Source organism: Pantherophis guttatus, chromosome 2 (genome assembly GCF_059756535.1).
Source record: "Pantherophis guttatus breed Tessera chromosome 2, ASM5975653v1, whole genome shotgun sequence".
Lineage (NCBI taxonomy): Eukaryota > Metazoa > Chordata > Lepidosauria > Squamata > Colubridae > Pantherophis > Pantherophis guttatus.
Window position 1 is genome coordinate 142,918,540 of NC_142064.1, and position 246,053 is coordinate 143,164,592.

A 246,053-nucleotide genomic window follows, 5' to 3' on the forward strand; every position below is an offset into this window, starting at 1 on the left:
TAACAACTGTCGCAAGAAGAGTCATAAAATGGGGCCAAACTCACTTAACAACTGTCGCAAGAAGAGTAATAAAATAGGACCAAACTCACTTAACAACTGTGAGCAACAGAAATTTTGGGCTCAGTTGTGGTCATAAGTCGAGGACTACCTGTACTCCCTGCAGGGTTGTGGAGCTGACATCTGTTTTAGCTCTTTAAAAGACCCTTAAAGCCCTTTTTTTTTTGTACAGGCATTTTATAGCTAGTTTTAACTGTTAACTGAATTAATTTCATTGTTTTATTGCTATTTTAACTGTGTTTACTGCCTCAATTTTAAATTTGCTTTTTACGGTCAACCACTGAGAAACTTCGGTAATCAGCAGTATATCAAGTCAAATAAATTTAAACTCTGGTACTGAATAGAAGAGATGATGAATCTACAGTGTAGGAGAAATGTGGTTCCCTACTCTATTTTTCTTTTTTTTTATTCACTCACGGCAGTAAACCAACCTAATTGTCAATCCCTGGACTCTTGTTCAGATGAGAAAGTAGATGCTAGAAACCAGGGGTGGGTTCTACTTACCTTTACTACCTGTTCGCAACAAGATTGCGCGCAGGCGGGCGCATGCACAGATCGCAGATGACAACATCCGGGGCGTGGGCGAGGGCTCCCGCCAGTTTTACTACCTGTTCTTGCGAACGAGTCCAAACCAAGGGCAACCCACCACTGCTAGAAACCATGTGCTCTTAGTTTACCTGGAAAAAACACGTAATGTAGGAAGAGTCATAAGACCCTCCCCCTTTATTTCCATGCCCCCAGAGAAGGCAAAGAAAAACCATCCATAGAAGCTAAAGGAATCCCTGCCTCCCAGCCAGAATGGCCTCATGTAACTCCAGTTGGTTGTACAATCCGGTCCAGTTCCAAGCTGGGAGAAAGACGCAAGAACCAATGAATTTGGAGGCAAGCTGCAGAAAAGGAGGTCTCCATTTATTTAGGAATCAGAAGCGAAGTAACTCGGCATTGGTTCTGGGACAGCTGACAGCCAGGCTGAATTGAGAGGATTAAGTCTGAAAACACAAAGCCATGCAGGATTTACATTTCCCACTTTTCCCCCAAGGCTAGCCTTGACCCTGACCACCATCCAGGAAACCAAAAAAGGGACAGTCAGAATACAGAAAAGCACATTTTTAATCTAATCAAATGACTCCACCAAGAATCTCAATCTCAAAGGTCCAAAACTGTATAAAAATCACTCTACTCCCCATGCCTGGCTGTCAGCTGCCCCAGAACTGATGCTGAGTCACTTCGCTTCTGATTCCTAAATAAATGGAGACCTCCTTTTCTGCAGCTTGCCTCCAAATTCATTGGCTGTTGCGTCTTTCTCCCGGCTTGGAACTGGACCCAATTTTATTTCCAACAGTAGGTTCTGCCCTCTGACATAATAGGAAGCTAAATACATTGAGACCTTCATAATGTTGAAAAATTGCTTCTAAACATGGGCTGTTTCTGAAACAACAGTAAGACATCATGGATTTATTAAAGTGCATATGCTGAAACTGAGCACAACTGGAAATAAATGGATTTAATCCATCCGGTTTCCCATCATGCCATGCACCACCCACCAGCATAAATAAAGTTTCCTTCTTTTTTTACCTCATCTCCATTTTCTTCTGCGACATGTCTTTTACAATGGTAAATTTGGAGGCAAAATAGCATATGAATTTCATTATTTGGTCATTTGCTATGGAAAACCTTCAGGCTGAAGATGGTCTGTAAATAATGCTGGTAAGAAAAACCAAGTCTTGTTTGGGATCTCCAGAACTTTTTTGTTCCAGTTTAGTTGGTGCTGTCCTTTTCTATAGGCTCTGCTCAATCTTGATTCCTGGAACTACACTAGTGTGAAAAAGCATTTGCTCCCTTATAGATTTCCTACATGTTGTATAGGTTCTCCGTGTACTGTTATTAGAGCTTCCTGCGGGTCTTGCTGACATGGAAAAGGAGTCTTGAATGAGCTCACATTTGATGTTTGCTTCCTTTATTTCATAGACAAAATCATTCAACGGGTGATTATTGTATGAGAGAGACAGGAAGTTTAGCCTATAGAAATAAAACCACTATTGAGTCATCCAGATAAACAGTCTACAAATCTGGCAACATCGTTCTGCAAGACTAAACACGTTTAACTCGAAGGCATGAATGGCATGCCAATTATCATCAGAAATAACACTGACAACATAAGAGATCTCTACTGCGCAACAATTCCATCTCTCCGGGGGTGCTGCTTTACATAGGTACAACACTGCATTTAAGAGAGCATTAGAATCATTAAGCTCTTTGACTGGATCGAAAAAGCCATCTCAATCTCAGTGGGATCTCAGGGGCTTTTCAAGGCTTCTCTAAACTGGGCACTTGACGAAAGAGTTAATCCAAACTTGCAGAGGTGTTGGCAGCTCTATCATGCTTCAGTAAAACTGTCTATGCCAAGGTCTGCCTGAAGAATTCATCAGTGGCCAAGCAGAAAAGGGAACAAAATGTCTACAGATTGATAATACACTACCTTCATTAAGCCATTCACGGGAGGTGAGGAAATCGGTATCGTGGTCAAGAGGCAAGAGGCTTTTCATCATATACTTTTAATAACTTTGATGAATACATTAAACTGCACTTGTAAACAAAATGTAGCACATCCCGTAAGGAATTCTACGGAATTTCTGGATGCAATCTGACCGGCTTCCAAGATTTTCTAGTTAAAATTAATCAGAGCTGGTTTTTGAAGTGTGTGTACAATATTTCTTAAGACATTTAGAGCATAAAAAGGACTGCTGATCCCTCAAAAGGCTCATCTAGTGCTGTGTTTTCTTCTGATGCAGACGCTTTCAGAAGTCTAGAAGCAACATTTTTTTACTACTGGTTCTGTGGTCGTGGCTTGGTAGGCATGGTGTGGCTTGGTGGGTGTGGCTTGGTGGGTGTGGCAGGAGAAAGATACTGCAAAATCTCCATACCCACTCCACTCCAGGGGAAGGATACTGCAAAATCCCCATTCCCTCCCCACTCCGGGGGGAAGGATATTACAAAAACTCCATTGCCATCCCCACTCTGGGGCCAGCCAGTGATGGTATTTGCTGGTTCTCCGAACTACTGAAAATTTCCACTACTGGTTCTCCGAACTGCTCAAAATTTCCGCTACCAGTTCTCCAGAACCTGTCAGAACCTGCTGGATTTCACCCCTGCTCTGTCTCCAGTACTGACAACCACACAATCTCTGATCAGGAAAAGAATCAATGTGCATAAAAACGCTTTCATAATAAATAAAATAAAGAACAGATGACTAGGAGAAAAGAAGAGCAAAGAAATAGCTTTGAATAAATAAGTTACTAGTTAGAAAATTAGCAAAAGTGTAAAGCAGAGTAAAATTAAAGGTGGGTAAAGAGATTGGCTTTTAATTTAAAATGGAATCCTTCCATGGTGGGGACCAGTTGACTTCCATGGGGAAGTTCTCCTTCACGATGGTCCTGCTACTTTTCTATTTATGAAGAAAGCTATGACTCCTACCCAGAAGTTCCCCTTATAATTTTCTGATTTTAAAAAATAAAAAACTTGGTGCCAAGATTATATGCGATGCACAGAGTGCAGGAAAATTATCTTATTGACTGAATCTTGGTTTCTAATACCTGCAGTTACAGGGATGGCCATGATAATAGTGGTGCTAATGGTCTGACTATTTTGGATTATAATTTTTATATAATTTTTTCCTCTAAGAAGCTCAGAATGATGTACAAAAGTGTTTCCTAGCTCTATTTTACACTAACAATGACACTGAAGGGTAGGCCTCAAACCAAGAGAAATTGGCAGATGTATCAATTCCACAAGAAACAACACTCTCAAATTATTTATCAGGATTGCATTATTTCTGATAATCATCTCATCTATAAATATTTATTTACATAGAAATAGCCATTGGGTGGGGTGAAATCCAGCAGGTTCTGACAGGTTCTGGAGAACCAGTAGTGGAAATTTTGAGCAGTTCGGAGAACCGGTAGTGGAAATTTTGAATAGTTCAGAGGTACCGGCAAATACCACCTCTGGCTGGCCCCAGAGTGGGGTGGGAATGGAGATTTTGCAGTATCCTTCCCCCAGGAGTATCCTTCCCCTGGAGTGGAGTGGGAATGGAGATTTTGCAGTATCCTTCCCCTGCCATGCCCACCAAGCCACGCCCACCAAGCCATGCCCACAGAACTGTTAGTAAAAAAAATTGGATTTCACCACTGACATTGGGGTCTTGTAACATATATTAAAGTCAAAATATGGTTTTCTTGTTTATGATTTAGTTTTCTATGACAAGTCATTTGCTCTGTAATCCATGCTTATAGTGGTGGGGAACAGTTTCTATAGTCTGGGAACTGCCTTTCTGCCTATTAGTCAGGCTGCAGAAGACTTTCTGATGACATTGTGATGATACCAGAAGAAGCAAGACCTTAATTTGGAAGCTTTGATGGGCAGAATAAGCTTTGGGGGATACTTTTTTTTTAAATGCACCATTGAAATTTGGCCGCTTTGGCATTGAATTTCAATGGTGTAATCTCAGCATTCGAAAAATATATCCCAATGCTGTGATGTGCTTATACCAATAAAAAACAGAAGTGTGCAAGCCACAGTGTTCCCTATGACACTCTATGGAAGTGAAAGTTGGACTTTGAAGAATCAAGATAGGAAAAGTACTGATGCCTTTCAACTCTGGTGCTGGAGAAGCCTCCTGAAGATACCATGGACAACCAAGAAAAGAAACAAATGGACCATTGAACAAATCAACCCAGATGTCAAAACTGGCCTAGCCTGGTCTTCTAGGAAAGAAACACTCTCAACTCCATTCATAGCAAAAAGGTTACTTTTACTTAACGCCAAGTGATTATAGTAGCAAAACCGAATCTAAATATTTGTGCCCAAAGATTCCCTAGTTAACTTTCCCTTCTCCTTTCCACCCCCCTGTTATCTCCCCACTGTCCAGTCATATTCAAGAAGATGTTTTGGTAATTGTCCCTGTAGATGGATAGGCATTGCATTCCATTCCCAGGTCTGCAGCCTTGGGATGTCTCAGAACGGCATGAAGTTCATTTTTGGTTTCCCCCTTGTCTTCCAACAGCTCCCTCCCTTCCCCCCATGTCTTATGGCAGGCTGGCATCTAGCAAAGCATACATGTGAGCGAAAGATGGCAGCTCTGACACCAGAAATCTCACTCAAGGTACAAATGACCAGACTTAAATTACCCTATTTCTGACACAATATGTGAATATCTAGCTTTCTGGAGAAGGTTTTAATTCTGGGAAAGGTGAAGGAAAGAGAAGAAGATAAGCAGCAGCAAGGTGGATGGACAGGACCTCAATTTTTATAGTAGTGATGGGGATGTCATTGGAAGGGCCAAAGGACCAAGTTAAGGACAGATCACCAGGGAGAAAATCTATGCAGCTAAGAGTTTGCAGTGACTTGATGGCACACAATCTATTACTCAAATCAATCTTAGTATGCTGGGGAAATGTAGGTTACCAATATTAGGTTATAGTTTAATGTTTGGGATGAACCCAGTCACCTGTGGTTTATTTAATTAACCATGGTTAAGCAAGTCATGACCGCATTCTGTCATAATGCAGTCAATATCTCACGGATATTATGAATCAGTGCCTAAGGATATGCAGAAATACATTCTGGACTTACAGTTTGAAGCAGCCTAGTTGAAATACAGATTTAATAACTTAGACATAATTAAATCTTTATCTAAGGAAGAAAATGCTTTGGCATTGTTCTCCAGTCCTGTTCTGTGAGCCAGATATAATGAGAATTGTAAGTCCAACACATCTGAAGGATACTGGGGATGGAGACCCTAGCCCTAAGGAATAGCACACGAATGCATGTAAAGGAGCTCAGAGATATTTGCTTAAAAGAGAATGGTTTATTTATTATTTGAAGCATTTAAATCCATAGTTTCAGCCTGAAAGACTGTTAATGTGATTTGCGTAACACAAAAACAGACATCTCTTTTCCTTTGGTTGATGCTAGGACATAGAAAAGAAATGGGGAAGGGACATGCCATTCTTCACATTTTATAGCTAAATATAGATAGTCCTTAACTTACAACCATTGTTTAGTGACTGTTCACAGTTAAAATGGCACTGACAAAAGTGACTTGTGACAATTTTTGACACGACCACTGCAGCATCTCCATGGTCACGTGATCAAAATTCAGACACTTTGCAACGGATTCATATTTATGACGGTTGTAGGGTCCAGGGGTCATGTGATCACCTTTTGCGATCTTCTGAGAAGCCAAGTCAATGGAAAGCCAGATTCATTTAACAACCATGTTATTAACCTAACAAGTGTAGTGATTCACTTAACAACTGTGGCAGTGGTGGGTTTCAAAAAATTTTACTACCGGTTCTGTGAGTGTGGCTTGGTGGGCGTGGCATGGCTTGGTGGGCGTGGCATGGTGGGCATGGCAGGGGAAGGATACTGTAAAATCTCCATTCCCAACCCACTCCAGGAGAAGGATACTGTAAAATCTCCATTCCCTCCCCAATCCAGGGAAAGGTTACTGCAAAATCCCCATTTCCTCCTGATCAGCTGGGATTTGGGAGGCAGAGAATAGATGGGGGTGGGGCCAGTCAGTATTTTTACTACCGATTCTCCAAACTACTCAAAATTTCCGCTACCGGTTCTCCAGAACCAGTCAGAACCTGCTGAAACCCACCTCTGAACTGTGGTAAGAAAGGTCATAAAATGGGGCAAAACTCAACAACTTTCTCCCTTAGCAACAGAAATTTTGGGCTCAATTGAGGACTTCCAAGGAACAATTGTTCCACATTCAATTCAATAGGATCAAGCATTTGAAGTTGTAGAGCACCCTTCTTCTTTAGAAAAGTTTCCAGAATTAAGCTATCACTGCCTCTTGTGGGAATATCCTGCCAGTTCAGAAATACTTTGTTTTTTATTTTACTTTTGGAGAAGGTCTCCCCACTCTCAAGCACTCAAGGCTGTATGCACTGGTCTTATCCTATCCCATTCCATGCACAGCTAGTCACTCAGGTTATCAAAGGGTTGTGGGGAGGTGAGAGACAGATCACTGCTTGATCCAATGTCAAAAGCTGCAAGGAAGAAATTATTCCTTTGAACTGGAAGGGCAAAATTGAAAAGTGGAAAGGGAAAGATAAGGCATTTATACTTCTTTATTGAATTTGGCCTTCTCCTCCATTGTATTGTAACCTGAAGGATAATAGGTGGGATGCCACCCTGGAAGGATGGATTCTACAAAAGGAAAAAGGATGTGAAAATAGGCTTCCAGCAGCATGAAAAGTGCCCAGCTTTTTCTCAATAGGCAAGAGGAGAATAGGAGGAATGCCAAAGAAAGATGCTCTGAAAAGCGGGAAATCAGATATTGTCAGATAGCAGCCTCCATCCCTTCTGAACATTAGCCATGCTGGCTCAAACTGGTAGGCGCTGGATTCCAGTATCTTTTGAAAAGTCATAGGCTGTTTATCTCTGCTCTAAACCAGAGTGTTCAGAGGCGCCAGTCAGAACAGAAACTGAATTAGAAATATATGCCTTTTGTTCACAATCCAGATCAATTAAAGAGATGTCAATTTTGCAGGAAGTACTGTTTGTTCTTTCTTTATTCTTAGTTTACTACGCTATAAACGCTTCCTGCGTGACAGGTTTCCCTTATCCAGACTCACCAAATTAAGCTAATCTAACCCCATGATTTGCTGCCCAGGCCCTCTGGCCATAATTCCACACCTGCCACCCTTGCTTTCAAGATCTGCCAACAGTGCATGTTTACAACATTGCAAAGTTCACCCTGCTAAGCAAATAGGACCACCAGGATATAAAAGGCAGGAAGAGTTACGGCCGAACTGCAAAGAGAAGCAGAAGTATTTTGCAAAAGGGACAGAGGAGCCTGCAATAAAAGTCAGTACAAATGAGATCTGGCAGTTGGGTCATTAAAGTGACACAGTGTCTATACAACCCAGGAGTGACAAGCCCTGGCCCACAGATGTTCTAACTGGAGAACCCAATCCATCTATCTTTCAGTCTATTCCTGGCTTTAATTGTTAGAAATCTAAATGGCTGGGAAAAATCATATCAAAAATCATTTTCTACATCACTAATAATCCATATCCAAAGTTCTGCGGAGACACTTCACCTGGTAGGAATATTACCGAAAAGCTGGTTTCCATGGGGACAGCCCAACAGCCTGCAACGAAGTGCCTTAAGCACATAATAGTGGGACACACACACACCCCTTGTTTATTATTGTTTACCAATTTTATATCTCCTATTTTTCTTGACATTAATGCCCAAAGCAGATACCAATAATAAATATTGGGATTTTAAAACTTTAACTATGAGATCAATTACAACAATATAATTTAATATGTAATAAGGCTAACTTAAGAAGCATGTTAAATATTTCCAGATGCAACCAATAAAAAACCAACTCAAAATAAAAAAAAGCTTAAGCACAAAAAGCTGACATAGAGAAGACTTTTCCTGCCAATGGAAATAGATTGATCGTCTTCAGTGAACTCAACTAATAAGGACCAAATTGAAGAGTGCTCAAATTTTGTAATCCTATGATAATTAAAATAGTTGTGCGTAACTCCTAATAGCCCAAATAGGATTAATGATTTTAGTGGGATTAGTGTTAGACAAGAAATAAACCAATCTTAATAATTAAATATTAATTTATAAATTGAACGAAACAATGATAGAATCTGACAGTTTTTAAAAAATATATCACTTTCATTGGAAATAAATCCCAAATGTAATCAATATAAAGCCATGTTTTTAAAAGGGAAGAGAATCTCGTTTACTGTAGTATAGCAATACCAATAGCACTTAGACTTATATACCATTTCACGGTGCTTTACAGCCCTCTTTAAGCAGTTTACAGAGTCAGCATATTGCTCCCAACAATTTGAGTCCTCATTTTACCTACCTCGGAAGGATGAAAGGCTGAGTCAACCTTGAGCCTGGTGAGATTCGATCTGCCAAATTGCAGGCAGCCGGCAGGCAGCTGAAGTAGCCTGCACCACTGCACCACCATGGCTCATGTATGACTACTGGATTATTTGTTTTCCATATTTGTTTTGGATAAATATTTGCTCTTTACAGCCCATGGTGCTAACTGTCTCACTTAAGTTTTGTATGCCTTTTATGCACCTATCCCAAAATTTAGAGATACTGTACATAGGTAGAATAAAATAGAATTCTTTATTGGCCAAGTGTGATTGGACACACAAGGAATTTGTCTTGGTGCATACACTCTCAGTGTACATAAAAGAAAAGATACATTCATGAAGAATCATAAGGTACAACACTTAATGATAATCATAAGGAACAAATAAGCAATCAAATTGTATTAGGAAACAAGAATTTTATTTTGAAGGAAGGTCAGAAGAAATATCAGTGAATTCTCCACTATAACAGTACTGAGTAAATCAGTTCACAGTTTATCATCATACAGATTCACTATCTTTACTAATACTTCTGTACGCACTCCAAAGACTATTTAAAAATAATAGATAAATATACACACCATTATTGGCAGACTTGCTGGAGACTTACAAATATTTTCTAGAAAGTTCAAACCCAACTTTTGGCATCCAGAATTGATGGATAATATCTAATAAGCTTATCACAAGTTGTCAATTGTTATATTCTGCAAAAAAAATGAGAGTTTAATCCATTTCAACTGTGTTAAAAAGCCGCATTACACTTTAATCGAAGTAAATAAAACTTTAACATTTTTGACAAAACAATGAGTTTCAACAGATTGAAGTCAAACATCTGCAAAACAGATAAGAAAGCATAACAGCTCATTTACAAATAATATCCTATGATAATTTACAAATTACAGAACACAAGATTTTTGGCGGTTCATAAAACTCTGGTGCCTTTCTTATAAAAAGGAAGCAGGTAGAAAACCCATTTGTAAGCTCAATAATATTAAAAAGTTTGAACCTACTGTAGGAAGTTAGTACCCACCCCGTTCCTAGGAAAATGAAATATTTTAGGAAATATTAAAAAGGCAGAATATTATATTTTCCCTAAAGGAGAAACATGTTTCTACAGACAAACTCAAAGCCTCAGCTCCCTGCCCCGCCAACAGATATTTTGGTGCCAACCTATCTACAAGACAAAGGCTGGGCCAGCTTATCTACAACACAAAAGACATGGCCCTCAGGACATTATAGGATTAGCCCTCACTCAAGATCCAAACCAGGACAAAACTATTAAGCCATAATAGGAATTTCCCAAAGCCCCTTCATTACATCATCACCCAGCAAGATTCAACCAGGTCTGGGACACAGACAGCCCACAAAGTTAGCTAAAACCTCCACCCCCTGGGAGTCTGAGAGCCAATGGGATACATTTCTTTTACAGGAACAGGAAACTCTTAAGGCAGGGCCCAAGAGAGTATATAAATATATTCCTCTCTCCACTCCATGTGCCTTTTTGCCCAAGATCTCAAACCATGCGGTCCTGTCCACCATTAAAAACCATCTTTCCAAACAGCCACCATGTTTCCAGTGTCTTTCTCTCCACTTGGAACTGAACCCAGATGGACATTTCTTCCAACATTACCTAAAACTTTCTATTTATTTATTAACTACCTCTCCATTTCAGCCTAATGAATGAACAATGTATGAAATTTCAAAGTCTAAGAACAACCACCCAGAAACACTATTTTTGTGTTTCCATTTTGGTCATAATGCATTTCAACATGCTGCAATTGTCTTGCAAAAATCCAACGAATTTGTGTTGAAGGAAGCATACAAATCCATCAAATTACATCTCAGAATCTCATGCCTCAGAATTTCAAAACTCTTCATTCTTTTTGAAGACAGGAAGGTTGTATCATATCGCAATAATCCCAGGATAAATTAGTTCTTCCAAAGTAGTAAACCCCGAGGAAATTTCGTTTTCTATGTGGCAACTTTAACATTTGTGCAATTGAGGTAACTCTGCAATGCTTTATAATGATACAATTGAATTCCAATATGGATAAAATACTCTACATGTAGATAGATAGATAGATAGATAGATAGATAGATAGATAGATAGATAGATAGATGGATGATAGATAGATGATTAGATAGATAGATAGATAGATAGATAGATAGATAGATAGATAGATAGATAGATAGATAGACAGACATAGACGGACAGTTTTTGCTTTAAATCTGATTCTCATGAAAAGATTATGCATCACCTCTCTTGATTAGTTAAACAACACCTCCCCCTCTTGGACACACATGGTATTAATTTGCTTGCTTTATAAGAGAAGAGGAAGATTAGATTCTTAGCATTGCAATTTAAGGGTGCAGTTAATTAATTACTGTATGTATGTACTATTTAAACCATGGATAAATGCACACATTTACACAGGTACCAGGCAGACATCCTAAGGTTGCTCTATTACCGTGCTGAAGCTGGAGCATGACACAGCAAGAGAAACCCTCTGCTGTCCACAGATCTTAATGAGCTGGTAGAGATTCTGCAGAAGAGATTTGATGCAGACCCCTTTTGCCATTTGTCAGAGTTCAACATCTGCCTAATGACCTGCTGATATTTTCTGCTGATCCTGTCTTTGTGGCAAAGGGCTAATGAGAAAGAAAGGGGACTCAAACAGACTATCAATGAAGATAGACCTGTGTAAATGCACCCCCTTCAGGGTGGAGAAGGTTAGCTCTTGTTACTCCCAGCATTTTCAAATAGGAGCTGCCTGCACACAAATCCAGCCTTTCCGGTAGTTTGAGGTGGGCCGAAGCACATTTTAGATGACAGCCTTGCTTTATGCAAGACAGCAGAGAGCACTGTCAAAGGAGGCTCTTCCGGCTAATTTATTTCAAAGGGAGAGCTGGAACACTTTGAACTTCTGTGTCAGCACCTTTCACTCAGGAACATCAAAGCCTCTTGCAAGGCAATTAGTTAATGAGTTGGTCAGCCTTTAGGAAGCAAAGAAATCAAACTGCCAGCCAGCAGGGGGAAAATATGGGAATTGATTGGTCTAAGAGGGCTGTTCTCCTTGACTGAGTGATTTACAATGTGAGGCTGCCCATTTCAATGCTATTGAAAAGAAATCGTCTCAGAATTTCACTGAACTTAAAAGCGGTGTAAATATGCACAGGGCAATTTTTAAAAATGAAAACTCCTATACTTTGGGATTCCTCCTGTGACCTGGGATAAGATCAAAGTGAAATATAAAGAAATATTTGAAAGCACAAAGATTATTAAGAGTTTGAATTATTTCTTAAGAGAACTGGCTGGTGAATTTTTCTAAACAAAGAGATAAGGGAAACTTGTGAAAGATCACGTAACTCTAGAACCGGATACAGCTGGATGGGTCTAAAGAAGGATATACAGGGGAAAAAATATCTGCTCTCTCATTTTTGTTGCTTTACCTTTTGGGGTAACAAATTTAAGGAGAGAAATGGTTAATATTAAGAAAGCAAAAAAAAAGAAGTGAGGAAAGAACTATAAATAGAGCAAAGAGGAATTATTCAAGAAATAACAATAGCAATAGCACTTAGAATTATACCACTCCATAGTGCTTTACAGCACCCCTCTGGGTGGTTTATTTACATATTACCCCCAACAATCTGGGTCTTCCTTTTATCAATCTTTGAAGGATGGAAGGCTGAGTCAACCTTGAGCCAGTCATAATCAAACTCCTGGCAGTGGGCATTCTAACAACTGTGCCAGCACAGCTACCCAAGACATTTAAATCTAATTGAAATTAGTTGGGTATGAATTTAACAACAGGTAAAATTGAAAGAAAATATCAAATATTTCAGTGAAGTACTCAGTGAAGATTGTTGGAAAAATCTGAAAAGAATACAACAATGGCAGTGGCAGTATCACTGATTTAAGTCTGTTAAGACAGAGTTTATTACTTTTGAAGGGAGCATGGAAAAAAGATTGTAAATATGGAAGGAAAGATGAATTTAAAAAATCGAAGACTCTATAATACAAATGACAGAAACAATAATTCAAGAGATGAAAAAAAAAAGAATTAGATAATGTGACACGTTTAAAAGAGAATGAATTTTCCTTGGGCCTAAAAGCAGCCCTAGAACATTCTGGCAAAGGTAATAAGGGCAGGGTTGTTGAAGCCCTAATACATTTTTAGAAAGGGAAGAAGACGATATGGATGTTGAAGCAGGCAAGGTGTACAGAATTAACACAAGAAATGAAAAGTTAAGAAATGTTCTAAGAAATTCAGTATATTTGTGCATCTTGTTGGAAAATAGTTTTAAAAACCAGGGTTTAGGACAATATCTTAACACTAAGCTAAGAATGAATGACACCAAAATGCTGGATAAATAAATATATATATATAAAATTGACAGGTTTGGTAAGGGAAGGGATTAAACATTAGGAAACACTTTATAGACCTTTGCTGAAAATGGGAAAAAAATGAGTTGATGATTTCTGGATTTACCAACTGAAAAGGATTGAATATGAGAAGAAGTAAACTATGTAATTTAATCTTACAGGGTAAGGAGTTAATAACTCATATAAAGAGAATCAGGAGTCATTTCTTTAAATATATTTTTCTTTTTTTCCCTTTATTTCCTGCAGATTGTTATTTTTTTTATCTTTCCTTTTTCAGTTTCATTTTCTGTATTTTTTTTCATGTTTACCTTTTACATGCAAGTCCTCGACTTAACAACCACAATTGAGTCCAAAATTTCTGTTGCTAAGCGAGACAATGAAGTGAGTTTTGCTCTATTTTACAACGTTTCTTGACACGACTGTTAATTGAATCACTGCAGTTGTTAAGCTAGTAACATGGTTAAGTAAATCTGGTTTCCTCACTGACTTTGCTTGTCAAAAGGTTGCAAAAGGTGATCTTATCACCCCAGGACACTGCAGTTATCATAAATATGAGTCAGATGCCAAGCATTCAAATTTTGATCACAAGACTATGGGGGTGCTGCAATGGTCCTAAGAGTGAAAAATGGTCATAAGTCACTTTTTTCAGTGCCGTTGTAACTTCAAATAGACACTAAATGAACTGTTATAAATCGAGGGCTACCTGTACTTGTTTAAAAATCTGCAATAAAATTTATATTAAAAAGGTCTGTTTTGAATGCATACATCAACAGGACAAAGGAAAGAATCTAAAGGCCATGAATGAGTTGTCTAAGATAAATGACTAAAGGCAAGGAATAGTTAAGACTAAAGGAGAGTGATAAAATGTACAGCAATTTTTATGGGTGTGTGTGTGTGTGTTTGTGTGTGTATTCTGGAAGTGATGGAAACAAATAAATGGGCCTCAATATCCTGAATGGAATTAAAAATAAATATGAGAAAATGATTTGGGATAAAACTGAAAGAGGACAATGCTGGAAGGGGTATTTTTGAGATTTATATGGGAATTATAGTGATATGTCAGAGTGGAACTGAAATTAAGGCTAAATTGTGTCCAAAGAAAAACTGATGTAAAGGAAATTATAAGTACTGTGAAAATGTTGAAAAATGGTAAGACTGCAGATGAGAACTGCAGATACAGAAGAGGTTACTGGAGAAATGCCAATATACAGATTTAGTCTGCTTATGTTGTGCTGTGGCACTGGGGTGAAGAGTGCGTCCCAGTGGTGGGTTGCCCCTGGTTCGGACCGATTCTATAGAACCGGCAGTAAAACCGGCAGGAGGCTCCGCCCACTGACCCTGACGTCATCAGAAGAGATTTGCACATGTTCAGAAGCAAGGAGCGTGAGCGAGCGAAGCGAGCGCATGTGCGCAATCCCGTTGTGGACCAGTAGTAAAGGTAAGTAGAACCCACCCCTGGTGCATCCGTGTGTCACAACAGAATAATGAAATAATAATAACCTTCTTTCACATGGAAAGGTAAACCCCAAACTATAGAAAAAATAACTTATTAAATGTGCTTGGCAGAATTCTGGTTAAAAGATATAGCAACTATGAATAAAATCTAGGATGTGCAGTGCAGCTTTATGCTGAACATTATTTCAAAAGACCATATATTTCATCTTCAGCGGACCATTGAGATATGCCTGAATGTGAGAAAGAAAGTTTATTGTACATACGTTGATTTAAAGTGTATGCTAAAGTGAGTAGACTTGAATTATGGAATGTTTTCTGTGAATATGGAGTAAAAGCTTGGTTGCCAAATGCAATCATAGTAGTACATGATGAATGTAAAGCATGCGTTAGAATAAATTAAATACTTAGTGCTTTTTTAAATGCTTATTTCAATATTGGTATGGAAAAAAGACAAGCATGTGTGATGTTCTCCTGGTTATTTAATACACTTATCCTTGTGGTAATTCTAGAGATGTACTGGTTGGGTTCATGAAGCAGCATGTTCTTTGTATGCAGATGATGCCCCATTGCTGCTTAAGAATTCAATCAATTTGCAGTGATGGCAAAAGACTAATGAGTTCAGAATTGAAAGTTAATGTATCAAAGAGCAAGGTAGGTGCATTTGTCAAGAGATTGAAATGAACGGCACATGGATGGCAACTTAATTTGTGTACCTCGGCATAACACTTATTTAAAAATGGAGATATGGGTAGATAATATTTATCGTGAAATACAAGTGAAAAGTTGGTAGTGCTTCTGCTCACTTTGTTACGCAGAAGTGAAAGATGCCAGGAAAAACATGTCAATAAATTGACTGCAGTGTGAGTTGGAAACGTATAAGCGGGGGTAAGGGGAAACAAGGATCAGGAATGAATGGGTGCTAAGAAAATGTAGACTGATGGCAAAAGCAAGTAGTCAGCACAAAAATCAGAACTGAAATTCGCCATATAAAGAGGATGAAGACGGACTGAATTGCAAAGAAAATATACGGAGGAAGAAGGTGAAAAGAAAGACAGAAAATGGAGTTGGAATAGATGAGATTTGCTAAAAAGAGAAAAATGAGAACTTTAAAGGACAAAAAGTTATGTTTATAGTGTATAGATGTGGTAGAAGCAAAGATAGTTTGCAAGGGCAGAAAGATAAGGAGTTGACATAAACTAAATTAAGTCACTTTTCTTTTGTCTCCTGTTTTCCAAAATCTTTTGCTCAGTATTGAACAGCTTTTCTGCACTTTGCAGATGGGGAAGAACCTGATGGGTATGTACTTAATTAGACTAAAGTTTAATGTTGTTCTCAGAAAGAAAAGTGTGCCTGTTGCGATATTTTCTGGATCAGACTCAATAAATTATTAAAGAATTAAGAGTTCAAATATAACTCCTTTTATTTACACAAAGGCATTCTATATTCGCTGAATATTCATAGATAGAAGCAGGGAGCTTGTGGAAAGGAGCTCCTTATATACATAGGGGGTGGAGTCATGAAGATGGGTTATGAGTCATGAATACATTAGAGACCATAGAATGAATTAACTCTTGATGTTCTTATATACACTATTTACACATTAGAGAATAAGGCATTTACATCTAACAAATCCCCCTCTAAATGCCGATTATTTATACAATATCAATTACATTCAGATTCAGGACAATACAATACATACAATTTAGAAGTTAAATATTTATGTTGTTTGGATGGTAAAGGCTTTGTTAAAATATCAGCTATCTGTTCAGAAGTATCACAATGCACAGCTTTTATAAAACCGTCTTGGGATAATTGTCTTACATGTTTAAACTTAATATCTATATGTCTGGACCTTTGTCCAATAGCATCAGATCTGGAGATTTCAATAGCTGCTTTGTTATCCTCATTTATGATAAAAGGTAAAATAGGTTTCTTCCAAACTTCTGAAATTAAGTCATTAAACCACACGAGGTTATTAGCAGATTTGGATAAACAGACATATTCTGCTTCTGTAGTTGAAGTAGATACCAGTTCTTGTTTGCCGGTATACCAATAAATTGGACAATCATTTAAAAAGAAAATATAACCTGATGTACTTTTTCTGCAAGATGTGTCTCCTGCCCAATCCGCATCTGCATAACATATGAGTTTTGGTTCCTTGTTATCATTTGGTTCTAACATAAGACAAAAATCTAAAGTGCCCTTCAGGTATCTCAAAATCCTTTTGACAGCTTCCCAATGATACATTGTTGGTTTACTGACATATCTGGACAGTAAATTAAGTGGTAAAGCTATATCTGGCCTAGTCCAATTAGATATGTAAAGAAGTGAACCTATGATTGATCTATAAAATGTGTTGTCCTTAAATTCAGGAGATGATTCATCAGTATTTCTGAGGAAGTCAGTCTGCATGGGAGTATCACATGTTTTAGCATTATTTAAATTACATTTGTTTAGAAGTTCTACAATTTTATCTTTTTGAGTAAGTTGGAAACCCTTTTTTGTTTTGCTGATCTGTACACCAAGATATTTATTTACCTTACCCAAAGACTTTAGGGAAAAGTGTTCATTCAACTTGTTCACAAAGATTTCTCTACTTTCTTTGTGTTTTCCAATATATAAAATATCGTCTACATAAATTAATACAAATTCTATACAGTCATTATCCCTTTTGACAAAAAAACAATTATCAGCAGATGTGGCGCTAAAACCCATAGTCTTGAGTACCTTTACCAAACAATCATACCATCTTTTACCGGATTGTTTCAATCCATATAAGCTTTTGTTTAACAACCAAGTTTCATTTTTATTTGTGTATTGGCTGTGAGGGGCCCTTACATAGATTTCTTTATCTAACTCTGCATGTAGGTATGCAGTTTGTATATCATATTGAAATACATCAAGGTTAAGTGCTGATGCTACCACCAAAGCTGTTTTGACACTCTCTGTCCTCACAGTAGGAGAATATGTGTCTGTATAGTCCTCTGGGTATTTTTGTGCGTAGCCTTGGGCAACTAATCTAGCTTTGTACAGATTATTGCCTCCTTCCAAATTTTTAATTTTATATATCCACCTAGTACCAATAACAGTTTTGTCTTTAGGTGCGATTGTGGGAGTGAATACATTTAATCCTTTTAAACTTTCCATTTCCTTTTTCATGGCTAGTTCCCATTTCTCTTTTTCTTCACGAGGAAGTTTTAGTACTTCTTCGTATGTATTGGGTGTTATTGGTTCATTATTTACATTCATTACGTAATCTTTATATTTGTCTGGCATTTTGTTCCTGTTGTTCCTAATTGTTCTTTCTGGTTTACTATTGTTGTCATGCATGTATCTTGCTTCCTTTTTTGTTAGTGTATCAGTTTTTATTTTGTATTGGCTATTTGTCCAGGTTTTGGTCTTATTTTCATGTTTATTTGTACTTTGTTTATCTACAGTTCCTTCCTTGTGATATTTTGTTTCTATGTGTTGATTAGGAAATATTTCATTTAAATGTAATTTAGACCAGTTGGCCTGTTCATGGAACACGGCTGTTCTGGAAACTATAAATTTATTATTGCCATCAATGAATCTATATCCTTTTGTACCAGTTTCGTATCCCATGAATCTAAGTCTCCTGGATACATTTTCTCCCTTTCTTCTCAATTGTTTGGGTATGTGTACGTCTGCAGTGACCCCAAAAATATGCATATGTGCTAATTTTGGTTTTCTATTATACATTACTTCGTATGGTGTTTTATTTATAATACTGGACCAGGTTCTATTTTGTGTATAATTTGAATAGTGTAATGCCTCTGACCAAAATTGTTTACTTAAGCCAGCATCCTCTAATGTACATCTAATCATAGTTTGTAGTGTGGAATTTTTCCTCTCTGCAATTCCGTTCTGGAATGCAGAAAATGGACTGGAAGTGTAATGTAGCATTCCTCTATCCTTTAGCCATTGAGAGAATTCTCTAGACATAAATTCACATCCTCTATCTGTCATAATTTGCTTTATTCTAATATTATGCTGTGTTTCTATGCGCTTATAAAATTCCTTAAATTTTTGAAAAGTCTCATCTTTATGTTTCAATGTGTAAACAAAACCATAACGACTATAATCATCCACTATTGTTAGAAAATAACGTTTCCTATATGTGATTGATGGAGTAAGTGGTCCTACTAGGTCCATGTGTACTAAATCAAAAATTTTGTTAGTTGATCTGACAGATTTTTTTGGTCTAGGGCTAGTTTTTAGTTTTGTAGACTTACATACTGATCATTCCAAATAATTTTCACAATTTTTTATTTTGACACCTTCTGCGTGTTCAGTCATTTTTTGTACTACAGGAAAACTGGCATGGCCTAACTTCCTATGTAAGATGTGAGCACACTCATCATGGATTGGTTTACCTATCTTTGGTTTCTTTATGTTGGGTACGTCATTCTGATCATGTGGTATCATACAATCATCATTGTCACTATTGCTAACATTTTCATCATCTATTTCCATACATTCTTTAACATTTGAATCAATATTATGTAACCATTCTTCTTTTGTTATGAGGTAGGGCAAGCCCCCTTTAATTATCACAGTGCCTATTTTATTTTTATTTTTCTCTAGGAATGCTTCTCCCTTTGAGAAAGTTATATTGATATCAGAGTCTTTACTTAGTTTTATGGCACTCAATATGTTATGAGGTATTTCGGGTATTAACAATACCCCCTCTATTTTTCCTAAACCAGATAAAATCACATTTCCTCTGCCTAGTACTTGAACCTTTTCTTGATTGGCTACTTTTATTACAAATTTATCTTCTGTAAAAGAAGACAGTATATCTTTATTGTTAGTGGTATGATTTGTAGCCCCAGAATCGATGAGCCAATTATTATTTTCATTTTGTTGGGATTTTGTATTGTCATGTTTATTTAATCCATTTAGTGAACCAGATTTTTTATCTCTTAAGTTTTCTCTGCCCCCTCTATTTTCTCTATAATTTGGTGGGCTTCTATATCTATGCCTTTCTATAGAAGACTGTCTATGATTGTGTTTGTTCATGTATTCTGGTCTGTGCCTTTCTTTTGAGAATCTGGGACAATCTCTTCTGTTATGTTCTTTGGACCCACAATTATGGCATCTATATGTTTCATTATATTTTTCTTGGAAAGCTACTTTCCTAACAGGTCTAAGTTCTGAGTGATTGTTAGATCGATTTTTTCTCGAATTGTCTTCAGCTATCAATTTGTTGGATAAACTTTCTATTGACAAATATCCTAAGTTAATGGTATCAAGATGTGACATGAAATTATCCCATGATGGGTCAAGAGAGTTAATAATAACACTTTTCATTGTTTGGTCTGAAATAACTTCTCCCCTTAAATGCAGTTCAGCCCTTATTTTGTTTAAACATATTAAATGCTCACTTATAGAAACCCCTGGTTTTACTCTAGATGAAAAGAATTCCTTGGACATCCTTGTTGTAGTGGCTACACTGTCACTGTGGAATAAATTAAACATATATTGAACAATTTCTGAAACAGTCAGATTAGATTTGATGCTATAATACATTGCAGGAGATATGCTGGCTATTATTAGAAAAAAGGCTCTATGGTGTAACCTATCTATTTTTAAAGTCCAAGGTCTTCTTGGAGGATTAGTGATAAAAAATAATAAGTTCTCTTTCATGAAAATAACTTGAAGCTGCTGGTACCATTCTTGTAGATTAATACCATCAATTCTTAACTTTGGGAAGTCACTAGGCAAGTTTCCTGTGTTATTTTGACCATTACTTACAATCTGAGGCAGTTCGTGGTCTTGCAAGTGTAGAAATTCGCAGAATGGTGTAGGGATGTCAACAACGAGTCTGTGTGGTTCCTTTACGAATTCAAATCTTCCCGGATTGTTTTCCTGACTTCGCGCATGCGCACTGCTCATTCTGCCCTTGACTCCGTCGTGGAAGGTTCTCTCCATTTCCGCTTGCTCGTTCGGCTCCTCTCCCGATGAGTCAGTCTCTGGCTCGGTTTTTGGTGTCCTGGTAACTGCGATCGTCCTTTTCTTTCTCTTTCTGGATATGTCGCTTGCTTCTGTTTTTGGAGTAGGAAGGAATCGGCAAGGTTCCCTGGGCTCTGGCGTCGTCGCTCTTGAAGTTGGGGTGGAGGCGTGCAGGTCTCGAGGCATCGATTCGTTCGCTTGCTTCTTCGGCGATTCCCTGGTGATTTTTAATTTTGGCCCAAATATAGTAAAGAGTGTTTTTATTGCTGATTCTATTTGTATCTCTGTTGGTGTTTCTTCAATTTCCGTGTCTGGTTTTTCTGAGTTATAAAGTCTTTCCTTTTCGTTTTCAGCATCGAGAGGATCTTTTCGCGCCAGAGATTTTGAATTTTGTCCTTTGATTGGTTCAGTTTCGCTCATCTTGGAAGTTTGTTGAGAACAAGATGGCTGCCATTCAAAATTTTGCGCGGGATCAGTGTTTCTCTCTTTCGTTGTAATTTTATTTGTAGGTAAATCGCTCACCGTTTTCGAGTCCTTATTTTCATTTGTGTGAATTTCTTTTCCTTTTGTCATTCCTTCGCTTTTTATGACGTTTTTGATTTTTGCTTTGAGTCTTAGCAGTTTTAATATCTCAGACCCGAGAGGACTGCTTTTCAATTCCTTTTCTTTTTGTTCATCTATTATTTCTTGATCTTCTTCCATTTCTTTGCTGTATGCCCTGGTGTTGGGCCTATCTTTTTTAGACATGTTTAAGTTCTTATTGAGTCAATCCAACCATCCTCTGCTACCAGATTGTTGCGATATTTTCTGGATCAGACTCAATAAATTATTAAAGAATTAAGAGTTCAAATATAACTCCTTTTATTTACACAAAGGCATTCTATATTCGCTGAATATTCATAGATAGAAGCAGGGAGCTTGTGGAAAGGAGCTCCTTATATACATAGGGGGTGGAGTCATGAAGATGGGTTATGAGTCATGAATACATTAGAGACCATAGAATGAATTAACTCTTGATGTTCTTATATACACTATTTACACATTAGAGAATAAGGCATTTACATCTAACAGTGCCATTGAATCTTTAGCATCTGACAGCCTATTGACCACAAGGATGTAGAGAGTTAGGGATTTCCCCTGTTTGTTTTTCTGCTGCATTTGCAGCTCTTTTGCTGGCTGATTCTCCACCTGGTAAAATGAAGTTAGCTAGGTAGTAGTCTTTCCTACCTCCTTCCTGTATTTTCTTAAATAAACATTATTTTGATTACATTTATGAACCTGCTTCACTAATTCTTGTTCAGGGTAGATTCCCATTGTTGAAAATACTCTCTCTTGCACATGCATGCATACATACACATACATTTGCTTTTTTCAACATCAGCAATTTATCTTCTATCTGAGCCCAGAAAATAGCAATAGCAATAGCACTTAGATTTTTTTTTTATTGAAAAAGTTTTACAACAAAACAAAATTTCCCCACAACCCCCCCCTCCCAACCCCCCCTCCCCCTCCCCGACTTCCCAGAGCAGAACACAAGGTATCTCTATTAACCTTTAAGAATAAACTAAATTGCATAACCAATCATTAAGCTAACACCCCTAAAAAAAAAGTTCTTAACCCCTCATGTATAAAATCCTATTTCTTAAACATAATATTTCTAATATCACCTATTAACGCTTATACAAATAAAAGAAATCATTCATAAGCTATCTGATATTTTTTAGTCTGATACTTATTTTGTATATAATCAATCCATCTTCTCCAGTCCTGTATATATCTTTCTTGTGTATGATCCTTCAAATATGCTGAGATTTTAGCCATTTCAGCTAAGTTAGTTACTTTCAATATCCAATCATCAATAGTAGGCAAAAAGTCCTTCTTCCAATATTGTGCAACCAACAATCTTGCTGCTGTTATCAAGTTCAAAATCAGTTTAGTCTCTACAACTGTACAGTCTGTAGTTATACCCAATAAAAACAACTGTGGAGTAAATTTCAGTCTCTTTTTAAGGATATTTTGCATCACCCACCAAATCTTTATCCAAAATGCTTTGATTTTTCTGCAAGTCCACCATATATGATAATAAGTTGCATCATCACAGTCACATCTCCAACATTTAGCTTGCACATTAGAATACATACATGACAATTTTTTAGGATCTAAATGCCATCTATAAAACATTTTGTAAAAATTTTCTCTTAAGTTTTGTGCTTGTGTAAATTTCACATTTCTAATCCAGATCTTTTCCCAAGTCTCCATCATTACTGGCTCTTGAAAATTTTGTGCCCATTTAATCATGCAATCTTTAACCAACTCAGTCTCAGAATCTATTTCCAATAAGGCATTATACAACCTTTTAATATGCATTTGTTTTTGATCTCTAATTTGTTTTACCAAATTCTCCTCATTTTGCACAAAACCAGTTTTTTGATCTTCCTTCCATCTAGCTTGAAGTTGACCATACTGAAACCATGTATAAATTATACCTTCTTCTCTCAATGTTTCTAAAGATTTCAAATACATTACCCCCCTTTCCATAATAAGAAGCTCTTTATAGGTGATCACCTCCTGTTTTTGTTCTATACTTATGTTTTCTATTGCATGTCTAGGATTTGCCCATACAGGTATCTTATAATTTAACTTATATTGATATTTCTTCCAAACCCTTAACAAAGCATTTCTTAATATATGAACCTTAAATACTTTGTCCACTTTTTTGTCATATAACAAATAGGCATGCCATCCATATAACAAATCGTAACCCTCTAGATTCAAAACTCTTCCCTCTGTTAAATTAAACCAATCACTAATTTGTGATAAAACCGCTGCTTCATAATACAATCTTAAATTAGGCATTTTAAGACCCCCTCTTTCACGTATATCTTGTATAATCTTCATTTTTACTCTGGGCTTTTTCCCAGCCCAAATAAAAGTATTAACACCTTTCTGCCATTCTTTTAAATTTTCATCTTTCTTAAGCACAGGTATCATTTGGAACAAAAATAAAAATCTAGGTAAGACATTCATTTTAATTACTGCAATTCTTCCCAATAAGGACAGCTGTAATTTTTTCCAGTTTTCCATATCCTTCTGTACCTTCTGCCATAGTACCTCATAATTGTTTTTATATAATTTTGCATTTGACGCTGTTATATATACCCCTAGATATTTAACCTTTTTGACTATTTCAAAGTTTGTCAATCTTACTAATTTATCTCTATCAAGTATAGTCATATTTTTAACTATCATCTTTGTCTTATATGAATTAACTTTAAATCCTGATACTTTCCCATATTGATTAATTATATTCAATATATGTGGAGCCGACTCTATGGGTTGAGCTAAAGTAATAACCAAGTCATCTGCAAAAGCTCTTAATCTATAATCTTGTTGTCTAATTACAATACCCTTCACTTTTTCTGAATCACGTATCTTGTTCAATAGTATCTCCAGAGTCAAAATAAATAATAACGGGGATAGAGGCACTTAGATTTAAATAGCACTTAGATTTAAATACCGCTTTACAGCCCTTTCTAAGAGGTTTACAGAGTCAGCCTATTGCTCCCAACAATCTGGGTCCTCATTTTACCCACCTCGGAAGGATGGAAGGCTGAGTCAACCTTGAGCCTGGTGGGATTCGATCTGCCAAATTGCAGGCAGCTTGCAGGCAGCAGAAGTAGCCTGCAGCACTGCATTCTAACCACTGCGCCACTGCGGCTCAATCCTTTGTATATATAGATATCAAACTATTTCTCACACATTTGGACTGGTGCCATTACAGATGTTTAACGTTAATTCCAGTGCCTGCTGGCCCAGTGGATAATTACTCTGCCAAGCAGTCCCAGATGTGTAATGATTAGAAAGCTGTCTCCTCCATGAGTCAAAAAGAGTTTGTCTCCAAAATCTGATTTGGTTCCCCTGCTATGGTTGTGATAAACCCTCTTTCCTTCTTTCTCTTCCATACACACAATAGAATTTTTAATACCTAGTTCCAAAACAGAGCACACGTTGAACGTAAAATAACTTGAGCATAATAGATCATCAAACTGTTAATAGTTATAAAACAATAGCAAAAACAAAAATAGTGGATGCTGTTTCCAAAGGCACTAAGGTTAGAAATCTCTTAGCCTGTTTCCGGAAAGATGATAGAGAGGCTGCCACACAGGAGCTGACATTGATGCTTTATTTGCACCACAATAAGCCTTCACAAAACAAGTTTAATATGGTGACTGAATTAATCCATTTTCTGAGTTGCACAGTGTATCAAACCATGTAAGAACAGCTACAGAACACGCTAAAGCAGAACATGCTAAACCACCTAAAATCAATCATATTGCGTTCACATATTGTGTGAATGTAGCCACTCTTTCATTGACATGGATATGGGTATATCTATGTTTGGTTTGGTGTGGGTATCAACTTTTTTCAATGTTGACTGGAATGTCAATGGCATACTTGTCAAAAACAAATCCACCTCTTTAAGTTCAAAACATGCCAAGCAGTGGTGGGTTTCAACCGGTGTTACCACTGGTTCGCTTCATGCATGTGTTTTGTGCATGCTTCGCGTGCGCATGCTCACTTTGCTTGCACGTACACCAAACTTGTGCTCCACGCAAGCGCAGTGTATTAAGGAACAGCTGAGATGCGGCAATCCGCTCTGCCTTGCCTTTCAGCTGGGCTAAAAACGACCAAATGTAAGGTATGTATAACGCAGGGGCGGGCGGGCAGGCCAAGCTAACCATCAGAGAGAACCGGTTCTCACCTCACCATCTCTGCTACCAGCTCGCCCGAACCGGGGAGAACCGGTAGCAACCCACCACTGATGCCAAGACTCCAATGCCAACATTCTCAAACTTTAGATGGACCCTGTATCATTATAAGCGGTCATATAGGGATGTAGTGGCTAAGATGCTGAGCTTGTCGATTGAAAGGTCAGCAGTTCAGCGGTTCGAATCCCTAGTGCCACGTAACGGGGTGATCTGTTATTTGTGCCTCGGGTGCCTCAGGGCTCGGTCCTCTGTCCCCTCCTATTTAACATCTACATGAAACCGGGTGAGATCATCCAACGATATGGGGTGGGGTATCAGCAATATGCTGATGATACCCAGCTGTATATCTCCACCCCGCGTCAGTTCAGTGAAGCGGTGGATGTGATCTGGAGACTGTGAGGGTCTGGATGGGAGTCAACAGGCTCAGACTTAACCCAGACAAGACCGAGTGGCTGTGGGTATTGCCTCCTAAAGACTATGTCGACTGTCCATCCTTAGTTCTGGGGGGGGAGAAATTGTCCCTACTTGGAGTATTTAACGATGCAATTCTCGAAGCCACAATCCCTAATTCTTGGACAGAGCCCATTATTACATTGTTACCAAAAGGAGAGACTGACCATACACATATTAGAAACTATAGACCGATATTACTTTTAAACGTGGATTACAAATTATTTACATCAATTATCACAGAAAGAATTAAGAAAATAATTAATGAATACATCCATTCAGAAAAAAATGGCTTTATCCCAAAGAGACAGATAAGAAATAATATGAGATTAATAATTGACGTATTAGAATATTATGAAATGAATGTAGATAAACAATCGGCCTTAATTTTTTTAGATGTGCAGAAGGTCTTCGATAACTTAAACTGGAAATTTCTCACACTACAACTGGAAGCTATGAAATTCGGTGATAAATTCATAAATATGATAAAGAAAATTTATTCTTCACAAACAGCAAAAATAGCAATAAACGGTGATTTGACAGAACAATTTCCAATATTAAAAGGGGTGAGACAGGAGTGCCCTCTGTCCCCCCTATTATTTATACTAGCTCTGGAAACACTCTTGAAGGAAATTAGAAGAGATAAGGAAATAAATTAGAAGAGATAAGGAAATAAAAGGTCTAAAAATTAAGAGGGAAGAATACAAACTACAGGCTTTCGCCGATGATATCATATTTATTACGATATCATCGGTGATATCATCGGCGATATAAGATTAAAAGAAGAAGAAACTCAGTCAACTGAACATTTAAAAATGTGTCACAAATACCATTGACTGGTGCTAATGGTTGATACGGGTTGCTGCCAGCATCCTAGATATCCACCAGGTATCTTCTTAAAATATATGATGTTCTGAGTAGCACAGCTTTTTGCAGTTCCACTGGTGTTATTGTAGGAAGCTGCAATTTATTGATGTGCTTTGTAAAATTCTTGAACATGGTGCCAAGTGCCCCGATGATAATGGGTATCACTGTTACATGTTTCATCCATACCATGTAGTTTCAATGGCCAGGTCGCAATTTTCGTGATTTTTTCCAGTTCTTTTTCTTCGACTCTGGCGTCTCCTGGTACAGCAATATCAATAAACCATATGCTTTGGCCCTCAACAACCGTGATATCTGGTGTGTTATGTTCCAAATGGCGATCCGTCTGTATTCAAAAGTCCCACAAGATCTTCATTGTTTCATTTTCAATAACTTTTTCCACTTTATCCTCCCATGACTTTTCAGATACAGGTATGTCGTATTTTTTACATAATGTCCAGTGGACGAATTTAGCAACTCAATCATGTCTAACTTTGTAATCAGTTTGCACGATTTTGCTTCGCTCACATATTAAATGTGAAACAGTTTCAACTTTGTCATTGCAAAGTCGGCAGTTTGGGTTGTCAGTGGATTTTTGTATCTTCGCTTTCATGGCATTAATTTGTAGTGCTTGTTCTTGAGCAGCAAGTATTAAACCTTCTGTTTCTTTCTTGATGGTTCCTCTCTTAAACCATGCCCATGTCAAATTGCAGTTCAAGTCTCAAGTCCTGATATCTGGTCACTTTTTCAAGTTGTTTCTCATCGATTCTGCTGTCACAAGTATGGCAATGTCGACGATCCACACTTTTTTCTTCTCCACAATTGTGATATCCGGGGTATTGTGTTCCAAAACTTTGTCAGTCTGTATTCGGAAGTCCCACAGTAGTTTTGCATGCTCATTTTCGACCACTTTTTGATTATTATTATTATTATTATTATTATTATTATTATTATTATTATTATTATTCCTTTAAATCATTGTTGACTCCTAGCAACTGCTTAACTCCTTGCAGCTCTCTTGGCAAAATTTCAGAAGTGGTTTGCCATTGCCTGATTCATGGGGCTGAGGGAGAATGATTGGCCCAAAGTCATCCAGCTAGCTTTGTATCTAAGGTGGGACTAGAATTCATGGTTTCCTGTTTCCTAGACAGATGTCTTAATCATTACACCAAACTGGCTAACGGGAGAAAAAAAACCGAGGGGATTTTTTTTATATAAGTGCCCTTTTCCCGGAAAAAAAGTGAGATATCAATAATAATGATTTCCTCTTATTGTAGAAAGCATATTCCAACTGATTAGCTACTTTAAAAGGAGACATTTCAAAGAAGAGAAGATCAGCAGTGGCACAATGTCTGCTTAGGGCAGTGTCTGCAAAGCTCAGCAACTTTAAAATATGTGGACTTCAACTTCAATAGGACTTGAAGTCCACTTAGTTGCCAAGGTTGGGGAAAAGAAACTGGCTTAGGGCCTAATCAAAATAGTGCAATTTCTGTAATTAAGGGCTTGCTGCAATAAACTGAATAAAAGAGCTAATGACTATGTTTAATAACCATATATCATTTTTGTTTGTATATTGACTATGAGGAGCCCTTACATATATATCTTTATCTAACTTGGCATGTAGATATGCAGTTTGTATATCATATTGAAATACCTCGAGATTAAGTGCTGATGCTATGACTAGAGCTGTTTTAACACTCTCAGTTCTTACAGTGGGAGAGTAAGTGTCTGTATAATCCTCAGGATATTTTTGAGCATAACCTTGTGCGACTAGTCTGGCTTTATACAATGTGTTACCTCCTTCCAAATTCTTGATTTTATATATCCACCTGGTACCAATAATGGTCTTATCCCTTGGGGCTTGTGTGGGTGTGAAAACATTCAATTCTTGTAAGCTATTCATCTCTTTGGTCATTGCTGATTCCCACTTTTCTCTTTCTTTGGGAGGAAGTTTCAGCACTTCTTCATAAGTGTTTGGTGTTACTATTTCTCCATTCATACACATTACATAATCTTTGTATTTATTAGGCATCTGATTTCTGTTACTTCTGGTTGTTCTCACAGGTATACTATCATTGTCATGTAAATATCTTGCTTCCTTTTTTGTTACTGAGTTTTTATTTTGTGTTGACTATTAGTCCATGTTCTAACTTTGTTTTTGTGTGTTCTGTTATTGTTTTCCTTTTCAATATTCTTATTTTGACGTTCAGTGTTTGAATTGGTGTTTGGGAATATTTCATTAAGGTGTATTTTAGACCAATTGGCCTGTTCATGAAATACTGCTGTTCTTGATATTATGAATCTGTTATTGTTATCAATAAATCTGTATCCTTTTGTGCCTGTTTCGTATCCCATGAATTTAAGTCTTCTGGATACGTTTTCACCTTTACGCCTTAATTGTTTAGGTATATGTACGTCTGCAGTGACTCCAAATATATGCATGTGTGTTAATTTAGGTTTCCTACCGTACATCACTTCATATGGTGTTTTATTCACTATGCTGGACCAAGTCCTGTTTTGGGTATAATTGGAATATTGTAAAGCTTCTGACCAGAATTGTTTACCTAAACCAGCATCTTCTAATGTTGATCTAATCATGGTTTGTAGTGTCGAATTCTTTCTCTCTACCACCCCATTCTGGAATGCAGAGAAAGGACTAGATGTGTAATGCAACATCCCTTTATCTTTTAGCCATCGTGAGAATTCCTTTGACATGAACTCACATCCTCTATCTGTCATAATTTGTTTTATCCTAATGTTGTGTTGTGTCTCTATGCGCTTGTAAAATTCTTTGAATTTTTGAAATGTTTCATCCTTATGTCTTAATGTGTAGACAAACCCATAACGACTATAGTCATCCACAATGGTTAGAAAATAGCGTTTTTTATATGTGATTGATGGTGTCAATGGTCCAACTAAGTCCATGTGTACTAATTCAAAAATTTGTTTGGTTGACCTGGTTGATTTTTTGGGCCTGGGGCTAGTTTTGAGTTTTGTGGATTTACATACTGAGCATTCTAGATAGTTTTTACAGTTTTTTATTTTAACACCATCAGCATGTTCAATCATTTTTTGTACTACAGGAAAACTAGCATGTCCTAATTTTCTATGTAAGATATGAGTACATTCATCATGAATGGGTTTGCCTATATTAGGTCTTTTATCATTGGATGTGTTTTTGTTGTTATGAACTACCTCATGTTCCTCATTATCACTATTGCTGTTTTCTTCGTTATTTATGTCATTGTCATCCTCTATGTTGGAATCAATATTGTGTAAACATCTTTCACTAGTTATTAAGTAAGGTAAGCCTCCTTTTATAATGACAGTACCTACGTTTGTTTCATTTTTCTTTAAAGTTGCATTCCCTTTTGAGAAGACTATGTTTATACCAGATTCTCTGCTTAGTTTTATTGCACTAAGTATGTTATGAGGTATTTCAGGTATTAACAATACCCCCTCTATTTTTCCTAGGCCAGGTAAGATTATATTCCCTCTACCTATGACTTGAACCTTCTCTTGATTAGCTACTTTGATTACAAATTTATCTTCAACAAACGAAGATAATATATTTTTGTTGTGTGTAGTGTGATTTGTTGCACCAGAGTCAATGAGCCAATCGTTATCTTCTGGTTTATGTATGTTGTTGTTATTGTGTTTGTTCAGTCCATTCAATGAACCAGATTTTCTATCTCTTGAATCATCTCTACCCCCTCTATGTTCCTTATAGATGGGTGGACTTCTGTATCTATGTCTGTCAGTGGATGACTGTCTGTTGTGATATCTATCTCTATGAACTGTCCTATGTTTATCTCTGAGAAATTTAGGACAATCTCTTCTATTATGTTCCTTGGATCCACAATTATGGCATTTGGTTGGTTCATGGTACCTTTGTTGGAATGCCACTTTCTTATATTGCTTATGCTCTATGTGATTATTATAACGATCTCTTCTCGAATTATCTTCAGCTATCAACCTATTAGAAAGGTTTTCTATGGATAAATATCCTAAATTGATTGTATCTAAATGGGATATATAGTTATCCCAAGATGGGTCTAATGAATTGATAATAACACTTTTCATTGTTTGATCTGAAATTATCTCTCCTCTTAGTTGTAATTCTGCTCTGACTTTGTTTAAGTATATTAAATGTTCACTTATGGTGACCCCAGATTTTAACCAGGCTGAAAAGAAATCCTTAGACATTCTTGTTGTAGTGGCTACACTATCACTGTGAAATAGTTTAAACATACATTGAACAATTTCTGATACAGTTAGATTTGACTTAATACTATGATACATAGCAGGAGATATACTGGAGATTAGTAAGAAAAATGCTCTATGGTGTAGGCAGTCCAATCTTAAAGTCCAAGGTCTTTTTGGAGGGTTAGTAATGAAAAACAATAAATTTTCTTTCATAAAGACAACTTGGAGCTGTTGGCACCACTCTTGTAAATTAACACCATCTACCCTTAGTTTTGGAAAATCATTGGGTAAATTCCCAATGTTGTTAGCTCCATTACTTACAACTGGAGGAAGTCCATGGTCTTCTAAGTGTTGGTAACCGCAGAATGGCATGGGGATGCTAGCGACGACTTTAAATGGCAGTCTCTGTCTTTCTCTTGCTTCAAAGCTGTCTGCGTAGCTTTGCACATGCGCATTGTCCATTTCGCTCCTGAAGTCATGGTGAAAGGTTCTCGTCGCTGCAGCTCCTTCGCATTGTTCTTCTTCAGAAGACTCGGTCTCTGGTTCAGTTTTGGGAGTCCTGGTGGCGATGGATGTCTTTTTATTGAGAGCGCTGGTCTCTGGAATTGTTTGCGGTGTAGGTTGATATCTGCAGGGCTCTCTGGGTTCAGGCGTCGATGCTTTCGCTGTTGGCATAGAGGCGTGCGATCTTTGGGAAGTTCGTTTACTCACTGTTTTTCTTTTTGACTTTTTACTGCAGTCCTTTGTTATTTTTAGTTTTGGTCCAAACGTTGTAAATAGAGTTTTTATAGCTGATTTTATTTGAATTTCTGTTGGAGTTTCTTCGATTTCTGTGTCTGATTCTTCTGAGATATGAAGTCTTTCTTTTTCGTTTTCGGTATCAAGTAGGTCTTTTCGCGCCAACAATTTTGAATTCTGTCTCCTGATAGGCTCTGCTTTGCTCATCTTGTGAGTCTGTTGGAAACAAGATGGCTGCCATTCAAAATTTTGCGCGGGACCGATGCTTCTTTCTTTTGTTGTATTTTTATATGTAGGTAAATCGCTCACCGTTTTTGAGTCTTCATTTTTATCTGCGAGGATTTCTTTTCCTTTTGTTGTTCCTTTGTTTCTTATGGCATTTTTGATTTTTGCGTTGAGTTTTAGCAGTTTCAATATCTCTGATCCGAGGGGGCTGCTTTTCAACTCGTTTTCTTTTTGTTTATCTATTCCATCTATTATTTCTTCATCGTTTGAGGTGTAGTTTTCAGGTTCTTTCGATGTTTCAGATGTATATTCATCGGTTGTTTCTTGCCCTTCTTATATTTCGTTATCGTATGCTCTGTTGTTGGGTCTTACTTTTTTGTTTTTTTATTTTTCTTTCTCAGACATTGTTGAATTTATTTATTGAGTCAATTAACCATCCTCTGCTACCAGATTGTTGCAATATTTTCAGGATCAGACTCAATAATTAAAGTAAGAATAGTATATTTAAATAAAGCTCTGTTTAATCACAGATGGCATTCTATATTCACTGAATATTCACAAGTAGAAGCACTGGAAAAATGGCATACAGCTCCTTATATATACAAGGGGAGGAGCTAGATATGGGAGTGGTTTTATATATATACATATATTAAGCAGTAGAAATAAATTAACTCTTGGTATGCTGTACAGATACTATTTACATGATGGGGAATAAAGCATTTACTTGTAACAGACTACATTTGTATCTGGCCACACCTGATTACATTCCTTTGAGCTACTTATCACAAGAAGTAAATTATTGTTTTGCAAACCGCAAAAGTTGTTTCCTCCTTCATGTTAATGTTAGCCAGCAGAGGGAGTCACTGTGTTATGGAAGAGTCTTTTTACTAGGACAGACAGGAAGCAAGCCCAGATTTCTTCATATATGTAAAGAGAGAAGAGAAAGGAAAGCAAAGAAGAAAATATTTTTTGTCTGCTCACCAAAAGTCTGGTAGCATTTTTTCAACTAACACATTTTATTAAAAGGCACAAGCTTTTGAGAGCTGCAATTCACTCCATCACATGCTTCTTGTAGAAAGAGTTACACGATTCCTGGCCATTGTAGACTAGCATAGAAAAGTCAGTTTGGTGAAGTGGTTAAGGCAACAGAATAGAAACCCAGAAAGCATTTCAGTCCTGCCTTAGGCACATAGCCAGCTGAGTGACCTTAGGTCAGTCACACTCTTTCCACCCTAGGAAGCAGGCAAGGGCAAATTGCTTCCACAAAACCTTGCCAAGAAAACTGCAGGAACTTGTCCAGGCAGTTGCCAGGAGGCGACGCTGACTTGAAGGTGCAAATAAATAGCTCTCCTAGAGATTCCCAAAGGTGTTTCAGAAAACAGAGTTCTATCTACTGATAAAGGGGAAAAGCAGAATTCAGGGTTGGAAAGAGAGTAAGTGTCTCTTTCTCATTTCCAACCACACATTGGAAAATCTGCTTTCAAGTAGAAATGGAGTTCTGGGAGAAACTCTGCCCTCCAACCTGGACTTTCATAGAACTGTAAATGAGATACTTCCGTTTTTCCACACTGGAGCTATTTAGAATATTCTGAACTAATTTCTTTATCGTGTCTGCAACTCAGGAATATACAGTTTTTACAGCAAAGGGCATCATAGGAATTATTTCTATATTCTAGCCGTTTGAAAGCCTATTCAAAAGGCTAAAATACAGTCAATAATGAAATATAGGAATAATTTCTATGTTAGGATACTGGATGGAGACCAGGGAACTTACTTTCAAGTCATCTGGGAATTCATGTGCAATATATATAACAACAACAACAGCAATAATGACTTTTGAATACAGACAGATCATCATTTGGAACACAACACGCCAGATATCACAGTTGCTGAAAACTGAAGCTTACAATTTATTGATATCACTGTACCAGGAGACGTCAGAGTCGAAGAAAAAGAACTGGAAAAAATCATGAAATATTGCGACCTGGCCATCGAAACTACGCAATTATGGATGAAACATGTAACAGTGATACCCGTTGTCATCAGGGCACTTCGTACCATGTCCAAGAATTTTACAAAATATATCAATAAATTGCAGCTTCCTGCAATAACACCAGTGGAACTGCAAAAAACTGCGCTACCTGGAACATCGTACATTTTAAGAAGATACTTGGTTGTTACCTAGGATGCTAGCAGCAACCCATATCAACCATCAGCGCCAGTCAATAATATTTGTGATACATTTTTAAACGTTCAGTTGATAGAGTTGCATGTTTAATGAATATGAGAATAATAATATTTTGATGCCTTTTCCAACCACACATTGGAAAATCTGCTTTCAAGTAGAAATGGAGTTCTGGGAGAAACTCTGCCCTCCAACCTGGACTTTCATAGAACTGTAAATGAGATACTTCCGTTTTTCCACACTGGGGCTATTTAGAATATTCTGAACTATATTTCTTTATAATGTCCGCAACTCAGAAATATACCAGGACACTGTGTTTAAAATAGGACCATTAAGACTTGCTCTACAAGAACTGAACACAATTAGGACAGGTGACCTATATATACTTCAAATGGCAGAAATACCTTAGCACATGCATGGAATACTCATTGGTACTCAATTTATGATAATTGGGACTAAAGCTTCTGTTGCTAAGCAGGGTGGTAATTAAGAGAATTGTGCCTGATTTTAAAATCATTTTGCCACATTTGTTAAACCAATTACTGTTATTAAGTGAATCATGTGGCCACTAAGCAAACCTGGCTTCCCCTGTTAATTTTGCTAGTTGGAAGCTGGCTCTGATCGCAAATAGTGATCACATGAACCAAGCCAAGTGCTCAAATTTTGACCATGTGATCATGGAAATACTGCAATGGTCATCATACAATGTGAGGATTGGTTGTAAGTCACTCTTTTCAGCGCCACTGTAATTTTGAATGGTTGCTAAAGGAATGGTTGTTAAGTCGAGGATTACCTGTATATTTTTTTCTGGTCAATGAGCATGTTACAGTATTTGGTTCTCGATGCTTAGTCAGCACCACTGCAGGGTGGTTTTGTCCTCACAGCAGCTGGCTTTCCTCGTGTTATCTGATCGATAGGTAAAATAGTTTTTGCACCATATAGCTGACATTTCTCTACTCTGCTTTCTCACCAGGAAATTCAGGCCCGCTAACATGAGGGCTCCCTGCAGATCGTTCTGATTGCAAAGAATGGCCTGCAGGCAATACTTAATATCCAGAGGCTTTTCACAACTCTGTGAATGTGTAAGGTCACCAGATGTGTGGCAAAAGGAGGACGTGTTCTCCTTTTTATCCCTGTGTCCTCAATCTGGTAGGCAAAGCAGGTTTTCAGGTGCTTTAATTTATTTTGGACTGTTTTCACAACAGTAGTCTTTAAAACATTTGAGCACTGCGACCTTGTATATCTGCTTCTTTTCTTTCCCTCCTTCATCAACACAGCTCAACAGTCCAGATTTACATAGCTTATTTCCTGATTCTAGCAGAATCCAGAATTTGAAGATTTCAGCTTCAATCCAGGTCCTTCAAATCTATGTAGATCACGTGACTCATGTTTCTATGGTGAAATTTGGAGCTTTTCACTGAAATTTTTGGCCCAGACGCCAAACAGTTTGCGTATCCTCCTTTCCCACCCCATTTTGTTGTTCTTTGGAATTGTCCTCCTTTGCCTGTTGACGAGGTACATGGAGCATGGCTATTGCACAGTGTCCATTATGGTGCTTAAGCCTAAAAAAAAGTAAACACAATTTTTTTTTTCTACAGGAAACAACCAGTTAAAGAAATGCAGAAGTTTTTACAGCCAAATGGTAAACAGATTGATTTCAGAGGATTATGAAAGCCTTTGGGGGGAGGGGGAGTTAAGGGCCAGCATCCTCCGGCTCTTAACCACTACTTTCTCACAATCCACAAAATTTAGGTGTCCTTAATTAAGCCCAAGATACATCGACCATGTTATAGCTTAGCATAATTCATGACCCAGACTCAAGTATGTAAGCCAAGTGTTGTGTCTGGTTCAATGAACAAATTATGGTTACGAATCATAGCTTAGCATACTGAACCTACCCATAATTTCAGGTTACATCACAAGGCAGAAGGACAAGTCCCAACCCCTTCCAATTTCTTCCAGACCAGGGGTGGGCAACTATACGACTTATGGACTTCAACTCCCAGAATTCCTAAGCCAGAAATGCTGGCTCAGGAATTCTGGGAAGTCCACAGATAAATTGACCATAGTTGCCAACTCCCGCTCCAGAGTATTGTTGGGGGGAGGGGGGGGCGAGAGTGGCTCCAATAGGTCTAGCAGAGAGCAAGGCTTTTTCCAGAGAAATAACTCGAGGCATTTGAGGCCTAAGGAGAAAAATATAAGCAGTGCCCCTCCCAACCCCAGTAACCAACCCCAGCCATTGATAAAATCAGGAACCTGATTTTCTACCTAAGGCAAATTACCTCAAACTCTGGTGTCAAACAGACGGATTTGAAATTTTCCGGATATCCTGGTGGGCTGCAGAGACAGGTAGGCTGTGTTGCATTAGACGATTTTCTGGAAAGCAGTTTTCCTGATTGCAAAAGGCAATGTGAGCTTTCCCAACAAACAACATTTCCTGGTCTGACACCATTAGGCATTAATGTGCCTCTGAGTAGGTAAACATGGCATTGTTCACCTATCCTCCGTCAGCAAAGCCATAAATTCTCCTTAAAAACCCAAGGATGGGCTGTTGACACACTTAAGCCCCAAGCATTTAGTCAGCATCGACTTGCAAAATAATTATTTTTCATCTGTGTTTTTCAGGCATTTTCATCTAATAGGCACCAGGAAACTAGTAACAAGCAGCAATTCTTCCCAGAGGTAGAGAAGTGTAAGGCAATTTCTGCTAATCACAACGACCTCACTTAACCTAGCCTTAGAGTTGGCCACTGGATCCAGCAGCATCAGAATTCATTCATTTAGCCTCCTTTGAAGGTGATACACTAACATTGTTCAAGGTTTCTGTATGGAAAATACTGTACCACGGTCTTCCCAGCCCTGCTGTTTCCTGGGAAGCCAATGTAAGGTGGCTTATTATTTCCTGACAGGGAGAACAATTAACCAGTGGAATAGTTTGCCTCCAGACGTTATGGGTGCACCAACGCTGGAGGTCTTTAAGAAGAGATTGGACAACTGTTTGTCTGAAATGGTTATCAGGTTTCCTGCTTGAGCAGAGGGTTGGACTAGAAGACCTCCAAGATCCCTGCCAACTCTTGTTATTCTGTTATTCTAATTATTTGTGAGGGACACGGTGGCTCAGTGGCTAAGACACTGAGCTTGTCGATCAAAAGGTCGGCAGTTCAGCGGTTTGAATCCCTAGTGCCGCATAACGGGATGAGCTCCCATTACTTGTCCCAGCATCTGCCGACCTAGCAGTTCAAATGCAAAACGTAAAAAATGCAAGTAGAAAAATAGGGACCATCTTTGGTGGGAAGGTAACAGCATTCCATGCGCCTTTGGCATTTAGTCATGCCAGCCACATGACCACGGAGACGTCTTCGGACAACGCTGGCTCTTTGGCTTTGAAACAGAGATGAGCACCATCCCCTAGAGTCGGGACTCATACATATGTGCGAGGGAACCTTTACCTTTACCTTAATTATTTGTGCAGGTAGCCCTTGTTTAGCAACTGCCTGGGAGAGCAAACTTTTGCAGCTATGATGGGGTGATGAAAAGCAGCAACTTTGCCACCAATTCTCCAATTTATGGCCTTTGTAAGGCAAAGGGAAGCTGAAGTAAAACTGTAAGAACAGTCACAGTTTCACTTAGAGACTATTTCACATAACAAACAAATTGCTGGTCCCAATTGAGGTTGCTAAACATGGACTACCTGTAATAGATTTGAACTAGGTTCAATTCTCTGTTCATCCATGGACTCCTTACGTCATTTGAGGTCTTTCATTCTCTCAGCTGAACATGTCAGAGGGAGGGGTTGCTGTCACAAAAGTAAAAGCGACAACCGAGACAGATTAATAACTGGTGGCACTTTGACTGCCATCTTGACTTTTTTGACTCTTCTCCCATGGTTGACCCTCCTGTCAGTCTAACTAACCTCAAAGGACTGGTGCTGGAAGGATAAAATGAAGACAGCTGCCCATGTAAGCCATCTGGAGCATTCAAAGGAAAAGCTGGATATAAATGTCACCACTAAATATAAATGATTAGTAAATTCCCTGTCTTCCTCAGCCAGTATTTAACACTTCTGAAAGGCATCAGACTGGGAAAAACTTGTGCACAAAACACAAAATTAAAGCAGCATTGATTAGGATTGGTAATGAGACAACAGGCCAAAGATATCCAGCATTTCAATCAATCATGAGCCTGAGTGGCGTAGGAGGCTAATGCCTCCTAAGGCAGCATTTAACATCCAGCTGCCTGCAATTACTGTGAGTTCAATTCTCACCAGGCTCAAGGTCGACTCAGCCTTCCATCCTTTCTAAGGTGGGTAAATTGAGGACCCAGTTTGTGGGGGCAATAAGCTGACTTTGTATAAATATACAAAAGTATGAAGGCTATTGCTTAACGCATTGTAAGCCGCCCTGAGTCTCCGGAGAAGGGCGGCATATAAATCAAATTTTTTAAAAAAATCAATCAGAATAGAGCTGGAAGGGACCTTGGAGGTCTTCTAATCCACCCCCCTACTCAAGCAGGAGACCCTACACCATTTCAGACAAGTAGCTGTAGTCTTTTCTTAAAAATCTCCAGTGATGAAGCCCCTACAACTTCTGAAGGCCAGCTGTTCCATTGGTTAATTGTTCTTACTGTTAGGAAGTTTAATTCCAGATTGCTTCTCTCCTTGATTTGTTTCCATCCATTGTTTCTTGTCCTGCCCTCTGGTGCTTTGGAAAATAAGTTGATTCCCTCCTCTTTGTAGCAACTTCTCAATTTTTTTTAAGCCAAGGGCCTTTTTAAAAAAAAATACAAAGTAGGTGAAGTCAGGAAAAACAGAGGATGCTGTCTATTGGAATCAGCTCCTGTGATTCAATTCCCTAGCTTTAACGTCATAATATTTTATCTTTCTTTCATATTTTCATGTACTGTTATGCTCAACCATGAGCTGTGTTGACATGCCAGTGTAAAAATGATCAATCAACATGGGATGTAATCAAATTTCGATTACGGTAGAACTTTAAAGTCATCTGAATCATAATTTCTTCATAACACTTAGCTTTTTATTTTTAGTGAGCAAGGATATATTATCAGTTCCAAATAATGCAATGCTTAATTCTGTCATGTCAAGGTAGAGGAAAAGCAACCCAGGGCATGTTTACTCAGAAGTAAACCTCTTTGATTTCAGTGCGAAAGATTTCTGCTCCCAAGTAACTATGGGTAGCCTTAAGGAATCAGCTTTCATTTTGTCCTTCATTTGCCACACATATTAAAACTGTCCAAACTTCAGATTAAATTATGATTTAATGATACACTTGTGGCCATGAATTGTATTTGCATCCAGCCAAAGAAGATAATCATACTTTATGGGTCTGTTCTTGAGAAGTAGGAGCAATCATATTGGTGGGGTTATTTTTTTAATGGTCATTTGGGTTTCAATTACATCTACCGAAATGGTACATGGGCTCAGGGAGAAGTATGTTAAATATGTCTATGGAGATTCTCAGTCATTCCGGTCATGGTTGTCCCAAAGGTGCTTTTTTAGGAGGCAACTGGACTTTCTTGTTTTTTTTTGAAGACATTTCGCTTCTCATCCAAGAAGCTTCTTCAGCTCTGACTGGATGGTGGGGAATGGAAGGATTTATACTCCTTACAGGCAACTGGTCATTTGCATTCTTTTAGAATCTTAACCTATTTAAATTTAACTTATGTTAAATATGGTTATGGCAATCATATCAAGGATTTTAAGAGTGGAAGTGGAAAGTTTGCCTGTCTGATACTTCCAACTCCTATTCCCCCTCTGAAATCCTCTCCAAAACATTAAAAGAGCTAAATGTCACTTGGTATCTTTAGCTTCCAGATGTTCAAAAGTGCAAGATATAGCCCCCAATTCTTAGAAAACTGCCCAGTCTTGCAGGAAACCAAACTGCTATTGTGGTTTATCATGTTGCACACAAATAGACCAAAGTCTTGCAAGCCATATAACGGAGTTTGGGCATCAGTTGTCTTTCTATTGTCTTTTTCCCTTTAAATTGGGAGAGGAGGTATTTTAGAGTTTATGCCGCCACTGCAGCACTTGCTAGTCCATCACCACTTACGATTCTACTTTAGGTCTACAGCCAAGAAATATAATACAAATTAAGCACAATAAATTCAGCCTGCGTTTCCGACAGGCAAGCAAGGATCATCAGCCAGTCCAAGGTCAGAGTTTCAAGTTTCTTATATAAACTAAAGATGACAACACACCAGACATAGAAAATCAGATGATCGTTTCTAAATCTTACATAAGACTTAAGTACTGCAAGTCTTATATAAGACTGTTTTTAGTTACACTAGCTGTTTTTAGGTAAGCCAGGTGTTTGACAGAGGGTCTCAGTGAGCATCTTTCCTCTGCTCTCCACCTACCCCCAGAGTCCAAACGCTTGGAAATGATATGCCATCATCTAATTATTCTAGCTGTTCTCATGCTCCTTATCACCTCAGCTGATTCCTGACTTGGTGTTTCCTAAAGACACTCGATGTCTCCATGGTTCAACTGGAACAGCTTCTTCAGATTCAGTATTGTCTGAGTCCTGGGCCTTGACACTAACTGGTATTTGTTGACTGACTGTCTTTAAAGGCCTAAAGCCTCCAGAGATCCACTTTTAAGCAGAAATGACTGAAATTGGCTTTATGCCAAAGGTAGATCTAGAATAGTGTCTGTTACATCTTAAGTATCTCACCTGATATATAAGCTAATCAGCTATGTTTATTTGTTGAATAAAAAAACCTAAGTTATTGACTGTGGAGCAATGGTGGGTTGCTACCGGTTCGCTGCAGATCGGGTTGATAGCGGTAGCGGCCCACCCGCTTCTGTGCATGCACAGAAGCGTCGCACCCACGCACCCACACGCAAACCGGTAGCTATGGGTTTTGAAACCCGCCCCTGCTGTGGAGGACATGGAGAATGGCCTTGAAAGACAGGAGGAAGAACTGCTATTAAGGCAATAGTCAGATAAAAGGGCTTGAGCCCAGGCTAAAAAATTAACTTGAGAAAACACCTCAAACAAGTCCCTCTCTAGTTCACACTAAAATAATGCAAGGGAAGGGGAAGCACCTTCAGTTTTTACTACTATAGCTGTTATAATAAAAGTAAACCTGATTTATATGGCATTGGTTTGCTAGTCTAGTCTACCTTATTGGGCCAACCCTGATCTTCAAATATTACATTATATTAGAGAACCCATTTTCATTATCCTGTCATTCTTCCTCCCGATGCCTCTGGATTCACAAGCATTCCTGCTGTGGAAATAAATGTAAAACAGATAAGAACGTGAGTAATTTAGAAAACGCCAAATTCTTTAGCTCAACTACAGAGAGAAAAGAAAAGTGCTGAAGGCAGAACAAAAGAGCACCAGATGTTTTTATCTAATGTTTCACTTTTTCTAAATGCCACATCGTGGTTGACCACAACATTCAAGAAATTGTTTAGATCTCCCCTGCCATTCTTTTTCAACTACGATAAATGGTTCAACAATGTGTTATGATAGTATAATGGTAGACTTGCATGCCTGGAAGAACTGAAATACCATAATCTAGTTTCCCGAGCTATTCATTCCTGAACGTGGATTTTGCCTGCAGTTGTCAATCTGGAAATGCATTCCAGTGAAGTCACTGGGATTTAATCTGAAAAAAAATAATAATCAAATCTCATTGTGGCTCTTGTCCTAATTGTAACATGTAATTAACTGGATTTACATCCCGTTTTGTTTCCCTTCAACCCTCAGATAGATTACAGGATATCATGAAAAGAACACAATTTGACAATAGGTAACTTTTTAAAAAACGATTCTTCTACTTATAAACAATTATATAGGCATATAATGAACGGTTGGCTTTCAGAAGTTGTAGGTGCCCCCCATCACTGGAGGTTTTTAAGAGACTGGCAGCCAGATGTTTGAAATGGTATAGGGCCTCCTGCTGAAGCAGGGGGCTGGACTAGAAAACCTGCAAGGTCCCTTCCAGTTGTTCTGTTCTTTTCTATTATTCTATTCTGTTCTGTTCTGTTCTGTTCTGTTCTGTTCTGTTCTGTTCTGTTCTGTTCTGTTCTTCTGTTCTGTTCTATTATTCTATTATTCTATTATTCTATTATTCTATTCTATTCTATTCTATTCTATTCTATTCTATTCTATTCTTATTAAATTAGATAATGAGCATTAGGTAGAGTTTATTAATCGAACCCAGACGTCACGTTTAGGATCAGAACAGGAGGAAAAAGTGTGGTCGTGGGATACCAAATCATCTCCCCACAGCCTTAAATAAATAAAAAAAAAAGACGCAGACAACAACCCGGGTGAGGTGAGAGCACCCCCCCCCCCGACCAAGTGCAGAAGTTGCAAACCGAAAACGCTTGTGAAATACCAGGGATCAAAAGAGGCTTCTGGACCTCGTGGTATCCCCCCTCCCCTACACCCCCCCCCCCGGGCAGATGAAGCGGGGCAAGCAGATGGCGGAGCCCCTGACCAGCTTGCCTCGCATCTCGACGCTCGATCTCCGAGCCAGGGCAGGTCTAATCCAGTCCCGCGCGACACGTGATCCCCGACGCGGAGTTTATAGGACGCCGGCCCTGGCGAGCACCTGGAAGGCGGTCGTCAAGCTCCTCCCTTCCAGCCTCCGGGAAAGGCGCTCGGCAGAGATTCCCGACGGGGCAGCCACCGGAGCGGAGGAGGAGGAGGAAGGCGTCGGCATTAGGTGCCAGGGAGAAGACTGGGGGACGTCGTTCTCAACTCTGATCCGAAGATCCTGGTCTCCCGAGCGGGCCTGAAAACTCAGGCGCAACTCAGCATGGCTTTTGGAAAGAGTCAGAAGGATGCTTTCGGCACCCCCGTGGGCCATCTGATCGGTAAGCGGAGCCTGCCGGGTAGCTCGTTCCCTTCAGAGTCAGAGTCAGAGTCAGATTAACAGAGTAGAAAGGGATCTTGTAGGTCATCTAGTCCAACCCCCGCCCAAGCAGGAGACCCTACACCATTTCTGACAGATGGCAGTCCAGTCTCTTCTTGAAAGCTTCGTGTTGGCCTGGAGCCGTCTTCCTGAATTTAGCGGCTCGATCGCCAACTTCTGATATCATGATATCGCTTGGATTCCTGGCATTTTCCAATTACGATTGGACCAGACGGCGTGTGAGGTTCTTGAATTTGTGTATTCAAAGGGTTGTGGGGAGAAGGGGTGAAGCCCTTCTCTGCGTGGGGTGGAGGCTCATTTCTGGTAACTCATAGTAAAATCCCAAACTACTATCCGCTGCCCGCTGAAAGTTAGATTGTTATGCGATGTGAATAGAAATGCTTATGGCAACCTATAGGGTAATTGAACTTTTGGTGAGTTTGGAAGACTGAGCAAATGAAGAGATTTGATAATCATATATTACGTATTTGATAAGGTCACTTACAGGAAACTTTAGTCAGCAACTGAGGATCAGAACTCGTCCAAAGTGCCTCATCTATGCTTTTGGAACTTTTGCAATCATTTTTAAGCACAACAGGTGTGTCCAATAGAGGCAACCAGTAGCACCTGCTGAAGCCGCCTATTTCAGAGCAAAAATTGTGAATATAGGCATTGATGCAGTGCTGGCGTTCTGCATTTTACAGGGCAATGGGTGAACTTCCAGAAGTTGTTGATTAAGATTAATGGTGATTAAGGTTCAATAGCAACTGAGGGCTTTAGGCCCATTTTATCCTGGATATATCCTTGTTCTTGCCCTAGGGCTCCTTAAATGGCATTAGAAAATATCTTTGAGCCAGAATACCATGTTGAAATTCCACCAAATGCAATCTATTACTATTAGCTGAATTTCCTACATTTAAAAGTTGGCTGAGAGATATGTGTTTATTTACAAGTAGTCCTTGATTTATGACCACAGTTGAGCACCAAATTTCTGTTGCTAAGTGAGACAGATGTTAAGTGGATTTTGCTCCATTTTATGACATGTTTGCCACAGTTGTTAAGTGAATCGCTGCAGTTGTTAAGTTAGTAACAAGTTGTTAAATGAATCTGGCTTCCCCATTGACTTCACTTGTCAAAAGGTCATAAAAGGTGATCACATGATCCCTGGGATACTGCAACTGTCATAAATATGAGTCAGTTCTCAAGCATCTGAATTTTGACCACAGAGATGCTGCAGTGGGCTGCATAAGGGTGAAAAAAAGGTCATAAGTCACTTTTTTCAGTGCCATTGTAACTTCGAACAGTCACCGAATGAACTGTTGTAAGTCGAGGACTACCTATGCTAGATTTATATTTGGCTATTCGCTCATTTTTTTTTTAATTTGAAAAAGCTGCCTCCTAAGTCTAAATGTCCTACTTTGATCATCTAAAATAACAGTTTGTTCCTAAATGTCTAGCTTTTTAACCGTGAGCCCAATCTTTCCCTTGGCAGCGAAAGCTACTTTTGGAACCTTGCAGACAGAAGAATGGGGTCAGTTCATGCATATTTGTGACCTTATCAACACGACTGAGGAAGGGTAAGCTGCTTGATCTTCTTCAAAAAGATAAGTGTTTGATCTTTAGCTACGAGGTCAGAGAATGACAGTGCTTCTTCGTGAATTGTTGCATTTTTGTTTGCTATCATTTTGCTCTTCGGCAGTTGGGAAAACTTAATGTTTGTGGGTGAGCATGTCCAGAGTAGTGGCTGGAAATGTTTTACTTTTTTTTTTTTTTTTTTTTTTTTGACTTTTGTAAAATTTCTGGCTAAGAAGTATAACATGGTAGGCCTTCAGGTTAGAAAAAGACACTCTGTTTTGCAGTTGTGTACGTGGAGATGGCTCTGCAGTCCCATTTTAGAAGAATAGAATCTAGTGCAGCGGTGGCACAGGAAAGTCCATTGTTGTGGTAACTATAGGTGATATTCTGTGATGCCACGCACTGCTATCAATTTTTGGCGGCACGTGTCTTCAAAGCTGGTGAAGGCTTCATAGCAGAGAGCTTGTCAACAGATTCTGTCAGCAGCTGCAGCTTCCTGTTCTCTTAGCTGGAAGTCACAGTGGTGTGAGGTTTTTTTCACCGTTTCTTTGTATGATCAATCTCGAGATCTCTTCCCAAACTTCGAGATCTCTTCCCAGACTGCAGTACACAGTGGAGAAACTGGAGAAGCATACAGTGATCATCCATTCTTATGACGTGTCCCACCCATCGCATTCTGGGCTCTGATAATAAGAGACTCAATGCTGGTGGACTCTGCATATCCAAGATCTCCAGGCTGGAGACATGGCCTTGCCAACAAATATCAAGGATGGAGCAGAGAGGACACAGGTGAAATTTCTCCAGTTATTTGATGTGCCTTCAGTACAGAGTCCTGGATTCACATTCATATAGGAGGGAAGAGATAACCTGGATTCTGTAGACTTCTGGCTTTGTGGTGATATGAATGTTGTGTGAATTGAGCACTTCAGTACATTGCCATCCCAGCACTGGCTGGCCTTGCTGATCCCTAAGTCAGACCCGTCACTCGAGATGATGCTTCCCAAGTATTTGAAGCTGTTTGCTTTTCTCAACTGGGTATCATTAACAGTGATTTTTGGTTCTTTGGACTTGGTACTACTGGCAAAGTACTTCACTTTTGTTCAGGCTGATAGTCAGGGCCAAAGAGCATAGCAGCTTCTAGAATTTTGTTTATTATTTATTTATTTATTATTATTAATTTAGAATTTATTTTAAGAAGTAAAATAAAATATATGTTAAAACCTTTCAGGAGGTCCCCACCACGACCAAAAATTCCTGAAAACAATGCATTCGCAATTGGGAAGAGATTTGCTGTAGTAGGGGGGAAAATCCACCAATCAGACCATGTGAAATTTGTGGTTTATCCATTTCAGCTTTATATGAAGTTGTGGGGACTTCTTCGTCTGTTGCAATGTATGCTAAGAGTTGCCAACTTTCACCACGTTCCTCTAGCTTGCCTTTGAACATTACTAGAACTCTTTTGAATACTAAAAGTGGGGCTTGATTGGCATAAAACACGAGCAAACATTTCTTTTCATGCTGTGAAATCTTCACTTTGACTTTTTTTTAAATCACAGACAGCAAAGAAAAACTGGATTGAAAATTGGTATCGCTACGTGTTTTTGACGTTGTGATTACTGTTGCCTTATGAGTTGGATTTGAATGTGAATTGTCCAGTGTCTCTGGAACAGAATATAAATGCTAATAAATAAATAGATAATAAACAAGACAAATTGCATGTATTAGGCAATCCTACTTCCTGGTAAATGTATTTGCATCCTACCTGAAAATACGGAAGCTCATATTTGTTGTGTACATGTTCATTAAATGTGTCTGTAAATTAATGACAGTGCACACTTTGAAAACATGGTGAGTAAAGCAGCTCTGTAATGGATTTATAGCGGGGTGTCCATCTGCTGGCTGGGGAATTCTGGAAGTTGAAACCCACAAGTCTTAAAGTTGCCAAGATTGGACACCCCGATTTATAGGACCATGCAAGTTTGGCTAGTGCCTTCACTGGTTTTTAGCATTTGAATAGATGTGAGCAAAGGAGCTATTCTTAACCCTGAATAAAAAGGTCAAGATCAAGGTTTCCCCTGTCCAGTCATGTCTGACTCTAGGAGTCGGTACTCATCTTTTTTTCTTAGCTGAGGGAACCAGCATCGTCCAAAAACATGGTCCATGGTCCACATGTCCATGGTCAGGTGGTCAGCTTGACTATATGCCAATGAAGCATGGTGGCTCACGTGGTTAGGATGCTGGGTCAACAGTCTGCAGCAGCAAATTGTTCAAAACCCGAGTGCTGCTGTGTGTCAGGGTGAGTCCTCATCATTCGCTCCAACTTCTGCTCTCCTAGCAGTTCGGAAGTATGCAAACAGGAGTAGAATAGAATAACAGAGTTGGAAGGGACTTTGTAGGTTATCTAGTCGAAACCCCTGCTCAAGCAGGAAACCCTGCCTATACCAGATGGCTGTCCACTTTCTTCCTGAAAGCCTCCAGTGATGAAGCACCCACAACTTCTGAAGGCAAGCTGTACCATTGGTTGATTGTTCTCAGTGTCAGAAAAATTCTCCTTATTTCTAAGTTGAATCTCTCCTTGATCAGTTTCCATCCATTATTCCTTGTCTGTCCTGCAGGTGCTTTGGAAAATAGGTTGACCCCGTCCTCTCTGTGGCAGCCCCTCAAATACTAGAACACTGCTATCATATCACCCTGGTCCTTCTCTTCACTAGACTAGCCATGCCCAGTTCTGTAATCATTCTTCATATGTTTTAGCCTCCAATCCCCTAATCATCTTTGTTGCTCTTCTTTGCACTCTTTCTAGAGTCTCAACATCTTTTTTAGTGTGGTGACCAAACCGGTTGCAGTATTCTAGGTGTGATGTTTACTAAGGCTTTATAGAGTGGTATTAGTACCTCATGTGATTTTTATTGAATCCCTCTGTTAATACAATTTAGGATTGCATTGGTTTTTTTGGCTGCTGCCACATACTGCTGGCTCATATTTAATTGATTGTCCACTCATACTCCAAGATCCCTCTCACAATTACTGCTATTAAGCCAGGTTTCACCCAATCTGTATGTGTACTTTTGGTTTTTCTTGCCTATGACTTTACTTTTCTCTACATTGAATTTCATTTTGTTAGGGCCCAGTGTTCAAGTCTGTCAAGATACATCTAGAATTTGAGCCTGTCATCTAAGGTGTTGGCTATTCCTGCCAGCTTAATATCATCTACAAATTTGATGAGTTCCCCTTCTATTCATCTAAGTCATTTATGAAGATATTGAAGAATACTGGGCCTAAGACAGAACCTTGTGGTACCCCACTGCTTCCTTCCTTCCATGTAGACATAGTACTATTAAGGACTGCTTGTTGACTATATGCCAACCCTAATTGTCAGCCAGTTACAAATCTATCTGGTGGTGATGCTATCTGTCCCACTTTTTTCTAGCTTACCAAGAAATAGGTTGTGAACTATAATTAAATGAATAGATATCACTTTGGTGGGCTCATTAATAGGGAGATGAAAGGAGCCCCCAACTGCGAATCAGAAACAAGCAAAAATGTTGCAATTAACAATTATATGACCATCAGATGTGCAACTGATAATAAAAGTGAGCTGGTTGCAAAGTACCTGAATTACAATCACGTGATTGTGGGGATGGATAACAGTTGTAAGTTCAAATTTAGGTCATAACTATCATTTACTGAAGTTGTTGCTAATTCCAGTCTTCTGTCATAAGACAAGGACTACCTTTTAATGACATTGGTGTCCTGCCTTCAAAAAATACAGAAAAGTCCATTATCCTCAGAGTAATCCTGAGGTGTATTTTTGCCTGAGAAAAAGTGTTTGCTCGGTGAACCTTGTAACTAATTTACACCTATGCCAATGCTCAGTCCATAAGCTGTTAGTCCAGGAAACCTCTGAAGCAGGAATTACAGGGCATCTAGCAGAAAACATCCTATTTGAGGTGTGTAATTTTGCAAAGAAGGAGCATGCTGTTTTGAGCATGTAATTCTATATCCTGAGGCTTGTTGTTTAAGAACTACAATACTAGTTCAAAGTGACTTTTTTAATTGTACCATGACTCGGTTTTTATGGTTTTTATGGGTGGGTCAGATTCTGTATTCAAAAGAGTTCTAGTAATATTCAAAACTCTCCCAAGCATGCACCCTATTTGCTAACCTGATCTGCCAACATGCCAAAAAAAAAAAAAAGTTTAATCTACGGTACTTCACGTAACACAAGGAGAGAGGCAAATGACATCTCTGTATTGATATCATTGTACAAATGATACAACTTGTCCTCGCATCAGATGTCATATTGTCATTAAAGCACAGAATTGCACTATTTGCATGACAATATGACATACTGATCTGTTATTGTGACTTTTAATGGAGAGGGCTGCCACAATGGGAAACTGCCATGAAAGTGCTGAACTACAGTTACTAGCATTCCTTACCATTAGCCACGATTGACTGCTGGGAACGGTAGTTCAACAACTCTGGAAGTCCAGAAATGTGTTGACATAGTTCAATATATGAAGTAGCAGTAAACACATCATCTATAATCTTGGATGAGTTATTGGGGGCTATATATCTGGGCCATTGCATAATTTTTGAATGTAACTCTTCCCTTTCCATGCACAGGTAGATACTGTGGTATCTCTTGGCTGCTTCCTCTTAGGAGAGAAAAAGAATGAAGCTTAGTCTTCTCTAACTAGGTGTGCTGTAGATGAGTTGGGTATATGGGTAGTCCTTGCTTAACAACCAGTTATTTTGCAGTTATGTCCACAGGATGGGGACTTTACGACCCATAAAACACCCCCCGCCGTCGTAAATGGTCTCACCACATGCTCCTTGCCTGCGGTCATGTGGCTGTATGTTGGGCAAGTCATCTTTGCAACCCATTGTGGCATTCCTCAGCCATATGACAACAATTCCAGCTAAAAATGCCCATTCAAATGAATGGGTTTATTAGTAACTGCCACATTCATTTAACGATTATTGTGTTTACTTAAGAACCACCACTGCACAAAAAAATGGCCTGGAAATTACTTCTAGTCATGTGGATGCCTTGACTTACGACCGTAACGATTTATGATGTAATTCCAGCTCAATTACAATTATAATTCAAGGACTACCTGTAGTTCCTATATCTTTAACCAACATAACCAAAGAGAGTTAGAGTCCCATATATTTCGAAGACAGCAGTCTGTGAGAATCATTACTTCAAAGAGCAATTTTTGCTCAAAACAAAATTGGAATAAAATAAGCTTTACCTTTTATAGTTTGCTCCTAAAATATAGGCTGTTGTTTATATACACTTAAAAGAGTTGCTTATTGCTAACCCTGGGTTTATTTTTCTGGGATGGGTTTTGTGTTTTTCGTAGGGATTATTCTCTGGAATCGAGCCATGGCCTTTTATTTGTACTTTAGCAGTAGAACCTGTTCTTCCTTTTAAAAATGTTTCCTGGACGGCTTACAAAAATAATAATAATAAAGTAAACCAGCAACAAACCAAATCAACAAAAAAGCAAGTCATAGTTACAACAGTATATACTCAGCCAAAGGCAATAGCAGTGTTATTGCTGTCCATACTACTGCCTGTGGACTTATCCTGTAAGCAATTTCCAACCACGCAAGGAAAATTGGCACATTGTTCTGAAAGGTTTAATTTAATCTGATTTATTAAATTTGTTATAGTTGCCCTCTCTATTCTGTAAGCCACGATTCTGTGTGGCTTACAAAACCCAGAAAGAATAGAATAGAATAGAATTCTTTATTGGCCAAGTGTGATTGGAAACACAAGGAATTTGTCTTGGTGCATACGCTCTCAGTGTACATAAAAGAAAAGATACATTCGTCAAGAATCACAAGGTACAACACTTAATGATAGTCTTAGGGAAACAGTCAATATAAATCTTAAAGATACCAGCAACAAGGTTACAGTCATAAGTGGGAGGAGATGGGTGATAGGAACGATGAGAAGATTAATAGTAATGCAGACTTAGTAACTAGTTTGACAGTGTTGAGGGAATTATTAAAATAGATTAAAAACAATGAAAACATACACAGGCAGCCCATATCAAAATGCTAGGCCATGAAGATACGATGGGCCCTCCACAAATACCTCAGCTAAACATGTTAACCTCAGATAAAAGCTAGTTTTTAAAGTCAGAACCCCAGAAGAACGAGTGCCATTTGTATCTCCAAGCAGTGGTGGGATCCTACCGGTTTAACAACAGATTCGCTGAGCGCATGCGCCAGACGCATGCTGCACACGCGTGCACACTTTGAAGAAAATTGAACTTCTGCGTTGCAGAGAGCAAGGAAAACTGCTGAGGAGCGGTTTTAAACCAGTCTGAACCGGTACAATCCCACCACTTTCCAGAGGGCAGGCATTGTGGCAGAGAAGGCATACTTCCTCTATCCTTTAGTAGAGGGGACCTACCGTGTAACCCATTCTGTATAAATGTACCAGGCAGTATCAATTGAAGATAGACAGTACTTCGGATAACCAGGCCATATGCCACAAAGGGCTTTGTGTTACTCTTCTGAAACAGTCTTTACGTCTTCAACTTGGGGAGATATACAGTACCGCCTCCCTTTCCTAACTATATTAATTTAAGATTGATGGGAGCTGCCAGGCAGTCAAAATACCTGGAGTTTGAGGGAGAATACCCTAGAGGTGATGTGAATTTTTGTTTGCTTGTTCATTCAACTTTCAGAGAGCAGAAGAAATGAAAAAAAAAAACATTCTGGGTTTTTGTTCCCCTGGAAACTTGCCAACTTTCTTGGGTCTGCATAACCATGGATATCTGTGGGCTTAGCTAAAGAGAAGCCATGTTCTCAGGGGGAAACAGGATTATATGAGTTTTGGTCTGGCTTATGTGTCAGTCAATGAGAATAACCAGTGTTTAGCAGCCCTCCAGCCCGTGTCCAGTTCAGCATTTGAAACTATGTCACTAAGGGCTGGTCATTTAACGGTTGGTACAGTGGTGAAATCATTTTTTTTTTACTACCAATTCTGTGGGCATGGCTTGGTGGGCATGGCAGGGGAAGGATACTGCAAAATCTCCATTCCCACCCCCCTCTGGGGCCATCCTGAGGTTGTATTTGCCGGTTCTCTGAACTGCTCAAAATTTCCACTACCGGTTCTCCAGAACCTGTCAGAACCTGCTGGATTTCACTCCTGGGTTGGTATCATTATCCTTAAATCAAGATGAGCAACAAAGATAACCAGCGTTAAGTTTAGAGTCATCAGGAGCAGCAGAATAATGCCAGTTTACACAGCATTAAAAAGGCAAATGCTCTCTTACCACAGAGAAAGTTCACCCCTGAGGGGGAAAAGGCTCTAAAGTCATGCTTTTCCATTTGTATTATGCAGTCAGAAGTGGCTTGAAGGCCACATAAGGCTTCATACAGCGTTTGAAAGCCACCTTTCAAAAGTCAGCAAGGACCTGAATTTGAAGTCCATTGTTGATGCCTTATGTTTCTGCAAGGCTTAAGCGGGGCATTTCACCTTCTAAAAATACAACATAGTCTCTCAAATGAACTAGTGTGGCATAATGGATGAAGTACTGGATTAATACCAGTATTAGGGAGGGAGTAGGGAGTAGTAGGAAGACCCAGGTTTGAGTTCCTGACCAGTCATAGAAGCTGTTTCTCAGTGCATTCTACCTCATAGGATTGTTTGTTTTATTGTTGTTTTATGGAAAATAGGATTGCTATTTTCACACAGACACACACAATGGATTTTCGGTGAAGACTTTGGAGGGAGTAGATTCAGAATCTATTTCAGTGTCAATCTTTTATTGTTCTGTTTTTATTCTCTCTCATATTGATGATGATTATTTTCCATGCCTCCAGGAAAGGCATCTTACTTACAACACTGACTATTAAGCATCCTACAACATTTGGGGCTGATGGGAGTTGGAATTCAACATTTTGATAAGCCTTTAGGATTCCTACTTCTACTGTAGACAGAAACGATGCACTGAGCTTGGGAAAAGCTTTCAGCAAAACTTGTGCAGTGTCCCCAGTGGTAGGTTATCCAACCTTCTGTAATAGGGATGCTATGCAGTCAACTATATATTAACATTTACCAAATATAAATCATCTCGGACATCAGGTCATGCAGAAATTAACCATCTATTGTACAAACTTCTGTAATGGAATGAGAAATTTTATTCTTTGGCAGGACATGGTGTATGTTGGGTGGGCAACTATGGAAATTTTATGACCTGTGGACTTCAACACCCAGAATTCCCGAACCAGCTTGGAAATTCTGGGAGTTGAAATCCGCAAGTCATAAAGTTGGCGTAGCTACCCGTCTCTAGTGTATGTACTCTCAACACACACACAACTCATCTTTGTCATTGAAGTGGCTACCTTGCTTTATTCCCGTCTTGATTTAATTTTCCTCTTTGGGGGTTTTTCATTTCAGCAATCTTGATTCCCTATTTTCAGTTAACATTATAAGAGAAATAATATGTACGTAGAATTTTAATGATCAGTATGTTTTCTGGTTTTATTTCTTCTAACTGCAGACCCAAGGAGGCAGTGAGAGCACTTAGGAAAAGGCTTTCCAAAAACTGTAATCATGTGGAGATTCATCTTACCTTGTCCGTAAGTACAACACGTTTGGTCCTCATAAAATATCTGCACAGCACAGGACAGAATTTGTAGATGTTTTCCAGACAAGTGTTTTGCTGGAATATTAGCACAGTTTTCTGAGGCATCAAAAGTCAGACTCATGGGACGGAAGTTGCCATTTTTGAATTAAATTTACAAAATATCATTTGGATCCTCTTTAGTTCGATAGGCAGAGGACTGCTTCTCCCATTGAAAGTAGCAGAAGTGCTTTGTATACCTCACTTGCGTCTCAGACAAATGGCAAGGGAAGGAAAACTAAAGCAGAGCACACTCTTACAAGTTTTAGCTTCCAGCACTGTAGCCTGGAAATTAATTTAGAACTTCTAGTTCCACTTACTTATTAGTTTTACAGTGTGCTAGTTCTCCAAGAGCTCAAGACAGCTTCCATTCCCTTCATTTTTACCCTTATAGTAACAGGCCTCAGAATGATCGAGAATGACTTATTCAGAGCTAATCAGGGATATTATGTGTTGAGGGTGGACTAGTGCCCATTCAACATTTAAGCACTATATTAATATCCTCTTTCTCCCCACTTCTCTTGAATAAATATGGAAGTACTAAGCACCCAATTTAAAATGAAAAAAATAAACAAATTTAAGCATTGTTCAGAGTTCTAGTTTTTTTTTTTTAACATTCTAGCTTTATCCAACCCACTCTAAAGTAGAAAGCTTAGCATTTTAATCAGCATATTGCCTCATGTTTTCTTTTTAAACTAAGTATTTGGTTAGCTTGGAAGAAAAAGAATGACATCCTGTTAAAGAAATTGTTGCTTAACCACAGAACATTTTCTCTGAGAGTTTTCCACTTTACAGCATGCTGTAATATCTTTACATCTAGGAGTTAAAGCTAGTATCAAGTACTATGAGAATATTATTGAACCAAGTCTATTGAAGCATGTAGTTTTAACTACACAAAGGTGTTGTTGGCTCAGAATCAGCTCACACAGAAAAGAGATATTTATTTTGTAGTTTTAAAACTTATTACAATAGTTTATCTGTAAAGTCAATATGAAAAATTAATGTGTGTTTGTTCATGTATTTCTGTCTTTGCTGGGCTTTAATTGAGGGAGACACTATTTCACACAGAAAAGAGATATTTATTTTGTAGTTTTAAAACTTATTACAATAGTTTATCTCTAAAGTCAATATAAAAAATTAATGTATATTTGCTCATGTATTTCTATCTTTGCTGGGCTTTAATTGAGGGAGACACTATTTGAATAACTGGATTAAAACTTAATTATAACATAACTAAGATAAAGGATGCTGGGAATTATAACCTTAATAATAATTATTGGGCAACAGTTCACCTTTGCTTTATTTGCAGGCATCTACAGTCTTTCATTTCAATGTTACAATGCTGGATGGAAGCTTTATATTTACAAAACCGTAACCTGATAGTTATGTTAAAAATATATTGAAGTTAAGCCATGGTATTTTAGCAATAATAATATTTATATAATACGTTTGAACAGGCTATGGCTTGTTCCACCACAATTGCATTTCATCTATGATTTAGTGTGATACATGAACCAAGTCATAAGCCGTTGAAATGAGTGTAAGATAAACATCACACGGTACAAGGATCTCTGTCTTGTGCATTTAGCCACCAGTCCAGTTTCCAGGATGTTGTAGCAAATAACATGCAATTTTAAAAAGTGGAGTTAAATGGCACGAGAGCCAGTTTAGTGCAGTGGTTAAGGCATTTAGCTAGAAACTGGAAGACTGTGAGTTCTGATTCTGCCTTAAGCCCACCTGGGTGACCTTGGGCCACTCTCTCTCTCAACCCTTGGAAGCAAACAAGGGTAAACCACTTATGGAAAAAAAAAAAAAAACTTGCCAAATAATAACAAGTGGGTGTGAATTAGAAATACTTGGAGAAAAAAAAAAAAAGAATTTCCTGTATAGTAGCCCCGTCTGATATTTTTGTGGGTGTTGTCTAACATTCCTATGTAGGCTATAATCTAGGCCACTATGGTCAAATGGCGATAGCAGTTAAGGAGTTTGGAGCAATGTAGGCTGGTCCATTGCTTGAACTTATGTACAGTAATTGTAATGGTAGATGGATTCAGATTCCTACGCTTTTTTTTTTTTTAAAGTCACTAGTGGTACAAATGATTGATAGTTCTTGTTCACAGGATTACCTGCCTCATCGGTTGTAATATAAGACACAGCTTTTGAAATTTGAGGAATTTGCTTTTCAAAATAATGATTATCACACTGTATGAATGAAGTCCTACTGATTTAAATTTCCCCAAAGATTTTATACCACCTAATGTTTGAATCCTTCCTTTCAGAAATTACAGAACTTCAGTAATGGATATTTTCCCCAAATGAGTACGATAGCTTTCATTCCTAACTTCCACCTGTCATTCTGATTAATTTGCAAAGAGTTGTAGAATATGTGAAGTGTTGTAGACCACCATGGATCTTGTTATCATGTATTATTTTTCTTCATATACATATATACACACATACACACACACATCAAGGATACACAATTATATCTAGCCTCTACTATACTTAATCATTATTCATCATTTGACAAATGTGAAAGACAGCAGAGGTCCCTTGAGATTTCATATCCTATAAAAAAATAGAGACAATTTTTAATCTATTGGTCTTTCCATTGGGGAAGGTGGATACCATGAAATATTAAATGGAATGAATGAATAATCACACCCACCATTTCAGATTTCTTTCAGCGAAATCAGATGTGTTAGTGTGTGTTTCTGTCTTGGGGATTTCTTGCAGAAATGATTTTTGGATTATAAAAAACCTATAAGTTTTTATAAACTGGGAAAAAGCCAGTTTGATGTAGTGACTAAGGCATAGGGCTAGAGACCACCTTAGGCACGAAGCCAGCTGCATAACTTTGGACTAGCCCCTCTCTGTCTTAGCCTTAGGATCAGGCAAACACAAAATACTTCTGAAATCTTGCCAGAAAAAAATATAAAGACTTGTCCAAGCATTCACCAGGACTCTCTGTTTGTCTATCTATGGGATAGAAATGAAGAATTCCTGTAGAGAGATATCATGAAAAATAAAATGCTGATGTGTTCACAATAAAGGATAAGGTAGGCAGAAATCTGAATATTGTGCCAAATTTCAGGATTTGTGTGATCATGCGGCATATGATCAGCAGTGAATACAGGTGGAAACAAGATGCTTGCCAGCTCTGTGTCTCAGGAGAAAATAGTATTATGCAGTGTGTGTGTGTGTGTGTGTGTGTGTGTGTGTGTGTGTGTGTGTGTTACTAACTTCTCTGCTTAATCAGAGGAGCTTATTAGGGCTGATTATCAGATGTGCAGGAGCAGACTTATTTATTGCGTATTCTGCTTTTCTTCTGGTAACTTGTTGAGCAGGACAATTATCAGCAGAATTGAGCTAATAATTTAGGTTGATCAATGGCCAACATTTTCCAGACATCAATTTGGACAGCCTTAGTATGTTATGCTGGATTGGGGATTCAGATTCCTGGATATGTCGACACACTTATGTTCCCCCACCCTCTTCTTAGTAACTCTGAGTCATTACTATAAGTATTTTGAAATTCTTCTGAGTTGCGAACATACGTATTTTTTTTTTTAAAAAAACAGCCTTTGCTTCCTCTTGGCATGCAGATTAGATATCAAACTAACTGCCTTTTATTTATTTTTCCCTGCCTGCTCAGCACACTGCAATGTGTGCCTTGAAAACACCTTGGGATAATTTATCTAGGGATTTATTCTGCAGATGTTAATTCACTACATGGTGTTTAAATAAAGAAAATCCCATATACTTTTATAGCTGCATGAGTTGGTGGAAGTTGGGAACACGGCTGACCTGCAAGTAATTTCTACAAGCAAAAGTAGAGGCAATTTTTCAACAAGATTTTTCTTCTACTTAATTCAGCACATTCTTTTCGTACCTCTGTTAAAGAGTCAAAATTAGAAATTGGACATTGTTATGCACTTGCTTCATTAAGGCATGAGGGAGTTTTGATATTTGAGTGATGAAAAATTGAAGACTAAAATCTGAGGGAAATGATAATAGACAGGTATAGCATTGAGACAAAATGTGCCCCCCCCCCAGATTCCCTATCTCATCTGTAAAGATTATTTTTTCATCAATTAAAAGAAATCATATTTTCAAATCAATATTACGGAGTTGTGTTTGTTGTGGGCCTTAGAAGAATACTTAGAGGCTGCATGCAGCCTAGGGAAACAAGCAGCCACAAATCTTCACTGTTTACAATATTTTCAAAACATAGTAAGAAGGAATATTTTTAGATCCACAGCCAAGATCACGGCTTGGTTAGATAATCTCCTTTATTATTAATAAACTTTGGGTGTGTCAGACCTGTTTTCGTGGGAGATTACCTAATAGCTTAAATGTAAATAAACAAGTTGCTGAATTTACTGGAGCCTTGATAATTCTCTGGAGCATTGCCGGTCTGTTTATATGACTTTTGCTGCAGTAGAAATGTAACAGTGGTGGGTTGCTACCAGTTTGCACCAGATCGGGCGAACCGGTAGCAGCGGCGGCAGGAGGCTCCGCCCACCCACCCGGATCCAAGCGCGCGAGCGAACCAGGAGCAATGGGATTTGGAACCCGCCCCTGGAATGTAAGTGTTAATTGAAAGATCCCACTGCTTTGGGTCACCATAAAGATCCATGGAAGCTGAACTATTTTCCCAAGCAAATCTGATTTCAGGGATCTGGGTATCACGGTATCAAGGCTTTCTCAAATGCAATGCACAATCCCCATAATAAATGGCTAGATTAGACAGAATGAGAAGATGTTGGTTTGAAACAATAAAGGGATTATAAAGTAGAGTCGACGTTTATACACCTTGAAGGATAGAAGCTTGAAATAGGGCTTTAGGGATAAAGGGGAGGGGGCAGAATAGTCTCTTAACTTGCAGCGATGGCCTCTTTGTAATGAGCTGCATCATTAAATGCTACCTGGAACCAAAGGATGTCTTTAAGTTTGTTTATCTAAGGCAAGCCCATTGGGCAGTCACACATTTGAAAAAGACATTCATTGGGCGGTCACACATCTGTACAGACATTCATTTCTTCCACAGTTGGTTTAGGCTAGATTTGAGGATTTGGGCAGGGGTCAAGGGGTAGATGTTTTGATTTATAGGCAGATCTAAGAATGCAATATTCCCAATTTGTAATATGAAGCACTAAAATTGAGAGCTTTACTGTATTTTGATCTATGTAAATTGAATGCAAGGTAGGTACCTCCGTTTTATCATTCATTAGGTTTATACATCCTGCCTTTTCATTTAATTAGAATGTCACTTAATATTGGAACTTGCATGTCAATCCTAAAGTAGATTGTTTGATTTGGCTTGCCAAGTTTCATGAATCTCAGCCATTGTGGTCTTTAAATTATTGTTTATGGTTTGGATAATGATGATGAAGCTGGTTAATTATTACTTACTCAGCAAATCATATTTAAATAAACAGTGGGCCTAATCCAAGGAATGATTCTGACCAAAGTGCATTTAGAATGGGGTACAATTTGATTACAGTGCCACTAAACCATTTAAATGTAGCCTTTGGCTTGCATTGTGTTTCATGTTAGCACTAACTGTCACAGCCAGATATGGACTAGTGGCAAGATGCAAAGCTTCTTGAAGTACAGGGAGAAGACCTGTTATAGATGGGAAGAGTGTCCACCACCAACATCACAGAGGTGTTTCCATCAATCCAGAATCTCCTTAGGAGGCAGAAGAACAATGTTTTGAATGTGTAACTCCTGTGATGGTCGCTCTAGATCACAGGTGTCAAACTTGTGGCATCATGTTGCCATCACGTGACGTATCGTGACTTTTTTCCCTTCACGGATCTGGGGTGAGCGTGGCCTGTGGACGACGCATCCGGTCCGCGGGCCACCAGTTTGACACCCCTGATTTAGATAGTCTGAGTGATTAGTGTAAGCAGTTACTTTCTTTAGCACACAAATGAGCACCATGTGGCCATCCAGGTATTGTTGAACTGCAATTCAGTTTTGTGCTTTCATTACCATTCCAACAACATTAGGAGGGTCAGCTTGGTAATATTTTTTTTTTACCCTTCTATACTACTCTACTATTATTGATAGCGTCAGGTGTCAAAGAGTAACTAAGAAGCTCACACTGATTTATTAAGGACTAAATATTCTCTGGGCATTTAATATTAAAGGATTTGTATTTAATACATTCCATTCAGCTGCCTGAAATTCTCTGTAATGTAGGATGATCTACTTTCTCTCAATCCACATAGTCAAACAAAGGTCTGTTTTCATTAGTTGAGGTGATATAATCTTATTTAAATGGCTCCATTTTGTTTGGAATATGTTTGTAGTGCTTGCCTGAAATCCATCATTGTGCAAACAGAACTGATCTTTCATGAAAATATTTCCTCCACACCCTTCCCAATCTGTATCCCTACCCTCCAGAGCAGTTTTGAGAACAAATGTTGGGCTGGAACAGAAAGGAAAACTTGGGCCCATTTTTCATTTCACTGACTAAACAATTCCATTAGCAAAACAGAACAAAACTAATTCAGGATCACTGCTGCATTTCCTGTGAAATAAATAGAAACATTGTACATTAGGTTTGGCCTGTGGAACCAATATTCCCCAGGAAGCTGCAGAATTACCACCTTCAATGGAAACTATCTGGTTTGACAGTCTATCAAAATTGTGCAGAACTAACGATTCTTAACTTTGTTTTAAGAAGTTGTTTGATAACCCAGGAGACCCACTTCTAGCTTTTTGCCAGGTCTTGGCACTGAAGCTGTAATTGCTTTCTCCTTCCTGTTTTGACCTGCGGGCAAAATGTTCTTCATCAAATGCAAGCAGTACTTCTCAAGGTTTCGGCAAGTAGGTTGCACCTTTAGAGACTAGCTTCCTTCTCCATTGCTGGAAAATGGCCTTTCCTATTAGTATGCAATCCTTGCCTGCCTGGGGCATCCCTCCCCCCCAATACTAGGTTCCCCCCCCCCCTTAATTGTGCAAGATGCTGTGAAGAAGTTCTTAAAATGCCTTAAGTGAGGGAAAGTTTATTTGTAAAAACAAGTGATTGTGAACAAGTATCATAAGAATCTTTTCTTGCCTATCTCTGACAAAAATCAAATCTCATAGATGCTAGCTATACCAATAATAGAGTTTGTCCTTTCATTATTTTCATCCATTTATTCTGTTAAAGATATATAAATGCATCAGCTTCATTTTCATGTGTTATCGTTCTACTCTTTTAGAACCCTGTCATAATTGTATTTTCTTGCTGCAGGCAAGATCTTAATAGTGGGAACACAGAACTAGGAATGACAGCTCAAGTCCATCAACATCCTCTGATTTATTCTAATAAGCCTCTTTTTTACATCGTGTTCTTCCAACTGCCACTACTGACTAGTTTACCTTCCTAAATGAGGCACTAAAAGTGATGTCAGGTTGCACTGCTAGAGATATAAATAGTTGTTCCAAACTACAATGGATCTACTGTACGCTATGCTAGAAAACAATAGCTTCCCATGTTATGCCTTATATGTGCTTGTATTCTTGTGTATCATTTGTGGATCTTCTGCTTTTATCGTAGCTATAAAGTAACATAGGCTGCTTTAGGATGGTTCTGCTGTTGGACAAAGTGAAGTGGCCAATTAAGGCAGAAGAAGGGGCAAGGAGTCATAACTGGTGAGAGACCTTGGAAGAAAAGTTTAGTGTGCCATCACAACTTGCTTTGTATTCCTAAATTAGCCTCTCACTTGATGCAAAGGAAGACGTTGTTTATTATCAGTACAGGTAGTCCTCGACTTACGATCACAATTGAGCCCCAGATTTATGTTGCTAAGTGAGACATTTGTTAAGTGAGCTTTGCTCCACTTTACAACCTTTCTTGCCACAATTATTAAGTGAATCATTGCAGTTGGTATGTGAATCTGGTTTACCCATTGACTTTGCTTGGTAGAAGGTCGCAAAAGGTGATCATACACACTGCAACTTTCATAAATGAGTCAGTTGCAATAGTGGGTTGCCCCCGGTTCGGACTGGTTCGCAAGAACCGGTAGTAAAACCGGCAGGAGGCCCCGCCCACCACCCCTGATGTCATCATTGGCGATCTGCGCATGTGCAGAAGCTTCTGTGCATGCGCAGAAGCAAAGCAGGCACACGAGCGATCCGGTTGCAAACCAGTAGTAAAGGTAAATAGAACCCACCCCTGGTCAGTTGCCACCTGTCTGAATTTTGATGACTTGACCATGGGAATGCTGCAACAGTTGTAAGTGTGAAGAATGATCATAAATCCCATTTTTCAGTGAGGTTGTAACTTTGAACAGTCATTAAATGAACTATTGTGAGTCGAGGACTACCTGTACTGAAATAAGATGCAGCTTCTTGCTCTTTATGATGAATATTTGTCTTAGAAGATATTCTAGTAGGCAGGATGTCCTACCCTTCAACAAATCCATAGTTTGCCATCATTTTTTGAATCAAAATATTTTGAAAACTATTCTTTTTTTTTTTTTAAGGGTCAATTTGCATGAGAAGCCTGGCTGTCTTCTCGTATTCCGTTTAGCCTTTTGAATCCCTTATAATAAGCTTCTTTTTAGTAGCTCTTGTTCACCTCGCTGTGAATACTAATAGTTCTCCAGAGCATTCTTGTTGCTGCTTTTCAGTTTTGTTCCTTGGAGATTCACCAAACCTTAACATAATCATCATCCAGGAAACTGGTGACCTTTTGTTGCCTAGACATGAGTCTCTGCACAAATATGTAATTTAGCATGCAATCAAATGAATCAGAGTTGCAGTTCAGTAGTCAGATTAATATGTAATCCATAACACACAAATGAACAATTGGAAAATAGTTTTAAGATAAGATAAAATACTTATTCACTTTATTAATAAGTACAGGTTCTTTACTCTCTTGGTAGATCAATACAGAATTAATAGGTAACAATTCTTGGATTCATACATTGCACTAAACTTAATGTGGTTTATTTTTCTGGCTTGCCATGAATGTGAGAAAGGAGTCAATAAACTATTGTTTAAATATGGATTAGTAAAGAACATTTGGAAATCTTGGTTTGTTGCTGTTTCAATTTTGATTTGGCATGATGCATAAATAGAGATGCATTATTTGGGTTAGTGATTTATTGATTTATACTTGATTGGCTTGATCTAATCAGTCTGCAGAAATCCAAAGGGTGAAAAGGAAGAGGAACAAACCTATTTTGACCAAGCAAGCCATTATTATTTTGTTTATCCTCTAGCTTCCTTCTGACATGTTTAAAATCTATGGCTAAGACAACTCATGGCCTATTAGATCCTTTGGCAAAACTGTAGAATTCCATAAATGGCATTTTCAAGAATACAGTTGAAAATACAGGGATAATAGAAAGCACAATGGCAAATATGTCAGATACTTTTGTACTTTTCTTTCCCTACTTATTTTGCATTTTTGAAGGAAACCTATCCTTGTGTTTGTCATTATCAAATAGTTTAATTTTCACTAACAAGGTTTTCTGAACACTTATGAACGTGTCTGCTATTATCTAGACTTCAAAATTTAATGTAGCTTCAAATCCCACGTATGTGTTTATGAGCACGTTTTAACATGGCTGCCTAGAATTATGTCAGATTTCATATTGTATTCAAGTCTCTATTTCTAACTCACAGGATAGAAGCTTTATGGACAAGAAATTAGAAAAGAAATATAGGAAAATAGTATTATTTTTGGGAACTGTGGCAAGATTATTGTATGCAGTAAGTTGGAAAAACAGTTCTATACCTAATAATATTAACATATTATTAATATTAAATATATTTATTAATATATTAATAATATTAATAATATTTAATATTATTAATATTATTATTAATTATAAAATTAACTGAACTAACAGAAATGATAAAATTGACCAGTTTGAACTGAGATTTTTTTTTTTTTTTTTTTTTTTTTTTTTGAATACTGGAAACATTATAGGGCAGTGATGGCTAACCTTTTTGCTGTCATGTGCCAAAAGCGGGGGGAGTGCAGGGGGGGGTTATGCGCGTGTGTGCCCACACCCATAATTCAATGCACCCTGCCCCCCCACGCATGCACACGTGACCCCCTGTGCTCCCCCCGCTTTTGGCACTCGATGGCATGGTGGGCCCGGTAGGCCTGTTTTTCGCCGAGTGGACTTCAGTAAGGCATTTGATAAAGTAGTCCATAACCTACTACTAGATAAAGTAGAAAAATGTGGGTTAGACAGCATCACTACCAGATGGATTCGTAACTGGCTGACCAACCATACTCAACGTGTAGTCCTCAATGGAACTGCATCTACATAGAAGGAAGTATGCAATGGAGTACCCTAAGGTTCTGTTTTAGGCCCAGTACTCTTCAACATGTTCATCAATGACTTGGACGAGGGGATAGATGGGGAACTCATCAAATTTGCAGATGACACCAAACTGGTAGGAATAGCCAACACTCCAGAAGATAGGCTCAAGATACAAAAGGATCTTGACAGACTTGAACATTGGGCGCTATCTAAGAAAATGAAATTCAATGGTGAAAAAAGTAAGGTTCTAAATCTAGGGAAGATAAACACAATGCACAGGTACAGTTATGTGGTACCTTGCCCAATAGTAGTAACTGTGAGAGGGATCTTGGAGTCCTAGTGGACAACCATTTAGATATGAGCCAGCAGTGTGCAGCAGCTGCCAAAAAAGCCAACACAGTTCTAGGCTGCATAAACAGAGGGATAGAATCAAGATCACGTGAAGTGTTAATACCACTTTATAATGCCTTGGTGAGGCCACAGTTGGAATACTGCATTCAGTTTTGGTCACCATGATGTAAAAAAGATGTTGAGACTCTAGAAAGAGTGCAGAGAGGAGCAACAAAGATGATTAGGGGACTGGAGGCTAAAGCATACAAAGAACGGTTGCAGGAACTGGGTATGTCTGGTTTAATGAAAAGGAGGACTAGGGGAGACATGATAGCAGTGTTCCAATATCTCAGGGGTTGCCACAAAGAAGAGGGAGTCAAGTTATTCTCCAAAGCACCTGAGGGTAGGACAAGAAGCAGTGGGTGGAAACGAATCAAGGAGAGAAGTAATTTAGAACTAAGGAGAAATTTCCTGACAGTTAGAACAATTAATCAGTGGAACAACTTGCCTCCAGAAGTTGTGAATGCTCCAACACTGGAAGTTTTTAAGAAAATGTCGGCTAACCATTTGTCTGAAGTGGTGTAGGGTTTCCTGTTATTCTATTCTATTCTATTCTTGAAAAAGCACCTTTGGGTCTCTACCTTCAGGTATACAACCAGCTGCTTGAAAGGATGGATGGTTCCAATTTTTTTATTAGTATATCAAAATATAAAATACAGGCAGTTCTCAGCTTACAACCACAATTGAGCCCAACATTTCTGTTGTTAAGTGAGACATTTAAGTGAGTTATGCCCCATTTTACGACCTTTCTTGCCACAGTTGTTAAGTGAATCACTGCACTTGATAAATTAGTAACCCAGATGTTAAATGAATCTGGCTTCCCCATTGACTTTTATTGTCAAAAGGTCACAAAAGGTGATCACATGACCTTGGGACACGACAATGGTCATAAATATGAACCAGTTGCCAAGCATCTGAATTTTGATCACATGATCAGGGGGATGCTACAAAGGTTGTAACTGGAAAATGGTCATAAGTCAATTTTTTCAGTGCTGTTGTAACTTTGAACGGTCACTAAATGAACTGTTGTAAGTCAAGGACTCCCTGTACAAAAAAAATGAAAATGGTGGGGAAGTAGGGAAGGAAAGGGGGAAAAGAAAAAAAAGCATTGATTTCTGACTCTTTTTAGCACAGTAGAATAATAACATACAGCCTAATTTTTTTTTTACTTTTCCATATTCGTATACTGTATATACTAGCCATTCTATAATATCAAACATATCTAATCAGCAAAATCCAAAGTCAAAGTCTCATTTTGTTCCACCTCAAGCACAAACTCCCAAAACAGTTTCCAAATGGTAACAAAGTTAGCTGTATTCTTTTCTTTGATTAGGCATTAGGGCAATCAATTTGGCCATTTCTGCTAATTCCATCAGTTCTTCCAGCCAGTTATCCGTTGTAGGAATTAAAGTATCCCTCCATTTTTGTTCGTAGAACATTCTTGCTGCTGTTAGCATATATAACAACAGTTGTATTTTTTTTTCAAGTTCTTTGTCCATTAATCCTAAAAGGAGCATCTCTGGTTTTATCTTTATATTCACTTAAAGAATCTTCTGTATTAAATGTGAATCTTATTCTAGTATTTATTTATTTTTTTGCTTTGTCACAAGTCTCTCAGAGATGATAAATGTTTCTTCTTTATATTTACATTTCCAACATGCATTTGAAATACTTCTAGGCATACCAATGGCACATCATTTTACAAAAATTTTCTTTTAAGTTATACTTTAATGTAAAATTTAAACTCATCATCCAAATATGTTTCCATTGTTCAAGGGTTATATTATAACCAAAATTATTTGTCCATTGGCTCATACGGTGCTTCTCACACACTTATTTTCCAAATTCAATTTCTATAACTGTTTATAAACCTTAGCAATAATATGTTCTTCTTTGCCGCATAGTATAGTTTCCAGTTCATTTTTTTTTGCAAGGTCACATGCATAGCTTTTTAAAATCTAATTTAAACCTTTCTTTCAATTATAAATATGTAAACCAGTGACAGATATATCCTTTTGATTCCAACTCTTCTTTGGATTTGAAAGCAGGTTCACCTTGACTAAAAAAGTTATTATTTTACTATAGATCCACCAGTTTGGCCTCACCATCAATTCTTTTTTAAAAAAAGCTTCTTGGGCTGACACCCAAAGATGTATCTTCACAGAGAACCTTATTTTATATTTATTCCAAACACTTAGGATGGCACCTCTAAAAAAGTGGTTGTTGAAATCAACATTTATTTAACTCATACTATAAGCAGCCATGCTATCCAATTCTTAGTTTGTGACCTTCAGTTCAAGTAATCTCTTGTTTTGGAGAGTCACCCACTCTTTAATCCAGACCAAACAACAAGCGTTAAAAAACACTTTTTAAACCCAAACCTCCTCTTTCTTTAGCATCTTGAAATAATTTCTATCTAATTTTTTGTTATTTCCCTTGTCATATGAACTTAGAAATATCTATTTGCCGTTGTTTATAAATACTTATATTTATAAGAATTTAAAAGAATCGGTAAAGTCTGAAATAAAAATATTATCTTTGCTATCCAGAAAAGATAATTGCAAGTTGTCCCATTTTAGTAGGTCTTTTTTGATATCATTCCATACATATACAACATTTGAAACAATTTAGAATTTGTATTTGTCAGTGTAACCCCAAGATATTTCACCTTTTTCTCCACCTTGAAGCCCGACGGTTTTTAAGGTTTCATAGTCCTGAAAACTCTTATTTTTAACAAGCATTGTTGTTTTCTGTTTATTTGTTTTGAAGCCTGATAAAGCTCCTAACTCATTTATTTTCTTCATCAAGTATTCTGTACCAGCTTTTGGATCCTGCAGAAATATGACTAGGTACTTGAAAGGATTGATGAATAAGTCAACATTTACTGGGAGTGGGACAGATAACTTGCAGTATACAGTACAATAAATATGTATATTTCATTCCAATGGATGTGGCTCAGAACCAATTGATGGCCTCATTGGAGCATTCTTCTCTGATGAAAATAGCTGTTACCATGGAAGTAGCTTCCATTAGTTTACTCACAAATGCTTTGCTGAAAAAAAGCCCTTTTAATTCACACTTTCAGTCTAGCTGTTTATTGAAAACAATGGGAGGACTAAACTATTCTAATGGAATACAAGATCTAGTAACTCTTCATCACCGTCTGTACAGGGAAAGTGTAGTAACAGGAGAAGTGTTGTTAATTTCTTCATTTATCTTGCAAAAAATGTTTTCCATATACAGAACCACTTTAAACCCGCTTCTGTGAGCAAATAGCTGATTAACATGTCTTTCATGATTCTAGCTAAAACATTTTGGTAGCTGTGATATAGACCCTTTTCCTATGACAGCCAGCCTTCCTTCCTTCCTTCTTTCCTTTCTTCCTTCCTTCCTTCCATCCATCCATCCATCTATTCATTCATTCATTATTTTCCCTCCCTCCCTTCCACCATCTCTTTTTTTAATCTAGTTTGCTTGCTGCTTTTCTAATCTGTGATTTTGGGGTATTAGGTTTTCCTGCTGTTTTCTGCTTTTTATTGTTCTAAACTTGCAAGAAAATTGTTTTTAAAAAGTCCATACTCAGTGGTCAAAATTGCCCTTAATTTAGCCTTCTGGAACAGTGAATCCTCTTGAAATATTTATTGCTACGGATTTCTGGTACAGGCATAGTAATACTGGTGCTTTGCTGAACTGAACAATTATTGAGAGGACTGTTACATTTTCACCATTTTCAGTCATTTTATGCTATACTTTGATAATGAAAAAGCTTCATTTGGCCATAATGCAAGGTATGGTTTAGAGTTAACAAAAAATAAGTGTGTGTGTACTCTTTAATTTCTGCCCTTGCAGAGGTCACTAGCAGAAACCAGAAGCTTTGCTTCCTTTTGTAACTAACTGCATTTTACTGTTATGAATGAACAATGGCCTAATAATGGCCAGTGAAATTGTGGCTTGACTTTTTTGTCTTGTAATGCAGAGGTGGTCAAACAGTGAGCTGTGCTTCCCACCCACACCCACTCCAGGGATTGTGAGTAAATGGGGGTGGGGGTGGGGGCGTTATAAATTTCTGAATTCATAGTTGGTGGGCAAAGAATTCAGTCCACCTAGGAAGACGGCTTGCTTTCAACCTAATCTATTAATTTTGAGATATGGAAAGGAGTTCAGATCTCCTTATCCTCAACCAGATGACAGGGTGTTGTGGACTGGCATATCTCAGGCTTCTAGAATGCAGTGTAAAAACACTACACAATTAGAGACAGCTTAATCCTTCCAGCAATTATAAATATCTCTATAATTTGTGGCTGTTACAGTTATTATTACTACTATGGGTATTGCCATTGCTATTATCATTGGCATGATTGACACACATTTGCATGGCACCGTAAGGTCTGAGAACCGTGAGTTTAGTACAAGAGATTGTAACTCGTTGAAGAGCCTTTTCCTGACATTGATTTAACCAAAAAAAAAACCCAAAAAATTTAATACCATTAATATAATTGTGCCCTGTGTATATAATTTCTCTTTTTTGTCACATTATAAAACCAAGAATTCAGTACCAACTTTATAGGACATCTTGAACCCGCAGTACAAACATTGAGAGTAATATGCAGGTAGTCCTTGACTTATGACCACAATTGGGACCAGAATTTTGGTGGCTAAGTGAAGTGGCTATTAAGTGATGCATCACATGACTAGACCTGATTTTATAACCATTTTTGCTATGGTCATTAATTATAAGATGTTCATATCACTGATGCAAAAACCCATTTGTTTGCAGCTCCTTGAGATGTGTATGAAGAACTGTGGGCCACGTTTCCAGTCTCTGATAGTGAAACGAGATTTTTGCAAAGATAGGCTAGTAAAGCTGCTGAATCCAAAGTTTAACTTACCAGTGGATTTGCAGGAGAAAATTTTGACCTTTATCATGGTAAGCTTTTTTTCCTTATTTCCTTTTTGCTCCCTTGATGAAATAAATGTAATCAATGTTTCATGACAGCTGTGCTATGGTGCCTGGAAAGGGTGTGTGTGAAAACCAGTTTCCTTTTCTCCTCTTTGAAGCTCTGTAGTGAAGAGTGAAAAGTGAAGAGAAGGATAGAGAATCTGTTGGCCTGGTTTTCAAATGATTCCTTTGTAGTTGTATAATCTTCCCTATCTGCTCGTACTGAAAAACCGTAGGGCAATCGTTCTGTATTTTTTCTGCTCTTAAGAAAAAAGTTATTTTCCCAGTCAGCAAATAAAAGAAGTGTTTCTGATGGGAAAGTGGGAGTTTTCCTTCACTGTTGGTTATTATGGGACCATACAGAATCATAAATTCACTTCTCCATCTGAGTGGGCCAAAACAGAAATAAGAAACCTTCACGTCCCATTTTAGCCTTCAGTTTCCAGAAGCCAATAGTAGTGGGTTATGTAAAATGTGATCCAAAACATCGAAAGGCATCCATTTGCGTACCTAAGGTATAAAATTTACACTTTCACAAAACCATTTCAGAAGGTAGAGGAGTCATTCTGTTTACCAACTCTCAGAAATACTTGTATCAAACATCCATTAAGAATCACAGATTAGAATATCATTTTATTCTAGTTGGCTAGTAAAGCTGGAAAGATCTGTGAAAGTAAGAAATAAAGTCAGCCTTATCTTCACAGAACTTTCCAGCTTTACTAGCCATCAAGAATAAAATATTCTAATCTCTGATCCTTAATAAACTATTTCTGAGAGTTGCTAAACAGTTAGAATGACTCCTCTATCTACTGAAATGGTTTTCTGACAGTGCTTCCATGAGACAAAAATCAAAATTTAGCATGACCTTTTATACAACTAGTAATTCCTCTCCCCCTCATGATGTTGAAAGCTAACCTATCACATAGAGGAATAAACGTTCACAAGTTTGCTGAATATGAGAAACATCAGCTTTGAGAAGAACAAAAGAAGGATCTAAGGCTCCATCTAATCTATTGTCCTGCCTATGTTGCCTGTGGGTATGGAATGGCATATTACCTCTCAACAGAGGCATTGTATGAAGACTTTAGTTCTTTCCGCATTACACAGCAGGGGTTGACAATTTACGGACTGTGGGCTGGATGTGGCCTGCCACCTGAAATAATCCAGCCTATAGCCCCCAAAATAAGTATATTTAGCTGACCCACAAAAGAGAGGGAGAGAACAAACGGCTATTTTTTGAGCTCTTATCACTTTACTTGCCGCTTCACCAGTCATCTCTACATAGGCAACACAGCAAGTCCCCTGTCCAATGATGTGGTAATAGGGAGAAAATGGCAATAACGTGGCCTTTGACTCTATGTGAGAAAAGGAGAATCCCTGTTCTGAAGTATCCATTTTGAGAAATTTGAGAGATCTTCATTAAATAGTTTGGTCAATTTTTTTTTCTGAACCTTTGATTTGGTTTTAATACATAGACAACTCCTAATGTATCTAAAATGGTTCCATTGCAATACCAAGGAATCCTTTTGCTCCGTCTTGGTCTGTCTGTGTACTGATTCGGCAACTTGATGCATCAGGTTCTTTTCTGATACAGCCTCATTCCTCTGAAAGTCTTTTGAAGAAATAACGTAGCTGTTATCCATAACATTTTTGGCCCAAAATGGCACTTATCGGGTTTTGAAGGGGGCTTAATTGGATTCAGAAACTGTAATCTTTTTTCACAAACAGACCTGGGCCAGGGGGTTTCAGAATGCTGTGGATGTGAGTGAAGTCAAGGAGGTTTATCTGGAGCTTCTCAAGAAAGGAGTTGAATTTCCATTCTCAGAGATCAACAGGAGAACCACTAAGGTAAGTGCTTCATTGGGAGCTGCTGATTTGAAACAGGCTCTGCAAGTTGCAAAGATTGACACATGCAGAGAAGGTGTGTTAATTAACTCAATAACATGTATGTCGCACAGTGATTTCCTTTGCTAATGAAACCAGTCATCTGTTTCTGTCTTGGAGCTTTTTAAAAAAATCTAAGAGTAGGAGGAATAGTTTAAAACTATTTCTTAAACAGGAAATGTAGAGGTTAAATCTGCCCACGGAATCCTAGTAACCCAGGTTTCTTCCTCAGGATAAAGGAAATTAAGTGTCTGGATTACCCTGAAGGCTTTGCAAAATCCACAAACATGTAAACAAAACTGAACACTTGCACAGAAAACACGAGATATCTTTTGAAATCAGAAAATGAGTTTAAATAATTTTATTATTATTATTTCTAATGTATGCCTTAAAAATCAAAAGAATTTGACTTCCCAGAATTCATAATGACGGGTATATAGATAGATCTTGATTAGTTAATGAATTCCACAAAATGATTTGCTTTATTCAGATTTGCATTATTCGAAGTGATATTTCCATGGAAAATATGGTAATTAGTTCCAGCTTGACCAAAGTAGGCAATGAAAACTTTTAAGCATAATGTTTATATGTACTTATATTAATGAAATATTACAATAACTGTAAAGCATTGTATCTCAACCTTGGCAACTTTAAGATGTCTGGAATTCTGGGAGTTGAAGTCCAGACATCTTAAAGCTGCTAAAGTTGAGAAACACTGCAATAAAGACAGGGGTGAAATCCAGCAGGTTCTGACAGGTTCTGGAGAACCGGTAGTGGAAATTTTGAGCAGTTCGGAGAACCGGCAAATACCATCTCTGGCTGGCCCCAGAATGGGGTGGGAATGGAGATTTTGCAATATCCTTCCCCCAGGAGTGTTTTGCATGCGCAAATCTAAATTCTGCATTTGCTAGCTTTGCATTAATTAAGTTTTGGATCACATTAAATGGTATCAATTTACAATTTGCACTAAATCAAATATTCCATTATTTTAACTCACTCTAATTGCAACCTCTCTGTATGCTCATTCTAAGCTATCTTAGTGAATAGTATTGGACTGTTGCTAGTTTTTTCATTACAAGTACTACATATTTTTCAACCTAACCCTGAAATTTATCAATTATAAACATTACATGAGACTACTATTACTTAGTTACTATTGGGACTTAAACGGACCAAAGAAGGGATCAGTACTTGAGATCTGTTGATTTCTGATGGTTGTTTAAAAACATCAAGAGATTGCATTTTAAATATGATTCACCTATAACGGTCGCTAAACAAATGGTCATAAATTGAGGTCTGTCTGAATGTTAAGTCTCATAACTGAGGAAAAAAATTCAACTAAGACTCTTGCCATTGAATTTAGAGATAAAGTAAGAATTAAAGTGTGATTGACACTTTAAAGCGTTCTAAATATATTTGCATATCCATACCAACATAAATATGTGGGATAAAAGTGTGGCCTCTTCGAAGTACCTCCTACGTTTAAATGTTGAAAATCTATTTATATCCACAGCCTTTGTCTACAAGAATATCTTATAATTCCTCCCAGAAGTGCCTTTCAAAACCCCTCTCCCCAACTGCAGTAGTAACACTGATTCCTGAGCAGGTATGGTTTGTTCCTTCAAATATTTTACAAATTAAGCCTCATCATTCTAAAACTCTCAGATTTGAACAAGAGTGTAGGTTTGTAGTTTATCACTTACTATCTTATCAATACATTTTAATTGATAGGTGTCTGTTGGGACAGGCTACCCCCATCTAGCTGGAGAAGTGAGGCTGAATTTTCAATTTAAAGAGAGAAGAGAAGGAACATTCTTCTCCTTATAAGCCAATAGGAAAATGTTCAGATATAAATGTTGATTTTTTTAAAAAAAGAGAGAGCACAGACCACAATGGGCCTTTCATTTATTATGAATTGAATCTTATGCTTTTTGACAGATTGGAAAGCTCTACAGTGAACTGGACATGGTAAAAATGAATGTCAGAGTCATGTCAGCAATATTGAAAGAAAATGTTCCTGGAGCAGAAAACCCAGATGATATGGCACTTCTACAGGTAGTATAATACAGATTTTTTTTTTGTTGTTTCTGTTTTGTGCTGGAAGTGTAAATACTTTGTGCATTACCGTCAAGCAGTCATTATACAGCAGGGGTCCCCAAACCCTGGGCTGCGGCCCACTACTAGGCCGCAGCCTGTTCAAAACCAGGCCGCAGGAGAAATGGGCAAGCACATGCATAAAGCTCTAGTTGTGTGAGTAACGGGCAAACACATGCATTTGTACAAAGCTTCACTCGTGAGCATATGTGTGAAGCTCTGCTCACACGAGAGGAGGAACTTGCGCTCATGCATGAAGCTCCATTCATGCAAATGAAGCTTTGGATGCGAGTGCCCTCCGCTCCCACAAGTAGAGCTTCCCATGCTCGCACAAGCACCCTCCACACAAGCGCCTCCACTTACGAGTGTACCTTCACGTGCAAGCACAAGTGCCTGCTGCTCGTGTTAATGGAGCTTTGTGCACGAGCACAAGCACCCTCCACTTGCACGTGGAGCTCCATGTGTGCTAGTGAAGGGCGTGTGTGCCTGCCACTCACAGGCCCTCCCCCCCCACCGAGCCAGGCCGGACCACCAAGCTAGAAAGGTTGTGGGCCACTGTTATACAGAGGTTTAGTAGGTGGCAAAAATATGGACAGCATATCACAAGTCAGAAATGCTCCAAGTGAGATTGCTCAGATGGCTCTGGCAATTCCTCAGTTGCTCCCTGAATTCCCCAGAATGATGATTGTATGATCAAGAAGCATTTTGGGCATAGTGAGATATCTTTTCATCTAACTCTTTTCTTATTAATAAAAGCACTAGTCTGCCAAATGCAAGACTCCAAAATATATGGAGTGTGAACGAAAGTCACAAGGAGGGGGCAAAATTTGTTCTTTCAAAATCATAGCAACTTAATTAGGTTCTGCCAACTTTAAAAATGGCTATTTGTTTTACATTATCCCTACTAGAAGTCTAGCCCTTGACTTACAATCACATCTGCAACCAAAAATTCTGTTGCTAAGCAATGCAGTTGTTAAGTGAGTTGTGCCATATCTTACGACCCTTTTTGCCACTATAATTAAGTGAATCACATTGTTGTTAAGTGAATCTGGCTTGATTTTGCTTGTTGGAAGTTCCCTTTGAAGGTTACAGATGGTGATTACATGACCGAGGGATACTGCAACTGTCATAAATACATACCAGTTACCAGGCGCATGAATTTTGATCACATGATTTAGTGTAGCAGGTAAGGCTAGAAACCGGGAGGCTGGGAATTCTAATCCTGCCTTAGCCATGAAAGCTGACTGAGTGGCTTTGGGCCAGACCCTCTGTCTCAGCCCAACTCACCTCACAGGGTTGTTGTTGTGGGGAAAATAGGAGGAGGAAAGTGTGCTAGATATGGTTGCCGCCTTGAATTCTTTACAAAATAATAAAGGTGGGATATAAACATAATAAATAACTGCAGGGACGCTGCAACAATCATAAGTTACTTTTTCAATGCCACTTTAACTTTGAATGGCCATTAAACAAATGGGCGTCGGTCGAGGATTTTTTGTAAGCATTTGTAGCTGGCGTATGCCACCATTTTTCCATAGCGACAAGATTCCCTCAGTTGCCATCTCTCAAAGGCTCCATGGTAACCCCAGCTGAGGAAAAGATGGGGCAGTGCTGCTAGAAACAAAGTATCTAGGGCAGTGATTGTCTAGCATACCCTCCCCCCCTCCTTTATATATTCTTTTTAATTATATTCTCTTCTCCTTTCGGATATCCTCTTATTTCTTTGTGAAACAGTAGCCTGTGAAAAGCAACCTATCATTCCCCAAAGTCTGACCTGATCTCTTGCAGAAAATTGGGCCGAAAATTACAAGTTGCCTATCTATCCCTGATTTGTAGCATGGAAAATATTTTTTCCCTTTCCTCCAGTCCCTTTTGATAGTTTTTAATAAGGTGGATTTGTGTGGCATTACGCTATGACTTCATATAATGAGATGAGGTATTTAGTAAATAAGGACAGAGATTACCTCATACTGTAAAATGGTAGGTCTGTAATCAGATACTGCTGTGGAAATATCAGCTCATGAAAAAACAGGAGTTAGACTAGGGAGCAATATGGTGTCTTATTGTTTGTTTTTAATATGTCATGAGTTTCTGCAACAGAACCTAATTAGTCTTTAAATATCATAAGATTCTGTGGCATGACTGCACCTCTGGGGGCTTTATGATAATGTATATGTGGTAGTCCTCCAGTGATTTCTGGATCACTATATTTCTACGTTTGTTTCCTTTGTGCTACAGTGGACTTTATCTAGCTAAGATCTATGCAGCCCAATTCTGTGCATGCATATTTGGGGATGCCTATATACCAGTGGTGAAATCCAATTTTTTTTTACTATCAGTTCTGTGGGCGTGGCTTGGTGGGCGTGGTGTGGCTTGGTGAGCGTGGCAGGGGAAGGATACTGCAAAATCCTCATTCCCTCCCCATTCCTGGGCCAGCCAGAGGTGGTATTTGCCAGTTCTCTGAACTGCTCAAAACTTCTGCTACCGGTTCTCCAGAACCTGTCAGAACTTGCTGGATTTCACCCCTGCTATATAAATATCGTATCTCTGTGCACAACAGGATTTACTCCCTGTATCTCAATGAGAAGCAAGATGTTATCCCTATTCAGAAATGTCCAGAATGACAGAATACAAAAAAGTAAGGTGAAAATGTTAAAGTAAACACTAAAATAACATCGAACCCTTCAGAAGCAGAGGAGTTGCATTTATTCTCTGACAAAACTTTAAGGTGGAATCTTCAAAGCATGTAACAACATTCAGTCTTTTGCTTATTTTCCTCATCCACTTTAAAAAGAAACAAAATTTAATGCATTTCTTTTCACAACTGGAAAAATTTAAATCATGTTGCAAGAATAATTCGGAGTCCAGTGGATCTTCAGCTTTTTCTTACAGTGGGGCCTGTGGCTTTCCAAAGGTAGTTTTTACTACTAACATTCTTTTTTTTCACAAGGAAATATGAACAATACTACAGGCACTGAGGGAACTTCTTAGGGACTATTAGATTGCATGCTGAAACCTCTTATGTTTGTTTCCTGGTGTCTGATGCTTCCTACTGTGGTGGTTATATGTTTTTTATTTATTTCTTACACATCTTTTCTGAAGAAAAGTAGTACGTGCTTGAGTGAATGGAAGCTGCATTTTGTAAAATAAACATGGGAAGGTTTTTTTTTTTTTTAATAATAAACATTGCAAATGATATATAGGAAAGGTGTGAAAATTCAGTTTCCTTCACAGGAGCCTGTTTTTTCTAAAGGTAACGGTAACCATGGAGTAAGTGTGTATTTTAGATAAAGATTTTTCAATTGTGTCATAACAATCATTGGATGCAAGAAAGGGTAATGAAAGGAATAAAGTGGTTAGAGCAATTTTCTTTTGTACTTCAATCAATTTCACTGAAAAGTAAGCCAATTGGGGTATTATCTTCAAGTTTTCCAAAAATATACATGATGAGGGAAATGGTAGCTATGTTTGACTTTCCTGTAATCTTACAATTTGAGGCTGTCTATCTAGCTGTCTTGATTCCTGAAACAACATGTATCTGTGCACACAAACACATATTCTAGATAAGTATTCAACCTCCATGTAACAAAATCTATCGGAAATACACTCATTGGAAAGTTAGAAAGTCTCTGTTCTAAAACCTGACTCATACAAATGTTAAGTTGATTTTAAAAAGCAAAAAGTCCAAATCTTGGTTTTCTAAACAAGCTACTGTTTACATCCATATCAATCTATATTTTCAGTTTATTGTTAAGGCTCTCTCCCCTATACATAATTTGGCTGTAATTGGAATTTGGATGTCACACTTACACACAGTTAATTTATGACTTAGCATAATGACAAAACACATAGCAGTTGGATTCTAAGCATAAAACAAACCGTAGTATGGCTTAGCATTATGTATGAACCAAACCTGTGTCTCCATGTCTTGGAGAGAAATTTATAAAATGAAACACAGTTTTTATTAAAAGTATGTTTAAAAATGCACACCATTTTCTGTGATACATGAATGAAACACATTCTAAATGCCTCCCATTCCTGCAGGAATATCTCTTGCAAAATTTGGATATAAACCCTTCCTTAAGGAACCTTAGTGGCAAAGTGGTTAGAATGTAGTATTGCAAGCTAATTCTGCCCACTGCTAGGAGATTGATCCTGACCAGCTCAAGGTTGACTCAGCCTTCCATCCTTCCTAGGTTAGTAAAATGAGGACCCAGATTGTTGGGGGAAATATGCTGATTCTAAACTGCTTAGAGCAGCCATCCCCAACCTTTCTAGCTCCACGGAACGGCAGCAGCAGCAAGCGGGGAGAGGATGGTTTCATATGCACATCCTAGATCCCATGCATCCTAGACCCCTTACATATTCGTCCGCCACTTGTGCAGCCTGGTCACCAATGGGTCTCAACCCGGGGGTTGGGACCCTGGTTTAGAGAGTGCTGAAAAGCATTATGAAACAGTATATAAGTGTTAAGTGCTATTGCTATTGCTTGCATGTTCTTTGGTGCTGCATCCTTCATGATGCTAACTAAAGCATTTGCTGTATGGTTACAGTCACCAAAAGGGAGAGAGGCCTGTGGCCATTTCTAAAATGTTTTTTACTATGTCAGTTTTAAAACGTGACACGTTTTCGCCGTAAAACAGATGGTGGGTGGGTTAATGAATTAATTACATGTTTTTTAATGCCTTGTAGACCTTTGATATTTTCAATATTTTCAGCATCTCTTATTTTTGCTGTTCAAATGCAAATAGTATACCTTTTCTTCCTTGGTAGAAACTCTACAAAACAAGCCGGGCAATGCAAGATAGAATTATGGAATTGCTAGCAACTGTGGAGAATGAAGATGTGATTACTGAACTCATACAAATGAATGAAAATCTAAATAATGTCTTACTGGGACATGAAAGGTATTTTACTTATTGTTATTAATGTTATATATGTAGTCTGTGGTAACAAATTGTTGTGCCTGTCTTCATGAACAGCCTATCTCTTATTTACTCTCTCCTTCTACCCAACAAAGGGGTAAAGGAATTCTGGATCAAGTTAGGAACAGTTCATAGAAATAATAAATGAATTGTTTATGTTCTTTGTATCAGACAAGTATGAAGTAAATGGAGTTTGAGTATAGAATAAACTTCAACCTTTTTTGAGAAGCATATCAGAAGGAAGAAACAAACATAGCTCCTTACCAAAAGTTCAAATATCTATAAATAGGTTAACTATCAAACTATTTTCTTTGCTGAATTGTTTGTAAAAATGACTATAAAGTAGCATCATCTATAACACAATGTTCAGAGGCTGTAAGATGAATACGATATCACACAATTGGTATAAAAATTGTAAACTCATTTAATCAAGCCAAGGGTTGACCACTGATATAACCGTGAAGACCTAAACTCCCTTTGTTCTACTATTATGGAACACTGGATATAAGACGTTAAGTACTACTGTGTTATCATGTTAAAAGTACTATAGCAATAAAAATTGCTATACCCTTCCCCCTCATATCAGAATACATGTAAATACTAGGGGGTTGTGGAATGTCTTTTGCAATGCAGGTCATCCTTGCTTACCAACCACTTGTTCAGTTGCCCTTTAAAGTTATAACAGCACTGAAAAAGGAGAACCCTGCTCGGCACTCAAAGTTGCAGCCATCACAGTATCCTCACAGTGACATGATCCTAATTTGGGCATTTGCATCCTGTGCGCATTTACTATGATTGCAGCATCCCATGATCATGTTATCAGCATTTGCAACCTCACAGCCAGCTTCCGACAAGCAGAGTCATTGGGGAAGTTGGTAGAAAGTCTTAAGTCATTCAGCAGAATGTGATATTCTACTCAATAAACCACAGTGATTCTCTTTAACAATTGCAGTCAGAATTTATGTAAGTCGAGCAACACTCACATGACATTTCACTTTATGACCATATCATTAATGGAATCAACAGTCCTAATTGTACTTGGTTATTGAAGACTGCCTGTATAAGAAAAAAAAAAGAGTTTAGAATCTCAATAGACTGAATTTATATCTGAAGTTCAAACTGGAGCAATCCAGTGCATTTAAATATACGGTTGCTTGAGATTTCCATCCAAGGCTAGTTGTAATATTCAACATTTTTTAGCCTACAAAGTTTTCTTTTTCAGTTAGATTTGGAAGGTGATTTGAGCTGATTGATTGCCTTTATGAGGAAGATCAGTTACTCTGGGACATGAGTATTGAGAAGCTGAGCAGACACTAATTACCTGGCTCATTTGAAAATGCAATTTCTTTTCAAATAGAGTTCAAATTGAAGAACAAAAGATTCTGGTTACATTTCAAAATAACAGTAAAAAGTAGTCTGCCCTAAGTATGAATGCAACTCTTGATAATAAGAGGTTTTATTATAAATACTAGGAAAGATACAGATAAAGGAAAGCAAACATTTATAAAATTCAAACTGTGCATCTTTCTCTCACCAGGAGATTTTGTTTGTTTGTTTGTTTGTGCTTGTTTGGTTTTTTGGTTGGTTGGTTGGTTATTTTGGCAGAAGAACCACTCAACATCTGTATATGTTACTATAACATCCACTTGCTTCTGCTAGGCTTCATGTAACATAGGCAGGTAGTCATTTTATAGGGATTTTAGGACAGTGTGTTACCACCAGAGGAAGGCACTGCATGACCAGTTTCCACCTATTTGGGACTCATTCCACATAATCAACCAGATATGTTTTCAGTTACCTTGATCATCAGGAGGCAGGCACTATGTGATTGGTTTGTCCTATTTGGGAACTTGTCAGTGCAACTTTCTTTTGTCTCTCAAGGCCTCATGTTCTATTCCTATCCTTAAGCCTTCAACCACAAGCCAAAAAAATAGGCGAAATCAATGTGAATTGTTGCAATTTTTGACATGTTTTAGGGATGGCTAAGAGCAAGAGGCATCTGGGAGGTCTCCTTCTGTCATTACTGCCCTTAGGTTTGAAAACAAATTTTAAAATTTTTTAAAGTGTTATTGAATTCTGGCAGTTATTCTACTAGTTTTGGGTGCCAGAATGTCAGGTTGCTGGGCAAGGCAGTATTGCAAGCAGTTTGAGCACAACCAATTTCCCACCTTTGCTTTATAGGCTGTTTGTTACTATCCAGGAGTGACATTACTGTACTCTTCACTATGATAGTTGTGTCCCATATTCCAGAAAGCCTCTTTCATGACCACTAAGTTTCCATACATTCTGAATGTTTGTGCTGCAAATTCTCAGGGTTCTAGTTTGTTATGCCTCCTTCCACATTAAGAGATATATAAGGCGGGTTCAGGAAGAATAAGTCTCCAGAGCTTTCTTAAAGCAAGAGTTCTGTGCACTCAAATAAAGAGCAGGAAGGTGATATTCTGAAATCCTTCTTTTTCACTTTTGAGTCATCTGCTCTGCTGCTTATGGGAGCACCCACCTGCTATTGCACAATAGGAACAAAAGAGATTTATTTCAGTTGTTCCAGTAATACCTCTACAGTTTTGTTTCCTTATAGCATCTGTGGCTTAATGGTGCTCAAGATTTGAATATGCTAAATCATCCCAGACTGTCAAATGTAAAAGGACAGGTATTGCATATAAATATGAAGGCTGCTATTAGTCTCCATAAATAAATATATTTATGTGTTTTATGTTAGTAAAACTGCCATTGCATTGTTTGAAATTGATTGTATTGATTACACTATTTTTAATCTAGGTTTTCTAGAAACAGAGTACGCTTCTGGGAGAATCAGAGAATCCAGAATGAACGTGCAGCAGTAAGTAATTGATAGTCATTTCTACCAGTCTAAAACAACATTTTGTTGGTTAATAGCAATAGCAAAAGCACTTAGACTTATATACCACTTCACAACGCTTTACAGTCCTCTCTAAACTGTTTACAGAGTCAGCATATTTTCCCTAACAATAATCCTAAAATTCGGAATATTTTTTCTTTCCAAAACTAGGAATATTCACAGAATTAATTTCACTGGGTTAAGCATGGTTTATTCTTTTGGAAGTTCTCATCTTCCTACCCTCACAATATTCTAGTTAAATATTCTGCTAGAATAGAAAATTCTAGTAAAAAACAAAAGCATTCAGGGAGGAGTGAGGATTTATACAAAGAAATCTGCTCTAAGCATGATCGGAATGAAGAGCTTCGAGAAAGAGAAGAGGGAAAAAACATGTTTTGAACACAGGAAAGCAGCTATTATCATCTGCCTGATCTAAATCTCACCTGGCAGAAGACAATCCTCTTTTGTTCACTTATCTTCAGTGTGCAGTAATCTTCTGGTTGGCATGGAATCATATGTCATATTCAATATAATTTACGCTTATCAAATAACAGGTAACAAATGTAAAAGCTGAGTAAGATTTCTAAGGCATTCTTAACTGGGCAGGAACCGTTGAAGGAAGTTAATTATTTCATTCTGGCTTTTGAGGTCATATTTAGTACTTTAGTGGTCTTGGCCAATGAATGGATTCTCCTCACCAGGAAGGAGACAAGAAGAATATGCCTCCATTGATCTTCTGAATTTATCAGCAATTTGTGGCATCCAGAAATATGAGGACAGGGTGAAATGGGGATTTTGTTTCTTGGGATTGTGTCCAAAAAGCCTGTGAAAACCTCATGTTCAACATCAGGAATTTAATAGAGACCATGCTTTTTCATATTTATTCATTTGATTTGATTTTTGATGCTACCCAACTCCAGCTGACTCTAGGTGGCTTACAGGATAAAAAAGTTTTTAAAATAATACAAAAACAACAAATAAATAAGAACATAATCAAAATCAATCCTCTCCCCAAATTACAAAACAGTTACAAAGTGACAAACCCACATATCTGAAATGCCTGGAGGAATAGCCAGTTTTTCATATAAAATCACCTAGAAGTGATAAGTATTTTGGGTAGAGATATAGCACTGTGCTGATGAGACCAAATATGATTCTTGTCATCTGAACAAGATAAGTGTATGAAGATGATGAAACAATACCTGAAGGTTGTAACAGCTCAGAGAACCCCGAATATGAATCAAGATAGTTGTTCTTTAACTGATCCTTAGTTCCAAGAGTTAGAGGCATAGCCTGTTGTGATGTCCCATTCATGCCACACACACACACATACCATGGGTGTAAAGAGACTTTATTGAAGTTTCCGAACCTGAATTGACATTCCCCAGCAATTCCCTGTGCCGGCACAAGCTCAACCCCAATGAGTCTCTCAAGCTACTCAAATGAAGCCAACACTATTCCTCAAGGCAAAGGCAAGTCCAGTCCACTAGACCAAAGCAAGTTCCCAAGGCAAAGGCAAGTCCCAAGACCAAAGCAAACCCACAAGCAAAGGCAAGGCAAGGCAAGGCAGAGAAAACAGCTGGAGACACAGTCTGAAGTTCAAGGCAAAAACACACAACAAAACAACAAACACATTGTTCCCAGCATCATCTCCATCTGTCTGCTGTTCTAAATAGTCAACTTCTGGTGCACCCTGTCAAGAAGGGCAAGGCTGCCTCCTCGTGAGTAATGTGGCTGACCTTCACTGCTCCTGCCTTTTATCTGCCCTATCTGTTCTTGGATTAGGTGCAGAAGGCAGTTCCTCTTCCTCATTGCTAATCAGCTGCAGCTATATGCTTTCCCCACCTGAAGCCTCATGGATGTCCTTCTGCAGCTGTGCTTCAGCCAAATCAGTCTCAGATGGCTGCTTGGAGCCATTGACCAACTCTCCTCCTGTCATGCCTGGAACTTGGTTCATCTTCCTCTGAGCTGACATCTTGAGAAGTATCTGGGAAAGCATCCGGGGAAATTATCACACTGTTTAATCTGTTTTAACTTATTTTAAATTTTGTATTTTCTGTGTTTTTATTTTCTGGCTGTTCACCGCCCTGAGTCCTTCGGGAGAAGGGCGGTATAGAAATCTAATAAAATAAAATAAATAAATAAAATAAATGTCCTGAATAGGGTTGTACTCCACCCAAAGAAGAATAAATCTCTTGGGAGTAATTTTGATGCAGCCTAGTTATTGGGAGGCCTAAATGGCTAGTGTGGTTCTGAAGACAATCCGGAAACAACTAGGGGTTTTTGGTGCTCTCTGAGCTTGGTTGTTTTCTTAGAGACATTTTATTACCCAAACTGGGTAACATCATCAGTGCCAGTGAACTATCAATGTTTTGTCAGGAACTATTGTCAGAATCCACATATTTTTGGGAAAGGCTTAACATAAACTATCTAAAATGAATTAGAGATCCTTATGTTAACCATTACAAAATCCTACATTACTTGAGAGCTGAATATCTGAAAGATTGCCTCAAGAAGAACTACAACAGCTTGCCTGGGACCTTAAATCCTCCTATCTCATCATGAAGAAAAATATAGCAATCAGTTCTACTATGAATGTGCAGTGTTCTCTTCTGAGAAGTATTTCTATTCCCAATTCAAAAAAATTTGAGCCCCAACCTATTTCTAGCAACTTTTGCTAGAAATTCATGAAAAGTAAGTGGAATTTGCTGCCCTGTTTTTTAAATCTTGTGTTGGTTTGATCTACCCTTATTGAAGTAAGACTGTTTATTTTAGAGTTGTTGTTACCTTAATTCACTATGGCTTGTCAGGCAGGATGCAAATTTAATGAATACAGTATGTAAATAATTATTGACTTCAAGCAATCCTCACTGCCAACAAGATGTGTTTCAATGAGAGATTATTTGCAGTTAGAGGTGTTTAATATGGGCTCAGAGGCAAAGTAGGCATCATGTCTAACAACTTTGTTTAATTTTAAGGCCAGTGGCAACCAACCATCTGCTCCTTCCTGTGATTTGCTTGACCTTGAGTCATGTCTTCCTGCTGCTGTGCCACAGCCTATGAAAACTGACCTTCCCCAGTCTTCAGAGTTAAGTAAGTAAAATATATAAACACCAGTATTTTAACAGAATTTTAGAAGCTATGTAAGAAAAAAAATTAATTTCTTTGGGATCCACTTTGCAGATTTGTTTGAGAACTGTGCTAAATGGAAATGTATTTTTAAGCATAATTTTAAATGTGTTTCAAGTAAAGGTGGTGGCTTATCTTCCTATCAGTATTTAGGTTTTTTTTTCAAATTCTACCAGAGAAATTCTGCTGATATTCAGAGCAGTAGCAGTAGGTAGGCTGTCTTAAGAGGTTGTCTTTGGAGATTCTCAGTCATCTCAGTCATCCAGGTTTTCCCAAATGTGCTTTTTTCCAGAAAGTCCAGTTGCCTCTTGAAAAAAGCACCTTTGGGACTTCTTTAGAGGTTGTTGGTTTGGAGGAGTTCTGCCCTCTTCCTGGCATGGCAGCAAGAAGATAGATTGCTCTTGAAGTTGCACACAAAGGTGGGAGAAAATTTGACTGTTACACTGCCTAGCTCCAGGCTTATGGGATGCCTATCCCAGTCTAACATGTCAGGTGCATAAGTAGTCCTTGACTTAACAACCGTTTGTTTAGAGACCATTTGGAGTTACAATGGCACTGAAAAAAGTGGCATACGATCATTTTTCATGCTTAAGACCTATACAGCATGGTCCCATGATCAAAACTCAGACACTTGGCAACTGACTCACATTTATGATGGTTGCAGTGTACCAGGGCCATGTGATCTTCTGATAAACAAAATCAATGGGGAAGCCAGATTCACTTAACAACTGTGTTACTAATTTAACAACTGCAGGGAGTCATTTAACAATTGTGGCAAAGAAAGATGTTAAAATGGTACAAAACTCAATTAACAACTGTCTCACTTAGCAGCAGGCAATATCAATATCTATTATTAGTATCTCATATGCATTTAGTGTGCCTAAGAAAAGTGTGTCTAAGAAAAGGTTAAATACTAAGCTCGTTAATAATAAGTTTTTACCAAGTGCTGGCCAGATTTGTTTCATATATTTGAATACATGTAGGAAAATTCTGCCATTCACAATCACTAACTTGCCTCCTTTTAGATTATCCAGCCCAAAGTGTGGCTGCTCCACATACTCATTCTGCTGTGCCATCAATATACCCTCAACTAAACTCACTTGGAATTGTGAATGCTTCGCAGTCTTCGTAAGTAGCAAAGTTTAAAGTTATGTAAACATTTAGACAACCTTTGACAGTTCATTAAGATCTCATCATTGGAAGTTTATCCAATAATTAGGTAGGCTTCTAGCAGATTTTATTTTCATTAATCCTTCATTTTAAAAGCTAATTTATGTAAAGTCATATGTCGAGCCTAGCAACCTGCTCGACATCGCTAACGCGTGCTGAAAGCATCGAGGGACATATACATACTTGGTGGTGGTGGCACTGGGTGAAGGCGGCCGTATGCGGGGTGTGGGGTGGTGGTATCGGGTGCGACGGGATTAGGGCCGTTCCGGAGGACACAGCGGCAGCACCTTCCAGAACACGCTGAAGACCAATTACGCCCCTAAAAGAGGGGCGTGGTAATAAACAAGGGCGCGGTCTACGCCCCTAAAAGAGGGGCGTGGTAACAAACAAGGGCGCGGTCCTAATGAGTTAATGGAAAGATGGGCTATATAAATGCCCCATTCTTGGTGTAACGTAGCGCCGATTTCAATCGTGTTTACGAATCACAGTGTGTAGCCGGATGCGGATGCGAATAAACCAGCGTGCCAAAAGAGCTGAATAAGGCTGTAGCTGTGTTTTGATTGCGTCTCGCACGGCATTCCTGAGATCATATAGCTATTGCGGTTGAACCAACAGACTAAGAAGCATAGCATTGCCTAATAAAATAGCAGTAGCACTTAGATTTATATATCGCTTCACAGTGCTTTACAACCCTCTCTAAGCGGTTTACAGAGTCAGCATATTGCCCCCAACAATTTGGATCCTCATTTTACCCACCTCAGAAGGATGGAAGGCTGAATCAATCCTGAGCCTAGTGAGATTTGAATTGCCAAATTGCAGACAGCAGAAGTAGTCTATAATACTGCATTCTAACCACTGCGCCACCATGGCTCTTCTAAATAGCTGAATAGTTAATTGTCCTGTTTTGGGCACAGAGGGAAAGCCATCATATATTCCATTCTATTTCTATTGTATTTTGTTGGTGGATTCCAATGCACTGTTTTTCTTCTAAAGATTCCCAACAGAAGCACAAAGGACATCCCAGGTGATTCCAAATGACCCAATGTATATCAATGTGAGTATCAAACTGTGTTCTGGTTTGTTTGTTTATTAAATTTATTAAATGTATTTTCATCTTGAGCTACTCTAGGCGGTTTACAACTATAAAAACAGAGAAATGAAAAGAAAGTGTAAATAAGACAGTAGCAAAGTAATGGAACAATAGAATAAACAATGAAAAAGAAAACAATGAGAATACAGCGATATGAGGGGAAAAAAATAGCCAGGTAGGGAAGCGGGGGGCGAGGGTTTTTTTACAATCAGTCTAGTAGCCACCTCCAGTGTGGTAATCCCCCATTGGGTTCCCTACCAACCAGAAAAGTCAGGTTTTCAGGCTCTTATGGAAGAATAGGAAGCTGGAGGCAGATCTCATCTTGGAGAGCAGGATGTACGAAAGGCTATGCCCAAGGCAGAGAAGACTGTTCTTCTGGATCCCAAAACTCGGAGTTCTTTGATCGAAGGGATCTACAGTAGGCCCCCTCTGCCAGTGCGAGTGGGGCAGACTTGTCCTAGCAGGACAAGACAGTTCATCAGACCTATGCCATTAAGGGCTTTAAAGGTCATAACCAACACTTTGAACTGCACCTGGAAGCAGACGGGTAGCCAGTGCAGTTTGCGGAACAGAAGCGTAATGCAGGCCATTCTAGGGGCACCAAAGATTGCTCTCATTCTCACTTTGAACCAGCTGAAGCTTCTGAAGGGATTTCAAAAGTTGCCCCATGTAGAGCAACATGCCCCATGTAGAGCAGTTACAGTAGTCCAGATGATAGATGACCAGGCCTTGAGTAACTGAGTGAAGGGACTCATGATTCAGGAAAGGTTGTAGCTGGTGCACAAACCAGAGCTATGTAAAAGTTCTCCTAGTCACACCCATCACCTGCTCCTCAAGTTTAGTCTTAAACTATTTGAGCTTAGTCACAAGCATCAGAAAAACTGTACATTTATTTAATTTATTTATTTATTTTATTCAATTTGTATACCGCCCTTCTCCTAGTGGACTCAGGGCGGTGCACAGCCAAAACTAAAACACATACCAATACAAAATTTAAAATTTTTAAAAGAATTTCATGACTTTGGCCCCAAAATTTAAAACATTCAAACTAAAACCCATTGACAATTTAAAAAACTAAAAAAGCTAGAAAAGGGGGGGGGGGGTTCACGCCAGCCCTGCTTGATGGAAAAGTTTTTAGGGCACGGCGAAAGACCCAGAGATCCGATATCCTTCGGATCTCCGGGGGCAAATCGTTCCAGAGGGCACGAGCTGCCACAGAGAAGGCCCTCCCCCTGGGGGTCGCCAGACGATATTGCCTGGCTGACGGCACCCTGAGGAATCCCTCTCTGTGGGAGCGTACTGGTCGGTGGGAGGCTATTGGCGGCAGAAGGCGGTCCTGCAAATACCCAGGTCCTATGCCATGGAGCGCTTTAAAGGTGGTGACCAACACCTTGAAGCGCACCCGGAAGACCACTGGAAGCCAATGCAGCTCACACAGGAGAGGTGTCACATGGGAGTGCCCCCTCGTTCCCATAATCCCCTGCGCGGCCGCATTCTGCACCAGTTGGAGCCTCCGGGTGCTCCTCAAGGGGAGCCCCATGTAGAGAGCATTGCAGTAGTCCAGGCGGGAAGTGACGAGTGCCTGAGTGATTGTGCGTAAGGAGTCCCGATCCACAAAGGGACGCAACTGGCGAATCAGGCGAACCTGATAAAAAGCCCCCCTGGCCACGGCCGTCATATGCTCTTTTAAAGACAGCCGTGCATCCAGGAGGACGCCCAAGTTACGAGCCCTGTCCGTGGGGGACAATAACTCTCCCCCAATAACCAGCGATGGCACCAGCTAGCTATATCGGGACGCCGGAAGCCACAGCCACTCAGTCTTGGAAGGGTTGAGTCGAAGCCTGTTATACTCCATCCAGATCCGCACGGCCTCCAGGCACCAGGACATCACTTCAAGGGCATTGTTAGGATGGCCTGGGGTGGAGATGTACAGCTGAGTGTCATCAGCGTACTGATGGAACTCCACCCCAAAGCCACGGATGATCTCACCCAGCGGCTTCACATAAATGTTGAACAGAAGGGGCGAGAGGACCGACCCCTGCGGCACCCCACAAACAAGGCGCCTCGGGGTCGACCTCTGCCCCCCTGCCAACACCGACTGTGACCGGTCGGAGAGATAGGAGGAGTACCACCGCAAAACGGTGCCCCCCACTCCCAACCCCTCCAACCGGCGCAACAGGATACCATGGTTGATGGTATCAAAAGCCGCTGAGAGATCTAACAGGACCAGGATAGACAAGCAACCCCTATCCCGAGCCCTCCAGAGATCATCCACCAACGCGACCAATGCCATTTCCGTGCTGTGCCCAGGCCTGAAGCTGGACTGGAGCGGATCCAAATAGACAGCTTCATCCAAGCACCCAGGAAGCTGTTGCGCCGCCACACTCTCGACAACCTTCGCCAAAAAGGGAAGGTTGTACATACTTTAGCTGTATTCACTCTTTTGTAAACTATGATTTATAGGTTAGTGAGTTGTGTCGACACACCCACTAAGCATGCACTGTGGAAGAGAAATTAACCCTAACTTTTTCAGATCGTTGCTAAGGATTCCTAATCCCTAGAGATCAGTTGTAGCCAAGAAATACAAAAAGGCACATAGGCTGAATTTATTTCCTCAAAGCTCATTATTTTGTAACCAGCATATGCCACATGAATGCAAGTACAAATAAATTTTAAGAAATCACCAGGCTGGAATTGAATTTTTTTAAAAATGTATTGTCCAGGATGCAGAGTCTGAGGTGTCTGATTCCGTAAATCAAATGCAGAATGTTTTGAATTCTACTGTCTTAATTCCATGGGGTTAATGCAATCTAAACAATCCTGTAGATCTTTTCTAATTGATTCATTCAATGCCATCTAATTTATAGAGAGCTAACAAAAAGCTGATTTAATGTACTGTTTATATTAATAGAATCCTTAATCGCTTTTATTATAACCTTATGTACTGTAGACAAAAAAGAATGAACCATCTTGTTATGCTAAACCAATTTTTACCAACGCATCTTCTTGCATATTTGATTTAATTCACTTAATTTCCTTAGGTAAACACATGTTTAAATCCAGAGCCCTTGCATGCAGTAAACCATCTAAGTAATGGTACAGGAAATGCACCACCGGGAGGTAAATTTTTATTATTGCAATTAGAGTTTGCAATTGCATTATTATAATTACAAGACTATAGGTAATTGTAATTGAGCCCAAAATTACAATCGTAATTCGTAGTGGTCATTAAGCGGGTCACCACATGACTGCACCTGATTTACGACTTTTTTTGCAGCAGTTGTTAAGCAAACATTACACTTGTTATCCAAACCTGTTTTACTCAATGAATGTTTTTTGCCGGAAACTAAAATTAAATGCTGGTTTCCAGCAAAACTGCCCAAAATCACAATTGTGTGACCATGGGATGCTGCAAATGTTCATAAATGCAAGCTGGTTGTCCAGCACCCAAAACAGGAATATGTGACTGCAAGGGGGGTATGGTTGTCAGAACTCCAGAACTGGGATGTAAATAGCTCTGGGGAGATTATTTGTAATCTTGAATGGCTGCCAAGTGACCAATAGATTCACTTTGAATGATTTTCATTTAGAGGACATATGTATTGGAATAGCTAGTTCACCTCATTGCCAGAGGAATTCATTCATTCATTCATTTAGTCGGTCGGTCAGTCGGTCTAATAGCCTGCCGTACATTCAGGAGTTCAAGATGTACCTATCCCTCCCCAGTCCCATTTCCTCTGACAATAACAACTCTGAGAGTAGGCTGAGCAGAGAAAGAGAGAGCAATTGTACCAAAATCAACTAGTCAGCTTCTATGGATGAGAGTGGACCTTTTGCTCATAATTCCTAGTTCAACCTCTTCACCGCTATACATATTATGTCCACTTGAAGATGGGGCAGGAAGGCAGTAGCAATTGCTCTATATTCTCCTGATATTTTATTTAAAAAGTGAGTTCAAGTGTATAGAGTCTGCTCACTCCTGAACTTTACTGCTGGGAGAAAATGTGGCCCAGACCATATTCCCTTCACACCCCCTTCCATATATAATTTTTACCTTTTATCTTAGAATTGGGGTAGAATATGTGATTCATTATAAATTTATTTTTGGTTTCTTAATACTTTTGATTAGCAAAATGAAACTTCTTTGTCTCTGGCTTTCTTTTTCCAGATATATCAAAAACCAACCCACATCCTCCTAAATATTATGAGCTAATGGAATTTGATCCTTTGGCTCCTTGTGACCCAACCAAGTAAGTGATTTTCAAAATGACTCAGTTGTTGCTTAATTCTTGTCCAGGCTAACACAGACAGAGGTTCTTATACCAGCACAGCAAAAATATCATATTGTACATATTTTAAGTCATCAGTGATAGCCACTAAAATTGAACAGACACGTGGATTTATTTAATGCTTCGTTTCATGTTACTGAATTGCATCTAATAGTACCCATCCACTAGAGTGCAGTATCTCTTGCCATTCCCCCCAATTTTCTTAGCAGTTACTATACGGGGGACCGCAGAAAAGAGAAACGTTTTGCTGAATGAGCAGTTATCTATTTATGTGATACTGCATTTTTACCATTATAACAAACAATACTTATATACATACACTATTCTCTTTGGGTTAAGCATTATTAATGCAAAGCATAGAACAGCTAAGTGTTAACAGCCAGTAGCTTGAAGCGTGAGGTGTCTATGCTGGCCTCCAAAATGGCATCTTTCTCTGAGATAGAACAGAGTAGAACATATAACAGACTCAAACTGAACAAAGGAGCAAACACTTCAGCCATATACAACCAAGAAGAAAATGCAGAACTACATCCATTCAGCACAACATGTTGAGTGATTAAAGAGTGAGAGACGGCAAAAGGAGAAAGATAAATTCACAAGAGTGCTGGAGAATATTTAAGGCCATCTAAACTGGGGCTAGGCTGGGCTATCAGGAAGTATAAATAACAATCTGAATTCCCACATAGGTTGTTTAAGACAGCCTAGTCTACTCACTTCAAATTCCATAGCTCAATTTCACTTGTCCCAAAGAACCTGACCCTCACATTGTAATCAGGGTAACTTCTTATCTTCCCTTTTTGGGTCCATAGAAAGTGACCTTTGGTGTTCATTATACTCATTTTTCTGTTCAATATTGTTATTTTTTTAGCCCCTTGCAGTTCTCAAATGCACATGTATGTTTCTTGTTGAGAACTCATATGACCTCAAAATGTTTGAGGAAATCTCACCATAGCTTTACATCATATTTGATAGTTAAAATCTCCTATTCACTAAGCCTGCTGATCTTCAAAAAGGAAAGGAAGTTGAGGAGTAGACTAAGCTAAGCACTATATAAAGTTATTATGTGTTGAGAGGCAAGTTCATTGCCATCGATAGAAACTCGATTGGGTAAATACATGTCATGTAGTTAATTCTAGCGTGTTACCCCTAGAGAAAGGTGGGAAAAATTTTTATCCTGACCTGGCAGCCCCGTTCTATGTCCCAGAGGTTTCCATAATCTGTCAAAGGTGCATTTCAGAGGGAAGATGAAAATAGTATATTCCACCTATTGTGAGCAAAATAATAATTAGACAACTAAGGGAAAGGATATGAATTTGCCTTCCTGATGAGCCTAATGGTTAGGAATTGTGTCAGGTATCATAGTAGTATTGTTTGTCAAATATGTAAGATGAGTGTATCTGAATCATAAATTGAACATATTTTAATTACTAATGAAAATATGAGGAGTTTGATGAGTATTTTAACTGTTGCTTAGCTGAAATGTGGCATGACTGGTTCAAAGAAAATTGTTTGGCAGATATGCTGCAAGTATTTTTTTTTTTTTTATTTTAAGGACATGACCAGGAGGAATGTGAGGTTAGTAGTGTATCTGTCCTGAACACTCCTCCTATGTGCAAATGTTGCTTTAGTAACTAATTTTTATATTACTCCTCATCACGAACTTTTATTATCTTTGATTTCAGACATATTTATGAAGAAATTGATCCACATCTCTTCAAAACACAGGTTAACATCAAATGCTAGAAGCAGATGCCAATAGCAATATTTTATTTTAACAAAATGGTAGATTCTGCTGATTGCTTCAAAATGTGTCATGTAAAGACAAAATCTACTCAGTAGGCTGAGATTTGGGATAACAGTGTTTTATAAAACTGTTCAAAAGAAAACACTTCAAATCTAAGATGTGTATCCTACACACCCTACCTAAGTACATTTCATTGGGTTCAACTCATTAAAAATACAAGATTCACTTCTGCAATCTTTGGACCAAAATTTACAATTGATACAGTGAATGTTTTTCTAACTTTCATTCTTATAGCAAGTATAACATTCAGAATCTTGCATCTAAAGGTTACTTTTATTGGATCCTTTAATAATAAAAGCAAAATATTTTCCTATGGGAACTACACTGCATATTGCTGAATAATTGACTGGAGTCTGATAGAACTGTTTATGATCCCAATCAAAGAACTTGAGTGTTGGAGCGATGACTACACCTATAGAGGCTCAAGTTCAAATCCAAATTGTTTGAATGCAAGGAGAGATCTAGCTATTAATTAAATCCTGCAGTCAGATTTCCTGACAGGCTGCTTGGTAGGAGAGACCTTACAGTTTGTCTTTAATGTTCGTCTTTGGTGAAAAATAATCACTAACTAGGAGGTTGAAGTTAGATTTCCTTGCAGTACATTTCCTATTCTTCTGATAGTTAGCCACTCTAACACTTTTCTCAGTTATGAAATGCACTTTAAAAGCAAAAGTATGCACAAGCCACTACAAAACAGAGCATATGAATCAGTAGTAATTGTGACATGCTGTGGTAGCAGGTCTTATTCCACATTGTCTTAATGCCATTTTATCTGTTTTCCTAGATTATTTTCATTCTCTCTTAACAATGAAGCTAAATATGTATGAAGCAGTAGCTTTCATAAGTTATGGAAGGTTGCACTGGGAGCTGCTGCAACAAAAGCACTGCCAGAATGCATGGGGGCAGCAAAGTATAAAACACGCATTGTGGGGTATTTGGAATGACTTTGATTATATTACCGCTGTTAATTTCTATTATTCCCAACAATTCAGGATATCTTGAAAAACACTTACTTGGTCATGAGATCGTATAAAAGTATGATTGAAATAAGTGCCTTTTCTCTATACTTTCCCAAATCTAGTGTTCAAACTTTTAATAAATTGGTACCCTTTAAGTCTTGAGTAATATGTATAGCATTTGTTTTATGATGGCTATTAACATACAATTCAAGTAAAGAATCTGGAATGGAAAACTGAATTAAATTTGAACACAAATGCTCCCAAATGTTTTTTATGGTTTCTTGTTTCTTAAGTAGTGTTTTGTGATACATCAGATCCGCTCTACCAGATTTGCTTTGTACTGTTGAGGGATCTTCCATAAATATTAGGGAGATGCATAGGGAAGTGCAGGGGAAAATAAAAAATTAACAAATGTTATTTTCTGGGCAAATAAGCTTTACAGTAACATTGTTAAACCTATAAAGATTTTATATGGGGGGGAGGGGAATCTTCTGCCCTTCCTTTTTCCACTGATTTCCACCATACTGTAGAATTTGTGGTGAACAAATTGCTTTACATTTGTAATGTAATATATTTTAGGTATTGTTTGACACGGTTACTATACTATACCCTAACAGTAATATTAATTTCTTCTTTTGGAAAAGCAGTTTGTCAAGTTGTTCAAGGCAAGGATCTAGTCAGATTTAGGTTAGAAGCACATGTTAATGGAATAATTTTCTCAATCCACCGACCAACCCCACAGATCTATTTAGGAGAAAATCAGAGCACCATCTTCTACACTGAAAAATTGGTGCAACAAATTTAACATGGTTACTGAATTTTAATCCATTTTCTGAGTTTACAAAAAAAGACACTGGATTTGTGCAACATGCTAAACCACAGAAAAGAGTAACCTAGTCAAGCTTAGCATATTATGCAGATACAGCTACTCCAATCTTTATTTGACCTTTACCAAGGTAAGAATGAAAATAGAAAGAAAAGAATCAAAGTATAATTGTATTACCCTGAAGAAGAACTCAAGGAATGTTTAAGTGAGGATACTATGGGATGCATAAAAGCAGCATTTTGTTTTTTAAAAAAGGTTGCTGTTATTATTTTTCATTTATTTTGGCTTGTGGGTAACTCATGAAAAATGAGAATGTAGCTTTTAACATAAAAAGCTGCTGCATGGAATAACTAAATTTTAAGACAGTACACTGAATGATATCTTCTGCACACTTATTTAAAACAGCTTACAAAACTTACCATATTTGTGCTGCTTCTGATTTAAGGTAGGCAAGTAAAGTCAAATCTAGTATTTATTATTTTACTGATTGCTTATTACTTTATTAGGCAGACATCAAATCTCCAAAACTAACTATTTACTATTTTCCACTTTGACACATTAATCTATTAAATAACATTTTAAATAACTCTGTGGAATAAAAAAAAGCTTTATAAAATGACAGTCATAAATTAGCAATTGGATAGATCTTCCTGTAAATGAAGAAAGAGAAATGAACAAAATAAGCTATTTTTGTATATCATTTCTTTGTATTCTTAATTTGATTTTAAAATGAAAATTAATCACATCTCCAAAGAGAAGACACATCAGTGCATATTCAGCAAATAAAACATAATGCCTGAAATATTCAGAACTTTTTTCCTGGGCTAAAGTAGTTATTTTTACACAGTCAGTGGATTATCAATAGAGTACTGAAGAGAGAACTCCGATGTAGAGTCAACATACTGTACTGTTAATTATAACCTGGAAGCGGTGGTTTATATCCTATTTTGGCTTCAAAAAAAGTGTAAGAAAGAGTAATCAAATTAACTTTCTCCATCCTTGGGTCTTCTACAAATTCAGGATCAATGAAGAAAAATACTGGCATGTCCACTTCTTCATGAGGATTGAGTCTTTGTTCTTCAAAACAAAAGCACTGAAAGAAAAAAAAGTTTATTTTCCAAAATTGAATAGTCAGCTAAATTTTTTAATGTTTTGTCTTAATCCTTAATTCAATATATTTTTTAAAAAAATCTATTAAAAGCAAATCCATTTTCAAATTCACTTTGTCAAGTAATTATTTTATAAATATTTTAAAATCTCTAAATATGAAGCATTTAAAGAAATATTAACATCGAAAACTAAGGAAAACTGGTTTTATTCATATTTCAGGGAAAACTGAGCATTTTGAACTATTGGAAATCTCATGTTTATTATGTTATAGAAAAGTAAGATAGCAATCCTTAAAGAAAAAAAATGAAGTTATATAGAATTTAAGAGGACAAGAACAAATATTGACAGCATGCCATAAATCTAATTCTATGACTTGCTGCAAATATGAATTATCAAACAGACTCTAGCTTCAGTTATAATAATAAATATAATAAATAAATATAATAAATATTTGAGGAACTTAACCAAAATGAGCAGCACTTACCTGTATTTTATTGAAATATTGTCCAGCCTCAGGTGGTAGTACATTGTAGGTAGATATTCCAATTATTGGTCTATCAGTGGGATTTTTTGCTTTATAAAAGGCCAGTGCAGTTTCTCCTGGAACCACCTATTTTAAAAAGTTACAACTGTTAAGTTTTTAGCTTCTCTCCATACTTTTATTTCTTACAAAATGGGTTTTCAAACAAAATCTGTGCACCAAGTTACATTAAGCAATTTTTCTCAAGAATTCTCCCAGAATTCTGAGAGTTGGTGTTCACACATCTTTAAATCTGTTGAGGTTGAAAAACATAGCATTAAAAGGTCGATAATTTGAGGTGGACTATCTCTGTTGGCATTATATTTCAAAATATTTATAAAAAGCCATTTCAGATTAAAGAAACTAACCAGAATTTGCTTCACTCTAATACCAATGACAGACCAAGGCTAGATTTACTGATTAAACTGCAGTTGTGCATTTGGCAATAGGCAGTGGCACTAGGATTTAACCTGGCTGTCATTTATATTTGCTAGTAGAATAAACTTAATTCTAAAACTAATTTTGCTAATAGAAATTAGTAAATCAAAATTTATTTTCTGATTGTATCCCATTTACCTAATTGAAAAGGAGCCTCTTAATTAAAAATTCCCAGTTGGCTACAACTACTCACATTCTTGATTATTTTTATAAGAGCAGCATGTCATTTTATTGTAAAAAATACTTATAAAAGTTCATGCAAAATTCACCTAGCAGATTTTAATTACTTACATAAACTTCAGTTTGCTGAGGCTTGAAGTTCCACTGAAGACTTGAATGTACATCTGAATTGAACATGATTTTAATGATGCGGTCCTTTATAGGCTCCATAGTCTCAATCTGTTCTGAACTATGACCATCTAAAGCTGACCCACCAAGCCCAGTAGCCTGAAAGGAAAATAAGATATAACTGAAAACAATCTGCTTAAAAACAAATTATTTTCATGGCAGTAAGAACAGAGTAGGGTTTTTTTTCATTAGAGATTGTTTACTTAAAATTAGCAACACTTACAAGAGCTATGCAGTGCTTTAGATTCAAAGGCAAAAAGATGCCTCAATGTTTGCAAGGATGCTCATGGGATATTTCTCTGCAGCTTCTTAAAGCAGCTGTGTCTTTTCTCAGGATCATGCAGTTGTCTTCTGTATTTGTAGCAAGATCCTGGGAAAATATGAGTTTGGTTTAAGTAGTTGGAGAGAGGAGTAATGTATGCACCTATTAATGCTTCAAAGCAAGTTTCTGAATCTGAAGTACTCCACAGCAATAAACTGAGCAGCACTTGTGGGTCCCTCCCCCAAAAAAGTCATGGTTGATCAAAAGGTTTATTATCAGTGTCGTATTTTTCAAGGAGACCAACTAAATACTAATGGGGACTTCACAAGAAAGATATTAAGTAACTAAGGAAATTCGTATGTGCACTGCATCTGTTGCTAGAGATAATATATAATTACCACAGTTCTCCCACCTTCATGAAACTGTAAAATCCCTGTAAAATTACATGGCTCCCTGTCAGCAGATGAGCACTTTCATGTAATGGTGAAGCCAGTTCAGTAAAACTGGGAAGAATGGGAGCACTGACTAAGTTGTTGCTAAACAGTTAAAAGTGGAAGGGATAAGTTATTGTAGACAAGAAATTCAAACATAAAAACTGGAAGAAAAGAACAAACCATCTCTATATTATTACCAAGGCAAGCATGTGGGCATGGCTAGAGCATTTAGACAAATGGTGGTGGCACCAGATAGTGAGAATTCCTTTGTTCCAGAAGTCATAAAATAGTTGTCTACTAATCGAAGAATATTGAATTTTCATATAGAGATCTGGATGTGATGATGTAATCAGATTGAAATCAGAAGGAAAGGCCAGTAAAATCTTTGTTGCATTCAAATGTCCACTCAATCTGTTTTTGCCATTTGAGTCCATTGACATCACTCTAGTTAAAAGTATAATAAAGGTACCTCATGTAAATTATATAAATTTATCTTTGGCCTGGATTATTTTGGGTACAATAGACATTAAACTGAGGTGAAATCTGGATGCAGTTTATTATTTGAAGACTACTAAATTGAAGTTGTTAAACTGAGATTTTACTATACTGAAAGAGTTCTTCCCTTTACAAGGACAAGAACAATTGTGAACATGAAAAGTATGAATGAATGAATCAAGGGAAACTAAAATTGTCAAAACATAAACAAAGTACTAAATTAGGAGGGATAGAAAGTGGCAAAAGCCAAGAACATTGAGGATGATTAAAAGAAAGTAAAAATGGAAAGTGCTGAGATAATTAGAGGTTTGGCCCAATGCATGTTTGACATCAAGAACATCAGTGGAATAGCTAAGCAACTAGGGAGAAGTAGAGAATGGAACCTCTAGGAAAATTGACAAGTGAGCTGACCTCAATATATATGTATTATACTTCTAGAAACACACAGTAATCTAGTTGGCATCTTACAGGCTATAGAAACAAAAATTAAAATATTCATGTTGAGGTTAAAACCAACCAAAACAATCATATTCATCACAATAGTTATATCAGTTCCTACCAAATAAATATAAGAACATAAAAATGAGTCAAGGCAATAAAATGGTAAAAAGAGATGCAAAAAAAGTGCACAAATTACTGAAATCATGGCAGTAGTTTTTCACACAATTATGTTTAAACTTAAGGTTTTATTAAAAAAGGACCATAGCTGGAGAGAAAAAAATTAACACAGGAACACAGTATTTTTGAAAAGACACGAGAGCATGAGATAGAAAACACAAGATGGATAATGGATAGAGTAGAATAATATGTGGATGTTTACCTCTGATTTAGATTAGAATATTAATCATAAAGAGGCCTTAGAATGGCAAGACCATGCAATTATTTCAAAGCTAATGGATGTATCAGAACAACCTATTTATTCGTTTGAAGAATCTTTAAAGTGACAAAAACCAATGTAAGAAACTGAATTCAGAGAAAAGGGGTAGATCACAACAGGGAAGGGAAAGAGACCAAAATACACATTGACTCAATGTTTATTTCATGCATTCAGCATACCTACTGAAAGAGTGGGACTGGAAGAAGTGATCAATACAAGTAAATGCCTACTATACACCTGAGATTTGCAAATGCAACCACTTCGTTGGCTGGAAGGAAATAAAAATTTAAGGTGCTCATTACGAAAGCAAAATCAGAACACCCAAAATCCAGGACGCTACTCAATTTTAAGTCAACCGTAATGCCAACCAACACACTTCATGTACTCGGGAGTTGATGGAAAAGGTCATACATTTGTTTTCTTGTGCACAAACAAGAAAAGTAACTGGGAATAATACATTTAGATAAGCTTGTGAAGAATAAGGACACTCCAAAAACAAGGAAGATCAGAAGAGTTTTAGCAATTAGCGATCTGTTCCTAAAATCGCCAATTTATTCTCGTATCACGTATCATGGGACCACCCGTCCTCGCCCCCTAAAACACAGTAACCCTACGGGGCGGGCAGGCAGGGGGAAAAGCATCATCGGCTGCAGGTGGACTCCAAGCCCGCCTCCTCCTACCGCCCCTCACCTGGCAATAAAGGCGGTACAGCGGCACGGCTGCGTAGGATAAGCCTGCCATGCCCACGATCCCGGCCGCCAGATAGGTGAGCACCGTCTTGTTGCGCTGCTTCCATTGCTGCTCCTGCTGCCGGCGAAAAGCAGCGACAGCCTCGGGGCTCTTCTCGCGATAGTCCCCGCGGAATTCCTGGCTGTTGCCACCGTGACAGACCCTAACCTGCTTGCAGCCCCAGACTCTCACCGTTCGGGTCACCAGCACGCAGCCCTTTGCGCCCAGACGCATGCTTCTTCCTGTCACGTGAGCACTCGTTTTTTCTTGGGCTGTCTTTCGCACGCAGGCAAGCGGGCGGACGGGATTAGCAACTATCGCGAGAAGTACCCAAGGTCGAACCCGCCGGCGGCGTCGCTTTGATGCTGGCAAAACTTTCCAGCGCTGGGGTAAGAACGTTCTGACTACGGCGGCCGTAGGGGGTAAGTTCGCGTTTTCGTTACCTGCCTCCTCTTTGCTCCGCCTTCGAATCAGGAGTGATGCTAACTTCCCGCCAAGGTTGCCGGTGCTGGTTTTTTAAATTCAGATCTGGATTTTTTTTTCAATCCAGATTTGGGTTTTGCAATCCTTGTTGGGTTTCTAGGTTTTTTTATTTAAAAATTAATGAAGTTTTTCTAGACATTACGTTATACATTGTAGGTATTACATAGGTAAAGATGGTTTAGTTTATAACGCACTTATGATGTATTTTGTCACTTGGGCTTTTTTTTTTTCCTCTATAGGATCTGGGTTTATCTGAGCACGAAATCTGGTTTTAGGAATCCCCGCGGGCAATAGGTAAAAATAATTTAGTTTAAAACTGATTTATTGTGTTCTTTTGTTATCTGTTTTCTAATGTAGAATCTGGGTTTATTTGAACGCAGACTCTTAGGATTCTTGTTTTGTTTTGTTATTGGAAACTCCATTTGCAACTCTGCTTCCTGCAAATTTTAGATGCCCCAGGCTAAGCTTCAAAAAGGGGCGGGTGCACTGCAGATTTATTATCCAGACACACCCCTGGAAATCATAGGAAAGGTCTTGGCTTTAAAGAATGCAGTCTAAGGGTTAAACTGTTTGAAAGTTTCAAACTTCATTAGGAATCAAAGGAGCTGGCCCTTTGATATTCACACCAAAGGACATAAGCAGGATGAGGGAGCTGGATTCCTTCAGCCACCACAAAGCTTCTTGTGTGACCTGAGGCAAAATTTTTCAACTGACCTATTCTCAAGATTGCTTTGAGGATAAAGTGGGCAGCAGGTGGAGTCGAACTGAAATGCTGCTTTGGGTTTCTGAAAGAGATTTTTTTAAAAAACAAAACTCCAAAGTTAATTGTTCTTTCCCATTATATTGCCTAAGTAAGTACATAGTACAAGTAGTCTTCGAGTTACGATCACAATTGAGCCCAACATTTATCTTGCTATGTGAAACATTTGTTAAATGAGTTTGCCCCATCTTACAACTTTTCTTGCCACGTTTGTTAAGTGAATCACTACAGTTGTTAAGTTAGTAACATGGTTGTTAAGTGGACTCCCCATGACTTTGCTTCTCAGAAGGTCACAAAAGGGGATCATATGACCCCAGGACACTGCAACGATCATAAATGTGAACTAGTTGCCAAGCATATGAATTTTGATTATTTTGATGACACCATGGAGATGGCTGCAACGGTCGTAAGTGTGAAAAATGGTCATCAGTCACTTCTTCCAGTGCCGTTGTAACTTTGAACAGTGACTAAATTAACTGCTGTAAGTCAAGGACTACCTGTATTAAATGGCACACAGCATTTCCTTTTATTGGTTTATATCCCACCTTTTTATTGTTATAAATGAGGCAGTGGACATGCTTCTGCCTCGTACTTCTTCTGCATCCTATTTGAGGTGGGTTAGACTGAGAGAGTGATTAGTCCAAAGTCTCCCAGCCAACTTTTCATGCCTTAGGTTGGACTAGAACTCACAATCTCTTGGTTTCTAGCCTTGTGCCTTAGCCACTAGGTCAAACTGACTCTTCTATTAGTTGCTGTCTGTAGTCTAGTTTGGTAGGGACAATATTACATTGAAACTAAGAAGTACAAACAATTGCGTCCATTTGCCATCCGTTCAAAATACATTCTGCACATAAACATTGATCTGGACTGCAATCATAGAAAAAGTGTGGTAGCTAATAAAAAGAGGAAGTCAGCATACTAGCTGGCCAGTTTGCTGGCTTCCCCAGGAAAGAATGGATGTGGGAGTGACTCAGTTTTTGCAGGGTGGTTATGATTGGAATTGGTACCCCTATTTAAGGGTGGTTTCCATGGAAATAAGAAAAGTGAACTGGTCTCTGCAATGATTGGTCACAAGAGATATGTCTGGAAGTGCAGAATAAGCCATTCCTGTATAAAAGGGGCTATCACTTGAATGCCAATCCCCATTTCTGGCCCTACAGCTTCAGTCCTTGGTCTTGGTGGCCAAGATTGTTAGCATTCTCTGTCTTAAGCTGTTAAAGATGTAGGGTATTTTATTTTTAAATTAAGAAATGTTCAGTAAATTCAATACCAGCTGTATCAAACAAACCATCAAAGAATGTATGTTTGCATTAGTTTGAACTTTGAAGGCAGTCCATAGTAATTGTACATACAATACCTAATGGTGTTCTCTTCTGCTTTACAGCAAATGGTCAGTTTTAGTTGTGAGCCTGTTGGAATATTCCATTATTAATGACCTATGTCAACAGAGATGGCATCCCCAGACTCAAATCACCCTGATATGTAAGTCATATATAATGTTTACAAATCTTTAGACCTATAATAAATTCAATATCTTTGATTTATATTATCAAAACAGTTCCTAATATATGTATATTAATGTTAGCATGATACATCTAGTTAGTGCAGAATATAACAAAAGAAATGTGCTTTCATACGTGTTATACATACATGCATACATTACTGTGTTCTGACATGCTGAGCTAATAAGTTTCCAGAGTGATCTATCTTTTGTGAACATTGACAGTAAATAAAGTAAAATACCAATAAAAGAGAATATATGTAGTTCAGAGGTGAACTGTGAAGTCCTTGGTGCTCTGTGAAGCTTTAAACGAATAAAATTCGCAAGGAAAGAAGAAAACAACACAATATCCTTCCTGGATATCTTTTTCAGCAGAAAAAATAATGGAAAATTAGAAACACAACCCTGTTGAAAAACAACCCACACTAACCAAGTGCTCCATGACCAAAATAACAATCCAACCTTCCACAAGAGTAGCTATGCAGGAATTATTATTCAGAGGAGGAATGTGTGGATAAGAGATGCTGCCTAGGAAACAGACAAAAGCGGCAGGAGCCCCCAGTGGCTTAACAATCAGAAAGAAACCTAGAAATGACATGCTGTAATCATTTACATATATGGTGGCTGTAACAATCACTACGTAGGACAGAAAGGCAGAAGACTAGTAGAGCACATCCATGAACATCAGCCAGATGTAAGAAGATCCAGTGAAACTGAGAAATTGAGCAAGCAAACAACCAAGCTCAGAGAGCACCAAGGATTCCAAAGTAAAATACATGTTATGGTACTGTCTGCCATTCCACTTCTTGCTATCTTGTATCTGTGGAACCTCCACAGAGTATCTTGTATGTCTATGGGTATTTTGAAATATTGCTGCATCCTTCTATCAGTAAAAGTTGATATTTTACTTGCAAATTAATTAGAACATACAGTTTGTCAGTACCAGAATGCTAACCACTTTCTCAGCATTATCTTATCCTCATTGCAGAGCTTCGAAAAATGGTAGATAAATAGGTAAACTAGATTAGAAACCTAGGCAATGTGTCAATAATCAAATCTAAAATCTTAGCTTGAAGAGTTGGGAAGAAGAAATAGGCATGCTAAAGTAGATGAATCTAAGCATTCTTGGTGATAAAGAAATATGAAGTATATACAATTCATTGTTTTAATCTTTGTACATGCACACACCTCCGAATCAGTATTTCCTGGACATGTCCCTGCAATTCTGTTGGCAAGATTTCAGAAATGGTTTGCCTGCTTCCTAGAGCTGAGGAAGAGTGATTGGCCTATCGCCCAGCTGACTTCATGCCTAAAGCAGGATTAGAAGTCACAATCTCCTAGTTTCTAGTTTGGTGTATTAACCACTACACCAAACTGTCTCTCATAAGCATAGGATATATTGACAGATGTTTACCTCCTTCATATACAAATGTAAGCACAGACTTTTAACCATTGATTGCAAAAAATAAAAATCTGGTGTGGTTGCAGTTCTTGAGGAACAGTTTTGAATGGAATCAGCAAGAATTTTGACTCAGAAAACTTCTATTAGATTAAGCCCATAGGTATCTAGCCCAATGTTTCAATTTTCAGAAAAATTGAAGTTACAGAAAACTAGATATGCCTGGAAGGAAGACATAAAGGAATATGCATTCTGTGTAACTTTTGTTAATGCCTAGCATTGCCATTCTGAATGTAAGGAATTAGTTTGTAATTTGTCTATAGAAACATATTAGAAAATAATTGCCTTGCAATACCATTCTGAATTTATCCTGCTGCCGTCTCCTGTGCCACTATGTACATGATGGATAGGTACTGGGGAGTTTTAGATGATTATAAATTGGTGAGTAAGGAGTTCTATTTCCTACATGTGCTGACACAATCTGATAGACACATTGTTTTAAACAGATAACGGTAATTGAAGTTTTATGCCAAGAGGATTATAAAGAATGAATCCTAACACAAACAAAAGAAGCTATAGTTTATTACAAATCTTTTAGTGGAGTGAAAGATAAAAATGATATATTAAAATCCAGAGAAAATGCAAGTAATCGCTATACTTTTAAAAAATACAGTTCTTCGTACTTACTGAATTGCAATGGGAGACCTAATTTTTGCTGTCACATGTGAATTATCTTATGTGAGAAGATTAACTGGTGGGAGAGATAAACTGATGTTTTAGTAACTTAAAGTATGATGGAAGTAAGCATTACTCCTGCTGCTGAATATGAAACCTTTCAGCGTTTTTTAGGATTGATTTATTTCATTTGCAACAAATGTCTTTCGCCAGAGGATGAATGAAAACCAGAGTATAAGATCTATAAAGATATGCTTCATGGTTATATTTTAGATAACTATTCCCAGCCATTGTCTAAAATCTTATGTAAACAGGTATTTTCATCTCTGCAAAATGTAAAGATTATTGCAGGCTTATTCTGGAACAAGACAGAAAGGTGATAGGCAGGCAGGCATTTTACTTTAATGGTTTTATTGCTGTGTTTTTTGTGTACCTTACGCAGGATAAAAAGAAGTGATTCATAGTCATTGTTTTTTTACATAATTAAAAGGACTTCTTCATTTACTGAAATTTCTTTCCAACCCTCTCCTAAATCTACATACATGTAAAACCTGGTTTGTGGATGTATTTTATAGAAATCCATAAGTAAGAGTCAATAGAGAAACTGACAGTAAAATTGCAAGTCGCAGTCACATGATGTCCCACTTAATGACCACAGGTGATTCACTTTATGACCATGGCAGGGGTAACATTACATATCTAGTTTGGCCATGTGATGTTTCTGCTTAACAATCACATTGCTGTGGGGGAGTGAAAAGGGAAAAGAAAAAACTACAAAGCTAAGAATAAGGGGAATAATCACAACCCTTGATGTGATGTCCTGCTGCCTGGAGGCCGTGCGGGGTCTGGATGGGGAGAAATGGGCTCAAACTCAACCCTTCCAAGACTGAGTGGCTGTGGCTTCCGGCGTCCTGGTATAGTCAACAGGTGCCATCGCTGACTATTGGGGATGAATCTTTGCCCCACACAGAGAGGGCTCGCAATCTGGGCGTCCTCCTGGACTCACGGCTGTCTTTAGAAGAGCATATGACAGGCGTAGCCAGGGAGGCTTTTTATCAAGTTCGCCTGATCCGCCAGTTGCGTCCCTTTCTGGACCGGGACGCCTTGCGCACGGTCACTCATGCCCTCGTCACCTCCCGTCTGGACTACTGCAATGCTTTCTACATGGGGCTCCCCTTGAAGAGCACTTGGAGGCTCCAACTGGTCCAGAATGTGGCCGCGCGGGTGGTTATGGGCGCACCTCGTTACACCCATGTAACACCTCTCCTGCACAAGCTGCACTGGCTCCCAGTGGTCTTCCGAGTGCAATTCAAGGTGTTGGTTACCATCTTTAAAGCGCTCCATGGCATAGGACCAGGGTACCTACGGGACCGCCTTCTGCCTCCCACCGACCAGTTCGCTCCCACAGAGAGGGACTCCTCAGGGTACCGGTTGCAGTCTTTTGGCAGGGGGGCAGAGGTCGACCCCGAGGCCACTCATATGTGGGGTGCCACAAGGGTCGGTCCTCTCGCCCCTTCTGTTCAACATTTTTTTTTTTTTAATTTGATTTATATGCCGCCCTTCTCCGAAGACTCAGGGCGGCTTACAATGTGCTCAGCAATAGCCTTCATCCTTTTGTATATTTTATACAAAGTCAGCTTATTGCCCCCACAAACTGGGTCCTCATTTCACCTACCTTAGAAAGGATGGAAGGCTGAGTCAACCTTGAGCCTTGGCGAGATTCGAACCCTGCAGTAATTGCAGGCAGCTGGTCTTAAGCCGCTTAATAACAGGGTGCCTTAAACCCCTGTACTACCAAGGCTCCTGTAAAGCCGCTGGGCGAGATCATCCGTAGTTTCGGGGTGAAGTACCACCAGTACGCTGATGACACCCAGCTGTACATCTCCACCCCAGACCACCCCAACGATGCCCTTGAAGTGATGTCCCGGTGTCTGGAGGCCGTGCGGATCTGGATGGGGAGGAACAGACTCAGGCTCAACCCATCCAAGTCCGAGTGGCTGTGGTTTCTGACGTCCCGATGTAATCAGTTGACACCATCGCTGACTATTGGGGGCCAATCGCTGGCCCCCACGGAGAGGGCTCGCAACTTGGGCATCCTCCTGGATTCATGGCTGTCTTTAGAAGAGCACTTGACGGCCGTGACCGGGAGGATTTTTCATCAGGTTCGCCTGATTCGCCAGTTGCGTCCCTTTCTGGATCAGGACTCCCTACACACAGTCACTCATGCCTTCGTCACCTCCCGCCTGGACTATTGTAATGCTCTCTACATGGGGCTCCCCTTGAAGAGCACCCGGAGGCCCCAACTGGCGCAGAGTGGAGCCGCGCGGGTGGTTATGGGAGCAACTCGTTACGCCCATGTAACACCTCTCCTGCACGAGCTGCACTGGCTCCCAGTGGTCTTCCGAGTGCAATTCAAGGTGTTGGTTACCATCTTTAAAGCGCTCCATGGCTTAGGACCTGGTTATTTACGGGACCGCCTACTACCACAAACAGCCTCCCACCGGCCGGGACGCTCTCATAGAGGCTCCTCCGGGTGCCGTCAGCCAAGCAGTGTCGACTGGCGGCCCCCAGGGGGAGGGCCTTCTCTGTGGGGGCACCCACTATCTGGAACGAGCTCCCCCCGGAGATACGGAGGATCCCGGATCTGCGCATTTTCCGCCGTGCTCTTAAGACCCTCCTATTCCAGCAAGCCGGCCTGGCCTAATTTTCTCCCCTTTCTTTTACATTTTTAAACTGAAATTTTAATTTGTTTTAAATTATTGGGATTTTTAATTGTCTTGGGCTAAATTATTTAATTTGGTTTTAAATTGTTTCTAACTTTTGTATTTATGTATTTTATTCTGTGCCTGTTCACCGCCCTGAGTCCTTCGGGAGTAGGGCGGTATATAAATTTAATAAAACATAAAACATAAAACATAAACAAACCGTCAGCCAAGTTATGTCGGCTGGCGACACCCAGGAAGAGAGCCTTCTCTGTCAGAGCTCCTACCCTTTGGAATGAATTGCCCCCGAACATTCGTAACATCTCTGACCTCCGGGTCTTCCGCTGTGCCCTTGACCCTACTGTTCTGACAGGCGGGGCTGTCTAACTGAATGATTTTAAATTGGGTTTTAATTTTGGGTTTTAAAATTCGGCCAAAACTATTTAATGATTTTAATTAATTTTAACCATGATATCTGTATATTTATGTTTTAATTCTGGCTGTACACCGTCCCGAGTCCTTCGGGAGAAGGGTGGTATATAAATAAAATTATTATTATTATTATTATTATTATTATTATTATTATTATTATTATTATTATTACTACTACTACTATTATTATTACTATTATTATTACTATTATTATTATTAACCGTATTAGTTGAAGAACCACTATGAAATATTGCTTTAAAAGGAAAATTTACTTATATGTTGTATGTTTTGTAAATGTTTTTATATGTGTTTTATGTGTTTTAATAAAGTTTATAATTTTTTTTTTAAAAAAAAAATCACATTGCTTAACAATTGAGTTGCCAGTCCCAATTGTGATTGTTAAGTGAGAACTGTCTGTATTGTGAACTGCCCAGAGTCATCTGAAGTAAGAGAGTGCCTAAATCAAATTAAATAAATTAACTTCCTCAGCATCAGGAAATTTTCAAAAGAATAAGAGCATTGCAGGAATTGAACCTGATCTTGTAAACAATGTTTTATGTTAGCACACACCATCTAAATAAAAACTAAATAAAGACATCATTTTATAAATGGTGGAAGGAAACAATAGAAGGAAACAAATGAGTTCAATCACTTATTGATAACTATTTCTAAAGATACCTGTTTTTCTTACCTTGGGACCGACATAATAGGCTCCATGTTTCATTTTTTTAAAACAATTATTTCATAAATTGCAACCATTCTGAAATCAACCTTCTCTTCTCTATTTCAAAGGACCTTTGTAGGCCCACATGGAACTCATCGAACTATACACCATGTTTCATTTTCAGACTGCCAAAATGGATTAGGTAATCAGATTACATATTCACTTTACTCTAATAAAGTTGGAGAATTGCCATACTGTTTTGGGCAGGTGGTCCACTCTGATGTAGACAGGATTTATAATATATGCATTTATTTAGCAATTACCATGATATGTTTATCACAGTGGGGAAAATACGAAAATAACCTATTTACATCTTGTTTGTTTTAATTGCTCAACAGGCATTAAAATTATTGGAGGCTGTCAAGATCAATCCAAAGAAGAGTATGGAATTTTCATAAAGGAGATATTACCCAAGAAGATAGCTGCTACAGATAGTAAATAATTACTTGATCTTCACTGGTGGCAATGCTGCTTTAACAAAAAAAAAAGCTGTGACAATCCATATATTGATTTTTTTAAATTAAAGATCCACACATCTAAACCATCTTCTCTTTCCTTCCCCTACAAAACTCCCTTGTTCTGTTCTAGAAATTCCAACCTTTTAAAGCAGATTACACAGGAAAAGCTGTGGTCCCCATATCCATAGTTCCACTCATGGAAATAATTTTATCATTTGAAAAAAAACAAGTCCCTGGATTTCATCCATTAGATTCAAGTGAGAGAATTTTAGGCACACTATATACCTGATTTAATCTGGCCCAGAGAGAAGTTGCAAACCTTACACACAATAAACCATGTTGATGGATGGATTATCATGTTGTGAAAAAAGGATAAACTTAATCAGCCAGGAGATTTAAAAAAATTGCTTTTAGCTCCTGGTAGCCATGGAGTGCTTTGGAGGAAAATTAAGTCTTCCTATCGGCTGTGTTGACCAAATAGAGGGGAAAAGCTTCTCTAAACCCACCTTCCCTGTCCGTGTTTTACTTCCCATACTATGGACAAAGGACACGAAATGTCGAATAAGTAGCCTCCCCCTGCCATCTCTATCCATGGGGGCTCCAAAACTTGTTGGATTACTATGGATAGTTTTTGGTTTTACTTTTTTACTTTCCTCTTTACTGGAAATGCAAATTCGGCTTTTTATTCACCTTCCAACCTCTTATATATTAGCTGGCAAGACTGCAAAACTATCAGTTCCCTCTTTGAGTAGAACATTGTTAATCATACATTGCTGGTGCACAAGGTAGGTCTTTACCAGTAGGGAATAAATAACTAAGTCAGAAAAGCAGGTATTAATATTTAGTTCACTAATTCAAGGCAATAATATGGGATCAAGGTATTATAATAGATATGTCGGATAGTAAGATTCATATGATAGTTAAGTTACCCCCAATGACAATGTTCTTTTATATTAAAAGGGCATATAAAAATAGTAAAATAAGTAAAACATTAAAAATGGCATAAAAGATAAATGAAAGATTGCCTTAAATCATTACTATGAAGTCCTATATAAAGATATAAATAAAATAAATGTAGTCATTCGGCAGTCAGATAGAAAGTAGGTAATTATTAATCTTGTAGGTGTGTCATTTTGCTGAAAATGTATCAGAAGTAATTCTGACATTTTTCTGACCTGATGTTTTTTTGTGTTTTTGTGGATTTTTTTCTTTTGAGTTTGTGTGTGTGTGTACAATTTTTTTTTCCTAAATACACATTTTGTTTTCTTGATGTAGCTGATTTGTAATTTAACTTTCATGATTTTTTTTTCTTTTCAAGATCAGCTGTGTATTGGAGATTTGATTTTAGAAGTGAATGGCCAAAAATTATGTGGTGTAACTAATGAAAGGTAAGTTCTAACATTTAATTATAAGCATGAACTGGAATGGTTAACATTTGTATTTGCCTGTTAGTATTTTAGATCAGATTAGCTGCAGATATAGAAAGAAAAATCAGTTACCTCCAACTGCTTGCGTCTTCTTTAACATCTTCATGATAAAATGCCATACAATAGGATAAAACGTCACTGACCTGTTCCATGCCAATTCAAGACAAAAAAAGGAAGCTATCTTCACAATGTTCACTGCCATGAAGAATGATTGCAAAAAGGACATTTAAGGAGAGCCCTGCTCTATGTTTGGGCAAAAAATTCCTTCACTTGTGCTTTAACAAGTGTGACTGTCTTTTTATTCTCTATAATCATGAATCGTGGCCTTGTTATGCCAACATTTAATAATGTTTTTAAAAATGAACATGTAATCAATTCAACTCATAGAAAACAATTAGATAAAATGAATTATGGTGATGCTTTTGTAACACCTCATTGGAGAAAATCAGTACATTTAACTCTTCATTTTTAACTTTTCAGAGCTGTTGACATGTTACAGATGGCATCGGCAACCAATCACGTGTCTTTGCTTATTGCCCGAGATGAAGTTGCAAAGTAAGAAATGTTTCCCCAAGTCCTAGAAAATTAAACTAGACCCAAGACTGAGTGTAGACCTTATCATTTCCCCATTATAAGCAAAATATGCATATCAGGTTAGCTAATAATGGCAGAGAAACTGCTCCTATATTGAAGACTTTATATGGATAGGATTGTGCAGGATTTTAAGCTAGTTTTCTTCTAAGGAAGTCTTTTTCTGATTTTAAAACCTGGCTAACCCCTTGTAGTTGAAAACAGCTTTTAACAATGGAATGCACAAATTCTTGTTCTCAAAGATTGGGAAAAATTGCTGGATTTGTAAAATCTTGAACTGTATTCAAAGAAATAATTAGAGACATTTAGGAAGCAAAAGACAACAAAATTAAAAATGTAAGCATTGGAAATAAATATATTTTGTTCCTTCCTATAATGGAGGTTGGAGCACACTGCCGTTTAAACTCTGGAGTAACATTTTGCATTGAGGAAATATTGGCACTGTTGAAAGAAAAATGGCCAATTTCCCCTAATATGTGAAATAACACTATGCTTCTGGGCACACTTCATTGTGTAATTGCCAATTTTACACAAATGATTTTCTTCTCTTGCTGTTCTGTAGATTGGAGATTCCTAATCTGCTTCTAGCTAAAAATGCTAGCCTGTTTTTTTTTTTAAACTACTGTAATCATCTTGAATAATTAAAACTTATAATCAATTCGGGCATTCCAGCAGATCTCAGTCTAAAACAGAATTAGACTCCCTCTTGCTAATTTATAATTTTGTTTTATTGGGCTCATACTAACATGTATGTTCAACTCTCTTTAAATTTATACTGGCAAATTGTCATATAGCCTACATCTGTCTGGTCGCAGAGTCTTTTTTCCATCTTCCCATTTTAGTCAGGATGATTCTATTCACTACAGTATTGTATTTCTGTAATAACAGGTGAGTACAAGTAATCCTCGACTTAACCACATTTAGTGGTTCATTTAGTGACAGTTTGAAGTTACAACAGAATTGAAAAAAGTGGCTTATGACTAATTATCACACTTATGACCATTGCAGCATCCCCATGGTCATATGATCAGAATTCAGATGCTTGACAAGTGCTTCATACTTATGACCGTTGTAGAGTCCCAGGGTCTTATGATCCCCTTTTATGACCTTTTGACAAGCAAAGTCAGTGGGGAAGCCAGATTCACTTAAGTGTTTGACTAACTGAACAACTGCAGTGATTCACTTAACAAATGTGGCAAGAAAAGTCGTAAAATGGGGCAAAATTCACTTGACAAATTTCACTTAGCAACATAAATTCTGGGCTCAATTGTGGTCGTAAGTCAAGGACTATTTGTACAGTCCTAAAGAGGTAGACTAAACCAGCGGTACCAACCTTTCCAGCTTTAACGACCTGTGGCGGGGGGGGGGAATGGTTTTGCATGAGCGGTAGGCGAGTGCGCGCATGCCACTCACACAAATGGAATTGCGCACATGCTCAGCACCACTTGCGCAAGTGGAGCTGTGCACATGCTGTTTGCGTGGCCTGGTTCTGAACGGGCCATGGCCCAGGGTTTGGGACCCCTGGGCTAAACCATATTGAACTTAATCAGATTTGCTTTTGAGTAGATCTTCAGAAGTTAGTATGTTGTCCTGAGTTTTATGGAAGGGACCTTCTGATCAAGTACACCTGGATCCCCAGGCTTCTAGGTAGTTATGGAAAATGTGTCTTTTCTTTAGAAAGGATTGGTGCATTTGCTACTTAAAATCAAGTCTGATTTCCAGAATTGGGCTGTTTGATCTCTCTGATCATAGATTTGTTAAATCTATGAGAAAACCATAATATAACCCTGGCTAAAATAGAACATTTCTCTTCCTGTTTGTGGGCAGAGAAATTGATCCATTTGCTATTCCCTAGTGATACATTGAATGGTGACAGATCTCCAGATTTGAAAAGACAGGAGACAATGTGGGAAAGTTACTAGTAAGCCTTAAAAATCAATATGGGGAAAGCATGGGCATCTTGACAAGCTTAATTTTGTGTTGGAATTTGCAAATTAAAAGAGTCTTTAAGAAAGTGCATCAAGAATTCTTGCTGTTTCAAGTCTTGTCTTTGACAATGAATCAGTCTTGCATGTTCCGTGCCACACACAACTTCCAGCCTGTAATTATGCAACTGCAGTTGAAACATGATGGAAATATCTGACAGAAAATTTATTTAAGTTATCTATTGTCTAATCTTTAATACCATTATTCTTGCTTTCCATAGGATATGAATGTATGTTGGTACATTTCTTAACTGCTGCATAAGACACAAAGCAAACCCCAGGATTTAGCTCAGCAGCAGCAAATAAACTAAATATCTATTTCTTGAAAGGTCTCAGATCAACACATTCTAAGCGATATTAAATGATGTATTGCATCTTCAACTTTTTTAAAAAAATATATATTATTGTAGGAAAGAATTTCTGGCCTTGATGGAGAAGTACAGTTCACACAGTAACTCCAGTAGGAATTCCCCAACGCAGCTCCTAACTGGTAAGAGGTTGCTTATGTTTTCACTCTGCAATATAAGAGAACAGTAGAGAATGCTTCTTGGCCTGATGGCCTCCATTAATATTTCAGGTTGGTAGAGATGCTTTCACGAATTGGAAGATAGACCTTTAACCCAGATTTTATGGGCTGATGTTTGATGGACAGAAAGGACACTTCAGTTCAATCAAAATTCTATATATACGGTATATTTTTCTTTATGAGACTGAACAGTATAGTAGTAGTGTCATACTGCCCCCTAGGGCTTCATTTGTACATTTCCAAATGTTTGGTGGTTTGAGAACATATTGAGCCTATAATTCCAAAGTGCCAGGTAAATAATTAACTGTATTCTCAGGCGATCACTGGCTAACATTGCTGTGTTATGATTGTGCCACATTGAGAGGAAAAACACTAGTAAACCAGCTGTTCAGGACTGTTTCAGGCCCCAGAATCCCATATTACACATAGGTTACCATGTCATGTGTCAATTCCAATCAATTAAAGCCTATGCAGGGCCTTGCACTGTAATATAGGAAACAGTTTCTGGCTTAGTGTTTAAAAGGAAAATAACTTAATTGTTGCTAACTTCTATTTTGTCAAAGTGCTTGCAGGTTTATTTATTGCCCATGTGAATAGAAGATTAGAGTTTGAAGTACTTACATATTATAAGCGGCTGAACAGAGCAGATTGCTATTCATTGTAAAGGATGGTTTGGGGCCTATCAGCTTGTTGTAGTTAAATTACATTTGCCCTTTTCCTTTTTCCCAAGGAGCTCACGGTAGGATGATTTTTCTCACATCCTGTTTTCCTTCACCGTGAGGTAGGGTAGGTTGAGCTTTATGACTGAATGGTGATTTGAAATGAGGTTTCCCCAGCCCTAGTCCAGCAGTGTTAAATTATAAGTCTGTCTGTTTTATTGGGGAGCCATTTCTGCCCTAATTGGTAGACAATTTAGTCTGAGAACATTCGTAGATGAAAGTACTACTTTCAGTACTCAACTTACAAGTACAATTAGGAACAAAATTTCCATTGCTAAGGAGGGCAGTTGTTAAATGAGCTGGACCCGATTTTACGACCTTTTTGCTGCTGTCATTAAGTGAGTCATGCAGCTGTTAAGCGAATCCAGCTTCCCCCATTGACTGCTTTTTTGAAAGCTGGCTAGGAAGGTCACAAATTGCCAGGGCACTGCAATCATCATAAATACCTGCCAGTTGCCAAATACCAGAATTTTGATCACGTGACTGGTCATAAGTGCAAAGGCCAGTCGTAAGTCACTTTTTTCAGTGCCCTTGTAACTTTGAATGGTCATTAAATAAATGGTTGTAAGTTGAGAACTACCTATAATGAGGTGTCTTAGTTTTAACTTGAATTCAGACATTTACCGTATTTTTTGGAGTTTAAGACGCTCTGGAGTATAAGACACACATTAGTTTTTTGGGAGGAAAACAAGGAAAAAAACCTCTGTCTCTGTCTACCAGCATCCATTGGTATTCATCTGGCTTGTGTCCTTGCAGCAAACAGCCTGGTCAGCTTCAGCACGTTATCACAGCCTGATTCAGCACAAGCAGCTGATTAGCGGTTGGATTGGCCTCCCAGAATACTGCCAATCAGCTGTTCCAGGCTGCAGGGATCGCCACAGCCCATCACCACCTCCGCCCATCGCGTTTTTGGCCTCTTCACGCTCTGTTTTAGACCCGTTCCAGGCTGCCGGGATCGCCATAGCACATTGTCGCCAATCGCTGTCTCCGCGCATCACGTTTTCGCCCTCTGCATGCCCTGTTTTTGACCCATTCCAGGCAGCGGCAATCGCTGCCACCACGATCCCCACCACCTGGAACGGGCCAAAAACATGACACGCAGAGGCCAAAAATGGAACATGTGGAGGCCAAAAACGCAACACATGGAAGTCGAAAACACGACGCGCGGAGGCAGCAATCAGTGGCGATGTGCTGTGGCGATCCTCGCAGCCTGTAACGGATCTAAAATGAAGTGTGCGGAGGCTGAAAATGGCCAGTGGGTAGGCGGGGCTTCGGCAATATTCGCTGTATAAGACGCATAGGCATTTCCACCAACTTTTAGGGCGGGGGAGGTGCATCTTATACTCTAAAAAATACAGTACTGGACAGTCAAAAAATAGCCCTCTGTATGAATTTAATGTTAAGCAAGTTGTTCCAAATTGCCCATGCTTTTGCCCATATTTTATGGTAATCTGCATCTTTGTATATGGAGGATGGTGGGGAACGATGTTTCTCATGCTTCCAACTGCAGGTTTTCCCCTTTCTTCATTCCATTCCCACCCATGCTGAAGACAAATGCCTTAAGAGAAAAACAATACATGAGCAGCTGTGGCGAATTGTCAAGTCGGGTCTATGACAATTCGCCACAGCCAACTCGCTGGAGGACAACTTGCCATGGCCATCTCACCACAGGACAACTCACTGTGTGACAAGAGTTACACTAATACCAAAGAAATGGTGGAATAGAATCATTAAAGAAAGGATGCAAAAGGAGGGGGCAGAATGAAATGTGAATGTCAAAAATTAAAATAATTTTTATTTATTTTAAATAATTAAATAGAATTATTAAACTGCCCTGCAGCGAGTTGTCTCAGGGCAAGTTGGCCATGGCAAATTGTCCTGCAGTGAGTTGGCCGTCATGAGTTAACCGCAGTGAGTTGACTGTGGCAAGTTGTCCCATTCCCGTGAAGGTATCAGCCTTTCTAAGTAATTGGAAATAAGTGATGGAAACAAAGAAAAGGCCCAGACATAAATGGACTGGATAATGGCATAGTGGGGGGAGGGGGGCAATTATACAAATGGTTGAGATCGGGAAATGCTTCACTTTCTTTTAATTGACAGAGTGAGCTTTGTTTGCTTAATTCAACTTTAGCACTTAGACTACAATTTCTAAATATTTCCATTTAAAAGGCAAGTAATTATGCTTCCAAATTGGGAGAATTAGGGATGCAATTGGAGGTTGTTCCTGAGGCTGTAATACATGAGTGTCCAACTGTGGCAACTTTAAGATTTGTGGACTTCAACTCCCAGAATTCCCTAGCCAGCTATTTATGCTGGCTGGGGAATTCTGGAAATTGAAGTCCACAGGTCTTAAAGTTGCCAAAGTTGGACTCCCCTGCTATAAAAGATGTTTGAAATTAGATTTGGTTACATTTGGAATTGCCAGTCTCTTCCTTTTCTTGATGTCAGGTGAACTCACTTAAGATGCACCTAACAGAGCATTGTGACCTTTGGATTGGACCTGATTCTTCACCCCTACTTTAAAATAATAGAAGTGGTGTTGAGCAGTTGCTTGCTGTAGTAGATATCATTTTTTGTTTCCTTTACTCTTTTTTTTTTCTCCCCGCAAAGGTGTTGATAGCTTTTCTTCAGGAGCATCTTCAGTGAGTCCTTCACTATTTCATCCAAAGGACGCTGTCACAAACCTCCCGGGAAGGCCTGTGGCGGTAACTTCCCTTCAAGCCATCACAAAGTAACTATGTGAAGTTTGTTTTTCATGGACCGTTTGTGGAAAAGACAGGATGCTGTCTTAAATTAAGCACAGGAACATTATCGTTTCCAAAGCCTACCCTTTTAACCTAAGATTGTGAGCTGTCAATACTGACAGATGGTCCTCAAAAGGGCCTGGGTTTCAATTTTTGGTTTATATGCTGTTTCTCTGCATGAAAAATGCTAAGCATAGCCAAGCTCTGCTGCCATTTTCTGTACTTTGCTTGCAATTATTTTTCTTAAATGGTCTCGGTTTTTAAGGAGCATAGGATCTTGTCCTATGTCAGTTCAGAGATAATCCTTTGAACTCATTCAACAGAACTGAAGAAGCCTCTTGGATGAGAAGGGAAATGTTTTTAAAGAAAAAAAAACAAGAAGGTTCAGTTGCCTTTTGGAAAAAGCTCAAAGGACAACCATGACCCAGATGATTATGAATCTCCATACACATTTTTCCATCCAGTACTGTCAGGCTTTTGCTGTGACCTGCTCCAAATCCTTTAAACTTGAGACCCTGAGGATGCATCCTGACACTTCCCCAAGGCCTTTCTTGATTTGCTTTTTTTCTTTTTTAAAAAACAACCAACCCCCCCCCCCCCAAACCCTTGTCATTCTCTGAGTAGATTCTGAGGGTTTAGAGACACCACAGGCTGGGAGCTCTCACCTATAATCCTTTGTAGATGAGGAAAAACTTTGCCTGTCCCCATTTTTCAAAACGTGGAAAAGAAGTAATGATGTGGTCACAGTTGCTTAGCAACTGTGCTTTTTTTTCATGGGCCCAAGTAAAACTCCCAACTTTGTTCAGTGGCAAGCAGATACATATCCAGGAGACAACTGCAAGGCCACCCAGCCTGCACATTTTCTGTCGTAGTTACTGATCCCGGACATATACATTTCTGAAATTATGAAGTGAAAATCGCCCAACAGCAGGAACCCTTCTGGGTTCTAAGCTTGGCCTCTGTGACTGCCATGCTATGGGGACAGCATCTTAAAACAGCCTGGTTGGAAGTGGTTGCCTTGCCAGCACTCAAAACAGAATTGTCTCCTATGATCCAGTTTTTATTTTATTTTATTCTTATGTTGCATTTATTATTTTTGCAAATAACTTATGGCAGCAAACATATCCCACACATCTTCCTCCTCCTATTTTTCCCATAACAACAACTCGGTGGGGTAGGGTGGGCTAAGGGAGAATGACTGACCCAAAGTCACCTAGCTGACTTTCATGGCGAAGGCAGACATTGAACTCGCAGTCTCCTGCTTTCTAGACTGGTGCCTTAACCACTAGACAGAACTGGCTCTCATCTTTAAATTTAAAGCAGCATTATTTAAAAATTTTGTATCCCTGCTCCTTTTCCTTAAAAGGTTCCTGGGTCCAAACCTTAATTTTTTATTGTCTGTCAGGTTTCATTATGCTTATATTATGAACCACAGGTTATTTTCCTGATGTCTTTAGTATGCTATCATTGAGTTGACAGAGAAATACATAACATGCCTGTTTTCCTTGATCTTGGCTCACCAGCTTTTAGGCTTGTAGAAGAAAGGAAGACAGCAATGACAAAAACACTTCCATGTTATTGCCAAGATAACTCATGAACTTATTATGAGTCAAATCAAACTTAAGAGTTTAACTTGACATATGTTTAATTGGCATATTATTACAGTATGAATATAGACAGCTGTTGATCAATTAATCTCCATTTTCAAAATTTGCAGATCTCTCTGCAAGCAGAACTCTCTGGTTATTTTTCCCCTCAATACATTAAGATAATGATCTTTTCTATCAGTCTGGTTCAGAGTTGGTGCCAGAAATATATAAAATGCCTGTTTTCCCTGGTCTTGGCTCATCATTAAACTTCCAAGTTCTACGCAGATTGATAAAGCTTGGCTTTTAAACATGTAGACATCGGCATTGCCCCAAGGCGTTTGCTGCCTGAGGTAAAAAATAAAATGCTGTTTTGCCTGATTCCACATGAAGTGTCCCTCAGGCCAGGCATTGAGTCCTGGCAGACGGCAGTGTTGTTAGATGGAGTAGGACAGACCAAGTGCTTTTGCCAGGCAACCTCATGTTCCGTCTGCTCATCTAAGAGCGATGCCTTATAGTCTAATGGAGCCCAGAGACAGGTTGCATTCTGGCATGGGTTTGGTTATACAATTGCCTTGTCTGAAACAGCACATTAAAATGGAGAAGAGGCAGTTCCAGATAAATGTCTTTTATTTGCTACTTTACTTATGGTTCCTAGCATTTTTTTAATCTTTTTTTTAACCCTCAAATTCCATGAAGCAAATGGAAAAAAAAGAGAGAGAGAAATTCTTCCAGATATAGCAAGCTGTAGGACCTAGAATAAAAAACTAAGTTTAATTTTTTTTTATTTAAATCAAGTACATGGTATATTCATTCATCACATTCCACATTCCTAAGATTCTGTCTTAGCCAACTGGGGAAAAATAGTCTTCACAGAAACAGAATTGTATAAGAGGCCCCATGCCAAAGTTTCCATTTTGCACATGACTGCTTGATTCAACTTTCCTGTTCTTTTTAGAGGAGAGTGACCAGGGGTGGGGGGTGGGGATGGGATCTCCTGCTTAATATTTGTAAGCATAACAGGCATCAAAGCATGGCTGTAAGAAAACAAAAGATTTTGCTGCAAGGTGTTCTTCCTATTTGTTTTGTTTCCCAGTCACTGACCTTTTAAAGCTAACTTTGTTTCTTTTTTTCTCTAGTGACAGCATATTTCAGATTATCAGTGTTTCCAAGGAAACGGGTCTGGGCCTGCAGATTGTAGGAGGCATCGACAAGAATGAAGGGCCCTTGGTGTATATTCTGGCAGTTATTCCTGGAGGGGACTGTCATAAGGTAGAGAAAGCAGAGAAGAGTTGGGGAAGAGGGTTTCTATCTCTGCTTTTCTCTTTGCGACCCAAGACGGATGGGAGTGTCATTGATTGGTGTCTGCCTATGTTTTAGAACTCTTTCAGAATTAAGATGAACCTCTAATTTAGAGAAGCAGCAAACTTATTGCTGGATCCCTCTGAATTTTGCCTTCCTCAAATAAAAATGACCGTAGCTTCATTCTCAGTACCATAGTCAACATCTTGATAACTTTGACAGTATCCAGTGGACACCTCTGATGTTAGATGTTCTGACAGATATTTGAGACAAGAATGTATCAAAGCTGGAGTATAGACTGCTTTGATCCAGGAACTGCCTGGGATCAGTCAGCTGTCAGTGCAGAGTCATCTTCAATGCAGAGGTTTTACCAATGAAGTGCTGTTTGCTTTGATGCTTTCAGGTTTCTTGTTCTATTGCATTTTGTATTTTAAAGTTTCATGCAGCGCTTTTAAAAGAAATATTCTTAATCAGCGTCTTGAAATTCCCTTAATTTTGATATTGTGTGCACTGATTTCTCTGTGTCACCTGGATGACATCCAAGCACCTGAAATGTCTCATTAAAATATGGCACAGGTGATAACACTAGGCTGATCTTTTCTGTACTAGAAAGCCAAGCAGGGTCAGCCCTGTATAATTCTTGGATGAGAGATTGTTAGGTAATTTTAGATTATTATGGGCGAGACTGGGGAGTTGAAAAACATCAAGGAAGAAAGCAGTGACAAAAGCACTTCCATGTTATTGCCAAGCTAACTCATGAACTCATTATGAGTCAAACCGAATTTAACAGTTTCACTTGACATATGTTTAATTTACACATTATTACAGCAGGAATATAGACAGCTGTTGATAAATTAATCCCCATTTTCAAAATTTGCAGATCTCTGCAAGCAGAACTCTCTGGATATCGTTTTTTTAATACATTAAGAAAATAATCTTTTCTATCAGTCTGATTCAGAGTTGGTGCCAGAATTGGGCAACCTGGTGCACTCCATATGTTTTGGGCTGCATTTCCTATAATCTGTTTTCATGTGCCTTATGTCTGCAACTGGTTACATTCAAATAGAGGATGTTCTATTTGCAGTCACTGCCACAAGATGTCACCATTGTTGCTTGTATCATAACGCATTAGCACAGCCTTCCCCAACTTGGTGCATTCAAGATGTACCAAGATTGCAGTTCCCAGGCTATTTGGAAATTCAGGAAGTTGCAGTCCCAACATATCTAGAGAACGCTCAATTGAGTATTAGCAATAGAAAGCTAATCAAAAGGAATCTTAAAGAACCATCTAAATGCAAGTGCTCAATAATACTGTAGCTGGGGTTATAAATCAACGTTTAAGAAGGTGCAACCAAGTAGCATCTTATGGACTACAGGAATACAGAATGTTATTAGAGGGGAAAAAGTTAAAAAATACTAATAGTGATTTATTATAGACATTGATCTACATTCCAAGAGGTACTTGCATTGTTTTCTGTGAACCTTTCTTTCATTCCAAGTGTTTCATAGTGACAGTCCCACAACTCCTGTTATTCCTTTTTTTACTCTTTGTGGATATAATTTCCTTTATTTCTTTTGCAAGGTCTTATGTGCTGCATGCACACAACATAGAATCTCTTTAAGATAGAAACCCCAGACTATCAACATGGTACCTTGCTGACAATAAAGAATTCTGGTACTACCCTGAGAACTAGCCAGCAGTAAACCAGCCTTCCTCAGTCTGATTTTAACTTCAGATCCCTGACTGAAGGCTGGTGAAAACTTCCTGAATTTATTTATATAAAAGTCCATCCATCATCTTTGTATCTTTCGAATCAATTTGTTCACTGAAATACTGTATGTCTGCGGTAGTCATTGACAGCAGAGTTTTTATTCCCATCCCTTTGATAATAAATTAATCAAGCTCAGGGTTGGATTAACTACTACAGAAATTCTCACAGGCTATCTGTGGCTTAATTCTATAACAAAATTAAACATCTGTAATTTAATGTAAGCTAACCCCAGATCTTACAGAGCTGTTATTTAGGCAAAAATAATAACAATAGCAAATCAGTTCCCCAAGAGATTGATATTAATTTTCTCTTCAAATGCCCCACCAACTTTTATGAAAAACCCCATGGACATTATTTGTAGGCGGTCCCCAGCTATGCTGGATAGATTAAAAAGCGTGGAGAAAGCCTAAACAAAACATTATTCTGAGCTTTGGTGAGTTTCTAATTTCATTTTCTTCTCTAAAGGCATAAAGCAAGAAGCTGGTACCACTTCTGTATCCTTACATATCCCACACCAGACCGAATACAGTCTGTCTGGCTTCTTATTCAAGAGAAACTAACAGTATTTTGGATGTCTGTTATTACAGAGAATTAAGAGTATTACTTCCTTTTAAATCAATAGACAAAACAACTGATTCTAAAAGAACAAGACATATATGGAGTACATATTTTTTTCAGAAACATATGCAATATGGCGAGATTTCTTTGATTATCCTTCCATGTGATGTAAGCATAGTGCCCTTCAGTGCCAGAGAATGATGAGAGTTATTTCTCACATCATCTCTTTGGGTGGAGAATACAGTTCAGAGGGGAGTAAGAAGTTTATTTGTTCTTTTTTATGAGTAATCAAGCATACTGCAGAATTAATGCATTCAGATCAGTAAAATGGAGGCTCCATTACATCCCTTTAGGGGAAAATATAATTCTGTTATCATTCCCTTTTTCTGCATATGTTATTATATTTATTTATTTATTTTATTTTATTTGTATACTGCCCTTCTCCAACAGGACTCAGGGCGGTGAACAGCTGTGGTAAAACATAACATATAAAATTTAAAAGCAATTTCAAAAAACATTAAATAATTTTGGCTATCCATTTAAAACAACCCGGGTTAAAACCAATTACAAATTAAAATCGAAGGGATGGGATCAAGCCAGTCCGGCTAGGTGAAAAAGATGTGTTTTCAGGGCCCGACGAAAAGTCCGGAGGTCTGGTATCGTGCGTATCTCTGGGGGTAGGTCATTCCAGAGGGCAGGTGCCGCCACAGAGAAGGCTCTCCCCCTGGGGGTCACCAGCCGACATTGTCTGGCTGACGGCACCCTGAGGAGTCCCTCTCTGTGGGAGCGTACTGGCCGGTGGGAGGCTATTGGCGGCAGAAGGCGGTCTCGTAAATACCCCGACCCTAAGCCATGGAGCGCTTTAAAGGTGGTCACCAACACCTTGAAGCGCACCCTGAAGACCACAGGAAGCCAGTGCAGCTCGTGCAGGAGAGGTGTCACATGGGAGCGCCCCGTCGCTCCCATAATCCCCCACGCGGCCGCATTCTGGACCAACTGGAGCCTCAGGGTGCACCCCAAGGGGAGCCCCATGTAGAGAGCATTGCAGTAGTCCAGACGGGAAGTGACAAGTGCTTGAGTGACCGTGCGTAGGGAGTCCCGATCTAGAAAGGGACACAACTGGCGTATCAGGCGAACCTGATAGAAAGCCCCCCTGGCCACAGCTGTCATATGCTCTTCTAAAGACAGCCGTGTATCCAGGAGGATGCCTAAGTTGCGAGCCCTTTCCATGAGGGCCAATGATTCGCCCCCAATAACCAGCGATGGCACCAGCTGGCTATATCGGGACGCCGGAAGCCACAGCCACTCGGTCTTGGAAGGGTTGAGTCAGAGTCTGTTTCTCCCCATCCAGGCCCGCACGGCCTCCAGGCACCGGGACATCACTTCAAGGGCATCGTTGGGGTGGCCTGGGGTGGAGATGTACAGCTGAGTGTCATCAGCGTACTGATGGAACTCCACCCCAAAGCCACGGATGATCTCACCCTGCGGCTTCACATAAATGTTGAACAGAAGGGGCGAGAGGACCGACCCTTGCGGCACCCCACAGACAAGGCGCCTTGGGGTCGACCGCTGCCGCCCTGCCAACACAGATTGCGACCGGTCAGAGAGGTAGGAGGAGAACCACTGCAAAACGGTGCCCCCCACTCCCAACCCCTCCAACCGGCGCAACATGATACCATGGTGGATGGTATCAAAAGCCACTGAGAGATCTAACAGGACCAGGATAGAGGAGCAACCCCTATCCCGAGCCCTCCAGAGATCATCCACCAACGCGTCCAATGCCGTTTCCGTGCTGTGTCCAGGCCTGAAACCGGACTGGAGCGGATCTAAATAGACAGCTTCATCCAGGTACTGTGGAAGCTGCCGCGCTACCACACTCTCAACAACCTTCGCAATAAAACGAAGGTTGGAGACTGGACGATAATTAGCCAAAACAGCCGGATCCAGAGAGGGCTTCTTCAGGAGGGGCCTCACCACCGCCTCTTTCAATGCGGCCGGCAGAACACCCTCACTCAAGGAAGCGTTAATAATCCTCTGGAGCCAGCCTTGTGTAACCTCCCAGGAAGCCAGCACCAACCAGGAGGGACACGGGTCCAATAAACATGTGGTTGCGTTCAGCCGTCCCAGAATCCTGTCCACGTCCTCAGGAGCCACAGGATCGAACTCCTCCCAGATAACACTCTCAAGACCTGCCTCAGTCATCCTGTCTGGATTTACCCAGTCAGAGGCCAGGCCTTCCCGAATCAACGATCTTGTCATGCAGATACTGCACAAAATCCTCAGCTCGACCCTGCAAGGGATCGTCCCTCGCTCCCTGATGGAGGAGGGAGCGGGTCACCCTAAACAGGGCGGCTGGGCGATTATCTGATGACGCAATAAGGGCAGCAAAATAGCTAGATTTTGCCGCTTTTATCGCCACTAGGTCTTAATATAAGACCTAACCAGCATTCGGTCGGATTCGGAACGGCTGGTCCTCCAACCGCTCTCCAGGCGTCTTTTCCAGCGCTTCATCTCCCTCAGCTCCTCGGAGAACCAAGGAGCTAGGTGTGTTCGGTGCCAGGTCAGAGGCCACAAAGGCACGACGCGGTCCAAAGCCCCGGCGGCCGCACTGTCCCAGGCGGCCACCAGGTCTTCAGCCGAGTCATGAGCCAGAGTCTCAGGAATTGGCCCAAGCTCCATCTGGAACCTATCAGGATCCATCAGGCGCCTGGGGCGGAACCACCTAGTCGGTCCCGCCTCCCTGCAGCGGGGTGCACTCACTACCTTCGAGCAGTGGCGCGCCCTGGTCCCCATAGCCCTTCTCATTCCCCAGGCTGTTCAGACTCTCAGGGCCCGAGCCTTCGGCTGTTGTTGTGCAATGCCAGGTCTGTGGTAAATAAAGCCCCCCTCATCTGTGATCTTATCCAGGAGGGGGGAGTGGACTTGGCAGGCATTACGGAGACCTGGTTGGGCCAGGAGGGGGGAGTTCCCCTCATAGATATGTGCCCACCAGGCTTCCGCGCATTCCACCAGCCGAGAGCTCAGGGCAGGGGTGGGAGGGGGTGGCGGTTATCATAAAGGGAGGTCTTGATCCGAGGGAGACCACTGTTCCACAGATAGCTGGATGTGAATCACTTCTTGTGAAGTGGGGCCGTGGAGTGCAGATGGGTTTGTTGATCACGTACCTGGCTCCCTGCCGCGTGGCAACGACCCTGCCTGAGCTGCTTAACGTCATAGCCAAGGTGGCGGTTGATACCCCCAGACTTTTGGTCATGGGGGATTTCAACCTGCCATCTATCGGTGAAACGTCTGAGGTGGCTCGGGAGTTCATGGCTTCCATGACGGCCATGGACCTGACTCAGTTAATTCATGGCCCTACTCACTCGGGTGGGCACACTCTGGACTTAGTTTTTATCTCTGGTCAGTGGTCGAGTGGTCTTGATACAGGGGATATAGTCATCGAACCCTTGTCATGGTCTGACCACTCGCTCCTTCGACTTGACTTTCTAACCGCTGCACCCCACCGCAGGGGTGCAGCGGCGGGGTGCAATATATAAATGTTAGTTTATATATTGCAAAACAGCTAAGTCTTTGGAGTGGGCAGTGGGCTTATTTGGACAACAAGTCCCAATTGCTCAGAGATGAAACAATATTAGTTTCATTATATGAATTGCTTTTTAAAAACATTTTTGCTACTTTACTACCAGAGGGCATGTTATATTATTTATTAGATTTTTATCCCACCTTTATTACTTTATAACAGGGGTCTCTGACCCCTGGGCTGTGGCCTGTTGGGAACTGGGCCACCAAAGCAATAGGTGAGTGCACAAAGCTTCATTTGAGCATGTGCTGGATTTACGTTGTGTGCGCAAAACATTTCCCCCACCGCAGAAACTGCCAAAGCTGCTGCTGCTAGTCCATGGAACCAAAAAAGTTGGGAACCCCTGCTTTATAAGTCAGCAGTCCCCAACCTTTATGGCTTGGCGGCCTAGCAGGGGGGAAGAGGAGAACTGGCCCGTGCAAGTAGTTAGCTGGTTTTTACGTGCATGCGCACTCCGGCTCATCACTTGCGCAAGTCGAGATGTGCTCACACGTGCCAGCCTGCCACTCACACGTCTAGAGCTGCATGCACAAGTGCCAGCCTACCACTCACATGGTCCCAATTCCAAACCGGTCACGGCACAGTAGTGGGCTGCAGCTCATGGATTGGGGACCCCTGTTATAAGTAACTCAAAGTAACAAACATACTCCTTCCTATTTCCTATTTTCCCCACAACAACAAGCCAGTGAAGTGGGATGGAGTGAGAGTTACTTTTAGCTTTCATGCCTAAAACAGAATTAGAACTCAGTCTCCTGGTTTCCAGGCCAGGACCTTAACCGCTAACCAACCTGGCTCACTCTCTTACATGATGGCTTGTTATTAAGTTCTTTCTCCATGCCACAGTTTATTGGGAATACCTACCCAGGGTTAACAAGTTAAAAGAGAATGCTTTGGGAATGTGAGCATGGAACAGAGAAAAAAAGTGAAAAATTGGCTGTTAAGGCAACTTCCCTTGTGTTTAGCTGCCCTCCCCTGCCGTTTCACCCTTCTTCAATCTGACTGGTAACTTGGTTTCCCAGTTACACAGTTAATAGATTTATAGAAGTTTTCATTAAGCTGTTTGAACTGATGGTAAAAATCAGTGTGAAACCCTGTCCTCATTATTCTTGTTAGGATGGTCGATTGAGACCTGGTGACCAGCTTGTATCTGTTAATGGGGAATCATTGATTGGAATCACCTATGAAGAGGCAAGAAATCTAATCAACCAAACACAGCCGAGGTAACCATTTGTTATAAAACCAAGCATCTCAACATTCATTTTCAGATTATGTTTATGTATTTAGCTCTCTTAAAATTGTCAAAAAGAGTTTTGGACACGTGCTTCTGAAAATGTGTGTGTGTATGTGATAATTTTGTAAGTAACCATAGGAAATTAAAGTGTATGAATGGATTTCATTGGGGGCTTCATTGAATTGTGCTGAATGTATTTTGATCATACCAGATGAATTGTCTTCGTTTTTAAACATTGCCTGAGTCACAGAACGTTAAAAAAATTAAGGTCTTCACAACTGAACTACAGGTAGTCCTTGACTTATGACCACAATGTAGCCCAGCATTTATGTTGCTAAGTGAGACATTTGTTAAGTGAGTTTTGCCCCATTTTATGACCTTTCTTGCCACATTTGTTAAGTCAGTCATTGCAATTGTTAAATTAGTAACATGGTTGTTAAGTGAACCTGGCTTCCCCCATTGACTTTGCGTATCAGAAGGTCGCAAAATATGATCACATGACCCCAGGATATTGCAACATCATAAATATGAGTCAGTTGCCAAGCATCTAAATTTTGATCATATGACCATGGTCATAAGTGTGGAAAAAGGCCATAAATCATTTTTTTCATTGCTGTTGTAACTTTGAATAGTCATTAAACAAACTTGTAAATCAAGGATTACCTGTATTCACCTCTTACGTCAAAAGCCAGTAAAAACAGTGTAATAAATTTTAATCTTATTGAATTTGTTCCCTTGAATTTGTTCCATCTTTTTTACTTGGAAGGAATCAGCATATGATACCAGTTTACCATCTTTTTCATTCATTTAGATCAAATACCTCTTGGGAGATAACTTTCATTCGACATGATTCTGGTTCTGATGAAGTGGAAAATATGCATCCATTCTCCAATCTGCTAAATTCAGAGAGATGTGGACTACAGAATGATCTACCCAGCCTCAGTCCAACATTGTCTTCTAATGAGAATGTTGCTGCCGAGAAATCTGTCCTTGATATGGCAAGTTTAATTTGTCAGACAAAATTTTTGCTTTCCTTTAAAAATCGCTATGCTTTGAGTGAAATCATTTTACTGAAGCAATACCTAATAGATCCTGGCTGATCTCAAAAACCTGAGCAGGGAGACTTACTTAGTACTTTGATGAGAAACCATTAGGAAATAAGGCTGTAAACTAATCTCGAGGAACAATAATTTTAAAAATCTTGGAGGATAGCTGTGTCAAACAATCTGCTCAGCCATAACTATGGAGTCACCAGGAGTTGACCTCATTTCAAAGAGAACTTTACGGTCTAATTTTGCAAAATACATGACCCCAATCAAATGTAATTTTAAAAAAATACATAAAATCAGATTTCTTTTTTTTTTTTTTAATTTGATTTATATGCCGCCCTTCTCCGGAGACTCAGAGCGGCTTACAATGCGTTAAGCAATAGCCTTCATACTTTTGTATATTTATACAAAGTCAGCTTATTGCCCCCACAAACTGGGTCCTCATTTAACCTACCTTAGAAAGGATGGAAGGCTGAGTCAACCTTGAGCCTGGTGAGATTCGAACTTGCAGTAATTGCAGGCAGCTGATGTTAATAACAGTGCTTTAGTCTGCTGCGCCACCAGGGCTCTTTTCTTGCAATGTTGTTTATGCATTGACTATTTTTATGAATTTAGAAGTGACTATTGTCTTCTGTAAGGGCATACCCAAATATTTCCAAATATAGAGCAGTAAGTGAGCATTTATTTGCATAAGACAATTCCTTGGCAAGACTTTAAAGACAATTCTTTTGGGTCTTCTGGGCAAACGTGTGAGCTGCATTTGCATATGTGGCATGCACGTGCAAAACCATCCCCTCCCCCTGCCGCCACTTGGGAACTGAGCCATTTGAACGGTGGGCAAACACATGAAACCATCCCTTTGCCCCCGCAGCCACCAATCCGCAAAGCCAGAAAGATCGGGAACCGCTGTTCTAGATGGAAGCGATTTTTTTTTCAGTTATTTTAAAAATTATATGCCATTCGACTCTCAGTGATTGCTACGGTAATAGTTAATTGGAAAAAAAAATAAATGAAGTCATAAGAAAAGAAGGTGGGATTACTGATTGCAAGGTAACAAAGTTTGGACTCCCTGTAAAGTTTTATGAATGAGGCATAAGTATTACATGAGAAGCAGTTTGTTTGCAAACATCCACTGTTTATTGATTATCTGTCTACTTTCCCGCACTTTTAAGGCAATTTGCAGTTTAAAATTATGCACGCTAACATAATAATGCATACTTTCTGCAAAGAAGAAACAAGAAAAACAAGAAGTTAAGTAATCAAAGAGAAAATAAACTATTTAAGAGCAAGCTCATTATTGCCAGCTGAATAGGACTGGGTGTCATGTTTAGTTTCACCAGATTGCTACTTCTGTTGTACTCTTTTTTTCTTATGCATAAAGCATTCAGTTTAAAGAAATTCTGTACATGGCCATTGCTATTGCTGAGGAGAGTATGAGTATCAAAAACCTAATGAGCTTGGTAAATTATACATCTTTAACTTAAAGCATCTGGTTATCTACTAATTAGTACTATCACAAATAATTTCTTTGAACTCCTGGCTTGTACATGGCACAACTCAAAGAAATAACTTGTTCTAGTTGGCTTGACTCTCTCCAATCTTATGTCCTCTGTATATGTTGCCTTTCAGCTCCCAGCAGGCATGCTTTTTATCATATTTCTTGGATATTACGTAGGGTATAAATTCAACATATCACAGTGCACCAGGCTGGAGAAGGCTGTTTTGGATGAACAACATGGCAGCCTGAATTTTTCTGCACAAAGTGGATTCATATTTACCCACTTTAATTTGCTTTATGAAAAGAAATACATCTCTGAAAAACATCACTCTTTCTTTTGAGGAAAAAAATCATTTTCATTTATTCTTAAGCTATAGGAAGCAGCCTTAGTCTGAGAAGATTATTAGTATTCAAAATAATTGATTGTCTATATTTGCTGTTAAATTAGATGACACTTCTCCTCTAGACAGATATTTAATGCAGAAGAAATATTTTTAAATAGCCTAAGGGGAGTATATGTCCTAGGACCGTGATGGCGAACCTATGGCACGCGTGCCACAGGTGGCACGCGGAGCCATATTAGTGGGCACGCCAGCTCAGCTCTGGGGTGCATGCGTGCGCTGGCCAGCTGATTTTCGGGCCTTCTGGGCCTACCAGAAGTAGGGAAACAGGCTGTTTCCTGCCTCTGGAGGGCCTGGGGGCGGGGTGGGGAAGGCCCGTTTTTCTTTCTTACCTGGCTCCAGATCCTCTCTGTGTATCTGGGAACGGCGAAAACAGCCTTTCCCACTCCCTTGGAGGCCCTACGGAGGCTGAAAGGGCCCATTTCCCCACTCCCGGTGGGACAGGAAGTGACGTTTTTTCCTGTCCCCAGCCTCCAGAGACTCCTAGAGAGGCTCCTACAGACTTCTAGAGAGGCTCCTACAGACTCCTAGAGAGGTTCTGGAGGCTGGGGACAGCAAAAAATGTCACTTCCTGACCGAGAGTTGGGAAATGGGCCCTTTCAGCCTCCGTAGGGCCTCCAAGGGAGTGGGAAAGGCTGTTTTCGCCGTTCCCAGATACACAGAGAGGATTTGGAACCAGGTAAGAAAGAAAAACGGGCCTACCAGGCCATCATGTGCCAGGAGTGGGGGAGAGGGGGAGGGGGTTGCACACACATGCGCGTGAGCACGTGCACACACGACCCTCCCCCGCCCCCCCCCCCCTCCTGGCACACAATGGCAAAAAGGTTAGCCATCACTGTCCTAGGAGATGTGGGCTGGTTTCTCCATTATCAGCATACTTCCTTTATGGAGAAACCTATTTATGAATAGAACATGATTGCATCAAGGCCTCCTGGAAAAAAAAAGTAGTGCACAAAAACCATGCTTCTCTTTGAAATAAACACTCAACTAAAAGCATGCTGCATTTCTCAGAGAAATTTCATACCCAGAATAATGTGGTTATACAAAACCTTAGAAAAGGTTTCTTTTTGGTACAGACTGAGAAGGGACTTGCCCTAGGTTAGACTATAATTCTAATTAGAATCCAAAATCCAGCAATTGAGACCTATTGAATTGTTGGAAGCTACAATACGCTTGTACATTAAATAAATGTACAATCATGTACATAAACACCACCACCAAAGGAGAGAACAGAAGTGGAGAGAAAGCAGAATGGATGTTCTACAGATTTTTAAAGCTATATTTGAGAAATTCTGCCTTCAGTGTTTCTAAACCACTGCCATGCAGTTTTAATAAAATTTGCATAAATAATGTAGAAACTGGTGATGTCTATTTTTAATGGTATTAATAATTTCTAGCTTGTTAAGAAATTTCATGAAACAATGAAATCCTCAGTGCTATAAGTTTACTTAGAAATGCCTTCATTTGGCAAGTTGTAGATTACTTAATGCAGAGTTCTTTATGCACATATTTGGGAGGGGGGCCAATGAATTATATTCAGTGTGTTTTGGATCACTGATACTCAAAATTATCTTTCAGGCATTCTCTGTGTGAAATAACCAAGGGAAAAATTATACGAACTAGTTCAGATTGAAAAGCAGTGGAAGAATCAGTATCATATAGTAAATTGACTGAAAATGTTTTTCAACATAGCATCTGACAGGTTGATGTGTTCTTTAACTAGGATCCCTCAGTGAAGACTACCATGTTACAAATCCTGAAATACTTATACTTGTTCCTGTGTCCAATGCAGCTCTTGATTTTGTGGCTCTTGATTTGATTGACTTGGTTATCATTGATTGTCACAGGCTTCTGATAAAGTTGTTTGTAGTTTGCTCTATACTTACTCTGCCCCTTCTTTGGGGCCACATCATAACTTTAGATTAAAAACATTTGCAGAAATACCCACTTGTTCTAATCCTGTTTGAGAGGGAAAAATCAATACTATTGAAAGGTTCTGCTAATCTTTATTCTATGGACTAAGATTACTATGGTAAAAGTATTATTTGGCACGCCTTAATAGTTGTTACAATAAACTTCTTGGATGTTTGGCAAAATGTAAGCACGTTTTTCTCCATAATAGACTAATAATTTGGTTAATAAAAACTTGACATCAGTATTTAGTCTGGGACCCAACCTACTTTAATAAATAGTACTTCCTAATTTTTATGTTTTTCTTTCACAGTTGAAAACTGAATTCAAGAAAGGAGAGCAATTTTCTGCATTTTGTACAGACAACAGTTCCATTGATGTATCAGCTGGGGGTAAATACTTATGCGTTTGTTCACCCTCTCTTTGTTATTACTACTTTTCACATAAGTAATATGTAATTTGTTTCCTTTTCTTTAAAAAAAAACAGTATGTGGGCCTTTTCTTTGACAATGTTAATGAAAAACTGAAATGAATGAATTGTTGAGGTATCTTTTTCAGTGACAACCAAATAAAAGTTGATTGTCCTTGTTTGTAACATTTGCTTGTATAGTATAGCTGTTGTATGGCACTTAAACAGAGAGTTTGTAGTTGTAAATCTCAGGGTACTATACAGGGAAGCTGCAAAGACTTAGGTGAAGCAAGTAGACCTTTGTGTTCAGAGTATGGATAAGAATGGTTCTAGGAAACCATATATGCTGCTTTAAGTTCCATGATGAAAATATATATATAAGGATGTAAATATAAGGCAGGATGAAGGCCTCTTCCACATGTTTCCAACCAATACGATCCTCCCTCTCTCCATCTCTCTCTCTCTCTCTCTCTGTATATATATATATATATCACTCTGTGTGTGTATACACACACACATATACATATGTATATACTGTACACACATACACACATATATATATATGAGTTGTACCGTACATACACGCACACACACATATGTATGTATGTATGTGTATGTGTATATATAGATATAGATACACACACACACACACACACACACACACACACACACACACACACACTGTTTCCCCGAAAACAGGACCTCCCCGAAAATATTTAAATGCATGCACAGCTGGTCTGGTTAGGGTTAGGGAGACAGAGCTGGAAATCAGATAAGACTGCAAGAGGAGCCCCATCTTGCCAAGCGCTTATTTCAGGGTTCAAAAAAATATAAGACAGGGTCATTTTTTCCAGGAAACACGGTATACACACACACACACACACACACACACACACACACACACACACATTCATCAATGTCCCAGTAAAAATTTATCCATTTTAGAAGTTGAAATGACAATATATATACTGTAAATACCCAAGTTATTTCTGATATCTGTTTTTTGAACAGTAGCTCCCTCCTCTCCTACTTGTGTGACCACCTATTTTAAAACAAGGAAAAATTTAAGGACAGTTTGTGATACAGCTATTTTGAAAGAGGAACAGAATCTCCTTGGATCATATCTCAGTCTTTGGAAAGCTTGAAGCAGATCGCTGGCTTTCATTCACAAACATCTCTTTAGTGAAGGGAAGAACAAGGATGCAAATTATTAAAGGTTGCAAATTTCCCAGGCCCTGTGTTACTCCAGATCTGTATCGGGAAGAATAACATATTAAGAGGCCCTCCCTATGTCATGTCAGTGCTGATGCTGGGTGGAAATTGAAATTATAAGACAACATATAGTATTTTGAAGCCTTGCGTCATGGGGTTATTGTGATTTTGAAAAATAAGTGATTTGCCAAAAGAGTTTTTTTCAGGACAAAATAATTGCCATAGGGATGATTTTCATAAGTATATTCACAACCAATCGGTCTCCTATGTCTTGTTAAAAAAATGTATCACAGGTACAAGCCATGTGTTTCTGTCATAGTATGACATTTACCGTATTTTCCGGCGTATAAGACGACTGGGGGTATAAGACGACCCCCTACTTTTCCTGTTAAAATATAGGGTTTGGGCTATACTCGCCGTATAAGACGACCCCTCTTCCAACGCACACCAAATAAAAATAAAAAAACATCAGATTTGATTTCAATATGGTAATTTTAATTCAAATGCTTATGCCTTTCCAAGAATCTAGTACACCAGGATACAGTGGCCTTAAATCTGTTGCTGTGATCTGGGTTAGATTTGGCCCACTGAAGTGCAAACAAACGTATTTTATTTCGTGTCACTACATAACCATTTTGGCGATGCTCATTCACCATGTCTGCTACATGTTTTTCGAGTTCTGGCCAATGTGGGGTGCCTCTTCTTAATGCACACTTACCCCTTGGCATACTCTTTAACACTTTTACATTTGCTTTCCAGTCCCGAACCATCTTTTCTGTTACTCCATATTGTCTTGCAGCAGCACAGTTATTATGTTCCATGGCAAAGTTTACAACTTTAAGTTTAAAACTGGCTTCATATTTCTTTCTTCTTGCTGGTGGAGCCATGATGGGGTCTTGACTGTTATATTTGTATGCTATACTGTATGTATTGTTGCTGTACTGTAGAGAAAGGTAATGGGCTACGCTACGTGTAGTGGCAAGAGGGCTATTTTGTACCAGGTTTTTTTCCTTCACCCATGCAGCCTTGTCGAGATCCGCACAGCTTCATGAATCTGAGTTGCTGGCACTGACTGATAACGCTACGGGAGCGCCGACAACATTGACAGAAAGCTGTGCCAATCTAGTCAAGGCTGCATGCTGCTGAATGCTGGAACCAGCTGGCTGCTGAGCGGAGCTTCTCCCAGGCATCTAGGGGGTATTACCGACGCTCCGACTTCCCCAGCTGACCCCCACTGATGGCGAGCTCCACCGGTCTGGGGAAGTCAGAGCGTCGGTAATATCTCCCTGGATGCCTGGGGGAAGCTCCGCGCAGCAACCAGCTGGTTCCAGCATTCCAAGGCGATTCCAAGGAGGGCCACGGTGAAAGTGGCACCGCGATCGACCTGGGCCAGCGCCTTGCACACCTGGCTCTGCGTCTCCATTATGAGAAGCTCCATGCGACTTCGCATGTCTCCGCCCCAGTCGCACAGCTCTCGCAATCCGCTCACCGGAGGAGCCATGAAGTGCTCGCACCGTCTTGCCAGATCTTCCTCGTCCTCCTTTCCCCATGGCTTTTCCGGTTGTAATTGCTGCTGCCGCTGCCGCCGAGGCTGTTCCTTCATCTCCGCCCGCCGCACCAGACCCAGCCTGGCCAGCACCGCCGTGGCTCCCGCAGTCCAAGCGGATCGGCACCCGGGCTCGCAGGCGAAGGGTGGGAGTGCGCAGCGCACTTTCCTGGCTTGGCGCCGATCCAGACGGCTGCAGAAGGAACTGGGCACCGGCTGTCATGTCTTTTCTGCTGTGCGGGATTCGGCACCTGGGCTCCCGGGGTTTAAGCCTCCGGGCCGGCCCGTGCTGCTCCAGGATGTTCGCTTCGGGCTCCTTGGAAGCGGTTCTTCCCGTTGGGGCGATGGTGGGTGGCAGCGATTGGCGTCGCTTGGACTGCGGGAGCCACGGCGAACTCCTTCCCCATGAGGTATTGCTCTGCATTTCACCACCTCTTCCAGGCTCGCAGCCACCCACCATCGCCCCAACGGGAAGAACCGCCCGGCAGCAATTTGAAGGAGCCCGAAGCGAACATCCTGGAGCAGCACTAAGTTACCTTCCGGGGTGGAGGTGTGTGTGTGGAAGAATAGGTGAAGCTAAAACGGCTTTCTCGTTCATCCCGGTGTCGGGAGAAGTGGCTTGAGGGGCGCCCGAGCTTTTAAGATTTTAACCTGGGCTAATCGGGCGGGGGAAAGAAGTGCTCTAGTCTGCAAACGAGGCAGGGTCTTGGGTTTAAAGGGTGGGGGGGGGCAGAGAAACTTTCAAGGCAGTTTTCTCTCAGCCAGAGGTAGAATCTGAACGGGAGAATATGGGCGTCGCTGCGTGGATTGCATTATTTCGCTCATTTCTGGAAATATCCCTGCGCCCCTTTTCGCCTCCCGGAATTATGTGGCTCCCACCCACCCCACCCCACAACAGATCTGCGCGAGAGGCCAGAAAACTGTGGGTTTCGTGTGTGTGTGTATGTAACAAAAGGTGCAGATGTCTTTCCCCCCGTTTCTTTCCGGCTGCAGCCTTTCTTCTGAATGGGGTTGGGCTGGATACGCCGCGAAAGAGATTGGCTTGGGGGAAAAAAACCCGGTCTGCCGCCTTTACCACTACCTCCCCTCTCACACACACTTTTTGTTGTTGTTTGTTGCTGATAACATTCCCCCTCTCCCCCCCCCAATTCCACGGGTTCAAAGCCGCCGAGAGAGAGAGAGAGAGGGAAAGAAAGAAAAAAAGAGTTTTGATTCTGCCGGCTTATCGCGAAGGCATTGGAACAAGCAGACTAGAGCACTTCTTTCCCCCGCCCGATTAGCCCAGGTTAAAATCTTAAAAGCTCGGGCGCCCCTCAAGCCGCTTCTCCTGACACCAGGATGAACGAGAAAGCCGTTTTAGCTTCACCTATTCTTCCACACACACACCTCAACCCCGGAAGGTAACTTAGCGCTGCTCCAGGATGTTCGCCGGTTTTTTTTTCCCCAAGCCGATCTCTTTCGCGGCTTATCCAGCCCGACCCCATTCAGAAGAAAGGCTGCAGCCGCTGTCACCCACCATCGCCCCAACGGGAAGAACCGCCCGGCAGTCGATCGCTGCGCACTCCCACCCTTGGCCGGTTCCTTCTGCAGCCGTCCGGATCAGCGCCAAGCCAGGAAAGTGCGCTGCGCACTCCCACCCTTTGCCTGCGAGCCCGGGCGCTGATCCGGATGGCTGCAGAAGGAACTGGGCACCGGCGCAGCACACTTTCCTGGCTTGGCGCCGATCCGGACGGCTGCAGAAGGAACCGGCCAGGGGTGGGAGTGCGCAGCGATCGACTGCCGGGCGGTTCTTCCCGTTGGGGCGATGGTGGGTGACAGCGATCGGCGCCCATCGCCCCACCATCGCCCCAACGGGAAGAACCGCCTGGCAGTCGATCACTGCGCACTCCCACCCTTGGCCGGTTCCTTCTGCAGCCATCCGGATCAGCGCCCGGGCTCGCAGGCGAAGGGTGGGAATGCGCAGCGCACTTTCCTGGCTTGGTGCCACAGCAGCAGCAGCAATTACAACGGGAAAGCCGTGGTTAAAGGAGGACGAGGAAGATCTGGCAAGGCGGTGCGAGCACTTCATGGCTCCTCCGGTGAGCGGATTGCGAGAGCTGCGCGACTGGGGCGGAGACATGCGAAGTCGCATGGAGCTTCTCATAATGGAGACGCAGAGCCAGGTGTGCAAGGCGCTGGCCCAGGTTGACCGCGGCGCCGCTTTCACCGTGGACTGCTGGGAAAGGAAGGAAGGTGACCCGAATTCCGGGGTAGAGTGGGGACGCGTTCCTTTCTCGTGGGCCGCGCACTGCCTGGCACCTCCTGTAGGTTGGAACTAATTCGGAGTACAGCTTCCCCTCAATGTTGCCGGCGCTCCCAAAGTGTCATCGGTCAGCGCCAGCAACTCAGATTCAGATACCCGGCGTATAAGACGACCCCCGATTTTTGAGATGATTTTCCTGGGTTAAAAAGTCGTCTTATACGCCGGAAAATACGGTAGTTTTTAAAGAATACCTTTTTGTTCCACTATGTCTTTGTCAATTAAACCCTAGATATATGTGATTGTATTTCCCATCCCTCTTAATTTCTTGGTGGGTAACTATAAAGGGGCTATAAATATAAAACATCTGTAAGTTTCCATTTTAATAGCATCTTGCTTAATATTTAAAGGGAAAAAATAATCAACATTTGGCATTCAAGTGATTAGCTGAGTTGTTTGAACAGCAGGAGTTTAGAACATATCCTTCAGCAGAAAAAAAATCCAATTAGATTTCCAATTAATATGCAACCTGTTGTCTCATAGCTGTTAGCCCCTCTTGGAGAATTGATTATGGACCACAAAGGAAGATTTCCCTCAAACCTTCAGTTCGCCTCAAAGCAGATAAACTAGAGATGGTAAATATCTCATTTTAATGTTTATTCTTAATGTAATGTGATAGCTTTCAGAGACGTTTTCAGAATTCATTTTAGTGTTACTTCAAAATAAAATTACTATTCCACTTGAGTCAATAATTAATTCATCAAACTTACAAACATCTATATTAATTTACGATGCTGTATCTATATTGATATGTGGTGAAATTATTTAGTCAGAATTGAAATGGTATAACTGTATCAATCTGTTTAGGAATTTGATCCTTCAATTAAAGCTGTGATTTCATTTACTAGCTTTGGAAATACTTAATGTTTGTTTGTTGTTTTGCAAGCCATATTATAGGATGTTGATTTATTCATTCTGGTCCATCCTGTTCCCCCTCCCACCAAACAGTTGGAAATAAGTTGCAGGTGCCTTCGAGTGACCTTGCATGTTTTCTTTTGGTATTCTTGCTTCAGCAGCTGTTATATTTTAAGATGCAAGCCATTTCAGAAAGCATTAAGTTGCCTTTTCAGAATAAGGAGCTAGTGCAGCAAATAAAGTTTTAGCTATGCCAGCAAGAGCACATAATTTATAGAGTAAATTTTAACTTACAGAATCCCAAAGGCCAAGTGTGGTTTTCCATGCCTTCATGTTTTGCTCATCCTTACGTAACCAACATGTTTCCATCTTGTCTTTGGCAGGGCAGCCAGGTAAAATTCAGTTGGTATCAAACTTGCCATCCTTTTTAGTCAAGACGGAACAGTAAATTGTTTTAAGATTATAAGAGCCATAGGGATCAGGCCAAGAACTTTTCTAATTCTGCATTTTCTTTGTTTATTATTGCATTTATACCTTATAGGTATAAAGGACACATACACATCACTTTTTCTCTTGGAACTCAGGATGGTATATATAGAGGTTTTGCCTAATTTTATCCTCAGAACAATAACCCTATAACAGTGGTTCTCAACCTTCCTAATGCCGCGACCCATTAATACAGTTCCTCATGTTGTGGTGACCCCCAACCAGGGGTGGGTTCTAAATTTTTTTACTATCGGTTCTGTCGGCGTGGCTTATTTTGTGGGCGTGGCTTGGAGGTCATGTGACTGAGTGGGCGTGGCTAGCTGGTCATGTGACCGGGTGGCCATGGCTATGTGTATAGGGACTACTCAGAGGGCTGAAAAAAGTCATTTCTGACAGATCCTCGCACTTTTGACTGGTCCTCACACTTATGACCATCCTCACATTTATGTCCGTGCAGCATTCTTAACAACCATGTCACTCATTTCACAACTGCTTCTCTTCACCATGGTGATAAGATAGGGCAAAAAATGTAAAATGTGAGGACAGTTGTAAATTCGAGGACTGGTCAAAAGTGCGAGGACCAGTCAAAAATAACTTTTTCAGCCCTCTGAGTAGTCCATGTGCACAAAAGGACTACCCAGAGGGCTGAAAAAAGTGATTTCTGACAGGTCCTCGCACTTTTGACCGGTCTTCGCACTTATGACTGGTCATCATGCCCATTGTAGCATTCTTAACAACCGTGTCACTCATTTCACAACTGTTTCTCTTCACCATGGTGACAAGATGTGGCAAAAACGTAAAATGTGAGGACAGTCGTAAGTTCAAGGACTGGTCAAAAGTGCGAGGACCAGTCAAAAATAACTTTTTTAGCCCTCTGAGTAGTCCATATGCATAAAAGGATACAGCAATAGAGAGGGATGAAGGAAGGGAAGGGAAATTAGAGTAGGAGTGAGGGTAAGAGGGAGGAAGAGAGGAGGAGAAGGAGAAAGGAAGAGGAAGTAGGAAGGAGAAGAAGGGGAAGAGAAAGTAAGAAGGAAAGAAAAGAGAGAGATGGTAGGTTTGAAAGATTGCTGTACAATAAAAAAGATGAAATGGAAGAAAGGCAACCCCAAACAAATATAAAGATATTAAGATAAAGAATGAATTGTTAAACTTTAAAGAATAAAAGGGAACAAATATGAATAAATAGCAATAATTAGAAACACACATACAAACATACAATGTATTTTCTTTGAACAGAGTATTTGGCCGGTTCACAAATTTAACCAGTGTTTAGTCATTTCAATTAAATTTACAATTTCTATATTTTCTTTTTGCCATATTCATCTATTTTTTAAAAAAACCAATATTACCCTTCATCCTCATCTCTAATCTTAATCAAATTCAAATTTTCCCTTCTATTCTATATTATACCTCTTCCCATTGTCATCTATTTTTATATCCATCCTCACATTGGTTAATTATGTAATTATGTAATACAGTTGTTTAATACAAATTCAACATTTTAATATAAATCAATTAGTTATATAACTATCTTTTTTGTATATCAATATGAACATGAATATTCCAATTATTTCCATGCAATCCAATTTCTTACAAATCAATTCATTATATTTACCAATAATAATAAACCAAATAATTTCCCCCCTATATTCCTCCAAACCACAACTTAACCGTTTCTGCTTTCAACACAATATACAATTAATAGTATCTCAATTATTACAATTCCCTAGTTAAATAGAGCTTTTTTTCTTTTGTGTTTTAAAATCTTGAACCTCCTCTTTTGCCCTAAATTTCCCATTGTTTGTAGTTTTGTACCTACCTTTTTTGGTGAGGAAAAAGAAAAAGAAATCTCTCTCTGCCTCATTTTGTCACGTTGCAGCAAAGACCCTGCTTTACTTTCAGTTTCGTTTTTTCAGCATAGCTAGGGGGGGGGAAATCTGCTCCTCTCTTTGCAGCTAGCAACAGAGCCCTCCGCAAAACAGCTGAGAGCAAATCAGCTGATAGTCCGGAGGCTGATCAAATCAACTTATGGTAATTAACCTATGCTGAAGCTGAAAGGGGCTGTTTTTTTTCTATTTTTGCGGTCCTTTCATTTGTTTTCTTTTAACACTGATCAGCTGTAGGGCAGCCCTTTGAAGCCCCGCGGCAAGAATTTAAACGGTTTGTTTCCCTCTAGCCATCAGCTGGGACTCAGGAGGCAGCAATAGATTGGGAGTGGGCGGGGTAAGCGAATGGCGAACGGCGATCCAACAGAGGCAGAGAGTGAGGGTGAGTGAAGGCGTGGGGGGGGCGAGAGAGGGCTTTGGCGACCCCTGTGAAATGGCTCTTCGACCCCCAAAGGGGTCGCGACCCCCAGGTTGAGAACCGCTGCCCTATAAGGTAGAGTTTGCTGAAAGAGAAAGATTGACTCAAAATCATTCAGTAAAATAGGGGCATGAACCTGGGTTTTCCCAGTCCTTGTCCAGCACTTGAAACACAATATCACACTGACTGTTTCCACAGTGCCTCTCTGATTTCATAGCCCACCTCAAGCTCATTCTGAGCATTTTGGCCAAGGAGATTATAGTATGTTACTGTTCTGCAAACTAAGATATTTTGAGAGGCCTGATAAAATCATCCGGTTCTGTGGAGAACTATCTGTTTCTTGTTTCTATCCAGACTATATTTGTTACTGACTTTCCATGCCAACAAATTTCCCTTGCATCTATTTTCTCCTTTAAAACCAGCTCATTCATTTTGTCTCCAGCTTCTGGCATTTGCTCAGAAAGAGCTGTATATAGGATCTATTTCCCTGTGTGCTTTTTTCACTGTTTGTTTATTTTATTCAGTTTTGTTACTGCCCAAACTCCAGGATAATTTTTTTTGATAACTCATGTTTTATATTTATTTTCTATTCTTTCTCTCTTTTGAATGTGCCACAGTAGCTTTTATCTTTATTAGATAGAAATGATTGCTCCCTAATTTCAGCCATGCTTTTCTGAGTTCGTATGAAATGACATTGTGCCACAATTTAATTTTAGTGCCAGCATTCTGGTCTATTTTGTGAAGTCCAGATTTGTTAAGAAATGTTTTGTAATATCTAATAAATCTTACCTTTTTGTCTTTAGCATCCCTTTTCAGTCCACTTCAATCAGCCATACTATCCTGCGCACAAAACATAACTTTTCAGAAAACAATATTTTTGTCTTTCAAACTTCGCAGCAACTTAAATTTAGATTTTTGTTCAATTATGACAACATTTCTTTGGCTTTCAGCTCTGGTTATGTTGACCAACAGTTGTGAGTAGTTTGTGATTATAGTATGTCCTGCTTGCCCAAGTTGCCAAACAAATTCATGTCAACAAGATTGGATTCAAGACCTCACAAACAAAAAAAAAGGGAGATTTAACACGTAGGGGAGTTCCCATCCTAGTGCAGTTGAAGAAAAAGACTACATCTTTGAAGCCAGATTCAGTGCGCAGTAGCAAAAATACTCACTGCAGAAATTAATCAGCTCCATGTCTTTTGTCAACCTGTAATTTCAAGGATTCCTCTGAAAGTTAGAACATGATGTGCCTTTCTATAGCATCTTAGTTCTCCAGAATTTCTGAGAGATTATTATAGTTCTGAGGCTGTATTAACAAGTTTGCTAATTCTTTAGAATGAAAATAATTTGACAGTGAAGTTTTCAATTCTTTTACGATAGTTAGAAATTTCCTGACCAGCTTCTTAGGTTTCAGTCCTCAGTCACCCCCACGGTTGTCATGAGTCTGCATGCATTCACCTTTGAAGATGACAATGGCAGAATAGGAGGTCACCCATTCTTCCTTCACCCTGTTGTGTATTAAAATGTCGTCATTATTTCTTATGTTCTTGCTTCAAACATACCTGAAAAATGTATTTTAGCTGCTATACTCAGTTTATTCTAAATCGTAGCTTTCCTATCCTATCCTATCCTATCTATTCTGTCTTCAATGTTCTGGTGGTTTCTTGTTTTTTGATCCTCATTAAACTTTTCATTTGTATCTTTTTTGTTGCTAACTAGAATTGTTAGTTATTGTATATCTAATAATCCACCTTTTCAAAAAATATTCTTCCAAATCTTAGGCTTTTTTTATAAGCAAAATCTCATTCAGGTCATTCTCAATTCCTCATAACCATGAACAAAACCATCAATATGTGTTTTTGTTATTACAATATAGAAATAATTCGCTATTATTTCTTCTGGAATATTTTTTAGAACTTCCCAGTCTAGTCTACAGCCCTGATAATTGCTGGAATTCTTCCATTCTGGTTCCAACTAAACCAAACTGCTTTTTTTCCAAGCTCAGAGAAGGTCAGTCTGATAATGGCACTTGCTGAGACAGGCTTCTTTTAGATGTTAGTATCTTTACATTGAATTAAATTGAAGCATTTAATTTTGCATTTGACTGAAAAGGCTCTGGGACAAATTTACAAAAATTAACAAGACAGCCCTTGCCCTCAGGCTTGTGACTTAAAACAATATGGCACAAATTGAAAATGAATTGGGCAAGGAGAGAAAAAACGGTTCTCAGAAGTATTCTTTCCCACAGGAAAACTTAAAGCGAATTCCTTGAAAATGCTGAAGTGTGGAACCACTTTGGTCTTTCCTTGGTATATTGTTCTCGGAGTACAAAAGATGTGGTGACACAGTAGTCCTTGATCTAGTAGCATAAGCTGAAGTCTCAGGGTAATCTCTTTGAACTGGATGGTTTTTTTCCTAGAAAACTGAGATAAATCAAGCTGCTGTTCTTCTCTGGTTGGTAGAATCCAACCTAGCAATTCTCTAAGCTTGGTAATATCTAAAGAACACCTTTGACTATAGTCATGTTTAGTTTTTTCATAAAATCATGGATTCCAGTGGTTTCAGCTATTTCCCTCACCTTTAGATTCCTGATATTTTAATATAATTGACCAGCCACTCTTTTTTGTCTAGAATCATGTGAAATATAGTCAGTGCCATTCTTCCTTTATGCATTTTTCAAGGTGTAAGTTGAGAGAAACATATAATAAGAATTTCTGAAAAATGCCATACTTAGTGAATGGAATGGAATGGATTTTATTGTGATCACTGATCCATTCATGAAAGAAGAAATTAAAAATAAAACTCACAAAACTACCCAATTATAAAGGTGATGTCAAAGTTCAAATTATTTAACAAATAGTAAACCAATTATTAGCCACATTGAGAAGAATGAAATTACTGTACTTTTCGGAATATAAGATGCACTTTCGCCCCCCTCCCCCCAAAGAGGGTGGGAATGTTGGTGCGTTTTATACACCGAATACAGCCATTTTTGGCCTCCCAAAGCCCTGTGTGTCCTGTTTTTGCAAAAACCGGGCCCATTTTTTGCAAAAACAGGGCACGCAGAGGCTTTGGGAGGACTGCAGAGTACTCCTGGGGGCAGGGAGGGCAAAAACTTTTTTTTTTCTTGCTTACCTCTTCAAAAACTTGGTGCATCTTATACACCAGTGTGTCTTATAGTCCACAAATTACGGTATGTTGGCCACATTGATTGTAATTGGAGTAAACCCAGTTAGCCTAAAAATTTCACATGGTGAGGAGTGAACCTCACTTCTCTCTCTAATAAAGGCAGTGTAGCAAAACATGGCAATGTTTCAATAACTCTTCACTGAGGAAGAATCTTTGTTCAAATGGAATATCCTGTAATTATACCTCAACTGTTGGAAGGGCATTAAATCTTGCCAGGGCTCTTCTGACTTTGGGAAATGTTATTTGGTTTAAATATTTTGCCAGCTTGAAAAAAGAGAAATAACTGCTCAGGGGTACATGTTTAGGCAGGACAAATAGATCTAATTGACTTTCCAGATCTGTGGCACACTGTTCAAAGGCTGTTCTCTAAGCTCACGTCCCATCATTAGAATTGTTTCAGGTAAGAAACCACATACTTTAATTTCTCATTTGTCCTATTCTAGGATGAGACAAAAATCAATTAAAATCAAGAGGCCAAGCTCATGATGGGATGGAAAAGTAGTACCAGTATAAGAAGAAGCATATCTAAATATGTGCCTCAGTTTTAGTCAAGTGGAGCTCTAAGTACAAGCCCACGTTAGGAACATTTAAAACACTTTAAGTTTCACCTGTGGAACTTAAAATATATACCTTAAAAATATAGATTGTATCCTCTCCAAGGGAGTAAAGAAGCTATATGGTCCCAATTAGGCTCTGGACAGAAGTTGTTTGGTTAGTGCTTTCAATATTTAGGGAAATTTCCACTTGATATTTGAAATGTTCCCATTATTCCTTATACTTCCTTTCTTGAAATATCTACAATTTGAGAAAAAAATGCTTGGTTGTCAGTAGTGTAACTCCCCCCCCCCCCCCCGCTTTTAAGCACTTTTATCAAGATACTTTATTACAGTCCACCGTTATTTTTCAAAATTGTTCACAAGAGTAATTTATTTGCTTTTATTATACTTTCCTTTTTACCTTTTAATGGTATTGACTGAAGAAAAACCTTGGATTAAAAGTGAAGGTCCGTTCACTTTTAAGACGTATTATTTTGGTATATGGTATCTATTCAGTGAAAATTTGTTTTTAGGATTTGTTCTCCCTTTTGTCCTTTGTTTCTTTTAGAAGTAATAATGTTGTTGAAGAGTTGTCTCAGATTGCATCAGCTGTTTTTCAGAAATGTCTCTCTTAAATCTATGTTTCTATGTGGGAAGGCAGTTAGTAAATGGCTTTTATACATAATTTGCAAATAGGCCTTAGGCCAGTGAAGAGTATGATCTTCTCGCCATCACTGTTCTGAATTTTTCATCAGTTTCAGCCAGAGCCTTCTGAAAAAAATGAGATTACAAAACAATTTGGGTTTGATTGAATCTGAAAGCTGAACACTTTTTCTTTTAATCTGCAGATAGTGTGAGAACATTACATAGTGAAAACAGTTTCTTCACATAAAAAGGTTCACTTTCTATTTATGAAAAGTAGAGCTACCACACAGGTTTTGTTTCTAACCCAGAGCTATAAAGCAAAGTCAAAGGCACCTTTTAGATTAGAAAATCCGGAGCCTCCTTACTTTGTGTTTTTTTTTCTTGACCAGGCTTTGAAGTATCTTGGGATTCAGCCTACAAAAGAAGAGCAAGAAATCCTAAGGCAACAGCTACCAAGAGATTCTGAAGGAACAGTCTGTTTTGGAGGTAATTAAGTGAAGGGATTTTTAGGAAACTATAAGGGAGATTTCAGAATTCTACATACAATTCTTCCTAACAGAAGTCACTAAATGTGCTTCAGAGTTGATTTGATATTTGGTCAAGCACTCCATGAAGCCCCTATATATAATGTGTATAATGTGAAGATTTGCATTACCATTTTAAAGGTATTTGTTACCCAGCACTCTCTTACTTACAAATTAAAACACTTGTTAGACAGCCTTATTCCAATATACTTAAGAAAAAGACTAAATATACAGAACAAATTATAAGGAGCAGGAGGATTAGTGAGTCAAATTTGCAGATGAGGAATAAAGTTGGTTAAGAAGATCTTACTTTTCCTTGTATTTTTGTTGTGAGCTTTCCATAGATATATGGGTAACCATTAAGGGAACAAAATTTAGACAGACCTGATGCAGATATTATATTTTAGGATAATGAAAATTTAAGGCCTGATCCTGGGTTTTTCAGAGTGGTGTCTTCACAAATGCATCCTGGGTTCTTCAGAGTGGTGTCTTCACATAACACATTTTCCTCATTTTTCTTATCCTGCTCATGTTCACCATGAAGCAGGAATTGAGTTCTGCTCAGAGCTTATCTTTTTTTTTTCTTTCATTACGTAATGCAGTGTTTTACCTCAAAAACACAATGCAAATTGAATTTTTATTAAATATTAAGCAATTAATTAGGATTATGAGATTTAAGATTGCATTCTTAGCCATGGGCCCATCCCATCTTCAGAGGTAAGGCAATAGAATTCCCGTTCCTGTTGGTGTTTAAATATCTGCACTGCAATAACACAATAGCAAATTTTAGAAGAGCTCCCCAACACATAAGAGCCCATGAAAACTATTTGCCTTTGAATCATTCAAATAGTCATTTTTCCTCAGGTTAACACAGTTGCCCAATAAGCATAGCTGCATATGTGTACACACACATTCACTTAGCTTTGCATCTATACTTCCTCTGAAGGATTTGCTTCAGTTATCAGATCAGTTAGAACTGACTATCAATTAGTTACCTCTTTAATGAAAATTATAATTTATCCTTACATTTGGTCTACATGACAGCAATGGTGTGGTGTTTGCTTTTTAAATATGAAAAACAAACTAAGGCTGTGCTGCTGCACGCAATTTTAGTTTGGAAGGCAATCGCAAGACCATAGCTTTCCATTTTTATTTCATTCTAGTTTACCTAAATGAGTCTGAATGCATGAGGGGGAGAGGAGGAAGTGTCGAGGCTTTAGCACTTGCTCTCTTTTGTGCCTTCTGGTCAGTCCTGACTCTTGGTGACCATATAGAAAAGTCCCTACAGTTTTCTTGGCAAGGTTTTAGTTTGGGGTGAAACTGACATTCTGAAATACTAAATAACTAACAGGTACTAGGTTGTTTAATCAAAAATATAAGTTGACTTTTCTGTGATTGACACTATAGTGTTGTTCTGACTTAAATTATATGTTAGATTTTATTCAGGTGGCAAGAGATTTATTTTCTCAGCAGCTGGATGAGACTGGTCATAGCCCTGTACATGAAATTGCTAAATTACTAGAGTCACAGGTAAATAATATAATTATTACTTCCAAACAAAAGTGGTGAAATTTTGATTTAAAATTCCTTGAAGATTTCCACCTCACTGTGGTCTTTCAAAAGAATGACTAGAAAGGATATTAAGGAGCTCTCATAACAAAGTGCAAATTACTTTCAATGCTGTTATATAATCATGGTTTTCCACACATTGTAGCTAATTATTGTGCACAATGTACATTTGTTTAAAATAGACTTCCCAACTGCACTTGAGGGCAGTAGGTGGAGAAAGCTTATATCAAATAATTGTGGATGACAAATTAGGCATTAATAGCAGCAGGGTTCTGATGCCCTGAAGTTACAGTATCTTCTAGGTGGCTGGCTGCCCACAGGCAAATTAAAAACTTTTTCTTTAAAGGATCCAGCAATTATTGAAAGCTAACCATTGGATTATAATCTTCACTTGCTTTCCTACTACTGTCTTTCATGAGTTATTTGTCTTGTTGCCATTTTAATTACAGCTTGTGAGAGTTTAACTAGACCAGTTGTGTGCATATTTATTTATCTTCCCTTGGGGTTCCAGTTGGCCCCTGACCTTCGCACCTTCCGCCGTGAATTGAAAACCTGGCTATTTAATGTATGTCCCCCAGCCTGGACTGATGGGGTAGTATATTTTAAATTTAAAAAAAAAAATTAAAACTTTTTATATTTTTTGTGTATATTTGTTGATTTAAATAGTTGTTGGCCGATTGTTGTGTGGGCCACCCTGAGTCCTTGGAGATAGGGTGGCATACAAATTTAATAAATAAATAAATAAATAAATAAATAAATAAATAAATAAATAAATAAAGCTTTCACAAATGTAAAAAGCATTGCAAGTTAAACTACTGCAGGTAGTCCTCAATTTATGATCACAATGGAGCCCAGAATTTCTGTTATAAGTTGTTGCGGTTGTAAGTTGAGGCACCATGTGACTGGACCTGATTTTACAGCCATTTTTATGACAGTCATAAAACAAATCACCATTGTTACTAAGTGAACCATGTAGTCTTTAAGTGAATCCAGCCTATTCAATGGGTGCTTTTTGCCGTCTTCTACCAGAAAATGGCAAAAAAGTCACTAATCTCAATCATGTGATTGCAAAATGCTGGTAACCAGCCATAAATGTGAGCCATTTGCCAAGCGTATCTATAGTTTTGTATCTTTATATAGTAGAAAGGAGGTTTTATTTGGTGGGCTGAATTAGAAAGCTTAAAGTATTAGATTAAATAACAGACATGTAATTATTTTTCTGTTATTTGTATCCATGTATTCCCTCAATGTCTGCTTCTGATTTTTTTTTTTTTACTGCATACAGCTTGTATCTTGTGATCATTTGGAAAGACATGAAATAGAACAACTTAAGAAAGAGAAAAATGAAGCTTTGAAAGAACTATGTCAACTGAAGGTGACATTTTGCTTTAATCAATTTAAACGTCCGCACTAACCTTTGCTTATTTTAAACCTATTGCAGTACTTACCACTTAGTAAAAGGGTGAGCTAAGTGTAGAATGATTAAATAAAATTAGTATTATTTGTTTTCTTTATACCGTAATGTTGAAACTTCTTAGCTATGATGCAGTTTAATTTTGTTCTTGCAAGTGTCTCAGTGTCATTTTGGACAGGGAGAAGAAAATATGCAGCAGTGACTTGTTCTTCTATAAAATGCCATAAAATATCCATGTAACACCTGCTCCATGAGCTGTATTGGTTGTCAATTAGCTTTTGAGTACAATGCTTACCATTTATAATCCTTTGTGACATAGGGCCTGGTTATCTGTGGGACTGCCTAGCTCTGATATTTTCTACCCATCCTGTATGATGGGTGGGCATGCTCCAGGTTCCATCAATCATACAGAATCACCCGATGACACCAGGAAATGGCATTTTTCTCTCATGGTGCCTTCATCCTTCCAGATACTCATATGGCCCCAATCCCACCTATCATTAAAAAAAAATCTCTGAAAATCTGTTTCCCCAAGCCTTGGGTTAGGATGGATGACGAACCCCTTTTAAGATGCTAGGATATGTATGTCTGTATGTATGTATGTATGTATGTATGTATGTATGTATGTATGTATTTATTTTATTTATTTCTTTATTCTTTTTAATTCATAGGCTTAAATGTATGATATTTTTGTAATCAGTCTCCCAATCAATCAATCAATCTCTTATGGGAGACCAGTCTCCCATAAGTCTCAGAATAAACAACACAAAATGTCTGACAGGCCTGAAAGTGATGATTGGAGATTTCATCCCACCATGGCCATTTAACAACTTTATCTACATAGGAAAAAACCCTGATTACAAAAATATCATATATATATATATATATATATATATATATATATATATATATATATATCCTAGCATCTTAAAAGGAGTTCATCATCCACCCTATACCAGTAATTATTTCCGGTTGCTTTTTAATTTATATATTAATATTTTTTAATCCATTCCCATTGATCCATTGTATTTCTGGTATATTGCCCTCAAACCTTGGGGTGGGGGGTGGGGGATGGAAGTTGAATGAAAACACAACTTATTTTTAAAATATCTTCCCTTTTAATTAGGTAGAGGTAAAGTGGCTTGCACATTAAACATAACCCTTGGAGACTACTTGGGAACATCTATGCAGTTTTTTTTAGCAACAATATGGTGTGCTTTGCTATTACCTTCTGCAATATTTTTTCGAGTTCCCAATCTAGTCTGTAAGAATTCCCTGGTGGCTTCTCTTCTACCAACCAGACCCAACTCGGCTTACCTTCACAGCTCAGCCAAGGTCAGCCAAGTTACATACTGAGGAAGTTCATTTGGGAACCCTTTTGTTTTATTGTATTGTGTGGGTTGGTTTGTTTAACTGATATTGCAACAACTTCCATTGTTGTTGCTGTTCTTAAGAGCTCTGAACTTCCTAAATAATGGCCTGCTGAGCCCTGCTCAGCAGATTGACTCAATATAGCTTGCAACATAGACATACTCATTTAACTTTCATTCAGAAACAAAGCAAAACAAAAAATATATGAATCAAATGAATTGTTTCTTAACAAATCCTGCTACAGCGTAGTGTTTCTAGGTACTGTGCAGCAGCAAAATTCATCAGATGGTGACCTGTGCTATAAACTAGATTTAATGAACAACTAATTTGCCATATTAGAATGCCTTGTAACTTGATAGATGTACCGTATGCCAACTTTTTATGCTCCCCTGCATCCATCTAAAGCTGCTACCTTTCTTTTATGTTTCTCACTTTTTAGTATACTTTGTTTTTCATTCAGGTGTCTATTATATCTTATAGCTTTTCATAATCCTTTTAGATTTTTTTTTATTTTTACTCCTGGTATATCCTTTATGCTTTTTTAATGACTGTACTCCACCTTTCCTATGCTGACCTATGACCATAATAAAGCTTCTAGTCTTTTTTTTTTTCATGTTTTATTTATTTCATTTATAATACTTTTCATCTCCATTGAACAGTGCGTAAACTAGGTACAATTCTTTAAAAATTCATAGTTCGCATATTTGTTGTTGTATTCATTACAATGACATTAATAATATAACTTTATCTTAAACGTGCTGGGCTTTAAACCTTTGTAAAAGTGTTGCTTAGTGATTTTTAAAGGCTGTACTGGCAGACGGTTTCTGGCGTCACAATTTTTGTTTCATTTGTTCTCTACTAAGTTCATGAAACAATCAATGTTCCTGTGTGATTGCCTGCACTAAGAGTTAATTTGTTAAGTAATTAAAAAAAACATTTGTTCGATTATGTCCTTGGATATGTCCCCAGGAGAAAATTCTCTGCAGACTTCCACAATATGTCTTCAATGCTGGCAACGTGTAATTGCTATTACTACCTATTCCAGTGATGTATTGTTGGACCATGTGCATGCTTTAATTTGTAACTGCACTGCTTTAATTTTGATTATTTTTAACTATGGGCCTCACTGAACTTATTTATGTAAAGCTTTGATTAAGTGGAATTAAGAGGGATTGTTGAACCAACTGAATTAAATGTGATGAAAGTAAATAGAAGTCAGAAAGCACAGAGTCTCATATGGGGAGGTCCCCTGAGATTGTTTCTGTAAAGATGGGAAATTTCTTGCCCCCAGCCTCCCTGATTGAGGTGGCACACAGTGATGTCAAGCTGTCAATTTACTGCTTTACTGCTTTACTGCTTGCCATTAGGAAGGAAATGTCAATAAAAATAACAAGCCTGTTCCATTTTTTTTCACAGGACCCAAATATCTTCCCTCATATTTAGCGTTGCAAGATACCTATTTGTGCTGTTTGTTTCATTGAACAATTGCACATCCATAATTTTTAAATAAGCACAAACAGCTGCAGGGGGCATTTTCAGAATGAAGGGGGGGGAAGAGATTGTACACACAGGTAGTCCTCCATTTACAACACAATTGAGCCCAAAGTTCATTTTGCTAAGCAAGACAGTTGTTAAGTGTGTTTTGTCCCATTTTACAATCCTTGCCACAGTAGTTCAGTGAATCACTGCAGTTGTTAAGTTAATAACATGGTTGTTAACTGAATCTGGCTTTTCCATTGACTTTAATTGTCAGGAGGTCGTAAAAGGGGATCACATGACCCTGGGACACTGCAACTGTCATAAATATGAGTCAGTTGCCAAGCGACTGAATTTTGATCACATGACCACGGGGGTGCTGCAACAGTTGTAATTGTGAAAAAATGGTCATAAGTCAGTGCCGTGAAACACTCATTAAATGAGCTGTTGTAAGTTGAGAAACTACCTTTAATAGCGGATCCCCAACATTGTGAAAAAGGACAAACCAGCCAATCTGATGAATGACTTTCTCCTCCTAAAAAGCTGAGGCATTTCTAATCTGCTCTTCTGACTGCTACAGGTTACTCTTGACTTGATTGCTTTAGAAAGCCTCCAAAGAAAAATAACTGATTTTGATTAGCAGCCAGGAGAGCTTGGCACCCCCTATATATAGTTGTCCTTGTAGAACAAAAGGAGCCAAAATGCTGTATATTGTGTCCGTGTATTATGTCCGACATGCTCATATTGTGAGTAAGCAGAATTTGAAATATCTCAATAGAATGAATTGGGGGGCGGGGGGGGGGAGAAAGAAAAATAATTGAAAAAAACTTGAGCTTAATTGAATCTTTGTATTTCTAAGAAAAAAATTCTTGGTTCCTGAAGCAACAGGAAATTTTCCTTAGACATGTTCAGAATGTTAATTTTGTCACCATTATATGATCCTGGATAAGAGGAATACCGAGTTGCAGCCCTTGTTTTTTTTTTTTTTTCCAACAGTCACTGGTGGAACAGTACTGTTAATAAAGTTAGATTGAGTAGAGTGGAAGGAAAAGTAACTGGTCCTTCTCCCAAGTAAGGAAAGGAGGAACCTGTGCACCGTTTCCTTGATAGTAGTATAGGTGGTTGCTACTTATGTCCCTGACAGAAGCAGGTTCTGTCAGGTGGTCGATGAATGATATAAGTGGATAATGGATTTTTTTTTCATTTGGTTTATGGTGAGTAGACTCAGGGAGCTGATGAGTATTAATCAGAAGCAGCCCCCTGGCCTGGTGGGATAATTAGGACTGGATGGTATATATGATACTGGATAGGAGGGGTTAATAGGGATTTGGGAAGATAGGACTGATGTGACTAGGAGGCAGATGGAAACACCCATTGTCACAGAAAGAGCAAAATAGGTGCTTTTTTTTCTATTTTTCAAGAGGTAACTGGACTTTTTCCTTGAAGACATTTCGCTTCTCATCCAAGAAGCTTCTTCAGCTCTGACTGGATGGTGGGGAATGGAAAGATTTATACTCCTTCCAGACAGTTGGTCATTTGCATTCTTTTAGCGGGGGTCGTTAAGGTCACCTGGAGGTTTATCTGTGTCATCAGGGTCACCTGAGTGGTGCAAATGGGTGTGGAGCCTTCTTGGAACTGTTGACATAAGGACATAGATGATGTCGTATCCCTCCCCCTCTGTTGAGAGAGGACTGTTCAGTTTTGACATAGATGGCCTCTTTGACCCCTCTTTCAAACCAGCGATCCTCTCTGTCCAAAATATGGACTTTGTTGTCTTCAAAAGAGTGCCCTGTGTCTTTTAAATACAGATGGACTGCTGAATCTAATCCTGATGTGTTTGTTCTGAAGAAGCTTCTTGGATGAGAAGTGAAACATCTTCAAAGAAAAACCAGAAAGTCCAGTTGCTTCTTGTAAAAGAAAAAAAAAAGCACCTTTGGGACAACCATGACCTGGATGACTGAGAATCTCCATAGATAAGACAGAGCAGGAAACAGAGGCAGGACCATACTTTGAGAAGAGAGTTTCAGATTCCTGGAAGCTTTGGTCTGTTTTCTAGAAAGCTAAAATCATTTATTAGTAGTTGCTTTAACCAGCCAGATTTTCTTATATCAAAATGTCATTGAATGATGGGAGGTGGTGGGGGGAAAAAAATCTCTAAATTTAACTGCTTATCTTTTCTCTGTGTATGTTTTAGGAAGAATTGGCAAAGTCAGAATGTGTGAGAAAACAACTAGCTGAAGAGCTGCAGATTACCAAACAAGTGGGTAGAATATCTGTAAAATTAAATTAAGCCATTCAATCTGTTTTTTGCCCCCACTGAGAACTATTCCTTGTTTCTGAGATATCCGTTTTCCATATTTCATAACTTGATTATGTAGTTTATAATATACAGATAGTCCTCAAGTAACGACAGGTCACTTAAGGACCATTCAAAGTTACAACAAATCCTGGAAAAGCTACCTACAGCATGGATTCAAAGTTCTAACGTCTGCCTCTGTGCCCGCCCCAATGGTCATGTGACTGTATTTGGGTGATTGGCAACTGTCCTGCATTTACAGCATGTCACAGTCACATCACTGCGATTTACGACATTTTTGCAAAACATCCCATAGCAAACAAGGGGTTCACTTAACAACCATGGCATTTAATTAACAATTGTTGCGTTCATTTAACAACTGTAGTGTTCACTTAACAACCTCCATGTTGTTGGTCACATGATGACCTGCTTTACGACTGTCACAATTTACGACCAAAATTATGGGCTCAGTTATGGTTGTAAGTCAAGAACTATCTTATAAGTATCATCATCATCATCATCATTTTACCCATTATCTATTAACTACAGGATGAAGGCCTCTTCCACATGTTTCCAACCAATATGGTCCTGAGCTTTGTTTTGCCAATTGGGCCTGTAATACTTGCTGAACAAATAGTTATAAGTATATTGCTTAATAAAACTAAAGTCTCCCTTTTTACCCACAGAAAGAGTTTGTAAGTTATTAGTTTCTATCCATACCCAAACAATGAAGGTGAAGTAAATAATTATGAGATGGCTTTCCATCTCTTTTCAGGGCCAGCCGAATCTTTTTTCTTTCTTTCTTGCCAATCCTTGAATTGTTAGTTTTGTGTGGCAAAATGTTCTGTTAATCATTTTTATCTCTTCTGTTTTAATTTCTTCTATGTAATGTTATGGTTATTTAAGTTAGTAATTATTTAGTAGTTTGTTGACTTTAAATCTTTAAATTCCTTACCTTCCTCGTTTTCAGAATTTTGTCAGCTTCTCACAACCCATCAGATAATATTAAGTGTATTAAGAATTTTGTTCATGCAAAGTTGGCAATGTGATTTTAATGAAGTTACTGCCAAATAAAATAATAATTTGCCATTTTTCCTGATGCCTCATTTTGCCTAGTAGTTCTTATTTATTTATTTATTATTTAAATAAATATGCTGTGGTTAGAATGCAGTATTGTGGGCTAACTCTGCCCATAACCCGGAGTTCGATCCTGACCAGCTCAAGGTTAACTCAGCCTTCCATCCTTCCGAGGTCGGTAAAACGAGGACCCAGATTGTTGGGGGCAATAGGCTGACTCTGTAAACTGCTTAGAGAGGGTTGTAAAGCACTGTGAAGCAGTATATAAGCCTAAGTGCTATTGCTAAATGTATATGGCCATCTACTCAACACATAATTCTGGGTACTAGCAGTCCATTAAAATAGCTAATAATAAACAAAGATAATTTAAAAACAGCACATTGTAGCAGGGTGATACAAAACACATAAAATCACAGCGCCAAGACAATCTCACCAAATAACTTGGCCCAATGCTCAAGAGAGAAACCAAGTCTTCCATGCCTTGAAATAAAAAGGCCAACACAGTGAGGCCCACCTGAATCTCCAGGAAAGGTTCCACAGGGAGCACCACAACACAGAAGGCGCGGCACCGTTTAATAGAGAGGATGCAAAGCCTGTCCACCCTAGAAGAAGGGCAAGCAGAAAAAAGAGAGTGGGAATTGGCTTTGGGAATTCTCGGGCCTTTTAATTTTTTTTCTTGGAGCCACTCTTTCTGCAACGGTTAACAACTCATGTATTTGCAACGCTTTGGGTCTGTTTTTCCGAGCTATTTCTAAAGGAGGAAAGATGTATTCAAAGTAACTTTACACAGTCAAAACAAAATGAAAGTATCGACTTAGCTTGAATGGTACATTTTAAAAATAGAATTTGATTCCCTGTAGGAAGCCAAGGCATCTGTGGAGGAGGCGAGAACCTTGCGAAGCAGAATCCATCTCGCAGAAGCGGCTCAAAAGCAGGCTCGTGGAATGGAACTGGACTATGAGGAAGTAATCAGTTTGCTGGAGATAGAAATCACCAGGCTGAAGGCTCAGCTTGCTGATCACGGTGGCCAAAATAAAGTAAGCACCTCAGGAGTCTCTAGTAGAGTTGCCATGGTTTCCTTGCTGTTGTCAAGTATCCTGTTTTTCATTTTTCTTCCATTTGTTCTCCTAAAATAGGTCACTGTTTGTCTTGTGCAATTCAAGAGCTGGAATTAACGTGTTGTGAAGGGAAGAGGGGCACAAAAGCTATGAACTTTTTTTCTTGAGAGAACTGTTTTGAGTGGCAAAATATGAGCTTTGGCTTCATTTGGGTTGCTGGCCAGTATGGCATAGCTCAAGCAAACATATGAGATATGAAGCATATTGCATATGTATTTGATCTATATTTTAACCATACAATGGATAAAACAGCTTTATTTTTATCCGGAAACTAAAATGACAGTCCTATAAACATTTAATTCAGTCTGAGTTCCAGTTAGCTAGGGGTCTGCATATTCATTTTGGTTATTTTATATAAAACATTTATAACCCGCCTAATTATGTAGAGGATTTTATGGTGGTTAATGGGGAGTAAATATTATAGAGGTTGTATCATTACTATTTCTTTTTATAAATGTTTAAAAATTAAAGCTTTATTTCAAGTGCTTTCTTTTTAATGCTGAAATTCAATTGCAGCTGTGGTAACTAGATATTCTATCAGATTGGTGCATTTTCCAGAAATGATATAAGGCTTAAAGCAAAAACAATTAAGTTGATAATTGCAATTAGTAGAAATAGGCTGCAACCCATAAATTCAGTTTACTATAAATTTTATTTACTTTATAACAGAGCATAAAGAGTGAAAGATCCTTCAGTTTTCCCAAAGAACTACGGACTTTCCAGCATACAACAGACTAAAATAAAATTCATTGCCAGCTTCATTGCCTCCTCTTTCAGATTGTTAAATGAAAAACAATTGATTTGAGGGCAAAGAAGCAAAATCTGCCTTTTTCCAGCAAAGCGTGGTTCACACAGAGCAGAAGTAAATAGTTTTCCTCCACTCTTTCATAATCATTTTGTTGTCTGAACCGGAGGATCAGATGAAACAGCTAAGTGGACTGTATACCACATAGTTGACCATAGGCTACCTTCAAACACTGTCCGCACTGTGAATATCTGGCACTCAGTGTGGCTGCCTTACTCTGCTTGTAGAGGAAGCCCTATTTTTTTTCTTATCCTTGTCACTGATAGATGTACAACCCAGTTAGCTGGTATAAAGCTAGTTTGCGCCCTCCACCTCCTCCCCCCTCCACCTGACGTGGTGCATCAAGATATAGAAATAAAAATAAATAAAATAAATAAATAAATAAGGATAGGCGCCTAAGCGCTGAACAAAATGAAGTAGCATTCTAGGTTGTCAGGATTGCATTGTGTATCTGTTGTTTGTAGATTTCCTTGACATTGTATGCCATATGCTAAATAAGTCCATGAGAAGGAATGTATTGTGTCATGTTGCTTCTCCCACAGTGAACAGTTTGTTCAGGATTACAAATGAAGGAAATTAACCAAATTTAAGGGCACTGGACTGCACCTTTAAAAAAAAAAATAGATTGGTTTCTCCAGTATTTTAATCACCTTCAAGTTCACTTGACACACACCCACCTCCACTATAAAATCTTTTATTTTGCAATGTATCAGGATGCTAGATCAGATCTTGGTACAAGTACTGCCTTTTTGCTCCTTTATTGACTGAGAGTTAAAAAATCTCCCTACCTTGATATTTAGATGGTAGCATTTTTGTTTTTATTTAATTTTTTTCTTTCCTAGGAGAGTGTGCAAGATTTAAGAAAGAGAGTTACTGTGCTTGATTGTCAGTTAAGAAAATCGGAAACAGCCAAGAAGACTTTTGAGGTGGCAACTGAAAAGTTGCTAGAATTTGTTGAGGTAATGGCGAATTCAAATATTGTTTTTCCTTAAAGGAACTAGAGCAGTAATGGTGAACCTTTTAGAGACCAAGTGCCCAAACTGCAACCCAAAACCCACTTATTTATTGCAAAGTGCCAACACAGCAATTTAACATGAATACTGAGGTTTTACTACCTAAAATAATGATAAACAAGGCAGAGTTCAGCTAATTGTTCTACAAAAAACGTGATAAATGCACTTTTATGCCTCTTCATTTTTTTTCCTGCTTTTGAAATATTACGTTTAGCAAGATTAAACCGGAAAACTTTTGTAATATCATTTCTTTTTCCCTCCCTCCCTCTCTCTTTCTCTCTTTCCTTCCCTCTACATCTCTCTCTCTCTCTTTCCGTCCCTCTCTCTCTGCCTCTCTGTTTCTCTCCCTCTCCCTCTCCCTCCCTCCCCCTCCCTCTCCCTCTCTCTGCGTCTCTTGTTTCCCTTTCCCTCCCCCCCTCTCTGCCTCTCTGTTTCTCCCTCTCTCTTTCCCTCCCCCCTCTACCTGTTTCTCTCTTTCCCACCCTCTCTTTCTTTCTCTCTCTTTCTCTGCCTCTCTGTTTTTCTCTCTCTCTTCCCCAGGGGGGAAGGAACCCCTGAACTGGTGCTGGGTGGTGGGAATCTGACGTCCGTAGGCCGATGAGCCCAGGAGCAGTGCGCTGAAGCTCAGCTGGCCGATGGGGAGGTGGGGCATCCTAACACAGGCAGCTCTGCAGGAAAAGCAACTGACCGGATGTCAGTTGCTTTTTTTTTCAAGCCAAGACGACGCAGGATCGCATTGTGGCTCCACGTCGTAATGGGCTCCAGGAGGAGGACAGGACCCCGTCTCCTCATTGTGAAGCGCGCAACTGAAAAATTCACTCAATCAATTCCAACTTTGTGAGATCTTTTTCTTTCGCGAGAAGTTGGAATTGATTGAGTGAAATTTTTAGTCTCACAAGCTTTTGTTTCCCTGCAAACAACAGTGGGAAACGCGACAGAGAAACGTGATGGAGCTGGGCTGGGGCGACGGTGCGCGTGCCCACAGAGAGGGCTCTGTTTGCCACCTCTGCCACACGTGTCATAGGTTCGCCACCATGGGTCTAGAGTATGTTGATTGTTTAGCTGTTACAAAGATGAGTTATTAAAAGTTATTTAATTGCACTATTAATGGGTTGAAAACTTATTCTTCTTTTCAGTAAAAAAACAAACTAAAAATTCAGAAAGCAGAACTACAACATCTCTGAGAAACTAAGTCCCTTTGTGAACAGACAAGTCTCTGTTCAGGAGTTTGACGCTCTGCAAGGATTACGAATATTTTATATAATTCGGCTATTGCTGCAAATATAGGGTTTGTAATTCAACAATCACAGAATTGCAAAACTAGATTTTTTCACATTAGACATTTCTAGATTGTCTCAGAAACTTAAATCAAACAAGACTTCATTGAATGTTTTTCTGATTATTAACACAATGTAATAAGAAATGTCTTTGCTTTGGCTTTTACTTTGTTATTGTTAGTTTTTAACTTATTTAGTGGTACAATCTGTGATGCCAACTCTAAAGGGATGTGGCTAATGCTGTTAGGTTCCCTTTGTTATCTGCCTTCTGTATTAATGGTTGCTTTTCTAGCAGATCACCAGGGAAGGAAGAAGAATCCCTGACATCAGATGCATTTTTTTCTTCGATCCCTTAAGAAATCTGCAAAGACCATTAATTTGGTTAATCTCCAAATTAACAATACTGTTGTTGCCATCTCCAGTATCCCCTCTCTAGTTCTTCCATTATTATGTCATATAGTTTCACATCGATATAGAAGCTTGGGACAATCTATTTGGTCAAATCATATGAGGGAGGTCTTGTTTCTTCTCTTTTTGATTGCGTCTCTTAGATACTGCCTTAGAAAGGTATTCATTGGATATGATTTGTATAACATATGGGGATAATTTTCATTAAACCTCTCCCCTGCTTTTATTCCCATAATTTGAACAGTGGATTAGAGATATTTCAAAGCATTCTTCTAATAATAGCAATAAAACTTAGACTTATATACCAGTTCATAGTGTTTCATAGCCTTCTCTAAGCAGTTTACAGAGTCAGCTTATTGCCCCCAACAATCTGGGCCTCGGAAGGATGGAAGGCTGAGTCAGGTCAGGATCAAATTCATGGCAATGAGCAGTAAGTTAGCTTGCAATACTGCATTCTAACCACTGTGCCACCATCATTCTAGGTGCCATGGGGTAGAACAAAACAGAAGTTGGCAGAAGCAGTTTGAGAGAGGGGTGATCTTGTCCATATCTCACAAAGCTAAGCCTGTCTCCAACTTTAGCTCTTATGTACACTTTTGTTAGGATTGTTGGCAGATTACAGCATGACAACTGCTGATTGGATGCTCATTTGCTTGCCTATCCTGATACAAGAGCAGGAAATTCTTAGGCATCTGAAAGATAAGACTCTTAATTGCTGCAGTGAAGGCAACTGAAAGAATCAAGAACCATTAAGAAGAGTATTAACTGCTGTTGATTTCAGAAGGGTGTGAATTGTTACCAATTAAGATAACATACCTTATGAAACAGGTACATATAGCTGTGTGATTTCAAAATGCAGACTTGGAGGACTAATGATTATATAACCAGTGAAAGATAAAGTCATGCTATTTTTCTTTTGGAAATTGTTACTTTATTTATTTTTCTTATTTTTACCATTTGCCTGTAGACTATACCTGAAATGTTATTGCATGGCAGTAGTCCTCCAGTCACTTTAAGGTAAGAAATATGTGCTGTTGAAATTTTCTTTAATTAATACTTTTAACTCTGCTAAAAGGGCAATGAATCCAAGAACCGATTCTTATACTTTGGTACTATTTGCTTACAAACCCCATACAAAACCTTTTTTGCAGATTTTTTAAAATGAGCTTTATAACATTGATATCCAGAAGATTCTATTTGATGAAACAAGTAGTCTTATTTTGATACAGATAGAGGTAATTGACTCTACAGAAATATCTGATTTGCCAAGATTAAACAACTGAGTTTGTTACACAAAGTGGACCTGAACATGGTTCTCAGTTGTACTCACCCATCAGTTGAAACTTTCGTATTCCTGTTGAAAATTGTTTACAGGGATTTTGAGAATAGAATCAGATTTTAGGATTAGAATCTATCAGAATACTAAATACAATCCACCTTCCCTTAAGCTTTCAGAGCAGAGTTGTGGATATAACATTATGTCATATTTCCATCTATAAAATTATACATAATTTCTACCTAATTAATAATCTTTCTCATGTATTGACGTAGATCACTGCCATATTGATTTCTAGCTCTCAATGTTCTGTTGCAATCTACTGCTATCATTTGTTTAACATTCAATCTTTTATTTTGGCCAACAATAAATATAATTCTGGTTTAATCATAATACTATGTTAATCCACAGTATCATTTGTATCATTTTATTAATTTGCACCCAAATTCCTTTGCTTTTTCACAAGTCCACCATGAATGGTGAATGGTACAAAGTCCCCTCTTCGTCTTCACACTTCTAACGCTTACTTGATATTCTCTTATACATTTTAGACTGTAAATCAGGTTACATACCATTGGTACATTATTTTTAAATTTTTTCTTTTAATTTATGACAAAATGTAAATTTTAACACCAGTTTCTCACATTTTCTGCCACATATCCATATTTATAATGTAGCCAAAGTTTGCAGCCTACTTCACCATGCAGTGTTTAACCTCTTTGTCCTCTGTTTCAAAAAATGGTATTAATTTATATTGAGAAATATTTCAGCTCAGAATAGAGTGTACTGGTAAATCAATCCTTGACTAGATATAGATGAAAATGCATTTAGTGACCTAAACCAGGGGTTCCCAATCCCTGGGCCACAGCCCACTACTGGGCCTTGAGCCATTTGGAACTGGGCTGCAGAGGTGGCAGACTTAGGTTACTTGCGCAAGCAGTGGGCAGGCACATGCAGACCCATCCCACCTCCGCCAGTCTGCTAAGATAGAAAGGTTGGGGACCTCTGACCTAAACAAAAATATTGCAACAATGTAAAGAAAACACTTAGTTCTTTTTTCTGATCATTTTATCCAGTGACAGGAAAGCCACAATCTCTTCAAAAATGCTCCTTGCACATCTGGGACGGAATGGCCACACTCTTGCAGCATCTCTTGCAACAGAAGCCAAAGAACTTGCTAGATCTGTCCGGGCTATTCTAGAAGCAGATTGTGAGTTTTATCAGATTGTTCTTCTTTTTCTAACCTCTATTTTCTCTTCGTTTTCCTTTCTTTTCTACCCCACCCCCCTTTTCTTGTACTTTTTAAAATGTCCCTAAAAAAGAATATTTGCCATATTTTGGATTGTGCCATGAATGTGGTTTGTCAAAAGAAAAGAAAATAACCATCCGTGAAATGTTCAAATGGTGACAGTTGTAATAATTTAGATCAACCGTATAATATGTACTTGGGAATTTGGAACTACATAATTGAGAAAAATGCTTCGTGTATGCATTCTCAGTCTATAATTGTACCTATTGTTTAACTGCAAACACGCAAAGCAAAAACTAAAAAGAGCAAATTGTGATTCAAATAGATGAAGCTTTCAAATTACGTACTAATTATCCCAAATGTTGTTTCTGCTGGTAGGATAATGTACATAGGACATAGTCACATCTTCATAGTAAGCAGAACTTTTTTAAAAAAGAGTTATACTTAAATGTACTGTATGGATGGTATTTATAACAAGGCCATTCTAAAAGTTACTGAGAGATCATCTGCTATTTCTTCAAGAAGCACATGACCCCATTGGGTAAACCTTATTAGGGAAACTGCTTCTGAATTTATATACAGGTAGTTCTTGGAGCCTGCGCATTACCATCATAAGTCGGGATAGTCATAAAGCAGAACCAAACCGATTTTACAACCTTTTTTGCTGTCGTAAAGCAAACGTTGCATTCGTTAAGCAAACCAGTTGTTCACTATGGCTGGTTTTGCCAGAAACTGGAAGTAGATGCTGTTTTTGGCAAAAACATTGTAAAACGTTGTCACATGACTGGGATAATGCTAACGGCCGTAAATGTGGGGCATTGCCAAGCACCCAAAATGCAGTCACATGACTGAATGTGGAGCCCAGTTATTGGAACTTCAGAACTGGGTTGTAAGTATCCTAAGGGCAGTCTGTCATAACTTCTAACAGTAATTAAGCAAATGGTTGTAAGTTGAGGACTACCCGTAAGTTGGTGTTATTCACTTAGTTACAGAGTGACTAAGACCTGTAGCTGAAACAATAATCCTTCCTTTGAAGCATATTTATAATTATTTCCCATAGTTATATAAATAAACAAATCTCTTGTGTTAATTGCAATGTTGAGTTAACTTTAATTTGTGAAAAACCAAAGGGGAGACTTTTGCCCCTGAAGCCTTTTATTATTTTAAAAAGTGTGTGTCATTGTAGCACTCTTATATATCTTCTTTAAAGATACTATCCATTTGACTCATCAAGATAATTTCACCAATTTAATAATGTCGGCTTTCTTTCTTATTCTAAAAAAATATCAGAATAGTTATGGCAGCAATCCTATAAAGAAACTACCGTAGTTTAACTGTGATGAGAACTTCTTGCAAAGATCTGATCCAGTCCTATTTTTTTCCACTGTGACTACAAAAAAGTGTTCAGACTTTTTTCTTCAGGTTCAGATTAATCAGTTGCTCTTGCTTTCTGTGAAGCAACAGATTTGGGTTAAATTTAACTTACAACTATGGGCTATGTGTTGAATCAAACTATGGTTAAGGATTCAAATGACACTATATTTTGACGTATTAAAATTGGAAATAACAACTTCCAAGACCTTTACTATACAGGATTTATAAATGTATAACATATACATATAACAAATATAAATCTATAACATAGATTTACTGTATATCACTGAGTCCCTAACTATGGGATATTTAGTTTTTCCAGGCCCATTCTATAAACCAAATGCAATTAGTATTTTACTTAATGAGGAATGGCAATATATTTAGCATTAAGGAAGCAGCATGTATTTAACAATACACACTTTTCCTTGGCAACTACCTAAATATAAAACATCCTTTCTTTTGTTTTTAGTACTGTAGAAGATGTAGAAGATGCTAAATTTGCACAGGCATTTACAAGGAAGGGATTGAAGATCTGTTCTATTAGCTAAACTATTCTGGAGGAATATGCTTAATGAGTTACATCATAAATATTTCTCTATATTTTTATTTTGGAAGTCATTTATATGTTGGACATTCTTACATAGTTTGTTTAGGAATTGCTTACAAGTTCAAATTGTGATAACCACAGTTTCAGAAAAAGAATAATTCATCTTTTAAATTTGTATAATCCTAACACACATACTGTCATAGTCATCCTTGATATAATAATAGCATTAATTATCTATTCGCTTTCAGTCTGGAAAATGTTGTTAATGGTATTCAGATTTTAGAATCAAATAGGAAAAATAATAATTGACCTTGCTGATGAAAGGAGCATGGATTTTCTAACTCAAACAAGACCATATAATTTATTATTCAAAGTATTTATGGAGTACCGATAATGCTGCCAAAAGGTTAAACGCTTCTTTCAAATGTATATTGCAGTGCTTTGAATTAAAACTAGATCAAAGCAAGTTACAAAACAGCTTATACTTCTATAAGAAGATGTCATAGAGAACTCACTGAAATAATAGTCAATTTAAGACAGGTTAAGATAGGTTTTTATCATGGCAGAGTGACTACAAAGTGAATGTTATGTAGGACACTGGATTTCATGGGTCTATAATGGCAAGAATTTTAATTTGGGCCAAACTTTTTGGATTAACCTGAAAAGGCTATGTTTTGTACACACAGACTAAGTGCAATTTATGTCCATTTTCCACACTTTTCCTGATTAATAAAAATATGAAGATTGTAGGAAAGAGTAGGGCCTCAGTGTAAAAACATTTAGGACAATTAGATATAGTAGAAAACATTTTTTTCCTAATTTCCAAAGATGCTACAAATGTAGATAGAAGGGATATAAAAACTCTTACAATATGAATTTTTCATGAGTCCCAGCATCTATGTTTATAATCAGATACATAAGGTAATGTCTAGAGCAGTGATGGCTAACCTTTTCTGGACCAAGTGCCCAAAGTGCTGGCTCAGGCCCCAACCCCCAAAATGCAATGCGTGCACGGCTCCATGCATGCACGCACGCCCCCCCCATGCGGCCCGGTGCATGCACACACGCCCACCGCACACGCTCCACCCCTGTACATGCACGGCAGAGACCTGGAGACCAGCTGGCTGGCAGGAGGCATGTGCGTATGTGCAGCGGAGCTGAACTGGGGCAATGGCTCGTGTGCCATCAGAGAGGGCGCTGTGTGCCATCTCTGGCATACATGCCATAGGTTCACTAACACGGGTCTAGAGGCTAGGACAGAGGGAACTAAAACAATCAAGATTTCCAACAACTTTTTATACTTGTTCTACATGTTTATGGCAGTATCCAGGGAATAAGAATTCTAAATGATCCAATTCTTTTATTCCTCCTGTTACCACATCCTAATAAGTAAGATGAAAATCATTATGGAGAAAGCTTAGATTGGTTTGTATGCTGGCCTGTCAAATGGAAGCAACCTGAGCCAGTTGTAAATAGTGAAAGCCAGTAACTTTCTTGCTTACTCCCTATGTTACAAGAATCTCACCAGACTGCTTGCCTTCCCTGGGAATGACCAGATAAGGCTCATAGATCTTGGGGAAGCTAAACATGATGCCATTTGCAGCTGTACAAGGACTCTAAGCAAAGTCCTCACTTGATCCCTTCCTTCCAGCATAATTGACCATTTCCGAACTTGGCCGCAGTTCAAGCTTGGTTTATTTTTCTGAATTTTTGGAGGGTGATAATTGAATACATGCCATCAAGTCAGTGTTGACTCTGAGTGATCACATAGGTGTATCTTCACCAAGATGATCTACCTCCAGCCTTGTTCTTCAGGTCTTCCAATAATGCACCACTCACCACTATAATTGAGTACATGCACCTTGCTGCTAATAATTGTCTTCACTTTTCTTTATCTTTCCTGGACTTTTTGAGGAAACTGGGCCTTTGCATAATGTGTCCAAAATACAATAAACTAAGCTAACCATTTGTGCCTCAAATGAGAACTCTGGATTGATTTGTTCTATTATCCATTTGTTTGTTTTCTTAGCTATCTATGATATTCTCAAGAATACTAACAATCTTACTAAAGGTCCCACATCATTTTCAGTGCAAAATATGTTTCTACGGAGAGATATCATTGACCTATGCATAACATGAACATCTGAGAACTTCAGAATAAATCAAGAGAGCTTCAGTAAAATTACTATATAGGTCCATCTGTAGATCAGCTGACCCTTGAATTTTTAACCAAAATACTATGAAATATGCCCATGAATAAGTCAACTTGTATTTTTCACAGTATTTTGGTTAAAAATTCAAAGAGCTGCTTATCTACAGATGGGCTTATACATCAGTATACACAGGAAATATAGGTGCTTTAAAACGTGTTATTGCAAATAAGCCTGTTGGTGGATAAGCTAAACCTGATTTTGTTTAAATATATTTTGGCATCTAAAAGTCTTGGCTTATCTAAGTATATACAGCAGTGAGATTTCTGAGCCATTTTTTTGTGCATGTGACTATTGGGGGGATGGGTTGGGAGGTCTAAATTTATATTCACAAAGTTTGAGAATTATGAAAAGTCAGAATACTTTAGGAATACAGTTGCATATAACATTCTGCAAAAGCCAAACATTCTTTGCAACCAAAAAAATGTAAACCATTGGTTATTAACATGGTTTCATTACTTAATTCTTATTTAATGTTCAACAGGGATTTTAAGGGGGAAAAGTATAACACGATATTGGTGACTGTATGATTATAAAGCTATAATGTAATTGGATGATAATCCAATTTTCTTGTGCCTTCCTTGGATTGTGCACGGGTAAGATTGCAGTAGAAATCATATGGACGAAATGCCCCATATGCATATACCTCTTTAGACATTCTTCTACTTGGGCCTTATTATAAGTCAGTTTAAAATCCTGAAGCGCTACTATGTAAATATGGTATTTTCTGCTATAATTTCATTCTGTTGTAACATACATACATCATGATGTTGGAAGTATATAACATTTACAAGATATACCTAGTGCTTAAATATAGTGATATTGCAAGAATGGAGTTTACATAGATGAAAATTACAATCTTACAGTGTAATATTAAGATATAAAGAGAGAAGACACCTTCGTGCAAACCCTTTAATGTTATTTAGGTACACATAACCAGAGGATACTTTTCAGTCTAGGAAGGGAGGAGGGCAAATTTTTCTGCACTGCAGAAAATGTGTTTTAACACAATAGGAAGTATTCTAGGTATGTACATGGAATTTGTATAAACTTGCATTCTTTTTATCACTATATAGTTTTTGGCTCACCAGAACAGTGTAGTAAGGATCTGTTTATGTGCCTGCTTTTTCCCATATATGGACTTCTTGCTTACTGAAAGGAGCTGGGGATAATAGTTACCTTGTCACAATTAATACAGTAAATGTTTCAAAAGGGATCTTGCCACTTTAAGTGACCTTTGGATACAACATCAAAATAAGTAATAAAGTAATATAAGTAGTATTAGTACTACTAGTAGTTGTAATTGTAATTAGCAACAGGCGCAGAGGTTCAACAATTAAATATGTACTTTTGAATCTGTTTAAAGTCTTCTTCATTGTGAAATTAATTGAGATATTATTGCAGTATGTGAATCCACAATGAACATGTTTTCATTATACAGTAATGGCTATTTGGACAATTTACTAAATGCATTTTTAAAATTGGATTCATTCTCTTGAAGTAAGAGTTAGTGATTAATTACAGTATGCCAGCCAGTAACAACTTTTGAATATATTCCTGTAATGTTCTTACCTTTTAGAATATCTAACATATAACCTCAAATATATTACAACTGGATTATTGTAGTACATGATATGAAACATTCACAATTTCTTAATGAAACAATTAGGAATAATTATTTGATTCTGAAATAATTATGCACTCACTTGTTTCCAAGCAGTCAGATTATTTATAGTTGGAACCTAGTGAGTCATTTTATTAAGAAGCAACTGTTAAACATTTCAATTAATGTTGTTTTCAAGTATGTATGTACAGTTGAAGTTTTAAGCTAAATCTAATCAATATTCATAATTCAATAACTCTTTTTTGTTTGTTTTTTGTTTTGTAGTTGTTTTACACAATATGTAGATAAATGTTCTTCATAAAAGAACATTTATGAAATTTCTCACTGTTGTGATAAATCAGTGAGCAAATATTATAGTTCCAATCACAAAAGAATTAAAATGTCTTATGAAAAAGTCTAAATCTGTTGCTAAAATAGTATCTGTAAAAACCCACAGAGTACACATTTTCTTTTACTGTAGTTTTTACAATCTATATACTAGTAAAACTCATTGTCATGACTTTTAGCAGGTCAAAAGAGTGCCTCATAGGGCAACACTTCTTGAGCCAAGGTACCTCAGATAGGTACCTTGAGAAACTCAGTGTTTCTCAATCTTGGCAACTTTAAGATGTGTGGACTTCAATTCCCAGAATTCTCCAGTCAGCCAGAGAATTCTGGGAGTTGAAGTCCACACATCTTAAAGTTGCCAAAGTTGAGAAACGCTGAGCTAACTTATAGAATATATCCAAAATCTGGGACCCATGACTTCCACAGGGATGAAATTTGAGAAAGTTTTGGCTGCTTCACTAGTACTTGCTGCTGCTGTGGTCATGTGATCTTCATTTTCAAAATTCTGTGACAGTTTTCCAGCCAGTCTTGCAATTCCTTACTCCCTCCTCCACCCAGCAGCAGCCATTTTCCTGGCTGTTGGAAAAGGAAGGGAGGAGACACTTCTTGCACCCCTATGCAGTCAGCCACATGTCTTCCCTCAGCTGTGCAGCACTTCTTGCACATCACCTTGAACCCTTCCCAATTTATGTGAACTCCCACATACTCTTCCTGACCCACAATGCCCCATGTGTTTTTCAGGACCTGCATGGGAGGAAACCTCCTGGGTACCCCTGACCTCCATGGCACCTCTTGAACACTCCCAAGCACCCTTCTGAACCCATCCATCACCACCACCCCGAGTGTCATCCCTTATTGAAATGGTTGATATTATGGCTACTAACAGAATAACAGACCTGGAGGTCTTCTAGTCCAACCCCTTGCTCAGGCAGGAGAACCTATACCATCCTGAAAAGTAGTTGTCCAATCTCTTCTTGAAAACCTCCAGTGTGGGATCACCCACAACCTCTGAAGGTAACCCATTCCACTGGTTAATTGTTCTCACTGCCAGGAAACTTCTCCTTAATTCTAAATTGCTTTTCTCCTTGATTAATGTCTATGGAGATTCTCAGTCATCCAGGTCATGGTTGTCCCAAAGGTGCTTTTTCAAGAAGCAACTGGGGTTTCTGGTTTTTCCCTGAAAACGTTTTACTTCTCATCCAAAAAGCTTCTTCAGCTCTGACTGGATGGTGGGGAATGGAAGGGTTTATACTCCTTGCAGACATCTCTTTTAGTGAGTCATTGAGGCCACCTGGAGGTTTATCTGTGTCATCAGGGTCACCTGAGTGGTGCAAATGGGTGTGGAGCCTTCTTGGAACTGTTGAAAGGACTGTGTTGTAGATTGGAGATAGATGATGTTGCATCCCTTCCCCTCTGCTGAGACAGGGCTGTTCAATTTTGACATAGATGGCCTTTAACCCTTCTTTCAAACCAGCGGTCCTCTCTGTCCACAATATGGATTTTGCTGTCTTCAAAAGAGTAGCCTGTGTCTTTTAATTGCAGATGCACTGCTGAATCCAGTCCTGATGTGTTTGTTTTACACAGATTGTGGGCAAATGTACCTGGTGTTTTCACACTTGTTATTCCAAAGATCTCTAATAATTTAACAGTAGTTAATTAAACAATTTATGAAAGTGACTAGGAAATGAGCTTTGCAAACTTAGTGTCTCTTAAAATGTCTGCTACAGTTGCATCTCCCTCCTCTTGAACCTGTGGGAAACTGTCCTGCAATCTTTTCACCAGAAGCAACCATCCAAAGCACATGTGGTCAATCTTCTGTCCTCTCATGATCTGGAGAAGTTCCAAGGAACTGGTTTATTTATTGTTTCATTGCATGTTTGCAATGCTCATCAGTTCCACTTTTCATTGTTATAGATCTCATACACGAGATCATAAAAGCCATCTTCAGTTCGCCATACTTCCACCTGGTAGCCTCTACCATTGCCTTTTTCCGGGATATCTTTTCATTACCCGAACTAGCATGCACTTCTGACATTTTCAGTGATTTCTCTTGCAACAGTAATCAGGACCAGTCATATACATATTTCAAGAACAATCAAATGTTGTTATGTGCTGAAAGTAAAAATGTGGTACCATGGGCTGTACTACCACACACAATGACACATGTATGTAAACGGCTCAAATGAGTACCTACCTTAATTTCTCAGATGCAGGAACATGCACACATAGTATAGCCACTTTTCATAGTTTGCCACAATATCATGACATGTCAGAAAAACATGGATCTGTGGAACAGTTAAGGGTATGCAAACATTTTAATAATGAAGTTTAGGATTCATTATGATTTTATAAAATGCTGCAGCTTTGAAAGTAAGAAATGATGCTGTTCCCAAAAGCTCAGCTAGATAGAACCATTTTCTGGCAAAATTATTCTTTGTGAGAGCAGGAGCAATTTGGTGGGAATGTGGATGAAAATGTTCTGTCACATTAAATTACTTCCAGAAGGCTGCGTGAGAAGTCATGCAAGAGAAACCTTTAATTCTAAATGCAGCTGAAGATGAACAGTCAGTTGTGTCAACTTTAATAGACAGAAATTGGTTAAAAAGTACTGGAGCTAGAGGATGGATCCCTTCTGCGAATCCAAAAGTTAAAAATAAAGCTGTGGAAAAGGATTTAAAGATTGAACGTTATCCTTTTTTATTCATTTTGACATGGGGAATTATTGCATATACAGTACAGCCACATTTATTCTGAGCTGGCAAATATAGCATTTCAAGTGTCTTCGGTGTTTTAGTGGTTTATTTAGAATAGTTGTCAAGAGAAGTAACAAAAACGTGAAAATATATTGTCAATGAATAACCAATTTGATCAACTCATTTGCAGTCAGCAGGGATGCTTTTAAAAATATCCTTGTCCTGATTTAAAACCATTGTTACTCATATGTACCTGTTTGTGAGTGATTAAAATGATGTGTGTTAGCTAACCTGAAATAAATTAGCTCCCCTCTGTCTTGTTATTTCCTAACTCCTATGCTTAGCCTAGTATGTTCCAGCTTTGGCAAACAAGCTACTGCCAGCTTTAATCAGAAAAAATTGTCCACATTTGTCAAAACAGCAAGGATGATGCATTTTATGATACACGTTTGTAAATCCAGTTTGAAAAGCTTACAGAAGAATATAATTTACAACAACATCACTGCAGACTCACATTACAGCCTTAGATTTTCTTCAAGAAGCCAAATTCCACTGAAGTCAGCAAGAGCCAGATTGGTCTATAGTTAAGGCACCAAGCTAGAAACCAGGAGACCGGGAGTTCTAGTTCCGCCTTAGTAGGCATGAAAGCCGGCTGGATGACTTTCTTTCTCAACCGAACCGACCTCAGAGAGTGGTTGTGGGAAAAATGGGAGGAGGGAAGAACATATTTCTTCATAAAAATAATAAAGGCAGGATATAAATAAATAAAAATAGATAAAACTTAATATCAGCCTTGGCAGTTAATCTCAAAATAATATTGTGCTATTAAAAACCAAATAATTCTAAGCAAATATAGAAGTAGACTATTATGCAAAGCTAGATGACATGTATCTTGATCTCTAACTGCTTCTAGCTAATTTATCTAGATCAGTGGTTCTCAACCTTCCTAATGCCGCGACCCTTTAATACAGTTCCTCATGTTGTGGTGACCCCCAACCAGGGGTGGGTTCTAAATTTTTTAATACCGGTTCTATGGGCGTGGCTTATTTTGTGGGCGTGGCTAGCTGGTCATGTGACCGGGTGGCCATGGCTATGTGTGTATAGGGACTACTCAGAGGGCTGAAAAAAGTCATTTCTGACAGGTCCTCGGACTTTTGACTGGTCCTCACACTTATAACCATCCTCACATTTATGCCTGTACAGCATTCTTAACAACCATGTCACTCATTTCACAACTGCTTCTCTTCAACATGGTATAAGATAGGGCAAAAAACGTAAAATGTGAGGACAGTCGTAAATTCGAGGACCGGTCAAAAGTGCGAGGACCAGTCAAAAATAACTTTTTCAGCCCTCTGAGTAGTCCCTGTCCACAAAAGGGCTACCCAGAGGGCTGAAAAAAGTGATTTCTGACAGGTCCTCACACTTTTGACCGGTCTTCGCACTTATGACTGGTCATCATTTATGCCTATTGTAGCATTCTTAACAACCGTGTCACTCATTTCACAACTGCTTCTCTTCACCATGGTGACAAGATAGGGCAAAAACGTAAAATGTGAGGACAGTCGTAAGTTCGAGGACTGGTCAAAAGTGCGAGGACCAGTCAAAAATAACTTTTTCAGCCCTTTGAGTAGTCCATATGCATAAAAGGATACAGCAATAGAGAGGGATGAAGGAAGGGAAGGGAAATTAGAGTAGGAGTGAGGGTAAGAGAGGAGGAGAAGGAGAAAGAAAGAGGAAGTAGGGAGAAGAAGAAGAGGGGGGGAAGAGAAAGTAAGAAGGAAAGAAAAGACAGAGGTGGTAGGTTTGAGGAGAAAGATTGCTGTACAATAAAAAAGATGAAAGGGAAGAAAGCCAATCCCAAACAAATATAAAGATATTAAGATAAAGAAAGAATTATTAAACTTTAAAGAATAAAAGAGAACAAATAGCAATAAATAGCAATAATTAGAAACACACATACAAACATACAACGTATTTTTTTTGAACAGAGTATTTGGCCGGTTCACAAATTTAAACAGTTGTAGGAGGTTTCCTAGAAGAATGAAATATTTTGGGAAATATTAAAAAGGCAGAATATTATATTTCCCTGGATGAGAAATGGAGAAGCATATTTTACAGACAAAGCAGCTCCCACCTTCCTGCCCCCCACCCTTTTTTAATGGGCCAGAGGCAGAAAGTCAATCCTTTGTCAATGGACATTTGCAACACAATAGCAACAGAAACTAACACAATGGGTCCCATCTAGCAACCGAAACTCACCACACGTTACCTGGGAAGCACATGTGACCATCAGCCAGCAAGGCTAGCTAAAACCCCCACCCCCTGGGAGTCCGACAACCAATCAGGATATTCTTTCGGGGCCCCAAGAAATGCAAAGCCAGAGAGAGCATAAAAACCCGAGGATTTACTGTATCTGCCCCTTTTCTGTTCAGGAACTCAAACCATGTGATCCTGTCCACCATTAAACCATCTTTCCAAGCAGTCTCCATGTTTCCAGTGTCTTTTTCCCCACTTGGAGCAGAACCCAGAAGGATATTTCTTCCAACACAGTGTTTAGTCATTTCAATTAAATTTACAATTTCTGTATTTCCTTTTTACCATATTTATTCCTCATCTATTTTTTAAAAAAACCAATATTATCCTTCATCCTCATCTCTAATCTTAATCAAATTCAATTTTTCCCTTCTATTCTATATTATACCCCTTCCCATTGTCATCGATTTTTATATCTATCCTCACATTGGTTAATTATGTAATTATATAATACAGTTGTTCAATACAAATTCAACATTTTAATATAAATCAATTAGTTATATAACTATCTTTTTTGTATATTAATCAATATGAACATGAATATTCCAATTATTTCCATGCAATCCAATTTCTTACAAATCAATTAATTATATTTACCAATAATAATAAACCAAATAATTTCCCCCATATATTCCTCCAAACCACAACTTAACCATTTCTGCTTTCAACACAATATACAATTAATAGTATATCAATTATTACAATTCCCTAGTTAAATAGAGCTTTTTTTCTTTTGTGTTTTAAAATCTTGAACCTCCTCTTTTGCCCTAAATTTCCCATTGTTTGCAGTTTTGCAACTACCTTTTTTGGTGAGGAAAAAGAAAAAGAAATCTCTCTGCCTCATTTTGTCACGTTGCAGCAAAGACCCTGCTTCCTTACTTTCAATTTCGCTTTTTCAGCATAGCTAGGGGGAAAAAAATTTGCTCCAGGAATTTACCTCTTTGCAGCTAGCTCTTTGAAGTCCCGCGGCAAGAATTTAAAGTTTTTTCCCCTCTAGCCATCAGCTGGGACTCCGGAGGCAGCAATAGATTGGGAGTGGGCAGAGTAAGCGAACGGCGACCGGGCGATCCAACAGAGGCAGAGGGTGAGGGTGAGTGAAGGCATGGGGGGGGGTGAAAGAGGGCTTTGGCGACCCCTGTGAAATGGCCGTTCGACCCACAAAGGGGTCGCGACCCCCAGGTTGAGAACCGCTGATCTAGATGAATTTACCTTTTATTGTCAGCTGTTAAATGTAGTACTCTATATGAACATATTATAAATGAAAATATTTTCAGAAAATTTGAGTAGTGTGTTCTCAGTTTACTTCATTTGGGAAGAAAATATGTTAAGAAAATACCTGCCTGTGTCAGAGACTATAGCCGTGATGACGGACCTATGGCATGCGTGCCACAGCTGCACACAGAGCCCTCTCTGCAGGCACGTGAGCCGTCGCTAAGCTCCACCGTGCATGCACCTCCTGCCGGCCAGCTGATTTTCAGGATGCACAGGGGGCAGGGCACATGCAGGAGGTACGCCCGCATGCGCAGGGGGAGCATGGGGAAAATGGTATGCATGTTCCAGAAGTGCGCAGACGGCCCAATTCTGGCCTCCAGAGCCAGGGGAGGCCATTTTCGCCCTCTGGAGGCTGGGAGAAAGCCTCCGGAGCCTGGGGAGGGTGAAAATGCCCCCACCCCCAGCCGTGGTGCAGGTTACTAAAAGTTTTAAATCCCATCCCTTGCACGCATGGGCGGGGGGGGCGCATACACATGCACAGAGGGCGCACATGCACAGGGGGATGCATTGCATTATGGGTGCATGCACACATGATGTTGCGTGCACGTACTTTTGGCACACGAAGAGGAAAAAGATTAGCCATCTCTGGATTATAGTCATTTTTGTAGGTTTTTTTTTAATATTGAAAATTTGCAGAACTCCCAAAGATTTTTATTAATAAATAGTACCGTATTTTCCGGCGTATAAGACGACTGGGGGTATAAGACGACCCCCTACTTTTCCTGTTAAAATATAGGGTTTGGGCTATACTCGCCGTATAAGACGACCCCTCTTCCAACGCACACCAAATAAAAATAAAAAAACATCAGATTTGATTTCAATATGGTAATTTTAATTCAAATGCTTATGCCTTTCCAAGAATCTAGTACACCAGGATACAGTGGCCTTAAATCTGTTGCTGTGATCTGGGTTAGATTTGGCCCACTGAAGTGCAAACAAACGTATTTTATTTCGTGTCACTACATAACCATTTTGGCGATGCTCATTCACCATGTCTGCTACATGTTTTTCGAGTTCTGGCCAATGTGGGGTGCCTCTTCTTAATGCACACTTACCCCTTGGCATACTCTTTAACACTTTTACATTTGCTTTCCAGTCCCGAACCATCTTTTCTGTTACTCCATATTGTCTTGCAGCAGCACAGTTATTATGTTCCATGGCAAAGTTTACAACTTTAAGTTTAAAACTGGCTTCATATTTCTTTCTTCTTGCTGGTGGAGCCATGATGGGGTCTTGACTGTTATATTTGTATGCTATACTGTATGTATTGTTGCTGTACTGTAGAGAAAGGTAATGGGCTACGCTACGTGTAGTGGCAAGAGGGCTATTTTGTACCAGGTTTTTTTCCTTCACCCATGCAGCCTTGTCGAGATCCGCACAGCTTCATGAATCTGAGTTGCTGGCACTGACTGATAACGCTACGGGAGCGCCGACAACATTGACAGAAAGCTGTGCCAATCTAGTCAAGGCTGCATGCTGCTGAATGCTGGAACCAGCTGGCTGCTGAGCGGAGCTTCTCCCAGGCATCTAGGGGGTATTACCGACGCTCCGACTTCCCCAGCTGACCCCCACTGATGGCGAGCTCCACCGGTCTGGGGAAGTCAGAGCGTCGGTAATATCTCCCTGGATGCCTGGGGGAAGCTCCGCGCAGCAACCAGCTGGTTCCAGCATTCCAAGGCGATTCCAAGGAGGGCCACGGTGAAAGTGGCACCGCGATCGACCTGGGCCAGCGCCTTGCACACCTGGCTCTGCGTCTCCATTATGAGAAGCTCCATGCGACTTCGCATGTCTCCGCCCCAGTCGCACAGCTCTCGCAATCCGCTCACCGGAGGAGCCATGAAGTGCTCGCACCGTCTTGCCAGATCTTCCTCGTCCTCCTTTCCCCATGGCTTTTCCGGTTGTAATTGCTGCTGCCGCTGCCGCCGAGGCTGTTCCTTCATCTCCGCCCGCCGCACCAGACCCAGCCTGGCCAGCACCGCCGTGGCTCCCGCAGTCCAAGCGGATCGGCACCCGGGCTCGCAGGCGAAGGGTGGGAGTGCGCAGCGCACTTTCCTGGCTTGGCGCCGATCCAGACGGCTGCAGAAGGAACTGGGCACCGGCTGTCATGTCTTTTCTGCTGTGCGGGATTCGGCACCTGGGCTCCCGGGGTTTAAGCCTCCGGGCCGGCCCGTGCTGCTCCAGGATGTTCGCTTCGGGCTCCTTGGAAGCGGTTCTTCCCGTTGGGGCGATGGTGGGTGGCAGCGATTGGCGTCGCTTGGACTGCGGGAGCCACGGCGAACTCCTTCCCCATGAGGTATTGCTCTGCATTTCACCACCTCTTCCAGGCTCGCAGCCACCCACCATCGCCCCAACGGGAAGAACCGCCCGGCAGCAATTTGAAGGAGCCCGAAGCGAACATCCTGGAGCAGCACTAAGTTACCTTCCGGGGTGGAGGTGTGTGTGTGGAAGAATAGGTGAAGCTAAAACGGCTTTCTCGTTCATCCCGGTGTCGGGAGAAGTGGCTTGAGGGGCGCCCGAGCTTTTAAGATTTTAACCTGGGCTAATCGGGCGGGGGAAAGAAGTGCTCTAGTCTGCAAACGAGGCAGGGTCTTGGGTTTAAAGGGTGGGGGGGGGCAGAGAAACTTTCAAGGCAGTTTTCTCTCAGCCAGAGGTAGAATCTGAACGGGAGAATATGGGCGTCGCTGCGTGGATTGCATTATTTCGCTCATTTCTGGAAATATCCCTGCGCCCCTTTTCGCCTCCCGGAATTATGTGGCTCCCACCCACCCCACCCCACAACAGATCTGCGCGAGAGGCCAGAAAACTGTGGGTTTCGTGTGTGTGTGTATGTAACAAAAGGTGCAGATGTCTTTCCCCCCGTTTCTTTCCGGCTGCAGCCTTTCTTCTGAATGGGGTTGGGCTGGATACGCCGCGAAAGAGATTGGCTTGGGGGAAAAAAACCCGGTCTGCCGCCTTTACCACTACCTCCCCTCTCACACACACTTTTTGTTGTTGTTTGTTGCTGATAACATTCCCCCTCTCCCCCCCCCAATTCCACGGGTTCAAAGCCGCCGAGAGAGAGAGAGAGAGGGAAAGAAAGAAAAAAAGAGTTTTGATTCTGCCGGCTTATCGCGAAGGCATTGGAACAAGCAGACTAGAGCACTTCTTTCCCCCGCCCGATTAGCCCAGGTTAAAATCTTAAAAGCTCGGGCGCCCCTCAAGCCGCTTCTCCTGACACCAGGATGAACGAGAAAGCCGTTTTAGCTTCACCTATTCTTCCACACACACACCTCAACCCCGGAAGGTAACTTAGCGCTGCTCCAGGATGTTCGCCGGTTTTTTTTTCCCCAAGCCGATCTCTTTCGCGGCTTATCCAGCCCGACCCCATTCAGAAGAAAGGCTGCAGCCGCTGTCACCCACCATCGCCCCAACGGGAAGAACCGCCCGGCAGTCGATCGCTGCGCACTCCCACCCTTGGCCGGTTCCTTCTGCAGCCGTCCGGATCAGCGCCAAGCCAGGAAAGTGCGCTGCGCACTCCCACCCTTTGCCTGCGAGCCCGGGCGCTGATCCGGATGGCTGCAGAAGGAACTGGGCACCGGCGCAGCACACTTTCCTGGCTTGGCGCCGATCCGGACGGCTGCAGAAGGAACCGGCCAGGGGTGGGAGTGCGCAGCGATCGACTGCCGGGCGGTTCTTCCCGTTGGGGCGATGGTGGGTGACAGCGATCGGCGCCCATCGCCCCACCATCGCCCCAACGGGAAGAACCGCCTGGCAGTCGATCACTGCGCACTCCCACCCTTGGCCGGTTCCTTCTGCAGCCATCCGGATCAGCGCCCGGGCTCGCAGGCGAAGGGTGGGAATGCGCAGCGCACTTTCCTGGCTTGGTGCCACAGCAGCAGCAGCAATTACAACGGGAAAGCCGTGGTTAAAGGAGGACGAGGAAGATCTGGCAAGGCGGTGCGAGCACTTCATGGCTCCTCCGGTGAGCGGATTGCGAGAGCTGCGCGACTGGGGCGGAGACATGCGAAGTCGCATGGAGCTTCTCATAATGGAGACGCAGAGCCAGGTGTGCAAGGCGCTGGCCCAGGTTGACCGCGGCGCCGCTTTCACCGTGGACTGCTGGGAAAGGAAGGAAGGTGACCCGAATTCCGGGGTAGAGTGGGGACGCGTTCCTTTCTCGTGGGCCGCGCACTGCCTGGCACCTCCTGTAGGTTGGAACTAATTCGGAGTACAGCTTCCCCTCAATGTTGCCGGCGCTCCCAAAGTGTCATCGGTCAGCGCCAGCAACTCAGATTCAGATACCCGGCGTATAAGACGACCCCCGATTTTTGAGATGATTTTCCTGGGTTAAAAAGTCGTCTTATACGCCGGAAAATACGGTATATTATATTCTGGGTAGCAAGCATCAGTTTTTGTCATTCTTAAACTCATCTGGTACAAATGGAATGCCATGGTTTTTGTATCTGTCATTCCATATACTAATTCCTAGTTCGTTTATGAGATCTACAACAATGAAAGGCAAAATTGCTAAAAGTTTTCAAGAGTACTTATTGAAGGAAAAGGTACTTTATGCTTATCCAATGATCTACCATTTGGATAGGAGTCTTATCAAATAAATCTTTAGGTACAGGAAGAAACTGTGATATGTCACAAACGCTGGGCAGAAAATTTGATACCACTGGATATATTAAAAGTATATGTTATAAATATGGGAGAAAAAACTGGTGTTTTGCCCTCATCATTTAACAGAACTGTAATTTTTCCTATAGATTTCAGGCCCAACAGTCCTAGTTAGTGCTGACTGCAACTTTGATCTAGAAACTAGAACTTCTAGGACAGTTTCTGTCCTAATACAGCTATCAATGGCCCTTGCTAGCTATATAAGGATTTATTATAACATGTTTTAAAATAAAGTTTTTAAACAAATCTTTTTAAACAGGAATCCTATATGATGATGATTTTAAAGACTGATAAAAATTGTGCTGATTGTTCAAGCTGTCATCCAATGTCTCTGTTAAATATTAATGCCAAAATGTTGACAGTATCTTCTAGCATTTATACTACAGATGATATTACATTTAATTGTCCCAACTTTCACAATCCAATATAATAAAGGGGCAAGTTTCTAATATTACATTGATATTTTAAATATACACTTTTAAAAAAAAACTGAAATCAGCAGTAGTGGGCTCACTAAATGTAGAAAGGGCTTTCAATGGTCCAGTAGAAACTGTTGACACAACTTTGACATACATTTTCTTATTAATAAATTAAATGACCTTATGGTTTTCTAACTCTTCATGCAGGATTATTTCAAATGGAATTGCTTCCTCATCTATCAAATTAAGTCCAAACTACCCCTTATTTCCTAAGTGTTTGTAAATTGAACCCTGGCTTGTTCCATCAAAGGATTTTTTTAATCATTAAAACAGTTGGTTCCGCGAAGATCTGTGATCCATCACCTTTATAGGTAGTCCTTGACTTACAATCAAAATTGGAACTGGAATTTCCGCCACTAAGTGATGTGATTGTTAAATGACCTAAAGGTGCTTTTTCAGGAGGCAACTGGACTTTCTTGTTTTTTCTTTTGAAGACGTTTCATTTCTCATCCAAGAAGCTTCTTCAGCTCTAACAGGATAGTGGGGTCTTCAAAAGGAAAAAACAAAGTCCAGTTTGCCTCCTGAAAAAGCACGTTTGGGACCACCATGACCTGGATGACTGAGAACCTCTACAGACTCATTAAAGAGCCTTGGTGGCACAGCAGACTAAAGTGCTGTTAAGTAGCACCAGCTGCCTGCAATTACTGCAAGTTCAAATCTCACCAGGCTCAAGGTTGACTCAGCCTTCCATCCTTTCGAGGTAGGTAAAATGAGGACCCAGATTGTGGGGGCAATAAGCTGACATTGTATAAAAAAGAACACCGCTTGGGGGGGGGGGGGCGAAAGCCCTACTAAGCAGGTATATACAAAAGTATGAAGGCTATTGCTTAACGCATTGTAAGCCGACCTGAGTCTCCGGAGAAGGGCGGCATATAAATTTTACCAATAAATAAATAAAACAATAAATAAATTAAGTGAGTCACACTCAATTTTAAGACTTTTTTTGCTGCGGTCATTAAACAGCTGTTAAGGAAATCCAGCTTTTCCCATTGATTTTGCTTGTTGGAAGCCCTCCTCAGAATGTTGCAAATAATGACCATGTGATCCCAGGTTACTATAATTGTGAAAATACCTGCTGGTTGCCAAGCACCTAAATTTTGACCACGTGATCACAGACAAACTATGATGGTTGTAATTGTGAGTACCAGTTGTAAGTAACCTTTTTCAGTGCCATTATAACTTCAAATGGGCATAAATGAAGGACTATCTATAATATAATTAGGATTATGACATTCAAAGTTGGAAAATGAGTGCTTGAGAAACAGCCAGAGGACGGTGCCCCCTTTTCCCCATAGTTTTGTTATACACTATTGGAACACATGGGCAAAGAATTTAGAATTTTCTTCAAAAAGGAAAAGAAAAAAATAAACAATGGAATCCAATAGTCCTAATTGGTGTTCTCTTCACTGAAAAGTGTATTCAGACTGCTGTATTACAAGCTCATCTTCAGCCTATAAGCTCAGTTGGCTTCAGTTTACTGAGTAAAACAATTGTTCATGTTTGATTGCCTTCAGCAAAGCATGCAAAGGTGTTTTATTGCTTTGTTCAGTGCTGTGTGCTCATTTCTTCTAGCATTAAACTCCTGCTTGGATTAAAAATTAGTCACAGCTGGGTTTTTCCATTTTGAGTTTAATAACCATCCAGATCCATGAAGATTTCTTTGATTTGAAATAGTGAGAGTCTTTGGTCTGACAGAGTTATATTAGTTTCTTTCTATAAAGATGATTTTCTAATTAGATTTTGAAAGCTTCAACTTGCCATATTTTAAAATGTCACCCGAATAAGTAAAGGAACAGTCTTCATGCACATTTTAAATGATCACTTATGAGTTTTTCCCAACTACAGTTCCTCATTTGTAGCTGGCAAGCTGTACTCCCATGTGTTGTGAGGCTAATGGCAAGCAGGAATGAGTTTTGTTTTTCTCTAAATAGAAATTCTCCGTTGCTAATGCATATTCATACTATCTTTGCTCAGTTTTGAAATGGATGGAGTTCAGTAGATGAGTGAACATAAACCACTCCCTGACCTTTAATTCAGTGCTAATTCCCAGTGTAGATCTGTTGTGAGCACATCTTGTATTGACATAACATTGTGCCAGATTGGACATGCTTTATGCTGTTCTTCATTGGTGAAGTGCCATTTTATCTCAATCAGCAACAATGACAAATTAGTTCTAATTGTTTGTGCTGGAATCTGCAATGCAGGGGAAAAAATAGGAATGTTCCTTTAGCAGAATCTTATTAAGATGAAAAAATATACTTATTTGCGAGCAGAAACAGATTAAGGAACGGAGGAGTATGTAAAATGAAGGCACACATTTTGTAAAACTTCTCATGCCTTGTCATAATGAACAATATTTAGAAGAACTAACCATTTTATCCAATGTATTCCGTCAAGTTCACTTTATTTTGATTTGGAATGATGAGGACTGGTTTTCATTCAGTCCAATTTAAAAATGCATTTCGAAGTTTGAATGACCCCAAGATTTCTGTTACTTCCATCAATAATTGCATGGAGTCATTACTGGCTTCCTTATGCTATCTAATAATTTTGTAAGTTGCAATCTAAAAAAATATTTTGGACTAACACTGCTACATAAGCAAATTTAGCATTGAGCAACAGATGCTGCATTGTTTCTTCTCTTTCTGATCCTGTTGGCTAGAAGAAGATGGCAGTTTATGTCTAAGTGATAACCCATGTTTCTGCATCTCTACTCAGGGAAGACAGAGCATTGATTTTTAGTATTGTTATACCTGCAAGGGCTTCACAAAGAAACACATTGTTTGAGGTGGACAGAGAAAGAAATCTGACCTCAGAGATTAGAATCGCCAAGGGAGCAAAGAGAAGTTTAGCAGGGAATTCAACGGAGGACAGGGAAAAAGCAGAAGTGCCTAGGAGTCAGAGGGTTACAGTTTCTACATTGTGCTGTTGTTTGCTGCAAATTGCCTATTATCTGTGACAGCTTCTGATGTGGCTGAGGTATCTTTGGGGAGCATATAAGGAAGACAGTTCCCCATAGAGTAAACTCACAGAGCTGTCAAATAGGACTTCAGCAGAAAAGGTCAAGCAGGAGGAATATTTTTCATCGTTGTTCATCAAAGGAACACAAAGATGAGAGGGCTATTCTTGTGACCTGCAGGGGATGTGCCATGTTTGTTTTCTTCTGTGAAGATGACAATAGTCCAATTAAGAGTGGACTTCTGGGGGAGGTTTTGGTGAACTGAAATGGAGAGGATGAGAGATCACTCACATGTGCGAGTAGACTGCAGAACAGTAGCTTTCTGCAGTCTGAACACCAGAAGATAATGGGATTGGCCATCTTCTCATAACCGAGATGGAGCCTTTAAGTTTAAGGCCACTAAGCTTGCAAGCCACCCTTTCTAATCTCCTTCAGAAATTGCCTAATAATCACTGTAAACCTCTTAACAACCTTCAGAATGAAAAGTTTGAAAAGTCACTGGGTGAGTTTATCTTGAACTCTGAACAAAAGAAAAAGTAGTTACAAGCTTAAAAAAATAGAAATAAACAGGAAAAAGCTAAATAAGATTTTGATCTAAGAATGTTATGAATAGATTAAGGGTCCAGATAAATTTGGAATGATGTTGACTTTTGCCATAAGACTTTGGAATTAATTATAAAAAATAAATAGTTTCTTGTGGGAAATAGACTTATTTTGGCTATCCTGGCTATTGTAAGTCATATCAAAGATAAGTTGCTTTATGATTTTAGAAACTGGACACCAGAGGGGACTAAAGATTATAAACAGAAGAAAGAAAAGACCATAAGCCTGTTCTTGATGTCAGTATTTTATGGGGACTGGGACTTACAAAATGACAAAAATGTTATCAGAAACCTTAAAAGATACGTTTTAACAATGGAGCCAGAAATTAATATCTAAAACATCACTGCTGTCAGTAATGATGCCTGCTTCTAGGGATAGAGTGTATTCAAGAGATGTTAATAAAGGGATGATTGATTCAGTATTTTATTTGACAGGATAAAATATTGAAAGTGAAACTACAAATAACAGGCCAAGAGAATTATTTGGAAAAGGACACTAGATAAGCAAAAGAAACTGGCTGAGACCTTAAAAATTAAAAGGGAAAATGCAAATGATAAACCAAGAGAATTACCTAGAAAATGTTTTCTTATAGGATCTACAAAAGAAGCATGATAAAGTCTTGAGGAAATCTGTGATAGAATAAAAAAGAATTAAGGAGAAATCAAATCCTTTGATAGTTTGTAATTGAATTAAAGACAGAAAGGAATATAAAGTTGATTTACCAGATCAAGATTAAAATAAATCTTACTTTAAAATCTTAAAATAAATTAATTAAGTTTTCTTTTGCAAAGTTCTGGCAACCCTTTATGGGCTTTCTTGCTGATACCAATTGATTTGCTTATAGATAAAGGATAAGGGCTGAAGAGACATCTGTTTGTAAACTTATGGGAGAAGAGTTACTAAATTTGTTTATGCTTGTTATGATGGTCACTCCTATATATTTTTCTTTTCTTTTTCTTCTCTCTTTTTGTTTTTCCTACACTTTTTATTTTTCCCCCCTCTAAGTTTATTTGGTTTGTATTAGTTTTACTATTGTAATAAAAAAAAATTATATTTAAAAAATTGTTCAGTCAAGAGTGTTTGGGTAGGAATTCAAAAAAATGGTGACTACAGTGATACTATTCTTTGCTATACACTGCCAGTCAGGCATACCTAAGGATAATCTCTTCTTGAACCAGGTAGCCAAATTTCAGGGAAAAGAAACATATTAATGATGGGAAGTAACCTGACGAAGAATGGAAGTTCCCCAAAATTCCTCAGTGATCCTGCTGTTTCATTTTCCAGAAGGATGAGGAAGAGACATGGTGATCTGTTCTCCTAGACTGGGTCCTAACCAAGAGAAAAAAGTTGTTTGAAGAGGTTAAAAAAATTATCCAAGTTTATTGCTAACCATAAAATCACCCTAATGTGAAGTCTCAAATAAATTTGACCATTAATCCCAAGAAAACCTAATCCAAATCTCACCCATATGCCAATATCAAATATTTACCTTAACCACTATACCAGCACAAAAATAACTGTAATATACAACTACTAACCAGAAAAACACACTTATGCTATCCCTCAAACTCAGTTATAGCATACACCACTTGGTATCTTGATCCTAAGCCTAGCTTTACGGTGTCACAATAACTAATAAATTCTCAATCAGAAAATAAATGTGCAATTGCCACAAATCATAAAAACATCTAATAATATCATGCTAATTGTTGGAATAAATCTCAAGGCATACTTAAAATAATTGTAATTTCACCCTAATGCCAATAAAAATATTTATACTAACTCTTGTTCCAGAAATGGAGGCCAACAGTAATAGGAACCTAAGACTACCTCTAATCATTGTGTGGGTCTTAGTAGTAGTGTTACATGTCTCCCAGCTGTGAAGAATGGCTTTTTTTAGGCTAATTCTTTTAAATTGATATTAAAGATTGATTAGAGTACAGGTAGTCCTCGACTTACAACAGTTCATTTAGTGCACTGAGAAAAGTGACTTACGACCGTTTTTCACACTTACGACTGTTGCAGCATCCCCATGGTCACATGTTTAAAATTCAGACATTGGGCAACTGACTCATATTCATGACAGTTGCAGTGTCCTGGGGTCATGTGATCACTTTTTGTAACCTCTTATGACAAGCAAAGTCAACAAGGAAGCTAGATTCACTTAACCATGTTACTAATGTAACAATTGCAGTGATTCACTTAACTGTAGCAAAAAAAGGTTGTAAAGTGGGGCAAAACTCAACAACTGTTTCACTTAGCAACAGAAAGTTTGGGCTCAAGTGTGGTCATAAGTCAAGGACTACCTGTATTGGGGCCTACCAGAGCAGGAAGACAGGACATGTTATAGGTCCCATCTACTAAGTACATCTGATGATACCTAGAAAAAAGACCTATGTGGTGGCTGTCTCCCTTTGGAACATCAGCCCAGTGATGGGTTTCAACTGGTGTTACCATCAGTTCGCTTCGTGCACGTGATTTGTGCGCGATTTGCACTCCACGTAAGCGCATTCCATTTCAGAACAGCTGAGGCGTGGCAGTCCGCTCTGCCACACCTATCAGCTGGGCTAAAAACAAACAAATATAGGTAGTTATAGCACAGGGGCGGGCGGGAGGGCCCAACTGACAGCTGGAGCAAACCGGTTCGCTCTCACCTCACCATCGCCACTACCGGCTCGCCCAAACCAGGGAAAACAGGTAGCAACCCACCACTGCATCAGCCCCCTGGAAATAAGATTGTCTCCCTCCTTGCTACTTTGCCAGAAGGCCCTGAAGACATGGTTTTTCATAAGGCCTGAGGACACCAAGTTGATTCAGATTGCTGCCACAGGGTTAAAGTTTCTGGATTTTTTATATTGTTGATCTTGAATGTTGTATGCTGCCCAGAATCACTGTGTATGATTTGATTGGCTATCTAAAATTATTTAATAAATAATTTGGCTCTATATAAAATGTAACTTCCATATCACTCACTTCTGGGTGTCTGCAAGTCTTTTATGTCTGTGTCTTTCTGATTTTTTTAACCTACAGGGAACACTTTCACACTAATATAACTGAGCATCTGCCCAAACCAGCTGTCTCAAAATTCCCTTTCCCTTGTAGAGAATTGAGGGGCATTTACTCTAGTTGTTTGAGGCCTCTTCATTGCATTGTACAATTTGAAAATACTGTATAAGTCTCAGAACACCTTTCTTCCAAATATGCACATGCTGCACAACTGCAAGGACAAATCATCAGAAAGAGGAAAGATGTATTTCAGAAACTATTCTTGTTTTTTTTTTAAGGTCACCCAAAGGAATGTGGCTGCTTTCTCTTAGCAAACAATGAAAAATATCCATGGGTGAAATAAACTCCTAATGTGGTGAAAAAGTAACAATCCAATTAGCAAGTGATCTTCATATTTCAATCATTAATTTATAGCCTAGGTTTATTTGCTTTTGTTCTTTCATCCAGTTTATTTAATATACTTGACTTCTCATCAGTATGTGTTCTCTGAAAACTTTGAACAATCAAGAGTAAAATCCAACTAAAATGAAGTTTAGAAAGACCAAAGTTTAAGGGCTTTGGTATCAGTCCTAATGGGGTCATTGCTGAAAATGCAAGGGAAAAAAATTGACTAGGAATTAACCAATAAGTTAATGGCATCATCTTCATCAATGTGTTCACTAAATTTTGACCAATGTGAGCAAAATACTTCACTTCTGAGTAAGTATATAAAGGATTGTAAATCTTAGGCATTGAATATTACTGAGGCAAGAGGATAGCAACTCTTCTTAATTTGCCTGACTACGAAATACCCTCGCAAAGAATGTTTTGCAGAGAATGGCCTTCTGCAGAACTGTCAGGCGCAAATAACCAGAAACATTCATTGCGTTCAAAGACAAAAGAGTTTATTATTGCTACCTCAGTGCAAGACTCTAGTCAACTAACCGTCAAAGCTAAATTGGCTCTAGTTATGGGTCAACAGATTTCACAGGGGGTTAGACTTGGGTCTCTTGTGGCAATGCAATGACTCCGAACTGATGACTTGTTTGACTCTGACTTCCAGTTCCGAATACTTTTCTATAAAAACTGCCACTGGCATTGAAATATCTAATGACAACACTTCATAGAGACAGAGCTTGATGGTTTCAACCATCCTCGTCTAGCTCTAGTGCTTGACTTTTAACTTTCACACTGTGAACCAAAACCTTGCTTGCTTGCTTGCTTGCTTGCTTGCTTGCTTGCTTGCTTGCTTGCTTGCTTGCTTGCTTGCTTGCTATTAATCATGTCAGTGACTACATTGCTTAGAGACAAGGTGTAAAAATTTATAGGCTAGGATACTCCTACATTTTATTTAAGCACATGGGCATTTTTACAGGAGACTAGATGGGCAAATGATGACAATGACATTTATTTATTTATTTATTTACTTACTTACTTACTTACTTACTTACTTACTTACTTACTTACTTATTTATTTATTTATTTATTTATTTATTTATTTATTTATTTATTTATTTATAAATTTGTATACTGCCCTTCTCCCTGAGGACTCAGGGCGGTGAACAGCCAAGTAAAAGCATAAACTACAAACATTAAAATACAATTAAAAAGATATATATAAATTTGGCCCCATGATTAAAAACAATAACAAACAATTAAAAACATATAAAAAAGTGTTAGGCCAGCCCGACTTGCTGGAAAAAGAAGGTTTTAAGGAAAAATAAGGTTTTAATTATTTGACATAATTGTGCAACAGCTTGTGACTTACACACTTGCATGATTATTTCATCCCATGGATTTTAGAATCATCACTACTTGCTGGGTATGTTGGTAAGTTGCTATTTGTAACACATTTTCGCTGAGGAAATTTCCTGGAAAACACTTGAATTAGTAGGCTGTTTATGGCAAATGTCCAGTGAAATCAAACTCTTTCTCCGGACAGAAATGCAATCAAGGCTGAAATAGATTTTGGTGGGATTTCTTTTCAAATTGGCATTAGGCCAGAGATCTATAAATTAGTTTGTGCACTTGCAACTCTTCAGCTTTATATGCTTCAGAAACTATCTGCCTACCAAAGCTTGTAGCAGAAAGGGGCTCTGAAAAGCTTAATTAAAAGCTTAACCAAGTGGAAAAACTTTATTTTCTATCAACAAGTATTATATAGATTGCCACTTGTCTAGTTTGTACTTTACAAAATGAATAGCAAGCTCACAAGAAGTCAAGGTCTCGGTTGTATACCTCAGACAAAGCATGTAAACCCATGAAATCTGCATGAAGAACAATTTCCTGACTTTTGAAGGAAATTCACATTTAGCGGAGGAGGAAATTAGACAGTATAGATAAAAAATGAGGACCCGGATTGTGGGAGCAATAAGCTGACTTTGTATAAAAAAGAACACTGCTTGGGGGGGCCGAAAGCCCTACTAAGCAGATATATACAAAAGTATGAAGGCTATTGCTTAACGCATTGTAAGCCGCCCTGAGTCTCCGGAGAAGGGCGGCATATAAATTGAACTAGTAAATAAATAAATAAATAAAACCACCAGGAGGGGTTTCACATCTAACATTTTAACCTCAAGAAATTAAGTCACAGGGTTGGCACAATCAAGCACCTACAATTTACTACTAGAACTTTTCCAGCCGTGAGTTCTCTGTTTCGGCTCCTTGTTGTTGCCAATGCTTGTTTGCCTACATTTTCTGAGTGAAGAAGCAAGCAAGCAGTTGGGACCAGAAACATAGTGGAGAAGTTTCTGTTTCCATTTCTCTTTCCTTCTGCATTGGGCCCAAAGTAAGAAGGCAAAAATGAACAGTTGCAACAGAAGTGAAATCAAGGGAGACTCTCTTAGAGAGTCTGGGAACTTGTCCTCTTTGAAAGTAACGGGTCTTTCAGAATTGGGTCTTAGGACATGTTCCTACCATACATTTAAAACTAATGGTGTAGAAGGATAGCTCCCATCATAACCAGGATGTTCAGAGCACATTACTTGTAGGAAGTAAGGATGAATGTGTTGATATAAAGACTTTTATCATCTGCCTTTAAGTTTTCATGCTGATTATTTCTTCTTTTTGCGCTTAGCAAAATATTGTTTGCCTTGAAACGAATAGTTTGCTGTGTATATAAATACGTCTGAATCTGAAATTTGTGGTATTGAGAGTGATTCATTCCATTTTGTTTTCATTCATGTCTCCTCCCCCTTGACTTAGGTCTGCCTTATGGGTGGGAAAAGGCGTATACAGCAGATGGAATCAAATACTTCATCAAGTAAGTACATCACATTCAGAAGGCAGTTATAAAATAGATAAATAAAATAAAGGTTTATAATCTTGGATGCATATGGCCACTAAGGAATACGATCACTATGCTAGTAAAAGCATAGAAATATGCTCTAGCTGATATATGAGGAGATGAGATTTTTCTTGTTCAGTGTTAGACGAAGCCATCTTGCTACCTCAAAGTGATACACATTTGATGTTGATTGTAAGCAAATTAAGATTCCCATAAAAGAGATGTAAACATATAACCCATGTTCAGAAATGGTTTCCATGCCTTTATAAATAGTTATGTTGCTGCTGCTAATCTATTAATCATTAATTTATCTGAGTTTAACATGGACTCTCACAGCACACCCATGCACTGAAGCAGATCAGCTTTTTTTCCATTGAATTAAAAACTCTTCTCAGAATGCAGTTTAGAGGCTGGTCAGTAAAGGTTACTCTGCTTTTTAACATTTTGTTTCTATAAAAATACGGGAACTATTTCTTCTTTCTGTCCTACACCTCCTTCATAATGTGTGTGTGGTGTTAGGGCTGGGGGGGGGGGTGAGTTTGGTGCCAGATGAGTTGTGTGTTTGTTCTTTGTATTAATCAATGTCATGTCATCACTCAAAAGGTGTTATACATTTATCAACAGCAAACTTTTATCACTGAAACAAAATGAATGTGTGAAATTTCATCTCACTCAATTCAAACAAATGACTTTTAAAGATTTCCTCCAAGACTGAATGATACTGAGAGATATATTTTTGCAGAAGTCTAAAATAGGTTACTAATCCTCAGGAAGGATGGTAATCTCTCCAGTCCTCTTTCCTCTCCTCTCTTCTCCTCTCCTCTCCTTTAAATTAATATCGATCCATTTTCTCATTTGTCATTTAAATCTCTGGTAATTAACAGATTCTCTTATTAAGCTTCCTTTGGAATAGACAGTCCTGAAAGAATTTTGCAGACAGAAGCACTCTTAAAACAAATTTAATGGACTGAAACAGGAAACAGGACTGCCAAAAGCTTTCAAAAACTTAAATAATTTCTTTAAAATTATATACATAATAAATATACACTTAGCACCTTAAAAGCAGTGACACAGCCTTTCCATTTATACAACACAGTTTTAATGAGTAAAAATCAAAATTTCAGTTAGCTAATCCCAAAGAGAATTTGGCAAATTTTCTTTAGATTAGAACATACAGTGCATTTTTATGTTATAGAAGAGCCAGAACATTGAGGCCACATGGCACATATAGCTTGGAATTATTCCTAATATTGCCCTTTTGGTGTTATTTGCTTCACCTACAGCTTGTATATATTTAGCTGTTCCTGGGATATGAATAGAAATAGTTTGTTTCTCTTTTATCAGAACTGTCCACTGCTAAATAAAAGAGGCTTTAACTCTCCTAGTACTAAACAATATCAAAATAAACAATAGCCAGAACTTCCAATAAGATAACTAGAAAAAAAGGAGTTGGCACTTCATTACATGTCATTCATTAGGTAGTTTTGATATTGTTTTGCATGGTCGCTTCTACATACCTGAACATTTTTTAGATTGGAGGTTTATTTACAATTTTAAATATATATATAGAGAGAGAGGAAGACAGAGAGGTAGATTTAACCAAAAGAGAAAACCAAATGAGAGGGGTGATCCTCAGTAAGCAAATTGGATCTCAGTAGATATTCAAACTTCAGAGAGTTCTCCTTCACATATACTAGAATACTCCCTGGGAGGACTTCTGCCAAATATGGTAGCAGGAGGAACACTATTTTTAAGAAAAGAACATTTTAGACTGGCTTCTGCCTGCCTCAGCAAAGAGTTAATGACAAGATGAAAATGCCTTTGTGAAAACATGTCCTTCACAAACTGTTAATTGGTGTCCTCGCGCTATGGCGAACAGGATGTATGGAAGGATCCATAGACAGGCATGATCAGCAGTCACCTCTCAGGGCCAGTCAGTTATCCAGACCACAACCAAAAATTGCTGTCATGTTATAAAAAGATATCCTGTCCTTAGAAAAGAAGGGTCTCAAAAGTATTTTTAATCAGATGGTCCCATTCAGGCTTTAGTTTAACATGTGTATATTATACAAAGAAAAATTAGTGGAAGAAGTAAATTTCAGTCTCTTCTCTCACTCTTTGGTATTTGAAATACCAAAGCTGCAGTTATGAGGGTCTTAAAATTATTTCCTACTGTTCTGTTTCCAATGTACAAAATTAGGAACATGTCTTGGTTGTCATGGTAATTATAATTCCCCATATCATTCTAACTTTTAATCTACTGTGCTTGTATCCTTCAGTTTATAGCTCGGGGCTATTCTCTCAATTGCATTTCAACTGAAGGTGATGGGTTAAATTAGATTTCATTGTTGTAGGGAAGAGACTAGTAAATGCAAGGGTATTATTAACTCAGCAGATAATTTGAATCCGTAAGTTTGAATAACAAGGAATGCAATAAATGCTTTACATTTATTTTTAAACTGGAATAGTAAAATCAACTCTTCTTCAGATTTGGAATTGACTCATGCTGACCACACAGGGACAGCCATGTTATTTTCTTGACAGTGTTGTTAAGACACCTTCTGGAATGTTCTTTTAGTTTCACTAAACAAACCTACACTTCTGGAATACGCTGGTGATCTCTTATTACAGGCTGGTTTATGTTTGTGTTGGAAAAGAACATGTTTCTGTCTATTAATATAGAAATAAGTTCTAAAACAAAAGTATACAGCATAATCTATTAGGTGTTTTATGAAATATAATGTCCTAAGAGTTACTTACTTAATCTGAGATGCCAAACTTTTGTATAGATTGCCCAATCTCTGTTAATGTTCTGTTAGAACTTTAATCTGCATTATTTGCTAAAACTGGCATATAAAATAATATATGATCCTATAGTCATGCTTGAGCTATAGGAGACTGCCGCATAATTCACTGTGAGCTTTCTTGCACAGGATCTCTTAGAATGAATGGATACTACAAAGCAAGTAATGATTTGCACAGATTTTATTCAGTAAGACAAACATTTTTAAAAAAACCATCCTTATAGATTTTCCCATTGGAGTTTCCCATTAGTCCAATGCAATATCAGTATGGGCTAACATAATGAAACTGTTACTAAGAGCCGTGGTGGCACAGTTGTTAGAATGCAGTACTGCAGGCTACTTCTGCTGAGTGCAATTTGGCAGATCGAATCTCACCAGGTTCAAGGTTGACTCAGCCTTCCATCCTTCCGAGGTTGGTAAAATGAGGACCCAGATTGTTGGGGGCAAGATGTCAACTTTGTAAACCACTTAGAGAGGGCTGTAAAGCACTGTAAGGTGGTATATAAGTCTAATTTTTTTTAAAAAAAGAACTTGCCTAATTTTTCTACTGCAGTCACTGAATCAGCCTTCTTTTGGTGCATAGCAATTTCCCGCATATTTAGTTATAATTCCATTCTGCCCGTTTTCTACAATACTACACTTTAAAAAGGAACAGCTCATAAAAACTCACATATTTTTCAATCCAGTTTTTCTTTACAGTGCCTGTGTGCAGTTTTGTGTATAATTATGGAACCAAGAACAGCATGTGCATAATTGCAAGTAGCACATACTGAATGATAACTGGCTTCTAATATTCATTATTAGCCTGAAAAGTGGAAGAGTTAGATCAGTTCAAAAAATGTAGATCAAGTACAGTCATACCTGAGTACTTGACTGCTTCAAAACATTTCAAATTCAATATTTGACACATTTTGAAGCAGAAATCTTGTCCCAGCACTCGCCCTTCTCCCAATAGTCAACATGCAAGGAAGAACTTGCTGACATCAGCTGCTTTGTGACTTGCTATTTCTTCTGGCTGAAATAGTGAGTCACCTGATAAATTATGTGATTTTCTCGGTACCCATCAGTTTTAATATTCGTTGCATCTTCTGGAACGCATTACCAACAAGTAACAAGGTACCACTGTACATTCTTTCCTAACCTTCTTCTTCATTCCCAAGAACATCGAGGATAAGGACTGTATTGCTTAAATTGAATGATATTAAATCGTTTTAAAGTTGATTGCTTATGCCTGATATGATGCAGCTGAAGCATAAGTGAAAGTTTACACATTCTGTGATGATTATGCTCAATCCTGTGTTTTGCAGCTTTTTAAAAATTAATATTAAAGCACATTTCTGCAAAGACAAGCGATTGAAGTGTAAAGCCAAAGAGAAATAGGGTAAGGCATGGCGTAAAGCTTTGCTTTGCAAAGTTTGGATTCGTTCCCTTTATTAAAACATATCAAACAAAAGGAGGAAAGGTACAGAATCATGCGCGCAATTGATGTAGAATATAAAAGTTGGCTTTTCCTTGATGAAAAACGTAATTTTTGTACCCCAAGTATGCATAATAGTGAATGGCCTTCCCAGATAATCTTACAAACCATGCAATAGAGAAAATAGTACTGTAGCTTTATGTACTGTGCTGTACTTATGTACTGTATTATCATAGGCAGATTTTTTTGTCCCCCATCAATCAGCAACTCTTACAAAGTCCCTAGTATTCTTTCAGAGATACTATTGCTCACATCTGTATACATTGTTTAAAAATTGCTTTTCCAAAAAAGAAAGCTCCATCTCTTTGATTTATATGACCTACCACTGTTGGCAGTCCAGGAATGATATTTTGGAACTAACACGCATTCCTGGAAACCACAGTTCAAATTATAGTTTGTATAACCTGTAAATAGTTGAGGCCTTTTTTGGAGAAAAATAGGTGTTGTGTCTCTTCATCTAATCTCTGCAATGTGTGAAGAGCCTGTTCCTTCTCATGTATAATGAAACCGGGATGGACAGGTGTGCCAAAATATTGACACTCCTTCACTTTATCCCAAAGAATTCCAAATTGTCATAAAATAAGGTTGAAACTCGCACAAGTAAATGGCATCTACCTTCTAGAATCCATGCGTAGCAGACACATTGTTTATGATGAACAATTTAACATGGTCTTGTCAATAATAAAACAAAACATAAGCATAAAAGATTGGACTTCAGAGATAAGCGAGTTAACAATATTTGTTTTTAAATTATATATTTGATTAATCAGAAAATATCTGTCTGATATTTTGAAAAGGCTTGGTTAATATTAAAAGCTTTTCTTTTTTAAATATTTACAAAATCAGGTGAACTTGGGATATGGTTGTAATTATAGGGTCTTTTGTGCAGTATTTTCTAAAATTTTTCTTTATTTGGTGTACAGTAAATTATTATATTATTTTATGCATGTCTGTCTGATAATGGATCAGTAAACGTATTTGGAGAAGCATTGACATAGTCAAAAGTTTGAACTAGCATGCCTGGGAATCCCTGCGGTGTTTGTCGTGGTCTGGCCTACCTCAAAGAGTGTAATAACAGCATCTGTCTACGTTTCCATATATCCCCTCTTAACACTAATAAAATCAAGGGCGGGTTATTCTCAGTTTCTTACGCTTGCTTTTAGTCTGGACCATCCAATTGCTTATCAAAATTCATCATTAATGGTTCTTTTGTACCAAGTTCATTTCTAAATTTACAAATACATTGCAAAGGGGTAAAGGTGGAGAGGGAAAGACAGTGGAGTAACACAGTGAAAGGCTACATAGGAGAGAATTTACAAGCATGATTGCGTATAGCACATTAGAGGAAGAAGATCCTAAAGTTGTTGGCGCCCCTAAAAGTGAGAGCAAAGCAGACATCTGGGCTTGTTCCTATTGTCTGCCAGCAATGCACCTCTGGATTCTGTGTCAGGCAGCCTAGAATTTGCACAAAAGAATTAATGGTCACAAGTCAGACATCAGAACTCAACAAGCATAAAGTAATAATGGAGCATTTTAACTTCTCAGGGCATTCCAATAGAAATTTCAGAGAAGCAATTTTGGAACAAAGAAACTTTGCCGGCATAACTGAGCATAAGAGGTTTTAGGTTATTTCAGAAGGTCTGAACAAACACAATGGATTTAACACATTTCAATTTGTAATTGATAAAATACTTTTTAACAGGTGCCACCAGATTTTTTCCCTAATTCTTGATTATGATAAAAACCTGCTGGGCCTGAATTAAGAGGTATAGATTCTGACTTGGCCTCATGCTTCTCAGTAAATGGGCTGTTTCTGATTATTACCATTCCTGAGGTATAAATAATGATTTAGTTCCCAGCTGTGTTTTTCAGAACGTCTGCTTGGAGGAGCTTGACTGGCAGGTTGAGTATTCTTGCTAATAAAAAAATGGGCATAACAACATGAAAATGGACTACAGCAATTTAATACAAAGGAAACATTAGCACAATACTGGCTTTTATGCAATTTCCTACCTAGTGAAGCACAGTCAGAAATAAATTGATTCAGCTTCTAGACAGATGATGATGTCTGTCTAGAAAACAGGTCTGAAGCTGGTGCAAAACTGGAATTTTCAGGAATTCAGGACACTTCAAAAATCCTTGTTTTTCCCCATGCGTCTAGTTAAGCCACCAGTAACCTAAGCAAAACTCCAAAATGCTCCCTCCCTCTTTCTTCCTCCCTCCCTTCCACACTTCCTCCCTCTCTTCCATCCTTCTTTGCTTCCTTTCTTTCCTCCTTCCCTTCTCCCCTCCCTCTTTCCTTCCTTCCTTCCTTCCTCACTGTGCCTTCCTCTTCCTCGTTCACTTATTTCCTCCTTCCCTGTCATTTTCTATCTTCCTTCCCTAGAATTCCTTCCTGATTCCCCATTTTGCTTGTGGCAAGCTTGCAGGGAGAAAGTCAGTGGGGAAGCCAGCAGGAAGTTCCAAGTCCAAGGCCAGCAGGTAGGTAAATGACTGCTTCCGGATGGCAGAGGGAATCAATGGTAAACAGGAATGCACGAGCAGAGCCTTATGGGTTGGGAGGGGTCTGTTAGTGTGCACTAGAGATGGCATGTGATTTGGGGAGGGGGCATGGGTTGGGAAAAGTGCCCCAGGATGCACAAGAAATGCTGTGTGGATCGGGGAGGGCACATGAGGTGCAGGGCAGGTTAAGAAGGGTTTGTGGAGCTAAGAGGTACCATGCAGATCAACTAGGGCACCAGCACAGGTTAAGAAGAATGTATGGGGGTAGAAAGAGTATGAGAGGTGTCATGCCAATTAGGAATGGCAGACTGGTGAGGGTGGGGGGTTGAATGGGCTCTGGAAACTCTCTAGTGAAGAGAAGGGATTGAGGAAAACTTGTGGAGAAAGAATTAAGGTAAACTTCAGAAAAAGGATTCCCTCCCAGATAAGGAGATGCAGGGTTTAGAGCAGAATATCTGAAGGAACGGGATAAAGGAAACAAACAATGTTCAGTGCCTTAAGAAGTGACCATTTTTATTCTTTCAGTGCTTTTGTGGATTGCTCCCACTTTAAGATGGATTTTATCAATGTATTCGCTAATGGAAGGCTTAAAAGAGCAAGGATGATAAGAATATGCAATATTGTATGAAAGGATGAGAAGCAGAGAGGAAACATTAGCCATAAAGAAAGCAACTACAGCGTCCTTGTCAGTTCTATACAATAAAAGCCAAGACCCTATTTATAGTTGTGAGAAAGGAAAATATTTTCATGCACAGTTGCAGAAATGGAAAGGAGAGAAAATGGAAAACTTACCTGGCTTTAATCCAATTAAAAAAACAAAGTTTTATTTTATTCTTACGTCTACCCATCTTGCAAATGTAACTGGCTATCTAACAAAATTTAGAAACAATACAAAACAAGCAATAGCCAAAAGCAAGGACAAGCATGCTTTGCCAATCAAAGAAACTAGGAACCAACCCATCTGGACTAAACTATCCTCTTAACATCGAGACCTGGGAAAATAGCCAGTTCTTAAGAGCTTTCCAAAAAGTCAACTTAATCCTGGGTTGAGCCATAACAGAAAAGGCACTAAATAGAAATATAGTTCTGTCCTAACTCAGTCTTCTATCTTTGATGTGACAGAAACTAACCTCTGATAAAAAGATACTGCAGAAACTTGGTACTGGTGGCAAATAATTCTTTTTTTTTTTCCATCTGTCTTAAAATCAGAATATATTATTTCTATAATATTGCTTGGGGACTTTGTAAGTAGGTTTTACTACAAGCTCTACCTAGAATTTGTCAGATTTTAATTGAGGAAGAGATCACCCAAAGATCCTACATAAGCTGTCTTCTGAAATGGCAGGTATGCTATTTGGCTTTTTTTGGTACCCATTTTGCCATGTTTCCACAATGAAAGAGCTTTTATTTAACCTTTGACCTTGTAATACCAGTCCCCTCCTCAGCACAGGCTACCTTTCCTCCACAATAGCCAAATAAAAACTCCAATAACCTGTGCAGTAATGGTCACTGAAGCTTAAATATATCTGGAAAGCCACTGTTGAATGTACAAAATGTTAATAATTAAGCAAGTGATTACACTGTACTGCTGACTAAAGTATCAGAGTATTTGAGAATATGTACACTAGGAGAAACTAAATAGCTCTAATTATTCTGAACTAAAAATATCTGAATTCTATTTAGCAAAAACAAGACTAAATAGATGTTGCAGAAAACAGAATGTTCTTTGACTTCATTCTGCAATTACCTTTGAAGTTTTGAAGTCATTGTTCTTGTTGGATTTTATTTTTATTTTTTTTATCACATTGTACAAATCTATTTACTTTTTTCTTGCCAGATTTGGCTCCATTTACAGGTAGCCCTCAACTGGAAATGGAAATCTGGCTTTAAATTGAGGCATCCACGTCACTGGATTCATTTTTACAACATTTTTTGTGACAGTCATTAAGTAAACCCATTCTTCTGAATGGTTATCTTTTGCTTGGAAAATAGAGGTCATGTGATTATGAGACACTGCAGTTAGTCATAAATCTGAGGCAGATTATCAAGTGCCAAAAGTGCAATCACATGATTACAAGAAGCACAACATTTTATAACAGCTGGAAGCACTTCGTAGGCTTTATAGATGGTTTCTTGAGTGATGAACGGTAAATGGATTTAGATCTGGTTATATTTAGAACAAATATTGTGTATTGTAGATATGAATAATATGCATAATGTTGTATGTAAACAATGCCACGTTGACTTCTGAGAATGCTAATGATTTACACATAGATTACGTGATGCAACAGGAAGCACAGATCTGAAAATTTAGGTATCAAAGACCAAGCTGGATTATTCATTTGATTGACAAGAAAAATGAAGTGAACCATTGCAATTTATAAGCAAGTAGATTAAATTCTGTACCCCTTTCTGAAGAAATGGAAAAAAATTAATATGTGCAAATGTTGGTAATATGCTAGGAGTGAACGTTCAAACGAATGAAACTGTAAGAGAGCATTCTTCCTTTATTGCTGTATTGATGTGAGAGTTGACACATGAGAAATATGTGGATTCAGTAGAAATGGAACATTAAATGAAGCACTTTGGTTAAAAACAAGACGAGTTAGCATCAGTGCTCAATAAAAATGGAGTGAATGTAAAAATTCTCTTTTTCAGAATGCCAACCAGACAGCTGTGACATTTGTGTATATGTGTTTTGTGTGATTGGTACCAATTGGCTACATAAAGATTTATAAATAATTAATTCACTATTAGTTATTCAACATTATTCTTATCATAGCTGGGAAGAGCAGATGGGAATTAGCCATGTTCACCAACAGGTAGATTGTGGCCTAAATTTAACTTAGAATCATGGGCTAGGAGAAATGTCTTAGGCAAACACACAGAGAGAGGCTATCATACTATTTTATTTCTTTGAGGAGCAAAGTAAAATTTATTTCTCTTTATTGGAGTAAAATTTAAACCTAAAAACATTCAAATAACTATTCATAAAAATAAACTGACATTTATGAATAAATCACATGTCAGAAAACACTTGGGCCAATTTCTGAGATTATACTTTCAGTGTGTAAAGTTCTGAAATGTTATCTGATGGAAAAGATGCTTCCATGATGGATTGTCCTTTTTCAGCTGAACTATTCAAATGTATTTTTGTCTAATATCTGCATGGCTATTCCTCCTCCTTAAATAATTTTGCTTTTTAAAACAAAACCTGAAATGTATATTTCTCAATATTGAAATACATATTCTTCTTCACCTTTTAATTTGCAAAGCAATTGAATCATTACTCAGTAAATCTATCTCCCTGTATCAAGGAACTTCACTGTTAGTTTTTCACAACTTTAGGCTAGCTTTTTTCAAAACATCTGGCATACTTTATTGGTGGATAAGATTTGAAGCTGATCTCTCAGAATAATTGTTGTTGGTTTGTTTTCTAGCCATGTGACACAGACAACATCCTGGATCCATCCTGTCACTAATGTACTTGCCTTGTCATGCTTGGAAGGGAACGAGGATGATGGTTTCAGAGAACTTCCGGATCCCCAAACCTGAGACCATAGATGAAAAATAACCTGCTTTCAACAGTTTATTCATCAACAGAAATGAATTAAAGCTTAGTTATTGTACAACAGATTTTCAGGATAAACAATTGCCCTCACAAGATCAGTATTATACAGAAGAACCAGTTTCATATTCCAAGAGCTTAATTTTAATATTGTTTATGTCCTTCCGATTACAAATTCATATTCTTTGCAAATCAATCATAAATATCTTCTTGCATTCCTGATAATTATTGCTGGTAACAGATGATATCTGGCCCAAGAGCTGAATTGTTTCCTATTGTACTTTATTCAATAGTGCTGAGTCCCTCAAGCTAGTCCTACCATGAGGTAGATTTAAAAGACTAGAGTCAGAAAGTTTGGGGGTATAGAAAGGTAACAAAAACAGTTGTTGATTTTGGGGCTTTGTTTTGGTGCCTTTGAGTCAGCGTTGATCCTGATGACACTTTGGACAAGTCCCTGAAGGTTTTTTGGCAAGATTTTGGAAGTGGTTCGCTTTTGCCTTCTCTCTGAGAGAGACTGGCCCAAAGTCATCCCGCTGGCTTTGTGCCTAAGGCAAGACTAAAATTCACAATCTAGATTTCTAGCCTTGTGCCTTCACCATTTCATTACATTGACTCTCCAGTTATTTACTTAGCTATTACATTTTTACTGGAAGGGGTGGGGGGGTGTCACTTAAAAATATACTTCCTAGGATATTTTGAGGAATTTTCACTGGAGTTGGATAACCAGTCAGCACTATTTGTTCTCTTAGATCTGGAAATATACCTGATAGAGTAAGCTGTAGCTCATCAAAGCTTATGGCGTTTAATAAAATGTATTAGTCAAAAAAGATGCTACCAGACTCTTTCTGACACTTTGCCACCATAGACTAGCATGGCTGTCTTCTTAATGTCTCTACCAAGTTAATAATGTATCTGTTGTGCAACTCTTTACTTCCATACGTTTCCAAACAGTTATCAATACATAAACATAAGTAATTAGCAGAGCAGTTTTAACTTATGCTCAGCTATAGTAACATTTCAGCAATCTGGAGTTGTTTGGGTTTTTTAAAAACCTATTAATAGTTCTTCAGAAGTAGGTCGCTATGTCCAGTGTACTTCTTTATCCTAGCATCGTATTGCTGGCAGTAGTGAGTTCCACTTGCATTCACTACCGGTTCGTGTGCTTGCTTCACTCACACGCAGCGCTTCTGCGCATGCACAGAGCCTGTGCATGCACAGAGCATCCGTGATGACATCCGTGAAACTCACCACTGATTGCTGGTCAGATAAGTTCCAGTCGCTTCACATTTTTTACTGACGTCAGATTATGTTCTGTTAAAAAGCAAAAGTATTTTCCAGCCTTGACTTATTTTCTTTTATAAGTTACAACATGTATTTCACTATGTGGGCAAATGCAAATGGAATATGTAGTCTTAAAATATAGTGCCTTAGCTGTTTGTAAGTATTAGTAATGTTCTTAATAGATTTTATAACAAAATTAGCCTAAATTTACCTTTTTTTAATTTCCCATATTATAAGCCTTCCCAATTTTTCACTTTTTCTTTTTGCACATGATTATAATAAGCTAATGAGAGACATTGTATTGTCATTGCATTCAATCTTAATAGATGAATAAATGATATTTCTTTCATGGTTTTAAAGTTTGAAGTATTTAGTCTTCTCAAAGCTATGACTAGTAATCATAAGAGCTGGAAATTTTACTGTAGCAGATTATAGTAACTTGCTAGCTGTGGACTAAGGGGCATATTCCAAAACACATGCTTAACAAGCCAAAATCAATCAAAAGTTATTTATAAATTGGGAAATTTATCTATTCCCAAAGTGTACAGTACTTGCATTCCCTTTGTCCTGTATATCAGTGGTCCCCAATTTTTCTGCCACTAGGGACTGGTTTCAGAAGAAAATTGTCTTCCGGGGGCTGGGGGGGAATGATTTTGCGTACAACCTAGATCCTGCCAGTAGTGCAGACCAGTTCCTAACAAGCCACAGACTGATACCAGTCCGCAGCCTGGGAGTTGGGAACTCCTGCTGTATATCAATCAGTTGTTTCATGAAGTGAGAGCAGCAAATCAATTTATATATTATAATGAAAGCCTGCTGGCAAGGGAAACATTTTGGAAATAACTTTGCCAACTAAAATTATATTAGGTAGCAATCCAAGATATAACTTAAAGAAGATCCTTATTACCAACTTAGTACTTTTTTTGTGTGGTCATAATAGCATAGAAAGCCATCCCATCTAAGTACAGCTCCTACAAGCTGTGAAGGGCATCTCCCTATGATCATCCTAATGCTCCCTTTTGCAACAGCTGGCTTCTCTTCCTTGGCATCTCTCCTTGATTATAGTTGTTGCCTGGAAACTGTTGCCAGAGATTGTTGGACTCTTAAGCTCTACCAGGCAAAATCACCTGTTTTGTGGTCAAAATGATGGGAGTTGTGGTACAACACAGATCTAGGAGACTACAATTTCCCTCTCTTAATGTTTGGGGTGAGGCAATGCAGGTAATGTTTATTTCTATTATCATCATCTTAGACATTTCATACACATTGCAGTCCATAGCTTCATTAAATAGCTCTTTCATCTATATAGAGATGTGTTTTGTGCTGGGGTACTTAAATAATTGATATGACATTTCAGTAATTACGGGGGACACTTAATTTGTAACCCATTCGTAATAACAAGAATGATGAAATTGACATGTAAATGATCAAGAATGAATTGCCAGAAGCTCCCAACTTAGTATTCTGACATTTGACTAGCAACATTGGCTCTGAACGCCAAAAACAAACTCCCATGGAAACTGTCAGTGAACTTAATGTCTTTATTTTTATTTAAAGAACCCTCTTCAACATGATTCATGATGAATCCCCATTTCAGTTTCTCTAGTATTTGTCTGATTTATGAGTGCCCTTGAATATCTCCCTGGATTGTGGATTTTAAAATGCTTACAGAGTGTTTAAAACATACCCCTCTCTAGAAAATCAGTTCCACTAGTCAGTCGCTCTTATGTTCAAAAGCTTTTTCTGATTTTCAACTGAAATCTTCCTTTATTCCGTGCCTCAGACTCTGTGATAAGTGTAACTTTTCTCCATGGGACTGACAACTCTTCAAACTGATAGAGCACACTTAACTCAGGCAGCCCCCTTACCTATTCAGATCTTAGCATTGATTCTGGCAGCACACAATCACATTGAATCAAGGTTGTATTTTGGGAATAACGTCCTCAGCCACAAACCATGATATACCATAAGCCCTTCAAGCAGGTGGCAAGAGAGGGCTGTCAGGGAAAACTAGGCATGGTTTGGGCACTGTAGCCAGTCTGTTTGGAATTGTGTATTTGTATTGCCAGGCATCACTATATAACAAAGAGGCTTTCTTTTTCATCCATTCTTTCTCTCCAACACTTTTTCTTACAGAACTAATGGCAAAAATAGGACAACTATGTTTTGGGGTTTCCCATGATAAGTATAACTTGCACGTTTATCACTATGCAAGACAGGGTCTATTTGGGGATAAGTTTATTCTCTTCAGGTTAGTTGAATGAATCAACTAATTCCCTTGTTGGTATCCCATAAGATACATCTCCTCCTCCAATTGTGATTAAGTGTGTTATGAGATCAGTGCCATCGTTGATATCAAGTTTCCCCCAGCATTATCTTCAGAAAGTATTTTTTCCCCCATCCCACATAACATTTAGTTTCAATACCATCATTGAGGAAGATGGGGAGGTCTAGAAACACAAGATATAAATAAATTAAACAAATAAAATTATCTTTACCTGTTCCCCCCCCCCCACCGGAGGAAAAACTTCAGTTGTTGATTTAAACAAAATCCTAATGATGACTTTTCCTCTCCAGAGTGAAAATTCCAGCTTCAGAAGCAGAAATCTGAAATATTCTATGGCCCCTCTGTAAACAGACGTTTCAATAGCAAATACATTGACAAAGTGGAATTTCCAGATATGTAGTAATTGATATTAAGAGGCCAGGAAATAATGATGTATTTCATGGGAAGTAATGCTTCTTTCTCATATTTAGTTCTTGGGGGAGAAAAACTGCTTTCTGTCTCCAGGTTTCATTTTTGCTTATATTTCATCAAGTCAGTATCAACTCTTATTGACCAGATGGCTAAATCATCTCCAGGATGAGCCAAGCTTTAGCTTGGCTTGGAATTTGCACATGACCATTTCACGATCATTTCCACAGTCAGCCCTTGAAATCATTGGATTGGCAGCAACTGATTGGTTTTGCTTCATTTCTCTTTCCTGGACTCTTCCGTCCAATTACCTTTTTCTCTCTGCTATTCTCAACTTTGGCTTTCCATCTTCAACCATACAGCGGTCCTCTTGGTCCCTGTGTTCTTCACTCAGTCCTCTCGGAAACATGCACTGCCATGAGACTTCATTATAGTTCTATTAAGTCCTGAAAGATCCAATTGTTTTTTATTGGTGAGAACTACACCATGTGTATGTTACAGACTTCGTCATCACTTATTATTTTAATTATCTTTACCCTTCCTTAAGAAGGAAAGATCAGTTGATTAAACAGAGGTCACCTACCATCTATTGGAGAATACAGGTAGTGCCCTTAGTTGCTAGGCATGAAGCAGATCTGAGTTCATGGTGGAAAGGGTTGCTACAGAGCCACTGGGGTCTTCGTTCACCGAAGGGGAGTAATTCAAGTTTGTCATGCAATCTCCATTAGGAATTGTGTATGGGAATATATAGGATGTAATCTCTTCTCCAAGTTCAAAAGTGGCAATATTCATAGTCATGTAACTTCCTTTTTTATACCTTAGTGTTTCCACCCTGTGCCCACATCGGAAGAAAGAAAATCCACTAGGGAATACTTGCAAAATTCCTCCTCCTCCTCCATTTTTTTTGGTATTTTCTTCTGTTATCGGCACTCCCATCAGGGAGAAGAGGGCAGAAGAATTCCAAAACCTGACAGACCAGTATAACAGGAGAACCAAAAGGTGAGATGTCAAAAGCACAAGTGCATCCCTAAGCCATAATTGCTGTGGTTGGGAGGGACTGTCACACCAGAGGAAGTGCGTCAAATAGGCCACTGGCATGCATATGTCACAACACAAGTTCATCAAAGCTTCATCACAAGTCTGTTTCCCTGTTCAGCTTGTCTCCTTCCACCTTGGATGGTCACCAACCATACTGACAATCAAACAAGAAAAGCAAACTCTGCTTGCTTTTTGCACCCCTCAGGATAAACACCCATGAATGATTAGAAAATCTCAGCCACCACACAAAACTGTTATGAAAAGGATGCACCGTCCATACTAGTATTTTATAATATCATCCAGCCATTCTATGGGATGTTATTAAGGAAAGCAAACTTTGTATTGCCACAGTGATGTTTGGGGTGTCGTTATAAATTAATAATGTTGAAATGCACAATACAAAATGCAACACTTGGGGTAACAAGGATTAGGCACTCCATTCCTTTACGCCTGAGCTAATCGGAGGGTTCAGAATTGGTTTAACACATTCATGAACTTCATAAACGTATCCATGGTTTCTCCTAGTACCAATAAAGAAATAGCAGGCTGTGGCCATTTTCTGTCCCTCCCCCCAACATCAGTCTAATTCATAGCAGAGCTCCTAGAAACCCCATGGCCAAAGAAAAGAGGGGGGTCATCCTCCCCACCTCTTATTTTCATGGAGAAGATAATCTGGAGAAGAAAACACCCTGTTCTGAGGGAAGGCAGCATCTACTCCAAGGAACATAGGCAGTCCTTGGCCTTACCTCAAAAGCCCTATGCTACAAATTAGTTCAGATCTCTGGCAAGAGAAATCTTGTCCTGTTCCAGGAACTTGCTAGATGGAAAGAAGATGGAGAAAAGGATGGGGATAGTAGAAAAAGAGAACAAACTCTACCTAGCTTTTGACTCAAGCATTGTTGATTGCCAATGCAGCCTCAAACATATTTCTACTAAAGTCGTATAGCCCACTATAGATATAAATTGCCTGCCTTATGCCACTAATCTTTATGGTGAGAAGATTGGTCGCCCATAGAAAAAAGTCATCATACCCAAATCCTCCAGAGGCTGTCACTGTCAGATATTGCCTGCATATGATGCACCAGAGACTAGAAGGGGTTAAGTCTTTACAGACATGACATGTGACTGTATCAACCAATGAACTCTCTTATTGGACTCTTACCTAGAAACCACTTGGATATCTCCCCTTTTTTCTCTCTCTCATCTATCTCTCACCGAGACAACACGTGAACTTCTCTCTCCTCTCAACATCTGAGTCATACAGTTAGGGTAAAAATGTAACAGGACACCCTGTTCATTATCGTATGCATGTATATATTTGTAAATAATAAAAACAACTTTTTGAACCTGAAGCTGTATTGACCAAATAACTTCCTCATAGAACCAAATGAGCACGACCATCAATATATATCTGATAGTCACATCCCAATATTCATTCATTTTTTTTAAGATTTGTAGATATCTACAAAAGAGGGTTAGAAAGGTAGACGTTCATAGCCAGCTTCACTAGCTCCTCTGTGCAACCAAATGCAATCTATCCTTACCATAGACACAAGTGTTGCAGAACTAGATGTCTGAGCAAGGGAGATAATTCAGATATTCTATAAAAATACACAAGCATTGGAACATACTGTGCAGAAATGACAGATGATGTGAAACAGATCTTGAGATACTGGGATTTCCACTGTTCATTGCAAAGACTAGCTTTTAAAGGTACTTTTTTCTAGGTCATACTACATTTGTGTAATGTTATTTTTATTGGGATTTGTGCCAGTAGTTGCTGGTTCTTTATTTCGTTCTTGAACGAACTATTTGGTTTTTCTTGTTAAAGCCTTTGTAAGCCTGGCCATTTTAATTTATTGTGAAAATATGTTTAATTCACCTATTGCAAAAGTAACGTTTTTTTTCTCCTATTTTTTTTAAAGGGGGGGGGGTTGTACGTTTGTTTTGGCAGCTTAGAATTCAGCCCTGGCATTTGCTAAAGAAAGAAGGAAGACATTAGAATGTCTTCTCTCAAATTCACCCCGAGGGCTCAACTATTCTAGGTAGCATAATGCAGTGTTTGGCATCTTTCCAAAGGATCATAAGGCTTCAATGAAACCAAAAGATAAAGCAGCCACATTCAGTTATTATTATGGAAAAGAACCAAATAATTGGTTCTTTTAACCAAATAATGAGCCGAGATGGCGCAGTGGTTAGAGTGCAGTACTGCAGCTACTTCAGCTGACTGTTAGTTCAGCAGATCAGCGGATCAAATCTCACTGGCTAAAGGTTGACTCAGCCTTCCATCCTTCCGAGGTGGGTAAAATGAGGACCCAGATTGTTAGGGGGCAATAAGCTATTTAGTATACTGTCTTTGGTGTAAGCCGCCCAGAGTCCTCGGAGAGTGGGCGGCATAGAAATATGAATAATAAAATAAATAAAATAAAATAATTTTTCAGGTGAATATTCTCACCCTTGTGAAGTTGTGTGAGTTGCATCCGTGTAACGGCTTCATCCTGTTCGACACTAAGAACCCCTTCAAACTCTCACTGACATCCCTTTAATATCACCAGCAGCTGTCAAAATCAGACCTTTAAAACCTCCGTCAAACAAATGTTATAACTGTTAACACAAAGGCATTTCCACAAATCTCAAAAGGCACTTGCCATCATACACTGAACTTTTGCAGACAAAAAAAAAGGGGGTGGGGGGTGGGGGAGGCATGGAACTGAGTTGGGTTGCAGCCAGCAAAGCACTTGAGGACATGAAAGCCACCAAGACACTTCAGTATTTGGTTAGGTAAGAAAGATTGAAATTAAAACTCCCACAGAGCTGTTTACAAATGCGTCCTTGGCAGCTTCAGACTGCAATCTGAGACTGACACACCAGAAAGTTCTTATCAGCAGGAGAATTCAAAAACCACAAGAGGTAATGAATTTTTTTTTTACGTATATCACTTTTGAGTGAAGCATATTAGCTAAACTCAATTAATTACACCCCACTCTGAATTCAATTTGCAATTCTAATAGAATTGCACACTTCACATACACATGCACTCATAAACCTTTACCTTCTTTCTCCATCTCTTTGGATAGCTTTCAGAGAGAAATAAATTCATACCAACCAGAGAGGAAGAAATCTAATAATTCCTAGTGTTCTTGGCTTTGCCATCCACCGATCAACAATATTGACAAAAGAGATGTTTTGCGCAAGCACATGTGCCATATTGGTTTAAAGGCTTATTATCCAAAAGCTGCTCCTCAGAGGTGTGCAAACACAGCTAAAGCAAGATACACAGAGACATTCTCCATCAAATATACATAATTTGCGGTATACAAATTAAAACAAATAAATAAAAATAAATATGACACATTATTTACTTGCTGTTTCATTCAAGAGTTCAAGGTGGTTAACACATTGTTCCCTCATATTTTCCCCCATAACCACTCACCTTTTGAATTTGGTTGAAGTGTAAATCAGTGCCTGGTCCATTTAATGGCAGATTTCCTTGGTGCCTATCCAATACTTTAACCATTTCACCAAACTGGACCGACATGACATTGTATGATATTAGCTAGTTGATTAAGGAAATGCCAAGAGGCTTAAAACATATACCAATTAAAATAAAAGCAGAAATAAAGCAGGTAAGCTAAGCATTGACTATTTGGCACTTCCAACATTAGACTGAAGAGGCCAGAAATGTAGGGTATTCCAGTCTGTAGTCAATTACCACAGAGCCATAATTTCATCATCCAAGTGGCTTGTTGGGCTGTGGGCTTAACCACATTGGTAGCCAACTGGCTCGTGCTCATGATTCATTAATCATTTAACCATACAATCAAAGAGCAAATTTATTCAGCCAACTAAGGGCAACTTTCTTCAAGTTAAATCCACTGAGACATCTTAAGGGACTTAATAAGAGGATTGACTTAGCCAACTTTTAAATTACTGTTGCATGCAATAACCACCACAGCTCTGTAGAGAATAATGCAAGAAAACATACCTTTTGCATGGGGAAATCTACATGGTAGGTCAGAATGTTAAATATATCCTCCACAGTTTCTTCTATAATATATTCCGTTAGAGCCATTCTCCCCCAATCTCCCAGAGACTCTTTTACGGGGAAGGAGGAGATTTAGACTGCAGACCAAGACTGATACTGAAAACAAAACTGTCTGGTTTCAAAACAGAGCAGTGAGGAGGACTATGGCTCTACAACCCTCCATAACATCCCATTATCTTAAGTGGAAGTCTTGGAGTGTCCATTGGGAACCAATGATCCTGCAGGTACTGCTAACTGAAATTTCCAGCATCTTTCTTGGCTGACCATGTCGGTGGAACTAGGGACATTGCCCTAGAACAGTGATAGTGAACCTATGATGTGTGTGTCAAAAGTGGCACGCCATGTTTAGGATGTTACTCCAACATTCACCAACATCTGACAACTATTCTCAAAAGCACACCCTGTTCTCAACAATAGCAGTAACTATTAGACTATTATGCTGCTGCTGCATAGCCCTCTCTAGTGATTTATAATGTAAGCATTATTTGTATATTGCTCCCAACAGTCTGGGTCTTTGGAAGGATGAAAGGCTGAGTCAACCTTCAGCTGGTCAGGATCGAACTCCTGGTTCGGAGCAGAGTTGCCTGCAATACTGTATTCTAACCACTGCAACACCAGAGCTTATGATTCTTGCACAATTTTCAGAGACTATGGAGGCCACATGAGAATGGGGTGCCGCTCTTGCATGGCCTCAGGACCTTCTGTAAGTGGCACAAGACAGCTGTGCTCTTGTATGGCCTCCAGAGCCTCCAAAAATCAGGTGAAAATGGGGTGTGTTTTGAGGCTGCAGGAGCTGTGGAAGAGCATTCTCTTAAACCAATTAAAAAACAAAGACTTGTGCAACCCAGACCGGTCTTGAGTAGGCCTCAGGGGGCCCTGTCAACAGAAAGAAAACACCGCCAAAAGTAAGAAAGTGTGCAGAAGATCCTGGAGAATGGAGTTTTTGAGAGGCAGCGGTTCTGATAGGCTGCAGTTGAGACCCAGTTGTTAAAATTAATAACATTTACAGTAGTCGCAAAATACTGGGTCTAGGCTTTGGGCTCAGTGTGTCACTCCTGGGTTTTCTCAGTTTTTCAAATGCTTGTTTTTAAAAATCGCAGATTGTGCAGAGTGCATCTCAGACAATTTTTTACATCCCACATTTCACTTGTAGAAGAAAATCAGGTTTGTCTTGCACTCAATAGGAAACATAATTGATAGGGTAAAACTGTTAGATGTAAATGCCTTATTCTCTAATGTGTAAATAGTGTATATAAGAACATCAAGAGTTAATTTATTCTATGGTCCCTAATGTATTCATGACTCATAACCCATCTTCATGACTCCACCCCCTATGTATATAAGGAGCTCCTCTCCACAAGCTCCCTGCTTCTATCTATGAATATTCAGCGAATATAGAATGCCTTTGTGTAAATAAAAGGAGTTATATTTGAACTCTTAATTCTTTAATAATTTATTGAGTCTGATCCAGAAAATATCGCAACAATCTGGTAGCAGAGGATGGTTGGATTGACTCAATAAGAACATAAACATGTCTAAAAGAAATAGACCCAATACCAGGGCACACAGCAAAGAAATGGAAGAAGATCAAGAAATAATAAATGAATCCACAAACGCAATTTCGAGAGAACCTGAAGAATATACATCAGAAGATGAGGAAATAACAAATGAAGACGATGAACAAGAAGAAGACGAAATAGAAAACAACGAACTCAGGTCAGAAATACTAAAAATCTTAAAGAGCCAAAAGAGTGATGAGAATCTTGTCGCGGAACTCCAAAATGTTCTAAGAAACAACGGAGCAGCGAGAGAGGAGCACATCACTACTAAAAAATCAAAAGACTTAAAAATAGCAAGTGATATGCTTACAGAAAAGAATACAACGAAGAGAGAGAGCAGCGATCCCGCGCGAAATTTTGAATGGCAGCCATCTTGGTTCCAACTGACCCCCAAGATGAACGAAACTGAACCAATCAGAAAGCTAGATTCGAAATATTTGGCACGAAAAGCCCTACTCGATATAGAAAATGAAAAAGAAAAAACACATACTTCAGAAGAATCAGAAACAGAGAATGAAGAAGACCCATTAGACGTACAAGTAAAATCAGCAATGAAAACGCTTTTCGCTGCATTTGGGCCAAAATTAAAAATCACCAGGGAATCGCCGAAGAAGCAAGCGAACAAATCGATGCCTCGAGACCTGCACGCCTCCACCCCAACTTCAAGAGCGACGACGCCAGAGCCCAGGGAACCTTGCCGATTCCTTCCTACTCCAAAAACAGAAGCAAGCGACATATCCAGAAAGAGAAAGAAAAGGACGATCGCAGTTACCAGGACATCAAAAATCGAGCCAGAGACCGACTCATCGGGAGAGGAGCCGAACGAGCAAGCGGCAATGGAGAGAACCTTCCACGACGGAGTCAAGGGCAGAATGAGCAGTGCGCATGCGCGAAGTCAGGAAAACAATCCGGGAAGATTTGAATTCGTAAAGGAACCACACAGACTCGTTGCTGACATCCCTACACCATTCTGCGAATTTCTACACTTGCAAGACCACGAACTGCCTCAGATTGTAAGTAATGGTCAAAATAACACAGGAAACTTGCCTAGTGACTTCCCAAAGTTAAGAATTGATGGTATTAATCTACAAGAATGGTACCAGCAGCTTCAAGTTATTTTCATGAAAGAGAACTTATTATTTTTTATCACTAATCCTCCAAGAAGACCTTGGACTTTAAAAATAGATAGGTTACACCATAGAGCCTTTTTTCTAATAATAGCCAGCATATCTCCTGCAATGTATTATAGCATCAAATCTAATCTGACTGTTTCAGAAATTGTTCAATATATGTTTAATTTATTCCACAGTGACAGTGTAGCCACTACAACAAGGATGTCCAAGGAATTCTTTTCATCTAGAGTAAAACCAGGGGTTTCTATAAGTGAGCATTTAATATGTTTAAACAAAATAAGGGCTGAACTGCATTTAAGGGGAGAAGTTATTTCAGACCAAACAATGAAAAGTGTTATTATTAACTCTCTTGACCCATCATGGGATAATTTCATGTCACATCTTGATACCATTAACTTAGGATATTTGTCAATAGAAAGTTTATCCAACAAATTGATAGCTGAAGACAATTCGAGAAAAAATCGATCTAACAATCACTCAGAACTTAGACCTGTTAGGAAAGTAGCTTTCCAAGAAAAATATAATGAAACATATAGATGCCATAATTGTGGGTCCAAAGAACATAACAGAAGAGATTGTCCCAGATTCTCAAAAGAAAGGCACAGACCAGAATACATGAACAAACACAATCATAGACAGTCTTCTATAGAAAGGCATAGATATAGAAGCCCACCAAATTATAGAGAAAATAGAGGGGGCAGAGAAAACTTAAGAGATAAAAAATCTGGTTCACTAAATGGATTAAATAAACATGACAATACAAAATCCCAACAAAATGAAAATAATAATTGGCTCATCGATTCTGGGGCTACAAATCATACCACTAACAATAAAGATATACTGTCTTCTTTTACAGAAGATAAATTTGTAATAAAAGTAGCCAATCAAGAAAAGGTTCAAGTACTAGGCAGAGGAAATGTGATTTTATCTGGTTTAGGAAAAATAGAGGGGGTATTGTTAATACCCGAAATACCTCATAACATATTGAGTGCCATAAAACTAAGTAAAGACTCTGATATCAATATAACTTTCTCAAAGGGAGAAGCATTCCTAGAGAAAAATAAAAATAAAATAGGCACTGTGATAATTAAAGGGGGCTTGCCCTACCTCATAACAAAAGAAGAATGGTTACATAATATTGATTCAAATGTTAAAGAATGTATGGAAATAGATGATGAAAATGTTAGCAATAGTGACAATGATGATTGTATGATACCACATGATCAGAATGACGTACCCAACATAAAGAAACCAAAGATAGGTAAACCAATCCATGATGAGTGTGCTCACATCTTACATAGGAAGTTAGGCCATGCCAGTTTTCCTGTAGTACAAAAAATGACTGAACACGCAGAAGGTGTCAAAATAAAAAATTGTGAAAATTATTTGGAATGCTCAGTATGCAAGTCTACAAAACTAAAAACTAGCCCTAGACCAAAAAAATCTGCCAGATCAACTAACAAAATTTTTGATTTAGTACACATGGACCTAGTAGGACCACTTACTCCATCAATCACATATAGGAAACGTTATTTTCTAACAATAGTGGATGATTATAGTCGTTATGGTTTTGTTTACACATTGAAACATAAAGATGAGACTTTTCAAAAATTTAAGGAATTTTATAAGCGCATAGAAACACAGCATAATATTAGAATAAAGCAAATTATGACAGATAGAGGATGTGAATTTATGTCTAGAGAATTCTCTCAATGGCTAAAGGATAGAGGAATGCTACATTACACTTCCAGTCCATTTTCTGCATTCCAGAACGGAATTGCAGAGAGGAAAAATTCCACACTACAAACTATGATTAGATGTACATTAGAGGATGCTGGCTTAAGTAAACAATTTTGGTCAGAGGCATTACACTATTCAAATTATACACAAAATAGAACCTGGTCCAGTATTATAAATAAAACACCATACGAAGTAATGTATAATAGAAAACCAAAATTAGCACATATGCATATTTTTGGGGTCACTGCAGACGTACACATACCCAAACAATTGAGAAGAAAGGGAGAAAATGTATCCAGGAGACTTAGATTCATGGGATACGAAACTGGTACAAAAGGATATAGATTCATTGATGGCAATAATAAATTTATAGTTTCCAGAACAGCCGTGTTCCATGAACAGGCCAACTGGTCTAAATTACATTTAAATGAAATATTTCCTAATCAACACATAGAAACAAAATATCACAAGGAAGGAACTGTAGATAAACAAAGTACAAATAAACATGAAAATAAGACCAAAACCTGGACAAATAGCCAATACAAAATAAAAACTGATACACTAACAAAAAAGGAAGCAAGATACATGCATGACAACAATAGTAAACCAGAAAGAACAATTAGGAACAACAGGAACAAAATGCCAGACAAATATAAAGATTACGTAATGAATGTAAATAATGAACCAATAACTCCCAATACATACGAAGAAGTACTAAAACTTCCTCGTGAAGAAAAAGAGAAATGGGAACTAGCCATGAAAAAGGAAATGGAAAGTTTAAAAGGATTAAATGTATTCACTCCCACAATCGCACCTAAAGACAAAACTGTTATTGGTACTAGGTGGATATATAAAATTAAAAATTTGGAAGGAGGCAATAATCTGTACAAAGCTAGATTAGTTGCCCAAGGCTACGCACAAAAATACCCAGAGGACTATACAGACACATATTCTCCTACTGTGAGGACAGAGAGTGTCAAAACAGCTTTGGTGGTAGCATCAGCACTTAACCTTGATGTATTTCAATATGATATACAAACTGCATACCTACATGCAGAGTTAGATAAAGAAATCTATGTAAGGGCCCCTCACAGCCAATACACAAATAAAAATGAAACTTGGTTGTTAAACAAAAGCTTATATGGATTGAAACAATCCGGTAAAAGATGGTATGATTGTTTGGTAAAGGTGCTCAAGACTATGGGTTTTAGCGCCACATCTGCTGATAATTGTTTTTTTGTCAAAAGGGATAATGACTGTATAGAATTTGTATTAATTTATGTAGACGATATTTTATATATTGGAAAACACAAAGAAAGTAGAGAAATCTTTGTGAACAAGTTGAATGAACACTTTTCCCTAAAGTCTTTGGGTAAGGTAAATAAATATCTTGGTGTACAGATCAGCAAAACAAAAAAGGGTTTCCAACTTACTCAAAAAGATAAAATTGTAGAACTTCTAAACAAATGTAATTTAAATAATGCTAAGACATGTGATACTCCCATGCAGACTGACTTCCTCAGAAATACTGATGAATCATCTCCTGAATTTAAGGACAACACATTTTATAGATCAATCATAGGTTCACTTCTTTACATATCTAATTGGACTAGGCCAGATATAGCTTTACCACTTAATTTACTGTCCAGATATGTCAGTAAACCAACAATGTATCATTGGGAAGCTGTCAAAAGGATTTTGAGATACCTGAAGGGCACTTTAGATTTTTGTCTTATGTTAGAACCAAATGATAACAAGAAACCAAAACTCATATGTTATGCAGATGCGGATTGGGCAGGAGACACATCTTGCAGAAAAAGTACATCAGGTTATATTTTCTTTTTAAATGATTGTCCAATTTATTGGTATACCGGCAAACAAGAACTGGTATCTACTTCAACTACAGAAGCAGAATATGTCTGTTTATCCAAATCTGCTAATAACCTCGTGTGGTTTAATGACTTAATTTCAGAAGTTTGGAAGAAACCTATTTTACCTTTTATCATAAATGAGGATAACAAAGCAGCTATTGAAATCTCCAGATCTGATGCTATTGGACAAAGGTCCAGACATATAGATATTAAGTTTAAACATGTAAGACAATTATCCCAAGACGGTTTTATAAAAGCTGTGCATTGTGATACTTCTGAACAGATAGCTGATATTTTAACAAAGCCTTTACCATCCAAACAACATAAATATTTAACTTCTAAATTGCATGTATTGTATTGTCCTGAATCTGAATGTAATTGATATTGTATAAATAATCGGCATTTAGAGGGGGATTTGTTAGATGTAAATGCCTTATTCTCTAATGTGTAAATAGTGTATATAAGAACATCAAGAGTTAATTTATTCTATGGTCCCTAATGTATTCATGACTCATAACCCATCTTCATGACTCCACCCCCTATGTATATAAGGAGCTCCTCTCCACAAGCTCCCTGCTTCTATCTATGAATATTCAGCGAATATAGAATGCCTTTGTGTAAATAAAAGGAGTTATATTTGAACTCTTAATTCTTTAATAATTTATTGAGTCTGATCCAGAAAATATCGCAACAAAAACTATAGGGTATTTTGTGAATACTGTATCTTCAGGCCTAGCCTCAACACTGCCGCTAACTATCACTGTTCAGGGTAGCCTACTTGAGAGAGATGGAAAGATAGAGAATTGTTTTATTTTTTTGTTGGGGGGGAGTGAAATGTCAGCAGAGTCAAGTTAAGCTTTTTTTTTTTTTTTAATTTTGACACACGGAGCCCAAAGCTTAGATCCAGGCTATTGGCAGAGCAGCTCCAGCAAAGACCTGTTTGAAACCTCAAGGGTATTTTGGCAAAGCCCACAGTCGATTGCAAAAGAAAAGGATGAAAGATTAACCAGCACAGCAACACACTAGTTCGCTTTGGCCACTTGCATCAAGTTGGAGGATACATTTGGGACCCCAGGAATGGCTCTGTATTGAAAGCCTGTTTGCAGGAGATGCTGAGGGTAGCAATGCATTCAGTCACCAGCAGAGTGGGTTGAGAAGCCACATCAGCTCCTGGAGCGTTCATGGGGCTTAGCTGCATTAAGCAAGGACATTCATGCCGTCATGGCTATAAATAACCTCCCGCATTGAGGATATATGGGAACACGGCTCAGTGTTCAACCACCAGGCAAAAATATTCACTCCTAGGTTTTCTCAGTGGCTCCTTTTCAAATGCTTGTTTTTTTAAAAAAAAATTGCAGATTGCGCGGAGCGCATCTCAGACAATTTCTTTATATCCCACAAAATAGTCACATTTCACTTGTAAAAAAAAAAAAATCAGGTTTGTCTTGCGTTCAATAGGAAATGTAATTTATAAGGTAAACTGCAGCTTATTTTATGATTACTGAAAATGTTATTAATTTTAACGAGTGACATTTGAACAACTCTTTATAGCCCTGGTCAAACTCTGGTTTGAATACATCTCACAAGTGAATCTGTCCATTCGAGAAGAGATTACATTATGAGTCCCTTGCAAGTTGCGTTTCTTCTTACAAAGTACTCATCCAAGACAGCTCACTTTGCCCTGGCTCCAAGACAGCCAATTTACTGCATCCTCCCAATGGAGCCTCCCAGTACATGCTAATCTCCTGAAGCTGGATCAAGGTGAACAATGGTCTTTCCATGGGAAAACAGAAGGGACTCTCCCTTGTTGTAGGGAGGAGAAGCCTCCAGAGATCAGTGACCTGCTGGATTTTATTTATTCAATTTCTATAGCCACCCATCTCAATCAACGACTTTAGGTGGCTTACAGTTCCAGAACTACAAAAACAAAACAATAAAAAAAAAAATTAAAAATAAAAACATCCAAAATAAATATACACAGCAACTGAGCTAATTAGCCAGCTAAGAGTAAAGCCAAGAAATGGGGCCCTTATCACTTTCAGCTTCCCAGACTCAGGAACACAACTGGGTTTTTAAAGCTTTACAAAAGGCCAACAGGGCTGGGGCCATTCTAATCTCTGAGGCGAAGATCTTCCACAGAGCAGGGTCTACTGCAGAAAAGGCCCATCTTCTAGTCCCCTCCAGGCGCCAGCCAACACTCTGGCTAATGAGATCTGCAGCATGCCCAATCTGCTAGATCAAATTGGATGGGTACAGACTCTTGGAAAAAGACAGTCCCCCAGGTAAAACAGTCCCAAACCAAAAAGGGCTTTAAAGGTGACAACTAGCACCTTGAATTGTACCCAGAAACATACCAGTAACCAATGCAGTTCATTCAGTACCGGTAGCAGTGGTGGGTTCCTCCCAGTTCCGCCAAGCCGGTAGCAGTGACGATATGACGTCACCGAACCGGTTCTGCCCCCCTGCCCCCCCTCGCATTATTCTTACCTTTTATTTGGCCCCACCTCCAATCTATTGCTGCCTCCTGAGTCCCAGATGATCAGCTAGAGGGGAAAAAAACTGTTTAAACTTGCTGTGGGGCTTCAAAGGCCCATCCTACAACTGATCAGTGTTAAAAGAAAACAAATGAGTAGACCGGTGCCTGTGAAAATAAATGGGTAGACCAATGCCCCCAAAAACAAACGAGTAGACCGATACAGCTCTGCAAGTAGTTAAAAGCCTGGTAGACCAGTACCTCTGCTAAATCCTAAAGAATTGTCACATGACCATCCAGCCACGCCCACAAAATAAGCCACGCCCACAGAACCGGTAGTAACAAATTTTAGAACCCACCCCTGACCGGTAGTAGTGTTACGTCTGCCATATACCTGGCACCATTTATTACCTGTGCAGCCACGTTTTGCATCGGTTAAAGTTACCAAATGCTCTTCAGGGGCAGCCCAATGCGGTTCGCTGCAGGACCACCCCTTCCATCAGGTACAGGCTCTCTAACTCTCTGGCCCTTTCTGCTTGGGCAGCTAGAAAGACGGGGCCTTTCCTGACAATTCTCTGAGAAATTGTTTGTTCTCCCTATTCCATCTCTCAGTAAAATAGTCAGGAATTAAAAACTACCACACCACACTCCTACACCTGCACTAAGATATAAACCACAGATTACAGACTACAATGCCTGAGTTCATACATCACACTAGGCCTAAGATTATGGCTGTGTGTGAGGTAAAACACAACTGGCTAATATTTGCCCAATGAGATTGTTGGAGATCCACATCCAATTCTAACCAGCCTTTGCTGAGGAGATGTAGGAACTAAGCAGTGGTGGGATTCAAGTAATTTAACAACCGGTTCTCTGCCCTAATGATTTCTTCCAACAACCAGTTCGCCAAACTGCTGAGAAAGTTAACAACCGGTTCTCCCGAAGGGATGTGAACTGGCTGAATCCCACCACTGGAACTAAGATTTGGGGTGTAGAATCTTTAAGAAGAAAACTTCAATTATTATATTCCTCATCAAACAGTCAAGCTATAGGACTACTGCTCCTGCTCACAGAGAAAAATTCTCAATTTTTTCAGAGGAAGATATATAGATCTGGATAGCAACTGCAAGCCAATCATCACTGGTGTTCTGTTTCAGACACAAACGCGGTTGCTAAGGAGTTAAGCAGATAATAGTAGACAAAATTGAAAACCAAGGTCTGTGCAAAGAGAGCTTGCCTGAATAACTCTGTTCAAGCACCAATAGAGTGGTCCAAATTCATTCCAAGAGTCGGAGTGCCAAGTCAGGAAATCAGCTAGTCCAATAATCAAGAGTTCAACAGTAAGTAGACACAAGAACAAGAGTCACAAACTCAAAATTGTTATTTCCCACAAATACTGAAAGCAAAGCAACTATATAAATCTGTTTGCAGGCAGCTGGCTGCAATTACTCATTTCTTACCCTTTGTCTAACAAGGAGCCTCATTGAAGAGCGTTGTTCTGCTCACCGCTGCATGTGTCTAGAACCAATGCTCAGGGGGTCATGCCTCATCGATGCTCCAGCTGAACAGGAAATGCCTGTGGCTGATCAGCCTCGAATGAATAATGGTTTAATGATTCCTGAGGCTAGCAATCCTGAAGCTGACAATCCACAGGTTCAGCTGGAGCAAAAGGTCAGAGTCAGATGCTGAATGGTGGCTCATAATACCTGGTACAGGTAGTCCTCGACTTACAGTAGTTCCTATGGTAACCGTTTGAAGTTACAACAGCACTGAAAAAAGTGACTTCTTATGACCATTTTTCACACTTATGACCATTGCAGGATCCCTGTGGTAATGTGATCAAAATTCAGATGCTTAACAACTGACTCATATTTATGAACCAAGGTGGCGCAGTGGTCAGAGTGCAGTACTGCAGGCTACTTCTGCTGATCACTGGCTGCCAGCAGTTTGGCAGATCGAATCTCACCAGGCTCAAAGTTGACTCAGCCTTCCATCCTTCCGAGATGAGTAAAATGAGGACCCAGATTGTTAGGGGACAATAGGCTGACTCTGTAAACCGCTTAAAGAGGGCTATAAAGCACTGTGAAGCGGTATATAAGTCTAAGTGCTATTGCTATTGCTATTGCTATTGCTATTGCTATTGCTATTGCTATTGCTATTGCTATTGCTATTGCTATTGCTATTGCTATGAGGGTTGCAGTGTCCCGGGGTTATGTGATCACCTGTGATCTTTTGACAAGCAAAGTCAATGGGGAAACCAGATTCACTTAACAACTGTGTTACTAACTTAACAACTGCAGGGATTCACTTAACCACAGGCAAGGAAGGTAGCAAAATGGGGCAAAACTCACTTAACAAATGTTTCACGTTAGTAACAGAAATTGTGATTGTCAATTGTGGTTGCACGTTGAGGACTACCTGAATTGAAATGGCTGCCCCTATTTGTCTCTTCACTCAATGAAAGATGCTAGGCTTTAAAGTCCTAAATAGCCAAAGGTCAGATTGTCCAGAAGGAAATCAGTTCAATTTTTTTTTAAAATGCATTCATCAAATCATGAATACTCAGACTTACCAGATTCTGAATGCAGTGGTGGGTTTCAAATTTTTTTAGTATCAGTTCTGTGGGTGTGGCTTGGTGGGCGTGGCTTGGTGGGCATGGCTTGGTGGGCGTGGCAGGGGAAGAATACTATAAAATCTCCATTCCCTCCCCACTCCAGGGGAAGGTTACTGCAAAATCCCCATTTCCTCCCGATCAGCTGGGACTTGGGAGGCAGAGAATAGAGGGGGGTGGGGCCAGTCAGAGGTGGTATTTACTGGTTCTCCGAACTACTCAAAATTTCCGCTACCAGTTCTCCAGAACTGGTCAGAACCTGCTGAAACCCACCTCCCTCTGAATGTATATTAACTCCCTTACAACATGGCTTCTTTGGAGGGAAAATTTGACTGTAGCTAGTCACAAAACCATTTACCAGGAAACAAATGGGTTAAACTGCTCTCCATTGCACCCCTGGGGCATTCTTTATCACTTTAGGCTTACCTTTATCTATTTTTTATTTTTTTTGATCCCCAGAAACATTTTTGGAAATAAAGATGATGCCGGAGCTGTCATTTTAGGTTGTAACATCCCTGTTTATTTTAAGTAAAAATATATTTTTTAAAAAAATGAAGTGAGGAATATGCCCAGGGAGATGTAAGCAAACACACTGAGGTCCTCCTCGTGATCCAAGGCTTTTTATGTTATTTCATCTGAAGCAGAAGTGAGATTAGTAGTGAAAATATTAGTTTACTTTTTCCATAGCAGCAGAAAATCAAAAGAACTGGTGTTGAGAAAGTCTCTTTCAGCTGGCTTGACCAGAAAAGGCAGGCTGGAAACAAGGCAGAAGTACTTATCTATGTTTGTAGTAGATGTGTGAACATTGATTTAATTTGCATTAGGAATGGTTCTCTGTATACAGTCATGATCAGAATAAATCTACAGGCAAAGCATTTAAGGGAGAATAAAATGGAAACCGGAGGCAGGCTGACATTTTCCTGTTGCGATATAAAACAGACTAACTAGAAAGCAGAGGAAAAAATAGCAGCCAATTAGACAAAACCATTATCTCTTCCTTGAGAGTTACAAGGCAGGGGTCTCCAGATCTGGCAAGTTTAAGACTTGTGGACTTCAACTCTCAGAATTCCCCAGCCAGCATGTCTGGTTTAGGAACTCTGGAAATTGAAGCCCACAAGTGGACTGGCTGAGGAATTCTGGGAGTTGAAATCCACAAGTCTTAAAATTGCCAGGTTTGGAGACCCCTGGTCTATAGCTATGAAGTGTCCTAACTCATCAGTCACAGGGAGACCAAATTGGCTGAATAGTGGTCAGAGAAGGAGCAGCTTTAAGGAATTTCACTCTCCAACATCTTCAGAGACTACAGTTGAGATTACTGTAACCACCAGCCAGAAAATGAACTGTTGCTCCAATCCTCACTTTGTTTTCCTCTAGTCCACGGGTGTCACATGATGTATCGTGACATTTTTCCCTTCGCGGAGCTGGAGTGGCCTGCACATGACGCATCCAGCCCGCAGGGTACCAGTTTGACACCCCTGCTCTAGTCCATCCAATCGATTAACTCAAGGTGGTGGACAAGGGAACTGCCATATCTTTCATCATATATATGAGGCTACAAAACTGCAGGCACTTTATAAATTAATTATAATAGCACAGGGAACAATAATAAAGCCCAAATGTGTCCTACAGGCAGTCTAGTTTTCCACTTTCTGTATGAACATCTGGAATGAACTATCTAAATTCCATTCCCTCCCTTTGGGAAAGACTGAGGGGGAAACTCAAACATCTCTAAATCAAATCAGCTAAAGAGCCCTGTACAAAGCAGGTAAAATTATTCCGGCTGGGCCTGCTGCCCTCTTCATTGTTTCTCTTTATAAGTGTTGCGGATGAAGTTATTTACACATTTAAAGAAACTGATATATTATTGGAAGTTGGACATTGAACAGAAGCCTGTCATTGGAGCTCTAAGGTAGTTGCCAATATCCATTACAGTTACACTTTTTAAGTGCATGGAAGCTGCCATTTCAAAAGTCCTTTAATGTCCTGGAAGAATGTTATGATAGGCATTCTGGAACATTGTGGGAAATTCCCATGCCCAGCCAACACTTCAAAAGGTCCCAGAAAAGCAGTGGAGGGGTAGGGACAGAGAGAGAATCAGGTTGCATTTTGTCAAGGGCATCTTCAGCAATAAAGCCCGTCTAAGTTCTGTTTTGGTTTCACTGATGCAAACAGTGTTTTGAATATGGTCCAGGTATGCTAAAAGATAGAGTGGTAACAGATCAGGTACCCTATCACAAACAAATAAATATAATTTATAGGCCACCTGACATTCTATATATAAAAAAATGCTTCTATATAAAATGGTTGCTGATTAGAACGGTACAATTTTAAAAGATTTGTGGAGTCTAATATGATAAAGAAAAACAGTACAGTACATGGTGCCATCCAGCCAAGCTTGAAGTCATAAATAGAATATTCGGTAAGAAACTTACATTGGTCCAATACAGTGATAGCAGATCTTTTGGGCTTGGCATGTCAAAAATTCCGAAAATGTCTACCTTGACTCTGCTGGCATGTCACCCCATCCCTATTCTGGAAAAATGAGGTTTCTCTGGACTCTCTTCTCCTGACTTTTTGGAAGTCGCACAGGAAGGCCCTATTCTCACAGGGCCTCTGGAGCTTCTGAAAATTGCATGAGAATGCTTGCATGATTTTCGGATGCCTCAGAAGGTTGTGTGGGAGCAAGGTCTTCTTGTGTGGCTTCTACAGCAGGGGTGTCAAACTCGATTTCATTGAGGGCCTCATCAGAGTTGTGTTTGACCTTGTGGGGATGGGGGGGGGTTCAACTCGATGTCACTCATGTCAGGGGCGCTTGTGGTAGCCCGAGTGCTCAGCCAGCCCGAGCTCTGTTTTCACTGGCAGAGGCACCACGGGCTGGTCCTTCGCTGTTTCCAGGGTGGCCCTGTGGGCTAGATCTAAGCACCCTATGGGCCAGATCCAGCTCACAGGCCTTGAGTTTGACACACCTGTTCTAGAGGGTCCAGAGACCTGGTATGTCACCTTTGATACAAGATAACACTTAACTAAAAATCTTTGACTAGGCTTTTAATGAACATTATAATATTACAGGCATTTTTTTTAATTAATTTTTTTTAATTAATTTTTTTTACTATTGGTTCTGTGGGTGTGGCTTGGTGGGCATGGCAGAGGAAGGATATTGAAAAATCTCCATTCCCCCCCCCACACACACACACACTGTTAGGAAATGGGGTTGAGGGGTACCCCGGACCGTGAACCAGCTCATGAGTAAACACACTGAGGCTGAAATAATTCTGACAGAGGCGTCTTGTGTAAAAATATAATTTACTTTAAAACATTTAAAAAGCACTATGTCTTTAAGAAAACACATTAAAAACAAAGTCTTATCTGGGTATGTGAGGCAAGGCTATCTCCCTAGATCCCTCTCCACAATACCGAAAACAGTTCACAAAAGAATAAAGCTAGCATGAAGGTAAGCAGCTTCGGCGTCGATACATCATCAAGGCCATCATAATGGGAGCAGCACGAGATTCACAGCTGAAAGTCACCTGAAGTAAAAACAGTTCAAACAGCAAACATTGTTTGAAGCTTGTGGGAGGAAGAAGGTCCAGCAGCAGTCCCGATGATAGCTTGCATGTTTCAAAACAGCAAAAGGCAAGCATCCGTGGGAGTCTCTCCGTAGGGACGTCTGGAATCCTTATCTGCATTCTTCTTCCATCTGCGGCGTTGCAACAAGCTTCCTGCAGGAGCTGTGCATTTAGGCCTAGAAGACTAGGCCCAAGTAGCAAGCAAAAAGTCCTTGCTTATGTAAGGAGTCAACCTGCAATTATCTCGGGCGGGGAAGGCTTGCAGGTAATTGGCAACAGTAGATGGCTTGATTAAAACCATACTGTTTGTGAGTAGGCAGATAGCCACAGCAATCCTGGAAACACTTGTGACAATCCCCTTCTCTGCGGCTATTTGACTGGTTAACAAACATACATTCTACATTGGGTACATATATACATCAATGGGAAGTACATTCACATAGCCATCGACATTTTACCCAGGAGATAGAGGTGTTGGTCACGGGGCAGCGGTTTGGTAAACACATCCGCTACCTGTTCCTTGGTTTCACAATATACAGTCTTAATGAAACCTGTTTTCACCAATTGCCTCACATGTTTGATTTTAATATCAATATGGCGCGATCTCTGGCCTACAGCATCAGCTTCCGATATGTTAATGGCAGCCATGTTATCCTCATAGACTTTTATAGGTTGCATGGGCTGCCTCCATAAGCTTACCAGAAGATCGTCAAACCAAACTAGGTTATTGGAAGCTTTGGACAAACTCACATACTCAGCTTCCGCTGTGGAGGTTGCAATTAGCTTCTGCTTCCCAGAGTACCAATACACGGGGCTACTATTTAGGTATACAATGTACCCCGAGGTACTTTTTCTAGATCTAACATCCCCTGCCCAATCGGCATCCGAAAAACAACTCAATCTCAATTCTCTAGTTGCTTCTGGTTCCAATAACAATGAATAGTTCACAGTACCCTTTAAGTATCTCAGGAGTCGTTTAATTCCGCTCCAATGGTACTGTGTGGGATGTTCAGAATGTCTAGACAACACATTTACACTTAGACTGATGTCCGGTCTAGTCCAATTTGCAATGTACAGCAACGACCCAATCACGGACTTGTAAAGGGTCTTATCTTCAAACTCCGTGCTCTCAGTGTACATATTCTTAAGGAAGTCTGTTGCCATAGGGGTATCGCATGGCTTCGCCTCTACCATGCTACACTTTTTAAGCAATTCCTGAATCTTATCTTCCTGAGAGAGCCGAAACCCCTTCTCGGTTTTTACGAATTGCACCCCTAAAAATTTGCTAATGTGACCTAATGGTTTTAAGGCGAAACTCTTACTTAGGTCCTCAGAGAACTTCTTATGCCTGTTCTCTGATCTGCAAATATATAGGATGTCATCAACGTACAACAGTACTGTTTCCCTAATGCCCTGATCTTCCTTGACAAAAACACACTCGTCAGCCGACGATGGTAAAAAGCCCATCTCTCTCAGGCTTTTAGTGAGACACTCGTACCATCGTTTACCAGATTGTTTTAAGCCGTATAGGCTCTTGTTCAACAACCACACATCATCTTCCCGATGGCTTACTCCCTGAGGAATCCTCACGTACAGCTCTTTGTCTAACTGGGCGTGCAGGTACGCGGTCTGAATATCGAACTGATATACATGTTCGCCTCGCATGGTAGCGATGGTGAGAGCTGTTCTCACGCTCTCAGGGCGCACCGTGGGCGAGAAGGTGTCCTCATAATCATCAGGGAATCTCTGCGAGAATCCCTGCGCTACTAGTCTCGCTTTATAGACAAAGCCCCCACCTTCAATGGGCTTTTGCTTGAAAAGCCACCTGGTGCCGATCACCCTCTTGTCTTTGGGCAATCTTGTTGGCGTGAATACGTCCAGCCTTTTCAGGCTGTCTAATTCCGTATCCATGGCGGCCAGCCACTTCTGTCGTTCATGGTCAGGTAAGGCCAACACATCCTCATATCTCTGAGGGGTGGCCAAAACCTGGTCGACTGAGGTAACAAAGTCGTCGTACCTCTTAGGCTTATTGCCCCTGGTAACCCTAACTGGTCTGCCTTTAGGAGAGTCACTCACATCAGAGTCGTCTGATGAGTCATCTACCTCGTGACTATCACTATGCGCCTCAGAAGCTGGGTGCCTATCCTTCCTGGCTACCCCCATCTTATGCTTCAATACCCCTTTCAAGGGAGCCTGGGATGCACGCTTCCCAGAACCAGATGTATCCCTATCCTCGGGTAGGTTCTCCGATACATCCTCCGCTCGCCTATGACAACTACGGGAAGGGTTCTGAGTAAGAATCTCATTGGCATGGATCTTACTCCAGTTGGCCCCTTCGTGAAAGGTGGCAGACCTTGATATCATCAATTTTCCGTTAGGGTAGGCAAACCTAAATGCCTTGGAGCCCTGCTCATAACCAACAAATCTCAGTTTAACAGAGATTGGGTCTCCCTTTCTCCTGAGCTCCTTCGGGACATGAACATCGGCCATCGCTCCAAAAACGTGGAGGTGTGCCAAGCTAGGCTTATGGCCGTATAGCACCTCGTATGGGGTCTTCTGCACCACACTAGACCACACACGGTTCAGGGTGTAATTCGCGTATCTAACTGCTTCTACCCAATACGCGAAGTTTAATCCGGAGTCCTCTAGGGCGCACCGCATCATGGTTTGTAACACGCCATTGCGTCGTTCTGCGACGCCATTTTGAAACGCAGAGTAAGGCGCGGTGCGTAAGTGGACTATCCCCTTACTTCTCAACCAGCTGGAGAACTGCCTGGAATTAAATTCAGTCCCCCTGTCAGTCAAGATTTTCTTAACTCTGACCTTGTGCTGGTTCTGGACTAAGTTACAAAATTCCTTAAACTTAGTCAACGTTTCACTCTTGGACATTAGGGGAAAAACGAATCCAAATCTGCTATGGTCGTCTACTATGGTAAGAAAGTACCGTCTCTTACCCACGGAAGGTGCGAATGGACCCACCAAATCCATGTGGACGAGCTGAAACGGGTGTTCAGAGTACCTCTGAGACCTCTTGGGCGCAGATTTCACCTTCAACTTTGCACTCCTACAAATTGAACAGTCTAGAAATGTGTTACAATCATTGATCTTGGTTCCCCTTGAGTGTTCGGTTACCTTTTTCACTACAGGAAAACTCACATGACCTAGCCTGCGATGCATCAAGTGAGCACATTCGTTATGCAGTGGCTCACCTATAGCAATTGCATTAGCATTTTCAGGTTCCCTACTATCTGACTCTAAGTTAAAATTTAAAAACTTTTTATTAACTTTACATTTGTCTTTACAAGGCTTCCTCTGGTGAAAGTCTTGATCCTCGTCACCTAGTTCTAACTGTGATTCATTGTTACTACCAAATGAGATAGTATAATTGCTATCGCTGCAGGTCACAGCATTCGTATTGGGGGAATAATAAGGCAAACCACCTATCTTCAAAACCTCCCCAATCACACATTTGTTGTTTTTGATCACAGCTGTTCCTCCTGAGAACAGAATCTCCATTCTAGGGTTCTCACATATCCTCATTAGGCTTAGCAAATTGTGATCTATCTCTGGTACGTACAATGCTCCATGAATCTTTCCTATCCCAGGAATATAAACATCTCCAATGCCAACAACATTCACCTTTTTACCATTTGCAACTTTGACCATGGATTGATGCCTTCTCATATTAACAAACAACCTTCGGTCACTGACAACATGGTTACTGGCTCCACTGTCCATTAACCACAGTTGCTCTCGCTGTTCCCTTGTAAGCTCTGACTCAGTAGTTTCCACTATACCTACAGAGCTATCATTAAACCTGGGTTTGTTCCCTTTGTTGCCTTCATTTGGCTTTTTACCCCTTCTGTGGTTAGGAACATCTATACTTGGCTTTCTACCAGGAGGCAATGACCTCCTTTTACATTTATTATCAGAAGGTACATTTGAGCATGCCCTAGCATTTACATTTTGTGGGCAATCCCTTCTATAATGTTCTCTTGAACCACAATTGAAGCATTCTCCGATAGTATATGCTCTATCTGAACTATCGGGCCTTCTTAAAGGTTTTTCCTTTTTGTGAAAAGCCGCCCTGCATTTTCGCAAGTTATCTTCTGCAATCAATCTGCCAGATAACACTTCTAAAGATAAGTTATTACAACTAACATTATCCAGTTGCGATATAAAATTATCCCAGCTAGGGTCAAGAGAATTGAGTATAACAGTAATGAGGGTTTGTTCAGACACTGTTTCCCCCCTCAACATCAATTCCTGCCTTAACCTGTTTAACTCACATAAGTGTTCATTAATATCTACTCCCGCCTTCAACCTTGCGGAATAGAACTCCCTATAAACTCTGTTTGTAACATGGGAGCTTTTTGAACAAAATAGCTTATGCAGTTTCACCCAAACTTCTGTTACGGTCAGGTTACTAGGTATACTGGGATATAGTGCAGGGTTAATAGACATCAATAAAATACAAAAGGCCTTATGATGCAAAAGATCAACTTCTAAGGACCATGGTCTAGGTGGGGGTTTTAGCAACAACGATAAAACATTTTCCTTCATTAAAATTACTTGAATACTTTTAACCCATTCCTTAAAATTTCCTCCACCCACACTTAAACTTTTAAAATTAGGAGGAAGGACCTGTACATTATTAAACATGGGAACAGACATTAATTGATGTTCAAAATGTGGTCCATCCTGGAACGGGCAATAAGGCATTGGAATGGAAGCACACAGGACAGTGTCTTCCATCAGGCATTCTGACAATCGTTCCTCCCCAATGGGAGGGATTAAAACTTCAGGTTGTGCAGATGCAAAGCTCATCCTGGTTTGAGCACAAAAGGTCGAGGGTCCTCTCTGGTGCACATCTCTAGGAATTTTTGGGCGCGCTCCCAAATTCCTATCTTCAGTTGAGGCAGCCTCCGGAACCGTCCTGGATGTCGATGTCATCACGGATGGATATATCCCACTCGTGGCGTGCGCTGAATTAGTCGCCGACATCAGGGGTGCTTTGGTATGTGCAGCTACTATTTGTTGAGCCGATGGTGCCTGCAAACCATCGCCTAAAATGGTTGCCAAAGTTTCTATCACACTTGCAACCTTATGCTCAACATGAGAGTCTCTTATTTTAGCAGAAGTCACTGATGTCATCAAGGGAGCTAAAGTCTTTATAGCCTGATCTATGATGGCTTCAACAGCAGGTGGCGCAATATCAACTTGGCCATGCTGGTTTAACAAAGAAGCAGGAACATTCGAATCAGGCAGTCTGTTATCCCCCATTCTCCACTTATGGTCTGAGGTGGGGGTTTTAGGAAAAGATTGAAAGTCTCTTACCGATCCGGTGTTTTGTAGGACTTCGATCTTCTTTCCTTTCACGGCTGAATTCTTTAATAATTCGCTAGAATCAGCAGTCGGGTTCTGACTTACTGTGGGCAAACCTAAAAACTGAAGGATTGCCTTCCTAAACTCATCATCCACCTCTGTATTTGTTTTCAAGACCTGAAGTGGCGTTCTTCCAGTCTCTACTTCTTTAGGTGATGATGGTTTACTCACTATCTTAGGCCCTTCACAAGTTGAGGCCTCTGCTCCAAAACTTATAGCTCCACTATTCTCTAAATCAAATAGAGTTTGGGGTTTTTCAGCCAAAACATTTTTGGCCTGAGCCCCAGACAGTCCAGTTTGTGACTTCATACTTTTTGCTGCTGCTGCTGCCCTAGTCAACATCTATTCAACTGCAGACATTCCAGTCTAGCGCGTTACCACATGAGCGTAAGTTCGTTAAACCATCCTCTGCTACCAACTGTTAGGAAATGGGGTTGAGGGGTACCCCGGACCGTGAACCAGCTCATGAGTAAACACACTGAGGCTGAAATAATTCTGACAGAGGCGTCTTGTGTAAAAATATAATTTACTTTAAAACATTTAAAAAGCACTATGTCTTTAAGAAAACACATTAAAAACAAAGTCTTATCTGGGTATGTGAGGCAAGGCTATCTCCCTAGATCCCTCTCCACAATACCGAAAACAGTTCACAAAAGAATAAAGCTAGCATGAAGGTAAGCAGCTTCGGCGTCGATACATCATCAAGGCCATCATAATGGGAGCAGCACGAGATTCACAGCTGAAAGTCACCTGAAGTAAAAACAGTTCAAACAGCAAACATTGTTTGAAGCTTGTGGGAGGAAGAAGGTCCAGCAGCAGTCCCGATGATAGCTTGCATGTTTCAAAACAGCAAAAGGCAAGCATCCGTGGGAGTCTCTCCGTAGGGACGTCTGGAATCCTTATCTGCATTCTTCTTCCATCTGCGGCGTTGCAACAAGCTTCCTGCAGGAGCTGTGCATTTAGGCCTAGAAGACTAGGCCCAAGTAGCAAGCAAAAAGTCCTTGCTTATGTAAGGAGTCAACCTGCAATTATCTCGGGCGGGGAAGGCTTGCAGGTAATTGGCAACAGTAGATGGCTTGATTAAAACCATACTGTTTGTGAGTAGGCAGATAGCCACAGCAATCCTGGAAACACTTGTGACACACACACTCTGGGGCCAGTCAGAGGTGGTATTTTCCGGTTCTCCGAACTACTCAAAATTTTCGCTGCCGGTTCTCTAGAACCTGTCAGAACCTGCTGGATTTCACCCCTGATTACAGATAGTCCTCAACTTACAACAGTCCCTTTAGTGACTGTTTGAAGTTACAATGTACTGAAAAAATAACTTGTGACCATTTTTCACTTCCGACCATTGCAGCATCCCCACGGTCACGGGATCAAAATTTGGATGCTTGGCAACTGACTCATATTTATGACAGTTACAGTATTCCAGAGTCATGTGATCTCCTTTTGCTACTGTCTGACAAGCGAAGTCAATGGGAAAGCTAGATTCACTTAACAACCGTGTTACTAACTTAACAACTGCAGTGATTCACTTAAAGACTGTGGTCAGAAAGGTCATAAAATGGGGCAAAATTACTTAACTATCTTGCTTAGCAACAGAAACTTTGGGCTCAAATGTAGTCATTAAGTCTAGGTCTACCTGTATAGAATTGATGGCACTAAACAGAGTATGTGATAGAGCAGTTAGTGGATTTCATAGTAAAAAATGAATGCAATTTCATCCTCACCACTTTTGTTTTTTTACCTCATGAGGCCATTAAAATGCATGAACAAACAACCATCTGTAAAGAAAACAGCTGGAGTTCACGCATCGCCAAGGATGAATCTGCGCAATTTCCAAATGGCTGGCAGATTTTGCCTGCTAGAGTCAAAACAAGAGATTTTAAAGTCCAAGGGCCTGACTCCAAATAAGGTGGTGTTCTTATAAAAGTCTGGTGGGATCCCAGATTTCCTGCACGGTGGTCTTCTTGACTTCATGAATAAGTGGCCAGTTTGCCAATCTAAATCACTTGACGAACTTTTTATTTTCTCATCAGGTGTGAAACGTTCTCACACCTTTCCTTAAAGCTTTGCTGCCAGGGTAAGAAAAACTGATCCGGCAGATAAATAGTTGCTTAAAATAATCCAAACACTTTCCCATCAACCAGCAGGGCCAACATTGTGGCACCTCAGCCTACTCAAAATTTCATTGAGCGGCTTCATTACAATATTTGCAGCCTGTCTATTTTTTAGGAACCCAAAAGAAGGCCTGGGTGGGTGGAGGACACGTTCCCACTTACATAATCATGAAGTTGCTTATGTTCCGTGTTTCTGCTAACCAGGACTGTCTGGGTTTACAAATTCCACTCAGCCATCATGTGGTCTGCTCGGTTTTGATTTAATAATACTGTATAGTGTGTGAACGCAGCCTTTAGGGGCTTTTAAATCTTCTGTACGATTAGTCCTATGGCTCAGCCAGGTCATAAGAGCTAGATTACAACAAACTATGGCACAGGGCAAGGTGTAAAGTAAATCAATCTATCGAGGCGATAATCATATATAGTGCCTTTCCCAAATGGAAATTTAACCGAATATTAAGCTATGCCAACATACCAGCGCCATTAAAGCAGTGGTGAAATCCAAATTTTTTTACTACCGGTTCTGTGGGCGTGGCTTGGTGGGCGTGGTGTGGCTTGGTGGGCGTGGCTTGGTGGGCATGGCAGGGGAAAGATACTGCAAAATCTCCATTCCCACCCCACTCCAGGGGAAGGTTACTGCAAAATCCCCATTCCCTCCCCACTCCTGGGAGAAGGATATTGCAAAATCTCCATTCCCACCCCACTCTGGGACCAGCCAGAGGTGGCATTTGCCGGTTCTCCGAACTACTCAAAATTTCCACTACTGGTTCTCCAGAACCTGTCAGAACCTGCTGGATTTTACCACTGCATTAAAGACTTGCTTCTTTCTGCTTAATTTAGCCTTTTGCCCTTGATCTGGCCAGGAACGTTGCTTTTAAAACCCAAGCTGCACAGCCGAAGCGTAGGTCCACACCCAACATTCCCTTATTATTAAGCAGGCAAACGGAAGCATCAGAGAAGTCAGTGTGGGGTATGATCTGTCCCCGTCCACACACACACACAAACACAGCCAGCCGAGGGTTAAGAAAGTACTTGGCACGCACACAGGTCGTTATCTCAAACTTGGCAGCAATATAATCACCGTCTGCCAAGAGCTTTTACTGCAACAGATAACATAACATTACATACGCATTGCAAATAGTCCAGCAAAACAATATCCCTTTCGGCAGCTTCAGACGTTGTTCAAGTGACTAGCCAAAGTTCGTTTTTGTTCATCACGGAGTTTTACCAGCCACCACCCTCTCTTATATAGTCTCTGGGGTGTGGTCCAGTGACTCAGTTCTAATCCCTAGCATGCCTCCTTAACTGCTGCAACTGTTTATCACGCCTTCGTTGGCGTGCATCCAGGAATGACGGCTCTCCTTCACTCTCATCCGAGACACCTGGCTCCTGGCTAATCTCCTCTCCCTCCACCTGAGACAGTGCCAGAGGGGAGGGGCCTGGAGAGGGAGGCCTGGCTGACTCCTCTCCCTCATGTTCGGAGCTTTCTTCCTCTGATGAGATAGGCTCAGAGGGCGGGGCCACAACAGGGTAGTGGTAAAAAGCACTGGGCTACAAACCAGGAGGCTGTGAGTTCTAGTTCTGCCTTAGGCACAAAGACACCTGGATGACCTTGGGCCAGTCAGTCTCTCATCTCAGCTCTAGAAGCAGCAGGGAAGTCTCTCCCTCTCCCTCTCCCTCTCCCTCTATCTAATTTAGGTAGCACCCATCTCACTCACAGAGTATCTCCAAAAGTCTTACCAAAAAAATTGCAGGGCAGGTAAGATCCAGGCAGTCTACTGGAGTCAAGATTGACTCTAAGGCACAAATACATAGATTGTAGCACCCAATTAAAGAAATTCATCAACAGGTATCATCTGTGAATCAGTCTGGCGTAGAGTTCACTTCAGTACATTTGTGGATCACTCCTGCCAGATTAGAGGGATTTTTTCTCACTGTACATTGCAAGACACCAATTTCCTGCCAGTTCTAAACATGGACAGGAAAGTGTTGAGTATTGTGAGATCAAGTTTAATAATGAACACCCCAACTCCAATCAATATCTTAGTGGACATCCATTAACAGGCCTCACAAGAATTATAAACATATAACTTGTAGTGAACGTATGATCTCTACCAACTCAATGTCAAGATCTACTGAGTCCAGCGTTCTATTGCCACAGTCCCTGATCAGATGCTCTCGAGAAGCCCACCAGCATAACATTTTGAAAATTTGCAGTAATTGTGTTTCAAATACAATCAGATCATGTCATTGCTCTTCCTTTCATGCACTGCCGTTAGAGGAGATCGCATCTTCCTTGCAATTTCTCATTCTCCAGAGTGACTCATTCGGAAAATTAATGAGTGAATTGAAGAGAAGTGCTATATTCAGTGCTAGTGTTTATATTCATTTTTTTTAAAAAAGAATACTATTTTCAAGTGTAAGAGTGAAGGCTGGCTCTGCTTTTGTGGTAAAGAGAAAAAGAAACAAACATGCAATCAAACATTTGAGAAATATTGACACGCAGTACATGTTTTCTTACGTGGAGACCACTTTACCAATTCAAAGCAAGAATGGATGCATATTGCAAAACTCATTTGTTCATTATAAGCAAATTGAATAATCAGTGCATCAAGCTGCTGTATGACATTTCCTCTAGAAAAGGTATGTATGTTCTGTATAATCAGTGGTGGGATTCAAGTAATTTAACAACCGGTTCTCTGCCCTAATGATTTCTTCCAACAACCAGTTTGCCAAACTGCTCAGAAAGTTAACAGCCGGTTCTCCCGAAGTGGTACGAACTGGCTGAATCCCACCACTGTGTATAATTAGAAGAAAATATAGTCATTTTAAATGGGAATAGTATATTCGCTTTATTCAGAGTTCGATGGGCATAAATTAGGTCTCAGCAGTTTTTTAAAAATCTAATTAAAATCCTGATTAGTAAAACTGGCAAGCAGCCACCTGTAAAACCTTTTTGTGCATCTAATACAGTTTGGAAGCAGCAATCACGAGTAGCAGGGGAGAGGAAGGGAAAACACAGTTTGATTTTTTTTTACATTTACCAAAAGAAGGTTTAGAAAATTTTGGTCAGGGTTGCCTGATCTGGATTTAGTGTTGAGTTTAATGCTGAACATCGCTGAATGTGATACCTGATTCACAGGCACAATAGGCAGCCTCTCTAAGAGAAGAGTATCTTATGTACATGTTGGTATCAATAATGATTCGGTGGCAAACAAACCTTATTTGTTTATTAAATTTATTTGCAGCTCATCTCACAGCAATACAGATATATAGATCAGGTAACTAGCTAGGCAAATCAGCCCACCATCTCAGTCAGGGATCCCTTAAAGCCAGAGATCTCTTAAAGGCAACTTCTGGGAATATAACAGAACTGTCAACTACAGCAGCAGAATCGTCACACTGCGCCTCATGCAAAGTGGAAGAAGCCTTACTTCAGTGAGGACAGCGCACATTCTTTGTGTGAAGAAAGTCCCAGGTTCACTTCTTTCTATTGCCAACACATCTCATAAAAGTTTGCTTTCATGCATTAAAAAAAAATAAGAGTGGGAAATGAACCTGCACCCAATAGCTTGTCTGCTAATTCCATCTACAGATCTTCATGAGATTGATGGAAGACCTGACAGGACCTGGAATTAATTAATTAATTTTTTATGCCAGCCATCTCCCCTATAAGGTGACTCTTTATGCAAAAAAAAAAGGAGGTGTTCAACTTAGGCTTTGTGACTTACCTTTTCCTGGCTCAGTTTATGCTTTCTGGTTTACTCAAATTTTCCTTTATCCTTTTTGAACCGCTTCTCAAACGAAATAGAGGTCCATCATTCTCCAGATACTGCTAAACTACAGCCAGCCACTATGGCAAAGCTGAGGGAGGCTGGGGACTATCGTGTACTAACATCTTACTTATCCTTGCTCTAGGACCTCCTCACTTTTGACAGTTGTCTATCTTTCCATATTATTACTAGTGCTTTTGGATGAAAAAAAACATGGTTTGGATTCAATGGCCCCAAACAGTTTCAATCATACTTTTTCTGTGATTGGCTACAACATTGTCTGTTCTTTGAAGCTACCTAGGGTCAGACCTGATTAGGAGTTGGATGGGAGATTCCAAAGAATTCCAAAATTTGCAAAAAACCACCAACAACAACAACCCACCAATACTAAACCTTTCCATATCATGCTAAGAAAATGCCACGGATGTATCCCACGTTGTAGCCTGGAGTCCACCTTGACTTAAAGACATCTTTATCATTTCAGTTGTAACGATGATCTTCAAATGAGATTGAATCCCCCCTACCTGCATCAGACATATTTATCATAGTCAATTTGCACCAGATCAATCAATCAATCAGAATAGAGCTGGGAAGGACGTTGTAGATCTTCTAATCCAACCCCCTGCTCAAGCAGGAGACTCTGTACCATTTCAGACAATTGACTGTCCAGCTTCTTCTTAAAAATCTCTAGTGATGAAGGTGGACAACAAGTGATGAAGATTTGGAAAACCTTCCTCATCCATGGAACCTGAGATTCATGTCTCGGAATGGTTAGGACTGGACTCATACCTAATCATAAGCCAATATTGTTTCAAACCATGGTTGTCCAAACTTTTGGCTTGCCCGGGCTACATTGAGTGAAGAAGAGGAATTACCTTGGAACACATTATATATATATATATATATATACTGCTCAAAAAAATAAAGGGAACACAAGCAGAAGACATCCGAGATCTGAATGAATGAAATAGCCTTATGAAATACTTTGTTCTTTACATACAGTAGTTTATACACTGCTCAAACAACTAAAGGGAACACAAAACCACTGTATGTAACAAACATTTCATAACATTTCATGACATTCATTCAGATCTCAGATGTCTTCTGCTTGTGTTCCCTTTATTTTTTTGAGCAGTGTGTGTGTGTGTGTGTGTGTGTGTGTGTGTGTGTGTGTGTGTGTGTGTGTATATATATATATATATATATATATATATATATATATATATATATATATATATATTTTTTCTCAGGTTTTCGCGGGTGTTTGTATGTAGGTCTTTAGTAACTACAAAAGACTGCTGACATAAGCCTGATGATGGCAGATGGGATTCTGTCGAAACGTCGCTTCTACCCTTTTAGGGATATATCCACAATTACACGGGAAGAAACCCGAAATATTAACTATACACACACACACACACACACATATATATATATTTATATATCAATTTTCTTACTTCTTCGTAGGGTTTATGTGTGTTTTTCTTCTAGCCAGGTTTTCCCTACGTAACCAAGGTTTTTTTGGTAGCTCCAGCTCAGCAGAATCACATCCACTTGTTTCTGGGCTTTTTTCCTTTCTAACAGCTAGCAAGGTTTTAAGTAAAACCTTGTAAGTAAAAAGGTTTTACATGAAGTAAAACCTTGCTAGCTGTTAGAAAGGAAAAAAGCCCAGAAACAAGTGGATGTGATTCTGCTGAGCTGGAGCTACCAAAAAAACCTTGGTTACGTAGGGAAAACCTGGCTAGAAGAAAAACATATATATATATATATATATATATATATATATATATATATATATATATATATATATATATATACATACACTCACACATACATACATACATACATACATACATACATATATACATACATACATACAGTATATAAATAACAAACTCCCCTTTTTAATATTTTTATTATACTCTTGTAGGGCCACATTACTAGCTGTCCAGGGCTGCATGCAGCCCGCAGGTCATGAGTTGGACATGCCTGTTTTATACCATAGTTATTGAAAAAGTCACATTGACCTTATTCATGAAGTCAGAAATAAGCCAACTCATGATGTGCAATTGAGCAATTATAGAGAGATCCAGGCCAGAGGCTTTCACACATGTTCTCCTACTGAATCTTGATTTCAGCGTTAATCAGTCTCCCATATCTCTACTCCAACTCCTCTCATATAGCAGGAGTTGGCACACAGGATAGGGCACCTTGCCTATTTTGGATTAAATCCAAGGACTCCTTCATGGGACAACCTCTGCCAGTTCAAATCAGGTCAGTCATCCTTAGAAGTATGTGCAATTATTCTGCTAGTCTCAGACCTGAGACTGTAAATGTTGGCAAGCAGGAAGGATGTGTCTGTATATATATGTGTGTGTTTGTGTCTATATATCAATCTTGCAAGTCACAAGTCCTTAGGTGATGACTAACAAGATCTGTTTTTTAATAGAAGTGGGAAGCAGTTTGGACCTCCCCAAGTTATCTGAGAGATGACACTCAGAAGTGGTTCCAAATCTGCCTCTCCATCTAACAAATTACTTTCTAGCACAGATGGGGCATATGATGAGGAGGGGAGATCTTAGAGACTAAACATTCAATCATCCTCACTTCTACATGTGAGACATCAGGTTTCCTTTCCCAGGAAGAAAATCCACCATGATCTATCAAAAATGACTGAAAGCCACATATAACTAAGACATGGACTAAAATTGCCTTGATTGGGCTTATCAGAGAGGAGGGCTGCTGAAATCCCAGATCTTTAGTAGCAAAACAAAAAGGGCTGCCACATAGAAGGGGGGGGGCAATTTATTCTCTAAGGCACCTGAAGGCAGGACAAGGAATGGAATGGAAGGGAAGGGAAGGGAAGGGAAGGGAAGGGAAGAGAAGAGAAGAGAAGAGAAGAGAAGAGAAGAGAAGAGAAGAGAAGAGAAGAGAAGAGAAGAGAAGAGAAGAGAATTCTTTTTGGCCAAGTGTGATTGGACATACAAGGAATTTGTCTTTGGTGCATAAGCTCTCAGAGTACATAATGGATGGAAACTAACCAAGGAGAGGAACAACCTAGATTAACTAAGGAGAAATTTCCTAATGGTGAGAGCAATCAAGCAATGGAGTAGCTTGCCTTCAGAAGTTGTGGGTGCTCCATCACTGGAGGCTTTTAAAGAGAGATTGGACAGTCATTGGTCTGAAATAGTATAGGGTTTTCTGCTTGAACAGGGGGTTGGACTAGAAGACCTCCAAGGTCCCTTCCAACCCTGTCATTCTGTATTCTAAAAGAGTTTGAAAAAGAGCTCAAGCAGGACTCTGAATATAATTCTAAAGCTTTTTATAAACCTGAACCTAAAACAAAGCAACAACTATCCCATATATTAGTTCTCCCTTTTACTCTTCAGAAAACGAGGGTTTATTCTGAAATTCTTTCTACATCTCCTCTGTTTCTGTGAGCTGAGATACCTTTTCCATGACAGTGATCAAGTCTGTGGTTCTTCCATCTGTCTCCCTTGACAAAACCAGACCCGAGTCTTTGCTCCTTAAAAATTCTGAAGTGGTATCCTTTCATTACATCCATCTTCCTCCAGTAGGATTCTCAAAATCCAGCTCCCCAAATTGTCTGCCAAGTCAGCATTAGACCTTGGCAAGGCTATAAAACAGCTTTACCACCACCTAAAATCTAAAGATAGATGAGCAGGTTGGTTCCAACTACAGTATCTACCAGTGAAGCAGTTATAAATATTTGTTTAATAATGTAATTATCTTGAACTGGAAGAATGGATCCAAGCAACTGAAAGGAAGACAAATATTGAAGGTTATCCGTTTTACTGTTATGTTTGTGCTAATGCTTAAAGAACAAATAAAGTATTGGTAGTTGAAGACAGATTGCTATGCATAAAACTATCTAAACTGAAACTTGGATGTCAAAAAAATTTACCACACATCTTATTTATTATCTTTTTTTTTTATTGTGCACTTCCCTTTAAAACTAGGTTTTCCCAGGAAGGCTTACAAAAGTCTCAAGTTACACCATCTTGGAAAATAAATATTCAATGTAAGAACTAAACTAGGTAAATTAAATTCTAAAGGAATAAAAGCAGTTGCCTGAACAAAGTTTTTAAACAGCAACTATATTTAACACCAAAATATTAATTAGCTTAAAACAGTTAAAAACCTTTTTATCTGGCAGTAACTGGACCCTAAGTTCCAATTATCCACTTCTTCAGGGGTGTATCACTGATAAGGTCTATCAGATTTTTATCCATCTTTATTACTAAGTTGGCGGCAAACATAGGTAATACTCCTTCCTCCTCTTTTCCCCACAACAACCCTAAGAACTGAGTTTGACTGAGAGTGAGTGACTGGCCCAAAGTCACCCAGCCACCAGTCATGCCTAAGATGAGACTAGAAGTCATGGTCTCCCAGTTTCATGCCTGGTGTCTTATCCACTAAACCAACCTGGTTCTCCATGTGCATTGAAAAGTCCTCATTAAAGTTTCCAAAAAAATGATTACATGAGATGGATCAGAACAAAAGGCTTCCTTCAGATTCTGCAGTCCCAAGCCATGAAGAGCTTTTGGATTTAATACAGTCCTAGGATCAGGAACAACCTGGGAAGATTGTTAGGTTAGCTAGGGAAGATTGCATAAGACCAGCCCAGCATCTTCACCAATGGTAATTGAAGCAGTGTGCAGTGAAAGGGTAATCCAAGACACAGCAGAATAAACACATTAATGGATACATACAATCCTCAAATACAGCAAAACAAACACCTTTCAAATTTCAAAGCCAGCTGGAATGAAACTGGTAGAAATTGTTCACTTAAGTTTAAAAAGTTGGGTAGTGCTTTTTCAATTTTATCCGTTTGTTTACCTGGAAGTAAATCTCATTGAACTCAAGATGACTTGCTTCTAAAATACACATGCCTAAGAATGCATGGTAAGAAAACAATGAAATCTTCCAGAGGCGCTTCTCAAAAGAAGACTGATCCATCAACTGAGTACCACTACTGAGCAAGTGCAGGCACGAACTTTCTTCAACTTTGGCCAAAGATAATCTGAAGCCTCTCTTGCAGATCTATGGCACAAAAACCACCTATCATTTCAGTAACAAAATCCAGCTAGTCCTTAATGTTCTTTTATACTATTTGCAGCAGGTGTTAAAGTTTGCAGGATGGCAAACACTCTTTCTACCTTTTAACCCACACACTCTTGCAGAAGCCTTGAATGGCAGTATTGAGTGGTAGACTGAATCAGATAAAAACAGACGTTAGAAGAATGTTGAGTGATTTATTGTCTCGTCTCCTACTTTATTTTAAAAGTACAGCAATTACACTTGTCAACAAAAACTTAGTTTCCGCATCTCTCAGATCATGACTGAGGTTCAAATCATCATGTGGCTTAGCAATGTTACCAAATAGATATTCTTTTGCTCATACTAATGCATAATCTGGCTTCTTTCTGGTTGAACATGCTGAATATGACCAGCCATTCTGGTCTAGAAACCATGATCTATGGCTTAATAGATTTGAACTAAGGATGGTTTTTCAATAAACCAAGGTTAAGCTATCCCTAGTAAAGTAATATATGAGAATCCATATTCTATCTCATGAATTTCTGTGAAGACAGAATGGGAGAAAAAAGAATCATATAATTCACTTTGAATTATTTGAAGAAAAAGATTATAAATATACTGCTTTTATAAACACCTATGAAGCCAAGTTAATTGCACACTTCCTTCCTTGCCTGGCTGAATAAATTTCACATTACGATATCAAAATTCTACCAACTGTCCCACATTGCAGAAGAGCTGCCAGCTTCACCGTAGGTAATGTTTACGGGAAAACTTTCAAAAGCAGCTGTCTCAATTTCTGTTTTCTTCTACAACCCTTACTTGAGATTTAAGAGTTTGTTTTCCATCTCAAATCTTATACACATCTTGGCCTCCTCCTTTACTTTCCCAACAGATGCTGGGAGATCATAATAGTTTTCCATTAATCTGTCTCTCTTCAGACCTCTTTGTTTGATCCAAATTCTTCTATTAAACTTCACGAGAGCCAATTTGGTGGAATGGTTAAAGGCCCTGGGCTAGAAATTGATGAGACTGTGAATTCTAATCCTGCCTTAAGCATGAAAGCAGTTGATGACTTTAGGCCTCTCAGCCTAGAACATACTGGCAAAACCATGTCCCAAAATGTTAAGAAAATCACATGGGCTTGTCCAGGCAGTCATCAAAAGTAAAGACTGACTCAAAGGCACAATAAATAAATACTATGTTCCTTCTCTGTATCTAAAAAAGTCTTTTGTTCTGCCTTTCCCACTTTTCAGAAACATCTCCAATACTTTTGATCTTCTACTTTTTTTAAAAAAAATCTTTTTAATTTCTTTAAAAGTTTTAACTTGTAGAAAGTATAAAGGAGATAGTTTATGTCTGTAAAATCAAGCAGGGAAGAGTACATTGTACTGTTGGTGGAAGAGCTGGAAGCTAATTTCAACATCAGCTGAAAAGTCACAAGAAATTTTCCTATTCCTTCTCCTACCAGTTTCAGTGGAATTGATGGGTTGTGGTTTAATCAGAGTTCTCTTTCTGTGGCCAGTTTACACAGACAAAAAATATTAAATACCTGTGGCACATACATACACAGAGCAGTGTAGATAAGGTTTTCTTCATTCCTTTGCCACCTCTACTTTGGAGCTTGGCAATTGAAAAAAGAACCCCATTCCCCCAACAAATTTGTTTCTGCTCCATCCGAAAAAAGATCCCTCATATGCAGTCCTTGTCCCTACACAAGTTTCTCAAAAGATTTCTCTGAGCACCAACCTTCTCACCTATTCAGCTCATCAAGCTGATGTAATAGCTCACCCCACAGCTGGATGGGAGAACCATGCCACAACACAAAGGATCCCACCAGACTCCTGTGTATCCTTCCTCTTACCCCCTCAGCTCCGCTTGCCAGAAGTACGACACAAGAACAGTGCATTAATATATTTGTGGATCTAATCTCTGGGTTCTCATGTTGAGTGGTGTTTTTTTTAATGCTGATTTGTAAAGCAGTGGCTTTAAGTATCCATTCCAGGAGTGTCAAAAAGGTGTGGTCAAAAACTCATGATGGAGCAACTGAACTTCTGCCTATTTTTTGATCCCAATGTGGCCATCTTGACTTTTTTGTGTCCATACCTGTTTGCATTTTACTCCCCAGATTTCAGGTATCCAAGTGTCTCTCCACCCACCCACCCACCCGCTTTTACAATCCCAAATCTTCAGGATTCCCTTCAAAAATTGAGATCCCAAATCTTCAGGATTCCCCTCAAAAATGACATATTTGCTCCCTGCTTGCCGCCCCCCCCCCCCAGCAAAATTCTTTACAGTTGTTGCTACTCTGATCTGAAATAAATGAATACTGCCACCTGCTTTGAAAGGGAGTATCTTTGGCAAGCCAATTAGGGCTACCTTCTCTTTTTTTATACAAATATTCGGTACACTATTCGGGTACCATTTCGAAACTGCTGTAGGAATAGCAGCTACCTAATGGATGGGAAGGTTTGTAAAGCAATGCACAAGAGACTTCTGAAAATAATATAGGATGGTATCAGGAAGATATGGAACTCTTCGTTTCGCATTTTCTGTTCCTCTCCGGTGGGATCCCTCCTCGGCCACTTGCCAGCCCGCCAAACCCATCCTGTGCCCCAGCGCGTGGAAATAAACCCTGGCTGAATCGACGGGACTTGACTACAAGCAACCACGGCCAGGACGTCAATGTCAGCTTTGCTTGCTTGTATGACAAGCGAACTTCCAAAAGCGCTGCTGCCACTCTAGGAACTGCCCTCGACTTCCAGAGGCCCCCGCTCCCTCGCATCCCAACCACCTCTCGACCCGTTCCTTTCCTCCTCCCCTTTGTTTCCCCAGCTCAGTCTGTGGACCCACCCATTCCACCTTTCCTCCAATCCGTTTCTGGCGTTCCTGATGAAAACTCCTCCCACACAGCCTTCAAAGTTGTCTTCCTAGGCTCCGCCCAATGTTCTGAACTCGCAGAGCCTCAATTTCACCCGGGGAGGCCCGGCGGCTGGGGAGAGGGGGAAGGTCGCGCAGATAGTCTCTTTGCGGGACGGCTCGCGATTGGCTCAAAGTAGGTCAACCCCCCCCCCCGGTTTCTCACGTGACTCCGGCTGTCAGCGCCTCCGCCTGAGTAAGCATGGGGAGGGGGGGGCGCTTCAACGTGGGAGCACAGCTGAGCGGGCGGGGTTAACCAAGGAGGAGCGCAATTCTCAGGTTCGTTGTGTGATCCACTGCTGAAGTATGATGCGGACGGGCAGGCATATTTTCGTCTTTACACTATTGGCCCCGGCGCATCTTTTTCCATCAACTGCAGGACGTGGAAGCGCAGAGATTCATTTTGGTAGAAACGTTGCAGTTATGGTGACTTCGATGAACTTTTACCGCCTCTTTATTTATTTATTTTTCTCAAGTTCTGTTATGAAGCAATTTCCTCTTCTTCCACACAAAATCTGCCAAACTCTAGCAATTAAGTAAAATTTCCACCTGGAGCAACAGGAGATCCTCTCCAGATCAAATATTACAGTTGGAAACTAGTGTAAGGAAAAAAAAAAAATAGGTGGCCGAATTTATGTTGTCTGGGGCCATTAGTTAGCCAAGGCTAGACTGTAAAGAGTTAAAAGAGTTTTCTTCATGTCAAATATTCCTTCCTAAGGGGAAGGGATGCTCCTCGCTGATTTTCAAAGAGATTTAATAAAAAATAGTGGTTCTCCGTCCAACTACATTTTCTGTTATGTCTTCTGAAAAAGATTGCTAGTTGGGAAATTGGGTTGTCGGAAGAGAGCATGACTAGCAGGGTTTGGAGGGGTCTTTTGTCTCATTGCAAAGAGTTTCAGAAAAGTTTCTCCTCCTTCAGGAAACTTGGCACATGCCAATCATGTCCAAGGTATTTTTCACAGGGTGACAAATGAAAAGGTATTTCTATGTGTTTTTATAATGGGTAGCTCCATTCAAATCATAACTATTGACTGTTTCCTAATATGATTTGATTGCTTATTTGTACCCTATGACTCTCATTAAGTGTTGTACCTTATGATTCTTGATGAATGTATCTTTTCTTTTATGTACTCCGAGAGCGTATGCACCAAGACAAATTCCTTGTGTGTCCAATCACACTTGGCCAATAAAAAATTCTATTCTATTCTACTCTAAGGGTGATTTTAGTTTAAATAGGTACTGAAAATGGATTTAGCACTATTTTCTGAAGTGCCTCTTTCAATTACGTAAAAAATCACAGGGTCTGGGAAGTAACTGTCTGGCTACTCTAATTTTATGCAAAGCAAAACAAAATCTTTCAGTGCCTGGAATTTTCTGCATCCCTTTACCCCTCAGTGAAGGAAACGGCAAAACAAATACTGCAAAAAAATAAATAAATAGCCGTAGTGAAAAAGTTTTTGAAAAAGGCTAATATACGTGATAGTTAACTGACTGAAAAAAAAAATTAAATTTTACAATTTTTTAAATCCTGCAGCTTTAAATAACTGAATTAGATGCATGTCAACCTTTGAATTGCATTTTGAATTGTTTGCTTTATTGATCATACTGGAAGAATTCTATAATTTGCATGCTTCTTAAGGGCAATATTTTCCCATCCTTTAAGTAGCTTTGAGAAAAGATGGTAGTTGTGGCAGTGGGGAAAGCATCTCTTGCTTTTCCCTACATGAAATGGCCTGCAAGGAACAAGTTATCTCTGTTGCATAGCAACTGCATTCAGATGACCATGTAAGAAGGATTGACTGCCGATCTATGGAGGAGCATTCTAATGTTCCTACCTTGATCTGCTTCTGCTGTAATATTTCAGTCACATCTCTTCCATGCAGTCCTAACATGAAAGGTGGCAGCTTTCAAAGTTTGATTATAAATCCTTCATCAAGATCGTTTTCTTCTCTTGTTGACAAATGGATTCTCAAAGGCGAACTGAAAAAGCAAAAGCATATTAACAAAATTGAAGGCAAACTGTATTTATCTCTGCATTCACAATGACACTTAAGTTTTGCAGAGGTCTTCAGAAACAGTTCATGATTTTGCAGTGTTTTCCGGTGTTATTCAGAATTACTGTGTGCTGTGGCTATTATCCTCTTCATATTCAAAATGGGAAGAACTTGATAGAAACTGAAAAGGCCCAGAGAAACATAGACTGCCAAACATTGTGCCAAGCACAATGATGTTGTGCTTCAAAGGAGAATGTCACCACTGGATGTTAAGTGTTATCACACTTGAGACCACTTTGCTTCCCAGCAAAGCCTATCGAGGAAGTGCAGATTGCAATTCCCAGTGTCCCCAATTAGCAACTCTTCTTGCTGGCTGGGGATAATGAGTTCTGCAATTGACACATTGGAATGAATGATGGCAAATCCAGGAAGCATGTTTTAAAAATGAGTGCATTAAATAGTGAGATTAAAGATTTCCAGTTATTAGGACTGAAGGTGGGACTTCAGCAGAAAAAACATCCCAGAGAAAGGCAATGGGCACCATTTCCATACCATGCCAAGAAAGCTGCATGGGTACAGAGTCAGGTTGAATTTGAGAATCTGAACTTTTGGACCCTGCTGCAGTGATAGCTTTAAATATAGCCTCATTTTTATCATTTGGTGCAGAGATTTATTTTTGATAACAGTATTACAATTAGCTGAAAGCCTGGCACGCCCACAGAAACTGGTGTGGCATTCCAGCATGCTTGATTTCCATGCTTCTGTGCCCTCTGTGTTTGCTTCTGAATGTCCCTGACTTTTTTCACAGCTTCTCTTTAATCGGAGCTGCTGCCTTCATTTGTTCAGTAGTGTTATTTCGCTGTATTGGCCAAAGCTAGCAATAAAGAACTTGTTTCATCAATCTTTATCATATGAAAAGCACATTACACTGCAACATGCTAGAGAAATAATGTGCTAAAATCATGTTATAACCAGACCACACAGAATTTGGCTAAACTTTACAGGATGGGGCTCAAAACCTTCTATATCACAATCAGTGTTGAAGGTTTTATCCACCTCCAACCATAAATTTTGCAATAATGCAGATATTCTGTATACCTACAACCATGAAAGCCATTTTCTTCTGTTTTAAAGCAAAAACTGAAATGCCTTTGATGCTGCCCTGAATTCTCTGATTCAGGCTTTAAGAAGCTTCCTCAAAATAGCATGTTTGGAGATCAAACGGGTGGCTGCTGCAGTCTTATGACTTAGCTGTGAAGCTCAGTTTTCCAAGAGAAGCAAGTTGCAATTTCCGTGTCCTGATTGTGAGCAACTACCCTGAAAGCAAAAAAGGGGGAGGGCAAAGAGGGCTCCGATCTTTTTCTCTTCTGGATTGGTAGCTGCTTGAGGCTCTTCATCCACCTCCTCAGTTCTCCCAGATGCTCAGCAGTTTATAGGAGGTAAAATAGCAATGTGAATAAATGGTACCTATTATAAAAAATAATTACAATAATGAAAAAATAAAGGGATGGATGGATATGCATATGCCTGTAGTTCTACAGT

At 39.2% G+C, this 246,053-nt stretch overlaps 3 protein-coding genes across 6 annotated transcripts; 2 read left to right on the forward strand and 1 right to left on the reverse strand.

Moving 5' to 3' along the window:
• The first annotated feature begins 42,584 nt into the window (after positions 1–42,584).
• TOM1L1 (target of myb1 like 1 membrane trafficking protein) lies at positions 42,585–93,313 on the forward strand. The gene is made up of 15 exons (XM_034412473.3): positions 42,585–43,084; positions 44,615–44,699; positions 53,229–53,307; positions 68,799–68,948; positions 70,689–70,808; positions 72,358–72,450; positions 72,783–72,899; positions 77,709–77,842; positions 80,639–80,699; positions 83,696–83,810; positions 84,872–84,974; positions 86,010–86,070; positions 89,148–89,226; positions 90,275–90,356; positions 92,078–93,313. The coding sequence occupies exons 1-15, from the start codon at positions 43,027–43,029 to the stop codon at positions 92,136–92,138; spliced, it is 1,398 nt and encodes a 465-aa protein (XP_034268364.2). The 5' UTR covers positions 42,585–43,026; the 3' UTR covers positions 92,139–93,313.
• A 1,142-nt stretch (positions 93,314–94,455) lies between these two features.
• COX11 (cytochrome c oxidase copper chaperone COX11) lies at positions 94,456–99,575 on the reverse strand. The gene is made up of 4 exons (XM_034412480.3): positions 99,159–99,575; positions 96,344–96,499; positions 95,579–95,704; positions 94,456–95,077 (listed from the first exon to the last, which is right to left on the reverse strand). The coding sequence occupies exons 1-4, from the start codon at positions 99,429–99,431 to the stop codon at positions 94,895–94,897; spliced, it is 738 nt and encodes a 245-aa protein (XP_034268371.1). The 5' UTR covers positions 99,432–99,575; the 3' UTR covers positions 94,456–94,894.
• STXBP4 (syntaxin binding protein 4) lies at positions 99,458–200,884 on the forward strand. Of its 4 annotated transcripts, none has more exons than XM_087886942.1 (23): positions 99,458–99,619; positions 99,920–99,974; positions 107,942–108,015; positions 108,212–108,307; positions 109,650–109,719; positions 110,239–110,313; positions 112,745–112,824; positions 116,190–116,310; positions 119,049–119,181; positions 126,235–126,341; positions 127,164–127,350; positions 131,525–131,603; positions 137,161–137,252; positions 145,085–145,181; positions 146,655–146,749; positions 148,074–148,163; positions 153,244–153,309; positions 155,283–155,459; positions 157,188–157,304; positions 160,011–160,060; positions 161,396–161,529; positions 188,818–188,875; positions 199,123–200,884. In XM_087886942.1, the coding sequence occupies exons 6-23, from the start codon at positions 110,249–110,251 to the stop codon at positions 199,235–199,237; spliced, it is 1,863 nt and encodes a 620-aa protein (XP_087743068.1). In that variant the 5' UTR covers positions 99,458–99,619; positions 99,920–99,974; positions 107,942–108,015; positions 108,212–108,307; positions 109,650–109,719; positions 110,239–110,248; the 3' UTR covers positions 199,238–200,884. The 4 variants fall into 4 exon arrangements, with proteins under 4 accessions (XP_087743068.1, XP_087743069.1, XP_087743067.1 ...); XM_087886943.1 differs by lacking the exons at positions 99,458–99,619; positions 99,920–99,974 and adding exons at positions 101,823–101,922; positions 195,603–195,665; XM_087886941.1 differs by lacking the exons at positions 99,458–99,619; positions 99,920–99,974 and adding an exon at positions 101,823–101,922.
• The last annotated feature ends 45,169 nt before the right edge of the window (positions 200,885–246,053 follow it).

Bases quoted from the DNA above. Each gene is read 5' to 3' on its own strand.
- TOM1L1 (XM_034412473.3), top strand. From the start codon at position 43,027: ATGGCTTTTGGAAAGAGTCAGAAGGATGCTTTCGGCACCCCCGTGGGC. The intron at 80,700-83,695 runs GTAAGTAATTGA...TTTAATTTTAAG, and splicing joins TCCAGAATGAACGTGCAGCA to GCCAGTGGCAACCAACCATC. The intron at 86,071-89,147 runs GTGAGTATCAAA...TAATTTCCTTAG, and splicing joins ATGACCCAATGTATATCAAT to GTAAACACATGTTTAAATCC.
- COX11 (XM_034412480.3), bottom strand. From the start codon at position 99,431: ATGCGTCTGGGCGCAAAGGGCTGCGTGCTGGTGACCCGAACGGTGAGA. The intron at 95,705-96,343 runs GTAAGTAATTAA...TTTTTAAAATAG, and splicing joins CTCAGCAAACTGAAGTTTAT to GTGGTTCCAGGAGAAACTGC. The intron at 95,078-95,578 runs GTAAGTGCTGCT...TTTTTCTTTCAG, and splicing joins AATATTTCAATAAAATACAG to TGCTTTTGTTTTGAAGAACA.
- STXBP4 (XM_087886943.1), top strand. From the start codon at position 101,879: ATGTCAACAGAGATGGCATCCCCAGACTCAAATCACCCTGATAT. The intron at 131,604-137,160 runs GTAAATACTTAT...GTTGTCTCATAG, and splicing joins CATTGATGTATCAGCTGGGG to CTGTTAGCCCCTCTTGGAGA. The intron at 195,666-199,122 runs GTAAATGACTGC...TTTGTTTTCTAG, and splicing joins AGTCCAAGGCCAGCAGGTAG to CCATGTGACACAGACAACAT.